At 41.7% G+C, this 256,310-nt stretch overlaps 3 protein-coding genes, 1 long non-coding RNA gene, 1 other non-coding gene and 3 pseudogenes across 11 annotated transcripts in view; 5 read left to right on the forward strand and 3 right to left on the reverse strand.

The window, feature by feature from the left end:
* Positions 1–78,996, reverse strand: part of POLA1 (DNA polymerase alpha 1, catalytic subunit) — a 321,724-nt gene extending 242,728 nt beyond the window's left edge. For 4 of the 5 annotated variants that reach the window (XM_036270523.1, XM_036270524.1, XM_036270526.1 and 1 more), the window contains exons 1-26: positions 78,957–78,996; positions 72,791–72,915; positions 68,585–68,681; positions 67,289–67,369; positions 59,715–59,830; positions 59,195–59,257; positions 58,286–58,378; positions 57,766–57,853; positions 57,288–57,492; positions 57,021–57,199; positions 50,219–50,331; positions 49,328–49,444; positions 47,688–47,762; positions 46,676–46,814; positions 45,804–45,958; positions 40,495–40,579; positions 35,293–35,354; positions 32,650–32,739; positions 29,653–29,769; positions 28,312–28,487; positions 26,147–26,276; positions 25,541–25,660; positions 24,392–24,491; positions 22,733–22,857; positions 17,549–17,698; positions 17,024–17,146 (exon numbers count right to left, since the gene is read on the reverse strand). In XM_036270523.1, the coding sequence (XP_036126416.1) occupies positions 17,024–17,146; positions 17,549–17,698; positions 22,733–22,857; positions 24,392–24,491; positions 25,541–25,660; positions 26,147–26,276; positions 28,312–28,487; positions 29,653–29,769; positions 32,650–32,739; positions 35,293–35,354; positions 40,495–40,579; positions 45,804–45,958; positions 46,676–46,814; positions 47,688–47,762; positions 49,328–49,444; positions 50,219–50,331; positions 57,021–57,199; positions 57,288–57,492; positions 57,766–57,853; positions 58,286–58,378; positions 59,195–59,257; positions 59,715–59,830; positions 67,289–67,369; positions 68,585–68,681; positions 72,791–72,915; positions 78,957–78,981 (2,949 nt within the window). In that variant the 5' untranslated portion in view covers positions 78,982–78,996. The remainder of the gene's footprint in view (positions 1–17,023; positions 17,147–17,548; positions 17,699–22,732; positions 22,858–24,391; positions 24,492–25,540; positions 25,661–26,146; positions 26,277–28,311; positions 28,488–29,652; positions 29,770–32,649; positions 32,740–35,292; positions 35,355–40,494; positions 40,580–45,803; positions 45,959–46,675; positions 46,815–47,687; positions 47,763–49,327; positions 49,445–50,218; positions 50,332–57,020; positions 57,200–57,287; positions 57,493–57,765; positions 57,854–58,285; positions 58,379–59,194; positions 59,258–59,714; positions 59,831–67,288; positions 67,370–68,584; positions 68,682–72,790; positions 72,916–78,956) is intronic. The other variant, XM_036270528.1, reaches the window with a different exon arrangement.
* On the reverse strand, positions 23,621–23,750 carry LOC118636833. The gene has a single exon (XR_004960804.1).
* On the forward strand, positions 36,226–36,726 carry LOC118636015 (akirin-1-like). Its single transcript, XM_036271079.1, is given in 1 exon segment — positions 36,226–36,726. A coding segment is annotated over 1 exon segment (501 nt).
* A 33,109-nt stretch (positions 78,997–112,105) lies between the features above and the next one.
* On the reverse strand, positions 112,106–115,940 carry LOC118636298. 2 transcript variants are annotated; one of them, XR_004960639.1, is made up of 3 exons: positions 115,712–115,940; positions 113,847–113,933; positions 112,106–112,188 (listed from the first exon to the last, which is right to left on the reverse strand). It is a non-coding gene; the product is annotated as an uncharacterized LOC118636298 (long non-coding RNA). The 2 variants fall into 2 exon arrangements; XR_004960640.1 differs by lacking the exon at positions 115,712–115,940 and adding an exon at positions 115,514–115,581.
* A 6,608-nt stretch (positions 115,941–122,548) lies between these two features.
* On the forward strand, positions 122,549–230,602 carry PCYT1B (phosphate cytidylyltransferase 1, choline, beta). 2 transcript variants are annotated; one of them, XM_036271373.1, is made up of 8 exons: positions 122,549–122,887; positions 150,064–150,163; positions 169,205–169,321; positions 188,997–189,148; positions 191,900–191,978; positions 202,408–202,550; positions 206,200–206,388; positions 229,143–230,602. In XM_036271373.1, exons 1-8 carry the CDS (start codon positions 122,771–122,773, stop codon positions 229,353–229,355), a joined length of 1,110 nt encoding a protein of 369 aa, XP_036127266.1. In that variant the 5' UTR covers positions 122,549–122,770; the 3' UTR covers positions 229,356–230,602. The 2 variants fall into 2 exon arrangements, with proteins under 2 accessions (XP_036127266.1, XP_036127267.1); XM_036271374.1 differs by lacking the exon at positions 122,549–122,887 and adding an exon at positions 149,353–149,585.
* On the forward strand, positions 160,979–162,611 carry LOC118636297 (annotated as a pseudogene).
* Positions 221,483–222,552, forward strand: LOC118636016 (annotated as a pseudogene).
* Positions 230,603–244,797: 14,195 nt separating the features above from the next.
* Positions 244,798–248,492, forward strand: LOC118635525 (annotated as a pseudogene).
* Positions 248,493–256,310: the final 7,818 nt, after the last annotated feature.

Here is a 256,310-nt window from a genome sequence, read left to right on the forward strand (position 1 = left end):
GAGGGCATTTATTCTCAAAGAAAAGTTTTAAATTTTGAGACTCTAATACATTCAAGTTTGAAAGGGACACATGTCAATTCAACCACAAAAATTAATAATGAAAGGAAACAAGGACAGCTGTACAACCCGACGCTGGCACTCAATTTCAAAGTAGGTATAAGATGTCTAAAACGATGACTACAGGGCTCAGGAATCCCTGGCTTAGAATCAAACAGCTTCTTAACACATACACACAAACATAAAGCCATTCTCCCCGCCTTCCAAAACTCCCACGACTTACCAAACTCAGCTCACTGTAATCTAACCCAGTATTTATGATATGGCAAATTGACACAGGCTCACGCTGCCCACTGAAATGACGCTATACAAACAGAAGGCACTAATTCTATTAGTCTTCCCGCAGTTAACCAGTCCTGAGCCGTAATAAACCCCACCAGCTTGGTTTGTTTTTAAATTTGAGATGGCTGTGTCTTTAAAGGACCTGACTGTACTGTTGTGAAAAGTATGCTCAAGCCACCAGACGGCACAGGTTGCCAAAAGCAGGTTCTTCCAATTAGCAATAAATGTGCCCAGAATGGCTAAAGTGAGGAGAAACGTTGTCCACCATCAGATTCAAACACTGAGGCAGCTGATCTGTTTGGGGGATGGGAAACCTGCACGGTTGCCAGGTGCGACCATGTATGTCGCCCATAAATCTATCACCTGGGCAGATGAGGCAAGGAAAAAACAGAGATAAGGTCAATATTTGGGGTTTTTAGTGACCAATCCATCTATATCTGTAATTTGTGAAGAGGGGGGAAAATAGGCCATGAGGGGAAAAAGTAAAGTTATATGGTATTTCCCCCTTTCCTTAAGAACAGTGTTATCCAGGGAATTACCTATGCAGACTAACTGTAGAACCAGACAATTAAACCTTACGCCAATTTCTATGCCACTGATGAATAGTGGTTAATAAATTCACACTTTTCTTTTTGTCTCTTAACAAGGAGGGCATGGCACTTTCGAAATCATTACTGCTCTGTCATCTTGGTTCATTGCCAAAGCAAGGGGCTTTAGAACACCTGTCAAATAACACGCGGCTTGTGAAAAAGAAACATACACCAAAACAGGTTTATATAAGATGTTCGCATATGCAGAGAGAGGAATGAGTTTGGGTTAACAGAAAGTCCCTCATTCTGGGGGAAGAAAAAAAGAGACTTCCAGGACTTGGTTTATGTTATTTGAGTCAGAGTAATGAAACTTAATCTGTCTCAGCAAAGACCCTCAGTGCTGACACAAGGTCAATCTGATAGGATTTATCTCCTCATCCTTAGCCATATTCCCCGAAGTTTCAGTAATTAAATGGGCAAAGTATCGAAGCAGAAATACCACCCATCTTCCCAAATAAGAGTGCCTAGTAGAAATGTACAAAGTATCCTTTTCTTAATCTGAGTATTCAGGCCAATCTTATAAACTCAAAATGGGCTTAAATATCAAGATCCTCTTTTTAAAAAAAATGCACCTCCTCCACATCCACCCATCTATAACTGTGGAAACTACTAGGCCAGCTGGCTCCTGGAGTTCTGGCAAAAAGGCATCCACCTGGGTGGCACAGGCCTAGGTGCGAGGTGGAACGCCAAAGCGTGTGCAACGTGATCCCTGACGAACTGAACGGAAGTGGAGACTGGAAAAGACAGGAACAGTTTGAGGCTGTAGGATCTTCTTTTCTTTTGTTTTTGGTAATAAAGGGAGAAATTGTTAAGTGGTCATACTACTGTATGCAGACCTGTTCCTAAATCTAGTAATAAAACATCCAAATGTGTGGGTTTTTTAAAAAGGCTCTAATTAAGATTGAGAATAAGAAAAGTCCACTTTCCAACAAAATAAACCCTGACAGTTTTAAGGTTAGCGCTAAGAAGATTCTGAAAGATGGGGGAGGCCAGCCCACAGCCCCAGGAACACCTGTTCCTGTTGCTGACACCCAGTGGCACAATGTGTGTGAAGGAGGGGTGTGAGGTGCTCCTTCTTGACAAAAACATGTATTGTCAAGGCAAATGGGCTCTTCCCTGGATTCCCCAAAGTTCAGGTAAGACAAAGATAAGGCAACAATTCCAAAACTTCTGTAAGTGTGAATGGATAAACAAGGAAGTATGTAAATATCTCATCGTTGAAGCGTTCTTCTCATATACTCCCAGATCCCAGCTTATTTCACTGACAGGACTTGACCCAGCCATGTCTAACATCAATTGCCTTGTGTCCTCCTAAACCTATACCTTTCAATGTCCAAAATCCAAAAGAGCACAAAGAGGCAGATGTCCAGGCATCTGGGAGATGCTAGTGTCCAACTAATAAGAAAGAAGGATAAGGCCATTCTGAATTTATTTTAAATGTCTAAAGTTTTGGCTATTTTGAAATACATATGCCAATGTTTTCAAGTATATAGAGTAATTCCAGAAAGCCTAAGTTGTAATCCACTCATTTATCTCTCTAGATGCAACACTGTGTTAATAAAGCATAAATTATTCTATATAGTTGAAATTTTTGTCATCACATTTCTCTCAAATTATTGAATGTTTATGTTATCATAATTTGGACTGGACTTCCATGGGGTATTTCTAAATTAGTGCATCCTCTTCTTATCTTTGTATTTACTGCTTTCATCGATTTTCAGAAAGGATACAGACAAATGGACAAGAAAATGTAGATGCTAATTTGTAAAAGTTCATCATTATACATGGTCTGCAGTTATCACTTATTTGACTTGAAACAAGTGTTTCTATAGAATTTAAAGGTATAAGAACCTAACCTCAAAAACAACTATTAATTTGTGCTATGAAGCATGGTGATGAACAGTAACTAGAATTATTGTGATCATCTCACAGTATATACAAATATCAAATCATTATGTTGTACACTTGAAAGTAATAAAATGTTTTATGTCAACTATAACTCATTAAGAAAAAAAAAGTCCCAGAAAAAAAATGTATACTATAAAGAATTTCAACTCATTCCATCTGAATTACCACAAAATCTGGATGTGAATTAATAAAGCCGAATAGTATATGTCAATAGTTTTGAAAAATTGCAAAGAATTTAGAACTCAAACATCCCTGAACTACATTAATAAAAAGGGGATAAAAGTTTCTCTGGCTTAGAATCTTATAATATCAACAACTTCAAAAGTGACAAGTAATCACTGATAAAGAATATTGTTTTTTAACATAAAATATATTCTGCCAAAATATATTAAATTTACATCGCATCCTTAAAAGAAATTCTCTTCTCATATTAAAAAAAAATCAAAATGTTAGGTCAGCTGAAATTCAAAGTAGTTTTAATGGTGGTGATTAAACTTCTGGAGACGGAATTAGAACTCTTCCCCCTTACCACCCACACAGTTTCCATGGGTCTGGTATGGCAAGAAAATTCTTCACAATGCCATATTTTGGGTGACAAAAGCATATATTTTCAAGGCTGAAGTTTTCCCTCACACTACAAAAGAAGAAGGAAGAAATGAACTATAAGAGCCAAGAGCTCCTTACCATTTTTGCATCATGGTCCCCTTTGAGAATCTCTTAAATGCTGTAAGTCCCCCTGCCAAAGTACACATATTCAGACATATAAAATGTTGCCTACATAAATAAAAAAAATTAAAAAAAGAAAATGTGGCCGGCCAGTGTGGTTCATTGGTTGAGCGTCGACTCATGCACCAAGAGGTTGCCAGTTTGATTCCCAGTCAGGGCACATGCTCAGGTTGTGGGCAGGATCCTCAGTGGGGGGCATGCAGGAGGCGGCCAATCGATGTTCTCTCTCATCGATGTTTCTGTCTGTCTCTCCCTCTCCCGTCCTCTCTCTCTAAAAACAAAATCAATAAAGAAAAACATTTTTAAAAAGAAAATTTTGCACACAACTTCAGAGGATTCAGACCTTCCCTTTTCTCTACTTGGGTTGTGAAAAGTTCTCATATGACAATCTAAGGACAAGTAAAACATCAAAATCTATATATTTCTTAAATGTCCAAAAGATATTTTCCTTTCTTCAGTGTAATTTCCTCTATTTTTCTCCTACTATGACTAAAGCTGTTAAAAACGAGAGCGATGTTTCTATTATACATGACTCTCTTTAAGACTAGAGGTCCACACACTTTTTCTGTGAAGGACCAGAAAAGACATTATTTTAGGCTTTGCAGGTCAGACTCTATGGCCGCTAATCAACTCTGCCATTGTCACACAGCACAAATGCAGCCATTAACAAATGGGTGTGGCTGTGTCCCAATTAAATTGTATTTTGAAAAAAAAAAGGCTGAGGAGCCCTGGCCAGGTGATTCAGTTGGTTGGAGCGTTGTCCCATACATCAAAAGGTTGCTGGTTCAGTCCGACTAGTGTGGCTCAGTGGTTGAGTGTTGACCCATGCACCAGGAGGTTGCCAGTTCAATTCCTGGTCAGGGCACATGCCCAGTTGTGGACCTGATCCCCAGTGGGGGCATGCAGGAGGCAGCCAATCGATGTTCTCTCTCATCGATGTTTCTCTCTCTCCCTCCCCTTCTTCTCTCTCTAAACTCAATACAAAAACATATCCTTGGGTGAGGATTGAATGAATAAATGAATGAATGAATGAATGAATGAATGAATGAATGAATAACAGGCAGTAGATAGGAGTTAGCCCATGGGTTATAATTCTCAACCCCTGGAATAGAGGAAAAGATTCAACACCACCACAAGGAAGCAAATAGACAAATACAATTATATTCCTAACTTATACAATACCTAAAAATAATTTCCAGAAGGATTAAAGAATGAGAAAGCCCAAACTTTGCAACTTTTAGGAGAAAATGTCTATGTCACTGGAGGAGGGAAAGATTTCATAAGGAAAAAAAACCATACAGTATACAAGGGGGAAAACGCAAATATTTGGCATTAAAATAAAAAACTTCTGCACAATGAAAGACCACAAATAAACTTAAAAGATAAGCCATAGACTAAACGATATTTACAACACAAATGACCAAGAAAGAATTAGACTTTGAATAAGAAGAAATACTGAGCCCTGGCCGGTTTGGCTCAGCGGTTAGAGCGTCGGCCTGCGGTCCAGAGAGACCTGGGTTCGGTTCCCACTAAGGGCGAGTACCTCAGTTGCAGTTTGTCCCTGGCCCTGGTTGGTCGTGCGGGTGGCAGCCACTCGATGTGTCCCTTTCACGTCGATGTTTCTCTCTCTCTCTCTCCTACTCTATCTGAACAAAAAAAGGAAAAAAATGTCCTCAGGTGAGGATAAAAAAAAAAATACTGAGACAACCCAATGAAATAGGACATACACGTGCATACAGGCAATTCACACAATAAAAGTGAAGAGTTAAAACACATAAAAAAATGCTCAACTTGCCCGGCTGGTTTTGCTCAATGGTTAGAAGGTCAGCCTGTGGACCAGAGTGGTGGGTTCGATTCCGGTCAAGGGCACGTACCTCAGTTGCAGTTCAGTCCCCAGCCCTGGTCGAGGTCATGTGAAAGGCAACCAGTCGATGTGTCTCTCTTGCACTGATGTCTCTCTCTCTCTCTTCCCCTCCCTCCCTCCCACTTTATCTGAAGATAAACAGAAAAATATCCTCAGGTAAGGATTTAAAAAATAATAAAAAAAATTTAATTAATCTCTGATACGGTGACTGAGGGAGTCATATATTGTTGCTTCATGGCCATGGATATGAATTTAGCAATCTGAAAGAATTAGCTTCCTATGATCATTTAAATGATTGTTCTTATCAATGTCATATACTTCTTATGGATGCGCAAACTCCATGCCTAGTAACACACTAGAGAAATTCTTACACATGTGGCACTGTCTACTGCAGCACTGCTGATAATAGTAAAAAAAAACTGAAACAAGAGAAAACTTGGAAACTTAAAAATTTGGACAATGAATGGCAGAACAAAAAATACGCTGTGCTAAATTTATTCACTGAAATATTATACAATAGGTAACGTGAATAAATCAAATCTAAAAATGTACCAACATGGATATACTTAACATGTGGTACACAGAGTAGGGCTTTTCCCCTACTTTTTGTTTTTGGCAAGCTGCACAAAAATGTATAGCACGACACAGAAATGGTATAAACTTTTAATGTACCACATGTATAAGTACAAGTTTCCTGTTAAAGAAAACGATGATGAGCAAAAGAACAAAACCAACCCTGAGAGCAGTTACCTCTGAGGAAGACAAGAAAGAAATGAGTGAGGGTGGGGAGGAAAGGATCTTTAGTGGTCTCTATAATGTTTTATTGCATTTATTTTTTTAAACTAGATTTTTCAAGAAAAACGACGGGAAAGTGGAAATCTGGGTTATTTCCAGATAAAGATGAAAGACACCCTTAACACTTATTTATTAGATTCTCTATCTTCACTCAATTTTTTTTTCCACTGACACCAACCAAGGCTAAAGTTGGTCCCCCACCCCACCCCAGAGCCATTCCCAAAGGCTCCTGACAGGTGTTACTACATTGCCAAGAGACTGCCAGGAAAGCTTGCCCACAGTGCAATGCGTTCATGCACTGATGTGGATACATTTTCTAAATGTACAAATTCCAGTTCTGAACACAACTGAAAGCAAGGCAGTCTACCATTGGTTGGCAGGCAGGCTGGCAAAAAACTCATTTCAGCCTACCGAGCGAGAAAAATGAAAATGCATGGGTTAGCCCTGGCCAGTTTGGCTCAGCGGTTGAGCATCGACCTGCAGACCAGAGTCCCAGGTTCGGTTCCTGCTAGGGGCACGTACCACAAAAATAAAAATTAAATTAAAATAAAATAAAATAAAAGATCTACAAAAGTATCATAATTAAAAAAAAGAAAATGCATGGGCTCTACACCCAAACATTAGAACCTATGTTCCCTTTATTTTATTTTATTTTTTTTATTATTTTTTTTTATCCTCACCTGAGGACATTTTTTGATATTTTGTTCAGATAGAGTGGGAGGGAGGGAGAGAGAGAGAGAAACATCGATGTGATCGATGTGAAAGGAACACATCGAGTGGTTGCCACCCACACGACACAATCAGGGCTGGGGACAAACTGCAACCAAGGTACGTGCCCTTAGCGGGAACCAAACCCGGGTCTCTCCAGACCGCAGGCTGATGCTCTAACCGCTGAACCAAACTGGCCAGGGCCCTATGTTCACTTTAAAACACAACAAAAAATCCAGACCAAAAGTCGTTTTCTCAAGGGCACAGAAATAAAACAATATTAACATCAATAAGTACTAATTATTCCATAAAGACAAACATTACCATTACACTAAGGATTATGCAAGAAGTATGCTTGTAAGTATAGAGCAAGTTTAAAATTCCTCAATAAACCCCAACAAATTCGAAGAGGCAAAATTATATATCAAAATAATTTCGACCTGGCCTGGTGGCTTAATTGGTTGGAGCATCATTCCATACACCAAAAAGGTTGTGGGTTTGAGCGCTGGTCAGGTCACGTGCTCCTGGGAGGCAACCAATTGATGTTTCTGGCTCACATTGATGTTTCTCTTTCTCTCCCCCGCTCTTCCTCTCTCTCTAAAAATCAATAAAAACATATCCTTGGGTGAGGATTTTTTAAAAATCATTTCAATTCTCTTTAGACTGATACTGTGACTAAGGAAGTCAGGTATTGTAGCCCCATGGCCAAAAGTATGAATTTAGTTATTTGACAGAAGAATTAGCTTGCTATGATACATTAAATGATTGTTCTTACCAATAAAACTTATGGTTCAAAAACCATTTTTTTAAACACTATATAGATTAGACTATCACAATTCTTTGGTCCAATGTTAGCCTTTATTAACAGTTTCAAATTTAATAAAAGTCAAAATTTTGGACAGATTTGTGTCACTAAATGGCCTTCACTATTGTTCACAGAATAAAGCCCTTAATTGATTAATGATCTCAGGGTGTCTATCGCCATCTAGTGAACAATCACTTCAATTACCATACCAGTCACTTAACAACTCAGTCCGTTTTCTTGGTGGTTCAAAATATATGTCCACTTAGTGCTATTGACTTGCCCAATATCTTTTTTGTTTCTCTATACACACACTGAGAACACACATAAATACAGGCAGTATTTACATAGATTCACTTTTGAACATCTGTAAACTAAGTTTCCATATTACTTCTCTGGAAACATCGACTTCACTTTTTTAAAAAATAACTTGCATGCTGTGAGGTCCCCCATACAGCTCCTTAACCATTAACTAAATCCTCTACCAAAGAGCAATTAAAAATCATAGAAGAGGTTAAGTGTGAAAGATCACACTTAGGAAAAGACAATATTGATGTCCATTTGACACAACTGTTAGCATTTTTATTATAAACCTGTTTTTAAAAGTACAATTAGTAATTACTCTCAATACTCTAGCAGCCATAATACATTTGATTACAGAAATTATTAGGTCACCAGAGCCAAAGCTACATGATTCTGACAAAACTGAACACACACAAAACAGACTTAGAAATAAAAAGGGCGGCCCTGGCCAGTTTTGCTCAGCGGTCAGAGCACCAGCCCGCGGACCAGAGAGACCTGGGTTCGGTTCCTGCTAAGGGCACGCACCTGGGTTGCGGTTTGTCCCCGGCCCTGGTTGGTCGTGTGGGTGGCAACCAACTGATGTGTTTCTCTCACATCAATGTTTCTCTCTCTCTCTCTCTCTCTTTCTCCCTCTCTCCCTCCCACTCTGTCTGAAGATAAACGCAAAAATGTCCTCGGGTGAGGAAATAAAAAAAATAAATAAGTAAATAAATAAATAGATAAATAAATAAATAAATGGGAGTGACACTTCAAGGCCTCCCCAGACTGTGTGTTAATCCATATTCAAAAGCAAAATTTTATAATCTTTTTAGATGGCATGCTACCAGGTGTCTTTCACATTAATTTCCACTTGAACCTTTATCTGATTTATCCTACCAAGACTTTAAAAAGAAACAACTTATCGGCTCTTCAAGTTACTATATTATTTTGCCCCTCCATCTTATTCTAAAAAAGACCACTTTGATAGTTACAAAGGTATCCCAAAATTTCAGCAAACTGACTCTCATTTTACATCACTTTTCCTACTTCTCTAATAATCAAGAGATGCTTGCCCTGGCCAAATTGGCTCAGCAGTTAGAGTGTTGGCCTGTGGACCAGAGAGTCCAGAGTTCGGTTCCCACTAAGGGCATGTACCTCGGTTGCAGTTTGTCCCTGGCCCCGGTTGGGGTCATGTGGGTGGCAACCAGTCAATATGTCTCTCTCACATCGATGTTTCTCTCTCTCGCTTCTCCCCTCTCTCCTCTCACTATCTGAAGATAAATGCAAAAATGTCCTCGAGTGAGGATTAAAAAGAGAGAGATGCTTGAACTCACAAAGGCCTGATAGCATATATAGAAAATGCTAGTAAACCCAAAGATAGATTATCACATAGAATATTTCATTCGGCCAGTGTTAACAATTATCACCAACATTTTAACAATCCTTTTTATTTTAGGAAATAATCTCTGTAAGTGGTTTTTAATCTTCCTCTGGAATAAGACTTGCAGGGAGCAACTGTATCACTATTATTTCTCATTAACCTCACATTATTTTAAAGGTCCACTTCCCACTGCTTTTATTATTTGTGGGAAGGAGCAAATGGGAAAGAGAAAAGGGGAAGTAGAAACCAAGAATTAAATCATATATATTTATTTCTAGATTTGCCTGAAATGCTTTGTTTTTATAGTGGGGAAAGCAGGGTTTTTTATAGCTTATTTATTAACATTTGTTATTGTTAAAATTTATACAACAGAAAAACAAAAACTGAGTTTAAACTCCTTATTAAAAATACAGCTAAATGAAAATATTGCCCTTAAAGTACAGTGGATTAGGAGAGTAGGGGAGATCACTGGACAAATTTGGGGCTTATCATTATCAACAGTGCCCTTTTAAGCTTGTGGATTTCTGATCCAATGCAGAAAATGTAACAACAGGGATTTCCCAACAGCAAGAGGCACTCTCCAAGGGAGTAAATTGTCAACTATTGCCTCTTGTGAGAAACTTAAGAGTAACCTTGATCCAATCTCAATAGTAAACCCATGTATTATCACCCAGTTGGGGCATAGTGAGTGCATTTCCTAATACAAAAATAAGATTGTATTCTGTCAGAAGCCACTGAATACATATATAGAAATAAAATTTAACAATTTTAAAATAAACTTAGCCTAAGAAATTGAAAACATCCTTCCCTCACTTCAACCAGACCCTAAAATGCTTATATCTTCTCATGTAAAAAAGACCTGTGTCTTGAGATGAGTACCAAAAAAGATGATCTTCCAGGAATAAGAAGTAAGATATAAAGCAGAAGCATAAGTCATGAAAAACATTCTGAAATGGGGCAGACAACCCTAATGTAGTAAAAGCCTTACAATCAGGAAGACATGGGTTCCAATTCAAAATAGTCACTTATTAGACTGTACCTCCTTGAGTTGATTCTTTTTCATCTCCAAAATGGAAACATTATTATCTGTATCAATGGATTCTTGTGGGTTTTAATGAAATAATGCATCTGAAAACTCACATGTTGCTGGTGCCCAATACATGCTTTGCCCTGCCTCCCTGTGCCCTAAGCCAAGTCTTTGAGATAGGGCTGCCAACAGAAGAGTGGCTCCGAACATCCTGTTTTCTTGCCGGCTGTATCTGTGCTACTCACTATAGCAGCCACTAGCCACATGTGGCTATTTAAAGTTAAATTTATTATCATTATAATTAAATAAAACTCAAAATCCAGTTCCTCAGCTAGGTGGCACTAGCCCGATAGTAAGTGCTCACTAGCCACCTGTGGCTGGCAGCTATTGGATCGCATAGCGCAGATGGAGAACATTTGCATCATCTCAAAGTTCCATTGGACAGTGCTGGTCTAGATTCTGAAGCAGGGTCAGCAAACTTATTTCTCTGAAAAAGGCCAGAGAGTAAATATTTTAGGCTTTTACAGACTACTCAAGTCTCTATCTTGACTACTCAAGTCCGTTTATGTAATGCAAAAGCAGCCATAGACAATACATAAATGAATGAGGCTGTGACCTAATAAAATTTTATTTACAAAATTAGATGGCAGGATGGATTTGGCCCATAGGCCGTAGTTTGCCAATCCCTGCTCTAGAGTATTCTGAGTCCAGACTCCCAACACAAGCATTCTGCCCATAGCCACTACCTTCTTAGGACTAATAGTCTTAAATCCACTGGGGGAATCAACAGTTTACTAGAATTAAAAGGAATTAAAATTTAATGCAACTATTCTGTTACAAACAAAGAAAAACTCATGCACTCAGTGCTAAAGCAGATGGAGCTTACAGTGTTTACAAAGTGACAGTACCTCAAATCTGTTATCTGGCCCATCTTTCTAAAGCCAATCACTGTCAGAGGAGAGGGAGGTTGCGGGGCTGGATGAAAGAAGATAAAAGGATTAAGAAAAAAGCCATATATATATATATATATCTCACAGTCACCGACAACAGTGTGTGATATCCAGAGGGAAAGAGGGATGAGGACTAGGTGCTAGGTGGAGGTGGGCAAAGGGGGAAATAGGGATGAAAAAAGACTTTGCTTGGGGTGATGAGTACAAGATACAGTGTGCAGATGCTGTTTTATTGAGTTGTATACTTGAGAACTGTATGGTTTTGCAAATCAGTGTCATCCCAATAAACTAAAAAAATAAAATAAAATAGAGCCAATAACTCTCAGTCCATAACTGTACTTCTGATATATTCCTGGAATGGTAGAATTCTACATCCAACTGCCTACTTAATATGCCTAGACATCTAACGCAGATAAGACAGACTTCTTAATCCCTCTCTTCTAGGTTTCCCTATCTTAGGAAATAGGTCCACTAGCTAACCAGCTAGAAGACAAAAACAGAGGCATCCTTCTTGATTTCTTCCTTTCCCCACACACTCCGACCTAACATACCAGCAAAAAAAACTAGCTGCCTTAAGTCACTTAGGTATCACTCTCCTTCCCTAACCAATCTAAACTAACCATCTTAATAGTACCGAACCACCACCTTGTTTTATCTGCATGTACAGCATTTACTTCTATAATAGTCTCTTATTTTTTTATGTATTCACTTATTTACAGTCTGTTTTCCCAAACTATCCTATCCCCGCTCCAAGTCCCCACCACATGCCCATCTACACCCCCCGTCCTGGTAGAACGTGAGCCTCAGGATGCAGGGACCTTTTATGTCTTGCTCGACACTCTACCCACAGTGCCTATAACAATGTCTGGCACATAGCAGATACTCAATAAATACATACATACTACACACACATACACACCTTTTGTTATTAATTAATTAATTTATTTTTTTATCCTCACCCGAGGACATTTTTTTTGCATTTTTTTGTTCAGACAGAGAGGGAGGGAGAGAGAGGAAAAGAGAGAGAGAGAGAAATCGATGTGAAGGGACACATCGAGTGGTTGCCACCCGCACGACCAACCAGGGCCGGGGACAAACCGCAACCGAGGTACATGCCCTTAGCGGGAACTGAACCCGGGTCTCTCTGTACCGCAGGCCGACGCTCTAACCGCTGAGCCAAACTGGCCAGGGCTTGTTATTAATTTATATGCATTTAAGTTCTTTGGTTTATCTCTTCCCGCCCTTCCTTCCCCTTCCTCTGAGGTCTGTCAGTCTGATACCTATTTCCATGTCTCTGGGTCTATTTTGTTCATCAGCTTATTTTATTCAGTATATTCCACAAATAAGTGAGATCATGTGATATTTGTCTTTCTGACTGCCTTCATTTTTTAAATTTTTTTTTCTTTATTGATTTTAGAGAGAGAGAGGAAGGGAGAGGGACAGACAGAAATATCGATGAGAGAAAACATCGACTGGCTGCCTCCTGCATGACCCCCAATGGGGATTTGGCCCACAACCGGGGCATGTGCCCTGACTGGGAATCGAACTGGCCACCTCTTGGTGCATGGGTCAACACTCAACCACTGAGCCACACCAGCCAGGCCTGATTAGTTTATTTCGCTTAGCATAATACTCTCCAGATCCCTCCACATCGTCTTAAAGGATAAGAGATCTTTCTTCATTATAACTACATACTATTCCATTGTGTATATGTACCACAGCTTTTTTATCCATTTGTCTACTGATGGACATTTGGGCTGTTTCCAGATCTTAGCTATTGTAAATAGTGCTGTTATGAACATAGGGGTACATATATTCTTTGTGATTGGTGTTTCAGGCTTCCTAGTATATATTACTATAAGTGGGATCACTGGGTCAAATGGCAGTTCCATTTTTAACTTTTTGAGGAAATTCCATACTGTTTTCCATAGTGGCTGCACCAGTCTACATTCCCACCAACAGAGTACTCGAGTCCCCATTTCTCCACACCCTCACCAGCATTTGTTTGATGATTTCCTGATGGCAGACATTCTGGCAGGTGTGAGGGATACCTCATAGCAATTTGCATCTCTCTGATGACTAGTGACGTTGAACATTTTTTCAGGTGTCTTGGCCATTTTTATGTCCTGTTTGGAGAGGTGTCTATTCAGGTCCTCTGTCCATTTTTTAATTGGAATCTTTGTCTTCCTTTAGTTGAGCTGTATGACTACTCTACATATTTTGTAAATTAACCCCTTATCTGATGTATCATTGGCAATTATGTTCTCCCATATAGTGGGTTTCCTTTCCAGTTTGATCCTTGTTTCTTTTTATTTTTCCCTCACCTGAGGACATTTTTCCATATTTTATTCAGGTAGAGTGGGAGGGAGAGAGAGAGAGAGAGAGAGAGAGAAACATCGACATGAAAGGGGCACATCCAGTGGTCGCCACCTGCACAACCCAACCAGGGCCAGGGCCAGACTACAACTAAGGTATGTGCCTTTAGCGGAAATCGAACCTGGGTCTCTCTGGACCGTAGGCCGATGCTCTAACGGCTGAGCCAAACCGGCCTGGGCGATCCTTGTTTCTTTTGCTGTGCAGAAGCTTTTTAGTTTGATGTAGTCCCATCCCCCACCCCACCCCCGGTGTTTCTCTTGCCCTAGGCAATGTATTAGTGAAAACTCTGTTGCATGTGATGTCTGAGATTTTGCTGCCTACATTTTCTCCTAAAATTTGTATGATTGCATGAGGAACAATTAAGTTTTATATCCTTTTTTTAAAAAAAAAAAACTCACGAAGGTATTTTTTTCCATTTACGTATCTTCAGATAGAGTGGGAGGGAGGGAGAAAGAGAGAAAGAGAAACATTGATGTGAGAGAGACACATCAACCGGTTGTCTCCTGCACAACCTCGACCAAGGCTGGCGACCGAACCTCAACCAAGGTACGTGCCCTTGACCGGAATCGAGCACGTGACTCTTTGGTCCACGGGCCAACACTAACCACTGAAAACTAGCCAAGGCAGTCTTTAATCCATTTTGAGTTTATTTTTGTGTATAGTGTAAGTTGGTGATATAGTTTCATTTTTTTGCATGAAGCTGTCCAATCTTCCAACACCATTTATTAAAGAGACTGTCTTTACTCCATTGTATGCTCTTGCCACCTTTGTCAAATATTAGTTGAGCATAATGTCTTGGGTAGATTTCTGGGTTCTCTGTTCTGTTCCATTGATCTATATGCCTGTTCTTGTGCCAGTACCAGGTTGTTTTGACTACAATGGCTTCATAGTATAACCTGATGTCTGGTATTGTGATCCCTCCTACTATGTCCTTCTTTTTCTAGATTGCTATGGCTATTTGGGGACTTTTTTGGTTCCATACAAACTTTTAAAGCATTTGTTCTAGTTCTGTGAAATATGTTGTTGGTATTTTGATGGGGACTGCATTGAATCCATGGATTGCTTAGGGTAGTATGAACATTTTAATGATGTTAATTCTTCCAATCCATGAATTAGGTATATGCTTCCCCTTTTTTATATCTTCCTCTATTTCTTTTTTCAATGTCCTATAGTTTTCTGTGAACAGGTTCTTTACTTCTTTGGATAAGTTTATTCCTAGGTATCTCAACTTTTTTGTTGCAATAGTAAATGGGATTTTTTTTAGTTTCTCTGTGTGTTCATTATCAGTGTATAAAAAAGCCAATGACTACTACATGTTGATTTTGTATCCTGCTACTTTGCTGAATTTATTAAATCTAGTTTTTTTATGGAATCTTCAGGATTTTCTATGTACAATATCACGTCATCTGCAAATGATGACAGTTTCACTTTCTCCTTTCCAATTTGGATGCCTTTTTTCTTCTTGTCTGATCATGTGGCTAAGACTTTCAGCACCATGTTGAATAAGAGTGGCGAAAGTGGACATCCCTGTCTTGTTTCTGTTCCTAAGGGAAATGCTTTTAGTTTTTGCCCTCTGAGTATGAATGTTGGCTGTAGGTTTGTCATATATGGCCTTTGTTATGCTGAGGTATGATCCTTCTATTCCCACTTTGCTCAGAGTTTTTATCAGAAATGGGTGCTGGATTTTGCCAAATGCTTTTTCAGCATCTATTGATATGATTATATGGTTTTTATCTTTCAATTTATTTATATGGTGTATCACATTTATTAATTCACGAATATTGTACCAGTCTTGCATCCCTGGGATAAATTCCCCTTGGTCGTGGGATATAATTTTTAAAAATATATTGCTGGATCCGATTTGCTAAAATTTTGTTGAGGATTTTGGTGTCTATGTTCATCAGGGATATTGGCCTGTAATTTTCTTTCTTTAGTGTTTTTATCTTGTTTTGGAATTAGGATTATGCTGGCCTCATAAAAAGAGCTTAGAAGTCTTCCGTCCTCTTCAATTTTTTGGAACAGTTTGAGGAAAACAGTTCTTCTTTGAATGTTTAGTGAACTTCCCCCCCACACACACACACCGCCATGAAGCCATCTGGACCAGGGCTTTTGTTTGCTGGGAGTGTATTGATTTCTGCTTCTATTTCCTTAATTGTTATTGGTCTGTTCAGGTTTTCTGAGTCTTCCCAGTTGAGTTTTCAAAGACTGTATGATTCTACGAATTTGTCCATTTTGCCTAGGTTGTTGAATTTGTTGGCGTATAATTGTTCATAGTATTTTCTTACAATCCTTTGTATTTCTGTGATGTCAGTTGTTACTACACCTCTTTCGTTTCTGATTTTATTAATTTGGGTCCTCTCTCTTTATTTCTTGGTGAGTCTGGCTAAAGGTTGATCAGTGTTGTTTATCTTTTCAAAGAACCAGCTCTGGGTTTCATTGATCATTTGTTTTTTGTTGGTTTTTCTGTTTTGTTTTGTTTTGTTTTTTAGGATCTATGTCATTTATTTCTGCTCGGATTTTTATTATTTCCTTCCTTCTAGTAACTGGGTTTTTCTCTTTTTTGTCTTTCTAAATCTTTAAGTTGTAAGGTTAGATAGTTTGTTAGAAATTTTTCTTGTCTCTTGAGGTAGGCCTGTATTGCTATAAGCTTCCCTCTCAGGACTACTTTTGCTGTGACCCACAGATTTTGTGTTGTTGTGTGTTCATTTTCATTGGTTCCCAGGAAGATTTCTTTCTTGATCTCATTGGTAACCCATTCATTGTTTAATAACATGCTATTTAGCCTCCATGTGTTTGAAAGTTTTTGAGTGTTTTTACTGTAATTTATTTCTAGTTTTATGCCATTCTGATCTGAGAAGATGCTTGACATGATTTCAATCTTCTTGAACTTGTAGAGACTAACGCATGGTCTATCATTGAGAATGTCCTGTGTGCACTTGAGAAGAATGTATATTCTGCAACTTTGGGTCAAATGTTCTGTAACTATCAATTAAATCCAGCTAATCTAGAACATCATTTAGGATCTCTGTTCCCTTGTTAATGTTTTGTCTAGATCTATCCAGTGCATGTGCACACACACACACAAACACACACTCTCTCTCTCTCTATGGATAAATGAATAGATCCTTATCTAAAAGCCCATCTCTCTCAAATTTGTCTTAGAAAAGGGAGTACTTGAAGCTGCATAACTTGGAATACACTTGGTTCTCTCACATCACAACATGTATAGTTAAAAACACCCTCATTTTTAGATATGTGAATGTTATACCATTTACCTCCCTTCCTTTGTATGTCACCAAAGCAGCCAGTGGTTTGGCGTAAAATCTGCTGTAGGAAAATCCCAGGCAGCCGTACATACTGTTTGCCGTGAGCTTCAAAGCCTTCTGTCGAATGTCATACTGCAGGCCACACAAGGACAAGAGACAAACAATAATAATTGTAGATGCTTTAGGCATTACATTAGATGTCTTTCTAGATGACCAGTGAAGAGAAACCCCCAATATCCCTGAAAAAAATAACTTAACACACCCAACCTGTCCTCCCAGAGCCATGATTCCCTGACCACCTAGAAGCAAGTAAATACAAACCCCAAAGCTCCCGAAGTCAGAAGGATCTTGCTCAGATAAAGCTTTGCAGATAGAGGCACCTTCCATTTTGAAGGTGCTCTAGTGTTTTTATAAATAGTTTTGTACCCACAAATGTAAAACAGGCACATAGATTTGCTCGTAGCATCATGTTTAAATCGCTCCTAAAGAATCAATTTCTAAAAGCTGAGACTGTCACTTAGTAAAAAGTTATACCTGAAGAACAAGGTCTGGATTTAAATCTTGCTGCTTCATTAGTTGTTTGACTTGTTTTCTCCGCTCTACTAGTTTCCGGATCTCTCTGGGCAAAATGCCCATTTCTAAGCCTGGATCTGGCAGTTCAGGGATCTGCTCTTGTTCTTCATCCTGATGAACACACAACAGAAATTTCAGACAAATCAAACTTTCATTAAGTAAATTTCTAAAATATTTTGAGGGAGCTTTTATCCCACGATCATATCTTGTAAAAGTACTTTCTTGTACAGCGAGGGTCAGCAATGCATGAGTCGTAAAGAAAGAGCTGGGAGGGTTGCAGAACAAGTCAATAATTCCCAGCATCTCCCACTCCCCCCTAGGTATTGACACATGTAGATATCATTTAAAGGGATGAAATTTTACACTTGCTCTCTCCTCTCTTTAACAAGATTGGGGAGAAACATATTTGAGGAAATTGTTTTTAAAATAAAAACACTAAGAGAGATCCTCTAGAATTAAAAAAAAAAAGCAACTACTGTTTTAAGTCATATGCACTACCAAACAAAATGCTACAGAATTTCTAAAACTAAAGAAAATCATAGCAATTACTATAAATGCTTTAGACTAAAAAAGTAAAAGTCTAAGTACTAAATCAGCAAATTTCTTTCAGGAATTTGGGACACATTTAAATAGGTCATGACATCTCTAAAAATTAATACATACAAGGGTTGGCAAAAGTAGGTTTATAGTTGTGAGCACACAAAAGTTTATTCTTGTATTATGTATTATTGTATAATTTTCCATACAAACAACTATAAACCTACTCTTTCCCACCACTGTATATATTCCTTAGAATATATGTAGTACCTTTTATCTATAAAGTGCGCTTTGCAATCACTTTATAGAATAGCAACCTTTTAGAAAAGCAACCAGCAGTCTTCTTATATGACAATTTACAGCAGGAAAAAGCAGGGAAAGCATTAGACCATTTCTCTTAAGCCTCCACTAATTCCATGAACAAACTGCAGACAAAAGCCAGGCAAATTTGCCCTTTCAAAGATTCAGAATTAAAAATAAACCTCTTGGCCCTGGCCAATTTGGCTCAGCAGTTAGAGAGTCAACCTGCAAAGCGAACGGTCATTGGTTTGATTCCCGGTCAAGGGCATCTGGGTTGCAGGTTCCATTCCCAGCCCCGGTCGGGTTCGTGAGGGAGGCAACCAATTGATGTATCTTTTACATTGATATTTCTCTCTCTCCCCCCGTCCCTCCCTTCCACTCTATCTAAAAATCAATGGAAACATATCCTCGGGTAAGGATTAACAAAAATAAAAATAAAAAATAAGTTAAAAAAATAAATCTCTTGGCTTAAAATATGTCAAACCAATGCCACTTGATACCCCAGCTTTTACAAAGTATCTAATTTTATAAAGATCAATATCTTCCAATGAACAATCTTACAGTAGTAACAGGGACTTATTGTTTTCCTATATAACAAATGATGGTAACAAACCTATTAGAGATATCTTGGTATACATTCCAATCTATTTACAGCAACTATAGAGGTCAAATAAAAAGTAAACTGAAAGGATTTGAAGTCAGGAAATTTATAATCCATGCCTGGCTCTACTACCACTACCAGTGTGGCACTAGCTATTCCAAAGACCAAATGACTGCACAGGAAAATGAGACAGAACCTATAAATTGCTACATATATAGTATTTCGTAGATGACCTCCAAGTTCCCTTCCAACTCTGAAACGATTCTATTATATATCTGAATCCAAACTGGAAAAAAATAAAACAGAGGGGGGCGGGGGGCACTACTAGCTAATGATAATTATCACAATGCTGACACAGTCACAGGACACAACCCAGAGAATATTATTAATCAAATGCAGTCACTTCCTTTTGGGGATGACTACCTAATACCCTTTCTGTAAAATTATCCTCTAGTCCCATAAAAAGGCCCATTCTTAACAGCCATGTTTGTACTCTGTGAACCCACTCCTGTGGTCACAGCTGATGGGACCAGGAGGGCTAGGCAAGCCTATAAGATTCTCTCTTCTGGGAATATGGAACAAGGACTGAAAAACAGCTCTCAAGCATGTGGGAACTAAAAAGACATGTAATTTCGGGAGCTAGAAGACAGCCACATGTACAAAGAAGCAGAGAAAAACAACACACAAAGATAGTATGTTAATTTATACCTTTTACTACTAGATAATCAAATTTAACCAATTTCCCTACTGAAAGTCAATTGTATAAGCTTTATATATAAATTATTAAGGCCTACATAAAACTGCTGACTGAAGGATCAGTGGTTAGATTAAAATCCATGTGAGAGAATTCAAAGATTCTTTTAAAAGGGCTGTTTTGTGAGTAGAATCATTAAGCAATGCTTTCATAGACAAAATTTATAACACTGAAAATACCAAGCGCTGAAGAAGATGGGGAACGACTTGCACATATGGTTGATAGGAGTGTAAAATGGTGCAACCACTTAGGAAAACAATTTGATAGGATCTTATCAAATTTAACATACACTTCCCATACACACCAGCAAATTCACTCCCTAGGTATTGACCTCAAACTACCCAAAATGAAAGCACACACCCACAAAAGATATGCATAAGAATATTCACAGCAGCTTAATTAATAATGGCCAAAAACTGAAGAAATCCAAATGATCATCTCAGGAGAATAAAGTATGGACTATATAGAAAGGAAAGAACCACTGATAATGCAACATCATCAGTGAAAAACATTATGTTGAACAAAAAAGCCAGACACAAGAGTACATACTGTATCACTCTATTTACATGAAATTCTAAAACAGGCAAAATTAAGCTATGATAACAGAAGTCAGATCAATGGTTGACATACGAGAGATGGGACCAACTATGAAAAGGCATGTGTGATAGACCAAAATTCATGGACAAAGCTAAAGCAGTACTTGTAGAAAAATTTATAATTGTAAATATTTATATTACAAGAAAAGATCTGAAATAACCTAAACTTCCACCTTAAGAAACTAGAAAAGAAGGGCAAACTAAACCAAAGAAAGCAGAGAAAAGAATCAAGATTAAAGCAGAAATAAATGAAATAGAGAACAAAACAGAAAAAGGAAAAATCAAGGAAACCAACAAAGGTGCTTCTTTGAAAAGACCAATAAAATTAACAAACTTTGGGTATACTGGCAAAAAAAAAAGAACACTCAAATTACTAAAATCAGGAATAAAAGAGGGGACATCACTACTGACCTTCAAGAAATAACTGATTATAAAGGAATACTATAAACAATTTTATTCCAACAAATTATATAACCTACATGAAATGGACAAATTCCTAGAAAGATACAAAATGAAATGAACTAAAGAAAAAATAGAAAATCTGAAAAGACCTATAACAAGAGATTGAATTAGTAACTTAAAAAAATAAAGTGTTAAGACCAGATAATTTTCACTGGTGAATTCTGCCAAATATTTAAATTATTAACACGAATTCCTTACAAACAAGCCAAAAAGAAAAAGAAAAGGAGGGAATACTTCTCAACTCATTCTGTCAAGCTGGTATTATCCTAATACCAAAACCAAAGACATAAAAAAAGACAATTACACACCAACAGCCTTTATGAACCCAGACAAAAAAAATTCAACAAAATACTAGTAAATCGAATCCAGCAACATATAAAAAAGTGGGACTTATCCCAGAAATGCAGGTTGGTACGATACCCTTTTGTGATAAAAATACTCAATAAACTAGAATAACCCAAAAACAGAAGGGAGCTTCCTCAACCTGAAAAAGGACATCTATGGAAAACCCACAACATCACACTTAATGATGAAAGACTGTATGCTGTCACCAAAGATCAGGAACAAGACATGGTGTCTGCTCTTGCACTTCTATTTAACATTGTACTGAAGGTTCTAGTTAAGGAGGTTAGGCAATGAAAAGAAATATAAGACATCCAGATATTAAAGAATTAAAACAATCTTTAAACATGACCCTGTATATAGAAAATCCTAAGAAATCCACAAAACTATTAGAACTAATAAATGAGTGCAGCAAGGTTGCAGGATACAAGATCAAGATAAAAAAATCACTTACTTTTCTACACTAGCAATGAACAAATCTTGAAATTAAGAAAATTTCATTTATAATAGCATCAAAAAGGATGAAATATCTAGGAACAAATTTAATTTTAGTAAGTGTAAAAGTTGTACACTGAAAACTAGAAAACATCATTGAAAAAAAAATTACATAACTAAGTAAATGAAAAGACCCAATTTTCATGGACTGGAAGACTTGGCACTGTTACAGTGACAATACTCCCGAAACGGATCTATAGATCCAATAAAATTCCTATCAAAATCCCAGCAGCCAGCCCGGCCAGAGTTGCTCAGTTGATTGAGCACCGTCCCATGGACTTAAAGATCCTGGTTCAATTCCCAGTCAGGGCTCATGCTCAAGTTTCAGGCTCAAGTCCAACCAAGTAGGGGGAGTGCAGGAGGCAGCCAATCTATGTTTCTCTCTCACACATGTATGTTTTTCTCTCTCTTTCTCTTTCTCTCTCTCTAAAATCAATAAAGATTTTTTTTTAAAAAAACATATTTTAAAAATCCCAGCAGCTATTTTGCATAAATCGACATGATTCTAAAATAAACAAAATGTGATATACTTCCACACAATAAAATATTCAGCAATAAAGAGAAATGAAATATTAATACATGCTACAATATGAATGAAGCTAGACACCAAAGGTCACATATGATTCCATTTATATGAAATGTCCCAAATATACAAATTTGTAGAGGCAGAAAGAGTAGTGGTTACCTAGATCTGGGAGTGATGGAGGGACTGAGGGAAATTACAAGTAAAAAGTAGGGGGTTTCTTTGGAGAGTAATGAAAATGTCCTAATATTAACTATGGGGAAGGTTACAAACTCTGTGAATACACTAGCAGCTATTAAATTGTAGACTTCAAATGTCTGAATTGTATGGTATGCGATTTACATCTCAATAAAGCTGTTAAGTAAAAAAGACACAAAACTAGTCTGAGTCTCCTTCTAACCAACCCTCCCCCTTTTCTGACCACTAAGAAAGGACATATGTACCTTTTAAGAGGGAAAAATAAATGCTAACCCCTTTGGTTCTCTTAAGTAATACTTTTAATCTCGATTTCAAGAGCCCTCAGTTGAACACAAACCTCTGTAACTTTCTGTGCCTCTGAAGCAACTCTTTGCACTGTTGTAAAACAAATGTTGAATTCCTGAATGATGGAAGGATATAGACTGTTGAAGTCCAGAAGCAAAATGAACTTATCATAAAAACCTGCAATAAAAAGAAGCCACATTACAAAGTCTTTTAAAAAAGCAGATTTGTCAAACATCACATTAGAAAGACTAAGCTCTGAAGTATATTACAAACAATATACTATCCAGAGCTGTGAGGTAAGACAAAAGGAAAAATGGAATCAACCACCACCTCATAAAAATAAGCTGGACTGACCCTGGCCGGTTTGGCTCAGCGATTAGAGCGCTGGCCCGTGGACCAATGAGTTGAAGGTTCGATTCCAGTCAAGGGCACGTACCTGGGCTGTCATTCGTCCCCGGCCCAGGTTGGGTCGTGAGGGAGGCAGCCACTCGATGTGTCCCTTTCATGTCAACGTTTCTCTCTCTCTCTCTCTCTCTTCCTCCCCACCCCACTCCATCTGAACAAAAATGGAAAAATGTCCTCAAGTGAAGATAAAAAAAGTTGGACTAGCGTGAAAAGTGAGGTCACAAAAGAGGTCCTCTCTCGCCTTGAAATCAGCTACAACAAGCCCTTTCCCGAGAAGTTCCCGAAGTACGCCATTACCAGGCAAATACCTCCCCACATCAATTACTATGGACAGGTGTCATATTTATTTCAAAAAAAAAATTGTTGTTCAATTCTCCTTTAAGCAAGCATTCCCTCCCACCGCACCCCCAAAATATTTCATGGTCCCTACCAATGAGCAGTTGTATGTATTTTCTATAATCGTGCCTTCAAAGAATAAAATGAGCAGTCTGCTTACCTGTACACAAATTGTGCTAAAATGAGACAAGAGATGTACATATGTCAGTAGTGGAACGATCCACCCTTTTTACTTGCAAAGGGTGAACAGAAAGCTACTATATTTCTCTGGGACATTTACAAAGAGTTTTCTTCACCTTAAGAAGAAACCGAAGAAAAGTAAATGTCCACTAATAAGACAGTAATAACAGCAGCAAACATATCAACAGCTTACTCTGTGTCAGGCACTATACTAAACAATCACTTTTATTCCTTAAATCTCTGTGTGGTAGATATTATTCTTATCTCCATTTTACAGAAGAGGAAACTGAGGCTTATGGAGGTTAAACAGGAAGCCCAAAATCATATAACCAAAATTCAAGCCCAGATCTAACACCAAAGGACAACTGAACTACTGATGTGTTTCAATCTACTAATAATTTAAATGTCTCCTACTCAGAGCTCAAGTTACTTGATAAAATTCACATTAATCCCTGCACAACATGTGAATATACTTTACACCACTCATCTATACACTTAAAAATGATTAAGATGCTTAAAAAAAAAAAAAAAAGATTATTTCTACTTTGTGTACCACAACATATCTTCTTTACTATTCACAACAACAAGGAAAGGTTATTCTGTTAAAGTTCAATTTGGTGGTTACTGTCTAAACTTTCTTTAATTTTGCTGTCCAATATAAAATAATGTTATTATGAGACCTAATTGCTAACCTATAAAATATAATTCAGGTCTTCTAGTTTCTCGGGCCTAGCTCTGAATTAAGAAATTTCTTACCACCAGGGTAAGCCAGTCCACTGCCCAGCCTTACCAACTTTAGGGTCCAATACCAAGCCTCCAGCATAAGCTGCTTTCTTACGTCCTTTCTTATTTTTATTGGCATCTCCATCAATGTCTTCATCTTCATCCCCCTAATATCAAATGGAAAGATAACTTCACCAGCCAGCAACTAATGAACTAATTAAAAAGTTTTATGACCCCCCCTCCTTTTTTCAAATGCAATGTACAGTTTTAACAAACATTCTGTACTTTTAGTTAGTGGTCCTACAGTTATTGAATCCAAATGAATGACAAGCATGGTAGTTACAGAAACAAATACTATAGCTGAGCTAACAAATATGAAAATTTAACTTTAAAATCGTTCTGAATTCATAGAACTTCACTTTTTTAAATCAACAGATACTAGAAATACAATTCTCCATATTATGTAAAAATTGGGATTGTAGAAGAATCCCCTTAAATTCATTACTCTACCATTCATAATATAAAAACAGAAAATTACTTCACACAGATATTACCATTATTCTCACTGTTAATATGGACACCTTAAACTAAATATGTCCATATACTGAAAATTCATTCCCAAGTAGTTTGTCAATGGCCAACATGCAATGCGCCTCAGCAGAAGTCAAATTTCTCTAAGTTAATATTCCCTTTACCGATTTTAACAATGTACATAAAATAAGCAAATACAAGAACCTGAATAATTTTAACATTAAATTCCCATTCTGAAGCAATTACAATAGTAGCTAAGTTTCAGTTCCAATGTGATGGAGGCCACTTCAGAAACCTGAGTGTGGTGACCTTAATATTACTAGTACATAAAAATGCAACAATGCAACACAAAAATAAAGGCTCACAGGTTTAAGAAAAGAAAATATTTAACTGGCATGTAGCTTTGGGTGGGGCTAAGGTGGCAAAACACTTTCCAAGCACGGTCAACCATCAGAGAGGCCTAATGCCTCCCTCAAAAAATTTCCTATTTTATCATTTTTATCTCTACAGAGAAAAGTGGAGAAAGAAATGACCACACAAACACATTTGACTCAGTTTCTATAGTATACAGGGGATTAATTATTTTGAAAGCAGATATTATCACAGCAAAAAAAAAAAAAAGGCTACATAGGTAATACAATGAGGGGTTAAGAAAAGGCAAAACACTATACAATTTTAGACCCACCAGTTTTTGCTGAGGCTTCCTGAAAATCTGCTTGTCAGGCACAATATAGTTGTTTTCATAAAATGCATGAAGCAACAAGAACTCATTACGCTCAGCTCGTCCACCCATCAGCGTCCTAGACTATTAAACAGAATTTCTTTTTTAAAGCTGGGCTCAAAATCACAACAAACAAGAGTAACTCTGACTTGGTAAATTTAATCAAAGCACCTCCTTCAAAATCATGCCTCATAACAAGGGCTGTTCTTTTTTTAAAGGTACTAAATTATTTCTAGCATTTTCTTTAAGCATTATAGTTAAAAGACAAAGAGAGCTTAAAATACTGACAACTTGGGCTATTTCTTTACTCCCAAATGGGCCATTCCACAAATGAGACACAGCCAGATGTTAGAGACGATCCTTCTGTTCACCCAAATTTCAACATACTGCACCTGGTTTCCCTCCCCCTCTCCCAACCAGTTCTCCATTTTACAAAAGAAGCCCAGCTTTCAGAATACAAGTTACTCATTTTATAAGTATGCATTTAGACTCATTATCATATAACAACTACCCCAAGCAAACACTGAATCCAACAGGAAATGCTTTTTCCCCTCTCTAAGTTAAATTTACCATAATGTTCCCAGCAATGTTAGTGATCTGCAATGCTAATGGAAGAACATTTAGCTCACACATGATCTGCAAAATGAACCTGGCATCTTTCCAGGTGTGTTCCAACAGGTACAACAGATGAGAAGGTTCACTGTACAGAAAGGTAAGAATAAAACAGAATCAAGTAATTAAAGGAAACAATGACTATAATCAGAACTTCAGAAAGTATTACAAAAATTTTTGGTATAAGTAACCAGAGCAACGGCACCTTGGCTTTGAAAATAATTTAAAATAAAGTCAGTATAAAACTAGGAATGCATTCATACCATCAATCCCAATTCCCTTCTCCAAACCACACACACACACACACAAAAAATCCCACAAAGATAAAGTGAAGTTACGAATTTAACAACCTGAATCCTTTCATTCACTGAATCTAGTATGTCTCGCATACCTACTATGTGCCCGATAGCCTGTCCTCAGGGGGCTTGTGTACTCATAGGGGAGACAGCATAAATAACAAATCAAACAGATGGTATGTTATATGATGGTAAGTTAAAGAGAAAAAAATTTAGAAGCAAAGAGACTAGTACATGTCAGGAGCAGAGACTGAATTTTCAGTTAGGGAACCGGGGAAGAGTTCACTGAGAATAACTGGATATCTGAGGGAAGAGCATTCCAGGCAGACAGAACAGCACATTCAAAGGCCCTGAACTGAGTGCAGATCTGGCAGTTCTAGGACCAGGAAGGAGACCAGTGGCTGAAACAAAAAGAATGATGGAGAGAACAGAAGATAAGGACAGAGTTAATGGCAGAGAAACACATTACATAGGACCTTGTAAGTCAAAATAAAGATTTTGGTTTTTACTCTGAATGAAGTAGAAATCACTGGAAGATTCTGGGCAGAGTGCCACATCTGGTTCTGAGATTGAGAACAGAAAGCAAGGAGTCAAGGGTAAAAGCAAGAAGACCAACGAGAAGGCTAATAATATGAGACCCAGTCCTCCAGGAGAAAGAGGGTGGTGGCTTGAACCAGGGTGCAATGGAAGTGGTCAGATTTAGACATATTTTAAAGACAGACCTGCCAGGATTTCCTGATAGACTGAACGTGCGACGTCAGAGAGAGGAATCATGGATACCTCAGAGGTTTGGGGCTGAGGATGACTTAGGAGGTTTCCAGAAGCACCAGAAAAAGAAAGTTACTATTACTGAAGGAGGGACTACAAGGGGAACCTAGGGGAGAAGATCAAGTTACGTTGGAGGTTCCTATTAGACACCAAGTAGAACAGGCAGGTGGATACATGAGTCTGCACTTCCGGGCAAACGTCTAAGCTGAAGATATGCAGGTGGGAGACATCAGAACCCACATGGTATTGACATTTCTGAGACTTGGTGAGATCACCTGGAAAAGCAGCACAGCCAGAAAGAGCAGCAGTCCAAGGATTCGGGAAGTATGGGCAGAAAACAAGGAGAAGTGGCCAGAGGGGTAGAAGAAATCTTATTTGAGAAATAATCAAACACAAAGTTTCAGTTACACAAAATCAGTAAGTTCTGGATATCTAATGTACATCAATGTCACTACAGTTAACAATATCATAACGCATACTCAAAATTTGCTAAGAGGGTAAACCTTAAACGGTCTCACCACACAAAAAAGTAACTGTGAGGTGATGAGCAAGTTAATTAGATTGACTGCGGTGATTATTTCACACTGCATATGTACATCAAACATCAAGTTGTACACCGTATATATCTATCTATCTAGATATATATATACACACACACACATATTTTATGTCGATTTTACCTCAATAAAGCTGGAAGAAAGAAATAATCACGCAATATCTCTAAATAACTTAATGACTTCTCAGTTTTTATATTTCCAAAATATTTATACCAATTCCTGAATTAATGAATTAAGGGTGGAAACATAAATAGTACATCAATTTCCAAACTTCTCTTGGGAAACATCAAGACGGTGATAAGTTAGGGAGATAGAGATAAACTGATCAAATTAGAGTAATTCAAATTGCAATCTAGTTCAAATTATTATTAATGTAATGGAGATGGTGGTGTGACACGAAACAGACAATTTCCCCGCCCACAGCACCACACGCTTCTAAGAATGGTACTGTTGTCTTTCTTTTGCTAATTTCAAGACAAATTCTGAAGCACCAGGATCATACCTGTACATATTTCGTATATTTTCCACTGGGATTACAACCCTTTCAGTTTTCAGAATCTGTTGAACTAGTTCTGACAAATGGTAGCTTTTACAGCGAATTAATTCCTTTGCCGAAATCTCCACATCACAGATCATTCGGCCACAGGTAGCACTTCGTTCACCAAATCCACTCCTGCCCTGTAAGGGGGAAAGACAAAAAGCAAATCCCGTGGAAAAGCAGACACTGAGAATAGTTTGTGCTAACCTGCTTTGAGGGTCGTCCAAAAATTACAATGATGAAATTCTCATTCTTCCATTCATCCAGCCTTCAATCAAATATTTTTTAACAACACTTTTCTAAGTACTCAGATATAGCAGGGAGCAAAACAGAAAAGATTCCTGATCTCATTTGAAATACACAATACAAAATACATATCATAAACACAAAATTATATCATTTTAGGGGTAAGAAGTTTGTGGAAAAGTAGAGCAGGGTGAAGGGAACAAGGAATTTGGGGAAGCCACATCTTAATGGAGTGGTCAGGGAAAACCCTGCCAAGAAGTTACTGTATAAAGAAAACCTTAAAGAGGGTAAGGAGTTAGTTTAGGCAACTGTTCTGATGGATTGGTAATAATCCCTCTATCACCTCAAAGATATGAATAAGGAAAGAAGCAAGAGCTGTGGCCCCAGTTCCAATCTATAGCAGCAGAATCCTCTGAAGAGCATTACAAAAAGTACAGATTCCTAAGTTCTCTGATGAGACAGCATTCCCACTTTATTTATAGACATTAAGTAAAATAAGATTTCAAGCCCTGAGCAGTATCAGGTTTAGGAAATAAAGGTGCTTCATACAAAACCACCAAAATCTCCCTAATTGAAGCAAGTAGGTAGAATGAACGTGCATGGGCTTTAAAAGAATCAGATGGGCCTGGGTTCAAAAATCTCAGCTCTTCCCTTTAGTAGTTCTGATTCTAAACAAGTTCTGTTACCGCTGTGAGAGGTAATTAACAAAGAAGGCATTTAGCCCACTGTCATCTTATACATTGAATGTCAGCTCCCTCCCATTCTGCCTCCCTGTCGTCTTCCCGAATGATCATATTCGGTGAATTCTGAGCCCTGCAACTCTGCTCTAAGGGCTAGTGCTTCGGTACAGCTGAGGTGGCGGTGACATATATGTACTGTCTCTAGATTCTAACAGCTAATTTAAAAAACTACCAGTGGCTTTTACCAATAAAATGCTGGATTAAAAGGAAAAGATGTTTAGTGCCAAAGGTAAAATGTCCTATCACAAGACAACCAATTCCTGGTCAAAGCATATAAAAAGTCAAATTTAAAAAGCAATATTTTGGAAATTATTATTACCCCAAGCTTCGGCATGTTGAATCGCTTCAGTCGACCAATCTTGGACCAGTGAGGAACTTTGCACTCATTAATTCTCTGCAGTAACACTTCCAGTTCAAACCCATAAATATTATGACCCTAGTCAGAAAAAGAAGGGAAGCAATAACATATCAAATACAAATTACAGGATTTATTTTCATATGCATAGAATTTCTTTGCCCTTTCTTTTTCTGGTCTCTAATTGAAGGCATCATGAGTTTACCTCCGATTGGGATCCTTTCTTCTTCAGGAATTTATTCATCAGCAGCATTCATTAGCCTTGACATTCACAAGCCTGCTAAGCAGATTGCTGAAATAAACTTTTATCTCATCCTAATTGATGCAAGGTTCATATTAATGTCTTTTAATTTGCAGCTCATGCCTCAGTCTTGGAGGCAAATGCAAATTTTGATGTCCACACTTTTTACATGATCAATAAAAGCTGTATTCAAACAATTTCATTTTACTTCCTTAAAAAACAAGAACCTGCCCTGGCCGGTTTGGCTCAGCAGTTAGAGCACTGGCCAGTGAACCTAAGAGTCATGGGTTCAATTCTGGTCAAGGGCATGTACCTGGGTTGTAGGTTCGATCCCCAGCTCTGGTTGGGGTTGTGTGGGAGGCAATCAATCGATGTCTCTCTCACACAAATGTTTCTTTCTCTCTCTCTCTCTCTCTCTCTCTCTCTCTCTCTCTCTCTTCCTCCCTTCCACTCTTTCTAAAAATCAATGGATCCCAGATGGTGTGACTCAGTGGTTGAGCATCGACCCATGCACCAAGAGGTGGCCAGTTCAATTCCTGGTCAGGGCACATGCCCAGGTTGTGGGCCAAATCCCCAGTGCGGGGAGTGAGGGCGGAACGTAGGAGGCGGCCAATCAATGTTCTCTATCATTGATGTTTCTATCTCCCTCTCTAAAATCAATAAAGAAAAAAAATTTTTAAAAATTATAAAAACCAATGGAAAAATATCTTCGGGTGAGGAGTAACAAAACAAAACAAAAAACCAAAAGCCCATATGTGTTGTGTGACATTTACATAGACTTTTAGAAAACTCAGGAACTGCATCCAGTTTCTTCCTAAAGAACTGAGTTCAAACATTACTGACTTAGATTCTTAATCAATGTGTAAAACAGTAACTAAATAATACCACTCAATAGTTCAAGTAAGAAACTTGTAAAACACAAGGACACAAAACTATACCAAGTAAAAAAAAAAATCTCAAAAATGTAACCAAATTTTCCATGTCTACAATGACAAATTCCATCATGTGAATAATATGGTTCACTACCTATGCTTGTTAAAAAACTAGATAAAGTTTAAAATAGATCAGATCAATAAAAAGATTTACTTGTTATTAATTTTAATTAAAAATATGTATCGCTATATATTTATGGTAGTTTTGTCTATTAAGACACCAAAAAGACATGAGGATGTCTCATTTCCAAATTATCATGCCTGGGAGTAGGGACTCAAACCCCCGTCAGGATTCTCTCTTACACTCATTTGGATTTCTCACTCACAGACTTGGCTCTAATACCATATGGCAGCCCAGCTACACCAGGAACCATGACATCTCCTGGGGACCCAAGAGAAAGGCTGCTGGTGGAGACTGAGTTAGGGCCTAGTGCTAAGAACCACAGTAGAGCACTGTGAATAAACTCTTCCTGACACTTTCAAGACGGGTCCTGAAATACCATAAGGGAAGTGGGTGCAGAGACACTGGTAACAACCTACAGGCTCTCAGTACTTTGGCTATACATTGTCAGGAAAGGTGTCCAGGAGCAAAAATGAAAGCAGAGAATTACATGGTAAACATGTTTGCAAGGCTTCAATGTAACCAAATTACCAACAGCACATTTAAAATGTAGGCATGTATATCCTACTTTCCTCCCAAACCCAGAAGAAAAAAAAAGACAACAGGAAGGACTCCTATCAAGGAATCTACAAACTAAGGAAGGCCAGAGGAAACATAAAATGTTACTTCATGATTTTTAAGAATTGGGGTAAAAGTGACAACGTGGATGGACCTAGAGGGTATTATGCTCGGTGAAATAAGCCAGTCAGAGAAAGACAAATACCATATGATTTTACTTATATGTGGAATCTAAAGAACAAAATAAACGAACAAACAAAATTGAAACAGATTCATAAACACAGAGAGCGAACTGGTGGTTGCCAGAGGGGAGGGGGACTGTGAGACTGGGTGAAAGAAGTCAAAGGGATTAAGAAGCACAAATTGGTAGTAGTTACAAAATAGTCACGGGGATGTAAGTAAAGCACAGGAAATAGAATCAATAATATTGTAATAACTATGCATAGTGCCAGGTGGGTACTGCAAATATCGAGGGGAACACTATGTAAAGTACACAACTGTTTAATTACTTAGCTGTACACCTAAAACCAATACAAAATAAAAATTGAAAGTTTAAAAAAAAAACTTAAAAAAAAGAATTGGGGCAAAGACAACTCAACTAATTATTACCACTTACTACTTCATGGGAGCACACCCAATCATCAAGAGAAAAAAAGATTCCTGGCCCTGAGCTCTAAAGGAAATATATCAAAGAGATCCACTGAGTTCATAAACTTAAAATACTTACACTTTGGGGACTGACACCAAACCAAGTGAATTAACTCCTGTGATCACCATACAGCTGGACCACAATGCCAAAATTCTGGATACCAACAGTTGACCCAAGTTTATAAACTTACAGGCTGGTGATCTCTAAGTGTAAATAAGTGGAGTACCAAAACTTTGATAATAATTCATAAGTTGCCTTTCTATTAGAGGAAAAATACTATCTTACAGCAGGCTGATATTTTCCCCCTTTCTGTTAGCAGCAAGTACAGCAATTACCACCAGTCTATAGGGTTCTTTCACTCTGAAAAGATTCTTTGCTGCTCAAAAAGTGCTAATCAAGTCACACTGACATAGCAAAGGAATGAAGCACTTCCTCATGACATGATCAAACGTCTACTTACCACAATGATATCAGGATCGATTTTGTGAACTTTTGCAAGGAAAAAACCCAATAGTGTTCTCTCTGTTGCAGCAATCTCAACCTTCACTTTCTGTTAGATAAAAACAAACCAGTCACTTACTCTTTATTCTCAAGTACTATACCTTGTTTTCTTGTTCGGGTAGGGTAAGATTTCTTAGAGCTAAAAGAAACCACCCAGCTCAAAACTAAATGCAGCAGTAAAATTCCCGATTCTAGGTTTTGCCTTAATTGCACAAAGTCTCTGAGGAGCTCATATTGGTAATGAGTGTGAATGAAGAAAAATTTTAAGTGTTGAGCACTATCAAGGGCAGAAATGTCCCTCCACAGGGACACACTTGTGCATCTGGACACATATTATAACATGAATCAGAATAGCTATCAAAAACATTACCTACTTTCTTAGACTTCACTGTTTATGTATTTACCACATAAAGAAGTTCCAAGGATTGTATAAACTAATATCAAATAGTGTTGTAGGAACATATAAATAAGAAACTAAACTAAAAGCAAACATTCATTTAAGAATTACAAGTATCTTAAATATAAATAAAATGTATTTCATACAAAATGCTTCCACTTGGATTACTAACTATAAATCAGGTATTCAAAAGAGCCATTTATTAAGACTCTCCTAAAATGGAAGTTGATGGCTATATGTTTTCTATAACTAGCTTGGCTAAAAAATATCAGTTTGACTGTAATGGAGTGAATTTCCCTGGTCATTCTATTGGATAGGTAATTCAGGGCACTTCACAAATAACAGCCTAGTCTAACAGTACCACCAGGCTACTGGACTTCTCAATCCAATTTTAAATAAGTGGAAAGTGACAAGGCTGCTAACTTTTAATTTTGTCAAGTGAGAACATTAAAAAAAAAAGACAACCCTGGCCAGTTTTGCTCAGTGGTTAGAGCATTGGCCTGGGGACCAATGAGACGCAGGTTCGATTCCAGTTAAGGGCACGTACCTGGGTTGGGTTTGTCCCGACCCTGGTCAGGGTCGTGCAGGAGGCAGCCAGTCATGTGTCTCTCTCACATCGATGTTTCTCTCTCTCTCCCCCCCCCCCCACTCTAGCTGAAGATAAATAGGAAAAAATATCCTCGGATGAGGATTAAAAAAAAAACCTACAAATTTACCAACACTGTCATTTCATAAAAGAAACAACATACACCCTCAAAAAGAGATCCTTTACATCAAATACATTTACTTTTGTGAAAAACTCACTACAATATCCAATTCCCTAATCCACCCCCACCCTTTTCATTAAGGACCCATGGAGTATACTGGGAGTAAACTTCTCTATGGAGTATACTGAGAGTTTAGAAATCACTGATCTATTGGGAAAAGCCCATATCAACCTTGCCAATACATGTCCCTTTAATAACCACAGCGTTCCCGCCCTGGCCGGTTTGGCTCAGCAGTTAGAGCATCAGCCTGTGGTCCGGAGAGACCCGGGTTCGGTTCCCCCTAAGGGCATGTACTTCAGTTGCAGTTTGTCCCTGTCCCTGGTTGGTCATATGGGTGGCAGCCACTTGATGTGTCCCTTTTACATTGAAGTTTCTCTCTCTCTCTCTCTTGCTCTCTCTCCCTCCCACTCTACCTGAACAAAGAATAGAAAAACGTCCTCAGATGAGGATAAAAAATTTTAAAAAATAACCACAGCGTTCCCAACTGCACTTGGAGAGGGAAAGGGGAGGTGCAGCGCTCTACCCTACACTTTCCCAAAGCAGTAATCACATTATCGTGCATTTTGGAAAAGCTTCCTATTAAGCTATCTAAAGGAGAGTTTGAGCCTATCCATCTACTTATACACTATAGAACCCCACTACTTTTAAATGGTTTAACATTTAAACACTGCTAAACAATGTTTCTAGTTTTACATTTCTAATTCATTTTAATGGGTTAATGTCACAGTTCAATACAGCAAGAACAGATCTAATCAATCAATGTAAAATGGCCTGTTTCTACTAATCCACACCATCTTCCTTTTCTCAATCTAAACAATAGATGCTTCATATTTAAAAGAAATAATACTGTGAAAGGGGAGGGACAGGAACGAGGAGGGTATCAATGGGGGAAAAGGAGAAACATCTGTAACAAAAATTAATTAATTTTAAAAATAATAAATAGCACTGCCAGTGTGGCTCAGTGGTTGAGCATTGACCTATGCATCAAGAGGTCGCCGGTTCGATTCCTGGTCAGGGCACATGCCCAGGTTGTGGGCCCAACCCCAGTGGGGGCATGCAGGAGGCGGTTATCGATGTTCTCTCTCATTGATGTTTCTATCTCTCTCTCCCCAAAAAAAAATCAATAAAGAAAAAAATGATAATAATAAATAAATCACTATAATTGAGATAAAGCATTTAGTACAAAAGCGTGCCCACACACACACTGTATGTAGCTACATCCTTGCAGAAGCTTTGCTGGTTTAACTGTGAATGTACACATAAGAAAAATTGTATTTAGTGTGTTTTAATGAAACATACATTTAAAAATGCTGTTTAGTATTTAATGTATTATATAAATAAATAATACTTAAAAATGCTGTTTAGTATTTAATGTATTGTATAAATAAATAGTACTGTTACACATAAAAAATAATTAAAAAATAAATGAGTTCTTTACCTTTTTCTTTATTTCTTCACTAAAAGCATATGGAAAAATACAGTCCTTTGGTTTAGACACAACTGTAAGAATGAAAAAAATAATAAACCAACATACATCTTAGCCAATTTCAAACATGTCTCCAAATGAAAACTGTCTTAAATATAAATTCTCCCCAATCTCTAAAGAGTAAAGAGAATCAAGTATTTCCACTGATCATGTTATTGGACCTCAAAAGAACAGCCAAAACAAACAATCCTAAAATCTGTATGGAACCTCAAAAGACCCCCAATTGCCAAAGCAATCTTGAAAAGAAGAATAAAACTGGAGACACCGCCCTCCAGGTTTGCAACTATATTGCAAAGCTATAGTTATCAAAATGATATGGTACTGGCATAAAAACAAACACATAGCTCAATGGAACAGAATAGGAAGCCCAGAAATAAACATATATATATATATATATGCACATATAGTCAATTAATTTATGACAAAGGACCCAAAAAGAAATGGTACTGGGAACATTGGATAGCCACATGCGTAAGAATGAAACTGGACTACTATCATACACCATACACAAAAGCTAACTCAAAATTGATTAAAGACTTAAACATAAGACCTGAAACCATAAAACTTCTAGAAGAAAACACAGATGGTAAGCTCCTTGACATCAGTCTTGGTGATGATTTTTTGGATTTAACACCAAAAGCAAAGGCATCAGAAGCAAAAATAAACAAGTGGAGCTACATCAAACTAAAAAGCTTCTGCAAAGCAATCTACCAAAGGGGAGAAAATATCTGCAAATCATATACCTGGATAAGGGGTTAATATCCAAAAGAAATAAAGAATTAATACAACTGAGCAGGCAGAGGTTGTGCCGCAGTCACAACCGCACCCGCTCCTGGTCCCTGGCCCATCAACAGCATGGTGTGCAGGGTGACACTGAAGTGACCCATGTGCTGCACCCCTCTGTACGGCCCCACTCCAGGCCTCAGGGCCCCAGACACAAAGCCACTGCCGCTCCAGATGCAGATGCCACCCCCAACTCTTCAGCAACCTGTCCAGCCCCGCAACGAGCGGTGCCTTCCAACTCTAGAGCAAATATTTCAGAACATAGAACAAAAATGTAGTCATTATCAGAGGTGGAGACGTTTAGAAGTTGTTCTTAATCAGAATGAAGCTTGTACTTCAAAAAGTAAGCCTCACTCCTCAGCACTCACAGCACCTACTTCTCCAAGTTCCTCCTGGATGAAGGAGGACCAACCCATCTTTACTCTCAAACAAGTTGGAATAATATGTGAGCATCTCATAAAAGGCTATGAAGATAAAATTCGGGAGGAGTATGAGCAAATCTTCAATATCAAACTAGCAGAATAATAAGAATCTTTTGTGAAATTCACACATGATCAGATTATGCGGCAATGTGGGACAAGGCCCACAAGATACGTGTCCTGAAGCTTTCTTGCATATCTGGGTACCAGGTCTGACCTCAAGAGATAATTGCTGTGCACTTTTTGCAACTGGTTTGATACCACATTTCCGCTCCAACTTTGCATCCTGAGAGCACTTAAAAGGTTTCTGCAGGTCCAGTTTATAGAACTTGAAAGACTTTAAAACTTTCTGGTTGCCACAAGCATATCCTTCTTTCCTGCTTATCCAATAAACAGCTGTGCCCTACTGTAATAGATTTTCCAAACAAAATACCTGGAGTGGCAGTTTAGCAAAACATGCCCTCAGTGGCACTCGACAAGCGGAGTTTTCCAAAGCACAGTTCTGTAAAAAGGGAGTACGAGCATATGCGTATATGTGTTTTTAAGTTATTATTTGTGTTGTGCAAAATTTTTTGATCTTGGGGATTCTAACTGTGAATTTGATGCATGACAATTATGATTAAAAACATTTGCTTGACCTACAGAAGATCATTCATGTTTTATGAGCATATAAGTTGTAACAGTGGGTTGTTTTATGTGCAGGGACTGTTTTCAGGCACAGAATATAAGTCATATGTTAGGATGGACATTAGATGTGATTACGACATAGCAAAGGTCTTAGGTCCTAGGTCAATAAATGTGTGGTGAGGAATTGGAAAGATACTTTGACTCCAAGCCTTAAAATACCCACGTGGAGTCTGTGCTCACCTCATTCACACAAAGGGCTCCCTGGCCATTGAACCTTTACAAAGAAAAAGTCTCCCCTGGAGCAGGGGCACGATGGTTTATTTGGGAGCAAAGAAGAAGTGAGCATGGGCTGGGCCAGGCCCCAGTGGCACTGCTACTTGGAAGGAGCCACTTCCCCTTTGTATCAATTGTTATAAATATTTTTGGATCCTTTGGTCAGGTTCTCCCAAATTCTTTTAAGAGGTGTCCATGTTCAACTGCTTGAGCTTTGTTTTGGCAGCCCGCCCCCCAAAGCTGCTTACAGACTGTTCTTCACCGTGTTTCCAAGTCTGAGGAAGAGAAAGTAGCCTCTGTTTTGAGGAAGTGGAAGTTAAGTATACATTTATCTTTTTTGTTGTTGTTGTTTTGTTTTGTTTTTTAATGGCAGGTCAAATATCCTGAAACATACATATATTTTGATAGCCTTCTAATCCCAGTTGAGTTCAAATTTTAAAGTAACACACACAAGCTAAGAGAATTCAATACTGTTCCAAGGCACTTACTGAATCTCCATGACTAGATGAAAACAAAGACAATTAGGATGGACAATTTAACTGTGACTGATTTTTACAAAATGCCTTGTTCCATTTATTACTGTTTCTGGAAAGGAAAGTTCTATTGTAATTGTTTTCATTTGAATATAGAATAGTTTCTTTTAAATTATAGCTTATTTTGAAAAATTCTGAGTGTAATTAAAATGTATGCCAATACCTTCCAAAGTAAGGTAATATTCAGAGACAGTTCTGATCAGAAGCCTTAGAGAAATTTCTGGAATATTCACATTGGAATATTATTAATGAATGTCTTTGACTTAAATCTAACAAAAAACTGCAATGTTATTCTTTGTACATTTTCATTATATACTGTTAGCAAGCTTAGTCGCAAACAAATAAAATATTTAAACTATTAAAAAAATACTGGGTAGAAGATCTGAATAGATATTTTTCCAAAGAAGTCATACAGATGGACAACAGGTACATGAAAAGGTGTTCAACACATCACTAATCATCAGAGAAATGTAAATCAAAACCACATCAAGATGTCACTTCGCTCCTGTCAGAATGGTTATCATCAAAAAGACAAGAAGTAACATGTGTTGACAAGGATGTGGGAAAAAGGTAACCCTCATGCACTGTTGGTGGGAATGTAAATTCATGCAGCCACTATGGAAAACAGTATGGAGATTCCTCAAAAAATTAAAAATAGAACTACCATATCATCCAGTAATTCTATTTCTGGGTATTTACCTGAAGAAAATGAAAACACTAACCCAAAAGGACATATGCACCCCTATGCTCATTGCAGCATTATTTACAACAGCCAAGACATGGAAGCAACCTAAGTGCCTATCAATGAATGAATGAAGAAAATGTAGTGTGTGTATATTCACATACACACTGGAATATTATTCAGCCATAAAAAAAATCTTTACATTTGTGACAATATGGATGGACCTTGAGGGAATTATATTAACTACAATAGGTCACAGAAAGACAAATACTATATGATTTCACTTATATGTGAAAGCTAAAAACAAACTGAATTAATACAGGGAATAGACTGGTTGTTGCCAAAGGTGGGGGTGGATGGTGGGTGAAATGACAGAAGGGCGTCAAAAACGTACAAACTTCCAGTTATAAAATAAGTAAATCATGGGGATGTAATGTATAGCATGGTGACTACAGTTAATACTACTATATATTGCATATTCAAAAGTTGCTAAGAAATTAGATCTTAAAAGTTATCCATGAAAAAAAAATTGCAACTATGTACTGTGACAGATGTTAGACTTATTGTGGTGATCATTTAACAACATATACAAATATCAAATCATTATGTTGTATATATAAAATACAATGTTACATGACTATCTCAGTCTCTTCCAAGTTTGAAAGAGGAAATCTAAAGAAAGAAAAAAATAGTCAAGCACAGAACCCTCAGTCCCTACAATTACTGAAACTGCTTAGACAGAACATTTGCTACCTAAGTCAAATGGAGGATGTTTATTAGTCCTTCCCAAAGGAAATGCCCTACCACCAAAGCTTCAACTAGCATACAATGGAGAAACTCACTCCAACCACAAAGTTAGACAAGTAAAGATGACCAAAGCTTCCCTCACCACACTATAAATAAGTTCCTTGCCATTCACCATAGCTGTTTACACGACTGCACACAAAGAGGAGGTAAATAAACGTATATTGAAATGACCTAACGATTGTTCATTTCCACATAGTTTCCAGTTTATTTTCATCATTTTGTTCCATGTTTTCCACCCCACTTAAAGGGTAAATCTTTGGTAATCATTTCACAATATATGTAAATCAAACCATCATGCTGTACACCTTAAACTTATACAGTGATGTATATGAATTATTTCTCAATAAAACTAGAAAAAATAAAGGTAAACTTCACAATAATAATACATCATACTATGCTCCTCCAGTTCATGTGTTTCTGGGCTGGAAAAAAAAACAACAACTAGGAAACATAATCGATCGATTGTGTTATGCTTTTTAAAAAACAAACAAACAAAAAAAGTGGTGATTTAACTGACTAAGCTGTTATCATGGATTATGCCAGAATGCTTTTGGAGACAGACTCTGGACATGCAAAATCTGTGGGACTGTTTCACCCATTGAATTTTACACACAGCACAACCCAACACCAATTTGATATTACTGTAACTCCTCCCAAATAGGTTAAATATTTGCTTATTGCTTGGCATCTTCCCTTATAACAGAAAACTTTTGCCAGGCTTTTATGATAGGCTTTTAGAATGACATCATGAAAAGAAAATAGTTAAAGCATAAGTCTGACCCAGGAAAAAACTACTGCATACCAATACAGTAACCAGTAGAACAAAAAATAAAAAGAAAGATATCAAACTGCCTTCTGACTTCTCTTAGAACTAAATAAACCAGCTGAATAAGAAGCAACCAATCCAATACAACACTCATTACTTTTGAAAACAATTTAAAAAAACAAGTGACTGATCTGACAGTTGGAGAAAAAAATTTAAAAAAACTAAAATCAAGCCATCAGTAAACCAGCTAAAAAAAATACATACCACAGAAGTGGGACTGAAAGGGAGGCTTTGGCGATGCTTTATCTAACGCAAAGCTGTGATGGACCAAAGCTGCCACAGCAATAATCTGCAAACAAAGGAGAGAGAAAAACATCACTTATCAGATGAAGGTGTATCAGAATACACCTGCTATATATTCTGCATTCTCAACAAAACAACCAAGAGTATTAAAAGATACAGATTTTAGTACATATGAATATTTTTTAAACTTTGTATTAAGAAAGCATTTAAACAAATCAAAAAATAGAATAGTAAACCACCTCTCATATATTCATCATCCAGCTTCAATTATCAACTCATCTGTAGCCTTATCCGCTTCCTGCCTTCCCCTAGATTATTTTGAAGCAAAGCCGAGATATATCATTTTATCCAGAAATATTTCAGCATGTATCTCTAAAACAGTTTCTCAACCTTGACACTATGGACATCTTAGGCCGAATAATTCTCTGTTGTGGGGGCCGTCCTGTGAACTGTGGAATGTTTAAAGCAGCATCCCTAACTGCCAATAGCACCACACCCCCATCTCCAAGTTGTAACAACCAAAAAATGTCCCTAGATATTGGCAAATGTCCCCTTGAGAGCAAAAATCTCACCCCATTTACCACCACTTTATAAAATAAGACATTTTAAAAATGTAACACAATCATCTCAGCTAATACAGTTAACAGTAATTCCTTAAAATCATTCAATATCCAGCCCTGGCCGGTGTTCTCAGTGGTTAGAGCATTAGCCCTCGGACTAAAGGATATCAGGCTTGATTCCTGGTCAAGTGCACATAACTGGGTTGCAGGTTCAATCCCCATCCCAGTCAGGGCTCGTGCAGGAGGCAACCAATCGCTATTGATACTTCGATACTTCTCTCACATCGATACTTCTCTCTTTCTCTCTGTCTCCCTCCCTCCCTCCCTCCCTTCTACTCTCTCTTTAAAAAAAAAAAAATCAATGGAAAAAATAACCTTGGGTGAAGACTAACAACAAAAAATTATTCAATATCCAGGCAGGATTCAGATTTTCCTGTTTTCCCAACTACCTCAATTTTATTTACCAAATAAGGTCCATACTTTGCAAATGGCTGATACATAAAACTATAGGTAGAAACCCCCAACCTCACCTATTATTTCCCTGCAATTCATTTGTTGAAGAAACTCGGTCATTTGTCCCATAGAGTGCCCCCACAGTATGCATTCCGCTGCTTGTATCACAATGTCATTGAACATGTTCCTCTGTTTCTGTACTGCCTATAAATTCACATTTAAATCTAAAGGTTCGATCAAAGTCAGATACAATTTTTTCACAAGAAAACTTTAGAGGTACTACTGATTTACTTCTACCAGAAGGCACACACATATCATGTATAGTTGGTTATCTCTGTTTTAGTGATATTAGCAGCCACTGGTGATCATTGCCTAGGTCTTCGATTTCATTAGAGATTGCAAAGTGGTAACAGTCAACTTTTCCTTCTTCAATTATTAGCGGGAAACCTATGAAGTGAAACTCCCTATCATCAATTATTTGGTGAGCTAAGGTGTAGTATATGTTCAAAGAACTCAAGATAAATGCTTGATTCAATCCCTTTATTTACCTGCTTTTACAATGAGTTGATTCCCTAGCTTCCTTGATGGGTGACCAATGCGGTTGTTAGTGTTTACATAATCATTATAAACTCCCATGTTTCAATCTTTTACAGTCATTCTTATCCATGCTCAAACTGTCCCATCTTGGGCCCGTACAAAACTCTTCAAGTTGATTCCTGAGTCCTTAGATTTTAATATCACCCTTACTTGCTAGAATACCAGACATTCCAGGCTTATCTCGGACATTTCCTGCCCTGAATCAGCCATTTCTCCACAGAGCCCAGTTTCTTTTATTAGGAAATGAAACTGAAACCTCACTCTGGGTGCTAGGGATGGATATTTGTTTTTTAAGCTAATTAAGCCTTTCCCAAACAATTATTAACTGTGGCCATCTACTGTATTAACTATTATTAAAAGATCAAACCACATACTAAAAAAAATCAGAGTAAAAATAGTGCCAAAATTGTGCTGTTAAAAAAGATTCCCATCAATGTCAAAAGGACTTAGAAGTAAATATAAAGAAGGTCCCGCCCTGGCCGATTTGGTTCAGCGGTTAGAGCGTCGGCCTGCGGTCCTGAGAGACCCGGGTTCGGTTCCCGCTAAGGGCATGTACCTCGGTTGCAGTTTGTCCCCGGCCCTGGTCAGTTGTGCGGGTGGCAGCCACTCGATGTGTCCCTTTCACATCGATGTTTCTCTCTCTCTCTGTTCCTCTCTCTCTCCCCCCCACTCTACCTGAACAAACAAACAAACAAACAAAAATGAAACTATTGCCCTGGCCAGTTTGGCTCAGCGGTTAGAGCATTGGCCTGCGGTCCGGAGAGACCCGGGTTCGGTTCCCGCTAAGGGCACGTACTTCGGTTGCAGTTTGTCCCCGGCCCTGGTTGGTCGTGTGGGTGGCAGCCACTCGATGTGTCCCTTCACATCGATGTTTCTCTCTCTCTCTCCCTCCCACTCTATCTGTACAAAAAATGGAAAAATATCCTCGGGTGAGGATAAAAAAAAAAAAAAAAAAAAAGAAGGTCCCAATGACCAAAGAGAGACAAATTTAAGCATCAAAACTAACCATAACAGCCCGGTCAGTATGGCTCAGTGGTTGAGCGTCGACCCATGCACCAAGAGGTCACCGGTTCGATTCCCAGTTAGGGCATATGCCCAGGTTTTGGGCCCAACCCCCAGAGGGGGCATGCAGGAGGCAGCAAATTGATGTTCTCTCTCATCAATGTTTCTATCTCTCTCTCCCTTCCTCTCTCTCTAAAAATCAATAAAGAAAAAACATTTAAAAATAATAACAATAATAGTCCTAGCTGGTGTGGCTCAGTTGGTTGAGCATCATCCCATGCATCGAGAGGTTGCCAGTTTGATTTCTGGTCAGGGCACAGCCTGGGTTACAAGCTGGATTCCTGGTAGGGGTGTGCAGGAGGCAGCTGATGGATATATCGCTCTCACATCAATGTTTCTTTCTCTGCCTCCCTCTCTTTTCCTCTCTCTCTAAAAATCAATACAAAATTTATTAAAAAATAAATAACAAAAATAAAAAATAAATGGTTGGTCAACACTGCACGTAATGTAGGTCCCCAACTTCCTACTCAGAATATTGGCAATGAAAAATAAAGTACACATTAATCTCATCTTTCCAGTATAAACTACTACAGCATAACCAAATAGTGCTAGTTAATGAGGAAATGTTAATTTTTATAAAAAATTAACTTATAACCCTGGACAATGTGCTCAGCATCAGCCTGTAGACTGAAGAGTCTCAGGTTCGATTCCTGGTCAAGGGCATGTACCCTGGTTGCAGGTTTGATCCCCAGTCCCTGTTGGGGTTGTATTGGAGGCAACCAATCAATGTGTCTCTTTCACATGGATGTGTTTTTCTCTCTCTCTCGCTCTCGCTCTCACCCCTCTTCCCTCCCACTCTATCTAAAAAGCAATGGAAAGCCCTGGCCAGTTTGGCTCAGTGGTTAGAGCGTCGGCCTGCGGTCCGGAGAGACCCGGGTTCGGTTCCCGCTAAGGGCACGTACTTTGGTTGCAGTTTGTCCCCGGCCCTGGTTGGTCGTGCGGGTGGCAGCCACTCGATGTGTCCCTTCACATCGATGTTTCTCTCTCTCTCTCCCTTCCTCTCTCTCCCTCCCATTCTATCTGTACAAAAAATGGAAAAATATCCTCGGGTGAGGATAAAAAAAATAAATAAATAAATAAAAAGCAATGGAAAAATATCTTTGGGTGAAGATAAAAAAAAAAGAAAAAATTAACTTATAAACATTCTAATATTTAGCTTGTCTAATAAACATGGAAAAGATGACAAAATTAAAAAAACACCATTTTACAACTCCTAATGAAATAACTAATTCCAGCAAAAATCACTAACAAATGAAGCCATTAGAGCAATCGTGCTCAACTGGGAACAACTTTGCCTGCCACCCCCAGGGGACATTTGGAGGTATACAGAGGCATTTTTCATTGTCACACTAGGAGGGAGGAGTGCTACTAGCATCTAGCAGGTAAAGGCCAGAGATACTGCTAAAAATTCCACAATGCAGAAGACAGCCCCCCACAAGCGAGAATTATACAGCTCAAAGAATCAGTAGTACCAAGGTTGAAAAACCCTACATTAGATGAAAACGTGAACCAATTAGTCAATCAGCCCCACTAGCAGTAGTTAAACCAGACACTGTATGCCTGCTGATATGATACAATATGAAGTACAAATGCACCACACATAAAGTATTTTTGGCCAAAAAAAGAGTCAAACCTGAATCTAATCAACCCTTTATCACTAACTAGCAGGGGTTGCATGCCTTTTTTGTTAAGAGCCAGATGGTAAATATCTTAGGCCTTGCAGGGCATATGGTCTCTGTCCTGGCTACCAACTCTGCCTCTGTAGTGCAAAAGCAGCTGCAGATAATATGTAAGTGAATAAAAATGCTGTTTTCCATGAAACTTTATTTACAAAAACAAGTGGGAGACTGGGTTTGGCCCACAGGTCACAGTTTGCCAACCCGTTATAGAGGAATAAGTCCAATGACACAACGAAGCAAACAAATACAGAAAAGGGGCATTCTATGATACAACCAACAGTTATTCCTCAATAAGGCAAAGTCACTTAAAAAAAATTGCAGGAGGGGTGGAGGGAGCTGCTCCCATTTAAAAGATTCAAGAGACATAAAAATTAAACACCATCTGTGAATCTTGAATTCAAATAATGAATCCTGATTCAAATAAACCAACTGTTACAAGACATTTTGGAGAAAAGGAGTCATGTGACTATGGACTGGATATTTTAGATATCAAGGAATCACTATTAATGATTTTAGGTGTGATAATGGCATTATACAAGAAAGTATGCATGCTTTGAGAGATGCATACCAAAGTATGTAATGACACAAATGTCTGAGATTAGCCTTAAACTATTTCAGGAGGAAAAAAAGAAGGGGGAATAAATGAGTGTGACAAAACCTTGCTAAATGCTGAATGTAAGTGACTGGCATATGGGAGTTCATTAAATTATTCTATGTCCATTTAAAGTTATCCAAAATAAATTTAAAAACCAAAAAATAAAAATAAGTCCAGCAATTTAAGTCTTTTAAAAGAGTTTGGTAGTGAATTAGTAGTGTTTCCCCTTCAGAAAGAACAACTCTCTCTTGCAGAATAGCTATAGAAATTCAGGCAATTATTTGCATCTAAGGCAGAGGTACAAAATCTGTCCTATTTCTTTACCTCATTTTGATGTGTCTTTGCATTCTGTATTGTCTTCATGCTGAAAGACATCACCACGAGTGGAGGAGGACCAATATCCTTAATTACATTCACCAGGTCTGGTTTCAAAGCCATTGCCTCAACTTTACACCAGCTGACTGGCTGATTTAAGAGCTCTAAAAGAGACCAAATACAACAGAGCAAAAGCCATTTATTGAAAAAGAAAAGAAATACTACAATTAAGACATCGGTGGTTACCTGAGAAGGTCATCAATCCCATCTTCTAATAAGAATGGCCCAAAACATTTAACTAACAGTAAGCCACAGTACTGGATTGTACGCAAATTCTTGTGTGTGTGTACACATATATTCATTTGCGTGGGAAATAGGTCCACAGCTTCCATCAAATTTTCTGAAGAATCTAGGACCCAAAATAGGTTTAAAAAAAAAAAAAATGCCTTGGCGAAATCACAAAACATTTTAAAGAGATTCATGAAGACAAAACAGAGTATCACAGATGCAAATACTGAAAAACAACACACAAGAGACCAAACAACCACTATCCACGATCCCCCTCCTTCGGAGGTTAGCAATTAACTAGGAAGAACAGCTGGGCCACATCAGCCAGGTCGGAAGTCTATACTAACAGCGGCACAATGACAGATGTGACTAAATGCCACCTGGGCTTAACAAAGGTTTCCCCCTGACTACACTGCCAGGCATTACAGTGGTAAAGTGATTCTAAACATATTCCCTATACTCACTCAAGAAAAACCTTGAGGAAAAACACACAAAAAAGGAAATGGACACTGAAATAAATAGACCAATTTCCCTTCTACAAAGTGCATCTATCAGCAATTTACTTAGCATTCTGAAAGTAAAATTTTCCTTACGTGGATTTTTAACTTCGAGCCAACAAGGTCCTTTGATCTTCCTGTTCATCAAGAACAGTTCCAAGCTGGATGTGTTAGTCCCAAATACATGAGAAAAAGTTTCTCCTTTCAAATCCTGAGGAAGCTGTGGCATTTCAGACTGAAAAAGGCAAAAAAAGAAAAAATATATTTTTTGTTTAAAACTATTACTTCACATTTTCCAAAGTCTGTATTTGAAATAAACAAAAGCCTCTCTATGAAGTACCAGAAGAAACTCCTTTTATATATATGAAATGTAATTTGTCACAAATGAAATCCAAAACAATTCACAGTAGGAAACAAAAACAATTCACAATGACAAAATAATGCATCTTGATGACGCCCATTAGAAGAAAAATAGGCCAAGAAGCTCCCCAAAAGAGGATTTCTGTCCAGAGCCGTACATGCCTTACTGATAAAGAACAGCCAAATAAGTACCACTGCATTAGAAGAATAAAAGCAAGAGAATGGGACTCATTCAAAATGCTTCAATGGTACATCTCATCACCACTGTCAGACATATTTCTTAAAAATTTCGCTTTTCCAATATGTGGGATCAAAACACTAGAACAAAGGTAAAAGGAGGTTAAGGTCCAGTTAATTAACATCTCACAGCCATGAACTTGCCTGTCAAAGGAGCAACAGATGCACTATAGTAACACTACTGACGCTCTCCTCTCTCAAGTTTCTATTGCTCAGAAGGGACACTTCAACAGACTAATGATGGTTAACTCCATCATGTGGCATTCGTTCCACGTGACAAACAGTTGTGTAGTTTCAATTTATTTATTTAAAGATGCAGAGAAGAACAATACAATTTGTAGTCTATATATTTACATTTTTATTCATTTTAATTATTCATTACTGAGTCCACCTCAATGAACTGTGGGCTTGAGAAGTTATGCCAATAATAATTGAAAGCCAATTGAAATTTCTAAAATAGAACAGTGTTATTCTCAACCAAAATCCAATAAATTTTCTTTGTTTGACTCACCGAGTATCTAACTTCCAAGTACTCAGATTTTTCTGGAACATCAGGTATCTCAAAAGCATAGTTCTTTTCTACTATCTGGGTAAACAGATATTTTTAAATCATTAAGATAAAAACTTTTCACAACATAAATGGACAAGCATTATATACACAACATTTAATCATTAGGAATCTAGCATCCTTATGGAACACAGAGGTAAATAAAGCCAAAGAGGCACCCGTTTCCCTTTCTGACTGGGAATAAAATAAAACACCCAGTAACTAAATGCTATAAAGACTTCTCTTAGACACCACAGAACTTAGAAATATTTGCATTCAAGAAGGGTAATAAAAGAGTTAAAATTTTTACAACGGTGATGCATTAAATCATCTGCTATTCTTTTAATATTAAGCAACCCCATCTTGCTAGAAAAATCAATAACTAGCATTATAATTATAGCTCATCTTTACTGAGCACCTGCTCTGTACCAAAGACTGTTCTAATAACCTAACATGAATGAACTGACTTAACCTCCAGCAACTCTTGAAACAGGGCCCCACTTCTCAGGGGAAGAAACAGGCCCAGAAGTCCCTCAGCACTTGTCCAGAGTCACACACACTTAGAACAGTAGGGTCAGAATGTAAAAGCACAAGGTGTATTGCCTCAGAACCTATGCTCTTCACCATTACACCACACTGCTTTTAGAATTTGCGAGACTTGATCCATCAGCCATAATTCAAAGCTCAAATAGTTAAGACCATTAGTCTTATCTTCAGCAACCCAACCCTCCCTTTATCGCAAGTCACATTAACAGCCAGTATGTTGAATGAGTTACAGTCCCCACAATGATGGCCAAAGGCATCAATATCTCACAAAATCAATTATCTCACAAGTGAGCAATATGTATCACAAAAGATTTTTCTTCTATATCAGAATAGCATCATAGTCCCTAATTTTTTTTAGAAATTAAACCCCGTTATTTTTTTTTAATTGATAGTCCCTAATTTTTAAAGATAAGACCTCATTTAACTAAGATAACTTGGCAATAACTAATATAAATAAGATCAGAACAGCTTCTTCTCCATTTGGGAATAAGAGCACAAGATATGCTTCAAGTATTAAAAGCAATTACTTTGGCCCTAGCCGGTTTGGCTCAGCGGTTAGAGCATCGGCCTGCAAACCAATGAGTCTCAGGTTCGATTCCGATCAAGGGCATATATCTCAGTTGCAGTTTGTCCCTGGCCCTGATCGGGTCATTCAGGAGGCAGTCAGTCAATGTGTCTCTATCACATCAATGTTTCTCTCTGTCTCTCTCTCTCTTACTCCCTCCCACTCTATCTAATGATAAATAGAAAAATATCCTTGGGTGAGGAATTAAAAAAAAGAAAAAGAAAATAAATAAATAAATAAATAAAAGCAATTACTTTTCTATGAGTAATCTTCCTATTGAAATTAATGAACATTATAAGCAGTTTAAAGAGAAAAATTTTTATAAATCTAACATACTGGTTTTACATTGATACTATGAATTCTCTAGTCAATGAATTATAGCCACACAGAGAGCAGTTTGCACAAAGAAGATATGCAACAACTATTTGCTAAATCAGGAAATAAACAATCAACTAATAATTAGAGCTGGAAAAATTTATCACCAAATACAAACCTTGGACTTGAACTTCATAATTTTATATTTTGCTGCTATTTTCTCATCGAATTCATTATAAACATCCTTCATTGTAACTGGAGTTCCTGTTTCTTTCCTTGTGTTTAAATCAATTTTCTGCTCTCCCATAGAGAGGGAAGGGGAGGGGGGGAAAAAAGAGTATCTGTACATGAATCTCTTCAACCATCAGAAACCCAAGTTTAAATCAATTTTCATCTTCACCCATTTAAACATTTAATAGAACAGTCTTACGGGTGAGTTCAAAGATACAAAAAGACCCAAAAATGTACTAAACCCAGTGCCCAATTCTTCCCAATGTCATCATAAAAGCAAACCAGAGCTAAAAATAATCAGTCGATCCTACAAAACGGGAGAAGTGTTGTAAATTCTGACCAAGATTCTTCACAGTTCAACTCAGATGGGGAATGGGGAGGGGCTAGGCTTGGGAGGGGAGTATGGATGTTAAGCCCCAATAAAAAGGAGGAGCAAATGGAATTAACCCTGTTAAATGGCTAAGGAGGAAATGGTACTGCTGCTTATACAACAAAAGCATGAAAACTGGGCCAAACTCCATGTCACATTTTAGAGCCACACACTCCCAACCGCCATTACTATGGAAACGGGAGGTGGGGGGAAAGGCAGCATCACATACTAAAACTCAGACACTTTTACACTCTTTCACACTCTTCCTAACAAGTTGACAAACAGAGTTCTACTTCATTTCTCTACTTTTCCCAATCTCAAATGGAACTGCTGACAATCAACGGTGACTAGGCAGGCAGCAAGAAAAAAGCATCAAAGTTGTGGATAATTCACAGCTCTGTTGAAGAATAGAGCTGGTGGCAGAACAGAGAATGCACTTAAGATTAGAAGCTCATCACTAACATTTACCGTTTCACGGGGAAGGAAGTAGAGCGTTCGATCAATGTTTTTCACCATGACACAACAGCTCACGTGGGTTTCAGCGGATTTGATCCAAACTTTGCCAAACAGAAATACCACACCTAAAAGAGTAATAGAAAACAATGGGGAAAAAACATTATAAGTACATCAAAGGGGTACTACAAAGACTCAGTGAATGTGTCCACACATTTATGCCTTCGCGATGTCATTTTTTTACAGTAAATTTATATCTGGTGTCCAGTTCCCAAGGTCAGTTCCTTTATTCAGTACTTATGCCATATGACAATACCACACTGGTAAAACCTGTGACCACCAGGAGGACAGAGGACATGGTGTAAATATTTTTCCTAGAATAAGGGAGACATCCAGGTAAATAGAGACAAACCTTGGTTATTAGGGTGACATCCCAGACCTGAGTAGATATACCTGGGGAACTACTACGACACCCTAGGTCAGTGTAGAAACCCCTGGGGAATCAGGGAAACATCCTAAATCAGTGTTGAATAAAAAACACAAAATACAATTTCCCTTGAATCAGGATTACCCAGGTTAACAGAAACAAAAAAGCAAACCATTTTCCAAAAAATCTCAGATTTAAACCCCTTGTGAGAACTTTGAGAATACTCAATTCCTTTTTAGCATTTGTACTTACCAACAAAAATTAACATTCATGTATAAGGATAACTATGCATGATACCTCAGTATTCTTCTGTATGTAAAACTATGTTTGGAAAAAGACAATTCATCTATCTTATTCCATATAATAATAAATGTCTCATAATAGGGTTCAACCACTATCACCTATTTCACCCTTTCTACCTCACAGATGACTTAAGACACCTAAGTACGTAGTGTTTATAGTGTTCCTCTCTTCTACTTCGGTCTAACAAATGGTCTAATAACCAGCTCAGCAGACACACTCCGTTTGAGATCCCTCTGTAATATATACCAAGCCTTTCTAGACATCAAGTCATCATTGTTCATGAAAACTGGCCATCATGTTAGGACTCCAAAGATTTGTTAGTCAAACTAAGAGATGATCACTGCAAAATCCTGCGCTCCACAAATAATTACACAGCAGTAACCAACACAGCAACTCAACACAGCCACTTGTCTGAGACATTAAGAAAATTCTGCCACATATAAAAGCTACAGTACACAAGGCCAATTACTCCAGTTTCACAAGATAGCTCATTAGTGCTTCCTTTTGTCACTCGTCCTAGTAGAAATAAGACCATCTAAGAATTTTCATTTCTGCAGATGATTAAAATTCTTACAAGAGCTGTGTGATTTTCATCTGGGGGGAAAGAGGCAGGTGGGGTTGGTTGGGGAGAGGGGAGGACTGTGGGGATGATTAAAAAGAAAAATATCACAGTAGCGCAGAAAATTAAAAGTCATCCTATCCTTACAACAGTTAGAGATGAAAAAACAAAATTCCAAGCAAAGAAAAATAAAGACCCTAATATTGGATTCAAAGATTCAAATAGCTCATTTTATAGTCGAACTAATATCACACTTCATGCAACACATTTGACACCGTTTATGCCTCATTTGCCACAAAAAGATCATGGTAAACAAAGATTACACCACCACCCCCCCAAAGTAACTAGCTGAAACCAGGTGCAGTCAGGATTATTCAACCTTGAAAAAGTCATAATGAAGACAAGATATCTTCCCATATGCAAAGAGTAAGATTCTTTTCATAATTATGGAGCATTCAGCAACAACTGACTTACTTAGAATCTGTAAGAAAGTGAGAAACAATAACTGGGTCTTTGGGAGTACTTCGTTTTTATTAGTAGCATTGATTTCACCAAGGCTCAATGATCATTACCTGCTATCTTGATGAAACCGTCCAACCCTCTGAGATTAAAGGATTTTTTTAAGCCATCTTATTTAACCCATTGGCATGGATCACAGGGGACACAACTTGAGAAGTACCACAGAACAGCAGAGTGGACTGAGGGTGAGAAGCCCAGAACTCTGCCACTGAAGAGCTGACCACTTCTATTTTAGAACCTCAGCTTCCTCCTCTGTAAGTGAACAACTAGACTAGGTGATCCTGAGGCATTATCCAACACAAGCAATTTACTTTCACCTTAGCATTTGGAAGACAGACCAATAACAGACAAGCACCTCTTTCGATTGCAAAATACTTCCCAAGGGTGGTTTAAAAGGCCTATCCAGGACTATGGTTAGTGCCAGGAATTCAACAACACATGGTATAAATTGGTTGCTTTGCAAATATACCTGTGCTTCAGTGCCTCAATTTTAAACTCTAACACTTATGATGATACAGACTAGCACTAGCCAATAGAAATTTCAGCACTGGCCTGGCCTGTGTGGCTCAGTTGGTTGGGTGTCGTCCCGTGTACTAAAAGGTTGCTGGTTCAATTAAATTCTTGGTCAGGGCACATGCCTGGGTTGTGGGCTTGATCCCCGGTAGGAGGCATGCAGGAGGCAGCAGATTGATGTTTCGCTCTCACATGGATGTTTCTCTCTCTCTCTCTGTCCCGCTCCCTTCCTCTCTTAAAAAAAAAAAAAAAATCAATTAAAAAAAAAAGAAATTTCAGCACTGCCTGGAAATAAAAGGGGCCAGCCTCCCAGGAATTAAAAGGTTTTGGGGGAATTGTTCTGTCTGTATCTGTGACATCCATGAATATGGTAGCTACTAGCCACATGTGGCTACTGAGCACTTGAAGTGTGGCTAGAGGCTGAAAAGCTGGATTTTAAATTTTATTTCATTTTAATCGATTTCAATGTAAAGAGCTACATGTGGCCAGTGGCTACCAGAGTGGATAGTGCAGCTCCAGACATTACCCTGCAAAACAGTGCTCTGGTTTTTAATAAGAGTATCAACCAGTAAACAAAAGACAAAAATAATACACAGGAAAGAAAGATGGTTGTTGTTCCTTAAGGTTGTAGTCCTTTGGCAATTGACACTAGCAATCTGATGCTTTATATGTGGATTAACCTGGGAGGGGGGCACCATCCACTTTTGAGCTACCCATTCTTACCCAACGCTTCCAGAGATAAACTCAGTATACTAACGAATGCAACTATAAATGTCTGAAACCTTTCATGTGTATCTATAGGACTGTCAATCACTATGCAGTTTATCTCAATAAACATTTTTTTTTAATCCTCACCTAAGAATATTTTTCTACTTATTATCAGATAGAGTGGGAGGGAGGGAGAGAGAGAGACAGAGAGAAACATTGATGTGATAGAACCACATCGACTAGCTGCCTCCTGCAGGACCTGACCAGGGCTGGCGACAAACTGCAACCGAGGTACGTGCCCTTGACCAGAATCAAACCTGCGACTCATTGGTCCGAGGGCTAATGCTCTAACCACTGAGGAGGGCTCAATAAACATTTATTAAACACCTACTATATGCCTGGCATCAATACTGAAAACTGAGCAGTGGTTACAGTGTCAGCCCATGCACTGAAGGGTCACAGGTTCGATTCCCAGTCAAGGGCATATACCTGGGTTACAGGCTGGATCCTTAGCCCCTAGTTGGAGCTCATGTGAGAGGCAACCAATGTGTCTCTCTCACATCGATGTTTCTTCCTTTCTCTCTCTCCCCGGCTTCCTCCCTCCCACTCTCTCTGAAAAATCAATGGAAAAATATATCCTCGGGTGAGGATTAACAAAAAAATAAAAGGTCCCAGCCTTCTAGGAGTTAAAAGGCTTGGGGGAAAGAACTTATATGCATGTATGCATAACCAATGAACATAGACAACAATGCTGGGGGGGTGGGGGGTAGGATGAGGAGAAGGGTGTCTAGGGGGGAAAAGGGAAAAAACATCTGTAACAAAAATAAATTAATAAAAATTGAAAAATAAATAAATAAATAAATAAAAGGCTTTGGAGTAAACAAAAACACAGAATCATATCTTTTCAAAATAGTATGACAAATGCTACGATGTGGTCACAGAGAAAGGGCTCTTAGGCCAGACTAGAGAATTAGGACACTTCCCAGAGATGACACCTGGGCTGAGCCAGGTGAGGGCATTCCAGTCAAACACAGTGAGTTAAGGGACATGGTATAATGAGCAGCAGGCACAGTCAGGGAGCTATTTCTAGGGCACAAAAGTTATGCATGGCAGGCATGAGAAGCCTTGCTAAGGAACTTGGACTTTTATGTTATAGGCAGTAACCACCAAGTATGTTTTTTAATGAGGAAATGACATGGTCAGAGTTACCCTTCTAAGCAATCGCTCTGGCCACCATGTGGGGGATGGTAGTTGAGGGACTGATTAGGAGGCTGGTGCAATGTAGGCAAGAAGGGATCAGAGGTGGGAATTGTGAGGAGAAAGAGAAGATAGCTTGTCTACTTTAGGAGAGAAAACTAATGAGACGTGATGAAGGAAGTGGGAAATCAAGGCTGGCTCCAACGTTTCTGATTTTGATGGCATCATTAACCAAGACAGGGAATGAAATCGAGCATCAAGTAGATACAGTACAGACAGTAGCACTGGGAAGGGCAGGCCCAACAGGTCGCACAACTCCAGTGAGCACCACTCACAAAGCCATGCTCCAGAGGTCCCGTGAAGCACAAGTGAAAATGGTGTCCCCTGTGGCTGTACAGTGGGGCAGCCTGGGTTTGTTTTTTGGTTTTTGTTTTTTTATCCTCATTCGAGGACATTTTTCCATTTTTTGTTCAGATAGAGCAGGAGGGAGAGAGAGGAAGAGAGAGAGAAACATCGACGTGAAAGGAATACATCGAGTGGCTGCCACCCGCACAACCGACCAGGGCCGGGGACAAACTGCAACCGAGGTACGCGCCCCTAGCGGGAACTGAACCCGGGTCTCTCAGGACAGCAGGCCAACGCTCTAACCGCTGAGCCAAACCGGCCAGGGCGCAGCCTGGGTTTTGACAATGGATGGGAAATATTTGTTCAGCCTCATGTAATCACAACTGCCAGCCTACCTTCCACTGGCAAGTAACAAAGAGGTAATTAAAAGTGTTGAGAGGGTCTAACCAAACTGACTTGCCCTAGCTAAAGAAGATAAGATACCATTTCTAAGATTGCTTGTATCTTTACCTAAGAAACTAACACATGGCAATTTGCTACTCAAGTGGTTCTGTAAGAGTTTCTACATATTTGATTAGCTGAAATATATTAACCATTAAGGTCTTTCCAGTTAAAGTCAATGCCTGATTATACGAAAGGTAAATCTGGTCTCCAAGTCTGATAATTAATACTTAGTCTTCTTACTCATTCACTTGCTTCACTTACACCTAGGCACTCCCTCTATTTTCACCAGATGCAGCTTCCAGGAAACCATTTTGAAAAATAAAGTTTGCACCCTGGCTGGTTTGGTTCAGCAGTTAGAGCATCAGCCCTCAGACCAAAGGGTCTCGAGTTCAATCCCCGATCAAGGGCACGTGCCTGGGTTGCAGGTTCAATCCCCGGCCTGGCCATGCGGGAGGCAACCAATCAGTGTGTCTCTCTCCCTCCTTCCCTCCTTTCCACACTCTCTAAAAAAACAAAACAAAACAAACCCAATGGAAACATATCCTCGGGTGTGGCTAAAAAGAAAAATACAGTTCACATCTACCCTCAGATCCAGAAATGGATCCGAATGAAAGTAACTATTTAAGGGTGTATACTGCATCTTCCATTAATCCAACAGACTTTGTCATACCCAACCCTATGAAGAAGGGCTCAAAGGAGCTCAAAAGGAAACTGGAGAGCCTCCTGGCTTTTGTGAGTCAGATTAGCTCATTCAAAGGACGACCTGGGAATCATCCTTGATTCCTCCTTTCTGTCAACCCTCACATCAATCCATCAGCAAGTTCATGTCAAAATACATATTAAATGTGTTCACTTCTCTCCACAGCCACCACTAGTCCAAGTAACTACATGCCTGCCCTGAACTGACTGATCTCCAGGGCTTCCACACTACCTCACACCAGCCCCCCCACACACACACACACACGCACGCACAAACGCACACACATGTGCACCATTCTCCACACAAATCGGAGGTTTCCTGTTAAAATGTACGCCCAACTATGAAACCACCATCCCACCTACCCTGCTGGTACTTAAAATCTTCCACCACCTCCCCATGGCTCTTAAGATCTAAACTCCTTAATATGGTTTTCAAGGTCCCTTCATCATCTGGTCTTGGCCTTTATCTCTGATTCATTTTCTACCAATCCTGTCACTTGATTACTATGCTACAACCACACAAGCTGCCTCCTGTGCTTACTGGTTCATCAGGCTGAAATGTTCTTTCTTCAGATCTGCACATGCCTCAAATCTTAGCCCAAAGGTGGTCTCCTCAGACAGGCCTTCCCAGACTATCCCCCAACTAACTGCCTTTACATCATTAATCAACTTACCTTATTTATTGCCTATTCCCCACACCTGCTCCCACACCACTAGAATGTAAGTTCCATTAGAATCGAGAATTTATCCAGCTTGTTCATCCCATCTCAGTGCCCAGCACACAATACTATGTTCAATTTGCTGAATGAATAAATTAATGACTGATTCTTTTAAAGTCCATAACTATAACTTCAGATACATCAAAGGTAAACTACAAGCACACATTCCACAATTACATATAACTGGTGTTCAGAAAAAGCATCTTTTAGGATTATTCACACCACACAACTCCCTTCCATCTGAGTGACTCCTGCACTTGACAGTGACTGAGTGTTGCTCCCTTCCTATGCATGTATGTGAGCACAGAGCCTGTGCCAATTACAATCACAAAAGCTTTTAAGGGAAAAGCGCTATTTCATGTTAAAGACATACAGTATGATTACCTGGTTGGTTGTACTGATCTTCATAAGCATCCAGCCAATAAAACTGAAATACTTGTTCTTCATCTGCCCCTTTTACCAGTGGCAGGTGATTGGAATCCACTTGAACTTCCTGAGCTGAGAAACTGCTGTCATCTTCCTGATCGATGTCCCAACAAGAGACATCTGGGAGAAAACCTCCTCTGCAAAAATCACATGTTCAAAAACCTTTCAAAATCCAACAGAGTAATTGTAGCGCTACTTGCCAGAAAAGTCATAAAATGCTCTTACAAGCAGGACATGGTCCCTTTCCCAAGATCTGCCTCATGTTTCACTGCCTCGGATGGCTCACTCTCTTGGTCCCAGGTCTTAGCAGCCACAGGCTCCACATCCACCTCCTCAGCTTCCATGGGCTCATCAAAGTCGCCATCTTCAAAATCTATTGCCCCTGACTCCTCCTTGCCGTGTGTACACAATGCTTCTGGCACTGGCTCTCCTGTAGGCATCATTGCACACGCCCATCAAAAACTGCTGCTGTGGAGCACAAAGGGTTCCCCAGCACAGCCATAGCAGCCGACCCTTTTCCCACACTGTATCTGCATGTCTCTTCAATTTCCAAATCGGATGTCTAACTTTTACTGCTATGAATTCAAAACGTGCTATCACAAATACCTTCAACATCACCTCCACTTCTTCTTTCCTGGGGCCTCCATTTGACAGCACTTTGCAACTGCTCCACACCCTTGTACTTCTGCCACATCATACTTACCAGCAAATTCAGCACGTTTAAGAGGAATAGGAGTTAACAGAGGCTCCTTCTTTGAGACAGGGGAAGCAGTTTTTTCTGAAGGAACTGCCTGTAAATGTTTTTAAATGTTTAGTCAGTTAGACCTGCATACTAAAAATATGCCCACTGTCCTACCCTGACCAGAGATAATAACAGTTCCCATTTATAAAACGATTTTGTGTATTATTAATGTAACAGCTTCAATTATTTTACTTTTACCTAGGTTTACAAAAAAATACTTGTTTCCAGGAGGAAAATTATTACATTTAGCACAGTTGTAATACCTATAATAAACACATACGACTTACTACAAAATTTACTATGACAAAAGTAGGCACATGCTATTTTTGAAATACATGAAACTATATAATGAAATGGGAGTCCTAATTTAAAACGAAAATCAAGAACGAATTCAAAGGTATTTCGCTCGCATAGAAAAGCAACAAAATACATTTTAAGCAATAGCATAAATCAGGTTTGAAGGTATTTCCACACATTTTACCTTCGGGGTGTGCATGGAGAAAGGATTCCGTGAAGCTCCAACGGATCTTTTCTTCTTCGGTATTATTACTGGTGGTGGAGTTATCTGAGGTGTCTAAAAGGAGGGTTAAGAAGACATTCACTGCCATACTTGGTTTACCACAAGATGGAAAAAGTACATTTCTTTCCCCATTGAAGCCCAATGAGCAAAGCATTTTTTTTCTTCCTTGGTCCCCCCACAGATCTATGTTCATGCACTGTGGTTACTATAGCAACACTACCATAGACTCACTAGAAACCCAGAATAGACATTGAATCCACCCCTGACTAATTTTTTCCTTTTAAAAAATTAACATACTTTTCCCTTATCCTTCCAGAATATTATATTTAAAAATGGTCATGCTAGAACTCCATGGTGTTGGTGTAAATCATTTGAATCAAGGGTCACTTAGGAAGACGCACACCTCTGAATGAGAGTTTAGTTTTTTTGTAAAACAGCAAATGCCCAGTACAGCTGAGCCTGCCTGAGTTCTATCAGGAACAGCTCACTGACTCTTCCTTTGCTCCAACTCCGAATTCTCACACCTGACTGTACAGACTGACAGGCTTCAATCTATTTTGGGAACATACACTGCAGCAACTGAGTGCATTCCCAGAGCTGACTTATGTGTATATTCTTACTACCTCAGACACCCCACACACACAGCTTAAATTACAGAATTGCAGAGCTTGTAATAGCTGGAAAGTACTCTCACCTAAAACGGTGAAAAGAAAGCACTTTGAAGGGTTGGTGTTCATTGGTTTGGGGTTTTTTGTTCGTGGTGGTATTCTTACCACATTTTTAAAAATTCTGGCAATAGTCTGCTTTGTATAATCACTGAACTGTTTCTTTTGCCTCTGCATATTTAATAACTGTCAGAGATTCACTTACCTCAGTGGTCAGATCTTGTAGAATGTCACCTAGCAGATCATCCTTGGACAAGTCTACAGCTTTCTGGAAGTTATAAAAGAAGGTAGAATGAGACAGCCCTGCACTTCCCATTTTCACCCAGACCACATGTCTATGAAAGGAAGACCTAACCTCTTTAGTCCTCACTCTGAGCATTCATCTACCAGTCACAGATATTAACAACCACGTGAGCATACATAACTCCCAAACCTAGAGCTCCCGTCCTCCGATTCCATCCTCATTCTATCATCCTCCTATTAATCACTGAAATAAACACCATCAGTTCAGCTTTTTGATTCAATTTTCTTTTCTATCTCCAAGTTCCAACCACTGAGGTGCTTAAATTCACCTAGAAATCTACATTCAATTTAGTGACTCAAATTGGGAAAATACTACTCAAATATTTAAGCTCAAATACAGAGAGCACCTATTGTTTGTATAATCAAATATTAAATTATTTTCACAAAAGAAAGGAAAAATATAAGAAAAACACAAAACTCACATCTACAGTTTTCTTCCCAGCACTAGCAATAAACATTGACTTGATATCATTTGGTTTTGTCACCGCAGTTTTCTTTACATTCCTCTTTTCTTTGTTGCGTGCTTTACCATCCTTTCCTGTTGGAAGATAAATTATTTAGAAACATTCACTGACAGAAATCAAAATGAAAAAGTAAGAGCCCAGTTACCTGCTCTCTGTGTATGAGAATTTGAGAAGAAAAGTGTTAAAAAAATTCAAAATGCAAAAGCATGATATTTTATGCAGGGTACACAGGAAAGAATCCTTAAAATGAGCTGAATTCAGGATCACTTGAGTTGAATGTTATTTCAAAACCTGATGGAAATATCAGTAAAATATCTGGATGAATTATTAAGTGTGACTGTTTAATTGCTATTGTTAGTGTGAATAAAAAGCTTTTTAAAAGTTAGGGGGAGGTTCTGTTTTCCCCATAGAATTAAAAAGATCAAGTTCATCTGGAAGCAGATGAGCCTACAAGATCACCTTTTAGCACTATACTGAATCTGAAAAGAAAACTAAACTTTGAAAAAATAGGATTACTGCCCTGGCCAGTTTGGCTCAGCAGTTAGAGCATCGGCCTGCAGTCTAGAGAGACCCGGGTTCAGTTCCCGCTAAGGGCATGTACCTCGGTTGCAGTTTGTCCCCGGCCCTGGTTGGATCGTGCGGGTGGCAACCACTCGATGTGTCCCTTTCACATCGATGTTTCTCTCTCTCTCTCCCTTCCTCTCTCCCCCTCCCACTCTATCTGAACAAAAAATGGAAAAATGTCCTCGGGTGAGGATTAAAAAATAGGATTACCAGTAATGATATTGCAACATCCTAATTTCCATTTTATGAAGAACAACAACCAGATATATACAATATGTTGTATCAACAGTAAATAACAGAGACATTCACATAGTAAAGAACAACTTGTGTCATGTTTTCTCTTATGACCACATGTATATAAATCACCTATGAACTCTTCTAATACTGTCAACTTTACTCTCGATTTCTGAGTCATCCCAGAGCAAGTCTCTACCTCAAAAAAACCTAAAATGAAGAGTTAATGCAGTGTGGTAGTGGCATAGGAATACAAGACCTGAAGAAACAGAAAACAGAGCCCAGAAAAAGACCCAATTATTTATGGAAATTTAGCATATAATAAAGGTGGCATCTCATATCATCGGGGACAAGATGGATCTTTTAATAAGTAGTGCTGGCTACCCATTTGTAAAGCAAGAAACCAATATAAACACCAAATAGATCATAGAGATCAAAATTTAAAAAATAAAACCATACAAGTGTTTTAATAAAAAAGGCAAATTCCTTTGTAACCTGGGTCTGAGGAAAGTCTTTCTAACTATAATTCAAAACCCATTGGCAAAAAAAAAAAGATTAATAAATTCACTCACACCAGAAATTTTGTTTAAAGACAAAACAGGAGAAAATGTTTACAATCTTTCACAGATAAAGGACAAAAAGGAATGTGGGTAATAAATACAAACATATGGTTCACATAAAAGTACAGGCATACTTCATTTTACAGTGCTTCACTTTATTGCGCTTCACAGATGTTGCATTTGTTTGTGTGCTTGTTTTTTACAAAGTGAAGGTAAGATCTTTCACCAGCAAAAAGATTACAACTTGCTTTACTGCAATACTCACTTTATTGCGGTGGACTGGAACAGAACCCAAAATACCTCTGAGGGATGCCTGTCTATATTAACAGCTATTAAGTTTTATGAAAAAAATGCCCAACATTATTTGTAAAAGAAATGCAAATAAAAACCACAATGATATGTCATTTTTCACATATTAGAGTGGCAAAAATTCAAAAGCTTGACAACACACTCTGTTGGCAAAGCCATGGGGGTCTAAACAGATATACATTATTATTATTTTTTTTTTTTTTGCATTTATTTTCAGATAGAGCAGGAGGGAGAGAGGAAAAGAGAGAGAGAGAGAAACATCGACATGAGAGAGACACAACGAGTGGCTGCCACCCACACAACCCCAACCAGGGCCAGGGACAAACTGCAACCGAGGTACGTGCCCTTAGCGGGAACCGAACCCGGGCCTCTCTGGTCCGCGGGGTGACGCTCTAACTGCTGAGCCAAACCAGCCAGGGCTCAACAGACATACATTATTAACGGGAGTATAAAATGGGACAACTCCTATGGTGAAGAATTTGGCAATCTCTCATAAAACTTCACGTGCATTTACTTTCTGAGCCATAATCCCACTTCTAGGAATTTTCCCTGAGGAACACACCATTTGCAGAGTTATTCAATGCACTATTTATTTGTAATAGCAAATTATTGAAACTCTAATGTCCATTCAAGGAATTCATCTGGATAACACATGGTACAGCCATACAATGGAATACTATGCAGCTATATAGAAATAAAATAAGAAAAATTTTCCCTGTCCAGCCCAACCTCCTAATATACAGTTAACAAAACTAATGTCCCAAGAGGTGATGGGACTCATTCAAGGTGACGCAATTAACAACATAGCCAGAACTCTAACACAGACCTCCTTAGTTCAGGGAGATGAAAAAGCACAGGGGCTCATCTCATTTCATGCTCTTCGTCATGGACTCACAAAAACTAGGAATACACAACTAGCCACACTGCTACCAATAGGTACCAGTGTGTAGAATTACACAGGTTGGCAGAAACCAAGATGGCCTAATTTAAGCCATGAATGAATAAATAAATAACATCACACATGAGAAAAAATACACATTCTTATTCTCTGTAAAAGTAAAACACAGGAAGCCTGGCCGGTGTGGCTCAGAGGTTCAGTGTCAACCCATGACCAAGAGGTCGCCGGTTCGATTCCTGGTCAGGGCACATGCCCAGGTTGTGGGCCCGATCCCCGGGGCGGGGGGGTGCAGGAGGCAGCCAATTGATGTTCTCTCTCATCAGTGTTTCTCTCTCTCCCCCTTCCACTCTCTCTCTAAAATCAATAAAGAAAAAAAAATTTTTTAAAACACAGGAAAAATAATAAGAAACTATTAAAAATAGTGTGTTACCTGTGGAGATGAGTAGAGACAAGTAGAAAGCACAGGAATGAGCCCTGGCCGGTTTGGCTCAGCGGTTAGAGCGTCGGCCTGCGGTCCTGAGAGACCCGGGTTCGGTTCCCGCTAAGGGCGCGTACCTTGGTTGCAGTTTGTCCCCGGCCCTGGTTGGGTCGTGCGGGTGGCAGCCACTCGATGTGTTCCTTTCGCATCAATGTTTCTCTCTCTCTCTCTGTTCCTCTCTCTCCCTCCCACTCTACCTGAACAAAAAATGGAAAAATGTCCTCGGGTGAGGATTAAAAAAAAAAGAAAGCACAGGAATGAGAGCAAGATCTTACCTTCCTCTCTTGATATCACTTTGATTTTTAAATCATAAAAATGTTTTACAATATTCAAAAAAGAAATTAAGAGGATTTTTTAAAACCTAAATTTGAATACAAACAAAATAGCACATTAATAATATACCACACACACTCGCCCTGGCCGGTTTGGCTCAGCGGTTAGAGCGTCGGCCTGCGGTCCGGAGAGACCCGGGTTCGGTTCCCGCTAAGGGCACGTACTTCGGTTGCAGTTTGTCCCCGGCCCTGGTTGGTCGTGCGGGTGGCAGCCACTCGATGTGTCCCTTCACGTCGATGTTTCTCTCTCTCTCTCCCTTCTTCTCTCTCCCTCCCACTCTATCTGTACAAGAAATGGAAAAATATCCTCGGGTGAGGATAAAAAAAAAAAAAAAAAAATATACCACACACACACAAAAATTACTTCATACACCTTGTGAACACAGTACTCTGACTATATCTTAGTAGGATATATGTCAAAAACAAGTAAAACTGCAAAGAAATTATAAACTTCATTTAGAAAGGTTGTTGGTAGAGGTATTTAGTGATTCTAAAATTTCAAATATTTTGTATACATTTTAGAAGACAAGGGTTTTCACTGGACATGAAGGTAGATACAAACAGAGAATTGGGGCCCTGGCCGGTTTGGCTCAGCGGTTAGAGCGTCGGCCTGCGGTCCGGAGAGACCCGGGTTCGGTTCCCGCTAAGGGCACGTATATCGGTTGCAGTTTGTCCCCGGCCCTGGTTGGTCGTGCGGGTGGCAGCCACTCGATGTGTCCCTTTCACATCAATGTTTCCCTCTCTCTCTCTTCCTCTCTTTCCCTCCCACTCTGTCTGTACAAAAAATGGAAAAATGTCCTCGAATGAGGATAAAAAAATAAATAACTAAAAGTATGTTATTTAAAAAAAAAAAAAAAACAGAGAACTGGGGAAGATAAAGAACACTGTGGGGTTGGGTTTCAATTAAGTGTATCAGTATGAACTCACAGCACACAGAGCTATCAAATCTAGTTCTGTTCACTGAAAGGACCTAGAAACCATTATACTCCAGGAGCAATGAGTACATCCATTCCTCAGATCTGAATACCATTCTCCACTGAAAGAAATGGTTTCAGGGAGAAATGGTTAATTCCAGGTCTGAGCCAGGAATAGTACAAAGAGAACATGGAACATCTTGTTCACCAAAAGGCAAGTAAATGTTCAAAGACCAACGGGCCATGTCAAAAGGACTCAGGAGCCAGCTCAAAGGGGACCCACTGCCAAATTGGGATAATCTGAACATCAAAACACATGATGATAACAGACATTGAACTGTGACTGTAGTTTTGTTTAAATCCATAAGTATGAAGGGATAATTTTAAAAAGGGCCCTGGCCGGGGAGCAGTTGGTTAGAGCATCGTCCCAATATGCCAAGGTTGCAGGTTCAATCCCTGGTCAGGGTACAAACAAGAATCAACCAATGAATGCATAACTACATGGAACAACAAACTGATGTCTGTCTGTCTCTGTCTCTCTCTCTGTCTCTCTCCCCCTTCCTCCCTCCCTGAAATCAATAAATTTAAAAATTTTTAAATGAAGAAAAAGGAAAGAAAGGATCATCAATAGATGCTGAAAGCACTAGATAGAAGTTAGTGGGGAAAAAGAATATACACATTGTCTCAAATTATCACCCCATATTTGCATTAATTACAAAGGTAGAAATATATCTTTACAAGGAAGAGATCTGATAAACATCATCTTAAGAGATCAAACTGAGTACCACCAATAATGGGACAAACTGACATTATGTGCCCTGATATGATCAATGGGAAGAACACAACTTCATCTACATTATATTTTTGCCAAAATATTTCAACTGACTCCAAGCACAAAGAAGCAATCATGTAAATTCCAGATTGTGGGACATTCAACATAACCATCAGCCTGGTCCCTTTAAAAATGTCATAAAACACCAAAAAAAAAAAAAAAAAAAAAAGGCCAGGGGGAAGGGAAGAAGGAAGGGATGGTGCTTTTCTACACTAAATACAACTAAAGAGCCCCACCAGTGTGGTTCAGTGGTTGAGGATCGAACCATGCACCAAGAGGTCACCGGGTGGATTCCTGATCAGGGCACATGCCCAGGTTGTAGGCCCAATTCCCAGTGGGGGGGCATGTAAGAGGCGGCCAATTGATGTTCTCTCTCATCGATGTTTCAATCTCTCCCTCCCTCTGCCTTCCTCTCTCTCTAGAATCAATAAAGAAAAGATAACTTTTTTAAATAACTAAAGAGACATGAAAACTAAAGTCAACCCTGCATTATTGATTATTGGGATAACTGGGGAAATCTTACTATGGACAGTATTTTAGATAATATCATGAGAGTGGTATTGTGGCCAGGTAGACAACTATCCTTGTTCTTAGGAGGTCACTGCTGAAGCATGTACAGGTGACGTGTCACAGTATCTAAAACTTACTTTCAGTCAATTCACCAGAAATAAAGTCTCTGTATGTGGTTAGGAACAGGGAAGAGGGAGAAAGTAAACACAAGTTGCAAAATGTTAATCTACAAATTAGGGTCCAAACTTTCTGAAAAGGGCAAGATAGTACAGAATTTAGACTTTGCGGCCACATAGGTCTCTCTTGTGCTGTTGCATATTCTTCTTTGCATCTCTTTATTTTTAAAAAATTTTTACTTATATATTTTTTTGTTAATCCTCACCTGAGGACATTTTCCCACTGATTTTTTGATAGCGGGAGGAAGGGAGGGGGAGAGACAGAGAGAGAGAGAAACATCAATTGGCTGCCTCCAGCATGACCTCAGCTGGGGCCGGGGATCAAACTTGCAATGCAGGTATATGCCCTTGACTGGGAATCAAACCTGCAGCCCTTCAGTTCTTGGGCCAATGCTCTAACTAAATGCTGAGCGAAACCAGCCAGGGCTTTCTTTCTTTTAAAAAAAAAAATCTTGTCCTGGCTGGTTTGGCTCAGTGGTTGGAGCGTTGACCTGTAGACCAAAGGGTCAAAGGTTTGATTCTCAGAGTCATGCGGGAGGTAACCAATCAATGTGTCTCTCTAGCATCGATGTTTCTCTCTCTAAAAATCAATGGAAAAATATCCTTGGGTGAGGATTAACAAAAAAAATAAAATAATAATAAAAATTCTTTAGAAATGTAAAAACCCATCTTAGCCCAAGGGTTATACAATAACAGGCATAATTTCTTCCTGGAGTAATGAAAATGGGAAACTGTGGTGATGGCTACACAACTCTGAGAGTATATTAAACGCCATTGAAATGTATGTATACTTTAAATAAGTGAATTATATGGCATGTGAATTATATCTCAATAAAGCTGCTTAAAAATAAACTGGCTATGCCCTGGCAGGTTTGGCTCAGCAGTTAGAGTGTCAGTCTGCGGTCCAAAGAGACCCGGGTTCGGTTCCCACTAAGGGCATGTACCTCGGTTGCAGTTTGTCCCCAGCCCTGGTTGGTCGTGCGGGTGGCAGCCACTCGATGTGTTCCTTTCACGTCGATGTTTCTCTCTCTCCCTCCCACTCTATCTGAACAAAAAATGGAAAAATGTCCTCGGGTGAGGATAAAAATAAATAAATAAAAATAAATAAATAAATAAAAATAAACCGGCTATGAATGGGCCATAGTTTGCTGGTAACAAACTAAACCAAAAAACAGTACTGAAAAGAATTTTTCCTTCTCATCTGACAGGAACTAAATCAGGCTTATTTACTAAAAAAAAAAAATGTTTTCCAGTGATTGTGTAGCTAAGAAAATCCAACACATCCATTCACTATCATTTGGAATTTCAATTAAACAAAGCAAGTTGATTACTCAAAGTTCTAAACCTTGTTGTGGTACTGTACTATTATCAAAGAGCTAAAATTCAAAGTACGTCACTTCAGCAGAAATTAAAAGGCATCACTTATCAAAATCAGCAAGTCTAAAATAACTGTAAGACTGAAAATTCCAAAATAAGTGAAAGACCAAACTTTTTGGACAATAGAGACATGAAACTTCATTTCCTGGTGGTGGTATGCTTTTTACATTTAATTTTCTATGTAACTATGCTCCTCTCAATAGCAGAACATTTTCTATACCTAAAAACAATTGTGATAAGCCCTTTAAGGGATTAAAGGAAACAGTATCAAAGTACCAAGTCATCTCAAATTTTGAACAGTTCTTTAAATCTCAAAATGGCACTCTCTGGAAAACAAAATATAGCTACCTGTTTCATGGGAATCAAGGGCATCATCTTCAAGGTCGTCATCAAAAATCTCTCGGCCATCCTCCACATAGCCAATACCATCTGCAGGAACAAAATGTAATACTGGGATGAAGTTTCTAAAAGTGGCCAATATTTTAGCCATGACCAAATTAAAAAACTATATAATTTTTATACCCACTCAGATGTTCTCCTGGCCTGTGTTTTTTAAAATTTATCTTTATTGTAGAAAGCACTACAGATGTCTTTTTTCCCCATTGACATCCTCCTCCCTGCTCCCATCCCCCCCGCCCTCACCACACTGTTGTCTGTGTCTATTGGTTATGCATATAAGTTCTTTGCCATTTTTAAGTGCAGCAGAATCCTATTTAAACAGGTGGCAGATAAAAGAGCATCCACACAAGTTTTCTGAATCAAAACCAAAGGATATACAGACATCCCTCATTTTATTATGCTTCGTTTGACTGAGCTTCACCAGTGTTGCGTTTTTACAAACTGAAGGCAAGACCTTCACTAGCAAAAAGATTATGGCTCGCTTTATTGCGACACTCACTTTATTGCAGTGGTCTGGAACCAGATCTGCAATCTCTCTGATGTATGCCTGTACCTTCCTAGATCAACTAGGGAAATGATTTGGCCCACAGGATCAAAGTCTGCCACATATTGTACTTTACAGTAGTTTTACTCTACCAGAAGAATAAAGCATAAAAGAATGAAGATCACAAGCCCAGAAAAGTACCTCCTTCTATGAGGGAAAATTGGCAATATAGCCAAGTCCAATTACAGAAGTAGAAACATAAACATAGTCACAGGTGCAGTCTACACCTCCTCCTTATGGTCAGCATTCACGTACCCAAGAAGTCACACCATACCAGCAGGAACTTTGAGCTTTCCACAAGGTGTGTTAAGAACATGTGGACCACCCCTTGCATGGTGCTTTCCATTGCTCAAGGTAGTCCTCACACATACAGCCTCGTGTAATCCTCACAGCCATTCTATGAGCTAGGTCGTTTTCTTACTCCCATATTCCATGGGGATACCACACAAGTACATGGCTCCTCTCAATTCCTACACAGCCATTTCCTGGAGAATTTATACTATATCCTGAGGAATGTGCCTGGATTCTCCAAAATGCCCTTGAATAAACTTTCTATTGTTCTGCTTTCGTACTCTCAAATACTGTATTTGAGGAAAATCCAAACCAAAAGTATGATCTTAACAGAGCCTTACATCAGCCCGTGCACAGCAGTACGAAACGCAACTAAGACAGTGCCTGACAGGCAATTTCTTCCCACGTACCGTCATCCACAATCCAGTCATCATCCTGGCGTGCCTGAACCAGCTTCGAATACTGTTCTTCATCAACCTCTTCATAAACACTTGTGAAGTCCTCAACCTGCCGTCATACAAGTTTGAGAAAGCTTCAAATGGAGTGAAAGTGTTAAACAATGATGATGGAAAAAAATTGTCAAAATTGAAACTGGAATGGCAGCCTGAAGGAGTAGCTGCAACCAAATCATGAGTTCTGACTTTCAACACCACTACAGGGTTTTCCTTAAATAGACATCAATTAGCTTAGTATTCCTTTTAGGTGGGTGTTAACATAAGATATTAAATGATTCCATTAGCATAATACACTTGTCACACCATCAATTACTCATCTACTTCATAAAAAACAAACTGAATTATAGCCAATTCTTCGTTAGCTGCTTTGGGGATTATTCACTTATCATTTCTAGACTGGTGTCTCCTGTATTTAGCAAACCTATAAGGCATGTCACCTCCCTCTCCATTAGCTGATATTGCCCTGCAAATAGACGATAATGTTAATAACTGGTTCAACCAACCAAATATAATTCAAAGGGGAAAACCTCACCCCTCCATCCCCCTCCAAAAGTTACCAAAACATACTATATTCCACGGATACACTAGAAATGGTTTTTGAATGATCTGTTTTAATTACCACTGATCCCCCACCTTTCTCAGGTCGTGAGACTGCAGACACACAAACAGAGCTACTAGAAGCAACCATCAATAGACAAATGAATAAAGAGGTGGTCTATGTATATAATGGAATACTACTCAGCCATAAAAAGAATGAAATCTTGCCATTTGGGACAACATGGATGGACCTTGAAGACGTTAATTGTTAAGTGAAATAAGTTAGACAGAGAAAGACAAATACCACATGATTTTGCTTATATGTGGAATTTAAAAAGAAAACAAAACCAGACTCATAGATATAGAAAACAGACTTATGGTTGCTGGGTTGGGGGGGGTGGACAAAATGGATGAAGTGAACCAAGAGGTACAAACTTCCAGATATAAAATAAATAAGTTAGCCCTGGCCGGTTTGGCTCAGTGGTTAGAGTATAGGCCTAGGGACTGAAGGGTCACCAGTTCAGTTCCTGGTCAAGGGCACATACCTGGGTTGCAGGTTCAATCCCTGGGCCCAGTCAGGATTGTGCAGGAGGCAATCAATCCATGTGTCTCTCTCACATCGATGTTTTTTTCTTTCTCTCTCTTTCTCTCCCTTCCTCCTTCCTTCCCTCCCTCCCTTCCACTCTCTAAAAAAAAAAAAATCAATGGAAAAATATCCTCTGGTAAGAATTAACAAAAAAAATGAATAAATAAGTTATGGGGATATAATATACAGCATGGGGAATATAAACGATAATACTGTATCGATTTTGTACGGTGACAAATTCAAATGGGGAATCATTCAAAAACCATTTTTAGTGTACCTGCAGAATACAGTGTTTTGCTAACTTCTAGAGAATGATCACCACACTGTACACCTGAAACTAATATAATATTGTATAACAATTAAACTTCAATTTTTAAAAAACTGCTGAGCTACTTAGAGGGCAAGTCCAGGGAGTGAAAAGTCCTCTAATCACATAGGATGTGTGACCGCCAGAGTGCACGCAGAACACCATGAACTATCGGCATGAATAGAGCAGACCACCTCAGCACAGGTAAAGCAACAAACGAAACAGATGCACACCACTCCTGCAGCTGCTGTGGTAACAGGCCATCAACTCCTCAGATGAGAATTTGGTGGGCTGGTTAGCAAGAACTCAGATGCCTCTTAATTATTATTATTTTCTCTTTATTGATTTTAGAGAGAGAGGAAGGGAGAGGAAGAGAGAGAGAGAAACATCAATGACAGAGAACACGGATTGGCTGCCTCCTGCATGCCCCCCACTGGGGATTTGGCCCATAACCCAGGCATATGCCCTGACTGGGAATCGAACCAGCGACCTCTTGGTGCCTGGGTCATTGCTCAACCACTGAGCCACAACAGCCAGGCTCAGATGCCTCTTTAAAAAGTATTCCCTTCTCACCCCGCCAGAACGGCTCAGTGGTTGAGCATCGACCAATGCGCCAAGAGGTCGCTGGTTCAATCCCCCGTCAGGGCACATGCCCAGGTTTCAGGCTCAATCTCCAGAAGGGGGTGTGCAGGAGGCAGCCAATCAATGTTTCTCTCTCATCATGGATGTTTTTTTTTCTCTCTCTCCCTTTCCCTTCCCCTCCCTCGCTAACAAAAAAAAAGTCAATAATTAAAAGTTCCCCCTTCTCTTGAGAGTTCTGCCTTATCAAGTGGGGGTGTGGAGGAAACAACTAACTCCACCCGAGGAGCTAAGACCCTAAGAAGAAACACTTTGAGCGCACAATGGGTAGAGCTGACTGGATTTCTGCTACACCTACAAGGCTATAATCATTACAGGACTAGGCATAGTTTTCACCTCCTGTTTTAATCCATTCTATAGGGATCATTGGCAAATACTGATTTGGTCTTTCACCATTTGATAATAGAAGCTACCTGCCCTACTAAATTAAGTTTTAGACAACTCAAACACAGACTAATCCAATTAATTATCTGTGCTGGCCGATTTCTATTTTTGGGCAGGGGACAAGATAGTTTTTTTGTTGAAGTCTATGAGGCACACTTTGTCTCTTATTTAAGCAACTCACTTATATACTATCAAAAAGATACCAGAGCCCGGCTGGTGTGGCTCAGTGGTTGAGCACTGACCCATGCACCAAAAAGTTGCTGGTTCGATTCCTGGTCAGGACACATGCCCAGGTTGTAGGCCCGATCCCCGGTGACGGGCATGCTGGAGGCAGCCAATCAATGTTCTCTCTCATTGATGTTTCTATCGCTCTCTCCCTCTCCTTTCCTTTCTCTAAAATCAATAAAGAAAAAAATAATAAAAAAAGATACCAGAAAACTTTTCTTAAAAATCATTTTGAGTAACAAGTTATTTTGACTTGATCTCTAAAATCATTGCTACTGCTCAACATAAACTCTTAGAGCCATGCAATTAACACCAGTGACGAAAGGAAAATCAATCATATTGTGTCAATATCTGAAGTACTCACAGAGGGAAAGTGGGCTGGGAGATAGGTGGAGGTGGGCAAAGGCAGGGAGTGGGGTGAATGGAAACAGAAGGAGATTTTGGCCCTGGTCGGTTTGGCTCAGCGGTTAGAGCATCGACCTGCGGTCCAGAGAGACCGGGGTTCGGTTCCCGCTAGAGAAGGAGATTTTGCTTGGGGCAGTGGGCATATGATGCAGTGTGCAGATGATGTTTGGTTGAGGTATATGCTTGAAATCTGTATGGTTTTTCAAACCAATGTCACTCCAATAAATTCAATAAAAATATGCCTTACTCCTGCTTTACTGTAATCCTTTTAGCAGCCCTTTAAGATTTGGTTGACTCATTTAACTTGAATGAATGATGTCAAATGACAAAAATCCCCTTCTGCTTGCTTAATTGCCCAATAGAGTAGAGGCCATGGTTAAACACAAATATTCTGAAGCCTGGGTTGAAATCAAGGCTCTGCCACTGTGACCTCAGATTTCTCAACTACAAAATGCTCTTAATCATAGTATCTAACTTTCTGTGGTTGTTAGAAGAATTAAATAAGTGAACATATTTGTAAAAGCACTTGGAATAGTGTTAGCAAAAAAGTATATTAGTTGTTGTTATTTTCTAGTATTAATTAATAACTTTCTGGCCCTGAAGCAGTTAAGAACTCAGGGAACATGGTGAAGGTGAAGCTAAACAATACTGCACAGGTAGTAGTCACTCTGTTTTTATCTACAGGCCATAAAACAGTGGGTACAGGAAAACAGCCAAAATGGCGTAACATTCACTCTTCCATCAGGGCACAGGAAGTAAGGTCCAAGTCACCACTGCCACTCCCCTTGCAAATTAAATTAGGAAAACCAATGATTTCCAAGGATAAGTAGTACTTAGCTAGTCTGCTCAATATCTTAAGAGTAAAGTAAACGCATCTCTGTGGTCCCCCCAACAAACCCATGGACTTACCAGATATGCAGGGTGCTTAATAAGGAAATAGATATATAGAGAGCTACTTTCATTTCAGAATTGTGAAAGCACCTATAAAGTGCCTCACAGGAACTTTAAGGGTCAAATGGCTATAAATTAGATGAAGCACAGGAGAAAAAAAAAAAAAAACAGAAAAATGGTTACTTACTTCATATTTATACTTCTCACCAGCTTTAGCCTTTTTCAGTCTTTCGAGAGCTTCCTGGCGCCCTTTCTTTGATTTCTTTTCTCGTCGGGATCGAGAAGCTACAAAACTCCCCGAATCTGACACAGCTGGAAAAAGCCAAATTTACATAAGATGTTACAATTTTGTTAGCCATCTTGCCTCAAAAACAAAAAAATACTTCTAGCCAATAGTAATACACAATTTCAAAATTATACAAATGAATACATATTTTTTTAATGACTATACAGTAAACCTCAATTTTGTGGACCTAGATTTAATGAACTTCGGATTTAACAGACAAAATTTCTGGTCCATATGTCAAATGTGAAAATGAACACCCTGTTAATTTTATTTTTGTAATTTTTTTAAATCCTCACCCGAGGATATTTTTCCATTTATCTTCAGACAGAGTAGGAGGGGGAGAAAGAGAGAGGGAGAAAAACATCGCTGTGAGAGAGACACATCGACTGCCTCCTGAACAACCCCGAACAAGGTTGGGGACTGAACTGCAACCTTGACCAGAATCGAACCCTTGACTCTTTGGTCTACAAGCTGATGTGCTAACCGCTGAGCCAAACTGGCCAGGGCCGCCCTGTTAATTTTAAAATGCTTTTAAGCAAGATTTGCTTATTATTAAATTAACAGGGTTTTTTTTTTGTTATTAATTCACTGTTATTTTTTTAGCAAATTTTAGATAATGGGCCATATGTTGGAAAAAAACATTGTAGTAATTTCGCGACATAAATAAATATTACATATCTACAACTACAGTCTACGTATTTAAATCCAAGACTCACTGCTGTAAACAATGCTCAGTGAATGATTAGCACGTGATCACAATGCATATCACGCAGTAATTGCTTCTGCTGTTGCATGGCATGACTTTCTGCAGCAGTTTTTTTGTTTTGTTTTAATCATCATCGGAGGATTGATATTTAGAGAGAAGAAGGGAGGGAGACAGGGAGAAACATTGATGTCAGAGAGACACATTGATTGGTTGCCTCCTGCACGCTCCTTGACCGACAGGAGATCGACCCTACAACCCTTGACCAAACTCAAACCCGAGACCCTTTGGTGGGGGAGGGGTGACGCTCTAACCACTGAAGGACACCGGCCAGGGCTCAGAGGCAGTTTTAAAAGGTGTGTGCTGCCCTGGCTGGTTTGGCTCTGTGGTCAGAGCGTCTGCCGGGGGACCAATGAGTCGCAGATTCTATTACAGTTAAGGGCACGTACCTCGGTTGCGGTTTGGTCCCCAACCCTGATCAGGGTCGTTCGGGAGGCAACCAATCGATATGTCTCTCTCACATCAATGTTTCTGTCTGTCTCTTTCTCTCCCCCTCCTTCCCTCCCACTCTATCTGAAGATAAATGGAAAAATATCCTCAGGTGAGGATTTAAAAAAGAGTGTGTGCTGACTGTTTTCCCAACATGCACTAAGCCACACCTCAGCCGTGTGCATTTATTCACGATGACTGGTGAAGGCATGCATTTACTAGACCTAGTCAGTATAAATTTAAAATTACAGTAATACACATAGAAAACTTTTCTGTGAAATTAAACTTTTCATAATTACTTAATTTTAATTACACAAACATGTCTACATAACTTAAAACAGGTAAAGTAATTTGTCAATTTTTTAACACATGCATTTGGAAAACCTACTTTATTATATAATGGACATTGGGCTTTAACGGACACCCTCTCACCCAAATTAGTCCATTATATCAAGGTTTTACTCTAGTTCCCAAAGTTCATGGCCAAGCCTGCAGACTCTTCACAGATGTTCTCTGAGATACAGTTGAAACAACTAGAGCAGCTGTTATTTTTTTTTTCCTCCAAAAAAAGAAAAATTCCAAATTCAATTGATATCTCCTAGACACTAGAGAAGGGAGATTAGCCACTAGTCCATAACTTTTCCACTACAAATGAGGGGCCTAGTAGAGTTATAAAAGAGTTGTATGCTATTAATCAACATTTGGCACAATTTAAGGAGCACCTGCTCTTTGCAAAGTACTAGGTGCTCTGAGAGACACAAAGATTAAAAAGATATGGTCCCCATATTCAGAGAACTTAAAATCTAAAATGGGAGATAAATAGCAACTAACTCTAAAACAATCTTTAGAAGTCATACATGCCATAATAGATGTTCAGATAAAGTATCTGGAACTTTAAAGGAGGGATAAGTTGGCGGTTGGGAGAATTTAACAAAGATGACTCTGAAAAGAATCTTGATTCCTTCACTGATTTCCAGGCCTCACTTAGTTGGTTATGACATTATAGGATGACAATGAAAAATTACAAAGGTTAAAATGTTTTGTCAAAAATTACTGAAATACCAGAGTTGCTTCAGTGATCATTCATTCAACTTCTGAATTATTCATACTTTTGGTCATTATAAACTGACCACCTCACACACATACTGAAAAGATTTCATCCACAGAATTAAGACTTTCATATACCAGCTGATGAATAACCAAGTCAAGCGAGACAGTGTTACCTGCCAGCCATAAGCTTAGGCTCAGCATGATTGCCATCTATGCCTGTGAAATTGAGTATTTTATTGTATTTGGTACTAATTATTTTATAAAAAGGAGTAGGCACAGGAAAGGAAAAATATTGATAAGAGGCATCCTAAAAGCTCCAATCTGACTGCAAAATTTTTAACAACATTAGGCAGTTTGACTAAGTGTTTGACTGAAATAGGAGATGCAATTTAAAGAACATGTACCAAATGCTGGCAATAAACTATTGAAAAGTATATCTCAAAAGTGAAGCATAATTAGAGATCTTATTTCTTCTAGCTTCCTGGAAATAGAATCTCTTTACACTTCAGTCTATTTTTTGACTTTCAAATCCATTTTCAGAAAGGCATTAAGTAAAAATTAAGGACTGCAGGTACTTTATGATGACAGCCACAAAATCTTGGGTATCAATCAAATGATTTCAAAAAATCACAAGCAAGCCTAGATGAAACAGTTTCAGGGATTACTGAACATAACCACTGTGAGCGAAAAGTAGGCCTCAGTGTTCCCTTCAAGATTCTCGACTCCTCTAGATTAACCTGACAAAATCTATAGTCTTCAAATGGACTTCCTCCACAGGCAACTATGCGCCACTCTACAGGGCTTGGGGTGCAATCACAAATATGACAGAGGTGCCTGTCCTCAAGGGGCTCAGAGTCAAGTAAAGCAAGAGGACCTAAGGCTCCCACTGTCATATAAACAGGGTGCCACATAAGAGGTAAGAACATCGTACTGAGGAAGTGTAGACGAGAGAGCTGTTAATTTTGCCTGGGAAATCAGGGAAAGCTTCACAGGAAACGTTTTCCAACACAGACCCAGAAAGAGGAGTACAGGGTAAAAAGTGGTGTAAGCAGAGGAAAAGGCATGAGCCAAATTACAATGGGATGAAAAGGCAAGATGTATTCAGAAACCGAGAGAAAGTCAGTGTGGCAGGTAAGACACTGAGAGTGTGGAGTGAGTGGAAGGGCGGGAGATTAGGGAGAAGCAGCACAACCCAGCTCTGCCATTTACTGAACAACATGAGACCACCAGTTATCTTCTCTGCACGGCACTGCTTAGCTGTCTTGCTGTTGTTTAAGCTGCCCAGCATCAGAACCTGCCTGTGAAACTCCCAACTTACAAGTCTTGATGGGACAACAGACGCTGAAAAGGCGGATGCTCTTTCCCAGACACCCTTGCAGCTAGGGCATGCGCATATAAAATAGGCTTTACCAATTAGGAACACCTGCTCAGACTTTAAATCAGAAGCTAGTGTCGAAAGGAAAGGGGGTGGGCTAAGGAAAGATTCTATAAGTAGCAACAGCTGCAGGAAGATTAAGTAACAGTGCCAGCAATGATATCTATAGCTATAACAACAAGCTATAACCTCAAGTACTTGGCCATGGTTGGCAATGACCTCCTCATTGGACCAGTTTTGTGACATGATTTCAATCACTATTCCTGGCTAAGCAGCCCTCACACCAACTCTCCAGTCCTCCTGGAGTTTCTGCGAACAGCACAATATCTTTCTAATAAGTTACTTTTCTGTTTAAATTAGCTAGAATTCACAAATGAAAAATAATTGGTCGTGGCTTCTTGTTTTCTTTTTTTTCCCCCAATGGTCAATAAAATTATAAAATTGTAAAAAATAAAAAAAAAAAATTAGCTAGAGTTGGTTACTATACCTTACACCTAAGGACTCAGACTAATGCCAAGTCTCAGGGTCCTTATCTGTGAAATGGGGATAGATAATCATGAAGACTTCATAAAGTTATTAAGGAGTAAGTGAAGATACATGGCTTTGTACTCAGCAATATAAGAGAAGCTCATTTAATGTTTGTGTGTGTATAGATGCAGAGTAGTCTCACACACACATACACTTAGCAGTACCATGGTCTAGCATCTAGAAAACAAAAATAAAGCAAAGCCATTTTCTCAGGGAAGCCTCAATACAGCACTGCATATAATTAGGTGTTTATGATCTCAACTCCATGAAGACAAAAAACATGTCCAGATTATCTACCACTGTAACACCAGAACCATGCTGAATGTCTATACTTAGTAGGTACATCAAGTATTTGATGGATGAACAAATGAATAAACCATTATACATGCTTTAATCATTAAATTCTCCCTGATCCCTTTTCATATATATAAAAACAGCTACTTATAGACCTTTCAACTTTTCACTGCCCTTCTCATGGTACTCCACCTAATACTTGAGAGGAAAAAGACCTACGTTTTCCTTTTTGGAACGTCTCCAATGTTTCATGTAGTAAGTTAGCAAAAAAGAATAAGCACGAAAAAAATCCAGTTACAAAGGTTTAAATATTTGGTTCAAAATTACCATCTGAAGTACCTCCATCCTCCCCAAAAGCGGACATGAGCCTGCAACAGTCTTTCATCTAACAATCTTTCAGTAAACTCTAAAGGAAAAATTCCAGTCACAAGTCTCCAGCAACACTTAATCAACGCCATGACTTAAGAGGGGTCTCAAGATTGCACAGTACCCTCCAAAGAGTGATTTCTTGATGTTCACAGATGTTGTACAGTTTTTAGGATGAAGAAACAGCTTAGTGACAAATCACTGATGTAGGGCTGCAAAGACTGTTCACGGACTCACATCCTACATCCCATTTGTAATCCAGGCTAGTTGACTCTCCAAAATAAATTGTCTTAAAGACGAAAGGCTAGAAGAACAAATTGAAATCTCTGATTCACAACTAGATGAATGCAAAGGAAGCTGATTAGGAAGCAAGTTCTCATTAATAGTGATGCATTTGAGTGACAGATGTGACGCTTCAGCCAAGAAAGTGAAGCATCTGATTTTAAGTTAGAAGTTCACTGAAGTTAAGTCACACTTTAGTTGAACACTTCAAAAAAATCAGAAATCAGACAAAGCCATTTGCATTTTTGTACTCTATTTTTGGAAATAAAAGATTACCACTGAAAACGGAGTACACAGGGCATTTGAAATGCTACTGAACTGTTTTTTTTTTAAGCTTCATCAGAGATGACTAGATTGTGAACACTATTTCTATGCAATACTTTAAGAACTTTCTATAGAATTTGAAAGAAAAATTGTTAATGCATCAAGTAGAAACCCAGTAGCTAAAAAGACTAAATGCATCTGTACTTTCTGGTGACAGCACGTAAAGTTTTCTTTACAAGGCATAACAATTCTCCTGGGAGTTTCTATAAAGAGGATGACATATATCCTGGCCCTCAAGCGCATAGTTGGGGTGGCTGTAGTGAAATACTTTCAGTCAAAACTGTGCCCCGCCGGGGACCAGCCTTGATAAAGGTGTGCCCAGAATGTGGGACACGGCTCATCAAAAGAAAAGAAGACAGGCAGGCTAGTGTGAAGACCCGCAGTGACCGAGGTGAAGCAGCCTCCCAAACAAAAAGCCCCGAGTTTGGGGGGGGGGGTGCCAGGAGCAAACGGCCCTGCAGGGAAGCCACGTCCTGTGCCAGATAAATCCCAGCCTCGGGCGACCAAGGTCCGCGCCCAAACAGACCCGCGGGGCAACCTGGGCACGCGCCTCCCACGGGAAAAATAAAAGAGATCCACCCTCTAGCCCCTACCACCCACAATCATGCCATGGTCCCCAGACTCCCAACCCGGGACCCCGCGTGGCCCCAGCTCACAGTCGTCCCCGTGCACGGGCGCCATGGTCCCGGAGTCTCTCGATTCCGCGCCAAGCAGCCTGAAACTGGAGCGGGGGCAGATACAGGCGCCAGCCTGAAAGCCAATCAGCGGCTCGGGAGGCTGCGGACTTCCGCTGCGGCGCGCGCCCCGCCGCTGCGCCGCCGCGCCGCCCGCCTCGCCCCGCCCCCCCGCGCCGCCCCGCCCCGCCCCGCCGCGCAGTCCGCCCGGGCGCGCGTTTGGGGACCCATGGTTGACCCCTGAGGGGAAAAACTCTCGCGCGGGGCCGAGGCCGAGAAGAGCAGGAAAAAGAAACGGTCGGGCTCTGGAAAGGAGCCTACTGGAGACTCGCTGCGCAGGCGCACCCATACTGATGGGAAAAGATATGGGTGCATTGGAGCTCGCGCTCTCTGGTTCTGAGAGGTGATTTTCCCGGAAAAGAGGCGCGGGCGGGCAGTAGGATGGGCGTGGTTGTACCGGTTTCCCAGGAGCATGGGAAAGTGCCTGCCACCAGCTACGTACTCTGAGTCTGGCCTGATACTTTACTTCTCAGAGTGTGAACACAGTCGCTGTGTGCTTTAGATACATAGAATAGATATCACCACATAAAGGCAGGTGCACCATGTTAGCCAAACGACCAAAAAGTAGCATCACCAATAAGAGGTAATCAATCCTCTGCCTCCACTTGGAAAAAAGAACCATCACCTATATAGTCTTCTTGCAAAAAATGTTTAACCTGAATCTAACCATGAAGAAATAATCAGATGTATTCAAAACATAGGGCAATTTATAAGACATCGGGTCTCGACTCCTGCAGAATGTCAATGTTATGAAAGACAAAAAGGGCTTTGGATTCTTGTGTGTGGTATAAAGCATGCAATGTATGTATCACTTATTGTTTAACAAACAATAAGAACAGAGATATCTGCCCTGGCCAGTTTGGCTCAGCGGTTAGAGCGTCGGCCTGCGGTCCAGAGAGACCTGGGTTCGGTTCCCGCTAAGGGCATGTACCTCGGTTGTAGTTTGTCCCCGGCCCTGGTTGGTCGTGCGGGTGGCAACCACCTCGATGTGTCCCTTTCACGTCGATGTTTCTCTCTCTCCCTCTCCCTCTCCCTCTCTCTCTCTCTCTCTCTCTCTCTCTCTCTCTCTCTCTCTCTCCCTCCCACTCTATCTGAATGAAAAATGTCCTGGGGTGAGGATTTTAAAAAAAGAACAGAGACATCTGCATGTATATCTTAACAAGGGAACACTAATGAAACCAAGAACTTAGAATGAGAATTAACCATCTTTGAGTACCAATTTATGTAGAAGTAATTTTAGCCATCAAGCCCGATGCATCTGAACCCTTTTCTCAAACCCACAATTGCATAATGTTCTTGGCATCATCCCCATAAACAGCAATGTTAGATCCATGCCCTCAAGTAATTCAACATGAATTATTGACCATTGGGTAAATCTTTTGTCATAACTGAGCCCTGAATCATAACATAAATATGCAGTGTCATCATGTCATTTGTTCCAAAGACGAATAGCTATACTAATGCTTCAGAACCTTTTAAACCAGCAGCATGAACTCACACTTGGGAATGGAAAACCAGAATCCACCTGGGAATTATTAAAGGCATTGGAGCAAAGTTAAGAAAGAATTATGAGCCCTAACCAGTTTGGCTCAGCAGTTAGAGTTTAGGTCGGCAGACCAATGAGTCGCAGGTTCAATTCTGGTCAAGGGCAGGTACCTCGCTTGCGATTCGTCCCTGGCCCCGGTTGGAGTTGTTCGGGAGGTAGCCACTAGATGTGTCCCTTTCACGTCAATATTTCTCTCTCTCTCTCCCTCCCACTCTATCTGAACAAAAACGGAAAAATGTCCTCAGGTGAGGATAAAAAAAAATTTTTTAAAGAAAGAATTATGAGTTAGGACACTAATCATATAGTCAGTTGATAGTGGATTTTAACTGAGGATGGCAGCATGAGGGTTTCTTAATTTACATATGGTCATAAAGTTTAGAAAGTTTAGAGCAGTAGTTCTCAACTTTGGCTGCAAATTAGAATCATATGAGCAGTTTTTCAAAGTTCCAGTGACTCCTCCCCCAAAGCTATTACATCATAATTTATTAAGATGGGATTCCAAGGGCAGCCAAAGTTGAGAACAAGGGGTCTAGACAAGGAATATCTAAACCTGTTAAGAGTCAACTGCAGGATGCCTACCCTGCACATAGATATCAGATTGCACAATAGTGGTCACATATGCCTAGATATACCTCTTTCCTCAAGGAAGGAGGACTCATCTCCCACCTGTTTTACTTTCACACTTTAGTATCTTATAGCATTTAGTATTGTAGCTTCCTATGAATTGAGTGGTATCTGGGTTACCTAAAACACTCATATGTAAGGCCAACACTACTTTAAAAGATCATCCTAGGCCCTGGCCAGTTTGGCTCAGCGGTTAGAGCGTCGGCCTGCGGTCCGGAGAGACCCGGGTTCAGTTCCCGCTAAGGGCACGTACCTCGGTTGCAGTTTGTCCCCGGCCCTGGTTGGTCGTGCGGGTGGCAGCCACTCGATGTGTCCCTTCACGTCGATGTTTCTCTCTCTCTCCTTCCTCTCTCTCCCTCCCACTCTATCTATACAAAATATGGAAAAATATCCTCTGGTGAGGATAAAAAATAAATAAATAAATAAAAGATCATCCTAGTCCTGGCCGGTTTGGCTCAGCAGTTGGAGCGCCGGCCTGTGGACCAGAGAGTCCCGGGTTCGGTTCCCGCTAGGGGCACGTACCAAAAAAAACAAGAACAAAAACAAACAAACAAACAAAAAACTTAGCCCTGGCTAGTTTGGTTCAGCGGTTGAGCATTGGCCTGCAGACCAGAGAGTCCTGGGTTTGGTTCCCGCTAGGGACACGTACCACACACACACACACACAAAATGATTGTAAAAGATCATCCTAGAAACAAAAGGTGTCCAAAAGTGAGGGAGAGGCATGTCCCCTAGATCAGACATTACTAGCCAGGTAAGTCTGCTGAGAAATTACATATGTGTGTATAAATCTGATGCTTTCCAGAGTCATATATGTTATCCTTAGATCAAAAACAAAGATTGTATCTTGATTGATCTTTACTTTCATTTGCCTCCATTGACATAAATAAGCAATGGTTAACTATACTTGATGACTTACTATATCTATATTACTTTAATACAATGGGCACGTTTCTAAAATTCTCTGTCAATATATACTTGTATTTTTTACAGGTCATAGTCTTCCCTACATTTTTTTTTTTTTTTTTTTATCCTCACCCGAGGATATTTTTCCATTTTTTGTACAGATAGAGTGGGAGGGAGAGAGAGGAAGGGAGAGACAGACAGAAACATCGACGTGAAGGGACACATCGAGCGGCTGCCACCCGCACGACCAACCAGGGCCGGGGACAAACTGCAACCAAAGTACGTGCCCTTAGCGGGAACCGAACCCGGGTCTCTCCAGACCGCAGGCCGACGCTCTAACCGCTGAGCCAAACTGGCCAGGGCTTCCCTACATTTTTAAATTACACTTTTAATTTTGAAATAGCTGTATATTCACATGCAGTTATGAGAAATAATGCAGAAAAATTCCATGTAACCTTTACCCAGTGTCTCTAAATGGTAACATCTTGCAAAACTATAGTACCATATCACAACCAGGATATGGCCATTGAATAGTCAAGATACAGGATACTTCAATCTCTAAGGAACCCTATGTTGCCCTTATACAGCCACACCTGTTCCCCTTCTGCTCCACCCCCCAGCCCCACCCCATTTTTAACCACTGGCAACCACTAATTTGTTCTCCATTTCTATAATTTGTGTATAGGTCTTTGTATGGACATGTTTCATTTCTCTTAGGTAAATAATTACAAGTGGAATTGCTGTGTTATCAGGTAAGTATGTGTTTAACTTTCAAGTAAACTGCCAAACTGTTTTTCCCAAGTTATTTTACATTCCCACCAGCAAAGTATGAGAGATTCGGTTGTTCTGCATCCTCAGAAGTACTATCAGTGTCTATTTTAATGTTCATTCTAGTGGTTATGTATTAGTATCTCATTGTGAGTTTTAACTTTCACTTCCCTGATGACTAATGATATTTAGTATCTTTTATGTGACTATTGGCCATTTGTAACTGTTTTCTCTGCATTTGTTCTGTTTCTCATTGTTCTTTAATTTTTTATCCTTTATTGATTTTAGAGAGTGAGGAAGTGAGAGGGAGTGAGAGATAGAAACATTGATGAGACAAGACATCAACTGGCCCCCTCCTGCTTGCCCCCCACTGGGGATCAGGCCCACAACCTGGGCATGTGTCCTGACCAGGAATCAAACCAGCATCCTCCTGGTGCATGGGTCAATGCTCAACTGCTGAACCACAACGGCCAGACTGCTTCTGGTTGTTCTTTGTTTCTTTTTCTGCTTCTCTGGTTGGTTTTCTTTTTCAATTACAGTTTACATTCAATATTATTTTGCATTAGTTTCAGGGAATAGTATAGTGGTTAGACAATCATATACTTTACAAAATGTTCCCCTTGCCCTGGATGGTTTGGCTCGGCGGTTAGAGTGTCGGCCTGCGGTCCAGAGAGACCCGGGTTTGGTTCCCACTAAGGGCACGTACCTTGGTTGCAGTTTGTCCCCGGCCCTGGTTGGGTTGTGCAGGTGGCAACCACTCGATGTGTCCCTTTCACCGTCGATGTTTCTCTCCCTCTTTTTCCCACTCTATCTGAACAAAAAATGGGAAAATGTCCTTGAGTGAGGATAAAAAAAAAAAAAATGTCCTTGGGTGAGGATTAAAAAAGAAAATGTTCCCCCTGATATTTCCAGTCCCTACCTGGCACCATACATAGTTATTACAATATTATTGACTATAGTCCCTATGCTGTGCTTACCGCTTCTCTGGTTTTAAGGAGTATTATATATGATTATATGTTATGTCCTCTCTTGGCATATCATTTATACTTCTTTTTTGTTAATCCTTACCCAAGGATATTCTCTCCACTGATTTTTAGAGAGTGTGGATGGGAGGAAGGGAAGGGGTGAGAGAGAGAGAAACTTTGATGTGAAAGAGACATATCGCTTGGTTGCCCACCCCCCCCCCCCCCCACCAGGCCAGGGATCAAACCTGCAACCCAACTACGTGCCCTTGACTGGGAATTGAACTCTTGACCCTTCAGCTTGCGTGAGGGCCGACACTCTAACCACTGAATAACACCAACCAGGGCTAAACTTCTCTTGTTAAAAACTTTTTTAGTGATTGACCTAGTATTTACAATATACATTTTTCCCAGTTTTTAAATTCTGTATCTATTATTAAATTATAAGAATCTTTATACCTCCTAAATAAAAATTCTTTATTAAGCCCTGGCTGGTTTGGCTCAATGGTTAGAGCCTCGCTTCCTGGTCAAGGACACGTACCTGGGTTGCAGGTTTGATCCCCAGTCCTAGTCGGGGTCATGCAGGAGGCAACCAATAGATGTGTCTCTTTTACATCAATGTTTCTCTCTTTCTACCCCCCTCCCTTCCACTCTATCTAAAAATCAATGGGAAAATATTCTCAAGTGAGGATAAACTAAAAAATTAAAATAAATTAAGTCAAATTTAAAAATAATAATAAACTAAAAAGAAAACCGAGATCCCCCACTCAGCATTAAACATCTGTCTCTTGCACTCTTCCCATCCTGATGTTCAATCTTTAGACTATCTTCAATTTTTTAATTAAAAAAAAATTCTTGATAAAATATGTTTCGCAAATATTTTCCCCAGTACTTGACTTACCTTTTTTATTTATTTATTTATTTATTTATTTATTTATTTATTTATTTATTTTCTCCTCACCCGAGGACATTTTTCCATTTTTTGTTCAGGTAGAGTGGGAGGGAGAGAGAGGAACAGAGAGAGAGAGAGAGAAACATCAATGTGAAAGGAACACATCGAGTGGCTGCCACCCACGCGACCGACCAGGGCCGGGGACAAACTGCAACCGAGGTGCGTGCCCTTAGTGGGAACCGAACCAGGGTCTCTCCGGACCGCAGGCCGACGCTCTAACCGCTGAGCCAAACTGGCCAGGGCCCTTTTTATTTTCTTAACCCTATCTTCTTTTTTTCATCTAAGCACTGTTGAAGCAGGAAACACGGCAACTCTAGATGGAAATTTTGAACTGTATCTTTTGAAGACCAAAAGTTCTTATTTTTGATGTAATTCAACTTATCCATTTTTCCCTTATGGTTCATGCTTTGTATCCTATCTAAGAAATCTTTGCCTAATTCGGGGTCACAAAGATTTTCTTCTGTGTTATGTTCTAGAAATCTTAATGGCTTTTACATTCAGGTTCATGATCCATTTTATGTTAATTATTGTATGTAGTGTGAGATAAGGATGAAGGTTCATTTTTTTTACTTATAGATAATCCAGTTGTTCTGGCATCACATTTATTTTTAATTTTTAATTATGGTAAATTACATATAATGTAAAATTTACCACCTTAATCACTTTAAGTGTGTAGTTCAGTAGTGTTAAGTACATTGGCATTGTTGTGCAACTGACATCCAGAACTTTTTCATCTCAAACTGAAATGCTATGCCTATTAAATAGTAACTGCTCCAGCCCCTGGCAACCAATGTATGGCTGGCTTATATCATTTAGGATAACACCCTCAAGGTTCATCCATGTTGTATCATGTGTCAGAATTTTCATTTTAAGGCTGAAAAATATTTTATTGTATGTATTTACCGCATTTTGTTTATTCATTCATTTATCAATGGACACGTGGGTTGCTTCCAGCTTTTGGCTATTTTGAATAATACTGCTATGAATAGCATGTTCTTTTTAAAGGCAGTTTTTTTATAATAGGTTTTTCTCTTTTTTTAATGTGTTTTTATTGATTTTTTTAGAGAGAGTAGAAGGGGGAGAGAGATAGAGACATCAATGTGAGAGAGAAACATCAATCGGCTGCCTCTTGCCTGCCCGCTACTAGGGACCGAGCCCGCAACCCAGGCAGGTGCTCTGACCAGGAATCGAACCGGGACCTCTCAGTCTATGGGACAATGCTCAATCCACTGAGCCACACTGGCCAGGCTAAAGGAAATTATTTTTTTACCATTGAATTATCATGGCACTTTTATAAAAAATCAATCTATCACGCCCTGGCTGGTTTGGCTCAGCAGTTAGAGCATCAGCCTGCGGTCCAGATAGACCCGAGTTTGGTTCTCGCTAAGGACACGTAACTTGGTTGCAGTTTGTCCCTGGGCCCGGCTGGGGTTGTGTGGGTAGCAACCACTCGATGTGTCTCTCTCACATCGATGTTTCTCTCTCTCTTCCTCCCTCTCTCCCTCCAGCTCTATCTGAAGATAAATGCAAAAATGTCCTCGGGTGAGGATTAAAAAACAAATCTATCACATATATATGGGTCTATTTCTGGATTATCTATATGTCTATGCTAATGGCACTATCATATTGTCTTGATAAAGCTACAGTAGTAGCTTTATAGTAAGTCTTTAAAAAAAAATTAAAAAAAAATAAAATAAAAAAAGCCCTGGCCGGTTTGGCTCAGCGGTTAGAGCGTCAGCCTGCGGTCCTGAGAGACCCTGGTTCGGTTCCCGCTAAGGGCGCGTACCTCGGTTGCAGTTTGTCCCCGGCCCTGGTCGGTCGTGCGGGTGGCAGCCACTCGATGTGTCCCTTTCACATCGATGTTTCTCTCTCTCTCTCTGTTCCTCTCTCTCCCTCCCGTTCTACCTGAACAAAAAATAAAAAATAAAAAAATAAAAATAAAATAAAATATAGTAAGTCTTAAAATCAGAGAGTCTGAGTTCCCAACATTGTTCTTTTGTTTTTACAGAATTATTTTAGCTAATGTAAATCTTTTGGATTTTCATATAATTTCTAGAATCAGGTAGACAATTTCTACCAAAAAGTTTGCTGGGATTTTGACTGGGTTTTCATATAGAATCTATTGATTAATTTGAAGAAAATAGACATTTTTAACAATTTTGAGTCTTCCAATCCATGAACACAGTACATTTCTCCCATTTTTATGTTTTCTTTAATTTTTCTCAGCAGTCTTTTAAGTTTTCAGTGGGCATAACTTTTACATGTTTTGTTAAATTTATCCTTAGGTATTATGTTTTAATGCTGCTTTGAATTGGTATTGCTTTTTAAATTTTAATTTTCGTTTTTCGTTGCCATCTAAGATTTTAATGCCAGCCCAAAACAGATGACCATCTTTCCCTTCACTCAATTAGGGCAGGTGGCACAACTGTGGGGACATAATTTTCTTTCTTTGGCATTTTTGCTGAATTGTCATTTATGCAGAGAGGAGTTTGGAACACTATTACTGAGCCACCCAACATTTTGTTTTCCTTTGGAGCCTGGCATGGAATGAAGCAAAACCATTTTTCAATTGGCATCTTGGTTTCAATTCCAAGACCCTGGCACAAAGTTTCCTAACTACCTAGATTTATTTCAAGACATTAGAGTTCATTTTCTTAAATCAAAAATTTGGAAATATTATACGTTGCTCTTTTTCTCCATAGATTTTCACAGGACATCTAAGTGTGTTACTCTTATAATCACCGATTTATGCAGATGCATTATCCACTGTCAGGAATATTCGGAGATGGAGAAGTTCTTAGAAATCCTTTACCTTGTGGTCCCTCCCACAAAATAATGTCTTCAAGATTCACGGTTGACGGTAACGACTCCCCTTCGCCTTGGCTGGTGAGAGAATGGAAGAGAGGAAAGGGAGAAGGAGAAAGAGCAACAAGGCAGGTTGTCCAGTCAAGCACAGAAATTTTGCATCATGGCAAACAGCAAAAAGCTACGAAAAAGATGTAGTGAAAATTACAAAATATATCATATTCAGTTTTTCTCCAAGTCAGTTATACATCTGGCAGGATGTCAGTTTTTCTGTTAGGGAGAAAAATGTCTGCAAACCCTAGCAATGCATTAAAATCATTGTTATGAGATGAGGGGAAGAAAACAATTTCTGTTAGTTGGCTTATCACTCTCACATCTTAGAGAAGTTTTGTTAATGGCCCAGTGGATGAATAAATGTGTGTCTTTTCTTGGAGCTTGGTTCTTGCAGCAAGTTTCTGCAAATTAAAACTCCTGTGTGCCTATGAAGAAAGCTAATAAATTCCTAAGTTCCTTGCTCCCTACAGTTTCTCTATGCATCTATTTTTCTTTGACACTAGCTATTCTGCAGATCTAAACTCCATCCTCAGCATTACTTATCTGCCCCCAGTCCTTTCAATAGTGCCTCCTGCTGTCAAGTCAAATTGCTTTGGTTCTACTATTCTCCAATCCATTGAAAACCAAATTGAACAAGAAGAAAATCATGCAGTTTTGATACCAAATTAATTTTTTCATGAACAAAATATTTATTGAGCATTTAATATGTGCCAGGCCCTCTTCTAGGCACTAGGGATAGTAGCAGTGAAGCAAAGTGTCTGCCCTTTCATTCTCCTGGGAGATATAGATAATAAACCAATAAACATAAGATGTCCCTGGGTGATAGGTATGAAGTAAGACACAGGTAAGGGGAATAGAGGATGATAGGTTGGAGGTGGAAAAATAGATTGTTAAAGACAGGGAAATAGTCAGTTTAACAGCACCTCATATACTGATTTGTAATTCCATGAAGGCTGGCACTGCTGTAATTGCCTTCATTTTTTTCACCTGTTGAGGACTTAACACAAAGTAAATGCTCAATAAATCCATTGGCCACAGTAATATGCAAAAGACTAAATTGTACACTTAAATTTGAACAGGTCTTGACATCATGTGGATGGGCCATGTTTTAGTCCATACTTTAGAAATGCAAAGTCAATACTCTGCATTTCTTCTTCAGAACTGTTGCTGACTAATTCCAGAGGATCATAAAAAAAAAAAAAAAAAAAAAAGGCAGGAGGTTCACAGGTAGTCACTTTCCTGCTAACTCCTCATCTGTTCCCTGACTTCATCTCAGGACTAAGACACCCCCCACCCAAAGAAGAGCCTTGGGTGAACTCGTCAGTCAAAGAGTTTCTAAGCCCAGTTATTCAGCATATGCACAGCCAATGATGAGAGGCACTTATAAAATGCTTCAGGGACTTATTTATTCATTTAACAGTCATTTTCAAAGCAACAGCTACATACCAAGAACTATGCTAAAGGTGGAGCAAATGGTTTCACCTCAGTCCAAAACCTAGCCCCCAGCCACTTAGATTCAGAAAATCATATCATTCATACATTCAGATATTATCAGACTTTTGATGACAAACTACCTATAATTAACTGTAATTAAAATAGCCAAAAATGCTTACCAATTCATTAATTTCTACAGTAATTTAAAATATCTCTACCTGGGCCTGCTTCTAACATTCGTGGGGAAAGTCACCTCTTCATCTTCTGGAGAATCTAGTCATCTTAGTGAAACTGGGGGCCATAAGGGTTTGTTATGGCGTCAATATTTTACCCATATGAAGTCCATACTTTAAGAAGTGGGGTTTTTTACCTGGCCAATTTGGCTCAGCAGTTAGAGCGTCAGCCCGCAGACCAGAGAGTCCCAGGTTTGGTTCCCACTAAGGGCACGTACCTTGGTTGCAGTTTGTCCCAGGCCCCGGTTGGGGTTGTGTGAGTGGCAACCACTCAATGTGTCTCTCTCACATCGGTGTTTCTCTCTCTCCCTCTCTCTCTCCCTATCTGAAGATAAATGCAAAAAAAAAAAAAAAAATGTCCTCGGGTGAGGATAAAAAAAAAAAAAAAAAAGTGAGGTTTTTTTGCAAGCTGATACACCTTTGTTCAGATCACTTAATGTAATGGCCATCTCAATAGGATCTTAAAAACAAAAGCTCTATAGCTCATTCTAGCCTTGCTTATTTAACAATACACAGGGCCATATTGAAATTTGAGGATTGCTGCTTTAAGGGTTACTATGCTGTCAAGCTTTATTCAATTTATGGAAAGTACTAGAGTTGCTTAACATCATATCCATGTTTGTTGCACTTAAGTGGAGCTTCTGAGTTTTGTATTGCTTCATGTTTTCATAAATAAAATGTTTTTTTTTATTTAAAAAAAAAACATCACACACACACACACACACACACATGCCCCAGAACCAGAGCCCCTCTGTACCACACCACAGGATGGGGCCAGCCCAGATATCCAGATTCTGTTCACATTTTCCTGCTTAAAGCCCCTGCTCGACCACCCCTTGTACCCAAGGATAATACAACTCTGCAGTGAGGTTACCCCTGGGAGGATGGCCTTGAGGAAGAGGCCACACAGGCCTTGGAAACAGGCTGAGGACATTGGACAGCAAATTCCAAGTGTTCTAGAGGTCGGGGGGTGAGGAACTCCAGGCGTACATATGGGTGTCTCCATGGCCACATGGACTCCTCAGAGGAGGAGAACCAAAGCAGGGCCCTCTTAAACATGGCAGCCAAGGCAATGATCCCTGCCCACTAGTGAGGTACTAGGAAGGTCAACAGAATGCTGCTGAGGAATTCGTGCAAAAGGAGGGTGGTTTTACCAGCTCTGGAGCTGAGTCCTAGTTGATCATCCACACCTCCTGACATAGGACACCTCCTGGGCCAATTTGTCCCCCAAATTCCTGTGATGGGGCTGACACAGTTTGCTTCCCCAACAATGCTTTTTTCTGAGGGTCAAGGGCTGCCAGGGCTCAACACAGAGTTGGGGCTGAAATCCATCCCTCCCTCTGCTCACCTAGTGGGGCTGCTTCGGCCCAGAGGAGCACCGTTTTCTTTTCCTTTTTTTTTTTTAAATTTTTTATTTATTAATTTGTTTTTGTTGCAGATGTTTCTCATTTTTCCCCCATTGACACCCTCTTCCCCTTCCCCCCCCTGCCCCATCCCCAATATAGGTTCATTGGTCATGCATACATGCATGTAAGTTCTATGGTTTATCTCTCCCCCCCAACCCCCCTCCTCTGAGACTTGTCAGCCTGTACCCCACCTCCATGTCTCTGGGTTAATTTTGTTCGGCAGTTTGTTTAATTCATTATATTCCACAAATAAGTGAGATCATGTGATATTTGTCTTTGTCTACTTGGCTTGTTTCGCTTAGGAATAATACTCTCCAGGTCCCTCCATGTCGTCTCAAAGGTTAAGAGATCTTTCTTACAGCTGCATAATACTCCATTGTGTATATGTACCACCATTTTTTTATCCATTCATCTACTGATGGACACTTGGGCTGTTTCCAGATCTTAGCTGTTGTAAATAGTGCTGCTACAAACATGGGGGTACATATATTCTTTCTGATGGGTGTTTCAGGCTTCTTAGGGTATATTCCTAGAAGTGGGATCACTGGGTCAAATGGCAATTCAATTTTTAATTTTTTGAGGTAACACCATAGTGTTTTCCATAGTGGCTGCACCAGTCTGCATTCCCACCAGCAGTGTACTAGAGTCCCCTTTTTCTCCACACCCTTTCCAACATTTGTTGTTTGAATCTTTCTCAAATTCACACAAGGTGCGATATATAGGGTAGCAGGGATCTGCTGATGACCTGTTTCCAACTCTGTGGGCCGGCCCTGACTAGGCTCTACCCACTGACAACTCTTAGAGCTCCGGAGCCCCCTCGTGGTAGTCCACGGGGATCCTCTGAGACCATTTTCATTCATGAGATTCTCAAAAGTAGAGAAAACCACCAATAAGTGTTTAGGTAATAGACACCTTCATAATCCAAGGGTCCATGGCTTAATTTATTGCTCTAAGTCTGTGATAAGAACACAGCATGAACTGTATTGGTAGCCCTGTCTCAGTTCTATTTACTTTACAGTCAGAATTAATCAAAACCTATCCTCTCGCTTTTTTGTGCTCATGACAATCGCCTATTCTAAGCAAGAGTTAACTGAGCAAATAGATTGGCAGTGATTCTTCTTTTGGATGGGAGACAGAAGGTTGGAAATATAATCAAATGCACTGTTATTCTAAGAGATGACAACAATAGGCAATTTCAAAACAAGCCTCTTGTGAACTGTTGGGCCTTGATGACACAAGAGTGATTTCTCCATTACCAAGAAGAGCAAACCAGTGCAAATAGAGGTGGATAAGTCTTCCTGACAGCTGAACAAGGCTTCAGTTTAGTTTCAGAGAAACCTCCCATTCGAGTTGATGTGTTCTGTGTCAAGATGGGGTATGAGCCCTGGCCGGTTTGGCTCAGCGGTTAGAGCGTCGGCCTGCGGTCGGGAGAGACCTGGGTTCGGTTCCCGCTAAGGGCACGTACCTAGGTTGCAGTTTGTCCCCGGCCCTGGTTGGTCGTGCGGGTGGCAGCCACTCGATGTGTCCCTTCACGTCGATGTTTCTCCCTCTCTCCCTTCCTCTCTCTCCCTCCCACTCTATCTGTACAAAAAATGGAAAAATACCCTCAGCTGAGGATAAAAAAAAAAAAAAGATGGGGTATCATTTCAGTGGATCCAGTAAATCACTCTGGAAGCAATAATGTGTCCAGGACTTACAGTTTTTCCTTTTAGTTTACTATCTGGAACCCACCCCTAGGGTGTAGCTGACCTCTGATGGCCCATCCCAATCTCTTTGGGGGGATGACCCATGGGGGATAAGAATGAGGATGAGGGGAAAACATTGGAATGAAGAAGGAAGAGGTACCTGCAAAAATGCTTGGATCTGAAAAGAAGCTTTACAGGGTGAGGGCTATAAGGAACTGTGGGGAGAGATCCGATACAAATGTAGCATCTATTTCCTTGGGTTTCTCAGTCACCTCTAGACACAAGTTCCACAGGGTTTTCTCCCTATTGCCCTTTAAACTTCTCCCATGCTGAGGATTCTCTCCTAACAGGCCTTGTTTTGTTTGGAAAAACAGGTGTATCAGTCCTAGTTCAGTCAGGGAAGCAGAACCACTTTGAGCTGTGGAGGAAGAGATTTATGATAGGAAATAGACCTGACCTTTTGTGGGAGGGACTGGGGGAATGGACATCTAGAGGGGAGTTGGAGGATGGCAGAAACCACCCAGCTGACAGAAGCCCAGCATATCCAGCTGCCAAAGTGGAAGCACAGGGGAAGCTTGCTCCTACCCCTGTGTGGCTACATAAATATCCGATAGTGGGCCTGGGGCTATTTTTGGTTAACAGGATCAGCAGTTGGGAACAAGATCTGGACACAGAGTGAAGAAGAGTGAGGACCAGCTGGGACCCTCTGTTCGTCACCACACTCAACCATGACAACCTTTGGAAAGTAATGACTGCTGACTTACTCTTGCCTTCCAAACCTTGTGAAAATTCCTCTTTTGGTTAACTCTTGCCCAGAGTCCTAAGGGAAGGGGATCCTTGGAAGCATGGTTTCCACTCAAAGTTGGCACACTGCACACTGCCACGCAAGGAAACTAGCAGCAAATTCACCCACAGAGCTCCCCCAGCAACTGCAACAGCACCCGTACAGAGAGTGCAGGATGGATGGGTGGCCAGGAATATTGATCAGAGAGCAAGTCTGACCATCCTAGAGATTGGAATATGTGAGAAAGCAATGGAGAGTTTTCTTGCTAGCATGGGACATAAGAAATCTTTACACGGCTAGGGTGAGTTTAGATGGACAGCAGTCTTCATTCTGAACTGAATGAAGAATGATACTCATGTTAACAGTCAGCAGCCAAAGTTCACATAGCTCTTTGCTACAGCCAGATTTTAAAAGAATCTGTTTTCTCGGAAAGGACCAAGCACATATTTAAAGAGTTCTTTTACACACAGTCTTATCTGAGGAGAAATGGCCTCAATACAAATTGTGAAGATCCTACATGGTTAAAATGTACAGATTTCTTATCAGTGATGCTTAGAATATCTCCTTGGAAGAGGAAATGCTTATTAGAATCTAAGTATGTGTGAGGGATTTATTTTCTCTATCTTTATTCTTTTATGTGAATAAAGTGTTGAGTTGTATATTAATACTTTAAGGTCTTGACCATTTTTTATCTTGAAAATAAAAGAGAGAAAATGTTTGTCATTCCAGGAGCATAATCAGTTGAGCCACACAATGACATAGTTAATTCACCAACGGAATTTGTTGCCATAGCTCCAGTGAGGGACAGGGTACATTAAACAATGGCCTTTTTCACAAGTGCAGCATTCACCCCAACCTGCCTGTCCCCACACAACAGGCCATCATAGCGCCAGTCCAGAGTACAGCAATTGTCAATGAACAACAGCCCGGAGGGGACAAGAGCAGGCTTGTGGTAAAGAAAGAAAGAACCCCCAGCAACTTGGATCTCTACTTATTCAATCACTGGGACACGACTAGCTCCTCTGAGCTTATCTTTGAGCTTAACCTTTGGCCAAGTGCTCCAGTAAGTCCAGAGAAGGAAAAATTTCACCCTGTGACTCAAGAATTCCAAAAAGAGGACACTAGAAAACAGGGAAAGCAGGTTAGGAACAGACATGGTGGGCCACCAGGAATGCATCATGAAAAAGGACATCAGGGACAATTGCACTCCCAAATTCAGGCACAAGGTAATGTACATGCTTTTTTATTGATTTCTGCCTCTTTGAATATCAAAGTAGCTTCAAAATGTAAAGTTCTATGTATCTGTGAGTGTAATGGATCTGCTCTAATTAATACAGTCACACTCAAAATGGAAACATTACCCTCTCCATCTTAAGGTGATACAAAAGGAAAAATATTTCTTTATCTTCCTTACTGAGTATACAAGCTCCCCGATAGTTAGATGATAGGAACAAATTCTCTTTCTAAAACAAAATCAAATAAGGATGAGAAAGTGTAGGTAGCTCAAAGGAAAGAATGATGCCGTGGGAGCCTGGGGCCAATGGAGAATGTTTTTAGCAAAATATTCAATTATCCTATACAATTAGAAATTCTAGAAGAAAGGTCACAAAATCCTGAGTACAACGCCCACTTCTGAATTTTTTGCAGTGCAACTAGCACATAAGTGAGACCACGTTGTGTGGTCTTTTATTTATTTGGAGGGGGTGCCTAGAGGAATGTACATTTTAGTGGAGACTTGTTAAACCACATGAGTTCTGCATGAAAAAAATTTAGACAGTGGACAAAATAATAAGAAGGATTTCAGGTGATGTGAAGAAGAGATGAGGACCAAGGGAAGCTTCCTAGCAATGATGTAATTTCTCTGCTTTATGGTAAAGCTGGTTTCATGTTACTTCCCTGCGAGTGGCTTCTCAGGCCTCAGGACACAGGTCCTGCTCTTTTCTGTCCCAGTACCCCTTCAGAACCTTCCCACACCCCTTGGAGTGGCTGTGGATGGCTGGTTAAAGCACCATATGCCTCAAAGTAGTATGGGTCTATATCCACTGGCACTTGAACTACGATTAGTAGATCATTTACCCCACTCGGTCCCTTTCCCATTGCCTCCATATTATCTCAGATTTGGAGAAATTTGTATGTTGAAGACTCATGAGTTTTACCAGCTCATATTGTTGAGTTAATGGGGGAATCAGGAGGTATTTTAGCCATTATTTTCTTTCTTTCTTTCTTTCTTTCTTTCTTTCTTTCTTTCTTTCTTTCTTTCTTTCTTTCTCTCTCTCTCTCTCTCTCTCTCTCTCTCTCTCTCTCTCTTTCTTTCTTTCTTTCTTTCTTTCTCCTCTCTCTCTCTCTCTGTCTTTCTTTCATGCCTCATTCTAAAAATGGATTTGAAGTGGTATCAAAACAACTAAATTCCTAGGTATCTTGTTTGTTGCAATGGTAAATGCGATTGTTTTTTAGTTTCCCTTTCTGAGTGTTCATTATTGGTGTAGAAGGATGCCATAGATTTCTGGATGTTAATTTTTTATCCTGCTACTTTGCCGAATTCATTTATTAAATCTAGTAGATTTTTGATGAAGTCTTTAGGGTTTTCTAACACAATATCATGTCATTTGTGGATAATGACAGTTCCACTTCCTCCTTTCCAATTTGGATGCCTTTTATGTTTTCTTCTTGTCTGATTGCTGTGGCTAAGACTTCCAGTACTATGTTGAATAAGAATGGTGAAAGTGAGCATCCCTGTCTTGTTCTTGTTCTTAAGGGAAATGCTTTCAGTTTTTGCCCATTGAGTATGATGTTGGCTGTAGGTTTTTCATATATGGTTTTTATTATGTCAAGATATGATCCCTCTATTCCCACATTGCTGAGTGTTTTATCAGAAATCGGTGCTAGATTTTGTCAAATGCTTTTGCAGCATCTACTGATATGATCATATGATTTTTATCTTTTATTTTGTTTATGTGGTATAGCACATTTGTTGATTTGCAAATATTGTACCAGCCTTGCATCCCTGGGATGAATCCCACTTGGTCACGGTGAATATATATATTTTTTTATGTATTGCTGGATCTGATTTGCTAATATTTTGTTGAAGACTTTGGCATCTATGTTCATTAGGGATATTGGCCTGTAGTTTTCTTTCTTTGTAGTGTTTTTATCTGGTTTTGGAATTAGGATTATGCTGGCCTCATAAAAAGAGCTTGGCAGTCTTCCTTCCTCTTGAATTTTTTGAATAGTTGAGAAAAATAGGTGTTAGTTCTTCTTTGAATGTTCAATAAAACTCCCTTGTGAAGCCATCTGGACCTGGGCTTTTGTTTGCTAGTAATTTATTGATTACAGCTTCAATTTCCTTAGTTGTTATTGGTTTGTTCAAGTTTTCTAACTCTTCTAGGTTCAGTTTAGGGAGACTGTGTGATTCTAACAATTTGTCCACTTTGCCTAGATTGTCCAATTTGTTGGTGTATAATTTTTCATAGTATGTTCTAATAATCCATTGTATTTCTGTAGTGTCAGTTATTACATCTCCTCTTTCGTTTCTGATTTTGTGTATTTGGGTCATCTCTGTTTCTTGGTGAGTCTGGCTAGAGATTCATCAATCTTGTTTATCTTTTCAAAGAACCAGCCCTTGGTTTCATTGATCTTTTGAATTGTTTTTAGTCTCTATGTCATTTATTTCCACTCTGACCTTTATTATTTCTTTCCTTCCACTTGTTCTGGGTTTTTATTTTTGTTTACTTTCTAGTTCTTTAAGTTGTAGGGTTAAATAGTCTGATAGAATTTTTTCTTGTTTCCTGAGGTAGGCCTCTAATGCTATGAACGTCCCTCTCAGGACTGCTTTTGCTGTGTCCCATAGATTTTGTATTGTGTGTTCATTTTCAACGGTTTCCAGGAAGGTTCTTATTTCTTCCTTGATCTCTTTGGTAATCCATTAATTGTTTCATAACATGCTATTTAGCCTCCATGTATTTGAATGTTTTTTAGTGTTTTTATTGTAGTTAATTTCTAATTTGATACAATTGTGATCTGAGAAGATGCTTGATATGACTTCAATCTTCTTGAACTTGTGGAGACTTTGTCTGTGTCCTAAAATGTGGTCTATCTTTGAGAATATCCCATGTGCACTTGAGAAGAATGTGTATTCTGAAGTTTTGGGGTATAATTCTCTGCAAATTATCTATTAAATCCATCTGATCTAGTGCATCATTTAAGGTCTCTGCTTCCTTGTTAATTTTTTGTCTAGAAGATCTATCCAAGGAGGTAAAAGACCTGTTCTCAGAAAACTACAGGACATTGAGAAAAGAAATAGAGGAAGATATAAAAATGTGGAAACATATACCATGTTCCCAAATTAGAAGAATCAACATAATTAAAAGTCCATACTCCCCAAAACAATCTATAGAATCGATTCAATCTCTATTAAAGTATCAACAGCATATTTTACAAATCTGGAACAAATACTCCAAAAGTTTATATGGAACCAAAAAAAAAGACCCCAGAGAGCCACAGTGATCTTGAAAAAGAAGAACAAAGTGGGAAGGATCACAATACCAGATATCAGGTTATACTACAAAGCTATCACAATCAAAACAGCCTGGTACTAGCACAAGAACAGGCATGTAGATCAATGGAACAGAACAGAGAACCCAGATATTGACCCAAGACAGTATGGGCAATTAATATTTGACAAAAGAAGTGAGAGCATACAATGAATAAAAGGCAGTCTCTTCAACAAATGGTGTTGGGAAAATTGGACAGCTACATGCAAAAAAAAAAAATGAAGCTAGACCACCAACTTACACCATACACAACGATAAGCTCAAAATGGATAAAAGACTTAAATGTAACTCATGAATCCATAAAAATCCTAGAAGAAAATATAGGCAGAAAAATCTCAGACATCATATGTAGTGGAATTTTCACTGATACATCGCCTAGGGCAAGAGAAACAAAGGAAAAAATTAATAAATGGAGCTATCAAACTAAAAAGCTTCTGCATGCCAAAAGAAACCAGCATCAAAATGAAAGGGGAACCCACTCTCTGGGAGAACATATTTGTCAATGATATATTGGATAAGGGGTTAATATCCACAATATAGAGAGTACTCATACAACTCAACAAAAGGAAGACAAACAATCCAATTTAAAAAATGGGCAGAGAACCTGAATAGACACTTCTCCAAACAGGACATACAAATGGCCAGGAGACATATGAAAAAATGCTCAATATCTCTAATCATCAGAAAGATGCAAATTCAAATGACTATGAGATATCACCTCACACCTACCAGAATGGCTGCCATCAACAAATCCTCAAACAAGTGCTGGCAAGGATGTGGAGAAAAGGGGACTCTAGTACACTGCTGGTGGGAATGCAGACTGGTGCAGCCATTATGGAAAACAATATGGTTAGTGTTTCCTCAAAAAAATTAAAAATGGAATTGCCATTTGACCCAGTGATCCTACTCCTAGGAATATATCCTAAGAAGCCTGAAACACCAATCTGAAAGAATATATACACCCTATATTCTTGGCAGCGCTATTTACAATAGCTAAGATCTGCAAACAACCTAAGTGCCCATCAGTAGATGAGTAGATAAAAAAGCTGTGGTACATTTATACAATGGAATATTACGTAGCTGTAAGAAAGAAAGATCTCTTACCCTTCAAGATGACATGGAGGGACCTGGAGAGTATTATGCTGAGTGAAATAAGCCAGCCAGAGAAAGACAAGTACCACATGATCTCACTTATTTATGGAATATCATGAACAAAATAAGCTGTTGCTCAAAATAGATCCAGAGACATGGAAGTGGGGAACAGATTGACAAAACTCAGAGGGATCTGGGCGGGGGGAGATAAACCAAAGAACTTATATGCATATATGCACAACCAAATGGACACAGACATTAGTTATACCTCTTGTGAACTAAAAATTAGCCAATGGAGTCTAATCTCATGGATCTCCCAATACCATCCCTTGTCACTTATTATCATAATAATGGCTGACATTTTTAGTCCTTAGTAAGTGGCACGCCCTATGCTGAGTACTTTACATGCTTTATTTCATGTGATTACATTCAACGAAAGTGCTCAAGCTCCTAACCACAAGCCTATTCTACTAATTGGTGCCTCAGTTTTTCCCAGTTAAATGGAATTGGTTCATTTAACCTCCTTGGGCAATCAAGATGTATTACATGCTTAAATGTAACAATAATAAAGAAGTGATTACTTTAACATTTTAATCATAATTTTCAGTTCTCAATATACCTTTCATACACAAGCTGAACTCAACTTCTATAAATTGAACTTTCTGACTGCCAGCCCTTATGTACAATATACACTGATACCTCCAAGCTGTCACATGACCATTTCTGACTATTGCTAATGGTGCTGTTTACCAGCTTATGGTTATAAGCATTGTCATTGAATAGTGTGTCTGAACGCTGATAATTATGAATTTAATAATATTTATTATCTCTCAAGGAATGCAAATTCCCTTTAATTGAGAAAGTTGGTTATTCACTTTCCACATATTTAACTTTGGTACTTGATTGGCACTTATTTGGAAATAGGAGAATGCCTGAATATATCTTAATTCATCTTGCCTCAATTCCTGTGAAGAAGATATTATTTATACACTCATTTTCAAGTAAGAAAATTGAAGTTCACAGAGGTTAATTAAGTAAACTGTCCAAGGTAGTAAGGGCAGGGCTGAAATTCAGGTTCTTGGAATCCAATTTCACTTTTTCTTTAAACTTACACTGTCAAATAAAGTAGTCACTAAGCACTTATGGCTATTTAAATTTAAATCCATTAAATAAAATTTAAAATTTAGTCCCTCAGTTGCACTAGCCACATCTCAAGTGCTCAGTAGCCACATGGCTACCTTGTTTGGACAGCTAGACAGATATAGAATATTTGATCATCGCAGGAAGTTCTATTGGATAACTGCTTTAAGCTGTACTGTCTCTTTTAGATATGTTGACACATGTTCTCAAAATATATTGCAGTTCTGTTCCATGTAATATGGATTTAAAATTTACAGTAAAATCTCATTTCTTTGAAGTCTCCTCATTTGCATAGCACCAAGTTAACTTTGATCTGCAAATTAATAATATAGATAAGAGTCAAGGAGACATTAAATGCACTTCAGAGACCAAAGATTTTTAAGCACCATCAAATCATTTCAGAAGCACTCACTTAGATGCAAGCAATTGATATGATAATTACACATCATTTTTATTTATTCATTAAAACAGGGATCCCCTAAGGTGCCCTGGTAGGAAATAATGTGGTTAGTCTAGTTCTTTCTAGAAACCCTTCTACTATTTTAAATTATATGTAAAATTATTTTATACTACTTGTTTACCTTCCTTTGTTCCTTTGGATCATAAAGTAAATTGGTGGCATAAAATACTTTCACACTATAATTTTTATTAGCTTGCCCAGCCAGTGTGGCTCAGTGGATTCAGTGGCATCCCATGGACTGAGAGGTTCTAGTTTGATCCCTGGTTAGGGCACGTGCCTGGGTTTCAGGCTTGATCCCCAGTAGGGGGCATGCAGAAGGCAGCCGATCAATGTTTCTCTCTCACATCAATGTTTCTATCTCTCTCTTCCTTCTTCTCTCTCTAAAAAATAAAAATACACACACACATTTTTTTTAAGTCTATCCTTTTTTAAATATTTTTATTGGCTTAAGATCTAATTCCAAAATCCTTGCTTCTTCCACTATCTCCCAGGATTCCCTGGAAGAAGCGCTTCTGTGGACCCCCCAGAGAGCTTGGCACATGGTAGGGGTTTGATAATTAACTATTGTTAGAATGACAGAGATAGTTCTTTCAAGATGTCATTTGTTGGAGTGGACTCCAATTTTCTATAGCGAAGTCATGGATCAAAATGAAAACTGCCTCCCATTTCTTCTTTTCTCTTTACCAGTCTTTGCTGCAAAATATTCATGGTGAGATAAGAGCTTCCATTCCCCCACAATACCCTACTTTCTGTCTCTATATATTTTCCTATTCTGGACATTTCATATGAATGGGATCACACAATATGTGGGCTTCTATATCTGGCTTCTTTCACATAGCATAAGTTTTCAAAGTTCATTCATGTTGTAGCATGTATCAATACTTCATTCCTTTTCATGGCCAAATAATATTCCATTGTATAGATATACCACAGTTTGTTTCTCCATTCATCAGTCAATGGACAATTGGATTGTTTTCACTTCTTGGTATTGTGACTAATGCTGCTATGACATTTGTGTACAAGGTTTTTTGTAGACATATGTTTTCAAGTCTCTTGGGTATAAACCTAGGAGTGGAGTTGCTAGATTAAATAGTAACTATTTTTAACTTTTTGAGAAACTGCCAAACTGTATTCCAAAGAGTCTATACCACTTTACATTTCTACCATCAATGTGGGGGGGGGGGGCAGGGTCCCAATTTCTCCATATCTTCACCAACACTCGTTATTTTCTACTTTTAAAAATTATAGCTATTCTCATGGGTGTGAAGTTGTATCTCAGGTTTTGATTTGCACTTCACTAATGGCTAATGATGTGGAGCATTTTTCATGTGTTTATTGGCCATTTGTATATATTCTTTGGAGAAATGTCTATTCAAATTCTTTGCCCATTTTAAATTGTGCTATTTGTCTTAAAGACCCATCTTTGCCCTAAAACAAGGTTTCTCAACCTTGGCATTATTAACATTTGGGGCCAGGTAATTCTTTGCTGTGGGGGACTTTCCTGTGCATTGTAGGATGTTTAGCAGCATCTCTGGTCTCTACCTACCAGATGCCAGTAGCACCCCCCGCCAACTTGTGACAATCAAAACTGTGTCCAGACACTAAAAATTCACCCTTGAGAAGGTGGTAGAAAATCTCCCCTACTCAAGAACTACTGCTCTAAAATATCCTTCTGTATCTAGCTGGTTTGGCTCAGCAGTTAGAGTGTTGGCCTAGGGATCAGAGAGTCCCGGGTCCGGTTCCCCCTAAAATATCTTCCTGTGCTGCTAAGAAATTCTTACATAGAAATAGAACCCAGTTTTAGTGGATTGTTGGAGGCAGAAGCTGATCTGATTGGGTTGAGTATGATGTAAGAAAGTGGATGGACCCTAGGGGTATGAACTAATCTCCCCAATATTTATTTTGTTTCTTTGTTTTTTTTTATCCTCACCCGAGGACATTTTTTGATATTTTGTTCAGATAGAGTGGGAGGGAGGGAGGGAGGGAGGGAGGGAGGGAGGGAGAGAGAGAGAGAGTGAGTAACATTGACGTGAAAGGGACAACATCGAGTAGTTGCCACCCGCACAACCCAACCAGGGCCAGGGACAAACTGCAACCGAGGTACATGCCCTTAGCGGGAACTGAACCCGGGTCTCTCAGGACCACAGGCCGACGCTCTAACCACTGAGCCAAACCGGCCAGGGCACCCAATATTTATTTTATGAGAGATAAATATCAAGGTTACAAATGAGACTTAGGTAACATTGTGAGAAAAACAATAATTTAATACAGTAACACAAAAGGAGTTGTAAGGCTGTATATGAAAGTATCAAAAGTGTAGTATAGTGTATCTAGAACTATAGGATGTCTGAGAAGGGAATTTACTGTGAGCAGGTCTCTGACGCAGAGTGTCATCCCTTGACCCTCCTAGGCATGAAGTACAAATGACTGTGAAGTGGACTTGCCTTGCTTGGTAGGCAGCTCTCAGCTTCATTTCTCAGGTTAGTCTCATCTCTAGGCATGGATGTGTACACATTTGTCTCAGAGATAGATTGTTGCATTGCACGGAACGGTACTCACTAAGTTAGCTTTTTCATTGGGAAGGAATGCAAAGGACTATTAGAATCCACAAAAAGCTGAAAAGCAGGCCTCAGCAAGAACAAGACCCAGAGCAACTTGAGAAGACCTTGGAAGGAGCCATTTCTGGACATATTTACTCTAATGCTCTGCTCATAGCTCAGCTCCCAACTCAGTCGGCCTCCATCTCTTAGTTCTAATTCCTAACGGAGGGAATGAAGATCTGAGAAATCACTGAACAGGTCCCAGTGTGGCTCTCTTAATCAGGTGTCCCAACCCAATTCCCTGGCTGTGGGGTGGGGCAGTTTACATAGAAGGGTTGGGATAGGGGAAGGGAGAAATAAAGAAATAGGACCACATCCTTAAGCCATTCCACCATGCTTACAGACTTTCCCCACACTTTTATCTTCTCACCCACTTTTACCTCACTGGCCCCCAAAACATGCCACATCTCACAGAAATGGCATCGATATTGTTTTTCATTTGAAATCACAGTTACCACCATTTATTTCAACTCTTTTCTTTAGTGCATATGTATGGCACTGTGGTCTTGAACTCAAGTATCCTGACTTTAGAAAGGGGTTGGGGTGGGTAAATTACCCATAACCTTTTCTATTTAATAATGACATGGTAGGCAAATGTCATCTAAACTAAGATGGGCTATTTTAACAAGAGAAATGTTTGGGGAGCAGTGTCTAAATGCCCTTCATTCCAATCTCCCCTAATTGGCATGACCGTTGGGAATAAAGATGACTGAGATGTTGGGAGATGATGCATCCTACCCACTAGTTAATAAAGTGATGCCTAGACTTTACCATCTATTATTTAAGAAAGTAATCAGGTCCTGGCTGGTGTTGCTCAGTGTTTAGAGCGTTGGCCTATGCAGTGAAGGCTCGTGGGTTCAGTTCCCAGTGAAGGGTACCTACCTGGGTTGCAGGTTCGATCCCTGGCCCCAGTCAGGGTGTGTGCAGGAGGCAACCAATCGATGTGTTTCTCTCACATCTATGTTTCTCTCTCTCCCTCTCTCCCCTTCCCTCCTCCCTTTCACTCTCTCTCTATATATATAAAAAAAAATCAATGGAAAAAATATCCTTGGGTGAGGATTAACAAAAAGAATTTTTTTTAAAAAAGAAGGTAATAAGTGCATGCTTTGAGCTTGCCATTTGAAACTCAAAGGCAATGAACTCAGAACACTACTCAGATTTTTTTCTCTCATAGAGAAATGAATAACAAAATAGGGCCACAGATCTAGAGTAATCACATTTTGAATGATTTCTCCTGAGACTGCCTTTAATAACCTGTATGTGTTGGGTAAGAAGAACAAAGAAAGGCAAAGTTAATTATTTAGGAAAAGCGTCATCAAGGAGTTTTGGCTACATTAGCCCAGGGTTTCTCAGCCTTGGTACTACTGGTATTTAGGGACAGATAGTTCTTCATTGTGGGGAGCAATCCTATGCACATAGTAAGATGTTTAGCAGCATCCCTGGACTCTAACTGGGAGGTGCTAGTCATGAAAACTAAAAATGTCTCCAGACATTATAAATGTCCCCTGTGGGGAAAAATCACCCTGGACTGAGAATTACTGAATTAACCACATACATTCCTTCTTATTCCTCATCCCCCACCCAGGGTCCCTCCAGGGTTTGCTATTTTAAACCCTGAGAACCAAACATTTCATACCAGGGCCATCTACATTTTCCAAGGAATTATTTGAAAAGAAATGGACTAGATCAAATTTACTTGTCCAGATAACAAGAAGGACTCTGTGCATTTCTGTATTGAAAAGTAGCAAACAAAAAGAACAAAGGAAGAAGGTCTAATAAAGACATTTATTTAAGGCACTCAGCTGAACTCTTCACTTACATTTAATTCCTATGAAACAGCCAGGGGCATCAATAACCTTATTTTGTTGGTGAGGAAACTGAGGCTTAAAGAGTCTAAGTCATTTGCTCAAGAAAACACAGTCATAATTTGGTAGTGGAGCTAGAAAGAAGTCTGACAGCAAAGTTTGGACATGTATGCATATTGCCTAGTATATGCACTTAAAGTGACAGATATTTAATAGAGCAAGGTGACCAATTTTTATGTTTTTTAAAAAATACAACTTTTATTATGGAGAATTGCAACCATATGCAAAATTAGACAAAAGAATGTCTTCTCATTTGTGCTGTTTATATACTCCTCGCCTAGCTTCAACAATGGTCAACTCGGGACCAATATCGTTTCATCTAGAACTTCTCAACCTCGTCATTATTGACATTTGGGTCTGGATAATTGTTTGTTATGTGTGTTCAGCACACACGCAATACAAGGCAAGACCAAAGCCAAGGTCAGATTAATTTGCCTGGTAAAAGTACATTGAGTTGCTTTGGATTCAGACTGTTTATTACTTACGTGGACAGTGAAAGCAAGAAAGCCAATGGTGCCAGCTTCCTGTAGTCCTTGTCCCACACACCAAAAAGGACAGCATGGAAATAAAGGAGGCTGGATGACCTCAGCTCCAGTTGCTGAGGAACCCATTATGTATCGCAACTAACTGGTTTTCTATTCCGCAGCTCCATCCTGAAGGGCCAGGGCAGGAATCCCCCTACCTCCACAGAAGCAAGGGAGTGATTAGAAAGTGCCTCCCTTGCCCGGGCCAGTTTGGCTCAGTAATTAGAGTGTCAGCCCCCGGACCAAAGAGTCACGGGTTTGATTCTGGTCAAGGGCATGCCGTTTATCCCCAGCCCTGGTGGGGGTCGTGTGGAAGGCAACCAATCATTGTATCCTTCTCATGTCGATGTTTCTCTCTCTCTCTCCCTCCCTCCCACTCTATCTGAATATAAATAGAAAAGAAATATCCTCCTGTGAGGATTGGAAAGAAAAAAAAAGAAAGAAACTAACTCCCCTCTGAGAACTGTGGGTTTGTTCTCTGTGTCTATGAGTCTGTTCATGTTGTGTTTGTTCATTTTTTTTGTCCTTCTGTTTTGTTTTTTTTTTTAGATTTCACATATAAATGAAATCATATGGTATTTGTATATCAACCATACTTAAATTTTTTTCTTTGTTTATTTTAGAGAGAGAGGGAAAGAGAGATAGAAACATCGATGAGACAGAACATCAATTGGCCGCCTCCTGCATGCCCTTCACTGGGGAATTGGCCCACAACCTGGGCATGTGCCCTGACCGGGAATTGAACAGGTGACCTCTTGGTGCATGGGTCGACGCTCAACCACTGAGCCACATCAGCTGGGCTCACGCATACTTTAAAAAAGAGAAAAAAAATAACAGAAAAAAATAAGTCTTAACAGAATAACTGGCACATAGTAGATTCATCATGAATATCAGCTGTTGCTTTTGTTATTATTGTTACTATTAATAATAACACTTTTCCCTCCCAGATTGTTAATTCCATTTAAGTAGAAGAATGATATGTTCTATTCAGTTCCATATTCCTTGTGCTGGCACATAACAGGGCCTCAGTAATATTTATTGACTGATTGACTGGTTGAGATTTGAAGCAAACAATCTTGCCTTCCCACCTGTTTCCCCAATATGTCCCCTTCACCACACCAAACATTTTCATTTCCTCCCAATATATTTGAATATACAGGACAAAGCCCCTTCCCATCATCCTAGGTGCCCTGAGGTACAGTAAAGTCATAGCAAAAAATGTCCTCATGATGAAGACTTTCCATTTGCTTTCTTTTTTATTTGAAAACTACAGTTATGGGTAGAAAATCTAAGCACAGAAAAAAAAAAACTAGAAGCAAACACATGAAATGTTGACAGTGTTGGTGATTATTAATTATAAGGACTTTAGGGCTTTGTTCTTTTTACAATTTTGTATTCCCCTCATCTTTTAAAATAATAAAGCAAAGATAAAATTTTTAAAAACTGCCTCATGGCTCTGGCCGGTTTGGCTCAGCGGTTAGAGCGTCGGCCTGCTGTCTGGAGAGACCCGGGTTCGGTTCCCGCTAAGGGCACGTACCTCAATTGCAGTTTGTCCCTGGCCCTGGTTGGTTGTGTGGGTGGCGGCCACTCGATGTGTCCCTTTCACGTCGATGTTTCTCTCTCTCTCCCTCCCACTCTATCTGAACAAAAAAAATGGAAAAATGTCCTTGGGTGAGGATAAAAAAAAAAAAAAAAAACTGCCTCATGCCAGCCTCTCAGGGTATGGAGGGAGCCGAGCAAGAGAGGGCCTTGCAGCAGCTCCTAATAGGCCTCCCACCTCTCACATTCCAGGAAGGTCACAGGCGTTCTGCCAACACACACATGAGCTGCAATGCAAGTCTTTGCTGGTGGATCTACGTGGACATGTTCAAGGTCATCAGAATGCCAGAATAGAGCCAGTCCCTCATAGTAGGACTGGTCCTTCACATATTAGGATGTTTAGCAGCACCCATGGCCTGTACCCATTAAATGCCTAGAGCACCATTCCCCAAGATGCAACAACCAAAAATGTCTCCAGACATTCTAACTATACCTTAGGGGGCAAACACTGCACCTAGTTGAGAACCACTCACCTAGAGCCCTATCTACTTCCCACGCTCACACGATATATTTCATCTGCAAATACTTCAGTGCGTATTTCTAAAATAAAGTTTTTAAAAACATAAACACAATATCGTTATCATACCTAAAACAAATTAATAATAATTCTTTTTTTTTAATTTTAATTTTTAATATTCTCACCCGAGAATATTTTTTCAAATATCTTCAGACAGAGTGGGAGAGGGAGAAAAAGAGAGAAAGAGAGAGAGAAACAGAAGCATCAGTGTGAGAGAGACACAGTGAATGGTTGCCTCCCACATAACCCCGACCAGGACCAGGGACGAACCGCAACTGAGGTACGTGCCCTGGACCGGAATCGAACTTGTGACTCTTTGATCCGCGAGATGATGCTCTAACCGCTGAGCCAAACTGGCCAGGGAAATAATAATAATTCTTTTATATCATCCAGAAATTGCTCAAATTACTTACTGTCTCATAAATGTATTTTTACAGTGTTTTGAATTAAAATTCTAATAATAAGTGTATACATTGCAGTTGATTGCTATGTCTTTTAGATCTCGTTTAATCCATAGGTTTCTTGTAATTTTTTGGTTGCAGAAACTAGGTTTGTCCTATGGAGCTTCTCACCGTTTAGATTTTGTTGATTGCATCCCTGTGGTGTTAACGTACTCCTTTATCCCTTCTGTATTTTCTGTAAATTGGTCCAAGATCAAGAGGTGTCATCATAGCCAGGTTCTATTTACTCGGCAAACTAGTCTATAGATGGTGCAGCTACTTCTATCAGGTGCACATAATATTTGAGGTTTGTCTTTTTGTCATGTTAGCAATTGTTGGTGCTCAATGCCTAGATCCAATCATTCATTAGGGGTTATAAAATAGGGATAGTCTAATTCATTACTTTCTTATTACCTTCACACCTTCTTCATTACTCATTCTAAAATGATATACTTCTTACTATTGGTCACCCAAAGGTACATTTTGTATGGGATTGGTAAGAGAAATGCTTGATTCTTTCCCTCTAGTTCCTAGTTTTCAAGATAATTCATTTGTTCCCTTGCATTCTCCAATGCAGACAACTAAGGTTTTTAGTTTGTTTTGTTTTTTTTTTAATCCTCACCTGAGGATACTTTTTTCCCTTTTATCTTCAGATAGAGTGGGAGAGAGACAGGGGGAGAGAGAGAGAGAAACATCGATTTGAGAGAGAACATCGACTGGTTGCCTCCCTCACAACCCCAACCAGGGCCGGGGACAAACTAAAACCATGGTAGGTGCCCTTGACCAGAATCGAACCCAAGACGCTCTGGTCTGCGGGCCGACGCTCCAACCTCTGAGCCAAACCAGCCAGGGCAAGTTTGTTTGAGATTTTTTTTTTTTTTTGTAGTATTATGAACTCACGGATTTAAACATATTTGATGGATTTCAATCCACTGCAGTTTCTATCCTTAGTGATGCTTAAACTTTCCATCTTTGGCTGGCAGGAGTCTCTCCAAGTTGGCTCCTGAGTTATTTTGACAATTTCTACCCTTTTTAAAGAAAGAACAGAACTTCTATATTCACATGAGTATTTTTATCTTCAAGGTTTTACTCTACAACAGTGTTACTCAAAGTGTGGGCCTTAGGCAACACCTGTGAGCTTGATAGACCATCAAGTTGATGGGCCCTTTCCTGGCTTAGTGAATTAGAGACCGAAGTTTAACAAATTCTCCAGGTGATTCTTATGCAAATTGAAGTTTGAGAACCTCTGCTCTCCTAGAAGAATTGACTTTAGAGGGTCGCCTTCCTCACTTAAGATCTCTAGCTCTTCAGGAGTTTCTCACCAGAAATGGCCACCACTCTGTTCTTATTGGATATCCTCAGAGGGTACAGTCATCGTTGAGGGTTAATTCTGACATTTTTGGAACAACCAAAAGTCAACTGATAGTCTAATAGGTGAATGATAAATCTGGTTAATAAACTCTTTAGATCCAAAAATTCCTATTTGGTTATATAATAACTGATTTTCATAAGTGGCCTTAGAAAGTTGCCATGATGAAAGCCCTGGCCGGTTTGGCTCGGCGGTTAGAGTGTCGTCCTGCGGTCCGGAGAGACCCGGGTTCAGTTCCTGCTGAGGGCATGTACCTCGGTTGCAGTTTGTCCCCAGCCCTGGTAGGGTCCTGCGAGTGGCAACCACTCGATGTGTCCCTTTCACGTCGATGTTTCTCTCTCTCTCTCTTCCTCTCTCTTGCTCCCACTCTATCTGAATACGAAAAAAATGTCCTCAGGTGAGGATAAAAAAAGAAAGTTGCCGTGATGAAAATTTCAAAAGGATTATGCCAAAATGTTTTGAGCAACAGTGGTATTATAATCATTGAAAGTGGAGTTCTTGGGGTGCCTTGAGGAAAAGAATTTCCTGAAGCCCCCATGGAAGGATAGGGGTTCTTTATTGATTATGTGAAATTAAGGGAGTTCCCCTCCAAGTTCCCATCTCTGTCTGTCTCACCATGGAAGAAGTCCAATCTTGTCTTCAGCAGGGCCAGAATTAAGGCCACTTCCCAGAATATATGTTCCATACCAAAATACAATCCAATATGAAGAAATGCTCAACATCACTAATCATCAGAGAGATGCAAATTAAAACAACAATGAAGTATCACCTCACGCCTGTCAGAATGGCCGCCATCAACAAATCATCAAACAAGTGTTGGCGAGGGTGTGGAGAAAAGGGGACTCTAGTACACTGCTGGTGGGAATGCAGACTGGTGCAGCCACTATGGAAAACACTATGGTGTTACCTCAAAAAGTTAAAAATTGAACTGCCATTTGACCCAGTGATCCCACTTCTAGGAATATACCCTAAGAAGCCTGAAACACCAATCAGAAAGAATACATGTACCCCTATGTTCATAGCAGCACTATTTACAATAGCTAAGATCTGGAAACAGCCCAAGTGTCTATCAGTAGATGAATGGATAAAAAAATGGTGGTACATATACACAATGGAGTACTATGCAGCTGTAAGAAAGATCTCTTATCCTTTGAGACAACATGGAGGGACCTGGAGAGTATTATCCTAAGTGAGACAAGCCAAGCAGAGAAAGACAAATATCACATGATCTCACTTATTTGTGGAATATAATGAACCTAACAGTCTGAGGAACAGGGTAGACCCAGAGACGTGGAAGTAGGGTATAGACTGACAACCCTCAGAAGAGGGCGTGGGGGGAGGGAAGAGATAAACCACAGAATTTATATGCATGTACACATAACCGATGGACACGGACAACTAAGTTGGGGATGGGGTGGGGGGATGGGGAGGAGGGTCTCAATGGGGAAAAAAGGAGAAACATCTGTAACAAAAATAAATTAATTAAAAAAAAAAGTGCAGTCTAGTCCAGCATCTGGATAAGCTTAGCTTGTGTTCCCAGCTACAGTCCATTTGGGGGGTGGGGGCACATGGCTATGGAGAGAGAACAGGCAAGTGCACGGGCAAATGCAGATGATGGAGCAAGAGAAAAAAAAAGGGAAAGGGAATTTTGCTTAAGGAGTTTAACTTTCCAAGATTTTGAATGCTTGCAGAGGCTCCACCATCCTAACCAATGATCTTTTTCCCAGGCTAGACCGACAGGCAAGCACCTTCCCTACATCACTCTGACTTCACTGTGCATGGGTCCATCTCCCCCTTCATTCAATCCCATTCCCCAGTGGTCTGCAGGGAATGGACTCGTGGTTCCCTGCAGAATGTGAAGCTGTAGCTTCCTGGTGAAGCTGCCCAGATGACCAAGCTTATGTCTGGCCTCCCCTTTGCTCTCTCTTCCTATTATTAATATTAATAAACTAGATAATTACAATAATAACACTATTATATGTGCTAGGGACTGCCATGGTTTAATGCTAATGGTTTTGCTCTTTTTGAGTGTCTATGCTTGACTAGGTATGGTGATGTTATCCAGACTATTTTTCAGAAATAAAGAATTATTTTATTATTATTATTATTTTTTAAATCCTCGCCTGAGGTTTTCCATTTATCTTCAGATAGAGTGGGGTGGGGGGAGGCATCGATGTGAGAGAGACACATCGACTGGTTGGCTCCCACATGACCCCGACCAGGGCCGGGGACCCAACCACAACCGAGGGATGTGCCCTTGACTAGTATCGAACTTGCAACTCTTTGGTCCATAGACCGACGCTCTAATCACTTGAGCCAAACCGGCCAGGGCAGAAATCAAGAATTATTTATGTGCTTTCCTATGCTTGTTTCCTTGCTTACTCAAAAGAATTTCTTCTTGTAGCAAGGATGGGCTTCTGTGGAAACACATTGACTGTATATAGTTCCTCTCAAGCACCATTAGTCAGTCATTCTACTTAAGAAGACTAGGTGTTCAAAATTATTGCTTTTGGACATATTGAAGGTTTTTACATAGCCGGATTCTTGGGAAATATACACTAATAGGGTCTATTCCTTTCAATGCAAACAAAATAGAGATCCATGGGAAAAAAAGAGAGAGTAATAGTTCGGGGGTCAAAACCCATGTCTTAATAAAGTCTCTCATCATCTCTGCTTTACTGTAGTGGTTCTCAACTTTTTTTTTTTTTTTGGTTCAGCATTTTAAAAAGTCTTGATACTGTGCCCAAGCCAAAGAAGCCAGAATCTCTAGGAGGGGTGAACCTGGCCTCTGGTTTTGAAAGCTCCCGGTGATTCTAATGTACAGCCAAGGTCGAGAAACCTGTGAAGTGAAGCACAGACAATGAGAAACTTTAAGCGTGAACTTAGACCACTAAAGTGTTAGGCTCTGTTTTTTCAAGAATAAGATATTTGGTATACTTGTGAGCCTTTGGAAAGGTCATCTCATTAGCACCACCTGACAGTATTCAGAGGTTTACATTTCACTCACAGAGAACATAACTTAATGAATCCACTTCTGCTTGCATTATGGAGGGGGAACCCATCGAATGCTACTTTTTGGAAGATTTGTTAGAGGATGTGTAGACATTATCTCTATTTATTTATTTATTTATTTATTTATTTATTTATTTATTTTTATTGAGAGGGGAAGAGAGAGGGAGAGAGAGATAGAAACATTGATGAGAGAGAACGACTGGCCGCCTCCTGCATGCCCCCCACTGGGGATCAGGCCCACAACCTGGGCATGTGCCCTGACCAGGAATCGAACTGGCAACCTCTTGGTGCATGGGTCAACGCTCAACCACTGAGCCACACTGGCCGGGCTGGAGACATTATCTTGAACGAGTGTTTCATGATGATATTGTCTACTAGCACCTATGACTGAGTCAAATATAGGATTCATAGGGGCTTAATAAAAGGTATTTATCTAGCTAGTTTATATCAATAAACATCAAACTAAATGAGAAGCTTTCAACATGAAGGCTATCCAAAGAGAACAAACCAAACAAAGCATGGGAAATGTTGAGCTTCAGGGGCAGCATACAATGAGCAGGAGCAGGGGCTTTGAACTCCAACAGGTCTGGGTTTGAAACTCAGCTCTGCCACGGAACTTGGGCAAATTACTTAACCTCTCTAAGCATAGACTCTTATCTGCAAACCTGGTACAGTGCCTGTGCCTGACACAGAGTAGTGTTTCATACATTACTAAGTATTAAAATTACAGATGATGCATTTATTGTTCGAATGAGATGAGATGAGATACCAGGTCCAGCTCATGCTAAGGAAAGTGTGGTAGGCAGAATACTGCCTACACTGTACAAAGATGTCTACACTCTAATTCCCAGAACCTGGAAGTATGTGACTTTACATGGTAAAAGGGATTTGACAGATGAGATTAAGTTAAAGATCTTGAGATGAGAGTGATTATCCTGGATTATCCAGGTGGGCCCAGTGTCATCAAAAGGGTCCCTTCAAGTGAAAGAGGTAGCAGGAGAGTTAGAGAAACTGTGACTACTGAAGCGAACAGAGGTGGAGTGATGCAATTGCTGGCTTTGAAGATGGAAGGAAGAGGGCCATGAGCCAAGTAATGCGGATAGCTCTGGAGGCTGGAAAAGGCAAGGAAACAGATTTTCCCCTAGAACCTCCTGAGGAAATGCAGTCTTGCTGGTACATTGATTTTAGCTCACTGAAACCCATTGCAGACTTCTGACCCCAAGAACTTTAAGATAATACATTTGTGTTGTTTTAAACCACTACTTTTGTGGCAAATCGTTACAATAGCAATAGAAAACAAATACAGAAGATTAAACTAAATCTCTCTTTGAGCATTTAAAGATTCTGAGTGCAGATTTGCAAGATGAAGATTTCACTTTGGACTCCATGCCATTCACAATTGAGTAGTATAAAGTCCAAGGGTTGCAATAATAGTTTACTTGTTAATAGATTTATCCATCCGGCATCAGGGTCTTGATTACTCACTTGCCAGTCAAGTGCATTTGTGTCACATTGAGAAGGTCCCAGGCATACTCCTCAGGACTCTGCAGTATTTGCTGCAGTACCAGGAAACTGACCGGGGAGAGAGCAACAAGAAAGAGAACTGGTTATGGCAGATCAATAACCAAGAAAGACAACTCTTTAGGAATATCAGACATGTAGATTTGGTCAATTATTCTGAGGGACAGTTTGATAATACTATCAGAAAACATGTATATAAAACCTGAAAATGCAAGTACTCTGACTCAGCAATTGTACATGTAGAGAAATTTATCCTAGGGGAAAATCTGGATTAGTATGCATATCATTCACCTGCTTAAAAAAAAATCATTTCGTGGTTCCCATAGTTGCTTATAGGATAAAACTTGGAGAGACTGAAGGGCGAGAGCAGTACATCCACTTACATTGGATAATTAAGACTGGCTTGTGTTTGTACTGGCCATAGCTTGGTTTAGACTTGAACTTGGTAAGATTATCCTCAACGGTCCCTGAGCCACCTTTGCTACATTTGATCTTTTTCATGGAAATTACTAAAATGGTGATTGTGACTAACAGTTCCAATGTTAACTTGGTGCCTGCCCTTGAACATTTATTATAACTATTATTCAATTTTGTGGCTTAAATAAATTAAAAATATTATATGTCTGTGTAATTGAACCACTAAGGGTTGAAAATTACCTATATTCTTACTTATCCACTGACATTCAGATAATCTATTTGGCATGCAAAAGTTGTGAATCCAAATTATGCTCAAAACCAAGTGAGAAATCATTATTCATTTTTTTCTGTATTATCTGTTTCAGCCATATGTCTGGACCCAAACCCCATCAAGGAGGGACCAAAATTTATACAACATTCTTGAGTATGATGACGGCTGCATTTGGAGTTTTGATTATACTGCACTACATGTGTGATTATTACTTGTAAACAGATGATTAGATATTAATTAGACAATAAGTGATTGTAAAGTACTTAGAAAATAAAAGTGTTTATAAATACCACCAAGTAATAGCAACAATAATTCTTCACTGACTACACAGCTGCTAATGTCAATAAGAACGATTTATTCTAGCTAAGGGCAACTTTAATTTATGCAAAATAAAAAGCTGTTATCATATCTGTTTTGCTACAGCAAAACAAAATATATCATACAGATTTTATCATCATCATTTAGATAAATATATCTTATTTTGATTAAAACAACTTATCTATTTTAGGACCTTCTCTAACACAGGCACAACCATCATGGTATGGTGTCTTTGAGTGCCAAGAACTCATGTCAAATATTCATTTCCTTTAAATAGAAGATATAAGATGACATTTCATTAGTGGAATTTGCATTCATGCAGTAGGTTTGTCCTGTTAAGTCTGTGCAGTTGCTCCCCAGCACCTTACAACTATCCTTAAGCTCAATAAATTCTGGTCAAATGAATGAGTGAAAGTCATTTCTTCTTTGGTTATTGTGGAAGCTAGATAAAGGGGGAAAAATCCATGTGAAGAACAAACTAAAGTACTTTCATTCAATTTTCCTGATTTTGTTTATCAAAAAATAAGTTTTGAAGCTCTGACTACTTTTTATGTCTGACCATTATTTTTTTCCCTTAATGGCCCTTATAGGTCATAGACCTGTAGCAACCTGGCTCTTGACCCACCAGTGAATCTGGCAATGCGTGTGTTTATTTTTCTGTCATAAGTGAATTCAAGCACCAATAATGAGTCCAGGTCCATGGTTTCAGAGCTATGAAATGAACCTAATAAATACAAGTGAAGAGTGCTTCATGTTACATGAATTCAGTAGAAGAGGAGTAAAGGGGTTATTTTGGATGATGAGATACGCATGAATTAGCAACCTTGTTAACAGGGCAAATACAACTGTATCAAAGAGTGTGGCAGAGCCCTGGCCAGTGTGGCTCAGCTGTGTGGAGTGTCATCCTGTGCACCAAAAGGTCTTGAGTCTGATTCCCGGTCTGGGCACCTGCCAAGGTTCAATCCCTGGGTGGGGTACGTGCAGAAGGTAGCCGATCCGTGCGATCCGTGCGTGTCTCTCATACTGATGTCTCTCTCTCTCTCTCCCTTTCTCCTTCTCTAAAAAAAAAAAAAAAAAATCAGTTAAAAAAAAGTGAGGCGGGATCAGGAAGAGGGTGTCTATGGAAGGAAAGAGGAGAAACATCTGTAACAAAAATAAATTAATTTTTAAAAAAGTGAGGCCCTGGTCAGTTTGTCTCAGTGGTTAGAGCGTCGGCCTGCGGTCCAGAGAGACCCGGGTTCGGTTCCCACTAAGGGCACATACCTCGGTTGCAGTTTGTCCCCGGCCCTGGTTGGTCGTGCGGGTGGCAGCCACTCAATGTGTCTCTTTCACATCGATGTTTCTCTCTCTCTCTTTCTCTTTCTCTCTCTTTCTCCCATTCTATCTGAGCAAAAAATGGAAAAGTGTCCTCGGGTGAGGATAAAAAAAAAAGTGAGGCAGTGTGGTGGAAAATAGAGTAAACTTTGATTCAACAGACCTGGATTCAAGTGATACTTCTGCCATTTACTGTGGGACCCTGCTCATGTCACTTAACCTTTCTAAATCTGTTTACTCATTTGAAAATTTTCGTTATTAATAGCTGTCAATTTCAGAGTGCTATTATGATATAATTCAATGTGTAAAAGCACCAAGTGAGGGGTGAAATGCTTTATAATGAAAAAAAAAAACACATTATTACCATAATTTTCCTGGAGTGGATGAAAAGGATATATGTATGGGTTTCATTACTTAGTATAGTGGAATTTTTTTTTTTTTTTTTTTTTGGACTATGTCAGGATTTAGGCCCAAACCATAAGTCATGTGTGGAAAACTGGGAAGTGGCTCAAAATAGAACCATGAAAGTAACAAAATTCCATAGAATGTAATAATGGTTTCCAGGTAACCTGTCATTATTTGGTCAACTTTGCCATTCTTTTTCCTATCTCTTCTTTCTTTGTGATACATTTCTGATGTGGTGAACCCTGGAACAGTGAGAAAAATGAATAAAGAAGAAAAAGGAGACATGAGGGAATCAGTGGTGCCTTCAGTGATGGTAAGGGGGAAGGACATGGGAGGAAGGAGGTTTTACATATGGCCTTGATAAGTATTAAGAGCAGTGTAATACACGTAGGGGCATATAAACTGTAGCTAAATAATTTAAAATTTTCACTATGCTTGATCTAATACTTTTATACAATGGGTATACAATTTCTAGCAGCATGACTAGATTAAAGATTGAAAAATAAAAGGGAAGGGTATTGTTAAAGAAGAAAAAGCTTAAATGAAATGCCTACCTAAAAATAGACTTTTCTATACCATGTTATGACTCATTTTGATCCACGTGTAATGATATGAAAGGTATTTCACCATAAGAAACAGATTATATGTAAACTTTATGATGGGACATTGAAGTAGACCCTCAGTTGGAGGTCTCCTAGAGCAGCGGCTCTCAACCTGTGGGTCATGACCACTTTGGGGGTCGAACGACCCTTTCACAGGGGTCTCCTAAGACATAACAGTAGCAAAATTACAGTTATGAAGTAGCAATGAAAATAATTTTATGGTGGAGGGCCACAACACGAGGAACTGTATTAAATGGTTGCGGCCTAAGGAAGGTAGAAAACCGCTGCCCTAGAAGAAGATGCAGAGACAAGGATTCAAGTTCAAGTAGTTGATTTGGGAGGTGAGGCCAGGAAACAACCACACGAGGGTGGGCGAGTGAGATAAGGAAAGGGCTCACTGTCAAGCCAGCTACCACCATGGTGAGTGGAAATTAATGCCCCTGGGGAAGTCTGGAGTCACGTAGAAGACTTGGGTATTTGTACATTCACTCCTGTCAGTCATTGATTGAGAACTCTGGAGGTTTAGGCCCTGCCTCGGTGGTGGTGTGGGGGAAGGGAGCAGGGGTTTCCCCTGGCCAGAGAAAGTCCTCAGGCAGAGATGCAGGTGCTGGAAGCTGGCATCTGGCCAGGTGTTCACCACAATGATAAGGTCTGAGGGGATCAGTTAGAGCTCAGCCGGCCTCTGCTCCGAAGGGATTATTTTAGTTCTCCCCTGCAGATCTCTGGGAATGGTATTTTCAGCAATTTGTTGTTGCTGAAGTGAGTATCGCTTGTGGGAAGAATGATGTCATGTGTAGGACTCTTCTAAACTGAAGTAAAGGGCTCCCTGACTTGGTTTTCTCATCTGCAAAATGGGTCAACTCTGTTTATCTGATCAGGTATTGTGGGCATGACAAAAGCCCATGGTAAGTCTCTGGGAAGAACATAAGAGGTAGTGAGTAAATGGTAGAGAAAAAGATGATGCGGTTTGTGAGGGGCAGCAGAGCTAACAAGTCCTCACCCCAGCCACGCCCTACTTGCAGAGGTTGCAAGACTCAGGAGCCCTGTCCCCACGTGGTCCCTGGGGATTTTCTGAACATCCAACCTCCAGTGGGTTTCCTCTGCTTCTGTTAACTGAGGATAGGACCCCCCGCCCCACAGCTTTGTTCCTTCGTTTCGGCTTTCTTGTTTCCTCTCACTGTGTCCTTGCACCTTTCTATTTCTCACGTGCTAACCTCTGCCTGCCTCATCCCCACCTGGTACCCAGCCCTCTATGCCTTGGGGAGGAGAAGTAATGGTTTTTGTTTTTGTTTTTTTTCTGACTATAAGGGCAATATATGCTCTAATTTTTTAAAAAATTATTTAATGTTTTCCATCACCATTTATCACCCATACCTTGTTATGCTCTTATTTTTATTCATTTGTTATTTTATTTTTAAATAACTATTCAGTGCCAGCAAAGACTATAAATGATTTTTTTAAAAAATATTTTTGCTTTATTGATTTTAGAGAGAGGAAAAGAGAGAAAGAGATAGAAACATCCATGTGAGAGAGAAACATCCATAGCTGCCTCCTGCATACTCCCTACTGGGGATTAAGCCTGCAACCCAGGCATGTGCCCTGACCAGGAATCGAACCAGGACCTCTCAGTCCATGGGACGATGTTCAATCCACTGAGCCACACTGGCCAGGCTATGCTCTTTTTTTTTTTCCTTCATTGATTTGAGAGAGGAAGTGAGAGGGAGAGAGAGATAGAAACATTGATGAGAGAGAATACCGACTGGCCGCCTCCTGCGCGCCCCACACCGGGGATCGGGCCCACAACCTGGGCATATGCCCTGATCAGGAATCGAACCGGTGACCTCTTGGTGCATGGGTCAATGCTCAACCACTAAGCCACACTAGCAGGACTATGCTCTTAAATACTTGTTATAAACAGGAAAATATAAAAAAGAAAACAAATCCCCATAATCCCAAAGTTTAGAGATGCCACTGTTAGCATCGTGGTATATTTGCCTCCAGTACTTTTTCTAGGCATGTACATAAGCATAATTGGAATCATTTGGGGGGAATATATTTTGGGGCCCACTTTTCTCACCTGATGTAATGTTAACATGTCCTCATAACATTAGAATTTCTTCCAAAGCATGACTCTTAATGCATGTATAAAATGTTATATTAATGTATTTTACTTTTATTTTAACCCTTTCTCCTATTGCTGTAAATTTTATCTCTTTTTTTTTTTTTTGCCTTTTATAAGTAATTCTGCATTAAGCATCTTTGTCCATAATTATTTGTGTGCTTTTCTGATAATTCCTTGGGGATAAATTCCCAAGGGGAATCCCTGGGTCAAAGGGTATGAACGTTCTAAAGGCTGTTAGTGGGCACTGACAAATGTCCCTCATGGCATTTTTAACAATATTAATACATGTATAGATTTGTGTAACTATTACCATAATCAGGATATGAACAATCCCATCATCCCAGTAATCTCTCTTCTGCTGTCCTTTATAATCATCCCCTTCCCCCCAATATAACTCCTAGAGGGTTATGGAATATTTAATTCCATAGTGTGAAATTAACTGGCCATTCTCAGCTAATCATATTCATAGCATTACTAAGTCCCAAGTTAAAATAACCCATTCAGGTATTATGAAGATGTTCCTTAATCAGGTTGCAATAACAGCCAAGACTCTGTCCCTGGAGTGAGTGGATCTGGTAAGGAGCCCTCCAAGAGTAGTGCCTGACAGTCTATTTCTACCCATTAGGACTGTGAGACATACTGAGATTCAACCTCTGGGCTGTGGGGCAAGGGGCATGAGGAAGCCAAGACAAGGTTGGAGTGGGATTAGTTGGAATGGAATTGCTAGTAGTTATAGACAGAAATCTAAATTCTGAGGTTCAAAAACTTAGACTGAATATGTGTCAATAATAACTTGGATTTAACACAGTGGCACTGATAGGTAAGGATCTGACTTGGGTGACACAATGAAGATACTCATCCTAGGCAGAGGCAGCGTCTTGGTTTGATGGAACTGGGGAGGATGCGGGAGGAAGGGGGCATCTGCCCACTTTGATACAAAAAAGGCTGGTAGGGGTGATAAGGGCATGGTCTAGGTTCTTGGGCAAGAGGGGTTGACAAGGACTCTGCTAGACATCAGGACTCTGATAAATAAGCAAGTGAACAGGCAAGCCTCTCATTCTAGAGAGGGAACTAGAGCATCAATTAGGAATCAAGCTGGCAGCTCAATGACCCAGAATACAGTGGGGGTTAGGTACTTTCCAATGAGATCATGTGGCTCTAGGCAGTAGGTCTCAAATTTTTGTATGTGGCAGAATGCCTCCAAAACCTGGAGGTTTCATTAAAACAGATTCTTGGTCTCCACCACCTAAGTTTCTGATTTAATAGGTCTGGGGTGGACAGTGATAATTTCTGACAAGTTCCCAGGGGTGCTGCTGCTGCTCCTTTGGGGACCACACTTTGAGCTATTGCTGTAGGGCAAAGAAAATATTGAAATTAGATGGACAATCTCACTCGTATATTACTCAGCATGGGTAGGAAAGGGACTCTAATATGTATTGAAGGTCTTGGTAGAGTGAAACTTGCAGCTCAATGTGTTTTGTGCTTCCAAGGAGGCAGGTAGGACGAAAGGAAAGGGTAGGAAGTGGGCAGGAAGACCTCTTTTTAGATGACTCAAGTGTCACTGGAATTCTTGCATCACTGGAGTTCTCTCAAGCATTGCTAATAAGATGTCAAGTGATGTCATTCTGATTTAAATCCATTTTCTTCTTTTAAGGCTAACTCTGATTACTTGAAGAGTAATACAAAATAATGCTCCCTTACATTAGTATAGCACATTCCAGTTTTCAGAGTGCTTTCACATGATATCTTATTTGAGCTCCCAAATTCTGTGAGGTAGGCAGGGCAGGTCTTTTTATCCCATCCTTTGGACTACTGGTTCTCAAAGTATGGTCCCCGGACCTGCAGGGTCAGTGTCACCTAGGAACTTGTTAGAAATGTGAATCCTGGCCCCTCCCCAGGCCTACTCAACCAAGTCTTGGGGGCAGGGGGAGGGCAATCATTTGCATTTCTAACAAGTTCCAGGTGATGCTGATATTGGTGCTGCTGGTCCTGGACCATGCTTGCGTGAAAACCACTGCTATAGATTAAATGAAAGATCTGGAAGCCCAGGGACCTGTTTTAAGAGGACTCCCACCTAGGTGCTTTTTCTATACCTACTGCATCGCCTGGCCCAGACCCCATCCTTCCAATTCCAACTCTATTGCTTATCAGTTTGAGGCCCTGAGCAGTTCCTCTAAATTGCAACTTCCTCACCTGTAAAATGGGGATAATAAGATCAACTTCTTTGGGTTTTTATTAACATTAAATAAGATCTAGGTAAAGTATTTAGCACTGTGCCCGTGCTTAAAAAATACTAGCAATTACCATGACTTTTATTAATGTTATTAAAAGTGAGATATTTTACTAGAAGGAATACCTTTGTAAGTTCTTTTGAGTGTACCTTCCTCTTAAAATGGGGGTTATTCCTGGCCGATTTAGACATTAGGTTACTTCCTCTTTAACACGCTGTCTGGGGTGTTTCTGTGACTGCCATGAGCATTTGCTGAGAGCTGTGTGCTTAGGAGATGGAGCAGAGGAAACCAGCGTGTGGAACAACGTGTGGAAGGGCAAACAACAGCGACTCGACTGAGGAAACAGAATAGGGGACCAGGTGGGGTATGGCTGAGGGAGGGAGCAATTGGAGAGGGCTGTCAGAGGTGAGAGGTAGGTTATCAAAAACAGTCTACCTCCTTCAAAGTTTCCCGCAGGGCTAGGCTCCAGGAGTTGAAGCCAGGCCTCAGGGGATCTGCCCTGCTCTTGTTGCAGTTAAGAGGGTGACCGCTCAGGTGCCCACAATAAATGCCCTGAGAGGTCCTTCGAGGCTAGCTGACAATTGTGGGCACAGGGAGTTTGGGCTCAAAAGTGGTTTTGTCTTCAGAGTGACTCCTGTTTGGCAAAATTCTGACTAGGGCACATCAAACGCTCAGGCCAGGGACATGGTCCTTTTTTAGCGGAGGTCTGCAATGTTCTTTCTCCAGGCGTCCTGCCTGCGTCTCCGGAAGCTGCTGTATCTTATCAGGGTAGTGCAGCCCGGGTCCCTTGCCCCGAGTTGACCGAAACCTTTGCAAGAGAATTAAAGAAAAGAAACAAAAGCAGCAAGTTCGGGCCCCGTGGGCACAGCCGGCCACCAATGAGGCCCGGCCGCTCCCTGGCGGAGTGGTACTATGATGACAGTAGCCAATCAGCGCGCGCCATGCAAATGAGGTACTGTATCCCGCACCGCTGCTCCAGTGCCGTCTGCTTGTTCTAGTGATAAACTGAGGCCTTGCCTCTCGGCTTCTCCCAGAACGAAAGGGGTGGGGGTGGGGGGTAACCGCTTTGCTTCCCCCAAGGATAGACAGAAAGAAGGGATGAAGAAGGGGGATGGGTAAGGAAGAGAAAAATACGTGACAAAGAAAACATTCTCTGCCTGGGAGGAGACTGACAGAGGGTGTAGAGCTGGAGGGAGCATTCGCTGGCCATGCCAGTACTTACCACTGATGCTGAGTCAGAAACAGGTATCCCAAAATCCCTTTCCAATGAGCCTCCCTCAGAAACCATGGAGGAAATAGAGCACACATGCCCACAGCCTCGACTGGTAAGTAAAGACAAAGGATGCAAATGTATGCGTGGCTATGGCACAAAAGAGTTCCTTATGCGCCCGCAGCCTGCGAGGGAAAAGATGCTTAGAGGATTTTCATGTAAATGAGAATGGAGCTACCGCCTAATCCTTCTCATCTGTTTATATTTAGCTGCTCTACCCAGCGCTGCTCTCCGCTTACAAAGCATTATTGTACCGGCTGGGTAGGAGACGGGCTGCTTGGTCTCTGCTGTGTTTTTGTGCCTGGGGAGGAGGGGATGGCCTTTTTTCCTTTTAAGTGTGTTCTCGTCTGAAGATTAAAAAAAAAAAAAATGCTACAGTGCAATTTTAAAAAATGGTATTCTCTTCGCAAAGCTCGGGACGAGTCCGTTAAGTTCTCAATTCTAGTTAAGGAATGATGCAGTCCTCAACTAATGTTGGTGCCTAATGTTTGGAAAAATAAAAACGACATGGAAGCAAACTTCCCCATTCGTTTGAAAATTTCAAAATAACTAAGTGAAAGAGTCCCTCGATGATGTATTTAGAAATAATGTATGTCTTAAATGAATTGTAAGCATTTCCGGGTGTGCTGTCAGGGTTTTTCTTCAAGTATGGGAAGCTGGGGAAGCTACATTTACTTAGCAAGGGGCTGCATGCCTTTAACAAGTGCAAACGGGGCGCTCAGAGCGTCCTTCCTTCTGAGTAACTGGTTTTCACCACCAGCGTGTGTCCTCAAAAACACCAATAGGTAGTAGGTTTTCTGTGGTCTGAAGTCTTGTGGAACTTGGGGAGACCCCTCTTTGAATCCTCAGATCCAAGCTATACACTAGTTAGGGCTGTCTTCTCTCTAGAGATTTCCCTCAAGTTAAAAGGTGCAATATTTTGATTGGCTGTGGAGTTTGACCCTGGGAAGTGGAGGGTTTTATTAATTGTTTCTTAAGGATTTTGTGTTGTAGCATTTTCTGTGAACTCCCCAAATGAGGGCTCACAGATTCCAAAGCCAGCCCATTATGAAACTTATTTCTTCATAAGGATTAATAAGGGTTCAAAGGCAGGCTTAGAACAATTTCCTAATACATGAAAACAGAGGAAGTTATAACAGAGCACTGTGGGCTTTTTTTTCACTGTGCTTCTGTATATTAAAATATATTTTTAGGGCAATTTGATATTAACTGTTCCCCAGCACTTGAAGCCACTTACTGAACAACATACACAATGTAGTACCTATGTTCTCATAGGATACAAACCATCCCAACAAGTTTGTTACCAAGGGATTCCTTTGAGCCAATAAACATCTCATGGTTTAGCATAGAAAAAAAATTGATCTCTAAAAACTTGTTAGAAGATCACCCAAAAATATTTTTAAAAGTTAAACCCAATGTTCAAATTTACATCACACTTCTTCCTGACAGGTAGGTAAAGGGTAGGGGAGAGAAAGGCAGCATCCAATTCCATTTTGTATATCGGTTCAATCTCTTGTGCAAACTTCTTTTCCTTCCCTTTTTGCCTTTTAGCTATTGTGCTCCTTGCTTGCTTCTGCCTGAGAAGGTAGGCAGAGGAAATCAAGGGAAGGGAGAAAGTTCAAGTACTTTTCACTTTCACTTGTGACAGTTCATCCTGGAGTTAACTCACAAGAACCATGCAAAGCTGGTTATACTTCCATCTACCCGCTGCTTTAGAAATGAGGAAACTGAGGTTCAGAGAGGGTAAGGGACTTCTCCAAAGTCACATTGCTATTGCTTTGAAGGGGTAGATCTGGGATTTGAACCCAGAGCTCTATACCTGCAAAATGGAAGATCTTTCCCTAAAACACACTCTCAAGTAAGATACATTCCCTTCCCAGTTCTAGCTTAAAGAGTGTGTGTGTGTGTGTGTGTGTGTGTTTATGAAGGATGTACAGAAGTTCTATCGTTAAAGTGATTGCCTTGATCCACCTTTTCATAAAACTGTTCCATGTTGTCCATTGTTCTCATGGTCTACTGAAAATTGGCTGTTTAAATAGGGACTGCAACCAATTTATAAACCACTACACTAACTTTTTTGAAGCACCTTTTCTCTTATCAGCAAACTTTGATCACTGTATTCTAAATTTTGATTTACACTTCAGAGCCCAAGTTTCCTTTGCTAATGACTTGACTTTAATAATGAAGGCACATGTTAACTACTTAATAACAAAGTTTGTTCATGAAGACAGTGAGTGGCAAGTGAAAATGCTCAATGTGCATTTCTTTTTAAGGTTTTTAGTACTTGCTGTTGATCTTTAGCTTTGCTAATGTCTTCATATTTCAAATGATATAAATTCGGTGTTTCTTCCCGCACCCAAGCATATCGTCCGAAATTACGTGTGGGTCACAGGTGGCACAACTGTCTGCAATGTGTGGCTGCTGAGTTGCTTAGCTAACTTTGGAAAGTGCATGAAAGACTTGAGAGATTCGCCTGCAGAGGACAAGCTCCTTCTTCCAATTATCACCAAATTTAAATTCATACAGTTTAGAGAAAACAGGACTCAATAACAAAGCATCATGAAAAGAAAAGTAGCAATTACCAAAGTGGTTCTCATTGTATTAGCCAAGGCACACACTGGCTCCCCAAATTCACTTTAACTTTTCCTGGGGATAATGGAAAAGGAAATTTTTGAGTATATAAGGGCTATAAAGTTTTACTACAAGTCCCAGAATGTGAACTTACGTCACTGAATGTTAGTGTCGGTAAATACAGGTTTTATTTAAATCTCAGCAATTGTGTAAAATGCCTTTTTTTTGTAGTAAACTGGGCTCTCTGTTTAGCATGGCACTCGAGAAGGTGTGTACAGTGTTCGTATCTACATGTGTCTGTCTCTATGTTATTTACAGTTGAGGTTATCTATTGTGATCCAGTTTAACTCAGCCCTCATTGATTGAGTACTTACTAAGTGCTGAGCTCTGAGCCCTCACGTACTTTGTGATCTAGAGATTCGAGAAGAGACTGAAACATAAACAGATAGTTTCCATGCAGGTTGATAAGGGCACAGCGTGCTAAGAATTGTGTTACCAGGTGCAGTGGGGACAGAAAAGAGAGTACTGAACTCCCTGACAGCGAGTCAAAGTTTGCCACGGGGATGTTGAGTAGAAACCTGTCTTGTCATCACTGTATCTCTGGTCTGTAATACAGAGCCTGGCATAGCTCTTTAAGGAAATTAAGTGGGAAGCTGGCATATCTAAATAAAGAGGATTTTAAAGCACTCTATATTTTAGATCCGTGTAAGTAGCAAATTGATAAGGATATTGAGGATACAATGGAATCATGTTCAAGGGGAAATTTTTTCTGAAAGGTATACCTATAGTCTTTCCACCTGCCTTATTTTTCATGGAAGAAAAAAATAAGAAAGGAGAGGAGTAAGTAGAATTAAATAACACCGATAAAGACATTAGGCACAACCCTGGTCGATGGTGCAGTGGTTAGAGCATCTACCTGCAGAAGGAAGGGTCATGGTTTTGATTCCCAGTCAAGGGTGCATACCTGGGTTGCAGGTTTGATCCCTGGCCCCAGGTGGGGCGTGGCCGATTGATGTGTCTCTCTCACATTGAATTTCTCTCTCTCTTTCTCTCTTGCCCTCCCCCATTCCTTCCACTATCTCTAAAAATCAATGGAAAGAATATCCTCAGGTGAGGATTAACAAAAAAAGAAAGACAAAGAAAGAAAGAGAGACAAAGAAAGAAAGAGAGAGAGAGAGAGAGAGAAAGAAAGAGAGAAAGAGAGAAAGAAAGAGAGAAAGAAAGAAAGAAAGAAAGAAAGAAAGAAAGAAAGAAAGAAAGAAAGAAAGGAAAAGAAAAGAAATTAGGCAAATACAACAGTGTGGTGATGGCCAGAAGGAAGGGGGCGGGGGCAGGAGCTTGGTGTAGGGGCAAAGGGGGGGGGGGGAATGGAGACATCTGTAAAAGTGTCAAAGAAAAATATAATAATTTTAAAAATAGAAAAAGAAATTAAGAAAGAACAGAAGAGTACCTAGGCTTTATGAAAGAATTTATATTTTAGGAATGTAATCTTATTGCACTTGCTACTTTACCATGCTGCATGGGTGTGAGATGTTTTTTCTTTCCATTATTACAATGTTTATTCTTGATCATTGATTTGTTTTCTCTTCTTTGTTATTTTCTTGCTTGAACATGATGCAAGGTGACCCTTAAGCTTGACTGTCAAGAACAGAAACTGGGTAGCCTTGGGCAATATGATGTAACAGCCCTCCTTGGAGACCCAACTCCTGAGGGATGAGGACTCCTTGTGGGCAAGGGCTGCGTCCTCTTATTTCCCCAATCCTCAGATTTTGCCTTGACAAACCCTATGGGCACAGCAGGTGTTCCATAAACCCTTTCTAACAAGGCCCAACCACCCTGAAAGCAGTCTGCTTAAGGATTTGGTTAACAACCTTGGTCAAGTTCTTCTCGGAGTGCATTCTGCTGTCAGAAGGAAGTTGTAATTCTAGCCTGCAATATTCACTCTGTAAAGATGGATGTGCCACAGGTCAGCTGAGAAGGCCTTGGAAATAAAAACAGGCTGATTCAATATGCCACTGTAGCAGGAGTTCATTTCGGGCTTTACTTCAAAGGGGAGCAGTGCCAAGAGACTACTGTCTTGCAGAAGGTGCATTATGTCAGCTGAGAGGTATGATGCTCACTGGCTGGTGCTCCAAAAGATGATGGATTTCCAGAGACATCAGTGGCTTCCTTTACTAGTATCACCATCTATTTAGCCACTCAGAGCAGCATACATTTTAAAAGCGAGACACTTAATGTGCTGCGTTAGTGAAAGTAAACAAACATGGGCTTCCTTGGCCATTTACTGTGGTCAGCTGGAATTCTGCCCAAGGTTATTATTAGACATTTTCTTGCTGGTCTAAGTCCAAATGCAACATTCATTTCTTGCAGATTGATCATAGTCAGGGATATTGAGCATGGAATCAATGAATTTGTTTCTTCTATCCTTTTAAATGTGTTTTTTCACTACTCCTCCAACCAACCATTTGCTTAGTGCTAAATTCCTGATGGAAGAAATGAATCTAAACCAAATATAAGAAGATAGGTAGGTTCTTTGTTTTATTTTGGTGACGGGGCATATGGAAATGAACAGGGTGCGCGTGTCCTCATTCCAGCAGTGAGGGGGACTTAAAGTATCCAGAGATGCAGGACTTTAGAAGATAACAAAGAGAAAACTCAGTCCCCTACCAACAGGTTCCACAGTTAGCCAGCTGGTTATCAACTTCCATGTACAGCAGCGCACCAGGTGCTGTGGGGAGAAATGAAAGAAGTAATCCACAGCCCCTGCCTTTGAACATCATTTGCTTTTTTTTTTTTTTTTTATCCTCACCCGAGGATATTTTTCCATTTTTTGTACAGATAGAGTGGGAGGGAGAGAAAGGAAGGAGAGAGAGAGAGACAAACATCGACGTGAAGGGACACATGAGTGGCTGCCACCCGCACGACCAACCAGGGCCGGGGACAAACTGCAACCGAAGTACGTGCCCTTAGCGGGAACCAAACCCGGGTCTCTCCGGACCGCAGGCCGACGCTCTAACCGCTGAGCCAAACTGGCCAGGGCGAACATCATTTGCTTTTAACAGAAGTTATGGTTTGGCATGTGGAAGTGTGCTAGGATGCTGAAATCCCTTAAGAGAGCTTTTTTTTTTAACCTTATATATCCAAAATATTCTTATTTCAACATGTAATCAATATGAAATGATTGATTTTTATTATTTAGCATAAAGGTATTTTATATTCTTTTCTTCATACTAAGTCTGAAATCTGGTGTGTACATTACACTTGCAACACATCTCAGTTCAGGCTAGCCAATCTCAAGTGTGCCGTAGCCACATGTGGTTTTAAAGGGAGCTCAGGCATCTGCCCAGGCCTGTGGAGAATGAGCTCTGAGAGGCCACAGTGATACATATATGTTCTATAGTACATACATATATTTACTCATAACTAAAAAAATTTGCTATCCTTTACTTCATATTTTGCATTCATATTTTTTATGCTATCCTATTCTGTTTTAGATAGGAGGCTGTTTTAGATTCTCAGCAATGTAGATGAGAATGTTTGAACTTATGGATGGGGCAGTGGAGAAGGAGAGAACTGGTTAGATATGGGAGACATTGGGAGGTAGATACCCCAGGATTTGATAACTGTCTAAGGGTAGGGCAGTATCAAGGAAGACTCAATATTCTGGATCCAGTGAGTGGGTGCCATCACTGAGATGGGAACATCAGGTGACAGCAGTTTGTGAGAGTTATGTTAGGGATACCATGGGGACTTCCCTTTGAAGGTGTCTAGTTAACATTTTGTTTCAAAACCCAAGAGAGAGTTCTGAGCTGGAGATGTAGATCTGGGAGGCATCAGCATGGAGGAAAGGGAAGGGAAATTGAGGTAGTGAAATTGATGGGAGCGAAATTGAGTCAAGACAGTTTCTGGACTTAGAGGAAGTCAATAAAAATGGTTAGCAAGAGTGCCTCAGGATATTCCCACTACAGGGTAATTCTGGAAAACAAATGATCCTGAGCAGTCCTATCAGGAGAAATACAGAAGAGCTATAATTAAAGCTATTAGAAGTCTCCTTATACCTGCCTGTCTCTACATGAAATCTGGTTAAATTAATCTACTTTACCCCAGAATCTTTCCAGGATGGAGCCTTGAGGAACACCATTTAAAGGGCTAATAGAGAAAGGATTGTGACAAGAAGACAGGTATTTCTCGAATATTTGAGAGATCGAGGGGCCAAGGGCAGGGTAAGTTCTGTGGAGGGCGTGTCCATAGAACCTAATGAACAAAATAATATAACAAACAAAATAGAAACAGACTCATAGATACAAAGAACGGACTAACAGCTATCAGACGGGAGGGGTGTTGGGAGGCTGGGTAAAAAAGGTGAAGGGGTTAAGCGAAGAAAAAAAACCTCATAGACACAGACAACAGTATGGTGATTACCAGAGGGGAAGGGGAGTGAAAGAAGGTAAAAGGGGATAAATGGTGATGGAAGGAGACTTGACTTGGGGTGGTAAACACACAATACAGATAGATGATATATTATAGAATTGTACACCTGAAACCTATATAATTTTATTAACCAATGTCACCCCAATAAATTCAATAAAAATAAAAAAAGAACCAAATGCAGGAGACAGATCAAATGAGATAATAAGGAAAAGTCTCTTTGGGTTTAGAAAAAAAGTCAATAGTAATGTTTCAGTGAAGTGGTGGGAGCAGAGGCCAGACAGCAACAGGTTGAGGAGCTTTTAGAAGGCAAGGAAGTAGAAGATGACTTAGAAGGGAAGCAGATAGAATGAATAGGATCCTAAATGTAGATAAATCAGGGTATAGGGTTGAGAGAGGCTAGCTTTTCTCCTTTCTAACTTCTTCCCTTCCACCCTTCCCTTCCGTTCATCCAATATACCAAAGCTTTTGGTTGGCTCATTCTTTTAAGATGGTAGCAACTTGCACTTAAATATAAATGGGAATGGGCCAGTGGAAGAGGATGAAAGTGATGGGGAAGGAATGACCCTAACAGCTGGAGAGGTTGGGCTTCGATGCACAAAGGAAAGAATTGGCTTCAGGTAGGAAAAGAGATACCTCTTCCACTGTGGTGATGAGGAAGCTGGCAAACATTTTGGGTAAGGAGTTATAAGTGGAAGGGTACTAAAAGTTGAAAGGCTCTCTTATCTGACAGTATATGTTTTCTCTGTGAGGGTGGAGGGAAAGTCATGGTGGTTTGCTTCCAGCAGGTACAGAAGTGTAATTATGGGATAGCCTGGGGAGTTGGGTCCAGCCCCAGGGCATTTCCTCTCTAGAGGCCTCCTGGCTACAGGGGAGGTAGGGAAAGGTGGAAAGGCTGGGTGGTTCCTGATGAGACGTGGGAGTGATGAGAGGAAATGGATCTGTTCCCTTATGGTGTATGGGGCTCCATACCAATCCCCAAGGTCAAGGCAAATCGCGACCTGGAGCTCCAGTGGTAACTGGCCCACAGGGAAAGGGTTGGAGCCTGGCAAGACAACTAAGCTGCAGCTTGGTCTCTGCTCGCCGGAGCCCACAGTCTCATTTCAACCTCAGTTTTGCCATTGAATTCTTGTGTGGGCTTAAGCAAATCACTTCTCCTCTCTGGACCTCAATTCTGTCACCCACGATTGGTTGAATAGATGAGCCTTTCCAGTTCTAACGGTGTGACTCTAGCTTCCTTAGCCATGGAACATTGTCTAGCATAGTGTACTCTGTTTGACCTGATGCTTCTATCAAAAAAGCAGGGCTACCCCACTCCTTACCTCCTTTTGGTTTTATCCATTTGGGGTAAAAACAGGTTGAATGGATCTTATGGTAAGACACATTGGCTAAATATGAATAACAAATGATCACAAAATATTGTAGTTTGGAACTTGACATTACTGTTGTATAAACCACTTCTTTTTTTTTTAATCCTCACCCGAGGATATTTTTCCATTTTTTGTACAGATAGAGTGGGAGGGAGAGAGAGGAAGGGAGAGACAGAGAGAAACATCGACGTGAAGGGACACATCGAGTGGCTGCCACCCGCACGACCAACCAGGGCCGGGGACAAACTGCAACCGAAGTACGTGCCCTTAGCAGGAACCGAACCCAGGTCTCTCCGGACCGCAGGCCGACGCTCTAACCGCTGAGCCAAACTGGCCAGGGCTGTATAAACCACTTCTGGTGTCCTGCTTTATTCTTCAGGTGCTTCTTCAGAAAGGTTGAGTATATTCTGAACCATATGTTGAATGTTCTAGTTACTGTCCAAAGAAACCTAGGTCGAATCTCTTTGTAATATAAACAAGAGCCTCCTCATTTATCTATTTTATAATACTGAAGTTCAAAATACAGGTATACATTGGAGATACGGCACATTTGGTTCTAGACCACCGCGATAAAGCAAGTATCACAATAAAGTGAGTTGTAATCTTTTTGCTGGTGGAGGATCTTGCCTTTAATTTGTAAAAAAAAAAAAAAAAAAAGCATAACATCTGTGCAACGCATAAAGCAAAGCACAATAAAGCAAGGTGTGCTGGTACTGGGTTTTCTTTAAGGCATGGCAGTATGGCATTGAACTACAGGGGCCTTCTCTAACTGAGGCTATCCATCTAAGCTTGGGGTTCAAGTCCAGCAGTGAGTCAGGCCACAGTCCTGAAACTCTGGCATCTTTCACTAGTGTTCACACAAAGCTTCTCAGTGCCCCTTAGTGAAATAAATGCAGAAAAAGATTTATTTTGTCTGATCACTGGGGGCAGGATGAAAAGGAGAAAGCAAGAAAGGTAGAAACAAACTAAGTCATTGCAATAAGCCAGGCCTATTTTCTTCCAATAATCTCCCAGGTAACAGCCTCTACCTTGCTAGGATCTGATTACCCGTTACTGGCCTCAGACCATAGCATTATTGTTTTAACATTCCTACCTTCCTCTTTATCCCAGCATGAACCAGGTTGTATGGGAGGCTGGGGAAGCTGACCCTGCTTGGGGATAAAGAGACAGTTTAGCTCTCAACAATCTTGAAGGCACACTTGAAAACACAGTGATTAGAAAATAAAGCAGCGAGCCCTGGAAGCATGAGCCTGTGTAATAATGTGCAGGGCCACACAGGGCCAGCCCATTGAGCAGGATTCATTTTCATACGACGTCTTCCCTCCCGCCAAAGTCTTTGACTTGGCGTTTTTGTTTTCCACTCAGTAATTCATGCCAGTTGAACCTGACATCAATGTAAAAGAATGCTGAGGGTTATTTAAACTGCCATTTAGGAAAAGTAACAACAACAATAATAATAGGTTAATAGAAGCATCATGAATGATGTGTACAGCCTACTGCCAACCAAATGATGCCGAAAGCCTGTTCCTGGTACACACAGGCTTCTGTGTTTCATTTGCAGTGTGCCTAATACTGACTGGAGGCAAGTCACATAATACTAAAATCTACTTTGTGTCCAAATTGTTTAGTTATAAGGTTAATTGTTCTATACGGGGTTCAAGGCTAGAGGTCTCACTCATTATTTTTCCTGTGGGAACATGGAGGAATGGAACAACTATTTATAGTGCAAACTGTGTTGGGCACTGTGCTGAATACCTTATGTGTGTTATCTCATTAAACCAGGCTGCAGACCTGTTAAATAGGAATTACTATTCCTCATGTTGTAAGTGAGGCAGCCAAGAATTAAGTAATTCCCCAAAGATCAAATATAAACTGATAAAGCCAGGGTTTAAATTTAGGTTTATCTGACTTCTAAACACCCCTGTTTCCACTACACACAGTCCTCCAACTTCAATGAGCAAAGAGTCACTTACTTAAGCTCCCAGGTGGTTCAGGAGCCAGAGGTGGTTGGATGCATTTTGAGAAATGTATTTAGCTCTCTGTGTCACTTTTTTTTTTTTTTTTTTTGCTTTCAGGACAAGGAGGGTAAACAAATCAGATGTCCAGGCTCTTTGTAGTGAATTTAGAAATTCAAACTAAATACCTTTGACCCAGCGCTTCTACTCCTAAGAAATGTGTACATACACCAACAGAAACCAATATTAGGATGTTCTTAGCAACATTATTAATAACCCCAAACTGGAAACTACCTAAATGCCTAGCAGAAGGAGAATGAATACATTGTGGTATATTCACCTAATGTAATGCTACATAGCAATGAGAATGAAGAATCTACAACTACCTGCAAAAAATAGGCATCACTCTCACAACCGTAATATTGAATGAAAGCCAGATACAAAAGAATATACATTATATGATTCAATTTCTATAAAATATTTTAAAAGTAGGCCAAGCTAATCTATGATGTTAGGAGGGTAGTAGAAGGAACTCAGGGTGGAGGCTGGCAATGGCTGGTTACTTGATCTGGTTGCTATATGTTTTTAGCTTGTGAAAGTTCATTGAACCACACACTTAGGCTATATGCATGTTTCTGTATGTACGTTATACTTTAGTATAAACTTGAAAGATATTCTGACCACAATAATATAGAGAGAGTGCACTCTACAACAGATTTCCCATTTCCAGACAATTCTGGTGAGCTGATAGGTAACACTCTAAGGAATGGTGTCAGATCCTACCTAACATTACAGCTCTTGGCCACTAACAGAGCTTTAATGTGCTTGGGCCTTCCAGGGGGTCAATATATCCAGCCCCAAAGAGCGTGTATGTGAGCCCTTGAACTAAACTTGCCTTATTTCTAGGACCAGTCAAGCCCTACTCAGGTAATCTGTGAATTAAAATCCATGGTGCCCAGTCTATATGCTCTTTCTAACAATGGCCTGGCCTGGAAGTCTATTTCTAGACTCAGAAGGAAGTGGATGGAATTGGTTAGCTAGCAAGAGTGTCTCAGGATAACCCTGCTGTAGGACAAATTCTAGAACACTGGCCCCAAGCCATCCTATCAGGTTTTTAAAGGGAAGAAAAATAGAAGAGCTGTAATTAAAGCTATTTATTAGAACCCTCCTTATATTTGTCTATCTCTTTATGAGATCTGGTTAAATTAATCTACAATCTTCCAGGATGGAACCCTAAGGAACTACACGTACAGAGGCAATAGAAGAAGGGTCATGAAAAGAAGACAGGTATGCCCTGGCCGGTTTGGCTCAGTGGTTAGAGCGTTGGCCTGTGGTCCAGAGAGACCCAGGTTCAGTTCCCGCTAAGGGCATGTACCTCAGTTGCAGTTTGTCCCCGGCCCTGGTTGGTCGTGCGGGTGGCAGCCACTCGATGTGTTCCTTTCATGTCGATGTTGATGTTTCTCTCTCTCTCCCTCCCACTCTATCTGAACAAAAAATGGAAAAATGTCCTCAGGTGAGGATAAAAAAAAAAAATCAAAGAAAAAAGAAAAGGAGACAGGTATTTTTCAAATAGGTGGGAGATCCAGGTCCAAGAGCAAAGCAATCACCTCATTGGTAGGTAGACATACAGTGTTTCTGTAAAATAGTTTTTATTACAGAAGTCATCCATTTTGCAGAATCAATCTTCTTTGGACCATCTTGCTTTGGAAAATCTTTCTTCTTTGGAATATCTTTTCTTTGGTGGCTCAGAAAAAAAAAGTTCTATTATTGAAATAGCATCTAGCAAATACCTCAAGCTGAGACATGTTAGAAATATCTGTGCTTCCATCCAACTGTATAGCAAACCTCCCACACTGCATAATTTATTCTAATGCTTGTTTCTTCCCATCTTCAGCAGTGTTTTCTATGTCTTCTAAATATATTTGCTGACAAAGGAATGCATTTTAGTTTGACATCAAATTTTCTACACATTAGAGCAGCCAGTTTTACTGTGGCATGAAGAGCAGGTTTTTCTCTGTTGAATCATGGAAACTTGAAAAAGCCTTCTAAACATTTATCATTACATGTAACAGAATTTTGTGAACTATGGGATTAAGTATCACATGTCTGGAAACCTTGCTGAAAACGTCAGAGAGGCTTGTCTTCACGTTCTGGATGCCTTCTTTTTAGGTATTACGGTAATTACAATAGCTTCATGCCATGATGAGCTAACATCTCAATGTCTAATATATGCTCCAGGTGAGGTTTAATGCTAACGGTAGCAGATATTTTAAGTATAGTCTTCTTTGTAATAATTTTCAATTCAGAGAAACATCAATTTGTTGTTCCACTTATTTATGCATTCATTGGTTGATTCTTTTTTTTTTTTTTTTTTATCCTCACCCGAGGACATTTTTCCATTTTTTTTGTACAGATAGAGTGGGAGGGAGAGAGAGGAAGAGAGAGAGAGGGAAACATCGATGTGGAAGGAACACATCAAGTGGCTGCCACCCGCACGACCAACCAGGGCAGGGGACAAACTGCAACCGAGGTACATGCCCTTAGCGGGAACCGAACCCGGGTCTCTCCGGACCGCAGGCGGATGCTCTAACCGCTGAGCCAAACCGGCCAGGGCTCATTGGTTGATTCTTGTATGTGCCCTAACTGGGGATTGAACCTGCAACCTTGGCATATCGGGACAGCACTCTAACCAACTGGGCTACCCTGCCAGGGCTTCTCGTCAGCTCTGATTAGGTTGTCATTTTTCACACCCAGTAATGCAGAACTCATGCAGGGTGTCCAAGGTCCAGCTGTTTGCCTGTTCTTGTGTTATCTTTGTTTTCCTATTTCATTGCAGGAAATGTTTTAAGCCACCTGCTGACATTGTGATAATACAAGTAGATAATATAATCTACATATGTAGTTATTCAGGCCCAGGTGAACTGCATTATATTGCAATAAGCTGAAACTAAATGAAAATGTCAGGGGACCCAGGCCCTCCTTCTCTATCTTACATCTTTTTTTTTTTTTTTTTATCCTCACCCGAGGACATTTTTCCTTTTTTGTTCTGGTAGAGTGGGAGGGAGAGACAGGAACAGAGAGACAGAGAGAGAGAGAGAGACAGAGAGAGAGAGAGAGAGAGAGAAACATCGATGTGAAAGGGACACATCAAGTGGCTGCCACCCGCACGACCAACCAGGGCCGGGGACAAACTGCAACCGAGGCACATGCCCTTAGCGGGAACCGAACCCGGGCCTCTCGGGACCACAGGTCGACGCTCTAACCGCTGAGCCAAACTGGCCAGGGCTCTATCTTACATCTTGCCTTCTTCCCTGAGGACACCTCTTAGACTTCATGTTGACAGAGATGGGGCACCAGTGTGAATCTGAGTGGTAGAATTAGATAGTAGTAATGCTTCCTCTCTTGTTTTTTTTGTTTTGTTTTTGTTTTTGTTTTGACATGAAAAAGAAATCTAAGCGTTGCTCTTTAATGGATTGTCTTACCTATCCCACATTAGAAAACCCTGGTCTCAGTATTCTAAATCTTGCCCTGGGATCCAGCCATGAGCGAGAGAGCTGCATTTCAGACTGCGTGTTTGGCCCCTTGTGGAAATGCTTTATTGAAGTGCTTTTTGGTTCTGGGGCTCAGCCTGGCATGGAGGGCGCTACCGAGACAAACATAAGAAAATGGGATTGTCTTTATCCAGGGCTGTTGTTGAGTATGTGGTGTTACTGCACATCACCAGCTTGCCCCTGATAGAGGGCCCATGGGAGGAATTTTCATAAAATTTGGCATTAGGGAATGCTGTGCTTCTCCCTAATAGCTGTTTTGTTTTGTGTTTAAGGACGATATTAAGTTTGTCTTCCTCTTTGCTTTGACTGCTGGGAGACTAAAATCCCCTTTCCAAAATGCAGAGGACCGTGATAGGCATTCCTGTGTGCTCATTTCACCCCTGAACCCCAAATCTTGCAACTGTTATTTTAAAGTTTCAAATTCCTTTTTGGTTGTTGTTGTTGTTTATTCTCACCCGAGGATACTTTTCCATTGATTTTCAGATAGAATGGGAGGGAGGAAGGGAGAGAGAGAGCGAAACATTGATGTGAGAGAGACACATCAATTGGGTGCTTCCCGGGAGCCAGGGATTGAACTGCAACCAAGGTACATGCCCTTGACCAGTAATCGAACCCGCGGCTCTTCTGTCCACGGGCTGATGCTCTAACCACTAAACCAAACCGACCAGGGTTCAAATTCTTTTTTTAAAAAAGTCACCTCAAGCCCTGGCCGGTTTGGCTCAGTGGTTAGAGCGTCATCCTGCAGTTCAGAGAGACCCGGGTTCGGTTCCCACTAAGGGCACGTACCTCGGTTGCAGTTTGTCCCCGACCCTGGTTGGGTTGTGCGGGTGGCAGCCACTCGATGTGTCCCTTTCACGTCAATGTTTCTCTCTCTCTCTCTCCCTCCCACTCTATCTGAACAAAATATGGAAAAATGTCCTCGGGTGAGGATAAAAAAAAAAAGTCACCTCAAGTACTTTGGGGAAAGAGATGGGATATGAATGAGATATAAGATTGTTATTGATATTCATTATAAATTCCTTATGCTCAATGGCTGAAGAAAAATTGATTTGGGGTGTAGAATGTTTTATCTCTATGTGAGGATGATTATTTTCTATTGTTAATAACATCTATGCATTTCATGAATCTGAGATGCCATTAATTATAAGATGAACTTCCATTTTAGAGGGGTTAAAATGTCAGAAAATTGCCAGCACTGATTTTAAGACAGTCCTTGTAAGACCGCCCCCCACCTCCCGCAATCCCAGAGATGTTAAAATGTGGGGGAAAATGTACATTTTAGAATCAATGAAATGTGGTATTATTTACTCTTCCAGCTACTTGAAATGCTTTGGAAAATGGCCACATCGGGGAAAAGGGGTTACAGCTTATGGGTGGTCAGTATTTTAAGAAGGCCTATATCCATAGGACCTAATAAAAATTCTGACCCCTGATCCCTGATGTGGGTATTCACACACTGATTTTTTAAAAAATGAACTTTACTCTAGGTAATATTGGAAAATGCACTTAAAAAAAGCTATTTAAGATAGTTTTTAAATGGTGCTATTGTTCTGCTTTCAACAAACTTCAAAATACTTGTTCTCAACAATAGAAAAGTGAGTAAAGGACAGCTCAGTCTTAGAAGAAAACACAAATGACTAAGCATTGGGGAAATGTTCACTCTTTCTTATAATCAAAATAATGCAAATTGAAACAGCGTGATACCATTTTTTGGGTCTGTAACATTGACAACAATACTCAAAGCCAGTGAGATGGCAGCAAGAAAGGTACTTTCATACACTGTAATGTGAGTATAAATGATGCAGCTTTTGTAGAAAGTAATTCACCAATATATTTTAAAATGTTCTTCAGCCCTGGCCGGTTTGGCTCAGCGGTTGGAGTGTCAGCCTGCGGTCCAGAGAGACCCGGGTTCGGTTCCCGCTAAGGGCACATACCTCGGTTGCAGTTTGTCCCCGGCCCTGGTTGGTCGTGCGGGTGGCAGCCACTCGATGTGTCCCTTTCACATCGATGTTTTTCTCTTTCTCTCTTCCTCTCTTTCCCTCCCGCTCTATCTGAACAAAAAATGGAAAAATATCCTCGGGTAAGGATAAAAAAAAAAGTGTTCTTCAAATAATTATCTTTAAATGTTCACACCCCTGATCTAAGTAATTCAGCTTCTGGGCATCTATCCTATGGAAGTAATCAGAGGTTTAGAATTATGTTTAGAATGTTATTTATATTAGTAAAGCACAAACAACTTAATATTCAACAACAGAGAAATGTTGAAATAAATTTTTTTTTATTCAGTGGACTGTTTTACAGCTATCAAAATTAGTGAAGTTATATGAAAATATCTGTACCTTCTGCTCATTTTGCTATTAACCTAAGACTGCTCCCCAAAAATAGTCTGTTCGTTAGAAAAAGTAATGCGGCTGAAGACTATTTAAATGACATGATAAAATAATCATGATACATTGAGGGGAAAAAAACTATCTATGCAGTAGTAAGATTCCAAAGTTGTTAATATATATAGATAACATCAGAAAGCCTAATATGTTATCTATACGTATAGAAATATAGAAAGTATTAACAATGGTTGTATTTAAGAAGTAGAATTCTTGATGAATTTTGCTATCTTCTCTTTATTTTCCCTAGTTTTTATACATTGTGATGATGATGATAAGAAAAACTGATGAGTATGTTTATTTGAGTTTAATCTTTATCGATAATCATTCTACAGTTCTTTCCTTTTTCAATAATCATTTCTTTTCCAGTGACTTTAAATTCCCTCCATTGAACAAATGTTTATTGAGGATCTTCTAATGCCAGGTACTGCCCCAGGAAGTAGGGATACAGCAATGAATAGGACACACCAAGTCCCTGTTTTCTTGGTGCTTCTATAGCTGTTGCGGGAGATTGGCTATAAATATGACAATGTCAAGAATCCAGTGGTTCACTGTTGGGCCTATGGTCAACTATAAGATCTGCTCTTTCTTTCCTCTCTCTTCAAAGGACTAAAATATTCTATCTCAAATAAAATCATGCTTTAAAAAATATGTTTCGAGATGGGCAAATATAATCCTAATAGCATGAGCCTGAGGGATGAGATTGTGTAATGTCTTTTTGTAATTCCTGGTGAGTCCTGAGGCAAAAGGCCTATCTGGGAGAAGCAGAGTCTTTCTGAGGTCCTGCTCATGTCTCCTTTGCCTGTCCTAATTAGAATGTTCTGTAATCATAAAATTCCATCCTACTGGAAGGCATTCTTGAGATGGTTGTAATTATTAACTATGAAAAATTCACTTTTCCATTGATCTCTGCACTTCTAACATGCCTTGTCAACATTTGCTAGTTAAAATTTATTGAGCTTGGCATAAATAAGTTAGAAAGTCTAATAAAGGGACTATTTAAAAAGGCATCATGGCAGGGTGAAGGAAACCTCAGGGGATAGTATGTATCCTTGGCCTGGAAACATTGGTGGGGGCGTTGCCACCCTTAGGTATGAAGGGGCAAGGGGAAAGTTTGATTACCAGAACTTCGCAGAGTACTCTAGAAAGAAGGCCCCCTCACAGAAGCTGTGGATTTCAGTAAAAGGACGGAACCAACATACAGCCTCCTGGCAGGTAGGAAGCCATGTAGACAAATACCCGGAGCTCAATGGTGTCCTGCCCTCCAGTATTTTGCCCGCTTCCCATGGACCCAACTCGGCTGGAAGCAGGAAGGCAATGGAGCCCATTGGTGCAGTCCATATAGGAAGCCACGCAGAGAAGAGTAGAGACGGGTAGGAAGAGAGTGGATTCCAGAGAGATAAAAGGAAGATATTAATCATACATACATCATTTCATGCACTCCTCACAACAGCTGTAGGAGGTAGATCATTTTATTATCCCCCCTGTTATAGATGGGGATACTGAAGATTATAGGGGTCAAGACCTAGTAATTTTCTTAAAATCCAATTAAACATCAAATGGAGCCCTGGCCAGTTTGGCTTAGCGGTTAGAGCGTCGGCCTGTGGTCCGGAGAGACCCGGGTTCGGTTCCCGCTAAGGGCATGTACCTCAGTTGCAGTTTGTCCCCGGCCCTGGTTGGGTCGTGTGGGTGGCAACCACTCGATGTGTCCCTTTCACGTCGATGTTTCTCTCTCTCTGCCTCCCACTACATCTGAACAAAATATAAAAAAAAAAAAAAATGTCCTCGGGTGAGGACTAAAAAAAAAAAATCAAATGGATATGAAATAATAAAGCTAGGATTTGAACTCAGGCCTGTGTGACTGAATTGCCTCACTGTAGTTAAGAACAGCTTAGGTTAAACAAGCAATTCTGTGGTTCGCTGTCACCATCAGCAGTACTAGGCCAAGTTCTGCCTAGATGACTAGCTTGCTGTCTGATTGGTCCAGTGGTCAGTCAGTGATGCACATTGCATAAGTACAGGTTCTACTGACCACTTCTTGTGCTCAAGTAATGTTTGCATTGTACATTTTATATAGGACCTAATATATTTTGTTTTAATATTTGACAATGTCCAGTTAAACAAATTCTGCCAATGAAATACCCGGTATCTAATGTCTTCCCCTTTAAAAAGCCTGATGGGAATATGGCTTTGGTATGTTACTATGGTGCAGTTTACATAACCAGAACTTGTATGACAAACAGGCAACATAGTCACATGCAGTGACTGGGTATCTTAAATTAAGTAGAGAGAAGTTATATTGCAGTCTAGCTCCAAGTCTGTATTCTGGAAAGGCCCCTGCACATGTGAGATCCAGGATGCTGGGCCAGGGTTTAATCCTCATTCTCTTCCGCCAAACATAAAAATGTCATGTGGCTCCCCAACCCCAACTTTGGAATATGGCTTCCTAGGGGGGGCATAGTCTATCCTCTGATGATCTCTACCTGCTCAGAGACTTAATTTCTATGACTTTTATGTTGAATAGGGTAGGGTTTTCCCCCAAATAATAATTTTAATTGTTTTTAAAATTATCTTTATTATTGAAAGTATTACAGATGTCCCCCCTTTTTCCTCCATTGACACCCCCTTCCCCACTCTCATCCTCCTCCTGCTTTCCCCACACTATTGTCTGTATCCATTGGTTGTGCATATATGCATATAAGTTCTTTGGTTTATATCTTCCCACCCCTCCTCCCCTCTTCCCTCTGAGATTCAACAATCTAACAACCAATTTGTACCTCTTAATCCCTTCACCTTTTTCACACATCGCCCTAACCTCCCTCCAATCTGACAACCAACAACAAATTCTCTGTATCTATGAGCCTGTTTCTGTTCTGCTTGTTCATTTTGTTTGTAGATTCCACTGTTAATAGATATGTATTTATTGCCATTTTACTGTTCATATTTTTGATCATCTTCTTCTTCAAGAAGACCCTTCAACATTTCATATAATACTGGTTTGGTGGTGATGAACTCCTTTAGCTTTTTCTTGTCTGGGAAGCCCTTTGTATGTAACAGCAATTCTAAATGACAGCTTTGCAGGATAGAGTAATCTTGGTTGCAGGTTCTTTGCTTTTCATCACTTAGAATATTCCTTGCCACTGCCTTCTGGCCTGCAAAGTTTCTTTTTGAGAAATCAACTGACAGTTTTATGGGAGCTCCCTTATAGGTAAGTAACTGCGTTTTTCTTGCTGCTTTTAAAATTCTTTCTTTGTTTTTAACCTTTGGCATTTAAATTATGATGTGTCTTGGTGTGGGCCTCTTGGGGCTCATCTTGTTTGGGACTTTCTGAGCTTCCTAGACCTATATGTCTTTTTACTTCACAAGGTTAGGGAAGTTTTCTGTCATTATTTTTTTCACATAGGTTTTCAATTTCTTGCTGTCTCTCTTCTCCTTTCAGCACCCCCATGATGCAAATGTTGGTATGCTTGAAGTTGTCCCAGAAGCTCCTTACACCATCCTCATTTTTTTTTTTATCCTCACCTGAGGACATTTTTGCATTTATCTTCAGATAGAGCAGGAGGGAGAGAGGGGGGAAGAGAGAGAGAGAAACATCGATATGAGAGAGACACATTGAGTGGCTGCCACCCTCACTACCCCAACCAGGGCCGGGGACAAACTATAACCGAGGTACATGCCCTTAGCAGGAACCAAACCTGGGACTCTCTGGTCCATGGGCTGACGCTCTATCGCTGAGCCAAACTGGCCAGGGCCATCCTCATTTTATCCATATATCTATATGAATATATATACACATATATATGAATATATATACATATATATGAATATATATGTATATATATGAATATATATATATATATACATATATATTTGCTGTTCTGATTAGGTGTTTTTTGTTTCCTTATATTTCAAATCAATAGTTTGCTTCTCAGCTTCACCTACTCTATTACTGATTCCCTGTAAATTATTCTTTATTTCAGTTAGTGTATCCTTCATTTCTGACTGGTCCTTTTTAATGCTCTTGAGGTCTTCACTAAGTTCCTTGAGCATCCTTATAACCAGTGTTTTGAACTCTGCGTCTGTTAGATTGCTTATCTCCATTTCATTTAGTTCTTTTCCTGGAGTCTTGTTCTATCCTTTCATTTGGGGCATTTTTCCTTGTCTCTTCATTTTGGCTGCCTCCCTGCATTTGTTTCTATGTATTAAGTAGAGTTGCTATGTCTCCTAGGCTTGGTAGGGTGGCCTATTGTAGTAGGTGTCCTGTAAGTTCCGGTGGCACAGCCTCCCTGATCGCTCCAGTTGGGCCCTTGAGGTGCACCCCCCATATGGACTGTATACCTTTCAGTTGTAATTGAGTCTTTTTTTTTTTAATCCTTACCCGAGTATATTTTTCCATTTATATTCAGATAGAGTGGGAGGTAGGGAGAGGGAGGGAGGGAGAGAGAAAGAGAAACATCGATGTGAGAGAGACACATTCACAGGTTGCCTCTGTCACCACCCTGACCAAGCCATGGACTGAACCATAACCGAGGTACATGCCCTTGACCAGAATCAAACCCACAACTCTTTGGTCTGTGGGCTGACACTAACTACAGAGCCAAAACGGCCAGGGCTATAATTCAGTCTTGATTGCTGTCAGCACATTAATGGGAGGGATTTACTCAGGTTGATCAGCTGCAAGGACTGGTTGTGCCCACTGACCACTGACCTCTGACCACCTTGGAGGAACATCTGTGCAGAATCCACCACACAGAGCAAAACTTACTTCATCAGGGCTCTGGTACCCACTGAGCCCACCTCTTGACTGTGTCATTTGTGGAGATGGTTGGGTGGTGGTACTTCGACATGGTCTGAGGCTGTCCACTGAGTGTGCTGGCTCTGGGGCAAGGTCAGCCACTGCCTGTGTTCTACCCAGGGCCACCAGGCATAAGCTACAAAGCAGTCTCCAAGTGGCTGCTTCTTGTGCTGGACTTGGAGGTGTCCAGGCAAAGCCAAGCTGTGAACCGAGGCTGGCTGTTTCTACTCCCATGTCTGGGGCTACTTGGTGAGAGGTATGGGGCTCACTAAGGCCAGAGGCTGCTTGTTTGAGAGAATTTAGGGGAATCTGAAGCAGGAGCTAAAACAGGCCAACCCTATGGTAAAGCCACTGGAAACAGCTTGGGCGGGGCAGGGCTTCAGAGAGTCACCAGGGTGGGGTAAACAGTGTGAGCCAGGTTGCTGGAGTCCCAGATATGGCTCCCATCTGCTGGCCCCATGGGGGAAGGGCTCACCAAGGAACAAAGGCCTCTGCCAGCACCTTTGTCTGAGAGAAAGCTGCCTCTCCAGCTCTTGCCCCAGTGCCAAACAACTCAGTTCTTTCCCATATGTCCCTGGTGCACTTCTTCTTCTTTTTTTTTAATCCTCACCCGAGGACATTTTTCCATTTTTTGTTCAGATAGAGTGGGAGGGAGAGAGAGAGAAATATCGACACGTGAAAGGGACACATCAAGTGGCTGCCTCTCACACGACCCAACCAGGGCTGGGGACAAACTGCAATCGAGGTATGTGCCCTTAGTGGGAACCGAATTTGGGTCTCTCTGGACCACAGACTGACACTCTAACCGCTGAGCCAAACCAGCCCGGGCATGTCCCTGGTGAATTTCAAGCTGCCTCCCCACACTGGAGCCTGGAGGGAGCAGGTCCGAGTAAGTTTGTACAAGGGCCCTTTAAGAAGAATTGGCTGGACTCCAGAAGCCTCAGCCTCCCTCAGCCTCAGTTCCTGCTGGTTTTTACAGCCAGAAGTGATGGGGACTTCTCTCCTGGCACTGGAACCCTGAGCTGAGGGGCCTGGTATGGGACAGGGATCCCTCACTCCTCAGGGGGGAACCTTCCCAGCTGAGGTGTCCCTTCTGATTTTTTTGTGGGTGTGAGACCTGCTTGTCCATGTCTCTGCCCCTCCTACCAATCTCTATGTGGCTTCTTTAATTTTGTAGTTGTAGGACTTCCATTCAGCTTGATTTCAGGTGGTTCTGAATGATGGTTGTTCTGTAGTTTAGTTGTCATTTCGATGTGATTGTGGGAGTAGGTGAGTGACCGCGTTTACCTACGCCACCATCTTGACTGGAAGTCTATATTAATTAAATCAAATCAAATATGCCTTTTCAAACTAATACCTCCTCCCATTCTAAAACAGCCACCCCTCACCTTTGAGGGTTGCTGCCCCCAAGCCAGTTCTGTTCCTTCCTTTGTTATGTGTCTCCTCTATTTATTCACCCTCCACACATCTAGATCATGTGACACACAGACTGGGCCAGTAAACACTTGACAGTGTGATCTGGGTGATTTGGATTCTAAGCTGAGGCTTGCCAATAACTATATGTAAGTCATCTAACCTAATTCACTAAGTCTGGGTAAAAATATGGTCATATGCTTTCCTTTTTTCAATCAGTTGTTTGCCCCTCTCCTCTAATGATCAAGAAGTCCAGTATCTCCTTTTTGAGTCCCCTCCATCCTAATTGTCTAAAAATGCTGAAAGTTTCCTCGGTTTAAAGGGAGCCAAAAAAGTAACTGAATCTGAGGGGTCTGCCATTGCTCTTGCTTCTTGCTGCCACTGGTGTCACTTTTGAAGGCAGTTTCTGTACAAATCAGTGAAGATAGACCCTGCCTCACCTAGTTGTGGTACAAATGAAATGAGCTAACACAGCTCATTTAGAGATGGATATACACGGCACTAAGTAGGCACTCAAAGATTTAGCTGTTATGTTACTGGGGCTCAGTTTTATGCCTAATTGAGAGGGATCTCGAACCATCCCAGCTGTGGCAAATGGTGAGGAACAGATGGGGGCCTGGGTCCCCTGCAGGCTGGTATAGAACCTGGAGGCCAGGGTGGACCAGTCACTGCCTCTTTCTGAAGCCTCTGGCTGTCTTAATCCCATTGTCCTGAGGTTGGTCTGCCCCTTGTAGGTGGGGGAGACAGAACCTGAGTAGTATAGAATTTCATGTAAATTGAATGATCTGTTCTGGCTCAGAGGAGGAGGGATTCTAGAGTGTTCAGACTTAAAAAAGAACATACTACCCCGTCTCACAGGGCTGGTTGGTGGTAGCTGGGCCTTAACCAAGGTCTTCCTGAACGCAGAGCTTGACTTTCAGCCCAGGGTGTATTCTGCCTCATTTTGAAAGGCAGTGTTATGGAGAGCAACGCTGTGGCTCATTTATTTTTGTATTCTCCTCATTCCAAGTACTGTGCCTTGCACATAACAAGAAATACACCTTCTCCGTGTCAACTGCTGTTAAAGACACTCAGGTGTTCCTAAGCATACATGTACATGTGCACACATGCACATACAAACACACTTATGAACTCTTTCTGCCTTCCATCTCTTTGCGTCTCCCTTTTTTCTACTTCTAGGTGACAATAATTAAGAACAAAATACACAGTGCATAAAACCTTTTCTTCACCTTTGAGAAACTATTGTTGCATTACAACTTTTTCTATCTATGCTTTAATTACCAGATTTCACACCCTCTAGAGTACACCTTTCTTGTAAAATGACAACACCTTATCTCTCTTTTTTTTTATCCTCACCCGAGGACATTTTTCTATTTTTTGTTCAGATAGAGTGGGAGAGAGAGAGAGGAAGAGAGAGAGAGAAAAACATCGACGTGAAAGGGACACAATGAGTGGCTGCCACCGCACTACCAACCGGGGCTGGGGACAAACTGCAACCGAGGTACGCGCCCTTAGCAAGAACTGAACCCGGGTCTCTCTGGACCGCAGGCCGACCCTCTAACCGCTGAGCCAAACCAGCCAGGGCCACCTTATCTCTTTAATGAACTTTGGGACTAGCACATAAAATATCCCCAAATAATAATTTATTTTAGATCATGTGAAAAAGATTCATTGTCCACATACATTAAAGGCTACTGAATCATTACTACAAGAACCCCATTTGCTAATCAATTTACCTATTTGGGGTGTGTCCTAGAAGTTCATACAGAATCAATTTGCTTGTTTTCATGGGAAGCTACATTATCTATTTTTATGTCATAATATAAAGTATTATATATTATGATGTATAATAATGAATACTAATAGCAGTAATAATAATTGCCACAATTTATTGAGTACCAGGTACTTGACATAATTATCTCTATTTTCTGCATCAACCCTGCAAGATTAGTGTCCATTTTATAGGTGAAACTGAGATTCAGCTAAATTAAGGAACTTCCTTTTTTTTTTTTTTTTTTTTATCCTCACCCGAGGACATCTTTCCATTTTTTGTTCAGGTAGAGTGGGAGGGAGAGAGAGGAAGAGAGAGAGAGAGAGAAACATCGACGTGAAAGGAACACATCGAGTGGCTGCCACCCACACAACCGACCAGGGCCGGGGACAAACTGCAACCGAGGTACATGCCCTTAGCGGGAACCGAACCCGGGTCTCTCAGGACCGCAGGCCGACGCTCTAACCGCTGAACCAAACTGGCCAGGGCAGGAACTTCCTTTTAAGAGCACACAAGGTCAAATACATTTCTTGCCCCGACAACAGCACCTGCTAAAGGGGTAGTGACAGGCAACCCCCATGACCTCCCTCGCCACTCCTATCCTCACCAGCCACAGCTGGTGGGCACCTGCTTTAATGAAGGCCAATTTGGGTTGTGGCCTGGTTGGAATGCATGAACTTGGCCATTGTGATTCTACCTTAGGAATATGAATTGGGAAACATGGAAAAAAGCAGTAAGTTGGTAGGAACAGGAGCTGAAGCTGAAAGGCTCAATCAGAAGCTGCTGAATTCGTGTTGGAAAGGAGGGCGGAGGAGGCCACGATGAACCCCATTCAAACTGAAGTTTATGGGAGAGAAGAAAGCAAGCAGACACTTTAACACAGTGGAAGGATGTACGGTAAATGGGTGTGGGGCAGAAAGAATTACATGCAGAGAGCAACCAGGTCTGTGCAGAGTTCTCTGGGGCCAGGATCTGCCCCTTTCCTGTCCCTGTCACAGTTTCTGTGCCATGGTAGTCCTAAAAGAATCTTTCATCTTGCCCTGGCCAGTTTGGCTCAGCAGTTAGAGCATTGGACTGCAGACCAGAGTCCCAAGTTCAATTCTGGCCAATGGCACGTACCTCAGTTGCGGTTCATCCCCGGTCTCCTTTAGGGTCATGCAGGTGGCAGCCAATCGATGTGTCTCTCTCACATCAATGTTTCTCTCTCTCTCTCTCTCTCTCTCTCTCTCTCTCTCTCTCTCTCTCTCTCCCTCCCTCCCTCCCTCCCTCCTTCCTTCCCTCCTTCCCACTCTGTCTGAAGATAAATGTAGGAATATCCTCCGGTGAGGATTAAAAAAAGGAATCATTCATCTCTTGAGCTAATTTTAGTGGGTGTCAGTTTCTTTTAACCAGCGGAGCCAAATTAGAATACATAGCCTGTAAGTTCTGGAAAGGGGATTTCAACCCCAGTTTTGTGGCTATGGAGCCTCTGCTCTTGTTATCGTACCCCTTTGGTATAGTACACATGCTGCCCTGGCCCACCGTGGCCCACACGGTCACCTTAATATGTCTGAAAACGAACCAATAACAAACTCAAGTTTCCTGAATCCATGTCCCAAGTCTTGGTCTGCTTTTAGAGCCCTGAATGGGATGGTGGGGGTTAAGTGTCTCAGGCAATTAGGAGGTCTCCAAGCAACTCTGGGGCAAGACTCCAGCTTTCAGGGCGGAAGGTGCTACAATGGGGAGGAGGGATGGGAATGGGACAGGATGGGTTCTTGGCAGTACAGAGAATGGGAACTCCTCCAGGACGGAGACCGGTCTTATCCCTACTTGCTTCGCCATTTCTAAGATAGTGCCCGACATATACTTGAATGAGTGTGTGAATAAGTGAACAAATGAGTGAATGAATAAGTGAATGGCAGAAGTGGGTCACAGCCCCTCTTCCCATGTATGGATCATTCTTCAGTTGAGTCTGACCAGGTCGAGGAACACCTGTGTCCACCTCTAAGAAACAATCTATGCGACCACATGAGTAATGTTTACAGTGACTTCCGCTTTAAAATACCAAAGTAGATGTAGTGATGACCATGGTAATGACATAGTTCAAAGACTACAAATGAACAACTCTGGATTGCATTTGCCCTGTTTACAAAAACACCGCCAGCTTTGTCTTCCTCTGGAGAGAGCGAAGTTTTCATTTTAAGAGGCTGACTAAAAAATGCAGAGCCACTTCCTGGGCAGGCTTCCAAGTGACTACATCTCTCTCTCAGCTCTCCCCAGAGCCTCAGCACCAGCTGCCTGGGGCGGGGCTCCCAGCCGTTGGTGGCTGTTGGAGCTACCACAGGAGCAGTTTATCTGCAGCCCGCCAGAAATGCTGTGCCTTTAAGCCCTCCCAGGGAACGGATAATGTATCTGGTCTTTGCACTGAAGAGATGTCAGAGTTCGTGATTGGCCAGGCTGGTGTGTGTGTGAAATACAGACGTCTGCCACACTGCTGAGTATGGCATTCCTGCCAGCTGAGTACCTCAGGGTGTGGGTAAGTCTTAATGCCTGAGGCCTGCCCTTGCTGGTTGTGAAATGTTCAAAGCTGAGCATTGTGACTTTCCAAGGGCATGACTTAGCATATTTCTTAAGCCTGCTGCGCCTCAGTTTCCTTTCCTGTGAAATGGAGGTGGTATTATCCTATGTTATAGAAGGATAGAAGGATCTCACCATCACAGGGTGTTGTGAGGCCTGAAAGAATTAGCATATCCAGGGCACCTCATCTGGTACCTGGCATACAGTAGACACTAAAGAGCTCTTATTATTTCTGAAGCAGCAGTAAAAAAAAAAAAAAAGGTTTCAGTGACAATGTCCCTGTTTTTATTTCTAACAGTACAATATTGCTCTGAAAGAGCTGATATATTCTACTTCTTGATCATACCTGTGTAGCCAACAGAAATAAAACTTCAGGGGAAGTTAGTGCCCAAGGAAAGTTTGTCAGACTATATTCCCTTTCTCTTTTTCCCTTCTAGACTCTGACTGCTCCTGCCCCATTTGCAGATGAAATCAGCTGCCAGTGCCAAGCACCCCATGAAAAACTGACCATTGCCCAGGCCCGCCTAGGAACACCAGGTGAGGCTGCACTTGTTCTTCTCCGAACGGGCCCTGTCTTGACATCCAAAGTAGCAGAAAGGCCCATCATTATATGAGCAGCACTTGCTTTCAGACAGTTGAATTCAGAGACTGTAGCACAGCGCAAGGATAACACCAACAGTAACGAACTCAACGGACCAAAGTAGCCAAGGAAAAATTACAGCCAGATGCCGGAGCCCCAGCTCTATCATTCACTAGTTCTGCAGCCTTGGGCTAGTCACAGAATGATCTGAATCTGTTTCCTCATGCGTGAACAGGGACAATGATACCTGCTTCCCAAGGTTTGTTTGTGGTTCTTTTTATCCTCACCTGAGGGCATTTTTTTATATTTTTTGTTCAGATAGAGTGGGAGGGAGAGAGAGAGAGAGAAACATCAAGGTGAAAGGGACACATCGAGTGGCCGCCACCCACACGACCCAACCAGGGCCGGGAACAAACTGCAACCGAGGTACATGCCCTTAGTGGGAACCGAACCCGGGTCTCTCGGACCGCAGGACGACACTCCAACCACTGAGCCAAACCGGCCAGGGCTCCCAAGGTTTTAGTAACAACTAGGATCAGTTAAAAATACCAAAGCAGCCCTGGCCAGTTTGGCCCAGCCATTAGAGCGTCGGTCGGTCCGTGGACCAAAGAGTCGCGGGTTCGATTCTGATCAAGGGCATAAACCTCGGTAGGGGTTCGCTCCCCATGTGGGAGACAACTAGTTGATGTGTCTCTCTCACATCGATGTTTCTCTCTCTATCTCTCCCTCTCACTCTGTCTGAAAATAAATAGAAAAATATTATTGGGTGAGGATTAAAAAAAAAACACCAAAGCATTTTTTTAAACTGTGAAGGCTTATACATACCTAAGCTACTCGTCGACCTGTGGTCCTGAGAGACCCAGGTTCGGTTCCTGCTAAGGGCACGTACCTCGGTTGCAGTTTGTCCCCGGCCCTGGTTGGGTTGTGCGGGTGGCAGCTACTCAATGTGTCCCTTTCACGTCGATGTTTCTCTCTCTCTCTCTCTCTCTCTTCCTCTCTCTCCCTCCCTCCCACTCTATCTGAACAAAAAAATGAAAAAATGTCCTCGGGTGAGGATAAAATAAAAAAAACAAAAACAAACCTAAGCTACTATAATTATTACCATTCTTAAAAGTCTGTGTTTTAAAAAGTTTCTCCAACTCTGCCTTAAATTAAAGAGCCTGGGCTCTGCTCTGGGAGTTTGTTGATTCGTTCCCTCCTCTAGTGTATACCAGAGCTGGATAGGGGAGAGATTTAAAAAGAACTATAAGGTGCCATCTCTGTTTCCAAGGGCTTCATTATAAAGAGAAAAGACAATCAGAAATAAAACCCACCAGTGGCATGCATGCATGTGCTTAGGGCAGCAATTTTCAACCAGTGTGCTGTGGCAGACTGGTGTGCCACAAGAATTTTTAAAACCTGCAATACCTGCCCTGGCCGGTTTGGCTCAGTGGTTAAAGCGTTGGCCTGCAGACCAGAGAATCCCAGGTTTGGTTCCCATTAAGGGCACGTACCTCGGTTGCAGTTTGTCCCCTGCCCCGGTTGGGGTCGTGTGGTTGGCAACCACTAGATGTGTCTCTCTCACATCGATGTTTCTCTCTCTTCTTCCCTCTCTCCCTCCCGCTCTAGCTGAAGATAAATGCAAAAATGTCCTCAGGCGAGGAAATAAATAAATAAATAAATACATACATACATACATACATGCTGCAATACCTGACTAGTCAGGGGCACTGACCTTTTTTCCCTTAGATTGTCAAATAAAAAAAGTGACAACAGCCAATACAACAATAGCCATCCAGTGTGAATGAATCAAAATTATACCTATTTTTTGGTCAGATCAGCGAGAAATAGATTTTTTTGGTGTGCTACAGAATTTTAGTAATTCGGTTATGCGTGCCATGAGATGAAAACGGTTGAAAATCGCTGGCTTAGGGGTTAAATCTTGCAACACAGATGAAAACTGACAGGTTTAAGCAAGGCAGATGCATTTGGAGCAGTCAGGCAAGACCTGGGAGCCCACTCCAGCCAAGCTTTTGTGGAGAAGTAAGATTTGGACAAGGTGGGCAGAAAATGGAAGGGCATTCTGGGCAAGTGGAATAGGAATAGTGAAGACATGGAGGTAGAGAGCTGTGTAGCAGTAAATGAATGGCATTCCATTTGGTTGGGATGGAGTGGAAAATCAGACTAGTTAGCAAGTAAGCTTTGAGCCATGTCAGACGGCTCAAAAACAAACATCCCAAGTTTAATAGAATCCGTGGGATAAAGGACAGATTTCTTTTTCTTTTTTTTTTTTCCTCACCCGGGACATTTTTCCATTTTTTGTTCAGATGGAGCAGGAGGGAGAGAGAGGAACAGAGAGAGAGAGAAACATCGATGTGAAGGGACACATCGAGTGGCTGCCACCCGCACGACCAACCAGGGCCAGGGACAAACTGCAGCCGAGATACATGCCCTTAGCGGGAACTGAACCCGGGTCTCTCGGGACCGCAGGCCGACGCTCTAACCGCTGAGCCAAACCGGCCAGGGCAAGGACAGATTTCTTAATAAGAAGAAGAATGGATATTAAGTGTTTACTATTCAATTCTTTATATACATTGTGTCATTTCACTGTCACAACTCTTTGTGGTTAGTACTTTTAGTGTGTCACTGCTGCTGCTGCTGCTGAGGGACCACACTTTGGTAAGTAGTGAAGCTGGGATTTGATCTCAAACCTCTTTGTGTTCTAGCTCAATCTCTCAACTATGACACTCTGCTAGTCTTTAAGACTACAGTAGGGCCTGGCTGGTGTGGCTCAGTGGTTGAACATCAACCCATGCACCAAGAGGTTGCCAGTTCAATTCCTGGTCAGAGCACATGCCCAGGTTGTGGGCCCGATCCCCAGTGGGGGGCCTGCAGGAGGTAGCCAATTGATGTTCTCTCTTATCGATGTTTCTCTCTCCCTCTCCCTTCCTCTCTCTCTAAAAAAATCAATAAAGAAAAACATTTTTTTTTATCCTCACCCGAGGACATTTTTTGCATTCATATTCAGATAGAGCAAGAGGGAGAGAGGGAGAAAAAGAGAGAGAGAAACATCGACGTAAGAAAGACACATCAAGTGGTTGCCACCCACATGATCCCAACCAGGACCAGGGACAAACTGCAACTGAGGTATGTGCCCTTAGCATGAACCAAACCTGGGTCGCTCTGATCCATAGGCCAATTCTCTAACCGCTGAGCCAAACTGGCCAGGGCAAAAAAAAAAAATTATTTTAAATTAAAAAAAAAAGAGTACAGTAGGTCCTCGAATAACGTTTTTTTTTTTTTTTTTTTTTAATTTTTTTTTTTTTTTTTTTTTTATCCTCACCCGAGGACATTTTTCCATTTTTTGTACAGATAGAGTGGGAGGGAGAGAGAGAGAGAGAAACATCGACGTGAAGGGACACATCGAGTGGCTGCCACCCGCACGACCAACCAGGGCCGGGGACAAACTGCAACCGAAGTACGTGCCCTTAGCGGGAACCGAACCCGGGTCTCTCCGGACTGCAGGCCGACGCTCTAACCGCTGAGCCAAACTGGCCAGGGCTCGAATAACGTTTTGCTCAGTGTTGTTTCGTTATAACATTGATGAGATGCCATAGGAACCTAACTTGTTTATATCAGTTAGCCTATGGTAAAATTGGTTTCATTGTACATCATCTCACTTAAAGTCACAGACCCTAGTGATGATGTTAAGTGAGGACTTACTGTAGCTTGGAGAGAGCAAAGTGAGGAGAGCAGGCCAAATCAGTAAGCTTTTTTGTTATGTCTTCTGAGAAAGGCAAGAAGTGGGTTGGGGCAGTAGTCCAGAGCAGCTACACCAGTTGTTTCCAGTCTTCAGTGTGCAAGGAATCACGTGGTAAGTTTGTTAAAGTAGCAATTTCCTTCTCTCTCTCTCTCACCACTAAATCTGGGGTGAGGCCCTGGCATCCGCATTTCTAATGAACAGCAGAGGGAAATCCAAAAGATGCAGTGGAAGTCCAGGCAGTTATGAGGAGAAAATTTTGACCTAAAGTTAAAGGATGAGCTTAGGCTTGAGCAGCAAAGGACCCTGCTTTTCTGGGGAAAGGAAAGGAAAGTTCAACTTGCTCTAAATCTGCCAGGTGTTCTTTCTTTTACTCTGTCTGTCTCATGTAGTCTTTGCAAAAACTATGATGGATACTATTGTATCCTTTCTACACATGAGGCAAATGAGACTTGGAGAACTAAAAAGTTACTTGTCATATGCCCTGCTGACTGAGTAGAGCTAGGATTTGACCCCAAGTCCCTCAAACCCCTGCTTTGTCCTCCACATTGGGCTGCCCTGTGCAGTACAGGCCACAGCAGACCATGGAGCTGACACAGCCCTGGCCGGTTTGGCTCAGCAGTTGGAGCATCGGCCCCGCGGACCAGAGTCCTGGTTTCGGTTCCCGCTAAGGGCACGTACCTCGGTTGCAGTTTGTCCCCGGCCCTGGTTAGGGTCGTGCGGGTGGAAGCTAGTCGATGTGTCTCTCTCACATTAATGTTTCTCCCTCTCTCTTCCCCCCTCTCCCTCCCACTCTGTCTGAATATAAATGCAAAAATGTCCTTGGGTGAGGATTAAATGAATAAACAAACAAACAAACAAACAGAGAGAGCCTGGCCAGTGTGACTCAGTGGTTGAGCCTCGACCCATGCACCAAGAGGTCGCCGGTTCGATTCCTAGTCAGGGCATATGCCCAGGCTGTGGGCCTCATCCCCAGTCTGGGTCATGCAGGAGGCGGCCAATCGATGTTCTCTCTCATCGATGTTTCCATCTCTCTCTCTCTCCCCCTTCCTTTCTCTCTAAAATCAATTAGAAAAAAATTTAAAAAGACAGACAGTACCTGTGATCTTCTGTAGTGGCAGGGCTGTCTGTCATGCTCACTGCTACTTTACCAGCACTTGGAGGTATACTTGTCAAGTACTGTGTGCGCAGTAAATATTTCATGAGTGAATGAATGAATGGGATTTGGGGGCAAGAGAAGGAGCTTTTCCTCTGGAAACAGAATCAGAGAGAGCTGTTCTGATGCTTTGGAGCCAGCATCAAGCTAATTGGGTGAGGTGGGCACCTGCACATTGTCTAACCACCAAGTCATTTAAACCCAGAGAATACATTTTAAAATAACTGTGTGGTGGACTCTGGAACATGGGTCACTACAGGAGGAGTGAGAAGAAGGAAAGGTTGACTCCTAGTCTTAGAAGAGAAATTCTCACCCTGACTGGTTTGGCTCAGCGGTTAGAGTGGAAGCCTGCAGATAGAAGAATCACAGGTTCAGTTCCTGGTCAAGGGCATGTACCTGGGTTGCAGTTTCGATTCTGGCCTCCGTCGGGGTCGTGCAGGAGGCAACCCATCCATATGTCTCTCCCACATCATGGATTCTCTCTCTCTCTCCCCCTCCCTCCCTCCCTCCCTCCCTCCCTCCCACTCTCACTAAAACTCAATGGAAAAATATCCTCAGGTGAGGATTAACAAAAAATAAAAATAAATAAAAATGAAGAGAAACTCTTCCCTTATCTCAGGTAATAACCTTGGGAAGTTATCCAAGAGAATTTGTGATGTTGATGGGCACCTGGATGTGGAACTTCAGTTAGAAAAATTCCTTTATTTAGAACTTTTAACATCAGTGTTCTTTGATGACCTGGAATGCACATATTAATCTTAGACCTAGTTCTGATAACCATTGTTTTATTAGAGCAGTGGTCCTCAAATTTCAGCATACTTAGAAACCCCTGGAAGTCTTGTTAAAACAGTCTGCTGGGCTCCATCCTCAGAGTTTCTGATGAGGGAGGTCTGGGATGGGGCGCAGGAATTTGCATTTCTAACAAGTTCCCAGCTGCCTGTCCTGGGAGCACACTGCAAGAACTGCAAGAGCACACTGGAGTAACTGTTGGTAGAGGTTGGAGGGAATGTCAGGGAGATTATCCTAAATGATTGTTGGAGCATAGTACTGTTATTAGAAAAGCTCAGAGCATTAAAAAAATTTTTTTTCCTTTATTGATTTTAGAGAGAGAGGAAGGGACAGGGAGAGAGAGATGGCAACATCGATGAGAGAGAACATCAATTGGCCGCCTCCTGCATGCCCCCCACTGGGGATCGGGCCCACAACCTGGGCATGTGCCCTGACCGGGAATCGAACTGGTGACCTCTTGGTGCATGGGTTGACACCCAACCACTGAGCCACACTGGCCAGACTCAGAGAATTTTTAAAAATCTTTCCGTTGGACTACTTTTTAAAGAAAACAAACGAACGAAAACATTTCTTTTTTGAAGTGTTTGGTAATTTTCAAGAGTAGTAAGCAATTACTTTTTGTGGCAGTCTTGAGCATTCTATAAAAAAGACAAACCAGACTCACACTTGGGGTTTATAATGTGCCTCAAGATTATACTTCTAACTGAAATCTTTCACTATCTCCTTCACCAGCCCTATTTTATGACTTAATACAATTGCCTACAATATGTCTCACAATCTTAGGTCTGCCCAAACAGGTGCTAGCATATAAATTCTAAAAGAGGTAATGACAAACTCTGGTCATAGCTCTGAGCTCCTGGACTTTGTCAGTGAGGTCATAAGGATGATGAAACATAAAGAAAAACAGGGCAGCCCAGCCGGTGTGGCTCAGTGGTTGACCCAGGCACCAAGAGGTCACTGGTTCGATTCCTGGCCAGGGCACATGCCCAAGTTGTGGGCCAAACCCCCAGTGTGGGGCATGCAGGAGGTGACCAGTTGATGTTCTCTTTCATCGATGTTTCTATCGCTCTCTCCCTCTCCCTTCCTCTTTCTTCAAAAATAAATGAAGAAAAAAATTAAAAAAACAACAACAAAAAAACAGGGCAGTTGGAATCACCCTCTTTGACCTTAGCTCAACTAGTCTACCTGTGGAGCTCTGAATCTATAGGGTTTACTATGTGTCCCGAGACAGAAAATCACCCCTCTGTCTTGCAATACAGGAAAAGTCCAAGTGATTGTTTCATAGATTCCTTTTCATTAAAGCTGACTTTTTTCTCAAAGGGAAACTCAGTTCCGATATCCTATTTTCCTTCTCAGAAATAGGATTTATATTATTCTGTTTCCACAGTGTGTAGAGTTTCCAAATTCATTTTTCAAAAGCTACCTTAATGTATTTTGCTTCATTTGTGTGCCCCTCTGTACTATAATTTATTTAATTGTTTTCAATCCTCACCCGAGGATATTTTTCCACTGCTTCTTAGATAGATTGGGAGGGAGAGAGGGAGAAACATCAATGTGAGAGAGATGCATCAATTGGTTTCCCCCAGCACTACCCTCACAGGGACCAGAGGTCAAACCTGCAACCCAGTATGTACCCTTGACTGGGAATGGAACCTGTGACCCTTTGGTCTGCAGGCCGATGCGCTAACCGCTGAGCCAAACTGGCCAGGGCTATTTAATTTTTAATGTACTCTTTTTACATTTTAATGTATTTTTTAAAAAATCATCACCCGAGGACACTTTTCCATTTTTTATTCAAATAGAGCGAAAGGAAAAGAGAGAGAAACATCGACATGAAAGGGACACATTGAATGGCTGCCACCCTCATGACCCAACCAGAGCCGGGGACAAACTGCAACCGAGGTACATGCCCTTAGTGGGAACCGAATCTGGGTCTCTCTGGACCGCAGGCCGATGCTCTAACCTCTGAGTAACCGGCCAGGGCCATTTTAATGTATTTTATTTTACTTTTTAATCCTCATCCGAGGATATTTTTCCATTGATTTTTTTTTTTTTTTTAGATTGAGTGGGTGGGAGGGAGAAGGGGAGAGAGAGAGAGAGAAACATCGATGTGAGAGAGATACATTGACTGGCTGCCTCCCATATGACCCTGACTGGGGCTGGGAATCAAACCCAAAACTGAGGTTGGTGCCCTTAACCAGTAATCAAACCTGAGACTCTTTAGTCCAAGGGCTAACACTCTAACTGCTGAGCCAAACCGGGCAGGACAACTTTAATGTATTTTAAAGCAAACATTTGTCATTATCATTTATTTTGAAAATAGTATTACTGGCTGTAAGTAAAGGGAAATTATAAAGTTTTATATAAAACTATGTAAACTTTATAAAATATAACAGATTTTAAAAGGTTAATTTTTGTGCCACCTCTCTTGCACATCAGTTGTACACACAAACAGTACTAGTTATTTTACTTACTGGGTGTCTAGTTATAGTTTGGTTGTATGACATTGGGTAAGCTGCTTAACTTTGCTAAGCTTCCATTTGCCCCTCTATGAAATGAAGATAGTAGTAAGTCTACTCTCCCCTACCTACCTCACGGAGTTGATGTAAGATTAAACAAAATAGATGGGCTTTGTAAATCATACGTACTTTTAACACATTATTTAAATGTAGATTGCTAAGCGCAGCTGGTGTGGCTCAGTGGATTGAGCATTGTCCCATGAACTGATAGGTCCCAGTTCGATTCCCAGCCAGGGCACATGCCCAGGTTGCAGGCTCAATTCCCATTAAGGGGTGTGCAGGAGGTGGCTGATCAATGTTTCTTTCTCACATTGATATTTCTCTCTAAAAAAATTAATAAAAACATTGAAAAAACCCATATACTTTCTAAGTCACATAAATGGTACAACCACATGTTTAAAAAATAATTTTTTATTTATTTTGTTTTATTTATTTTTGTTAGAGATGTTTCTTTTTCCTCCATTGACACGCTCCTCCCCCTCCCTCCCCTCCCTGTCCCCAGCTTTGTTGTCCATGTCCATTGGTCATACATACATGCATATAAGTTCTGTGGTTTATCTCCCCCCACCCCATGCCCTTTTCTGGGGATTGTCAGTCTGTACCCTACTTCCACATCTCTGGGACTACCCTGTTCTTCAGACTGTTATGTTCATTATATTCCACAAATAAGTGAGATCATATGATACTTGTCTCATATGAAGAAATGCTCAACATCACTAAAAAATAAATTAAAAAAAATAAATGTAGGTTGCTAATAGCCATTATCAAAAATGAATAATCAGCCATGGCTGGTTTGGCTCAGCGGTTAGAATATCTGCCCGCAGACCAAAGGGTCACTGGTTCAATTCCTGGTCAAGGGCACGTACCTGGGTTGTAGGTTCAATCCTTGGCCTCTGATCAGGGTCTTGCAGGAGACAACCAATCAATGTGTCTCTCTCACATCGATGTTTCTGTCCCCCGCCCCCTTCCACTCTATCTACAAATCAATGGAAAATTATCCTTGGGTGAGGATTAACAACAACAAAAAGAATAATCACGTTTTTGTGGTTGCCGGAATCTGAAGCAATACCAAGAAATGATCAAACACACCCCACAAAATTGTGAATTTAGATATAATGCAGTTAGTGATTGCCTCCTGTGTGGCCGTATGGTAGGTGTATGCATAACTTAAAAACTTTTTTTTCTTTATTGATTTTAGAGAGAGAGGAAGGGAGAGGGAGAGAGAGAGAGAAACATCGATGAGAGAAAACATCAATTGGCTGCCTCCTGCATGCCTCCCCACTGGGGATTTGGCCCACAACTTGAGCATGTGCCCTGACCAGGAATTCAACCAGTGACCTCTTGGTGCATGGGTCAACGCTCAACCACTGAGCCACACTGGCCGGGCTGTATGCTTAACTTTTTAAACAACTGCCAAACTGCTTTCCAAAACAATTGTACCATTTTACATTTCTACCAGCAATGTATAAGAGTTCCAATTGCTCTATATCCTCAGCAACACTTGGTAAGTATGGTCAATATATTTTTTTTAAATTTTAGCCATTCTAAGGGTGTGAAGTGGTATATTATTCTGGCCTTAATTTGCATCTCCCTAATGAATAATATTGAGCATCGTTTCATGATGGATAGCTTATTTACTATCCATATATTTATTTTCTTTGGTAAAATGTCTGTTCAACTTTTTTAAATGAGTTATTTGTCTTATTATTGAGTTTGGGGGGTTCTTTATATATTCTAGATACAAGTCCTATATCTGATATATATTTTTTGCAAATATTTTCTCCCTGACTTGCCTTTTCATATTTGTAAAAATATCTTTTGAAGAGCATTAAGTTTTAAATAAGGTCCAATTTATCTTTTTTGGGGGGGGGCTATATTTTCCCCATATTGGGTCCTATTTAAGAATTTTTTGCCAAATTCACTGTGATTTTCTCCTTTTTTTTCTAGAGGTTTTATAGTTGTAGATCTTATCCTTGGGTCTATGACCCATTTTGAGTTAATTTTTTAATATGATGTGAGATGTGAGGTAAGCATAGACCCCCTTCATCATTTCATTTACTTCAAAGTGCTGAATAACCTATAAAAAGTTGGAATGTAAGATCCAGAGAGTTAAAACCATCACATTTTCCCCACAATACTCTGCCATGTTCATTATGATCACCAAGCTGATCATCAAGCAAATACTTAGTATCATTTTGGTGTTGTGCATAGTTTTGTTAGGTTTAAACCGCGGTTATCGGCGTGTGGTGACAGACGTGTTTTACAAAAACATCACGTTTATCTAAAATACTTATTCTAACCACTCAGGATAAACAGGAATTTACTTGAAATGCTTTAGACATTTTATAACCTGTGAGCAGAAAGTGTACAATGCCACTGTATTCATTTTCTAAGCTCCATTAAGTATTGCCACAGACCTATCGGCTTGATGCACATTTGGGCCTGGGCCGGGTTATGCGGCGCCCCAGCTTCAATGAGTAGCATCTGGGAGACCTGAGGCTGAGGGGAGGCTTGTCACGTGGCCAGGCGCACTCCATTGCGGCGCGCACGGCTGACGTAAGGTTCCCGGCAGCCAGTGCGATTTTAACAGCCGGGCTGTAAGATGGCGCCTGTGAGTCTGCGGGTCGGCGATCTGGTGTGGGGGAAACTCGGCCGGTATCCCCCTTGGCCGGCCAAGATTATTAATCCACCCAAGGAGTTGAAGAAACCGCGTGGAAAGAAACGGTACTTTGTGAAGTTTTTTGGGATGGAGGATCATGCTTGGATGGAAGTGGGACAGTTAAAGCCATACCACGCGCATAAGGAGGAAATGATCAAGAAGCACAAGGGAAAACTGTTTCAGCAAGCTGTGGATGATGTGGAAGAATTCCTCGAGACATTAGCCCACAAGTCTGCTGGTGACGAGAATTGGCATGATTCCCGTGAGGAGAAAAGTAAGCCAAACTCAGGTGCCCAGAAGCGCAAGCTTAGCCTATCTGGAGGGAAGCTGAGGAAAAAAAGGGGAGGAGGAAAGAAGAAGGTGTCTTCGGGTTCTTCAGAGCAAGACCCCAAGTTCCTTCTGAAAAGAGCCCAAGAGCAGAGTCCCCAGAAGCGGGGTTCGCCCTCACAGGATGAGAAGGATTTCGCCATTCCTGAATCTGCCACCATGAAGTAGATGACAGCCGGACCCAAGGCAACATTTGAGTGGCAGCTGACCTCAAGCGAGCCTCTTAAAGATACAGACCCTCATTTCCACCAGTTCCTGCTCAGCCAAACTGAAAAGCCAGCTATCTATTACCAGGCAATCACAAAGAAGTTGAAAATATGTGAAGATAAGACTGAGTCCACCTTCATCCAGGCAGCAGACAGCGCGGCCTTGAATGGCATCACACCCACAGGACAAAAACAGGAATTTTGGGGCCTCGGCCTCATGGGAAGTGGCATCGTCTCCAACTTAATAAAAATGGAACACACAGTGACTGTCTGGAATGGGACTGCAGAGAAAGAAGGGTCCCGCCTAGGAAGAACCCCTGCTGAAGTTATATCAACTTGTGACATTACCTTTGCCTACCTGCCAGATCCAGAGACTGCCAAGGATCTGGTGCTGGGCCCCAGTGGTGTGCTGCTACAAGGGGTCCGCTCTGGGAAGTGCTATGTGGACTTGTTAACAGGATGCTGACACAGTCACCGAGCTGGCACAGATGATTGTGTTGGGGGGGGCACTTTCTGGAAGCCCTTATCTCAGGGAACCAGCAGCAGTCTAATGGTGGAATGTTGATGATCTTAGCAGCTGATATGACTGCAGCAGCTGCTTCCAGGCAATAGGGAAAACCTCCTTCTTTCTAGGTGAGGTTGGCAATGCAGCCACGATGATGCTGATTGTGAACATGGTCCAGGGGAACTTCATGGCCACCATCACTGAGGGGCTGACCCTGGCCCAAGAGACAGGCCAGTCCCAGCAGACATTCTTCGACATCCTCAATCAAGGACAATTGGCCAGCATCTTCCTGAACGAGAAGTGCCAAAATATTCTACAAGAAAACTTGAAACCTGATTCCTACCCGAGACACATTCAGAAGGATCTTCACTTAGCCATTGCACTAGGCAGTGCTGTCAACCCAACTCCTATGGCAGCTGCAGCCAATGAGGTGTACAAAAGAGCCAAGGCACTGGACTAGTCTGACAAGGACATGTTTGCTATGTACTGGGCCTACATATACTAAGCCCCCACTCATCCAGTCTTACCTCTTGTTAAATTTTTTTTTCTTGGACCCTGGCTGGTTTGGTCAGTGGTTAGAGTGTCAGCCCAAGGTCCAGAGAGACCTGGGTTCAGTTCCCACTAAGGGCACGTACCTCGGTTGCAGTTTGTCCCCGGCCCTGGTTGGGTCATGTGAGTGGCAGCCATTTGATGTGTCCCTTTCATGTTGATGTTTCTCTCTCCTTCCCCCCATTTCTCTCCCCCTCCCTCCCTCCCATCTGAACAAAAAAATAAGAAAAAAAAAAAGTCCTCAAATGAGGATTAAAAAAAAATTTTTTTCTTGGTTAAAAAATAAAAAATTAAATAATGCACATTTGTTCTGTCATGATTTCCATGGTTCAAAAGACTGAGCCTGGTTAAGCTGAGGCCTCTGCTCAGGGTCTTACAAGGCTGTATTCAAGGTGTTACCCAGGGTTCAGTTCTTATCTAGAGGCTTGACTGGTGATAGGTCTTTTGAGCTCACTCAGGTTGTGGGGAAGATTTTATTTCTTTGCAACTGTGAGACCAAAAATCTATAAGTACTATCACTAGATCAAATGGCAGTTCCATTTTTAATTTTTGAGGAAACTCCATACTGTTTTCTATAGTGGCTGCACCAGTCCCACCAACAGCGTACCAGGGTTTTCTTTTCTCCACATCCTTGCCAGCACTTGTTGTTTGTTGATTTATTGATGGTAGCCATTCTGGCAGATGTGAAGTGATACCTCATTGTTGTTCTAATTTGCATTTCTCTGATGACTAGTGACTTTGAGCACTTTTTCATATGTCTTTTGGCCATCTGTATGTCCTCTTGGAGAAGTGTCTATTTAGATCCTTTGCCCATTTTTAATTGGATTGTCTTCCTTTTGTTGAGTTGTGTGAGTTCTTTATATACTTTGGAAATTAACCCATTATCCGATGTATCATTAGCGAATATGTTCTCCCATTCAGTGGGATTCCTTTTCATTTTGTTGATGGTTTCTTTTGCTGTGTGAAAGCTTTTCAGTTTAATTTGTTTATTTTTCCCTTTGTTTCCTTTGCCCGAGGAGGCATATTGGCAAAAATATTGCTACAAGAGATGTCTGAGATTTTACTGCCTATTTGCCTGCTTTCTTTTAAGATTTTTATGGTTTCATGACTTACATCTAAGTATTTTATCCATTTTTAGTTTATTCTTGTGTATGGTGTAAAGTAGTGGTCTAGTTTCACTTTTAAAAAAAATTTGCATGGACCTGTCCAATTTTCCAAACACCATTTATTGAAGAGACTTTCTTTACTCCATTGTATACTCTTGTCTCCTTTGTCAAATATTTATTAAATGTAATGGCTTGGGTCAATTTATAGGTTCTCTGTTCTGTTCCATTGATCTACATGCCTGTTCCTGTGCCACTGCCAGGCTGTTTTTATTACAACAGCTTTGTAGTATATTTGATATCTGATACTGTGATTCCCCCCAACTTTGTTCTTCTTTCTCAAGATTGCTGTGGCTATTCAGGGTCTTTTTTTTGTTCTATATAAATTTTTGGAATGTTTGTTCTAGTCTGTGCAATATGCCACTGGTATTTTAATTGGAATTGCTTTGAAGCTATAGATTGCTTTGAGTAGTATGGACATTTTAATGATGTTAATTCTTCCAGTCTATGAACATGGAATATGCTTCCACTTGTTTGTATCTTATTCTATTTCTTTTATCAATGTCCTATAGTTTTCTGAGTACAGGTTTTTTTTTTTTTTACCTTCTTGGTTTAGTTTATTCTTAGGTATCTTATTATTTTTTTGTTGTTGTTGCAATGGTAAAGGAATTGTTTTATTTAGTTTCTCTTTCAGAGAGATCATTATTGGTGTAATAAATGCCACCAATTTCTGGTTGTTAATTTTGTATCCTGCTACTTTGCTGAATTAATTTATTAACTCTAGTAGTTCTTTTGTGGATTCTGTATGTACAATACCATGTGATCTGCAAATGACAGGTTTACTTCCTCCTTTCCAAATTTGATGCTTTTTATTTTTCTTCTTGTCTGATCACTGTGGCTAGGACTTTAAGTACTGTGTTGAATAATAGTGGTGAAAGTGGATATCTCTATCTTGCTCCTGTTAAGGGAAATGCTTATAGTTTTTTCCCACTGAGTATGATGTTGGCTTTAGGTTTGTTGTATATGACCTTTATTATTTTGAGGTACGATCCCTCTGTTCTCACTTTTCTGAAGAGTTTTTATCAAAAATGGGTGCTGGATTTTGTCAAATGCTTTTTCTACATCTATTGATATGATCATGTGATTTTATCCTTCCTTTTGTTAATGTGATGTATCACATTTATTGATCTGCAAATATTGTACCAGTCTTGCATCCCCAGAATAAATCCCACTTGGTCATGGTGTGTGATCATTTTTATTGTATTGCTGGATCCTATTTGCCAATATTTTGTTAAGTATTTTAGCATCTATGTTAATCGGGGATTTTGGCCTGTAATTTTCTTTCTGTGTAGTGTCCTTACCTAGTTTTGAAATTAAGATAATGCTGGCCTTGTAAAAACATCTTGGAAGTCTTCCTTCCTTTTGAATTTTTTGGAATAGTTTGAGGAGACCAGGTGTTAGTTCTTTTTTGAATATTTGGTAAACTCCCCGATGAAGCCATCTGTTCCAGAATTTTTGTTTTGGGGGAGATTTTTTTAAATTACTGCTTCACTTTCATTAGTTGTTATTGGTCTGTTCGGGTTTTCTCATTCTTCCTGATTAAGTTTTAGAAGATTGTATGTTTCTAGGAATTTGTCCATTTCTCCTAGGTTGTCCAGTTTGTTAGCACATAGTTGTTCAAAGTATTTTTTTATAATCCTTTGTATTTCTGTGATGTCAGTTGTTACCTTACCTCTTTCATTTCTGATTTTATTTATTTGGGTCCTCTCTCTTTGTTTCTTGATGAGTCTGGCTAAAGGTTCATTAATCTTGTTTATTTTTTCCAAGAACCAGTTCTTTGTTTCATCGATCTTTTCTATTTTTTTCCCCTTAGTCTCTATGTTATTTATTTTTGCTCTAATCTTTATTATTTCCTTCCTTCTACTTACTCTGGGCTTTTCTGGTTTTTTTTTTGTTTTTGTTTTTTTAATTTTACCTGAGGATATTTTCCCATTGATTTTTAGGGAGAGTGGAAGGGAGGGAGGAAGAGAGAGAGAGAGAAAAAAAAAAAACAATGTGTGAGAGACATGTCTATTGGTTGCCTCCTGCATGACCCTGACTGGGGACAGGGGTTAAACCTGCAACCCAGATCCGTGCCCTTGACTGGAATCAAACCCTTGACCCTTCAGTCTAAGGGCTGATGCTCTAACTACTGAGCCAAACTGGCCAGGGCAATGGGCCTTTCTTTTTGTTCTCTTTCTAATTCTTTAAGTTGGGGGTTAGGATAGTTTATTAGAGATTTTTCTTATTTCTCATGGTAGATCTGTAGTGCTATGCACTTCCCTCTCAGGACTGCTTTTGCTGTGTCCCATAGATTTTGGGTTGTTGTGCATTCATTTTCATTTGTTTCCAGGAAGTTTTTTATTTCTTCCTTGATTTCATTGGTAATCTGTTCATTGTTTAATAACATGCGATTTAGCCTCCATGTGTTTGAATGATTTTGAGTGTTTTAACATTATATTTTCAGATAAATGTTTTTAAAACATCACTATACCATTATCTCACGTAAAAAATTACCAGTAATTCTTTAATATCATGAAATAGGCATTGTTACAATTTCCAATTGTCTTACATCATAATTTATAGTTTGTTTCAACCCAAATCTAAATAATGTCTATATACATTACAATATTTTGATATGACTTTTAAATTTCTCTTAATCTGCAGGCCCCCCTTCCATCTCTCTTCTTTCTCTCTCTCTTTTTTTTTTTTCCTTGAAGTTTATTTGTTGAAGAAGTAGGGTTCTTTTTTTTTTTTTTTTTGGTCCTATAGAGTTTCATAGTCTGGAAATTGCTGACACTTTACAGTTGTAAAAGTGAGCTTATTGCAAAATCAACTCCACAAATACTGTTAAAAAAATTTACTAAATGGCCTTTTTCCTCAGTAATCATGTCATCTTTCTTTACTTTTTCTTTCCTCCCTACTTCCTGAATCTATTTATCTTGATCACCTCTGAATCAATAAGAAAAAGTTCTGCAAAACTGCCATCTGCTTTCCTCTGGGGTTTATAACTTAAAACAAATTTTCCTCAATTGAATTCAAATTGAATAACAGCATTGAAACCAAGGATCCCTCATTAGTCAGTTTGTTATTTCAAAGCATTTTCTATTTACTGTGCTTTATTTAGAATACAGGATAATCCTGTGAAGGCAATTCTGTTTGTTCAAAATGGTGTATAATTGGAAATAATTGCAATTCCCTCTCTGACATAAAGCCTCAAATTTTTTTCCTAGAGAAATTTAATTTATTAGAAACATTTTACCATCTGAATTTATTAATGTAACATTTCTTTTAATTTATGTTCCAAATTAGTGAGGTTGTACTACATCAAGAAATAATCACAATTTTAAATCTAAGTCTTTTTTAAATTTATTTTTTTATTGTTGAAAGTATTACAGATGTTCCCCCCTTCCCCCCCATTGACCCCCTCCTCCCCACTCCCACCCCCTCCTGCTTTCCCCAAACTAATGTCTGTGTCTGTAAATCTAAGTCTTAAAGATCACTCAACCGAAGTTTGCATTGATTTCTTTTTTTTAAATGTATTATAATAGCATCAACATTATACATACAGGTAGCTTAAAAAGTTAGTAAGAGTCTTAGGCTTAAAAAACAAACAACAACAACAACAAAAAACGCCCTGGCCTGTTTGGCTCAGCAGTTAGAGCATCAGCCTGCAGTCCAGAGAGACCCGGGTTTGGTTCCTGCTAAGGGCACGTACCTCGGTTGCAGTTTGTCCCCAGTGGTTGGGTTGTGCGGGTGGCAACCACTCAATGTGTCCTTTTCACGTTGATGTTTCTCTCTCTCTCTCTTTCTTTCTCTCTCTCCCTCCCTCCCACTCTACAAAAATGTCCTCGGTGAGGATAAAAAAAAAACACAAACTGCCCGGCCGGTGTGGCTCACTAGTTGAGCGTCCACCCATGCACCAAGAGGTTGCTGGTTCAATTCCCGGTCAGGGCACATGCCCAGGTTGTGGGCTCAATAACCAGTTGGGGGCATGCAGGAGGTGGCCAATCGGTGTTCTCTCTCATCAGTGTTTTCAATCTCTCTCTCTCTCTCCCGTCCTCTCTCTCTGAAATCAATAAAGGAAAAAACCCACACAAACCAGCAGTCCCTTTCCCTACATACCCTACCTTGGACACTTTGTCTCTGTAGGCACTCAGCACTTGACAACCAACTTTCCAAAATGTTGTGGACATCTCTCATTCACTGTCACTGCCTTTCTTATTTCCTCTGCCTTTGGGGTATTATACCTTTTCAATTTTTTTCTGTGTAATTCTTGTGGTGTTTGGGAAGAAGTAGAGATGTGTGTATGTGCGCACGCGCACGCATGCGCTCAGTTTGCCATATTTTAATTTTGTAGTTCCTTCGTTGAGAGCCCAGAATGGTATAAAAGTTGGCACCCAACCCCTGAACCCTCAATGTCTCCTTATTTGAAGGGATGGGTCTTTGGGCTGGCTCAGCAAAAGTGTCATCCTGCATTTTCTGACACAGTCTTCTGGCTTCCAGAAGGCTGTGGTGAAGTGTGTCCCTCTTCCTCATGGAATGGCACTTCTGAGAGCTCCATATGCCATAGTGAGAGTATCTGCTCTAGCATCTTCACTTTTGACCTTTCTCCTTAGGAAGGACTGTAGTGTTGGTCACTTGCCTCCAACCCTGAGCACCACCCCTATGTGTAACTTTTGTACCCTGATTCTTCTCTCTTTGGGGCATGTGTTCCCCCACGCATGTCTCTCGGGGATACAAAAGAGGTTAGGGTATGACCCTTGTGGAGTGGTATGCTGGTAAATTAACAATTGGCCCTCCAGGGGGACATAAACCCTGATTTGTAGCATTTGCCGATTTCTATGGTGTAAATATTCCTACCAAGGCTGATTTCAGGCTACCAGTGGGACTTGGAGTTGGGAATAAAGGTGCACAACTGTCACTTTGAGCAGTATGAGCTACTCCTACACAACACTGCCCTTGGGAACAGGACTCAGGGGTCTTCATTCAGGACTGCCGGGCTCAAGGATGAAGTCACAAGTTCTTTTCATTGAGCTCCTCAGTTACTCCCACTGGGCTGACTCCACCGACCCTATGAGTATGCCTGGTCTGCATGAATGTGCTGGTTCACACACCTGGGACTCCACCCTGGGTCAAGAGAACTCCCAGTGCTGTTTTGCCTTTCCTATTAGCTAAAAATGTGTCTTCTGGGTCAGTCTTAATTGTATGTTTTTACTCTGCTTTGATGTCCTCAGAAAAACCTCTTTGTAAAATTAATTTTCTGCATTAATATGAAATTGATGATATGTAGACCTTGTGTTGTATCCAGGTAAACCCTTCCTACAGTGCTATAACAATGGAAGAATCAGGTGAATGGGAGTCCTTAATCTGCAGTTCTATTGATGGTGTTTTCTTTCTCCCACAGTTGACAGGCCTGTCAGAGTATATGCAGATGGAATATTTGACCTCTTCCACTCAGGCCATGCAAGGGCACTTATGCAAGCAAAAACACTATTTCCCAACAGCTACTTGTTGGTAGGAGGTAAGAAGTGCATTTTCTCTTTGTCTTGAAAACTCCTTTATAATCTGCTTCCTGAAAAGGACCCCTTTCAGAGTTTCATCATTAAAATCTCACATCATTAATGCTCCCAATTTAGCCTGTATTGGCTCACATGTTTGCTGCCTGAAATTTAAAATGACGTTTAAAAAACCATAGGGGAAATTACATCATATGATTTACACATCACTGATCCCCAGAGAGAGACAGGGTAACTGCTTCACGTTTTCCATTAATGCTTTTTTTCTTATGTTTGAGGCATGATCCAATTTGTGTTTCTAAAATTTTCTAGAGAGTTAGGAGAAAAGCAGTATTATTCAAATGTCAAATCTTGGAGAGCTGAAAGGGGTTCAGAATGATTAAGGGTAAACAAGGTCATTGTCTATTTCCCTTGTGTGACCCACAGCACTGAGAATGATGATGTGCTAACATTAGTGATTTATAATAGCCCCAATTAGTTGAATTTATACACAGTGTGTTAAAGAAATGGAGATTTCTATACCCAAGTAATTTTGGTTCATAATGAAGACACTTACTTACTTCCTAAGCATGTGGAGAGAGAAGGCTGGTTATGAGAGAAATGAAATTTTCCTTCTCCAGAAGGCCTACAGAGTCCAATTTGGGTAAAAGGGATAATATCTGACTAGGGAAACCTGTATCTCACCTTTGTAGTTTCTGAAAGCAGCATAGCCTTTCACCATGATCAGTTTTTGTGGCATTACATGAACCAGGCACCATCGACTCTTAGACTTCTACTGTGCAAATAAAGATGCTGGTAAGAGACTGTGTATCTTTTTCTTTTTTTAAGAATCAGTATCTTCTGCAAATTTTTGAATGTTTAAGAGGAACCCATCAGCAGATTTTGCTGAGGATGGTGACCATATTGTTATTGAAAGGACTTCTTCCCCAAAGGAGATGATAAAAGGCAATGGCTACTGGACAGGTCATGCAGAAGGAACCCATCCCTTGTTCATTTCCCTTTTTCTTGAGTGGAAGACCATTTCTTAAGTGAGCACTACCACCTAGACTCTGGTCCTAAGCTGCTAGGACTGGGGGGAGACCTCTGTAGTACTGGGGCTTTGGTCATTTTGGTGACTCAAATATGGAGGTGGTTAGGTGTGGGTCACACTTACCAGGAACGCTAGCCATGGCCCTGAGTTATCACAACAAAGGTAAGATAAAAACAAATATGCAGCTTTCAGTACATTCTTGTAAGTTAGAGAAAGCAGTAAATTAATATCAGCAGCTCTCTAGGTCATTAGGCAACAATGATTTCACTGATTCACAGAATGATCCCTTCATTGTACAACTATTTATTGAGATCCTACTATGTGCCAGGCATTCTTCTGTACACTGAGGATGAAGCAATGAACAGACTATGTCCTCAGAGAACTTAGAATCTAAGGAGACAGACACTGCCCAGTAAACAAGTAAAAATATAGTAGTAGTACTATGAAGAAATATAAAATAGGGGAAGGGGAAAGCGTGACTGGTGGGGGAAGGAGAGATGTTTTAGGTAGGAAGGTCAGGAGAAGCCTCCTGGAAGTGTTGATATTTGTGCGGAGACCTAAATGAAGTAAGAGCCAGAACATAGAACCTTCTCTGTGCAGCGTTGTTTTCACCAGTCAAGATGATAATGTTGGGACAAGTGGAGAAGACATGGAGGCTGTTATTGATATGTTATTTTCTTGATCTGTATATCTTGAGGTTTTCCATGAGGGCACAGATGATTTAATACTCAGAAGAATTAATATGGACAGGAATTCAGAGCCATGAGTTAAAACAGAAGAGGACAAAAACTCCAATAAGAAATCCTGAACTTAGCAGCTATGGCAAAGGAGATTATTGGCCTGAATTTTCATTTCTTGTAATATCTTTGTTAAGTTTGGGTATTAGGGTAATATTGTTCTCATAGAATGAGTTAGGCAGTATTCTGTCTGCTTCTATCTTCTGGAAGAGATTGTGGAGAACTGATGGAGTTTTTTCTGTAAATGTTTGGTAGAATTCACTAGTGAACCCATCTTGGCCTGGTGTTTTCCCTTTTGGAAGGTTACTGAATATTGATTTAATTTCTTTAATAGATAAAAGCCAATTCAGATTGTCTAGATTTCTTCTAGTGTGAGTTTTGGCAGCTTGTGTCTTTCAAGGAAAAGGTCAATTTCATCTAGGTTATCAAATTTGTGGACATAGAGTTGCTCATAATATTCCTTTATCATCCTTTTAATGTCCTTGATATCTGTATTAATGTTTCCTCTTTCATTTCTGATATTAGTAATTTGTGTCTTTTCTCTTTTTTCTTATCTTGGCTAGAGGCTTATCAGTTTTATTGATCTTTTTAAAGAGCCAACCTTTGGTTTTGTTGATTTTCTCTATTGAATCCTGTTTTCAATTTCATTGATTTCTGCTCTGATTTTTATTATTTATTTTTTTCTGCTTACTTTGGATTTAATTTGCTCTTTTCAAGTTTCCTAAGGTGGAAGCTTAGATTATTGATTTTAGATCTTTTCTGTAATAAGACATTCAGTTCTATAAATCTCCCCCTAAGTTCTGTTTTCACTACATCCCACAAATTTTGATGTGTTTTCATTTAATTCAAAATAAATATCATCCTTGAAATTTATTCTTTGACGTGTGTATTATTTAGAAGTGTGTTCTTTAATCTACAAATATGTTGGGATCAGACATCATATGATTTCTATTATTTTAAATTGTTAACATGGGCCCAGAATGTTGTCTACCTCAGTGAATGTTCCACATGAGCTTGAGAAGAGTGTGTCTTCTCCTGTGGTTGGTTGAAGTAGTCATTAGATGTCAATTATTTCTAGTAGATTGGTGGTGCTATTGAGTTTATGTCCCTACTCATTTTCTGTCTGCTAGATCTGTCCATTTCTGATAGAAGGGCATTAATGTCTCCAACTATAATAGTGGATTCATCTATTTCTCTTTGCAAATCTATCAGTTTTTGTCTCATGTATTTTGACACTCTGTTGTTAGACACTTACACGTGAAGGATTGTTACGTCTTCTTAGAGTATTGCCTCCTTTATCGTTATGTAATGCCCCTTTTATCCTTGATAACTTTCTTTGCTCTGAAGCCTGTTCTGTCTGAAATTAATGTAGCTAATCCCACTTTTTTTTTCATCACTGTTAGCATGGTTTATCTTTTTCAATCCCTTTACTTCTAATGTATCTGTGTTTATATATAAACACACATATATGTATATACACACACATATGTATATATACACATATATGTACATACACACATATGTGTACACACATATATGTATATATACAGACATATACACGTGTGTGTGTGTGTATACACACACATATATAAATATATATATATAAGTGTGTATATATATATATATATATATATATATATATATATGAGAAGCATTGTTTGGCTGCCTCCTGCATGCCCCCCCTAATGGGGATCGAGCCTGAAACCTGGGCATGGGCCTGACCAGGAGTCGAACCAGGATCTCTCAGTCCATGGGAGGACGCTCAGTCCACTGAGCCACACCGGCCAGGCTGTGCTTTTATATTTAAAGTGGATTTCTTGTAGAAAACATAGAGTTGGGTCTTGTTTTTTTAACCACTCTGACAAGCTCTGTCTTTTCATTGGTAAATTTAGACCACTGATGCTCAAAGTAATTGTTGAGTTGGCTTAATATCTACCATATATTTTTTTCCTGTTTTCTATTTGTTGCCTTAGTTCTTTGTTTCTACTTTTGTCTTACACACTCTATCTGCCCTTTGTGGTTCTAACTGGGCATTTTATATGAATCTATTTTCTCTCCTTTCTTAGCATATCAATTATACTTTTTTCCACCTTTTTAGTGGTTGCCCTAGAGTTTGCAATATACAGTCTAACTAATCCAAGTCCACTTTCAAATAACACTATACCAGTAGTGCACGTTCCTTATAATAACAAAATATTTCTAATTCCTCCCTCCCACCCCTTGAATCATTGCTGTCATTCATTTCACTTATATGTAAGCATATATATATCTAATACATAATCGAATACATTGCTACTGTTATTATTTGGAACAAAGTGTTATCTGTTAGAGGAGTTAAAAATAAGAAATAAAAGTTAACTTATTCATTTTCTAATGTTCTTCCTTTCTTTATGTAGATTCAAATTTCTGATTCATATAATTTTTTTTCTCTCTGAAGAACTTTTACAAAATATTTTTTGCAAGACAGGTCTACTGGAAACAAATGTCCTCAATTTTTGTTTGTCTGAGAAACTCTTTATTTCTTTCCTTTTTTTGTTTGTTTGTTTTTATCCTCACCCGAGGACATTTTTGCATTTATCTTCAGATAGAATGGGAGGGAGAGAGGGAGGACGACAGAGAGAGACACATCAACTGGTTGCTACCCATATGACACCAACAGGGGCCGGGGACAAACTGCAACCGAGGTACGTGCCCTTAGCAGGAACCAAACCCGGGACTCTCTGGTCTGGGGGCCGATGCTCTAACCGCTGAGCCAAACCAGCCAGGGCTCTCCTTTCCTTTTAAAGGATAATTTTGCAGGATACAGAATTCTAGGTGAGTAGTGGGCTGTTTTTGCTCAACACTGTAAAATTTTTACTCCACTCTCTTCTTCCTTGCATTGTTTCTGTGAAATCCAATGTAATGTGTAACCTTGCTCTTCTATAGGTAAGGTGTTTTTCTCCCTCTGGCATCTTCTGAGATGTTTTCTTTGGCATTTAACCTCTTTGGCGTTACATAAGATGAGCGGGATCTCATTATTTGTGGATGAATATATTATTGCTAGAATGAGATATAGTTTAACATTGATTTTATTCCTATTTTTCCTTGTTACAGATGTAAATACTGAAATATTTTGTTCACACAAATATTTAGATGGGAATGGAAGAAGTTTGTTATAGTGATGCCACTTAATCAGTGAACTCATGAGCTATTTTCTAAATATCACAAAAATAATTTATTATTATTGTCATAAAAATAATTTTAATGGTCTATCAAGTGACAATTTATTGAAATCTCCTTTCAATTTTTTTGCAAGCAATGGATTAGAAATTACCTGACCTACAATAATATTTATTTCCAAGCTATTAGAATTATTTGCTTTCTTTCTTTCTGGGAAGTATAACAAAAAGGCTTTACCAAGACTTATCAAATGACTCTTAATTACAACTCTTACTCTTTTACTTGAAAGCAATTTATTTACTCTGTGAAGTGTATGCCCTGCTGAGGAATACAGCCAGAGGTGCTTTCAGTGACTGAGCCTAAAAGGCAACCAACAGCCGGAGGCAGGCAGAGGTGGATCTCGGGGTACCTTAGGACTTTTGCTGACCTGCCCCCAGGCCCAGTGCTGGTAAAAGCTGGCTTGGCCCTTCCCGTGCACACCAAGACCCAGCAGAGGCAGCCACAAATTGTGGATGGCTTGTAGCACCAAAGAGGTTGCCAAGGGCCAGTCATAGGCAGTGTCTTACATTGGCCGGCACCAGAGTCCCTCCCAAGAGGCCCAGAGCCTACACACCCAGCGGCCAGCTTCAGACAACATCAGAGCAGGATCCAATAAGCTTCACAAGAGCATTTCCAAAGCAAGATCTTGGCAGGCACCAAACTCTGCTGAGGCAAACTCTACTTAGTGTGGTCAGCAACTGCACAACGGCTTGCACACTATGGTCGGGGTTGAACCACACAGTCAGCCAGGCTGAGAGTCAATCCCATGCACAAATGGGCCAATAGCAATAAAGACTCAATTACAACAGGAGGGCCCACATAACCTACATAAGGGACATTCCTGGAACACTCAGCTCAGGGGGTCAAGGAGACTGCACCACTGGACCCCACAGGAAACCCATTACATAAGGCCACCTTCTAAAGACTGGGAGTCATAGCAGATCTATCTGCTACATATAAACAAACACAAAGAGGCAGCCAAATGGGGAGACAAAGAAACAGGACCCAAATGAAAGGAACAGGAGAAATCTCCAGAAAAAGAGCCAAGTGAAATGGAGGCAAGCAATTTACCAGATATAGAGTCAAAGTAATGATTATAAGGATGCTCAACAGCACAAGAAAGGACATAGAAACCATAAAAGGACCAGTCAGAAATATATAATACAATATCTGAAATGAAGAATACACTGGAAGGAATAATCAGTAGGTTGCATGAAGCAGAGAATCCAATCAGTGATTTGGAAGACAATGTAGAATAAAACAACCAATCAGAGCAGCAAAAAGAAAAAAGAATTTTAAAAAATGAGACTAGTTTAAGGGACAACATGAAGCATAACAACATCTGCAACACAGGGGTACCAGAAGGAGAAGAGAGCAAGGGATTGAGAACCTATATGAAGAAATAATGACTGAAAACTTCCCTAACCTGAAGGAAAAAGATACACAGTCCAGGAGGCACAGAAAATGCCAAACAAGATGGACCCAAAGAGGCCCAAACCAAGACACATCATAATTAAAATGGCAAAGGTTATAGACAAAGAGAGAATAATAAAAGTCACAAGAGACCCATAATTATGCTATCTATAAGAGACTCCTCAGAACCAAAGGTACAAACAGTCTAAAAGTAAAGGGATGGAAAAAGATATTTCATGAAAATAGAAAGGAATAAAAAGCTGGGGTAGCAATACTTATATCTGACAAAGTTGACTTTAAAACAAAGGCTATAGGCCTTGGCTCATTTGGTACAATGGTTAGATTGTTAGAGTGTCTGCCCTCGGACTGAAGGGTTTCAGGTTTGATCCCCAGCCCCAGACAGGGTCATGAGGGAGGCAACCAATCAATACATCGCACATGAATGTTCTCTCTCCCCCTCCCCCCTTCCACTCTTTCTAAAAAAAAAAAAAAAAAAAAAAATCAATGGAAAAATGTCCTCAGGTGAGGGAAACAAAAACAAACACAAAACACAAAGGCTATAATAAGAGACAAAGAAGAACACTACATAATAAAAGGAGCAATTCAACAAGAGGCTATAACTATTAAACATTTATGTACCCAACATAGGAGTGCCTGAATATGTAAAGCAAATCTCAATGGACATAAAGGGAGAGACTGACAGTAATACAGTCATAGTAGGAAATTTTAACACCCCCATTAACATCAATGGATAGATTTTCTAGATAGAGAATCAACAGGAAAACAGCAGCTTTAAATGAAACACTAGATCAGATGGATTTAATTGATATTTTCAGAAGACAACCAGTCTATGTTCTCTCTTACATGGATGTTTCCCTCTCTGTCTCTCTCTCCCTTCCCCTTTCTCTAAAAATCAAGAAGCATATCCTCAGGTAAGGATTATTATATATATATATATATATATATATATATATATATATATATATATGCAAACTGGATCATTAAAATGATCATGGGCCATGATCAAGTGGGATTTATTCCAGGGATTCAAGGTTGGTGTAGTATCTGCAAATCAATAAACATAATACACTGCCTAAAAAAAAAATTGAAGGGTAAAAACCACATGATTATATCAATAGATGCAGAAAAAGCATTTGATAAAATCCAGAACCCAATTATGATAAATACTCTTGGCAAAGTGGGAACAGAGGGATCACACCTCAATGTAATAAAGGCCATGTATGACAAACCCACAACCAACATCATACTCAATTTGCAAAAACTACAAGTATTTCCCTTAAGACTGGGAGCAAGACAGGAATGTCCGCTTTCACCATTCTTATTAAACATAATACTGGAAGTCCTAGCCACAGCAGTCACACAAGAAGAAGAAGAAGTAAAAGGCATCCAAATTGGAAAGGAAGAAGTAAACCTGTTATTGTTTGTAGATGACATGATACTGTATATAGAGAACCCTAAAGGTTCCACCAAAAAACTCCTAGAACTGATAAATGAATTCAGTAAAGCAGAGGAAACAAAATAAATAACCAGAAATCAGTTGCATTTTTATAAACCAATAATGACCTATCAGAAATGGAAACTAAGAAAACAATCTCATTCACGATTGCTTCAAAAAAATAAAATACATAGGAATAGATTAACCAAGGATATAAAAGACCTGTACTCAGAAAATTATAAGTCGCCAAGAAACTACAGAAGATACAAACAAGTGGAAACATATTATGTGTCCATAGATATGAAAAATTAACATCATTAAAATGTCCATACTACCCAAAGCAATTTATAGATTCACACAATTCTTATATTTCACAGAACTAGAACAAATAATCCAAAAATTTATACAGAACCACAAAAGACCCCAAATAGCCACAGTAATCTTGAGAAAGAACAAAGTTGGAGGAATCACATTACATGATATCACACTATACTACAAGGCCACAGTAATCAAAACAGCATGGTACTGGCATAAAAGCAGACATATAGATCAATGGAACAGAATAAAGAGCCCAGAAATAAACCCATGCCTTTATGGTCATTTAATATTTGACAAAGGAGGCAAAAAACATACAATGGGACAAAGATAGTATATTCAATAAATGGTGTTGGGAAAACTGGACAGATAATGTGCAAAAAAAAAAAATTAGATCACCAACTTATACCATACACAAGAATAAACTCAAAATAGATAAAAGACTTAAATGTAACTTGTGAAACCATAAAAATCCTACAAGAAAACATTATCAGTAAAATCTCAGAGATTTCGTATAGCAATATTTTTTCAAGTATATCAGCTTAGGCAAAAGAAACAAAAGAAAAAATAAACAAATGGGACTACATCAAACTTAAAAGTTTTTGCATAGCAAAGAAACCATTAACAAAATGAAAAAACATCCCACTGAATGGGAGAACATATTCGCCAATGATATATCTGATAAGAGGTTAATATCCAAAATTTATAAAGGACTTATACAACTCAACACCCAAGACACCCAAGCAATCCAACTAAAAAATGGGCAAAAGACCTGAACAGATACTTCTCTGAAGAGGACATACAGATGGCCAATAGCCACATGAAGAGATGCTAGATGTCACTAATCATCAGAGAAATGTACATTAAAACCACAATGAGATATCACCTCACACCTGTCAGAATGGCTACCATCAATAAATCAACAAACAAGTGTTGGCAAGGATGTGGAGAAAAGGGAACCCTTGTGCACTGTGGGTGGGAATTCAGATGGCTGCAGGCCCTGTGGAAAGCAGTATGGAGTTACTTAAAAAATTTTTTTAATGGAACTGCTTTATTACCTAGTGATTCCACTTCTGGGAATATATCTGAAGAAACCCAAAACACTAATTCGGAAGAATATATAGACCCCTATGTTCATTGCAGCGTTATTTACAATAGCCAAGATTTGGAAGCAGCCTAAATGCCCATCAGTAGATGAGTGGATAAAAAATCAGTGGTACATTTATACAATGAAATTCTATTTGGCTGTAAAAAGAAGGAAATTTTACTCCTTGCAACAGGATGGACCTGAAAAGTGTTATGATATGTGAAATAAGCCAGTCAGAGAAAGACAAGTACCATATGATTTCACTCATATGTGAAATCTAATGAACAAAATAAACTAACAGACAAAATAGAAACAGACTCATAGACAGAGAAAAGACTGACAGCTGTGTCAGAGGGGCAAGGTGTTCCAGGGCTGGGTGAAAAAGGAGAAGGGATTAAACAACATCAACAAAAAAACCCAAACTCACCCTGGCCGTTTGGCTCAGAGGTAGAGGGTCGGCCCGTGGACCAATGAGTCATGAATTCGATTCCAGTCAAGGGCACGTACCTTGGTTGCAATTTGTCCCTGGCCCTGGTCGGGTCGTGCAGGAGGCAACCAGTCGATGTGTCTCTCTCACATTGATGTTTTCCCCTCTCTCCTACTCTGTCTAACGACAAATGGAAAAATATCCTCAGGTGAGGATTAAAAACAAACAAACAAACCCCAAGCTCATAGATATAGACAGCAGCATGGTGATTACCAGAGGGAAAGGAGTGTGGGGGGAGGTAGAAGAGGTATAGACGGGATAAATGGTGATGGAAGGAGACTTGACTTGGGCTGGTGAACATATAATATAACATACAGATGATATTATAGAATTGTACAGCTGAAACCTATATAATTTTATTAACCAATGTCACCCCCCCCCAATAAATTCTTTAGAAAAAGATTCAATATGTATATTGAAACAAGGTGGAAAAATGCTTACCCTTAACTACATTAAAAAGTCATTTTTAGCATTCAATATTTCATTGCAATGTTTTTTACTTTGAATCCCTTGGCCATATCCCTCGAGATCCTTATCCTTTGACAATAGTTAGGAGAAGGAAGAGGCAAAGTTGTTAGGCAAGAAAACTTGAACAGACCAGTAACAACAAAGGAAATTGAAGATGTAACTAAGAAACTCCCAGCAACCAAAAGCTTAGGCCCAGATGGCTTCACGGGGGAGTTTTACCAAACCTTCAAAGAAGATCTAATACCCATTCTCCTCAAACTATTCCAAAAAATCCAAGAAGACAGAACACTTCCAAACTGGAAGTCTTAGCCACAATAATTAGACATGAAGAAGAAATAAAAGGGATCCAAATTGGAAAGGAGGAAGTGAAACTCATTATTTGCAGATGACATGATATTGTACACAGAAAACCCTAAAGACTCCGTCAAAAATCTACTAGACTTGTCCTGGCCGGTTTGGCTCAGCGGTTGGAGCGTTGGCCTGCGGTACAGAGAGACCCGGGTTCGGTTCCCGCTAAGGGTACGTACCTCGGTTGCAGTTTGTCCCCGGCCCTGGTTGGTTGTGCGGGTGGCAGCCACTCGATGTGTCCCTTCACATCGATGTTTCTCTCTCTCTCTCTTCCTCTCTGTCCCTCCTGCTCGCAAATAGGAAACGGATGAGGATGAAAAAAAAAAAAAAGAAAAAGAAAATCTACTAGACTTAATAAATAAATTTGGCAAAGTTACAAAATTAACATCAAGAAATCGATGGCATTCTTACACACCAATGATGAAATCATAGAAAGAGAAACTGGCCAGTTTGGCTCAGTGGTTGGAGCGTCGGCCTGAGGACCAGAGAGTCCCGGGTTTGGTTCCTGCTAGGGGCACGTACCAAAAGAAACAAACACAAAACCGGAAAAAATTTCATTTACCATCGCAGCAAAAAAAGTAAGATACCTAGGAATAAACTTAACCAAAGAAGTAAAGGACCTCTTCACAGAAAACTACAAGTCATTGAAAAAAGAAATAGAGGAAGATATTAAAAAGTGGCAGCATATACCTTGTTCATGGATTGAAAGAATTAACATCATTAAAATGTCCATACTACCCAAAGCAATCTATAGATTTAATGTAATCCCTATCAAAATACCAACGACATATTTCAAAGAACTAGAACAAATACTCCAAAAGTTTATATGGAACCAAAAAAGACCCCGAATAGCCATAGCAATCTTGAAAAAGAAGAACCAAGTAGGAGGGATCACATTACCAGATTTCAGATTACTGTAATCAAAACAGCCTGGTACTGGCACAAGAACAGGCAGATAGATCAATGGAACAGAATAGAGAATCCAGAAATGGACCCAAGACAATATATTCAATTAATATTTGACAAAAGTGGCAAGAGCATACAGTGGAGTTAAGAGAGTCTTTTCAATAAATGGTGTTGGGAAAATTAGACAGCTATTTGCAAAAAAAATGAAGCTAGATCACCAATTTACACCACACACTAGAATAAACTCAAAATGAATAAAAGACTTACATGTAACTCGCGAATCCATAAAAATTCTAGAAGAAAATGCAGGCAACAAAATTTTAGACATCATACACAGCAGAATTTTCACTGATACAACACCTAAGGCAAGAGAAACAAAGGAAAAGATGAACACATGGGACTACATCAAACTTAAAAGCTTCTGCACAGCAAAAGAAACAACCATCAAAACAAAAAGGGATCCCACTATATGGGAGGCCATAATCGCCAATGAAGCATCAGATAAGGGGTTAATTTCCAAAATATATAGAGTGCTAATACAACTCAACAAAAGGAAGACAAAGAACCCAATTAAAAAATGGGCAGAGGACCTAAATAGACACCTCTCCAAAAAGGACATACAAATGGCCAAGAGACATATGAAGAAATGCTCAACATTACTAATCATCAGAGAGATGCAAATTAAAACAACAATGCGGTATCACCTCACACCTGTCAGTGTGGCCGCCATCAACAAATCATCAAACAACAAGTGTTGGCGAGGGTGTAGAGAAAAGGGGACTTTAGTATACTGCTGGTGGGAATGCAGACTGGTGCAGCCACTGTGGAAAACACTATGGTGTTACCTCAAAAAGTTAAAAATTGAACTACCATTTGACCCAGTGGTCCCACTTCTAGCAATATACCGTAAGAAGCCTGAAACACCAATCAGAAAGTATATATGTACCCCTATGTTCATAGCAGCACTATTTACAATAGCTAAGATCTGGAAACAACCCAAGTGTCCATCAGTAGATGAGTGGATAAAAAAGCTGTGGAACATGTACACAATGGAATACTATGCAGCTGTAAGAAAGAAAGATCTCTTATCCTTTGAGATGGTATGGAAGGACCTGAAGAGTATTATGCTAAGCGAAACAAGCCAATCAGAGAAAGAAAAATATTACATGATTTCACTTATTTGTGGAATATAATGAACTAAACAGATGAACAAAATTGACCCAGAGACATAGAGGTGGGTATAGACTGACAAGCCTCAGAGGAGGGAGTGTTGGGGAGGAACAGACAACCCACAAAACTCATACACATGTATGCATGACCAATGGACATAGACAACAAAGCTGTGGATGGGGTGGGGGGATTGGGAGGAGAGTGTCAATAGGGGGAAAAGGAGAAACATCTGTAACAAAAACAAATTAATAAAAAAAAAAGTTGTTAGGCAAAAATTTGCCTTATTCCCCACGCTACCATTTTTAGTTTCTAACACCTGGCTTCACCTGTAACAGAAATGTATGCAAGAGAGGAAGCTTTTATAGGTTCGTGGTGCTTTGAATAGTCATTAAATAAAGTTTCCATTTGGTTTGGCCAGAAGTCTTAAGTCCCCTCCCTTTGCAATGCAACATAGTAAGGTTTGGATGGTGCCTTTCTTTTATAAAGTAGAATAAAGGTGGTTTGGGCCATAGAGGCTTTTAGGGCCCATTTATTTTAGGAATGCATACCCTTGGAAGTTGACCTGGAAATTAGTTCCTTTAAAGCTACCTGCTTTAAAGGTACCTGCTTGGCTACCTCTTGAAAAGTCTTTGTGTATCCCCAGGGGTATGTGTGCCCTAGTTTGAAGACCATTCATTGCCTTAAACCATCTTTTCTGAGTATTACAAACCAACTTAATGGCAGACAATTCTACAGTGAGGAAAGTTAGGAGCCCTTTATGAATAGATATTCTGTGTTGTCGGTTTCAAGTCTAGTTCTTGATCACATGTGTGTAGGTAGCAAATAAAACACGTATGGCGAGTTGAAAAAAACCTCTATTTGCTGTGGGCCACCTTACATGTGCAGGTAGGTTTGTTGTAGAAATCCCCCTGGGTGGAGCAAGGACTTACCTAATAAAACCACTCTGGTCTGGGCAAATGCATGGACAAACACTTGCTTAAAATACTTGGTATTTGGCAGATATCATTTGATTCAAAGACCAGAAACTGTGGTAACTGGAAGTCGTACAATCTACTTCTCAACCTTAGGCAGTAACAGACACCACAAAATGCCATGATTTTGTACTGTGATTATAATACTCACATTTCTAATTTTTACGTATGCAGCCAGTAATAATTTGGAAATGCTTTTATGCAAGCTTAACGTGTGGGTATTATTTTAGTAGATTAAAACTATCCAGTTGTAGCCCAGCCGGTGTAGCTCAGTGGATTGAGTCCAGTCCCATGGACTGAGAGATCCTGGTTCGATTCCTGGTCAGGGCATGTGTCTGAGTTGCAGGCTTGATCCCCAGTAGGGGGTGTGCAGGAGGCAGCTGATCAATGTTACTCCCTCACATTGATGTTTCTCTCTCTTTTTCCCTTCCTCTCCCTCTAAAAAATCAATAAAAAATTGTTTTAAAAACTATACAGAGTTGTAAAACTCTGCTTTCTCCATTTTAATTTAAAAGTTTAGTCATTTAAAAACAAGTCAAGAAATTAAAATTTGTATCAGAGAGGTTGTTTTTCTTTTAAAAATTGTTTAAGGATTTGAGTCACCAAATATCCATTTCTGCCTCACAGGAGGAGAATAAAAAAAAAAACAGTAATAGCCCTGGCCAGTTTGGCTCAGCGGTTAGAGCCAGCGGTCCGGAGAGACCCGGGTTCGGTTCCCGCTAAGGGCACGTACTTCGGTTGCAGTTTGTCCCTGGCCCTGGTTGGTCATGCGGGTGGCAGCCACTCGATGTGTCCCTTCACGTCGATGTCTCTCACTCTCTCTCCCTTCCTCTCTCTCCCTCCCACTCTATCTGTACAAAAAATGGAAAAATATCCTCGGGTGAGGATAAAAAAAATAAAAATAAAAATAAAAACAGTAATAATAAACCTAATACTATTCCTACTATAGTAGACATAAATATTGCTCCATAAATGTGGGTTTGTGCTCTATTGTATTTTATTTCATTAAAAAAAAAGTTTCCTTTATTGATTTTAGAGAGAAAGGAAGGGAGAGGAAGAGATAGAAACATTGATGAGAGAGAACATCGACTGGCCACCTGCTGCATGCCCCCCACTGGGGATCGGGCCCACAACCTGGGCATGTGCCCTGACCGGGAATCGAACCGGCAACCTCTTGGTGCATGGGCCGATGCTCAACCACTGAGCCACACCAGCCGGGCTGCTCTATTATATTTTAATTGAAATTAAATATTCCTCTGAGACTACATGTTGCCTGACTGGTAAGAAATTCAGTTTCAGTCCTTGTTGGGCTCTCCTCAGCTTCCCAGCATCAAACAAAATTTCAAAATATTTACAGAAACAGGAGAGGGGCTTCCAGTCTTCAGCGCAGCACCATTTTTGCATTATCCTCATCATCCAAGCCCCCCCAAATTACTAGAAAGGAGCAGGTCCACTGCGAAGTGAGGCATCTGTGGTCTGTGCCCAGGTGGAACCCCAGTGCTCAGGGCAGCAGATCCCTCTTCCCCAGAGGCCCTGCCACTGGCACCTGCTGCTTGTGGGCTCCTCAGACCCTTGGCCTCTTCCTCATTTGGAGGAATCTTCTCTCTGTGTCTTCTTCCTTACAGAATGTCCCCCTAGGATCTCTGGCTTAGGAAATAGTAGCCAGAAGGGCAGGTTAAGTCTGCCAGCAACTTGAGCTTCACAGCTCTTTTGGGGGAGTTTGTACAACTGGGTACCTGTGTGGAGTGGGGACAGGGAAAAGACAGAGCCCCAAATACAAATGAATATAGCCATCAATTGTCCTATATATCTACTATTAATAAATGACAAATGTGCCCAGCCAATGTGACTCAGTGATTGAGCATCGTCCCGTGGACTGAGAAGTCCCAGTTCGATTCCTGGTCAGGGTGTATGCCTGAGTTGTGGGCTTGATCCCCAGTAGGGGGCATGCAAGGGGCAACCACTCAATGTTTCTCTCTCTCTGAAAAATCAATTAAATAATTATTTTAATCCTCACCAGAGGATATTATTCTATTTATATTCAGATAGAGTGAGAGGGAGGGAGGGAGAGAGAAAGAAACATCAACATGAGAGAGACACATCGACAGATTGCCTCCTGCATGACCCTGACCAGGGCTGGGGACGAATTGCAACCAAGGTACATGCCCTTGACCGGAATCAAACCTGAGACTCATTGGTCCACAGGCCGATGCTCTAACCGCTGAGCCAAACCGACCAGGGCTCAATAAAAATTGTTTTCTAAATGACAAATGTTACCGAGTGTTGCTCTCTGCTGATACAGACGATCAAATTTAATTCTCAAAACTTTGCCATGTTTTAAAGACAGATAGCTGAGGCTTAGACAGTTTGAGTGACTTTCCCAGTAGTAAGTAGCAGAACTGGGATTAGAACCCAAACCAAATCCAAAGTCAAACCCCTATGTTATATTTTTTTTTCCTGAGGGATACTGGTAATCTATTTTTTAATTAAATTTTTTTTCAAAAAATATAAAATATTTTTAATTACACTTCAATTGCATTTATTATATTTCTTTCAGGCGTACAACATAGTGATTAGACATTTATACAACTTACGAAGTAATCACCCGAGAAGTCTAGGGGTACTAGTAATATTTTATTTTGAGCACAGTGAGCTGCCAGGATAGGTTAGCTGCAGCGTGAGCTCCCAGATAGCTCAGTGAATTCATCCATGGAACACCATGGCTCAGAGTCCTCCATCTGGTTGTCAGAGTGCATTTGCCAAGACCCAAGAACAACAGTGCTGCTCCGGGTGTAATTAATGTTTAGACAATAACTGGTCAGCATGTTCAGCTGCTTCTTGAGGTCACTCCTGGGATATGAAAATAGGACCCTGTATTGGCATAAACAGGATGTTTGTTTTCTGTGTGCTCTGTCAGGAGGCCATTAACTCAGTCATCCAGAAGTTATACCAAATTGCTCAGGTGCAGGTTCAAAAGGGGGGCGGAATATAACCCGGCCTAGTTTTGTGTTGTTTAAAATAGAAAATTGACGGATCTGAAATCCATTTCTGCTCAATATGATTCTTGAGGTAGTATTTTAGTCGAGTCCTAAAAGAACATTTAAAGTCTGAGATCAATTTTTAAATTGTAGAGCTAGGCCCATAAATGATTCCTATTTATGAAGTCAAAAGCTAACACAGTGAATCAATACATAACATAATCATTATGGCCCTACCCCTGCCTCCCCACCGACAGCTGGGCGTGATGGGTGATCCAAAACAGGCTGGGCTCATTAGCCAAGATGTTCATAATATGCTTCAGGGGCTTTCAAATGTTTTATGCATCAGAACCTTCCCTGAAGTGTGTCAAAAACAGAGCTGCTTGGACCCCACTCCATACCCCGTGTCTTAGGTCCTTCGGACTGCTTTAACAACATACCGCAGACTGGGTAGCTTGGAAACAACAGAAGTTTATTTCTCATGGTTCTGGAGACGGGAAAGCCCAAGATCAAGGTGCCAACCTGGTCTCCTTCTGATGAGGGCCCTCTTCTCAATTCATAGCCGGTGACTTCTCCCTGTTTTCTTACATGGTGGAAGGTTCTAGGGAGCTCTCTGGAGCCTCTTTTATACGGCAGTAATCCACCCTCATGACCTATGTACCTCCAAAGTGCCGACCTCCAATGTCATTACCTTTGAAAGTTAAGATATCAACATATAAATTTGGGGGGACACATTCAGACCATTGCACCCACTGAGTCAAAATCTTGGGGTATGGGGCCCACTCATCTTTATATTTAACAAGCTCCTTAGATGATTCTGATACTCATCAAGGTTTTCAAGTCAGCCATGTGGCTGATGGTGTTACAGTAATGTAAACCACCACCAGTTTTCTCTATTGTATTGTATTCTATACGTGTCTATACAGCATCTCAGGAAGTATGTATAGGAAATATATAGGCATACACATATGTATCTAGAGATACACTAGCATCTTGTTTGCATGTATGGTGTTGAAATGTGCCTGCAGATAAATATATATCTATTACTTTAAATCATTGTAAACATTTATTGAGTATATATCAGGCACTGTTAAATCAGTCGACAAAAATTTGTTAAGAGCCTACTATGGGCCATCAGAAAATGAAACAGTCAAGGTTGCAGTTTGTCCCCGGCCCTGGTTGGTCGTGCGGGTGGCAGCCACTCGATGTGTCCCTTTCACATCGATGTTTCTCTCTCTCTCTCTCCCTCCCACTCTATCTGTACAAAAATTGGAAAAATGTCCTCGGGTGAGGATAAAAAAAAAAAAAAAAAAGAAAAAAGAAAATGAAACAGTCAAAAGTCCCTGTCCTCAGGCACCTTATATTTTAGTAGAGGAACACCAACCATAAACAAAATTAAATAAGACGAATATCTGATAACAAGTGCCATAGCAAGAAGTGAAGTGGTGGTGGCAGGACTGCGAGTGAGGACAGGGAGTGAGCCCTATGGATATTTGGAACACAGCTGTTCCAGGTTTGGGGAACAGAAAGTGCAAGGCCCAGTGGCTTCCGGAGAAGGCAAGGAAGCGAGGGGGCTGGAATGAAATAAAAGATGCAAAGAGGCAAGGAATGGGTGGAGTTGTGGATCTTGGAGGAGGAGCCTGTAGGCCATGGAAGGAGTTTAGCTTTTACTCTGCGGGAGATGGGAAGAGTTCTGAGCATGGGAATGACACAGTGTAACAGGTTTAAACAGGATCATTCTGGCTCATGAGAACAGGAGGTATGCAAGGCTGTGCTGGCTCTGTGGCCAGATTTGGTCCTGGATATGGCTCATAATTTGGTTCCAAGAAAATGATCACATTTTTAAATCCTCATCCAAGGATATGTTTTATCCATTTTGGAAAGAGGAAGGGAGAGGGAGAGGGGGAGGGGAGGGGAGAGGGGGAGGGGGAGGGAGAGGGAGAGAGAGAGAGAGAGAGAGAGAGAGAGAGAGAGAGAGAGAGAGATAGAGAAAGATCAATCGGTTGCCCCTGTATGCACCCTGACCAGGGATCAAAATCCAGCCTAGGTAGGTGCTCTGATTGGGAATTGAACCCGCAACCTTTTGGTGTATGGGACAACGCTCCAACCAACTGAACCACCCAGCCAGAGCTCACAGCTCACATTTTTGTTTTTAAAACATATCTTATACACTTAAAATTTGTAAATTTATTGTGTGTTTATAATACCTTAAAGAAAAAAACCTCATTTCAAGAAGCATTTGGGGTAGTCTGACCTACTGCAGTAAGACCCTTACTGGGTTATTCTGGTAAATAGGGACTGTACCCACAATGGCATTTCTTCCAGATGTGTAGTAAAGCTCAAGAAAGCTGCTTTTGCCAACAAAAAATATATTCTGAATAGGATAATGAACAGTATTTATTGCTCCATTTGTTTCAAAGCACTTTGATGTCAGTCCTCTAAAAATCCATTCTAAGGCTGACAGTAGAGGTTATCACTATCCCCACTTGAGGGTTCAGATCTAGAAAGAATAAGATGTGGGAAGGATGAACTCTGCTAGAGAAGACCGTGTTTTTATGACTTTCTCCTCTTGGTTGTGTGGCCAGATGTACAGTGACTGGTCCTCAGTCCAGGGAACAGAACTATGCTGGTGCATGTGCACACGTGTACATGCGTGGGAGTCACACTTGGGTTACTAAGTACAATGATCTAGTAAAGAAATTGGAACTGATCATTCAAATCTTCTATAATTCAGGACTCTTGATTCCTCTCCTCTCTCTCTCCCTTCTCTGTCTCTTCATTTGATCATTTTATTTCTAAATAGTCATTTTCACTGAAGGATGGGATAGGGAAATAGAAAGATAATGAAAGTCACATTAGTAGTGTGGAGAATAATTTTGATAAAAGCCACAGTGGAGAATGCAGTTGTAATTAGCACTAAAATGAAATTCTGATTGCTGGTGGATTTCAGCTTGCTTCACTTTCCTGATCCTTTGTTCCTGTATAACACTGAGTTCGATTATGCAAAGCACCTAGCGAGACAGAGACCGAGCTGCTTTTGTCTCGCTAAAGAAGCCGTGTCTGTCCTGGATGGCTGTGAGCAGGGCCTGGGCATTTAATGCACTTGCTTGTTTCAGTTTGCAGTGACGACCTTACCCACAAATTCAAAGGTTTTACCGTGATGAATGAAGCCGAGAGATATGAAGCCCTCAGACACTGCCGCTATGTAGACGAAGTCATCAGAGATGCTCCATGGACACTCACGCCAGAGTTTTTGGAAAAACACAAGGTATTTATTCTTCCCTGTTCTCTAGCAGAATTAGGGAGTCTGGCTCTGCAGCCAATACCCAGAAAGCCCAAAGACTCTTCCAGTTTCTAAAAGAGGTAACTTCAGAAACTGTCATTTGGTGTCACTTGATGTCGCCCCTCTCTCCTCTCCAACCCTGGGGACAGCTATCCTCTCACTTCTTCATTGTGGGCTCTGGAGCCAGACCAGGTCCAATTATGGCCTCTGTCCTCCGTAACCTTGAGCAAAACATTGAACTCACTTACCTAACCAGTAAAATGGGGTGATACCGGTGCTTTCCTCATAGGCTGTTTTGAGAATCTAATGAGTTCATCGGGGCAAAACCCTTGGAACACTGGCTGACTCATAGCAAGAGCTCCACCACCACCGCCATCATCATCATCACTACCACCACCACTGTCATTATTTGTGCTTAGAGATTCACAGGCATAAATTTTCATGGAAAAAATGAACACATCTTATCCAAAAGTGCAGGGGTCAGCCTTTAAGGGAAAAATTTTATATCTATGATTTTGTGACCCTGAGACTCCTACTGATATAAGATTTGTATTAGTTGAAAACATGAGAAATTCTTTTGATTTGCATCAAATTATGTGCTTTGTATCTCCCTACCAGCCCCACATTAGGAGCTATTCTTTCCTTTTATAAGCAGCACAAAAAAATAAGATTAAGCTGTTCTAAGAGTTTTCTTGTCTATTTTTAAATTCACAATGGAGAAGAGAATAGAGAACACTGATAAATGTGCATCGGTAATAGCAGAGGAGACAATTTCCCAGCAAGAATAAAAAGAAAAAGGAACTACAATATGATTTACTTCCAGCAATCACTAAACGTTTTTACTAAGCATCTATTGTATATTCAACTTGGGCTAGGCATTATGGAGGTACTCGTGATGGTGATGGCCGCCACTTACGGAGTATTCACCAGGTGCCCAGCCCTGTGCTAAGTGCTTTGCTCTTGCACAAATTGTATTCAATTTCATGGCTACCCTGAGAAGTTGTTGTTATTGTTATTATTATCCACTGGACAGAAGGAGGAACTAAGTTTGAGTACTAAGAATAGAATAGTAATGACTAACGTTTATTGAGTACTGTATACCGGTTATTATTTTTAAACACTTTAACATAATTATATCATTTAATCCAGTGATTCTCACGTGGGGAGGGGGTGAGTTTGCTCCCAAGGGACATTTGGCAATGTATGGAAATATTTTTGACTGTCACAACTGGAGGGTGCTACTGGCATCTAGTGGGTAAATGCTAGGGATGCTACTAAACATCCTGCAGTGTACAGGACAGACCCCTTCTCCCCAAAAAGGAATTATTAGGTCAATAGTCACTGATACTGAGGTGGAGAAATCCTGATTTCACCTTTACCACCAGTTTATAAGTTATATGGCTAGTCAGTGGTGGGGGGGGGGGCAGGAATCATATCCAGGCAAACTAAACTGCTATGCCGAACTACCTCTCAAGATGGAGTGTAGGTGTGTTCTAAAAGGCTTTGAAAGCTAGGCAAGGAGGTTTCACTTGATCTAATAGGAAACAGGGAAGTAGTGACGATCAGCAGGCACAGGATGATGAAGAGAAGATTCTGTTTAAGGAGGGTCCCGCATATGACAAAGGAATGACTTAGGAACCTGCAGTGAGGAAGGTCAGGTAAAGTTGGTATCAGTAATCCAGATGACAGGACCCTGGATTAGTGCAGTAGCAAGAGAGAGGAAGTGAGGCCACTTCCGAGGTGTTTGGGGACTAGGTGAACTGGGAAAATGGAGGTGCCATTGGAAAGGGACACCAGGCCCTGGCCGGTTTGGCTCAGCAGTTGGAGCCTCAGCCTGCGGTCTGGAGAGACCCGGGGTTCGGTTCCCGCTAAGGGCGCGTACCTCGGTTGCAGTTTGCCCTGGCCCTGGTTGGGTCATGTGGGTGGCAGCCACTTGATGTGTCCCTTTCACATCGATGTTTCTCTCTCTCTCTCTCTCTCTCTCTCTCTCTCTTTCCCCCTCCCTCCCTCCCTCTCTCCCTCCCTCCCTCCCTCCCTCCCTCCCTCCTACTCTATCTGAATAAAATATCGAAAAGTGTCCTCGGGTGAGGATAAAAAAAAAGGAAAGGGACACCAGTTTTCAGGATGAATTCAATTCCAGACAGGTGAATTTTAAAGTGACAGTGAGGGGTAGCAAAAGAGAAAAGGGTGACTTTGGGCAAATCTGACAAGTTTTCCAGATTCAGCAGCCTTATATTGTGACTGAAATAAAAATATGTGCCCTACCTAATCACAAGGTGGTTATGGATATCAAATGATAAAAGAGACTAAATTCACTCATCAGACTAAATTTATTTTCATAACACTTTATAAGACAGGACTTAAGTGTGAGGGCCTATTGCCATCGATGGGATGGAAATGGAGACTTGTGTTCCTCGTCATAGCAGGGGTGACTAAAATCTGAAGAATCAATGAATCCTTGAAAGGACAAAGTTTAGAGGCAGAAAAACAGAAAGCCAAGAAACCCTACCGTCACAGGTAGGAGAAAGAGGAACCAGGAAAGGAGAGAAACCAATTTAATTCTCATTCATGGAAATGGAGACAGTTGGAAACACCTTTCAGTCAAGGATTCCAATCCGCGTTATAAACTGCTGGTTTCAACTGCTTTTTTACAGCTGCTCTGTTTCAAAAGGGCAATTTCAAATCGCAGACAGGCATGTCACCCCAGTGGTAACGTCACTTCTCTCTCTCTAACAGATTGACTTTGTGGCCCATGATGACATTCCATACTCTTCTGCTGGCTCTGATGATGTTTACAAGCACATAAAGGAAGCAGGTGAGGAATTCTGGGCTCCCCTGTCTACTGCGGCACAACCATCAGGTTTAATGAGACATCTGCCCTAGGTCTCCAGCGCAGACATACAAGTTGGAATTTCAGAGGTCGCCCAAGTAGTCTTTACAAGGCTCTGTTCACAGGTGCTAAATGGTACAGACACCAGTTAGATATTTATATAGGAATTAACCAGAGCCCCAAAGTACTGAACTTCCCATTTGAGGCATGATTTTAGAGTTCATCAGACTAAAATCACAGGACCCTATGTATTAAAGGGCAATCATTTTCCTCATTCACAATAAAGTCTTCACAATGGAATTATTTAAAAAAAATTTTTTTTTCTTTATTGATTTGAGAGAGAGAGGAAGGGAGAGGGAGAGATAGAAACATTGATGAGAGAGAACATTGATTGGCCGCCTCCTGCATGCCCCCCACTGGGGATCGGGCCCACAACCTGGGCATGTGCCCTGACCGGGAATCGAACTGGCGACCTCTTGGTGCATGGGTCGACACTCAACCACTGAGCCACACCGGCCGGGCATGAAATTATTTTATACTCCCAAGAAAGTTCCTTCCAGAAGAAGACAGATAAGTGGCTAATTAACAACCTGGACTCCTTGTCTGCAAAGTCAGTCCTGCCATATGTCATCTTGTCACATGATGATAATATCCTCAGGTTCCACATGCAGCGGCCAAAAAAGAATGGATACGTATTTGTAGATTCAGGTAAAATATTTTCCACCCCAAACTGTTAAGTGTTGTCGTGAAGGGCACACATGGTGCCTGAGCTTTGGAAGTCGTCCCATTTGTCACTAAGCATTTCTGTTAAGATCAGAGACTGGTCAGCTCCAAGGAGTTATTGGGGAGGGGGGATGGAGAGGCCGGTTTCCTACTACTGCAGACTCCCTGGGGTTAATTCCTTCATCAACTTCTCTCTTGTTACTTCTATGCTGCTGGATCACTGCTGGGGATTCGTAACAGATCTGTGGTTTCTAGACTCAGCAGGATTCTCAGGGATCCTTGGTGACATTTACCCCCTCGTCCCCCCCACCCCCGCCCTACCGATTTACCTGTAATTCGTGCATTCTTGCCTCCTCTCCTGCACCCTGAGGAAGAGGGTACATTTTGTGTCCCAGGCTAACCTCTTTATCTGAGCCTACCTTCTACCTCCTTCCTTCCCTGGAGCCTGTTTTCTTTCATTCTTCTTCCTCTCTTTGATCTCCAAGGTTCTCACTCTCCGGTAGTTTATTCTCAGCTTACAGTCATGTGCAAGTCTACCAAAACAAACCGAAATCCTTCCTCTACTCTCCTCCTTCCCTCCTCCTCCAGTCACCTCTTTGCTCAGCCCTCCCTTTCCTGGCAAGTTGCAGGCACAATCCCGTCATTCCTCGGCCACCTGCACTCTGACTTATGTCCATCCTTCCTCAGTTCTGCAATGACCTTCGAACCACCAAAAACAGTGGCCTCATTTCAGTCCTCCTCAAGGTTATAATGACCATGCTGACCATTGTCCTTTCTTAGATGCTTTTGTGTACTTCTGGGACCTTCTAATTTCCCTTTGTTCTCTCTGACCGACTGCTCCTGGTTTTGTCAGGTGTCTGTCCCTCAGCCCTGTCCAGCTTCTCCGTCTCACCAGCCTGGGCTCTGTACACCACCTTCCACGGGCCCTACAGCCCAGGCACACCCTGTTTAGCTCCTTTACTCTGCTGTTCTCTGAGCTAGGAATGCCCTTCCTCTGAGCTTCTATGCCTATTCCAGGCCCAGCTACAGAGCCAGCTTAGATATACCCCTCCTCCCTGTCCTCCTTGGATGCTCATTGCATGTGAATCCCCCTTTCAGCTCCCTTCTCATGTCATCCTGATGGCTTCTTGGTGTGTGTCCCTAGCATGAATGAGGTGCCACAGGGCACGGCCATATCTCATCCATTTTTGCATCCCCAGCACATGTGCCTGGTACATTTGTGGTATGCATCCATGCTGACAGAACAAGAGTACTTTTATGGAGTATGATGGGGAGTTAGCTTAAGATGGAAACCTTCTATCTGCAAAGCTTTTTCCCAACACATGGGGAATGGAGCCATTTTTAAAATATTTTTTTTCATTGATTTTTAGAGAGAGAGGAAGGGAGAGGGAGAGATAGAAACATCGATGAGAGAGAACATCAATTGGCTGCCTCCTGCACGCCCCCTTCTGGGGATCAAGCCACAACCTTGGCTTGTGCTCTAACTGGGAATCAAACCTGCGACCTCTTTGTGCATGGGACGATGCTCAACCAACTGAGCCACACCAGCCGAGGTGAATGGAGCCATTTAGATAATTTGGCACACTTCTGTCCTGTGGACTTTTTCATATTATTTAGATATATAGGGGTGATATTTTGGTCTGAATTATATGGACTTTGGATCCAATTTGTTTGCTTTTCATTGGTATCTTGGCTCTGAGTCCCTCACACACCCTTTTACTGAAGGAGATGCTGACCACAAAATTACAGGCATACTTGGAAGATGTTTCAGTTTGGGTTCCAGACCACCGCAGTCAAGTGAGTACAGTACTCCAAACCATCCCAGTCTCCCGGCCCAGCAGAACCTCAGTGAGAGATGGCAGGGCTTGCAAATTGACTTGTTTCAAAAATGACTATGATCTGAATAAAAGATCTTTAAAATTATATCTATGAATTTGCATTTTTCTTGCTCTAATTATAACAGGCAGGAGAATATAAATCACAAATCACAGGTGCTTTTTTGGGCAAATGTATAATGGAAAAATAGTCTCTGCTGTACACTCACTATCCAATACTTGTCATTTTTTCTGAGCTGAAGTTTTTAGTCAATGTCACAGAGTTTAAAATAATCACCTAAGAATTAAAATAGTCATTGCTTGGATTTTTTTAAATACCCTGCCTCCCCAGATTATACCCATTTGGATTACTTAAAAAGACAGATGGGGAAAAGGTAATTACTTCTATCCTCTTATGGGGTCAGATGGCTTTTCTGACCCTAAAAACGGAGATATTCAAGATGGAGGGGGCAGTATAGGAACCAGAATTACTCAACTTTTTTTTTTTTTAATTCCTCACCTGAGGATATTTTTCTTCTTATTATCAGATAGAGTGGGAGGGAGGGAGGGAGACAGAGAGAACCATCAACGTGATAGAGCCACATCGACGGGTTGCCTCCTGCACGACCTGACCAGGGCCAGGGATGAACAACAACCGAGGTACATGACCTTGACCAGAACTGAACCCGCAACTCATTGGTCTGCGGGCCGACGCTCTAACCACTGAGCAAACCGGCCAGGGCATCAGCTTCTTCATCTCCCTTCCTTCATCAGACCGCCTTCCATAAACCTCTCTTCAGCCTATTGCTGCATGAGAGTCTTGAAGCAGGGAAGAGTAAGGAAGAGGTGGGCTGGAATTGGCGGTTTAGCTAGAGGTAGGTGCAGAAGTAGCTTTTTAATGTCTTAGTTTACTTTCTGCTATTTTTATTTTCTATCATACACCTCATCTATAGATAGGCGCTGTAGATACATCTATGCATACCTTCCTACATACATTAAGCCATTATCTGGCATGATACAGATACACTAGTGAATTACCATATGCTTTACTTAAGAATTTCGAGAAGTCTCATACACCACATATTGTACTTGAGCTGCCCCTATTGCTGACATTTGCCATCAGAATCCTCTTCCTTGTTCTTGGGGGCCATTGGAACTGAACCCATGTTGGTCCCGCCATCTTCAGGTTGGCATGGGGCCTCTGTGAGACCATTTCCTCCCAAAGTTTCTGTAGGTAAATAGGGTGCCAGCCCCTCTGCTCTGGGCTTTCTCAGGGGGTCTCTTCCCTGTCCCTGGGTTTGAACTTGAGTGGGGGACAAGGGACTGGCCCTGCTCACATTCCCTGACTTCACTGCTTGCCTCCTGATCCCTCTCTGGGCTCTTTTCCCATTCCAGGGCTTATGGTAAAACATTTCTTACCCTGCGTTCACTCAGCCTTTGTTTGTTTTTTAAATTAATTAATTGATTTTTGTTACAGATGTTTCTCCTTTTCCCCCCACTGATTCCCCCCTCTTCCCCCCCTCCCCGCCCTGTCCCCAGGTTTGTTGTCCATGTTCATTGTTCATGCATACATGCATATAAGTTCTGTGGTTTATCTCTCCTCCACCATCCCCTCTTCTGAGGATTGTCATTCAGTACCCCACTTCCACGTCTCTAGGACTACCCCATTCCTCAGACTGTTATGTTCATTATATTCCACAAATAAGTGAGATCATATGATATGTGTCTTTGTTTGGCTTGTTTTGCTTAGGATAATACTCTCTAGGTCCCTCCATGTTGTCTCAAAGGATAAGAGATCTTTCTTTCTTTCTTTTTTTTTTTTAATCCTCAACCGAGGATATTTTTCCACTTTTTGTTCAGATAGAGTGGGAGGGAGAGAGAGGAAAAGAGAGAGAGAGAAACATCGATGTGAAGGGACACATCGAGTGGCTGCCACCCGCACGACCAACCAGGGCCGGGGACAAACTGCCACCGAGGTACATGCCCTTAGCGGGAACCGAACCCAGGTCTCTCCGGACCGCAGGCGGACGCTCCAACCGCTGAGCCAAACTGGCCAGGGCAGATCTTTCTTACAGCTGCATAGTACTCCATGGACACTGCTGGGGTTTAGAAACCCCTTTTCATCGTCCTCAAAGCCTGGCTCTTTCAGGTGAAGGCTTTACCTTTCATAACTATTGTTTTTGAAATGAGCCTTCACAAGGGCCTGTTTTAGAAGTCAAAAGCTAAACACAGTCCACTGGATTCCTAGCTCCATCTACCTTCCCTTGAGGTGGGGAAGCTCCATGCTGCCCCCAGCAGGGCTGGTGGCCAGTTCTAGCCTGTGCTCTTAGAAAGGGTTCCCTCAGCGGTCAGGCGCATTGGGTAAGAATGGGAGGCCTGACCTTCTCAAACACCAATCTTGTTTGACAGCCAGTGTGGCTCAGTGGTTGAGCATCGACCAATCTTGTTTGTAAGGAGTTCCAAGAAAAGAAACCCCAGAAACTTCAGACTTGCAAGGCTGCTGAGGAACATGTCTGGGAGGCGGAGAAACTGACTGATGCATCAGTTACATCAGTTTAAGTCTGTAAGACCTGAGCTGTGAGCCAGCTACTCCTTCTCTAAAACTGCTCTGAAGAACCTGGTAGAGACCAGTGCTTGTCAACAGAAAAGGAGCCTACAGATCAGTGCAGGATCTTTTCAAAGTGCAGATTTGGATTCGGTGGGCCTGGTGGGACCTAAGATCCCCATTTCTGAAGAGCTCCCAGGTTGTCAGAAACTGTGGGTCTATAGACCTCACCTAGAGTAGCGAAGATCTGGACTAGGGATTCTGGTTCACCCAGGCTTACCCTCAGGGCTAATTGGATCAGTGTTTCCTGGGGTGACATTCCTCAGCTACCGTGTAGAGTAGGGACAAGCATTGTCCCACAAGTGGTGGTTTTACTTCTGGGTGAATGGCCTCTAGTGAGCTAAGAAAAGGTTGTTTTCTTGATTTTAGGGAATCAAACCTCAACTTCCTAGGGGTAGGAACAGCTCCAACATTTTTCTAACTCTAAGCAGTCCAGCACCCTATTGTTACATAAGAAATTACTCCCACAGTTAGCAACTTAAGAGCCCCTTTATTTTGCTTATGATTTTGTGGGGTGGGATTTCACCAAGGGTTTGGCTGGGTGGTTCTTGCTTGGGGTCAGAGGACAGAGGCGATGGTTGTTGTCACATGTTGGCTGAGACTGCAGTTATCTGAAGGCCCATCTGGGCTGGAGGTCTCAGATGGGGCAGTTATGTGGCTGGCAACGGATACTGGCTGCCTACAGAGAGCTTCAGTTGGGCTTGACACTAGAGCACCGACACATGGCCCCTCTGGGTTATATGAGCTTCTCACAGCATAATGGCTGGGCTCCAAGAGTGTGTGTCCTAAGAGGAGGCATCTGGAGGGCTGGCCATCTCCTTAGAGGCTGCAAAGTTCCGACCTAGCCTTGGAAGTCACCTGGTGTCATTTATACTACATTCAAGTTGTTGCAAGCAAGTTACTAAGGCCAATCCAGATCGAAGGGGATGGGAATTGTAACCATGTTTAATTCACCACAATTCCCATTTCCACACTGAATAGTCAGGTGGTATTTTACTTGCCCTGGGAGCAGAGGCATAAGACTATATGGGACTTTTCATATGCCCAGGAACCCTTTCTTGTGCTCCATTGATCTGCTCTCTTGAGTTCTCACCAAGGAAGGGCCACAGCAGAGCTCTGTTTGGGGCCCAGGTATTGGAGGCCAGAGCATTCACTGTGGAAGAAAGATGCTCAGAAATGGCCTCTGCATCCACATTTAGCTTTTATACTCGAGTTGTATTTTGAAAGTCGAAAATCACTTTAAATGAAGCCAGAGGTATCAAGGGCATGAATTAAACTTTACAGCACTCTGCTCTGCTTGTCAGAGCTACATATCAAAATCCAGCAGCAAAGCGGGACGAAAAGATGGAGCTTAAATGAAGTAGACTGTAAGGTCCACATTACTCATCATCATTCTAATATTGCCTACTACTGTTGAAAGTTTCCTTCATTAACATGTGCTTTGCTGCTTCTTAAAATAGCTCCATAACCAAACGCTGCAATTCTGAAAAGCATGATAAAAAAGGTTCTCTGATCATGCTCATTACTGAATATTTTTAGCAGAGCAATAATTAGGATGTGGAGGAAGCCGGGTGCCTCATTATATCAGCAGAGGCCTTGGCTTCTTTCAGAGACCTACCTCTCAACCAGCCAAAGCAAATCTCTCCCCAAGGCCAACTTGCAGTTACTCCGCCACAGAGACCTCACCCTGTGGCTTCAAAGAAAGGGTGTGCTCATGTCACCAGTGTCTAAGTGATTTGCTAAAGTCCATTAAAAGCTAGAGAATCTTAACATTTCAGCAGGCAGGGGTAGAGTGAAATATGTCTGTTGAAAGATGGGACATACTTCCCACCAGAAGGCTCCGTTACTCCCACCAAGGCGAGGCTGTTATTTCAGACGCACCCCCTGCCCCCCAGGCTTAGGACCAGAGTTCTCCACCCACCAAGGCACCCTGCATAGCTGGGTCACTTGGGTGCTGTTTATTATTTTTATCCTCACTCGAAGACATTTTTCCATTTTTTGTTCAGATAGAGTAGGAGGGAGACAGAAACATCGACATGAGAGAGACACATCGAGTGGCTGCCACCCACACGACCAACCAGGGCTGGGGACAAACTGCAACCGAGGTCTGCACCCTAGTGGGAATTGAACCTGGGTCTCTCTGGACCGCAGGCTGATGCTCTAGCCGCTGAGCCAAATCGGCCAGGGCAACTTGGGTGCTATTTATATCCATGCATTTAAATGTTCGCATCCTCTGCCTTCCATTTGGTTTTCTGGAACCCACCTTTTTAGAAGGCGCTAAAAGAAGTTTTTGGTCTACTGGTAACCCCAGCTCTGTCCTCTGAGCTACAGAATGTTAGAAACTGGATGCTTTGTCTCTCACATCAGCAGTGCCACCAGCTGCTGAGACTGTGAAGGTGCAGATGCTATCAGGACAAAGCTCCAAAGAAACACCCTAGAAGGGGCCAAAGACTAGAAAATTCACCTATGTTGATAGATACAGAGAAAACTGGATTTGGAAATGCACTTAGAGTTCGATATTCATCTAGTCATTCATCCAACAAACATTCCTATAGTGCCTGCTTGTCACCTGGTGCCAAGAATGTAGAAGAGAATGAGACACGAACAGTTCCTTCCCTCGTGTAGCTTATAGTCAAGTGGGGAAGGTAGTTATTGAGCAAGTTGTTCTATAAAAACCTTGGAATAGTTGAAGGAAAAGAACAGGTGGACCTTGGTAGGGAAATAACGAGCAGGAAGAGCCAGTCGGGGGTTGAGAGATTTCCTTGAGGAAGTGACACTAAAGGGGAAACCCAGTGGATGACCAAGAGTTAACCGGGTAGAGTGTGTTCGTGGCAGAGTGAGGAGAGGGGACCAACCCTTTCAGGACACTGAAGTTCAGTGTGGCTGGGCCAAGGCAGGGTCAGCCTGTTGCCCAGCACCAGAGAACACAATGAAAATGTGCCCTCTGCAGCCGTGCAGCACAGAGACTTGGCTTAGGGAGCGAAGGGGGTGGAGAGCATCTGAGCTGAGACTGGAGAGAAGCACAGGGAAGAGATAATGGAAGCTGCTACAGAGCCAGGTCAAGGATTTGAATCAAAATATAGAGGACAGCCTTGTCAGTGTGGCTCAGTGGTTGAGCATCTACCCGTGCACCAAGAGGTCACTGGTTCGATTCCTGGTCAGGGCACATGCCCAGGTTGTGGGCTCGATCCCCAGTGGGAGGCATGCAGGAGGCGGCCAATTGATATTATCTCTCATTGATGTTTTTTCTCCTTCTCCCTTCCTCTCTAAAAAGAAAGAAAAAAAATTTAAAAATACAGCCCTGGCCAGTTTGGCTCAGCGGTTAGAGCATCAGCCTGCGGTCCAGAGAGTCCCGGGTTCGGTTCCCGCTAAGGGCACGTACCTCGGTTGCAGTTTGTCCCCGGCTCTGGTTGGTTGTGCGGGTGGCAGCTACTTGATGTGTCCCTTTCACGTCAATGTTTCTCTCTCCCTCCCACTCTATCTGAACAAAAAGTGGAAAAATGCCCTCGGGTGAGGGTAAAAAAAATATAGAGAGGACAGTAGAAAGCCAATGAAGCATGTTGAGCAGGCATATGCCACATTTTGAAAGACTGCTCTGTGCTCTTGCTATGTGGAGAGTGAATTAAGGGGACAAAAAAATGTCATCACTGGAGACTGGTGTTGAGGCTCTTGCTATAATCTTTGAAAAATATGGTGTTAGTCTGGCCGGAGTGGCTCAGTGGTTGAGCATCGACCCATGCACCAAGAGGTCGCCGGTTTGATTCCCGGTCAGGGCACATGCCCAGGTTGTGGGCCTGATCCCCAGTGGGGGGCATGCAGGAGGCAGCCAGTTGATGTTCTCTCTCATTGATGTTTCCATCTCTCTCTCCCTCTCCCTTTCTCTCTCTATAATCAATAAAGAAAAAAAAATTTTTAATGAGAAAGATGGTGTTATATTGGTTTAGATGGAGAATGGAGACAAGTGGGTCAGTTGGGAAGACATTTACTAAGTAGGTTGGTAATTGGAAGGAGATTGGGTATAAGGAGTGAGGGACAAGGAAGTGGCATGATTGTGCCCAAGGTCACCTTGCCTAGTCGCCTCATTTCTCAGCTTTCGAGACTCGGGTTAAGTAACTTGCCTTCTGAGGCTTGAGAAACTTGCCCAAATCTCCAAACCAAGAACCCAGCACCCCTGTCCCCAGGCTCCATCCATCATGCCATCCTGTGCCTGAGATCTCTGACTGATCTCATTTGCCAACACAGCACAAACCAGATTCTGGTCTTTGATAACATTTGTGACTTCTTTTTAGGCCTGTATTGGTATACCCAAATATATCTGAGGACTTTAAGAAAGTCCTGTTGGAATTTGGCAGCCCCTTTTTTTCTTTTTAACTCAGTCTCATTCATTCTATTTTGTGTGTGTGTGTGTTAAAGCAAATTTATTAAAGGAGCAAAACAAGCAGTCTCACTTATTCTAAATGAAAAGGCCTTTAAGTGGCGAAATCACCATCCAGAGTGGAACAGTTGTAGGGAGATAAAACCATCTAGCACCCCCAGAGCATGTCTTCACATCAGAGACAACATAAATAGAACACTTTTTCTTCAGTATAATGTGACACAGACTTCCTTGGGGAAGAAAGGAAGTTGTCAGGATCCAACTAATTCATCGACTGAATTGTTATTCCTGCTCACTTACTCATTTAATTTGCATTTATTGAACGCCTTCCATATGCTAGACACAGGGGCACTGATCCTGGTGCTGTGGGTGCAAAAACAGTCAAGGCATAACCTACGCTTTAAGAATGTTCTCTTTCTACAAGGAGACAGGCATTTAAAATGCTTTTATTAATGGAAGATGTGCTACACAGCTGCAGAGGACACCATTCTCATTCTGTGTCCAAAATGTAGATTCTGCCTGGTGGTGTCGGGACAGACTTCCCAGAGGCAGAACCATGAAGCTGGATGCTGCAGGATGAGGAGGATGCTGTGGCTGATATGGGCAGGGAAGGAGGAATCAGGGCAGAAAGGAAGGGCTGGGTATCAGCAAACACCTGGAGGTGGGCGAGTGCACGGAGCATCCAGGGAACAGGTCCAGGATGATGAACACAGAGTTTACGGCAGAAAAGGAGCGTACAGAACTGAGCCTGGAAGAGTCAGCTGGGGCCAGATGTGAAAACCCCACCGACACACCCAAGAGCTGCAACTTTGCCCTGGAGAGGAGGATTAAAGAAGATGGGTCAACCATGTCCATCTTAATTTTTTTCTTGCTATTTCCTCTTCCCTATTTGAACAGGAATGTTCGTTCCTACGCAGAGAACGGAAGGCATCTCGACATCAGATATCATTACCAGAATTGTCCGAGACTATGATGTTTATGCTCGTCGCAACCTCCAGAGAGGGTACACGGCGAAGGAACTGAATGTCAGCTTTATAAATGTAAGTGTACCACCTCGTACCCTTTCAGGACCACCACATCACACCACTGCCACCGTTTATTGAGCCCTTAATATAGGCCACGAAGTGTTCTTGATGTTTTACATTTATCATCTCATTCAATCCACCTAACAACCCAATGATGTAGAAACCAATGTTCAAGGGGGTAACATAAGCCAACCAAGGCACACAAGTAGTGAGCTTCACGTTTTTTGTTTTTTGTTTTTAAGTTTTTTCCCCTTTATTGATTTTTAAATTTCTTTCTTTTATTGATTTTAGAGATACAGGAAGAGACAGGGAGAGAGAGAGAGAATCATCGATGAGAGAGAACATCGATGGGCCGCCTCCTGCACGCCCCACACTGGGGATCTGGCCCACAACCTGGGCATGTGTCCTGACCGGGAATCGAACCGGTGACCTCTTGGTGCATGGGTCGACGTTCAACAACTAAGCCACACCGGCTGGGCATGCTTCATGTTCTATAAAGGAACTGCCTCACCTCCCTCCCCTTGCTCCAACCTCCCTCTTTAGAGCTGTCAAATTTGGGTCAAGGGTTTCTGAGAGATCTTCCCTCATGAAAGGCAAGAGTTCTCTTCTGCTCAAAGGGCAGAGAGAAGGACAGAGGCAATGGAAAGCTAAACCCAGAGAAAATGCTTTCTTGTTCTTTTTAAATTGTTCATTTTACTAAGGCCTTACAGATGCTCACCAGATACCTTAACAGCTGTTTTTTAATTGTCCAGAGAAAGTACAGCTGCTTAAATAAAGCCTCAAGCCTTTGGCTTCCTTGGGTATTTCTGCCGTATTGTTCCCACAGGGCTGTTAGGTGAATAATAGAGCAACTGTTAAAACATTCTTTATTATTTTTTTTTTTTTTATCCTCACCCGAGGACATTTTTCCATTTTTTGTTCAGGTAGAGTGGGAGGGAGAGAGAGGAACAGAGAGAGAGAAACATCGATGTGAAGGGACACATCGAGTGGCTGCCACCCGCACGACCAACCAGGGCCGGGGACAAACTGCAACCGAGGTACGTGCCCTTAGCGGGAACCGAACCCGGGTCTCTCTGGACCGCAGGCTGACGCTCTAACCGCTGAGCCAAACCGGCCAGGGCAAAACATTCTTTAAAACAAGCAAAACAAGCTGCTAAAAAGCAAAGTGAGCCGTTCAGTTGCTGGAGGTGATGTTAGTGAGTCTGGACAACTGTATGTGCCTAGACTCTGAGGAGCCCATGTAGTTGATGAAGACAAGAACTCTCCATCCATTCAAAATTTCATGCCCCCCCAAAAACCAGTGCTATATTTTCAGAGAGATTTTTCTACACAACTAGATGCTTATAATTATGCACAGCCATAATTATCCAGCAGCTTACACAAATCAATCACTAGTACATTCACAATGAGGAGGGGCTCCTTAATGGTAAATCAGGGATTGGTAGTTGTTCTCATGAAGTGGGGGGTTTGGGGGTCCAGGCTCTGTGGCTTCATGCAAGCCGGACAACAAAATGAAAAATGTCAGGTTCAAGTGCTAAGTGATTTTTTGGTATCTCTTAGAGAATAAAGCCCTGGTCATTTCAATAAATTAAACCATTCTTTTTTTTTTAATCCTCACCCGAGGATATTATTTTTTCCCATTTATTTTCAGATAGAGTGTGAGGGAGAAAGGGAGAAAAGAGGGGTGGGGGGGAGAGAGAAACATCAACGTGAAAGGGACACATCTATTGGTCACATCCCACACAACCCTGACCAGGGCCGGGGACGAACCACAACCCAGGTAAGTGCCCTTGACCGGAATTGAACCTACGACTCTTTGGTCCATGGGCCAATGCTCTAACCAGTGAGCGAAACCGGCCAGGGCTAAACTGTTCTTTGAAACTGAATTCAGTCAGCCATCCAAGCATGTCGAGCCACTTCCAAAAGTTCTTGCTCTTGCTCACTCCATTTAAGCAGCCCTGGGAGAAGCCACTTAGCTCAGGGAACCGTGTAGTCAGCGTGGACACTCTCATGGCCTTTCTGTGACAACAAACCTGGCCGCAGCCCAGAGATGAAGTCAAATGTGTTGGATGTGCATAGAGATGAATCCCAGAACCTCAGAGGCGACAGGAACCTGCTCAGGGTCAGCCACCCAGTCCAAGTCCATCCATTTAGAAATGAGGAAAGCTGAGCTCAGAGGGGACCTGACCAAAGTCCCTCAAGCAAAGGAGAGGTGGAGGCTGCAGCAGCCTCCCAGCCTCTTGACTCCGGGTCCAGTGCTCATTCTCCTACTCCGTGCTGCCTCTGAGAGCTGTATATAACAACCACATAGTAAAAATAGCTTCAGAGGCAGCACATACAGCTCGCACTCCACCCTGAGGCTGCAGTCAAGTTTGGAAAGTCTAAATCAGGGAATCCTGACCCAGTTTTGCAATATTGCAGGTGCTTCAAGAAATTCTGAAATATGAAATGAACTGCAGTCCCAGGTAGTAAAGAAAAATGACAAATCTTACTGCCTGTTTAGGAGAAAATGTATTGTGATTTCATGGAGGGGAAGACCCTCTGTCTCATGTTATTTTCATACCACTCTCAACAGGTAACAGGATTAAATCCCTATGTGGCTTAATAGTAAAGGGAGTGACAACACACACTGAGCTTTTACTAAATGCCAGGCTGTGCCAAAGTACAGTCCATGCATTATCTTATCTAATTGTTACAGCAACCCTATAGGGTAGGGATGATAATTATCCCATTTCACAGATGAGAAAAATGATGTTTAAAGGCGACATGTGACTTGCCTAACATATGATGCCTTCCAGACACATAGACATTTGCACTGCTGCATGAAGATAAAAGAAAAACAAAATCCTAGTCAAGAGACGCCATCAGGATAAAAGGTCTCTTCACCACCAAGGAAATTGATGCAGTTCAATGAGCTTAATGGAAAATATCATTACAATGAAAATTTTAGTATAACACATGGATTCTAAGGCCCAGCAAATGACCCAGTTTTTCTTTTTAAATTTTTTTTTCTTTATTGATTTGAGAGAGAGAGGAAGGGAGAGGGAGAGATAGAAACATTGATGAGAGAGAACATCTATTGGCTGCCTCCTGCATGCCCCCCACTGGGGATCGGGCCCACAACCTGTGCATGTGCCCTGACCGGGAATCGAACTGGTGACCTCTTGGTGCATGGGTCGATGCTCAACCACTGAGCCACACTGGCCAGGCGACCCACTTTTTCAACCATACTGTTTTTAACAATGTCCAAGTAAAACAGAAGACTCAGGCAACCTCTAAGTGGCCATTCTATGTACAATTTATACTTTTGTCTAAGTCCCAGCAGAATTGAGGGGGTATATTTTCCCAGTATCTACTCATAATAAAGAGAAAATATATTTTTTTGGTTCTATAAATGAATTCAACTCAGATGTTTACAAGAAAGAGAATATTAAAACTACTTGTACTTCACTTTACATATCCAATAAGACTAATGACAAGTGCCTTTTCTAGTAAGAAATATACCTTCCTATCAACCCAGCTCTTGGGAAATAGTAACGTCCTGATTCTTCAGGTTAAGAACAAACACAAGTTGAAATAAAATATAACCATCAGTGTGAATGACTGATCTCTCTCACGCCCTCTCAGATAAATCCATTTTTTCCCTCCTTTAATTTTTGAACAGGAAAAGAAATACCGTTTTCAAAACCAGGTAGACAAGATGAAAGAGAAGGTTAAGACCGTGGAGGAGAGATCGAAGGAATTTGTTAACAGAGTGGAAGAAAAGAGTCATGATCTAATTCAGAAGTGGGAAGAAAAGTCAAGGGAATTCATTGGCAACTTCTTAGAACTGTTTGGGCCGGATGGAGCATGGGTATGTAATTCTTTTCCTTGGCCCCGCACTGACGGGTGTTTTCAGGGTATCCTCCTTTTCATGTAACCACTCCAGGGTGTCTCTCATCTCAGTCCAATATGTAGCCTCGACTTTGGGCATCAATCAGCCTGAGTGACTTCAAGTTCTTGTCACTTCCTTATTTAGCTCCTGCTTTACCCCTCAGTACGGTACCCACTAGTACCCAAAGCCAGCTCTGGTCTCTGTTTTGATTTCTTGTCCAGAGCTTGAAGCCATTTGGTGATCAATGAATGTTATTATTGTAGAGGTTGGTTCTGTAGTTCATCCCAGGCTCCCAGTTGGAGATGATGCAAAGCTTGGAAACAAGGGTGAACTGTGTCAGTGGCATCATGAAACTTGTGTTGTAAGACAAGGCTAAATGACTCTCGGATCAACCAGGGGAGGAGGATGCAAAAGAAACATGCTGCCTTGGTCAGCTTTTGTTGCCAGGAACTCTCCTTTTTCATTGGTTGGAACAGAGAGAAAAGGTAGGATTTCCCCTTGCATCCGTGTCCATCATGTCCTGGTTTTCCCTCGTTTTTCCAGGCCATGTATACATTGGCACTAGTGTCTTCAGGGACTGAGGCCACAATCTGAATCTTAAAACAGAGAGAGAATATCGAGGGTCCCTTGCCTAAATTCTACAGAACATTCTGAATGAAAACTATGGGAAGGGAAAAGAAAATTCTGGAAACCACCTTGTACTCCCTTTGGTATTTTCTATTGTGCATGCATTTCAAGAGTAAATAACCAGTATTGTCAGCAGAGTTAATGAGGGTTCTATGAAAGAGATACGTTTACAGCTAACTTTCCTTTTAAAACAAAAAGAAATGATTCCATTTAATTTCCCTGATTTTAAGTAGCCTAGATTTCTTATTATGACATGAGAAGTCTCTAACAAAATCCACTTCGGCTTAATTATTTTATTGATGGGTTGTCACTCCTGCCTCTCTGCTCATTTGAGCTGGTTCATTATAGGATTATCTAAAAGTAAAACACTCAATTAGTAATAGAAAAAGAACGTTTGAGAAGTTGGAAGAGATGCTTTGCTGAAAGCCTTGTGGCCTCTACGTGATTATACAGGTGGATATTGTGGGCCAACCATGTCCTGCTGACTGAGTCCGCTTGAACCCTTGTTCACTTCTAGAAAGAAGCCAAGGGCTGGATTCCTTCTCATTTTCGCTGAGCATGTTAAAATGTTTGCTCCGGTCAGTTTAATTCAGAGGACATTATTAACGTCCTTGTGTATGCACAGTGCTAGGGAAGAACATGAAGATCAAGTGCAGACCCTGTTCTCTGGTGCTACATGGTCTCTATAACAAAGCCTGAAGTTTCTTGTTCCTCTAGTGTGCAATTCAATAGTTCACATTTTCACAACTAATTGTCAGGCTCTGAAGAAACAGCTAGTGTTTTTTTTAACGAAACCATATAGGTATTCATTTGCTTATAGGGATTCAGAACTGTGTCTCTGCTGAGCAGCTCTGGTATTGTAACTCAGGGGGCGGGTGTTTTCTCCATCTGGAATGAGCAAAGGCAGGGAAGGAAAATAATTTCATAGAAACGTTGTAGACCCTTGTCGTTTCAGGCTCCCAGTGAAGGTGAAATAGCAGCTAGAATTGTTCTAGGGGGGTCTGGTGACAGCGAGCTGAGGTGATTTTTAAGAAATGAAACGCAGCTTAGAGACTGGAGGTTTTTCTTTTTAAAACTTGCTATTAGTGTCAAAACTGTTATTAACATTAATTTACCATATCAGCCAGACTTAGACATTACTTTTTTTCTGTTGACATTAAAAGTACAGGAATAGTTACAAGGATATTAAACGCCAAGATAAGTAATTTGCTTTTCATGAATATGCTATTATTATAATAATTCTTTATTTGTGGATTTGGGACTGAAGCTCATTTCTTAAAATAGAGGATCTGCATTATCTGAAAACACAGTACTGATACAAATAACCCAAACTTGAAAAGGCAGAAAATAGAAGGATTTAAGGTGCAAATTTTGGTATAACAGGATTGGTAGGAGGCATAGTATTTAGCTTATAGTGGGTACTCCATAAAAATTTTTGAATTGACTGAATGGATGGACATATGTGTAATGAAGACCTATTCATAGAACCTTCCAACATTTGCAAAGGATATGATAAGGCTCGAATCTTCCACATCTATATCAATCTACATATACAATTAGATATGGTTCTGTATACAAAGCCTCGTTCCAACTTGATGTTTGGAAATCAAATTTAGCAGACAGACTTGGTTTGCTTGGCCCTCAACAATGTTTTACAATTTCTTTTTCTTTTTTTTTTTTTCATCCTCACCTGAGGACATTTTTCCATTTTTGGTACAGATAGAGTGGGAGGGAGAGAGAGGAAGAGAGAGAGAGACAGAGAGAGAAACATCGATGTGAAAGGGACACATCGAGTGGTCGCCACCTGCACAACCAACCAGGGCCGGGGACAAACTGCAACCGAGGTACATGCCCTTAGCGGGAACCGAACCCGGGTCTCTCTGGACCGCAGGCCGACGCTCTAACCGCTAAGCCAAACCGGCCAGGGCATTTTACAATTTCTTTTAGGGAGAGCACAAACTCTCTAGTTGTGGTGTTCACACCTCTCCCCACGGTTCCTCCTGCTCCCTCCTCTAACCTGACTCACATTTATGCTGCACACCTGTGTTCAGGGAACATTTGTGTTTGTTCCTCACAGTGTAGAGTCTTTAAGTCTCCCCAGGTGACCTCATGTTTGATATCAAACCACAATCTAAAATATAAACCCGTACATCCCATCTGAGTGGAAGGTGGCGGTGATCATGATGATGATGTTATGTCTAGAAGTTGTATAGCAAGTTAAACTCTTTTTCCAAAGTCCTTTCTATCCACTATACCCACTTTAGCCACATAAGAAGGTAGTAGGTATTACAGCTGTGTTTTAAAGAAACAAAGGCCTAGGAAACATTGTGAAACTTTCCTGTGGTCTCACAGGAGTTTGGAGCTACTGGGATGGAGCCGGGGGCCGAGCCTCTTTCTCCCGGTCAGCACTGTGTCCTTCATGATAGCAAAGTCCACAGGATGCTGTCACTTTGCATCACTTCAGGGTGTGGCATTGTGGAGAAAATGAGGTCCACCAAAACCTCTCTGAGGCTTTATGACAAAGCCAGTTGCCAAAATGGTACTTCAGGCCAGGTCATCTAGATTCAGGAGTGGTCTTGTCAGCCTTCTTCCTAAGCAAGCAAAGGTCGCAATGTCCATGGCTGGATTCGTTACCTATTAGTGTGTAACAAATTACCCCCAAACTTAGTGACTTAAAAACAACAAACATGTCTTATCTCACACATTTTGTGAAGGCCAGGAATCAGGAAGCAGCTTAACTGGATGGTTACAATTCAGGGTCTCTCGTAAAGTTGCAGTCAAGATGTCAGCTGGAGCTGCAGCCTTCTGGGGCTGGAGGGTCGTCTTCCACACTCACGCACGTGACCACGGACTGGCTACCTCAGTTCCTCACCACGTGGGCCTTTCCATGAGACTGCCAAGTGTCCTCATGACATGACAGCTTCCTTCTCCCAGAGTGACAGAAAGAGTGACCAAGACAAAAGCTATAGTCTTTTAAAATGTTTTGAGAAATTTTTCAATTACAGTTGACATGTTAGTTTCAGATGTACAAGTGATTAGACATTTATATACCTTACAAAGTGATCACCCCAGTAAGTCTTATACCCATTGGACACCAAACAGTTTTTACAACATTATTGACTCTATTCCCTTGCTGTACCCTACATCCCCATGACTATTTTTATAACTGGCCATTTGTACTTCCTAATCCCTTCAATCTTTTTTCACCTAGCCCCCTCTGGGTGGCCATCAATTTGTTCTCCGAATCTATGAGTTTGTTTCTGTTCTGTTTGCTGGCTGGGTTGGGGGAGGGCTCAACAAAGGAGAGAGCTGTCCTGACCCTGCCCCTCCAGCTCTCGTCCTGCATCTAGTCAATTCAGCTTCCCCTGCACGTCCCTGCCACCTTCAAGCTGCTGCCCCTGCACTGCAGCCAAGTGAACGAGCCTGTGAGTGAATGAGTCCATGCACAGGCCCCTCAGAGGATGCCTTGGTCTCAAGTAGCCCCCTGTTTCACTCGAACACAATCTCCTCTGGCTTTCCCAGCCAGACGTTATGGGAACTTCACTTGCCAGCACTGGAACCCTGGGCTGGGGAGCCCGTGCTCCTCAGGGAGGATCTCTGTAGCTGAGGTACGCCTCCTCCCTCCCAATTCTTTTTTATTTATTTTTTTAATCCTCACCCGAGGAAATTTTTTTTTTTTTTTTACATTTATCATCAGATAGAGTGGGAGGAAGGAAGGGGGGGGGAGAGAGAGAGAAACATCGATGTAATAGAACCACATCGACTGGTTGCCTCTGGCATGACCCTACCAGGGCCAAGCATGAACTGCAACCGAGGTACGTGCCCTTGACCGGAATCGAACCCATGACTCTTTGGTCCGCAGGCCGATGCTGTAACTGCTGAGCCAAACTGGCCAGGGCCCAATTCTTTTTTATTTATTGAATGTATTGGGGTTATACTGGTTAATAACATTATATAGTTTTAAGGTGTACAATTCTAAAATACACACTCTGTATATTGTATTGTGTGTTCACCACCCCAAGTCACACCATGGGTATGGGACCTGCCAATTCAGCGTCTCCACCCCTCCTACCAGTCTGAATGTGGCTCCTTAGTCATAGGACTTCTGTTCAGCTAGTCTTCAGGTGGTTCTCAGAGATGCTTGTTCTATAATTTAGTTGTAAGTCTGATGTGGTCATGGGAGGAGGCGAGCACAGCATTTACCTACTCTGCCACCTTGACTGGAAGTCCAAAAGCTATATAGTGTTTTATGATCTAATAACAGAAGGTGAGAAACCATCATTCCTGCCATATTCTATTGGTCACACTGACTAATCACGGTATATTTTGGGAGGACAATACACAAGGATGTGAATACCAGGAGGTGACGCGGCCGTCTTAGCAGATGGCTACCATAATTGCATTTGAGAATTAGAAGCAAGCAATCTACTTGTCAATCACTATAATAGACTATCTGTTCCCATTTATTTAATCTCATTGGTGGACTATCAGAGCCTAAGGCATTATTTTTCAATCTCATCACCTACCACTCTACTTATTTAGCTATAGTCATGTACCACATAATGACATTTCAGTCAATGATGGTCCACAAATATGACGGTGGTCTCATAAGATTGGAATGGAGGTGAAAACTTCCTATCACCTAGTGACGTCATAGCCATTGTAGTACAATGCATTACTCAGGAAGTTGTAGTGATGCCAGTATAAACAAACCTACTGCGCTGCCAGTAGTATAGAAGTATAGCACATACAATCATGTACAGTACATAATACCTGATAATGGTAATAGAGGACTATGTTACTGGTTTATGTATTTGCTGTACTATACTTTTGTCAGTAGTTTAGTAGTCTAAAGTTTGCTGTGAACAGTCTGCTGTGTTACACCAGCATTGGCCTCATACACCTCGTGTTTTCTGGGTCTCCTGATTACATTATTCTCTCTTGTATTTGATTTAATCTGGTGTTTTCTTATAACATGCTTTACAGACCTGTAGCCTAGGAGCAATGAGCTGTACCACAGAGCCTAGGTGTAGTGGCTACACCATCTAGGGTTGTGTAAGTGCACTCTGTGATATTCACACAACAATGAAATTGCCTAATGGCATTTCTCAGAATGTATCCCTGTTGTTAATGCATACATGACTGTGTGTGCTTGATTCTTCTAACCAGTCTTGACTTATACTCAAAAGAGCCTGTAAGCCAAGCGGAGCTACAAAGGGAAGCCTTCCCAACAGAGATTTGTTATTAGCTCTCTGAGGAGGGGGTGTCTCTTTGAAAGACACTCTGGCCCTGGCCGGTTTGGCTCAGCGGTTAGAGTGTGGGCCTGCGGTCCTGAGAAACCCGGGTTCAGTTCCCGCTAGGGGCACGTACCTCGGTTGCAGTTTGTCCCCGGCCCTGGTCAGTTGTGCGGGTGGCAGCCACTCGATGTGTTCCTTTCACATCGATGTTTCTCTCTCTCTCTCTCTGTTCCTCTCTCTCCCTCCCACTCTACCTGAACAAAAAATGGAAAAACGTCCTCGGGTGAGGATAAAAAAAAAAAAAAAGAAAAACACTCTGTATCAAGGAAGGGGCTTTAAAGAAGCTAAATTTTGAAGCTTTGTTGCCATGTTGGAGGCAATAGCATTCATTTCCAAGGTATTAAGTGGCAAGGAGCCAGGACTGAGAAGGGGTGAGTCAGCTTTCAGGGTTAGGTTTTAGGGTAGGCCACTCCTAGTGAAAGTTTGTGTAGTTTTGTTTGAAGTGTCTGAATTCCCAGAACAGACACATTCTATTTAAACATTAGTATTCCAACCAAAACAGTCCTTTATTGACTGAACACAGAGAACCGTTTCCTGTTCGAAGTGAAAGTGGGTCCATTCTGTTTTACCATGTGAACATAGAGCCTTTCCTAGGGGCACCAGGAGACTAAAGTCAGGTGCAAGTTTCTAGTTCATCCTGGACCACAAACTCCCTCTGCCCCAATCCAACCAATCTGCCAACCAAGCAGGCTTTTGCCATCTGATAAATGAGATTACCTTAAAGAAAAAAAAAAGACTTGATGTGTTTGTTTTTTATTAAAAAATTTTTTTTTATTTTTTAAAGAGAGAGAAAGGGAGAGAGAGAAACATCTATGTGAGAATGAAACATTGATGGGCTGCCTCCTGCACACCCACTACTGGGGATTGAGGCTGCAATCCAGGCTTGTGCCCTGACCGGGAATCAAACCGGGACCTCTCAGTCCATGGGACGATGCTCAATCCACTGAGCCACACCAGCTGGGTGTGTGTTTGTTTTTTTTAGAAAGAACATATTTATATTATGTGAGGTCCACTGGTGGTTGCCAGATGCAGGGTGTGGAGGGGTGGGTAATATGAGTGAAGGGAATCAAAAAGTACACATTTCCAGTTATAAAATAAATAAGCCTTGGGGATGCAATGTACAGCATGGTGACTCTAATACTGTATTACATGTTTAGAAGTTGCTAAGAGAATAGATCTTAAAAGTTCTCATCACAGAATTTTGGAACTCTATATGGTGATGGATGTTAACTAGTCTTATTGGGGTGATTTCACAATATGTACAAATATTGAATCGTGTTATACACCTTAAACTAATATATGTCAATTACACTTCAATTTAAAAAAATAAATGTGAGCATACACTTTTTTCTCTATGGTTTGCTCCTATACCCTTGAGGCTTAGGTTAATGCCTGAACCATACATAGTGTGCTATCAGTAAATATTTGTTGAAAAAATGAATCTTTGATCAATTTTCAGACTCTTCATGCCAGGAAAACCCTCCATAATACTTTGTAATAAAAAAAAATGTTTCTTTTCAACTTCTATCATAGACATACTCTACACCGTGCTAGCAAAAAATATATATATAACCTAGCTAGTGTGGCTCAGTGGTTGAGTGTCGACCCTGCACCAAGAGGTCACTGGTTCAATTCCCAGTTAGGACATGTGCCCAGGTTGTGGGACCGATCCCCAGTGGGGGGCATGCAGGAGGCGGCCAGTGTATGTTCTCTCTCATAGATGTTTCTATCTCTCTCTCACTCTCCCTTCCTCTCTCTCTAAAACCAATTAAGGGGAAAAAAAAAAAATATATATATATATATATATCCCATTTTGTGTGTGTATATATAATGGGATATTTATATCTACCACATTTTGTTTATCCCTTCACCCATTGGTAGACATTTGGATTGTGTACACCTTTTGGCTGTTGTGAATAGTGCTGATATATACATGGATATACAAATATCTGTTTAAGTCCCTGCTTTCATTTCTTTATAGAATATCTACCCAAAAGTGGAATTGCTATATCATATAGTAATTCTAATTTTTTTGTTGTTGAGGAACTGCCATACTGTTCTCCACAGTGGCTGTACCATTTTACATTCTCACCGTAATGCACAAAGGTTCTAATTTCTGTATATTGTCTCTAGTACTTGTTTTTGATATATTTTTTTTATCCTCACCCAAGGACATTTTTCCTTTTTTTTGTTCAGATAGAGTGGGGGAGGGGGGGAGAGACAGAGACAGAGAAACATCGACATGAAAGGGACACATCGAGTGGCTGCCTTCCGCACGACCCCAACCAGGGCCAGGGACAAACTGCAACCGAGGTACGTGCCCTTAGCGGGAACTGAACCCGGGTCTCTCCGGACCGCAGGCCGACGCTCTAACCGCTGAGCCAAACCGGCCAGGGCTGTTTTTGATATTTTTATAATAGCCAGCCTAATGGCACTGCTAATTTTAAAAACTTTTCCTTTTGAGAAAAGAAATGTAAAATTCAGTTTGTGGTTTTGAGTTAAGATTCCCACTTGAGTCTTTTTGACAGTGGCTTCAAGATTTGTCTTCCAAAAACTGCACAAAACACGAAAAGCTTATTATGAAAGTGGCTAATTACAGAGAGCTGATTGTGACAAGGGGCTCAGGTCCTGGCTGGGTCAAGTCTCTCTGTCTCTCAGCCACCTACTAGGGTTGCTGGGAGGACTGAATTGTTTTATACTTACAGCCCTTGAACAGTGCCTCGCGGGCACATGTCAGGCACTGTAAGTTCATTGTTTACTGATTTGTCCACAAGTGAAACTCTCTCCTTGAGCCCACTGTTTCAGAGGTCTGAACCAGATGTAACTAGAATATTTTTGTTTCTTTTTTAGCAGATATGCCAGAATGTATCTGAAATACTAACAAAAAAAAAATTGTTAATCCTCACTCGAGGATAATTTTTCCCTATTTATTTATTTATTTATTTATTTATTTATTTATTTATTTTTTAAAGATAGAGTGGACAGGAGAGACGGAGAGGAAGAGGGAGAGACAGAGAGAAACATCAACGTCAGAGAGACACATTGATTACTTGCCTCCCGCACGACCCTGACGGGCCGGGATCGATCCTGAAACCCAAGTACATGCCCTTTACTGGGAATTTAAACTGCAACCCTTTTCCTCGGACCGATGCTCCAACCACTGAGCCGAACTGGCCAGGGCTGAAACACTGAAACCTTTAAAGACATTCATCATGACATTTACTGCCTCAGTAGGTGTTAAGAACTTCTTAAAAGGGAAAACTTTAGGAGGGGGAAATACTTTCATATGGACAGGACTATAAATGGGATAATTTTCTTGGGAGAAAACTTTATAAATGGAAAACCTCTTGATACAGTAAAAGACTAAATGTAAATACCTTTTCTCTCTGAAAATGCCATGCCAGGATCTTCATTATTTGTTATATTTCTAAAGTGCTTTTCTTCCCAGGAAGCTCATTACAAACTGTCTCCTGACCTGATTCAATTCAGCTTCTTTGTAGGGAAACCACCCTTCAAAATGCACCTGTAACAGGTCAGGGAGCTTGCGAATCGAGACCCACAGTTATTTGGCATGGATAGCACATTTTATGAAGGCAGAACATTCTCCGTTATGAGCTCGAGTCAAACTACAATAGACAAGTTGTAGATTCTTTAGAAAGTGGGCTTCTAATGGAAATGCTGACAACCCGTTAACAGCATGAAGGCTAATGACTGCCACTAAAAATATCCGTAAAGATTACAGTAATAAAAATACATATTTTAAAGTACATGCTATAAGTTCAAGGAATTTTCGAAATGTTGCTGTGAATAACAGGACACTATCCTTTGGCATTTTGGGGGTTTGATTTTGAAAGGAGTTAGGTCTTTTGGCAGAGTTATCAACACCTTTAACGGAAGGGAAATCATCGGTGTATTTGTAGAACTGTGGAATTTTAAATCTGGAAAGAATCTTAGAGATCAGCAAGTCACCTCTATTATAGCTCCTAGAGGAGACTTGAGATTCTAAAAAGTAATGGGACCCTGGCCGGTTTGGCTCAGCAGTTAGAGCATCGGCCTGCGGTCCCGAGAGACCCGGGTTCGGTTCCCGCTAAGGGCACGTACCTCGGTTGCAGTTTGTCCCCGGCCCTGGTTGGTCGTGCGGGTGGCAGCCACTCGATGTATCCTTTCACATCGATGTTTCTCTCTCTCTCTCTCTCTCTCTCTCTCTCTCTCTCTGTCTGTCTCTCTCTCTCTCTTCCTCTCTCTCCCTCCCACTCTACCTGAACAAAAAAAGAAAAAATGTCCTCGGGTGAGGATAAAAATAAATAAATAAATAAAAAGTAATGGGCTAGAACTTATAGATGAGTGTTGGGGGTCATTAATGACGTCCCTGAGGCCTTAATGTCTTCTCAGTTATGACATCATAGCAATGCCCTTCAGCCTGACCTTGCCTCGGTCTTCTCTCTTTCTCCCTGCAATTATTGCCTTTTTATGATGATAAAAGTAATATATGTTTATTGCAGAACTATTAGAAAATAAAGAATAAAAGGAGACTAAAATGCCAGTGATATTCAGCCTCCATGAATGTTGGTATATTGTAAATAACGTCAAACTCCACTTTCTAGCAAGTTTTAATTATGTAAGGGAATTCTACCTGCAGCGGGCCTGTCTTGTCAGTCATTTCTGTTGACCTTTTTACTTGTCTGAAGTGTATTTGTTGAAGAGCTCCTTGTGATGAGTTAAGTTCCATGGAAGCCAGCACACAACCACAACGTTTAAACACAGGACCATTAGTCTATATTTTAATTTTTCTATTTTTTATTTTTTTATCCTCACCCAAGGACATTTTTTTGATATTTTGTTCAGATAGAGTGGGAGGGAGAGAAACATCGACGTGAAAGGGACACATCGAGTGGTTGCCACCCATATGACCCAATCAGGGCCGGGGACAAACTGCAACCGAGGTACGTGCCCTTAGCGGGAACGGAACTCAGGTCTCTCCAGACTGGAGGCCAACGCTCTAACCGCTGAGCCAAACCGGCCAGGGCATAGTCTATATTTTTAATAAATGTACCAATTAATTACGAATAATTTTCAGCCCTGGCGAGTGTGGTTCAATTGGTTAGAGCATTGTCCTATACACCGAAGGGTCACAGATTCGATTCCCCATCAGGGCACATGCCTAGGTTTCAGGTTCGATCCCCGGCCCTGGTCAGGGCGCCTGCAGGAAGCAACCGATCCATATTTCTAACATCGATGGTTCTCTCTCTCCCCCTCTCTTCCTTCCCCCTCTCTAAAAGTCAATGAACATGTCCTCGGGTAAGGATTAAATAGAATAATATAATAAATAAGCAATGCAGTTATTAATAAAATAATTTTATTTTATTTATTTTTATATAAAATTAAATTTTTATTTAATTTTTTTATCCTCACCTGAGGACATTTTTGCATTTATCTTCAGATAGGGTGGGAGGGAGAGAGGAAGGAGGAGAGAGAGAGAAACATCGACGTGAAAGGGACACATCGAGTGGCTGCCACCCGCAAGACCAACCAGGGCCGGGGACAAACTGCAACCGAGGTACGTGCCCTTAGCGGGAACCAAACCTGGGACTCTCTGGTCTGTGGGCTGACGCTCTAACCGCTGAGCCAAACTGGCCAGGGCTAATAAAATAATTTTTAAAAAGAGATTAAAAGTCGCCTGCAGTCTCATCACCCAGAGTTGTTACCATTAATATTTTGGGGGAATTGCCCCAGTCGTTTTCCCATCTACATGCACAGGGTGGGGCAAGAGTAGGTTTACAGGTGTGAGTGTGAAAAACACAGAGTTTATTCTTGTATTAGTATTTATTAATTATTATTTTCCATACAAACAACTGTAAACCTACTTTTGCCCCTCCCTGTATATACTGCCTTTTATGAAACTGGGATCATGCAGAACATACTGTTCTAAAATCATTTTTACGCCCTGGCCGGTTTGGCTCAGCGGTTAGAGCGTCCGCCTGCGGTCCGGAGAGACCCGGGTTCGGTTCCCGCTAAGGGCATGTACCTCGGTTGCAGTTTGTCCCCGGCTCTGGTTGGTCGTGCGGGTGGCAGCCACTCGATGTGTCCCTTTCACATCGATGTTTCCCTCTCTCTCTCTCTCTCCCTCCCACTCTATCTGTACAAAAAAATTGAAAAATGTCCTCGGATGAGGATTAAAAAAATAATAATAAAATCATTTTTACTTTGTAAGAGCTCATGAACATTTCCTCACATTCTGAAATATTCTTTAAGGACCTGATTTTCATCAGCTGCTTACTATATCCTCTCCGTTGTGCAAGATTTCTCTCACCTACTTAGGGAGTTTTCAATTTTGTCTGTTATGACACTGCACTGAATATCCATGTATACAATACATATTTACTTATATCTCTGATTATCTGCTCAGGAAAACAGTTTTTGCACTGATTTCCAAATGACCCCTCAGAAAAGCACTATTTTACCCTCCCACTAGCAGTAACATGAGTGTGGGTGGGGTTTTTTTCTGGTTAATTTTCACCTGAGAATTTTTTTCCATTGTTTTTTTAGATAGATGAAGGGGTGGGGGGAAGAGAGAGAAACATAGATGAAAGAGACACACATCAGGTTGGCTGCCTCCCACACGACCCCAACCAGGGCCAGGGATGGAACCTGCAACCCAGGTACATGCCCTTAACCGGGAATTGAACCTGCAACCCTTCAGTCTGTGGGCTGATCTAACTGCTGAGCCAAACCAGCCAGGGCATGAGTGTGGTTTTTGTTTACTGAACTCTCACCAACACTGGCCATTACAAATTTTTAAAAATCTCAGTAGATGCTAAGCGAAACAAGCCAAACAGAGAAAGACAGGTATCACATGATCTCACTTATTTGTGGAATATAATGAACATAACAGTCTGAGGAATGGGGTAGTCCCAGAGACATGGAAGTGGGGTACAGACTGACAATCCCTAGAAGAGGGGATGGTGGGGGAGAGATAAACCACAGAACTTATATGCATGTGTGCATGCACAATGGACATGGACAACAAAGCTGGGGACAGGGCAGGGAGGAGGGAGGGGGAATCAGTGGGGGAAAAAGGAGAAACATCTGTTACAAAAATAAATTAATTAATAAAATAAAATTATGAGAGAATAAAAAAAAAATCTCAGTAGAGTGACATCATCCAGATGGCAATATAGTCTGTTATTGAATTTGCTCCCCTCACAAGAAGAACTAACAACTCTTCATGGACAAGACACCACTGGGCGATTCCTAGAACAAGTGAGTGAGGCTGAAGCACCCTCTGCACCAGAGACCAAGACAGGCCACATTAGAATCATTACAGGAATGGCTACATGCTGACCAGTTGCCCTCCCCCAGGCTGGCACAGCACCAAGCCAAGAGGTCTCCCCTGAACCTATGGTTCCTTCATTGGGAAAAGACAGCCCAGGGTGGACATCCAGCATTGTAGATCACTTCTCAGGAGACACCACTCCAGTCACGCCCCACAGGGGAACCTGCAGTGCTTGACAGCGAAGGGGGAGGAGCCTGAAACAATCAGCACTCCGATCTTGGCAGACCGAGTTCCTGCCGCCAGCAGTAGTCCAAACCAGCAGATTTGCTCATCTGCACAGCCAAGACACGGTGTAGTCTGAACAGGCAACTCACCAGGGTGCATGTTGGCCCGATTTGATACCCACACAAAGATTTTGATGACGCTGGAGCCTGGTCTGCCTCTCAGTCAGAAAGCCTGGCCGTTAACACCTAGAAATCGGTGTAGCCCAGCAACACTTGAGCAGAGAGTCCACCAGGCAGAACCTGTCTGTCCTCGGAGCTAGCTCTCCCACCGTGCCCAGGCTGAATACAGCGTCCAGCCTGCTCAACCAGGGAACCGAAGAGCACACAGGGGGCCGCACAGCCCATCCAACAGCCCTGCCTGCAGTGGCACCTGAATGGAGAGCTCAGCCCACGTCTCTCCCTCCCTGTCGGACAAAACCGATGGCCCCGTGTAGTCATGGAATTCAGTGCACAGTCTTGCCTGGTTCAGGTCCCCAAACACAAACCATGCAGGCTGTAGGGCCTGTCCTGCTGCCCCACCAGGGCAGAGAAGCTAATTCATAACCCCACCTACTGCTAAGTATAGTCCCTAGTAAGGCTGATGGACTGCTGAGCAGAGTTCCCAGTTCTGACCACCTAGTAAGCCTGACCAGAGAACTCAGGCAACTGTGGAGCCCATCCAACAGCCCCCCTTGGGCAAGGAACCAAACTAGCCGTCTTTTAAAGAAATGTTTTAAATATGTCTTTATTGATATTTTAGAGAAAGGGGAGAGAGGGAAACATCAATCGGCTGCCTCCTGCACGCCCCTTACTGGGGACCGAGCCCACAACCCGGGCAGGTGCCCTGCCTGACCGGGAATCAAACCAGGACCTCTCAGTCCATGGGACACGCTCAATCCACTGAGCCACACCGGCCGAGCTTTTTATTTTTGATTTATTTTTATATTAAAGTAGCAGTCTTATCCAACTGTTCTCAGCCAGTGACAACCACCATCCCTACCTCAGAGCCTGGCCTTATCCCAAAATAGACCCTGATAGCAAACCCCACCTGCCCAAGAATGTTTTATCAGCAGACACGTCCAGAAACCCAAACTGAGCTGACCGGCGAAGAGCTATTTCTGCCAAAGTGCACCTGTAACATCGGAAGAGGAGAATGTTTACTCAAATGCACAGATCCCAGTGCAAGGAATCAAGGATCACAAAAACATCTGGTGAACATGACACCAAGGAAAATGAATAAAGCTCCAATAACTGACCCTAAAAAAAGGGACATCTGCCCTGGCCGGTTTGGCTCAGCGGTTAGAGCGTCGGCCTGAGGTCCAGAGAGACCCGGGTTCGGTTCCCGCTAAGGGCACGGACTTCGGTTGCAGTTTGTCCCCGGCCCTGGTTGGTCGTGCGGGTGGCAGCCACTCGATGTGTCCCTTTCACGTCGATGTTTCTCTCTCTCCCTCCCTCCCACTTTATCTGAACAAAAAAAAAAAAAAAAAAAAAAAGAAAGAAACTATAAAAATAATAAAAAAAGGGACATCTATGAACTGTCAAAGAATTCAGAATACTCTTTAAGAAGTTTCGCGAACTCTAAGAACAGACAACTGAATGAAATTAGGCAAGCAATGCATGAACAAAATGAGAAGTTCAACGAAGACATGGCATTAAAACACAGCAGTGACGGCGCGCTGGAGGCGGGCACGGAGGCTCCTGCGGTGGTTCAGGTGCTGGCCGGAGGGTGCGGAGAGTGGAGATAACTCAGCTGTGGTCCTGAGCCTGCAATTTCAAGGCCACCTTTGTACCTCTACTGTGAGCCCCAAGTCCCACACCTTAGCTGGAGCTCACCATAGGGAACTGCTTGACAGAGATGACACCTACCACTTCCTCCTTTTTTTTTAAATCCTCACCCGAGGACATTTTTTCTTATTTTGTTCAGATAGAGTGGGAGGGAGAGAGAGAAACATTGATGTGAAAGGGATACAATGAGTGGTTGACACCCGCATGACCCAACCGGAGACAAACTTTAACCGAGGTACATGCCCTCAGTGGGAACCAATCCCGGGTCTCTCTGGTCTGCAGGCCGACACTCTAACTGCTGAGCCAAACCGGCCAGGGCACCACCTCCTTCTTGCCCCACTTCCAGGCCCTGCATGTGGTGGTCATCAGGCTGGACTCAGCTGGAAAGACCTCCCTCTTTTACTGACTTAAGTTCAAGGAGTTTATCCGGAGCATCCCGCAGAGAAGATCGAGGTGCCCCCGGGGGCATCCTGTGACATCACCTCCCAAGTGTGCGATGTCTGTGGGCAGGGGGAGCTGAAGGCTGTGGTGCTCCCACACCTGCTGGGCAGATGGGCTGCTGTTGTGGTGGATGCTGCTGAGGCTGAGCAGCTGGAGCTACACCGAATCAGCCAGGCCTCGGACATCGGGGAGCGCCTGCCTTGGTGCTGGCCATCAAGCAGGATCGGCTGGGGGTACTGAGTGCTGCCGAGGTGGAGAAGAGGCTGCAGTTCGAGAGCTGGCTGCTCAACACTCACCCACATGCAGGGGCGGCAGCGCTGTGCACAGGGTGGCTCCGGGGCTGGGCCTTGAGCGCCTTTATGGGATGATTCTCAAGAGGAAGAAAGCAGCCCGGGCAAGAAGAGATGGTGACCCCAGGCCCCCCTCCTCACCAGTAGGGGTCTGCACACTGATTTGAAAAGATATATGCAGCATTACTTAAAATTGCCAAGATATGGAAGCAACCTAGGTGTCCATCGATAGATGAATGGATAAAGAAAATGTGATAGCCCGGCTGGTGTGGCTCAGAGGTTGAACGTCGACACATGCACCAAGAGGTCACTGGTTCGATTCTGGTCAGGGCACATGCCCAGGTTGTGGGCCTGATCCCAAGTGAGGGGACATGCAGGAGGCGGCCAATCGATGTTCTCTCTTATCGATGTTTCTATCTCTTTCTCCCTCTCCCTTCCTCTCTCTCTAAAATCAATAAAAAAAAATTAAAAAAGATATTGTGAGATATCTATATACAGATATATCTATAAAATAGAATATTATTCAGCAATAAAAAAGAATGAAATCTTACCATTTGCTACCACATGGATGGACCAAGTGGGTATTATGCTGACAGGGTAGTATGCTAAGTGAAATAAGCTAGAGAAAGACAAATACTGTATGATGTCACTTATATGTGGATTCTAAAAAATGAATCAACAAAATCAGAAATCAGCCCTGGCCGGTTTGGCTCAGCGGTTAGAGCGTCGGCCTGCGGTCCAGAGAGACCCGGGTTCGGTTCCCACTAAGGGCACGTACCTCGGTTGCAGTTTGTCCCCAGCCCTGGTTTGGTCATGCGGGTGGCAACCACTCAATGTGTCCCTTTCACGTTGATGTTTCTCTCTCTCTCTCTCTCCCTCCCACTCTATCTGAACAAAAAATGGGAAAATGTTCTATCGTAAGAATAAAAAACAAAACAAAACAAAAAACAAAAAACAAAAACCAACCCGTAGATACAAAAACAAAGCAAAACAAGCTTAATGGTTGCCAAAGGGGAGGGTGGTGGGGAATGGGGGAAGAGTACATATAGTATACTCAAAGATGAGCTACTGTTATAGGCTGCTAAAAATACGAACAAATGTCGTGGTATGAGATACGCCGGTATACATTTCATCCTCCTTAGAGGGTCCTTCTCGGGAGCCGCAACTGCCACAATAGATGAGATGCAGGCTGTCACGATTCTTTCTAACAGGTAGCAAGTGACCAGGGATAGAGATAAATCAGCATTACTCAGATGAGAAGGTCCCGCTTTATACCATTCCAAGGCAAAGTAATTTCCACCATCCTTCTCCTAAAGAGGGCACTGTAAATTGGGGGGTGGGGGATTAAAGCTTCCAGGATTTATCAGTGAGTTGGATGGGCTGTAATGTCATCCAAGTCTCCAGGTTGGGTTTTGTTTGGTCTGTGTCACTAGTGACTTTTAGTTAGGTAATGTCACATGGGCCCAGATTACAAAGATAAAGTTATAGATCTCAGTCACAATCTTTAAGCTCTCCATAGATAAAAATGAAATGGGAAAAAAAAATTTTTTTTATCCTCACCCAAGGACATTTTTCCACTTTTTGTTCAGATAGAGTGGAAGGGAGAGAGAGGAAGAGAGAGAGAGAGAGAAAAACATCGACGTGAAAGGGACACATCGAGTGGCTGCCACCCACACGACCACACCAGGGCCGGGGACAAACTGCAAGCGAGGTACGTGCCCTCAGTGGGAGCCGAACCCGGGTCTCTCTGGACCGCAGGCCGATGCTCTAACTGCTGAGCCAAACCGGCCAGGGCGAAAAAAATTTTAATTATAACCCTGAATCCTCCCCTCCATCTCCCTCAACCCCTGCCCGCCCCGCCCCCCCCCAAAACAAAAGACAAAGAGAAGGTAGCATAAAACATACTGGTTATAGTAAATATATAGTCAAATTTAGATTCTGTAATGCGATAATGGTGATGTATCCTTCACTTACAACTCTAATGTAAAAGTTAGAAAACAAATGTAATAAAAATAACCAGAAATGCAATAATCTATTATTGTTTACAAAATAAAACATATGTTAACTGAAACATCAATAACCTAAAAAGTGAGGGGGAGGAAAGTGAAAGAATAAATTTTAGGACTTTCATTGAAGTGATCAGTTCAAAACTGGGTGTTATGTTAACCTGTTAACCGGGGAATTCCCTTTTCACTGTATGGAACGTTTGACGTATTTATACGTCCCGCTCGGTTAACAGGTTAAGATGTTCTATACAAGCCTCATGGTAACCACAAGGGAAAAACCTGTAGTAATTACACAAAAGAACATGATAAAGACATCAAAGCAGCCCTGGCTGGTTTGGCTCAGTGTTTAGAGTGTCAGCCCTCGGACCCAAGACACGTGAGTTTGATTCCCGGTCAAGGGCACATTATGTACCTCGGTTGCAGGTTCCATCCCCAGGTTCGGGTCATGCAGGAGGCAGCCAAACAATGTGTCTCTCTCACATTGTTATTTCTCTCCCTCCCTTCCAATCTCTAAAAATAAATGGAAAAATAGTCTCAGGTGAGAATTAAAAAAAAAAAGTCAAAGCATGCTAACACTAAAAGACATCAACACACAGAACTGTACACCTTAAACTTATAAAATGCCATATGTCAACTATATCTGGAAAAAAAAATTCTTTTAAGTTGGGAAGATTAAAAAGTCTAACAATCTGATATATTAAAACAAATCTCACTTTAGTCATTGTGCATTTGTTGTTTACTAGTGATGCCAAACATTTTTTTTTTTTAATCCTCACCCGAGGACATTTTTCCATTCTTTATTCAGACAGAGGGAGAGAGAGGAAGAGAGAGAGAGAAACATCGATGTGAAAGGGATACATCAAGTGGCTGCCACCCGCACACCCTGCGGGGACAAACTGCAACCTAAGTACATACCCTTAGCAGGAACTGAACCTGGGTCTCTCTGGACCACAGGCCGACGCTCTAACCGCTGAGCAAACAGGCCAGGGCAATGCCAAATACTTTTTAAAACTTATCTTTATTGTTGAAAGTATTACAGATGTATCCCCTTTACCCCATTGACACCCTCCTCCCCAATGCCACCCCCCTGCTGCCTTCCCCACACTGTTGTCTGTGCCGTTGGTTATGCAGATGTGCATAGAAGTTCTTTATCTCATCCAGCCCTCCCTCCCCACTTCCCTTTGAGGTGCCTCAGTCTAACAACCAATTTGCACTTCTTAATTCCTTCACCTTTTTTGCCCATCCTCTCAACCACCCTCCCATCTGGCAACCAACGAAAAGTCCTCTGTATCTATGAGTCTGTTTCTGGATGCTGAACATATTTTATAGCTCGCTTTTAAGTCTTCTATGAATTGCATGTATATGCCATATGTGCATTTTTCTACGAAGTTTTTTACCTTCTTTTTTTAAAAAAATGTTAAGCTTTGTTTATATACTAAGATCCATAATCTGTAGTTAAATGTTGCAAAAATATTCCATTTTTTCTTTTGCTTTTTACCTATTTCATGGTAGCTTTTTTGAGGTTCAGAAATTTTCATACAGCCAAACATTAATTTTTTTCTTTTTTCTTTTTTTTTTTAACATTCTTAAATTTACTTTTAAGTAATATAATTCAAGTGATGATCCAGTACCTCATTGATAAACATCTTCCTTTGATACTATGTGCCTTCATTCACACAGACTTTTATTTTATTTTATTTTATTTTATTATTATTATTTTTTTATCCTCACCCGAGGACATTTTTTTTTTGATATTTTGTTCAGATAGAGTGGGAGGGAGAGAGAGAGAGAGAGAAACATCGATGTGAAAGGGACACATCGAGTGGTTGCCACCCACACAACCCAACCAGGGCCGGGGACAAACTGCAACCGAGGTACGCGCCCTTAGCGGGAACCGAACCCGGGTCTCTCGGGACCGAAGGCCGACGCTCTAACTGCTGAGCCAAACTGGCCAGGGCATTAATTTTTTTCTTTTTTTTTTTTTTTTTTTTTTTAATCCTCATCCGAGGACATTTTTCCATTTTTTGTACAGACAGTGTGGGAGGGAGAGAGAGGAAGAGAGAGAGAGGGAAACATCGATGTGAAAGGGACACATCGAGTGGCTGCCACCCACACGACCAACCAGGGCCGGGGACAAACTGCAACCGAGGTACATGCCCTTAGCGGGAACCGAACCCGGGTCTCTCAGGACTGCAGGCCGACGCTCTAACCGCTGAGCCAAACTGGCCAGGGCATTAATTTTTTTCTTGTATGGTTTCTTTTCTTTCTTTTATACTCACACCCAGAGATATTTCTAAAACATCAATTTGATCATACCCTTGACTAAAATTTTCCAGACGTTCCTGGAAGGGGGGGGATGCAACCTCCCAAAGCTACTGCCACCCAGCAGGCACTCCGGCTTCCCATCATGCCCAGCAATCGCCAAGCAATTGCACTGAGTCCTCTCCGCCTGGCTCCCTCTGCTTGGGCAGCAAGCCCCCCACCAGCCCACAGGCTCCCCTCGCCCCCTCCCCGTTTCCCTGCATCACTGAAGCCCCAGCTCACACATGACCAGCACCTAGTCCCCAGAGGGTTCATTAGTGGTTTGTAAAACGAATAACTCAAACAACAAGAAAAGTCTAAAACAGTTCTCAACTTGTGGGTCGCGACCCCTATGGGGGTCGCACGACCCTTTCACAGGGGTCGCCTAAGACATAACAATAGCAAAATCCCAGTTATGAAGTAGCAACGAAAATAATTTTATGGTTGGGGGGTCACCACAACATGAGGAACGGTATTCAAGGGTCGGGGCATTAGGAAGGTTGAGAACCACTGGTCTAAAATAATATAGGGCACTTGGTTCTTGGGGTTAGTTTAGGATCAAAAGATTGGACAGAGAGGTGCTGGGGGCTGAGTCTCAGTGCTAACCAAGGAGACAAATGAGGGAACAGAGCACGGGTGGGTGCTCAGAAGTGGGTGGAACAGAGTTGGGGGGGTGCTGCAGGCAAAGAGCAGGTTACATCGACTGGCAGCTCTGGGAGGCCTGGCTTGGGGCCAGGGCTGGGCTCCCCAGAACGGCAGTGTCAGGAAGGACTGGGCTCCAAAACCCCAGGCAACAGTCACCTGACGTCCCAGTCTAGAACATCCACCTTATCATCCACCCTCCTGCACCCCCGCAGCCCCCACACCAACAAATGGCATCGCCGGCTTTCCAGTTTCCCAGGCTAGAAACCGGAGTCACTTGATTCTTGCTCCTCCCACACTCCACATCCCATCTGTCAGCAAGTCCTGTTGGCTCTGCCCTCGGTATGTAGCCAGACCGCATCGTGCGTGATTCCAGTTAGATGGTTTTTCAAAACTGCACGACAGAAACCAGATCTGTTGCCAGAGGCTGAGGGAGGGGGTGAATATCAAGGGTCCTGAGGCAATCAGGTGTGGATGGAATATTCCTATAATTTGTTTGTGGTGCTAATCACACGACTGCACGCATTTAGCAAAACTCACAGAACTGTATGCTAGAAAGTTTTACTGGAAGGAAATGGTACCTTAATAAAACTAGGGGAAAAGAACATACTGGGACTCCACCCTCATGGCCATCACCCTGGTCCAAGGCACATCACAGCGTTAGATTCCCTGCCCTTGCTTCGCTGTGGTCTGCTCCCAGCACTGCAGAGAGGTCCTTTTTTTTTTTTTTTAATAATTAACTTTATTTTTAATTTTTTTTCTTTATTGATATGAGAGAGAGAGGGGAAGAGAAAGGGGGGGGAGAGAGAGAAACATTGATGAGAGACAACATCGACTGGCCGCCTCCTGCATGCCCCCACTGGGGATCGGGCCCACAACCTGGGCATGTGCCCTGACCGGGAATCAAACTGGCGACCTCTTGGTGCATGGGTCGACGCTCAACCACTGAGCCACACCAGCTGGGCCAGAGGAGTCCTTTTAAACCAAAAGTAAATTTGTTCCTCTTTTGCTCAGAGCTCAAGAGGTTTCTCTTCTCCTCAGAGTAAAGGCCAAAATTCCTACATGGCCAAGACCTACATGGCACAGTTCGCTGTGACTTTTCTGGTGACCTCCCCCTAATCCCCTCTCTCCCTGCCCCTCCTCAGCCACGTGACCACTCTGGCCACCAAGGTGTCCTCGCTCCTCCTTGGACATGAACTACATGCTCCCTTCTTGGGGTTCTCTGTCTGCAGTGGGCTTCCTCCCGAGTTCCCCTCACATGGCTTCCTCCCTCCCCTCAGGTCTTTGCTCAAAGAGCACCTGCTCAGGGAGGCCTCCCGAGCACCCTACTTACGGTCCCCGGGTTCACATCCCTCTCATTTTTTATTTGCTATCCTCTGTCATTTTCTTTTTCTCACAGACTATCGTTCCATCTGATATATGACATCTTCCATTGCTTTTGTTTGTGTGACTCCTTCTATCCCTAAGGACAGGGATCTTTGTTTTCTTTCCTGCCACCCTTCTGGCACCTGGGACATTGCTGTTCGCCTGGCCAATAACAGACACTCACTGGGATTTTGCAGATGGAGGCCGAGAAGGCACAAGGGAAGGGGCGCCGAGGACCAGCTCGGAGGGTTCCTCCCATGTCAGCGCTCACTGTGCCTCCGTTCCACGCGGCTCTTCCCCACAGTCTTGCCCAACATGGGCTGGAGCACAAGTCTGCGTGGGGGCGCAGACGTTTGGGGGGTGGCTCACCTTCCTGCCTTTCCTTTTGGCGTTGCTGCCCTCTCAGATGGCTAACAGCTGCTTTCTCTCAAATCTCTCTCCAGAAGCAGATGTTCCAGGAGAGGAGTAGCCGGATGCTGCAGGCCCTGTCCCCAAAGCAGAGCCCCGTGAGCAGCCCCACCAGGAGCCGGTCCCCTTCCCGCTCCCCATCGCCCACCTTCTCATGGCTCCCGATCAAAACCTCCCCCCCTTCCTCCCCCAAAGCTGCCTCCGCCTCCATCAGCAGCCTGAGCGAGGGGGATGAGGATGAGAAGTAAAGGCTGCTGGCAGAAAATCCGAGCCATACCACGCGGGCTGGGGAGGAGGGCGGGGACACCGGGGAGGCCTGGGTGGTGGTGGTTGAAGGGTAAGAGTCGCAGCAGCTGCAGCGCGGCAGGGAGACCTGGAGCTCTGCTAAGGGAAGGCCTTGGGGCCGGCTCCCCCTCAGTCTCCACTCAGCCCAACACCTGGGTTCTGCATGGAGGTTTCCAGCCGGACAACCTATACAAACCTTAGCGTCATTTAGAATCAGTCTACTTTAACCTTGCTAAGGAGAGACGCAGAGCACCCCCAGGAGACTCGCACCCAGTGGGGCGCCTTCTGCTTTGGTCCTTACACCCACCCTCACAAGCACACCGCCCATGGAAGCGGCTGTTCCCTCAACCTGCTACTTCCGGCCCCCAAGGGCCCTGCACGATGCCCCCTGCCACCCAAGCTCTGCCAGAATTAACCTGTCCCCAATAGAAACAGTTGAGTCCAAGGCAAATGCCAACCTTCACAGTTTAGCCACCGAGACCCAAGGTCGCATCCAGAAATGTGGCGCACCGACAAAGCCCGACTTTAGGCCAGACATATAAAAGGTCACCTAGTGTGACCCTTCGTTTCTTACTCAAGGGACAGCTTTGTCAAGGAGAGCACCACGTAAGGCCGAATGTGCTCCTGGTTGTACTTTTGCATCATTGGTTTGACTTCATCGTTTTCCCCAAATTGCCTTCGTTTGTGGGAAACGCAGCCAAGGAAAACATCGTATCGGGGAAAAGGCAAGTGGAGCCGCTGGCTTTGCTCCGAGTCTAGCGGATGGTCAGCATCTCCCGAAGCTTCTCCTTCAAGGACGCTGTGTGGAACGGCTTCCCCATTTCTGACCAGTTGTTTCATAGACCGCAAGTAACAGTTTGATGTACCAAGCTACGTAGTATACCAGTAGGGGGTGCTGCCTGCACGTACCTGTGCTGTAACATGCCATCCAGGGTGCAGACCGTATACAGCCCGAAGATATGGTGGTGGCATTTGACAGTATCCTCCTCTCCCGTTCTCACTCCTGTAACCCCGCTGAAATCCTTGGTCTCAAGGACTATCTGGTTCCCTTGTGACTTGGGCCCTTTGTCAAAAGCTCATCCTGGATTCCTGTAGAAATGTCATGGACCAACCAGGAAATTAGTCCGTTTCTCTCATGGCCTCCCGTCAGTTGGGAGGGAAGGGAGGCTCTGAAGTTCCACAGAGCCCTGGGGGAGCCTGAGTTCTTTTTTTTTTTTTTTTAAATCCTCACCCGAGGATATTTTTCCATTTTTTGTACAGATAGAGTGGGAGGGAGGGAGAGGAAGGGAGACACAGACAGAAACATTGACGTGAAGGGACACATCGAGTGGCTGCCACCCACACAACCAACCAGGGCCGGGGATAAACTGCAACCGAAGTACGTGCCCTTAGCGGGAACCGAACCCAGGTCTCTCCAGACCGCAGGCCGACGCTCTAACCGCTGAGCCAAACTGGCCAGGGCAGAGCCTGAGTTCTAAGCTCAGCATCTGAAGGGTCTGGGGAGCACTGTAGGTATTCCTGGCCCTAGGTTTGCCAAACGGGATGCCGACCCTAAGCATTCCTGCTGAGTTGCCTGAAGTTCCTGTCCCCTCACCCCAGGGCAGAAGTGAGCAGGTACAGTGAAGGTGCAGAACCACACTGTTGGGTAGAAGAGGCATCGCCTGGCTGTCCCGGTAAAGCCAGAGGCAGAGGCCCGAACCAGCAACCTGTAGGCAGAGCCCGGCGTCTCTTGTGACAGAAACACCTCTCTTCAGAGGCCTTGGGAACCGGCCTTCTGGGTGACACGCGGGGCGACCGGTGAAGAAAGGTGGCATGTCTTTCCCCCTTGTGTTGGGGTCGAACTACCTCCCTGCTCACCTGGAGATGAGCGGTGTTTGCTGGGAAATGAAACCGTGAGGCTAAGCTGGCTTGAAACCGCCCGGTCCTGGCACTTCCCCCAGAACTCTGTGGGGCACTCCTGTGGGACAGAGCTGCCAGGAACGTGGCACGTGAGAAGAAGTGTTCTTTTTGCAGGCAAGGCCTACAGCACTGCTCTGCAGAGAGAGCAAGGCCCTTCTGGTCTCTCTCTTCGCTCACGCACTCAGGGCAAACGGGGCACGTCCGCCTGCTGCTTCAGTCGGGTGCCAGTCTTAGCAGGAGACCAGCAGCGGGACGGGCAAGGTGGTGAGAAACAAGGGAAGAGAAAAGAGGTGCCTGGAGAGAGACCCAGGGCAGACAGATCCACTCTTACCTGAATCCTGCTCTAGAGCAAACAGTGTGGGGCTTGATGTACCAGGCTGATTATATTTGTGCTCCTTGTACCCCGTACTGACAGGTGCCACTTATGTGACTCAGATTCAGTGCCATCACAATGGCCAATTATGAGAAAGGCCCAATACCTGGGATATTCCAGAGATGGGCCACAACAACCCACAAGTGGGTTCTAAATCTCACCTGATGTCCCCTCCTGACCTCTGTAACACCTCCTAAGGCTACGAGACTACTGAGAAGGAATGGGGGGGGGGCAGTCCTGCGACCTAACATTTGATGCTTTCTGGCCATCAGTTTCTACCAGCTCCCCCCCTTCCCAGGGGGAGATGGGGTTGCTGTCTGGGCCGGCCGGTCAACACTGATGCCCGCCAGTTAGTGAGGGCTGCAATGTACAAAGTATGATTCGAGTTTGAGGCGCTCAACAAAAATGACACAAAGCAAGGAAGGATAATTTTGCTCCAGAAAGGGAAGGAAGCTTTGGACGGAGGACCAACACACACCCCTTAGGGTTGTGGGAGGGGGCAGAGTAAATGAAGGAGGGTGGGGGTGGGAGAGTGGTTACCCCCCAACAGATGAAGTCATGCTTCCTTTCATGGACACCCAAAGTCAGTGGGTACCCTCGGGATGAGTCTCCGGGCCCCTGGCTTCCCCATTTCTCCATTAGCTGCCACACCCTCCTCCTCGAGGGACCCTGAAATCAAATGTTCACCCTTCCACCAGCTAAACACATGGGGGACTTCTAATGTCATAGTCACATTGAACAGCCCATTTGTGAGAAGCCAGCTTCTGTGTGCCGGGACCTTACGAAGGTAAACCACCTCAAGAAGAGTGACCCCAAGACTGAAGTCTACCTTCTGACCCTCTCTCTGGGGAAGAGACACAGCTGCGGGACTGCGCTCTTGCTCCACGCCTCGGGCTGTAGTTGCTGTGAGTCCATCCTTAGAGGGAGGGACAGAAAGCGCCGATTTGTTTTCTCTCCATCTTCAGGCCTCATTTGAGCACCCAGCCGCACCCCAGCGCAAGATGCGAGACAGAGGCACAGACTCAGCTGAGTCAGATGAGCCCAAATGGAGCAGGGGCATCCCTGTGCCTCGGGCACCCGATCAGCATCAGTCTTGCCCATAAGCTCATAAGGCATTTGCAACTTCTTCTCTCTAGACTTGCGTTTTTTTGTTGCGTCACTGCAATGTGTTCCGGGACAAAGCCATAAGAAGAGCAGCCCTACCTAAGACTATGCTGTACATATAAGACAAGACGACGATGACTCACCTGGGTTAAAGTACGACCTTACGCCCAAGCATTTGCTCCGGTGCTGAATAATGCAAACTACTGGAATCAGCCCTCAACCCTACCCCAACCCTTCCGCTCCAAACCCTCTCCTGCTCCCAAACGGAACACGGCATTTCCAACCTGTTTATAAATAAAGGGATACACAATTGCACTTTCGCTTGCTGTGTTTCTCCAAAGTGTGCAAAAACACAGGTGTGGCGGCTGGCCTGGCTCTGCTCAGCTGTGTCCCCAGCACTTAAGGATGGGACTCTATGCTGTTCAGCACAGGACAGAGTCTTGGAGTTGCCAAAGGGCCCAGCCCTGGCTTAAAAGCAAGTTAGGAACATACCTTCCTGGAGGGGAAGTCGGGGGGTGGGGGGCAGCCCCGTCGGGACCCTGGCTTGTAGGATCCCCCACCAACTTGCCTTGTTACCTTGGCCAAGCCACTTCTCTGACCTCAGTGTCTGCTTTTGTAGAATGAGGGGTTGGAGGGAATGATTTCTGAGGTCTCCTTGGACTGTAAAGGTCTCTAAATTTATGACGCAGCCCGCATTGTCCAAAAGCTTCTCCAGCTATGATGCTATCACTGAATGGCCATGAGAAAGTGCTTACCTGTCACTGACTGGGGAAGCTGGAGAGGTCGCCTTCCAACTGCGGGTCTCACTCCTACAGAATCTCAGGCTCCACCCACCTTTCTTATACCTGGTGGAGTGCTTATCACCTGGACTGACACGTGGGGGCGTGCCCACGTCTACCCCTTTTCCATCTTTGGGGCAAAGCTCCTTTGATCAGCTGGAAGCTGATACATGGGGGTGGAGACACTAAATCAGGATCCCAAATGTCAACAATTAATGCAGAACCCCCCCCCCCACACACACACACACACCCCACCCCACTCCCCCGCCACATACCCTGCCCCTGTTCTGAAAATTGCGTTCAGGCCTTCCACTAGCTGAATTTAGGAGCTTATATTAACTCCATCTGGTGAGGTCTAGCTCTTTGAAATGACAACAGTTCTAACATTAACCCAGAAAATAAGGCCAGGCCTGTAGTCAGCAAAGGAATTCATTTAAAAACAGAACACCTGTTATTCACAGATCAAAAGCATTCTTGACAGGCTGTATTTAGAGTCCCAGTTACATGTTTTTTTCTTAACTTCCACGATACCTCAGAAATGTTTTCAAGGGCAAAACAATCAGTTGTAAGGCATAGCAAAGCTCATGTTTAAGAACTCTGACATTTGCCCCAAAGAGAAATAGCCTGTGTTAATAAATACAACACCTGAGATTAAAAGATACACTATCAAAAATGTTTACACACAGAGTCCTCTTGTACTGGCGTTCTCATTGGCTATTTTTTATCCTCACCCGAGGACATTTTTTCCACTTTTTGTTCAGGTAGAGTGGGAGAGAGAGAGAGGAACAGAGAGAGAGAGAGAAACATCGATGTGAAAGAAACACATCGAGTGGCTGCCACCCGCACAACCGACCAGGGCCGGGGACAAACTGCAACCGAGGTACGTGCCCTTAGCGGGAACCGAACCCGGGTCTCTCAGGACCGCAGGCCGACGCTCTAACCGCTGAGCCAAACCGGCCAGGGCTCTCATTGGCTATTGAAGTTGAATGTTCAAGCTACTTCTTTAGGTATTCAGCAGGAGCTATTAGTTTTTTTAAAAGATACCCCCCAACAGCTCTGGCTGGTGTGCTCAGTGGTTAGAGCATCAGCACACGCACTGAGGGGTCACGGGTTCAATTTCTGATCAAGGGCACGTGCCTGGGTTGCAGGTTTGATCCCCAGCCCCAGTCAGGGCACATGTGAGAGGCAACCAATCATGTGTCTGTCTCACATCAATGTTTTTTTTTCTCTCTCTCTCCTCCATCCCCTACTCCCTCCCTCACTCTGTCTCTAAAAATCAGTGGAAAATATCCTCCAGTGAGGATTAACAAAAAAGACTCACAGAGATGCTTTTCAAACAAAACATGATAGTTCATAAGCACCAAAGTCTATCCTGTGATCAAATTATTTAAGAAACCATCAAGTAGCCCTGGCTGGTTTGGCTCAGCGGTTAGAGCCTTCGCCTGCGGTCCGGAGAGACCCAGGTTCGGTTCCCGCTAAGGGCACGTACCTCGGTTGCAGTTTGTCCCCGGCCCTGGTTGGTTGTGGGGGTGGCAGCCACTCGATGTGTCCCTTTCACGTCGATGTTTCTCTCTCTCTCTGTTCCTCTCTCTCCCTCCCACTCTACCTGAACAAAAAATGGAAGAATGTCCTCGGGTGAGGATGATTAAAAAAAAAAAAAAAGAAACCATCAAGTACAAACCAATAAATAACCAGTAAAATTGGAAAATATCATTAAAGGCATAAATATCTGTAGTGCTAACTGATCTGTATTTTAGGCCCTCCTGAACTGTCATATCTATATTCTAGAAAGCCCACCCCATTAGCTGAATCTAAGCTGCAATTGACCAGATGTGGGCAATGTGAGGAGAAATATTCACAGTATGGTTGGCTTCTACTGTCTCCTACAAGCAACGTTTATTCTTCTTACCTTCATTATCTTTCTTGGGGGGTTGGAGAAAAAAATTCATTTGCACGGTTACTATATTCTATTAATAAAAGCAGGGTTTAGACATAAGTAAAATATTTTATATAGAACCTTCCATTTTCAAAGAATGAATGACTCCATACCTGAGAGAACTGGGATACTTGACTCTTTCACGGGGACCTTTTCAATCGATTATGAATTTGTCACTCTAAAATTTCCAAGTTCACAGACAACCTGTCAGCATCCGCTATGCACATGGCAGGACCTGACTCATTACATAGCTTGAGGAGATCACCAGTCTTTCTTGTCTGGAATCATGTTGCACTGGACAGATGTGGGTAAGACACCATTTACTAGCTTAACCAATCAACACGAACACAACCGAGACACTCATTCTTTTTCTATTTGTTTCCATATCAGGGATCCAGGGATTGAGGATAGATGAAAGATGCTGAATAGGTGTGTATTAGTTTCCTCTTGCTGTAACTAATTTAGTAGCTTAAAACAACACAGATTTAGCCCTGGCCGGTTTGGCTCAGCGGTTAGATCGTTGGTCTGTGGTCTGGAGAGACCCGGGTTCGGTTCCCGCTAAGGGCACGTACCTCGGTTGCAGTTTGTCCCCGGCCCTGGTTGGGTCGTGTGGGTGGCAGCCACTCGATGTGTCCCTTTCACGTCGATGTTTCTCTCTCTCTCCCTCCTACTCTATCTAAACAAAATATCAAAAAAATGTCCTCAGGTGAGGATAAAAAAAGAAAAAAAAAAAACCACATATTTATTATTTTCAGTTCTGGAGGTCAGTTCCAAAATGGATCTGACTGGGCTAAAATCCAGGTGTTGGCAGGGCTGCATTCCTGCATGAAGGCTCTAGGGCAGTGGTTCTCCACCTTCCTAATGCCGCGACCCTTTAATACAGTTCCTCATGTTGTGGTGACCCCCAACCATAAAATTATTTTCACTGCTACTTCATAACTTTAATTTTGCTACTGTTATGTCTTAGGCGACCCCTGTGAAAGGGTCATGCGACCCCCAAAGGGGTCGCGACCCACAGGTTGAGAACCGCTGCTCTAGGGGAGCATCCGTTTTCTTGCGTTTTCCAGCTTCTAGGAGCTGCCTGCATTCCTTGGCTCGTGGCCCTGCCATTTTCAGAGCCAGCAATGGCCAGTCCAGTGTTTGTCACATCATATTACTGTGACACTTTTGCCTCTCTCTTCTACTTACGACCTTTGTGATTATGTTGGGCCCACCTGGAATAATCATGAAAATATCCCGATTTTAAACTCATCGGCAAGATCAATTCCTTCTTGCCATGCAATACACCATATTCCAGGTTCCGAGGGTTAGGATGTGGACATACTGGAGGGGGAGAGAGGGAGGTGGCACATTACTCTGTGTACCATCAGGTGACTGAAAGGGGGTTATAACCCCTTGAGCCTTTTTCCAGGTCCTGACAGAGTTGAGAAACAGTGACCCCTCATGCAGATAAAGAGATTCATGTTTTTTGCCCTGGCCGGTTTGGCTCAGCGGTTGGAGCATCGGCCTGCGGTCCGGAGAGACCCGGGTTCGGTTCCCGCTAAGGGCACGTACCTCGGTTGCAGTTTGTCCCCGGCCCTGGTTGGTCGTGCGGGTGGCAGCCACTCGATGTGTCCCTTCACGTCGATGTTTCTCTCTCTCTCTCTTCCTCTCTCTCCCTCCCGCTCTATCTGTACAAAAAATGGAAAAATGTCCTCGGGTGAGGATAAAAAAAAAAAAAAAGAGATTCATGTTTTTCGTTTAAACATTCCTACATTTACTCGTAATGAATCTGCTTAAATGGTTCTCTCGAGTCTTAACAAAAGCAGCACGGAATAGGTACAATGGGAGATGTTGGACCCAAATGGACGTGCGAGTCGGTCCATGAGGAGAGAAGTGTGGTGTCCTCAGCTCACGAACACAGAAGAATCGCTGTCAGACAAGGACATTTAAGAGCTCCCCTCCCCGTTCTCTGTATGTATCCTCCCGTTCATATTTGGCTACACCAAGAAGACACAAGCCCTGGCCGGTTTGGTTCAGTGGTTAGCGCATCGGCCCTCGGACCAATGAGTCGCGGGTTTGATTCCAGCCTCGGTTGTGGTTCGTCCCTGGCCCTGGTCGGGGTCATGCGGGAGGCAACCTGTCGATGTGTCCCTCTCACGTCGATCTTTCTCTCTCTCTCCCTCCCTCCCACTCTATCTGAAGATAAATGGAAAAATGTCCTCCGGTGAGGATTTAAAAAAAAAGAAGACACGAAGTGAAAGGGTAGCTAACCAAAGTCTTCAATCATTGCACATGTTCCCGCTGAAACAACTCTGGAATCTGTTTCCTGCCTATTCTCCCCACTGTGTGTGTGGTTGGTTGTTTGGTTTTGGTCCTTGGATGTTGACCACAGCCAGCCACGCTGGGATTCTCTTCCAGTGCTCCAGTATCACGGTGCCCCAGGCTCCCTTCTAGAGTAACCCATTTTTGCATTGTGACCTTTGAGCTGCATTTGAACTTCAGGTCTAGCATGCCTTCCTGTCTTAAGCATTCAGCAAACATTTGAGTGAGCTATTGCTGCTGGGGATCCAAAGACTACAGAGGACACAATCCCTGCCCTCCGTCCCAAGTTCAGTTCAGTCCCTTGACTCTCAACTCTAGCCTCTCCTGACGTTTGACTTGACTGAGCTCTTGATGTACAGTCCATGTTTCTGATTCTGCCAGAATTTTGTAATGTTACTAAATAATTTCACATTATTTTATTATTCACTTTGGGGTGGGGTGCTCTAACTTTCCCCAAGTGCAGACTGCCAATTCTTACAACCAGAGTGGGGGAAAATACGAAAAGAAGATTTTCTATCAGAAACCACTCACTGAGAATGTGGACTGGAGGTGACTGACGATGTTACCCCTTAGCTAGGCCCATGAATAACAGTGCTCCGGGGGAGGTATCACAGTCATGGCGTCAGCACACACTTTCTTTTTTTTTTATCCTCACCCGAGGACATTTTTCCATTTTTTGTACAGACAGAGGAAGAGAGAGAGAAACATCGACGTGAAGGGACACATCGAGTGGCTGCCACCCGCACGACCGACCAGGGCTGGGGACAAACTGCAACCGAGGTACGTGCCCTTAGCGGGAACCGAACCCGGGTCTCTCCGGACCGCAGGCCGACGCTCTAACCGCTGAGCCAAACCGGCCAGGGCAGCACACACTTTCTATGAGGCTTGAATAAACAGGTGTGGGGCCTCGGCTGCAACAGTTGAAACTGTGTCCCAATAGTTGAAACAGCTGTTTTATGGATAAGATGGTCATCGAGGGTCTCATCCTAGATTCTTTGATTGCAGGCTGTCTGGTGGCCTCTCACCTGATTAATGAATGGGACATTATTTACCCTCATAAACTGTCATTTTGTTACCAGTTGAAGGCCTAGGAAAAGAGCAGTTTTCATAAAGGAAGTTCTGGTCCAATTATTGTGCTGACAACAATCATCTTTAACATCAGAAATAATTACACTATTATATTCAGTGGTTACTAGGAAATAGTGGACAGCTTCTGCATCCATGGCTGTTGTTGAGATCAACGTTTATTTTGTTTTAGGACTGGCACTTTGGACAGGGATGCCCGCCAACAATGTGAGTAGCATTAGCTTAGCTTAGCGCTTCTAGCGCAGAAGGAAATAGCAAGGCTGCTGAGTTGGCCCAAATCTAAATCGATAAGGCCTTTTCTTTTTTCATTTATCTTTAGATAGAGTGGAGGGAGAGAGGGAGGAAGAGAAAGGGAGAGAAACATCGATGTGAGAGAGACACATCTATTGGTCGCCACCCACACGACCCCTACCGGGGGCCGGGGACAAATGCAACCGAGGTACATGCCCTTAGCGTGAACCGAACCCGGGACTCTCTGGTCCATGGGCCGATGCTCTAACCGCTGAGCCAAACTGGCCAAGGCGACAAGGTATTTTCCATGCCCGGCCGATGTGGGTCAGTGGATTGAGCGTCATCCCAGGAGCTGAAGAGGTTCTGGTTCAATTCCCGGTCAGGGCACATGCCTGGGTTGTGGGCTCAGTCTCCAGTAGGGGGCGTGCAGGAGGCAGCCCATCGATGTTTCTCTCTCACATCAATATTTCTCTCTCTCCCCCTTCTTCTTTTTCTAAAAAATCAATTAAAAATACTTTAAAAAATAAAGTATTTTCCAATTATCTGTTAAACAGAACATCAATAAAATGGCAAGGATCCTAGGCCTATTCTATGCCAAGAAGACAGCATTTGCTGCTGCCAGCATTGTAGCTATTTGCAAAGGCTAGTGTGTTATTTGGACTTTATCAGTGATTTTCAACCCTGTCACACATTAGAAGATCCTAGGGAACACTTTTTGTTTGTTTATTTATTTAAAATCTCACCCGAGGACATTTTTCCATTTTTTGTTCAGATAGAGTGGGGAGGGTGACAGAGAAAGAGAAACATCGACGTGAAAGGGACACATCGAGTGGCTGCCACCTGCACAACCAACCAGGGCCGGGGACAAACTGCAACCAAGGTACGTGCCCTTAGCGGGAACCGAACCCGGGTCTCTCTGGTCTGCGGGCCGACGCTCTAACCACTGAGCAAACCAGCCAGGGTGGGAACACTTTAAAAAAAAAAAAAACACTTCCAGGAACAGTCTGACAGAACGCATCTGAAATGGAGCCCCGGACTCAGAGATTCCCACATGGCCGGGTTGAGGACCTCTGGGCTACAGTTAATATTTCAGCTCTCAGGACAAAGTGTGCCCCTGAGAGGACGCATTCAGAGTTGGCGATCAATGCCTTTCACAGCAAAGGTAAGAACTGACCTGCCACACGGCTATGACAGGAAAAGGTCTAAATATCATTTTGTTATTTTCTTATCCCAAGAGAGACTATTATGTTGATGAAAGTGTCATCAATGGGCAGAGGGTGAAGAATTCATTTAAGAATAACATCTAGAAATGACAAGGGTACTGTTAAGTACGCAGCCCAGTGACAGGTGAAAATGGATGTTCAATGTTAATAAAAAAAGCTTCAACAGTATGTAATGGCTGTGGATAGCTTCACCGTCCAGCACGGCAGCCGTCAGCCACAGGTGCTATTTGAATTTAAATTAATACGTTAAATTAAAATCAGTTCCCCAGCCCTGGCCCATTTGGCTCAGTGGTTAGAGCCTCTGCCCGCAGACAGGAGGGTTGCAGGTTTGATTCCCAGTCAGGGGCACGTACCTGGTTGCAGGTTTGATCCCCAGCCCCAGCTGTGGTCGTGCGGGAGGCAATGGATCAATGAATCTCTCTCCATCATCAACGTTTCACTCTCTCTCTCTCCCCCTTCCACTCTCTCTAAAATTCAATGGAAAAATATCCTTGGGTGAGGATTAACAACAAAAAATTTTTAAAAACAAATAAGCCCTGGCCGGTTTGGCTCAGCAGTTAGAGCACTGGGCCCGCAGACCAGAGAGTCCCTGGTTCGGTTCCCGCTAAGGGCACGTACCTCAGTTGCAGTTTGTCCCCGGCCCCGGTTGGGGTCGTGTGGGTGGCAGCCAGTCAATGTGTCTCTCTCACATCGATGTTTCTCTCTCCCTCTTCCTCCCTCTCTCCCTCCCATTCCATCTGAAGATAAATGCAAAAATGTCCTCAGGTGAGGATAAAAAAAATAAAAATAAATAAAATCAGTTCCTCAGTTTAACTAGCCACATTTTAAGTGTTCAGGAGGCTAGTGGTGACCATATTGTACAGCACAGATAAGAACATTCTCATCATCAGAGTTCCGGTGGTGGACAGCGGTCTACAGAAACCCTTTGTAGGGGCAACCCCTCCTACATGACGCCCTATGATTTACTCTTGTGATCAAAGAGACATCTATGTGCAATTATGAGGCTAACAGCTGACAATATCAGCAGATAATGATTTGTAAACATGCATCTGTTGTCACTGGAAAGAATTAGGAATGAAGGACATGGAAGTAAAAGCACCCACTACAGTGCAGTGCTCTGTGGCAGCTTCATGGAACCAGACTCTTGAGTTGGAGGGTCTCTTTGTGAGTCTAAACCGTACTTACTTTATGAATTTCAAAACAGGGCAGGAATGGCTGCTACAAGAATGCTATTCCCCAGTTGTGAATGCTGTTTTAGTGCAGCGCTGACTTTGGTAAAATACAGATGGATAATTTAAAAATTCTAAAACCAGTGTCACTTTTAGGAGTCACTGGTTTTGTATTCTTTGGGCAAAATATATCACAACATGAAAGTAGTTGATTAGTAGTTGCTTTCCATTATAGGTTTTATTTTTTTCCAATTATAAGAGAAAGTTTATTTAGAAAATCACAGAGGTAGAAAAGGTGAGCCAGCTGAGCTGCGTGGGCTCAGGAAATAAGTTACAGAGGCAAAAGAAGGGCCCTTGGAGCTTAGGAGAAAGGCAATGGTAGCATGCCTGGGGTCAGGGGAGAAGGGGAAAGTCACAGCCAAGCTCCAGACAGCATGCCTAAAGAGTGCTATAAAACATCACACCTGGAGCCCTGGCCAGTTTGGCTCAGCGGTTAGAGCGTTGGCCTGCGGTCCTGAGAGACCCGGGTTCGGTTCCCGCTAAGGGCATGTACCTCGATTGCAGTTTGTCCCCGGCCCTGGTTGGTCGTGCGGGTGGCAGCCACTCGATGTGTCCCTTTCACGTCGATGTTTCTCTCTCTCTCATCCTCTCTCTCCCTCCCACTCTATCTGAACAAAAAATGAAAAATGTCCTCGGGTGAGGATAAAAAAAAAAACAAAGAACACCAGACCTGGAAAGAACCTCAGAACCATGCAGTCAACTCCCCCATTTTATTGATGAGGAAGCGATGGCAGTTACTGGCTAACTAGTAGCAGAACCAAGGCAAACGTGCTGGTTTCCTGACACGAACACCCCCAAGAATCCCAAGAATCATATAAACCCGTTTCTTGCCTCAAGTTTTTTTTTTAGTAATAAATACACAAGACAGTAGTTATGTGGCTCTCAAATTTTAAAAAGACACCCACCCTGGCCGGTTTTGCTCAGGGGTTAGAGCGTCGGCCCACGGACCAGAGAGTCCCAGGTTCGGTTCCCGCTAAGGGCACGTACCTCGGTTGCAGTTTGTCCCCGGCCCTGGTTGGTCGTGTGGGTGAAAACCAGTCCATGTGTCCCTCTCGCGTCGATGTTTCTCTCTCTTCCCCTCTCTCTCCCTCCTGCTCTATCTGAAGATAAATGCAAAAATGTCCTTGGGTGAGGATAAAAAAAAAGACACCCATTGATCACTGAACGTTTGGTAAAATAATAACAAGAATAACGCATTGGAAGATAAGATGAAGACTACATCTCTTATTCGAGAAGCACATAGCTGCAGCCAAGCGTCTTTGGAGGCACTGGGTTCTGGTGTCGGTGCGGCACCAGTTCCTCAGGACAGACCATGGAACCAAAAGCCCTTTAACTGAACATTTCAAGTTGTTTATCTTCTGCATATTCCATATAGCAGCAGTTCACAACTTACACTTTTTTTTTATTTTCGAGAGGCAGGGAGAGAGACATCAATCTGCTGTTCCACTTACTTATGCATTCACTGATTGATTTTTGTATGTGCCCCAAACTGGGAATCAAATCCATAACCCTGGTGTATCAAGATGATGTTCCAACCAACTGAGCTACCCAGCCAGGGCACAAGTTCCACTTTTAAAAGAATGCCTCCGGGGCATTTGTTAAAATACAGATTCCTGGGCCTCCACCCCAGACAATCAGAATCAGCAGAGCTGAGGCAGAGCCCAGGAATCTGCATGTAACCAGCACTTCAGGTCAATCTGGTCTATGTGGTCAATGGCCAGTCAAACCCAACTTGCCCAGGACAGTCGGGTTTATACCTGTTTGCATCATAAAGTGCTCTTTCTCACTGTCAAAGGTGTCCTGGCTTGGGCAATATAGTATATGGTTCCCTGTCCCCAATCCATGTACCATATTTTGAAAAACACCACTCTAACAGTACACCACTATGCAGCTCCTTTATTTTGTCAATAGGAGTTCCCCCAAAAGGTCAGCTCAATGTTCCCTGCTACAGAGAATCCAAATAACCTATTTTTCCTTCGATTGATCATAAAAATGTAAGTACCCTTTGTGCATTCCCTGCAACTTGCAAAGGGGCTTGTTGTTCACGTATTGAATTTCAGAAACCAAGCGAGTAGAAGGCGAAGCGTACAGGTGAGGGGGGTGAGACTACTGACCCGAGCTTGGGAAAGGACCACACCGAAGCACAATGAATCACAACTACCATTTTATTGTTCGACGATTGTGATACACAATTGCCCACAAGCTCCAGGCCTAGTTCGGCTAGGACACACACCATGGCTGGCTCCGCAACTTATGGGGAACATGTCCGGTCATGTTTTTCCAACCATCACAGCAACAAAGCACTTTATTCTCCACAGAACATGGAGTGACAAATGAGCTCCAACCGAAGTCATCTTTCATTCATGACGGTGTGGAGCAGCCAGGCCACAAAATAGCACAAAGCACAAGGGGGCCAGGCTTCACTCCACGAACCACGAGGCAGCTCATGAGCAACGGACACGCACGCACATTCATCACTGCGGCTAAGCTGACAGGTACAGAGACAACCAGATCAGATGGGGACTCACGGGCATAAACCATGTACTGAACTTGGATTTCCTACAGAAGTTAGTCTTCTTCTCTTGTCAAATCCATTCTCGTTCCCAATTCAGACTCTGATTTTATGAACTAAGGAGTTATGATGAAAAATCGGCCAGGCAAGTACCTTCACATTTGAACAGTGTTAGATATGTTTGCAACGGTGCATGTACCCCACCTTGACTTTCCTTATTTGGTTTCAAGCATCTCGTAAGGATTCGTCACTTGTATTCTAAAGCTGGGAAGTATTTCAGTTGCCAGCACGTGTGTACCCTGTGAGGATGTGAACTTAGCCACAGAGGGTGTGTGAAGTGTGTGGACACCTGAAGCAGCAATCACAACCTCAAATGATCACAACCTCAAATGATCACAACCTCAAATGACTCTAACAGCAAGCAGGCTGCCGAGGTTAGGGTTAGCCGGGATGCCAGGGGCCTGCTCCATTCTTCCGAGGCCTGAGTCATGTGCAGAACGGACTCAGGCACGGCTCCGGTTTGTAATCAGGGTGCAGCCTTCATTCCGTTCCACTGCAGTGCGGCGTGAGGAGACAGCAAGACAACTGTGTCAGCAAACAGGACAGAAACAAAGGCGGAGGCGCTGTCTCCATTCCTCCAACACTGAATCGAGTCAACTGAAATGTTTGAAATACTCAGCACTTGACATTTGCTAGGTCAGCCTTGCCTTGGCTGACTACTCCGTCAAGATGCAGTTCGTTGGGTCTAGTCTACAAAAGAATTTTAAGTATGTGCACAATTTACTGGTCAAAGTCACATGTCGCCCAGCTCTAACAGGAACCGGACAAAGTGAGAAGCAGGAAACGAAAGGATTTGATGGGATGCTTGCCCCCGAAGAGCTCCAAGAGCAGCTAGAGAAAAGGGGAGCAGACAGAGGGTCTTGGCGAGTCCTTTCTATGTCACCCTTTATGCTGGTCACGACAGCCAGGCAAAATCCGCCTCCAGCCAGCGCTCAGCAAGCCAGGTTTCGAAGCCTGCGACTCGGCCTGGTCCCTCTTCACTGGGGGGCTGTCGCCAGCGGGTTCAGATACCTGCAGCTCTAGACTTTCCCTGTAATTATTCTAAAACACTTGTCCTAGTGAAATATGTGGAACAGTAACCTCAGCAGTTTTTTAGATGAAGGCATAAGCCAGTTCTTAATGTAAATATAGTGCCTTTTAAAACCCAGATGGAGGTTTCCCATGGTCATAAACATTCAAATGACATAAAGAATTGCCCTGGCCAGTTTGGCTCAGCGGTTAGAGCGTCGGCCTGCGGTCCGGAGAGACCCGGGTTCGGTTCCCGCTAAGGGCACGTACTTCGGTTGCAGTTTGTCCCCGGCCCTGGTTGGTCGTGCGGGTGGCAGCCACTCGATGTGTCCCTTCACATCGATGTTTCTCTCTCTCTCCCTTCCTCCCTCTCCCTCCCACTCTATCTGTACAAAAAATGGAAAAATATCCTCGGGTGAGGATAAAAAAAAAAAAAAAAAAGAATTGATGGGACTTCTAAGGAATGCCGTGATCTATTTCGAACAACAATGTGACAATTTATACTCATCCTACACAAACTCCTCTGGTCACACTGCATTGAGCACGGGTGGTAAACAGCCAAGGCCTTTGACTTCCAACCAGATTGAACTTTTGTAATCGCCTTTTTGCTGCCTAACATATATGAAGAGCCAAAACAGAGTTACAACTGAATGTTGAGTCTTTTGAATTTCTCTCCAAAAGCATCTCAAGGTAAAGAATATTTGAAAACACGAAGTCGTAGTTATGAGGATGCTTTCCATTCTATGGTTGCCATTTTCAACCGCTCTGGAAGGCAAAGATGAACTGAGGAACTGCAAAACCAGAGTGCCCGGGCCAGACTTTCCTCTGCTTTGCTAACATATTGCTTAGAGCACAGATGACCTTTGACATGTGTGCTGTGCTGCTTTCTCCCATTGGCAAAAGTGCACAGAATTCAAATGAGCAGGCCACTTCTACATGGGCAAAAGTTAGGATTCTTTAATAGAATGTTCTTGGAAGTAAAATGTTATTATCCCAAAAGGGTTCAATTCCAAAGGAAAACAGAATCCTCACTGAAAAGCCAAGAAGCAAAATTACCGAAGAAAATCGAATTGCAGGGTTTTTCTGCCTATGAAAATCTCAGACGCGCGTGAGAAAGATCTTTTATATCTACTAAATGAAGGACGTTTAGGTGTCATTTCTCATGGAAACAGACTAAAGTCCATCGAATCTGAGTGGTGATGAAGGCGAGGCTCAAGTTTCAACACTTTCAAAACACTAACTCTGGAAATGTAGACAAGAACTATCAAATCCGCACACATAATAATAGAGTTTCAGAAATTTCCACGGGGATTCTTATCAAAGGCTATATTCCCTGAGACATGCAAGGGTAGTGAAAATGTAATTCTTCAAGTACAAAAAAATATAACATATAAAACCAATTTGATCTCTTTACTTTTCCCTTTAAAGAAAATGCTAAAAATAAAGATTTATGATTATAGTCTAAACTCTTTTATGTTTTACCTTTCTTTAAAAATTTCATTTCCTTTATTGTAAGGCCAGGCATGGAGGGATGCTTTTACATACATTCTCTTTTATACACGTTCTCTCTCCTAGTGCTTTTCTTAAAAGATCACTTTCTTAAAGGTACAGAAACCAAAACAGAGTTCTTACAATTGAAACAAACTTGGTGGAATTCTAAAATGATTAGTTGCCATTTAAAGACTACAGCTGTAATTCTTCACTTTTGGAATATATAACGTGAAAAATTCAGCAAACTTGATGAAATCCTAAAAGACTTAGAACTTCTGAAGAACGCAACTGCAATTCTATACTTTTGGAAAAAATAATATGAAAACAGATCTAAAATACCCCTCCATGTAAATTAAAGCTCAAGCCATGGTATTCAAAATTTAAATGATTTACATACTCTGCTACACTTTGTGCTTTTTTAGTAATTAACCTTCCTGAGGCTGATTTTGTTCTTAGTGTCTGCTTAACTAAAGTGCTTAATAAAATTTCTACAGAATATATTAGCCTCTCCAAAGATGAATATTATTTTGAACTACGATCTGACAAAAATCTAACTACATTTAATTATGCTTGATTAATCCAAATGTCACCAAGAGATTTCCAGAACAGAGAAATATTTTTCAGGTTAAGTTCATACTCTTTTTCACTGTAAGCTTCCTGGATCCAGTATTACCACAAATCTACCACTCACATCTCAACATTTAAAAAATCCCACCAAAAAAAAAATTCTCACTAGTCCAAACCGGGTAAACCATAGGACTCCTCCTGACAGGATATTTTCCCATTTTTTGTACAGATAGAGTGGGAGGGAGAGAGAGGAACAGAGAGAGAGAGAGAAACATCGATGTGAAGGGACACATCGAGTGGCTGCCACCCGCACGACCAACCAGGGCCGGGGACAAACTGCAACCGAGGTATGTGCCCTTAGCGGGAACCGAACCCGGGTCTCTCTGGACCACAGGTCGACGCTCTAACCACTGAGCCAAACCGGCCAGGGCCTAAGGCTCTTTTCTTTATATGCAAATAAGTCCATTTAAAGATGACAAGTTGGCCCTACTTGTGGGAATAATAAAAGGCATGTAGCATCCTATCTCTTTCTCCATCACTTAGCTCTACCCTCCATGGAGGACTAGACAGGCAGGTGTTATCGACAATGGAGAGTGTCCACCGCGGTCTGCTGTTTCCTCCCAGGGAGAGGGGCTGACTGGGGAGCAGTGTCCCCAAAGCTGGTGGGCACTACGGGGAAAGAACAAAACAAGGAGAAAGTGGAAGAGGTGTTAGAGGAGGAGGAAGAGGACTATGTGGCGGGAAAAGTTCTGGACTGTCAAGTGGTAAAGGGCAAAGTGGATGGAGTACCCCCTCAAGAGGTAGGGGTTCTCAGACGAGGACGTGTGGGAGCAGGAAGAGAACCGGGATTGTGCCCCAAACATGGCTGAGTTTCTACAGGTGCAGAAAACAGCACACGAGGCAGACACATCAGAGGGAGGCCAGCACAAAGCTGACTCTGATTCTGAAGCTACAGGAGAGCAGAGCAAACCAAAGAAGAGGAAAGAAGAGTCAGAAAAGCCACAGGGCTTTGCCCCACGTTTGGAGCCAGAGCGGATTGTTGGAGCTACGGGCTCCAGCAGGGAACTCATGTTCCTGATGAATGAAAAAATTCTGATGAGGCTGACCTGGGCCTTGCCAAGCGAGCCAATGTCAAGTGCCCCCAGGCTGTTATATCCTTCTATGAGGAACAACTGATGTGGCATTTCAGCCCCTTGGAGGATGATGACAAAAAAGATGACAGCAATAAACTCTCCAGAGTACCAGCCCCTGTCACATCTGAGGGTTGTAAGTGGGGAGAGTACTTTTATTTGTCTTGACATCGTAAAGGTGACCCGGCTGGTGTGGCTCAGTGGATTGAGCATCATTCCATGGACTGATATCCTGGTTCAATTCCCAGTCAGGGGCGTGCAGGAGGCAGTCAATCGATGTTTCTATCTCTCTCTCTCTACTTGTCTCTCTCTAAAGTGAATCAATTAAAAAAAATAAAAGATGGCCCTGGCCAGCTTGTCTCAGCGGTTGGAGCGTTGGCCTGCGGTCCAGAGAGACCCGGGTTCGGTTCCCGCTAAGGGCATGTACCTCGGTTGCAGTTTGTCCCCGGCCCTGGCTGGGTCGTGTGGGAGGCAGCCACTTGATGTGTCCCTTTCACGTCGATGTTTCTCTCTCTCCCTCCCACTCTATCTGAACAAAAAATGGAAAAATGTCTTCAGGTGAGGATAAAAAAAAAAAAGACGTCCTTTAAAGAGCCAGTATAGTTTTGGTGCCCAACAGCAGCAGCCCTAGTGTTTTAAAGCTGTTCCAGGCTGTCTCCCCGTCCCGGTGACGGGAAGGAGGATACGTGTTTTAAGGCAACCCATTCTGCACGTTGCTAAGAGCAAAGGGCCTTTGATAAAGGACAAAACTTGCAGAACGGGTGTGTGGGAGAGCAAAAAGACACTGCAGATCTCCGAAGAGCATTTCCACAACACACAGCCTTCTTCCCAACAGCGTTAACTCTGTATTTTTATAGCATAGCACGTGTGTAGTTTTTGGCTATTACTGATGTATTATTTGGGGGGCAGAGGGATGGGGTGGGAAGAAAGGGAGATGGGTAAGATTGTTTTTGTTCAACTGTGGGGCCTGGTTGGGAAAATGAAAAGAATGAAATAGAAATAAAAATAAAAAATAAAACAAAAAGAATAGAAAGAAAAACTAATGATTCGGTTCTGTGTCCAGAATAGTTTATTTTTTCCCAAAATGTCATTGGCAACTTGAATGAGGACTGTGACAGACAGTTTAAAAGCTATGAATGTCTGACAGGTGAATTTTATTAAACATTCAAAGAAGAACTAACACCTATCCTTTTCAAACCATTCCAAAAAATTCAAGACGAGGGACGACTCCCAGGCCAGCATTATCCTAATTACAAAACTGGATAAAGGCACTACAAAGAAAGAAAATTAGTCCTGGCCGTTTTGCCTCAGTGGTTGGAGCCTCAGCCCATGGACCAAAGAGTCTCGGGTTTGATTCCAGTCACGGGCACGTACCTTGGTTGTGGTTTGGTCCTCGGCTCCTGTAGGGGTCGCGCAGGAGGCAGCCAGTCGATGTGTCTCTCTCACATCGATGTTTCCTCTCTCTCTCCACCCCCCCTCGCTCCCACTCTATCTGAAGATAAATAAAAAAATATCCTTGGGTGAGGATTTAACATTTTAAAAAAAGAAAGGAAAATTCTAGGCTAGTATCTCTGATGAACACAAATGCAAAAATCCTCAACAAAATATTAGCCAACCAGATCCAGCAATACATTAAAAAGATCATACACCGTGATCAAGCAGGCTTTATTCCTGGGATGCAAGGTTGGTTCAATATCCGCAAACCAATTAACATGATACACCACATAAACAAAATGAAGGATAAAAAAAAATAACATGATCATATCAACAGATGCAGAAAAAGCATTTGGTAAAATCCAGCACCCATTTATGATAAAAACTCTCAGCAAAGTAGGAATTGAGGGAACATATATCAATGTAATAAAGGCCATATATGACAAGCAAAAAGCTAATATCATATTCAGTGTGTGTGTGTAGGGAATCTAAAGTGTTTCCTTTAAGATCAGGAACAAGACAGGGATGTCTACTTTCACCTCTCTTAGTCAATATAGTACTGCAAGTCCTAGCCAAAGCAATCAGACAAGAAGAAGAAATAAAAGACATCAAAGTTGGAAAGGAAGAAGTACAAATGTCATTATTTGCAGATAGAGATACTGCATATAGAGAACCCGAAAAATTCCACCAAAAAACTACTAGAACTGATACATGAATTCAGTAAAGTAGCAGGATACAAAACAAATATCTAGAAATTAGTTGCATTTTTATACACCAATAATAAAGCATCAGAAAGGGAATGTAAGAAAACAATCCCATTTACAATCACACCAAAAAAATAAAATACCCTGGAATAAATTTAACCAAGGAGGTAAATGATCTATACCCGGAAAATTGAAGACATTGAAGAAAGAAATTGAGGAATATGCAAATAAGTGGAAGCATGTACCATGTTTATGGATTAGAAGAATTAACATCATTAAAATGTCCATACTACCCAAAGCAATCTATAGATTCAACGCAACCCCTGTCAAAATACCAATGGCGTATTTCAAAGAATTAGAATGATACAAAAATTTATATGGAACCATCTTCTGAAGTTGACACTACCTCCCTACCTATACTCCTGATACAGAGCCAGTATGTTTAAGGAAAGGAGAGCAATCTTTTTAGTCATCTTAGGGCAGGAACCCCTGTGGCATCTGAGGAAGACACAACATTAGCATCTCTCTCAACCCTGAATATGGTTATGTGACCAGCAACACTTCCAAATTCCAAGAAAGAATTAGGACGTGCCCATGTTCACCACATTCCACAAATGAAATCTTACCCTGGGCTGTTTTGTGCTCAAAGTATCTTTCATGTAGACCTGGTGAATATAACACACATCCCTTCCACTTCTCCAAGGCATTGAAAATAGAATTTTTACTTTAGCTCCAACTTGCAATAGCAGCTGTCTTCTGCCCTAGGCTTGTCACTTTCCAGCGGGAAGAGCAGAAAGACCCCTATGCTGTTATATGTGAAACACCAGGAATTTATGGGATTAGGTGGCAGTGACTGACGTTTGCCCCTAGCTAAACCAAGTGTTTAATCGACTTACTTCTTATTTGGTTATACAGCGAGTTGGAAGTCCTTGTTTACTACAGTGTATTATGCTTTTGTTAATACATTAGATTAAATGCATTAATGTATTAAAATTAATACATTCGATTAAATTCTATTATAAATGTTAATTTTGTAAAGCAATAAGTATTTTTAGTGAAAAACAAACGCCCAGCCCTGGCCGATTTGGCTCAGCGGTTAGAGCGTCGGCCTGTGGTCCAGAGAGACCCAGGTTCAGTTCCCGCTAAGGGCACGTGCCTTGGTTGCAGTTTGTCCCCAGCCCTGGTTGGTCGTGCGGTGGCAGCCACTCGATGTGTCCCTTTCACATCGATGTTTCTCTCTCTCTCTCTTCCTCTCTCTCCCTCCCACTCTATCTGAACAAAAAATGGAAAAATGTCCTCGGGTGAGGATAAAAAAACAAAACAAAAAAACAAACACCCAATAGCCTCAGCAATATTGAGAAAGAAAAACAAAGTTGGGGGTGTTATGCTACCTCATAATCAACTATACACAAGTCCTCAGTAACCCAAACAGCATGGTACTGGTGTAAAAACAGACACATAGATCAATGAAACAGAATAGAGAGCCCAGAAATAAACCCACGCCTATGGATTCAATTAATATTTGGCAAAGGAGGCAAGAACATAAGGTGAGGTAAAGACAATCTATTCAATAAATGTTGCAGGAAAAGTGGATAAGTACTTGCAAAAAAAAAAAAGAAAGAAAGAAAGAAACTAGACCACCTCCTTACACCATACACAAGAATAAACTTAGGTCTGGCTGGTGTGGCTGAGTGGTTGAGCATTGACCCATGCACCAAAAGGTCGCCAGTTCGATTCCCAGTCAGGGCACATGCCCAGGTTGTGGGTCTGATCCCCAGTTGGGGGCATGGAGGAGGCGGCCAATCCATGTTCTCTCTCATCGATGTTTCCATCTCTCCCTCCCTCTCCCTTCCTCCGTCTCTCTAGTATAGCAATAAAGAAAAAATTTTTTTTAAAAAGAACACATCTGTCCATAGTGAAAATATTTACAGGATTGGTGCCCTCCACTCGCCCCCCGCCCTCCGGTATCTCCCTTTCTTTTTCTCCATAGCACTTGTCTCCCAAGTATACTATCAACTTCCTTCATTTTATGTCTTGTCACTCTCGTCTACTACAACGTGAGCTCCCTGAGACAGGGACTTCTGTCTGCTTTGATCACCGCCACGTGCCCGGCACTCAGCAGTTTCTGGCATGCTGTAGACGCTGTTGTTTAAATGCAGGAATGACCATGCATTTCCTTGACATTACTCCGCTACCACTTTAACTCCCTTCGTCCCTTACATGCGGGCACGTATTTAAGTCTCCAATTCAAACCAGGACAGAACCAGGGCAACAACTCTGACTGTAAGGAAAGACACCACATAGGATGCAGTCTGATTAGCCCCCAACTACAGAGAGCCGGGTTGTCATTCATACCCCCTGGTCACTACGCTAGGCCCTGACGGTGAGAAAAGTTTGCCTAGTAGAACACGCTGGCCACTGAGGAAGGGAGATCCCACCAACAGGCCAAATAAGACCCCCACCCTGTGAGCCACCTGTCAATGTGCTTTCAAAACATTACCTTGTGTGTCTGTGCAGTGGGCCCCAGAACTACAAACCATCTAACTGCACATCATAAATCACAGAAAGAATCCTGATGAGGCCTTTAACTTTTCCATCTCGTAATGAACCAAATTATAAAATGGGGTGACTGAAAAGACAAGCAAGAAAACTTGTATCACACTCAAGTTCTCATAAGGATAACTACCCTCAGTGGGGCAGCTCAACTAGCAAACTGTTAGCAAGAAATAGTTTGTACTTCTTTTGATAACTCTGATTATGTGCTAGTTTGAAATATTCTATTATATTTAGTTAACTAATAAGCAATTGTCAATGGCTGTTAATGTCTTACGTGCATTAAAATGTCACATGTCCCTTACTTTCAAATCAGAAGGTCCTGATATCTCTAAATCAATGGAACCGAAACCTGAGTTAAAAGTTATCTTTCCACTAAAAACAATAAACAAAAATCCTGTACTGATCCAGTTATTCATGCCTCTTTCCTCCCAGTGATATTGGATCCTTCTATTGACTAACATAGATTCTGATTATGAAGGGGATTATCTTCAAAGTTAATGTTTAAGCACCCGGGCCCCTGGGAAAGATGGCAGAATTAAAACATGTTTATCTAAGTGCTCCTGCCCTTCAATACATACAATCAAAACCTGAAGTCCAGCCAGTATGGCTCAGTGGTTGAGCGTTGACCCACGTACCAAGAGGTCACCAGTTTGATTCCCGGTCAGGACACGTACCCAGGGTAAGGGGCATGTAGGAGGAGGCTAACTGATGTTCTCTCTCCTCGATGTTTCTATCTCTCTCTCCCTCTCCCTTCCTCTCGCTCTAAAATCAATAAAGAAAAAAATAAAGTAAAAACCTGAAAAAGCTGTCTGTAATGAAACTAATAAAAGCTACCACCACATACAAAAGACTCCAGGGGAGTGTCTAACAGATCCAATGAAGTTGGGGACTCATCACAGGAAGATTCTCGAATTTGTCAAGCAAGCCACAGTTGCTGGGCTGTTCATGAGAGCGCTCCAAAGGCCTCTCTACCATCATTTCTTAACTTGGAGAAACAGGACTGGAGGCAGGCAGGAGAAGCTGAGTGCATACTACATGGGCACATACCCAGAAGAAAACCTAAGAGGGGAGGTTGAGATCTCAGGTGCACCATTTGTGTGCAGTGGACAGAAACAGTAACACAGGAGCCAATCACAAATGCTGGCCATAGTAAGTGCTCACTTAACGTCATTGATAGGGTCTTTGACTTTAAGTGAAATGACATATAACAAAACCAGTTTTACCATAGCCTAACTGACGTAAACAAGAGTGAGGTTCCTATGGCATCTCATCAACGTTATAATGAAGTTATTCAAGGACCCGCTGTAGGAGGCAACCAACTGATGTGTCTCTCTCACATTGATCTTTGTCTCCCTCACTCCCGTCCACTCTATCTAAAGCTCAAAGGACCCACTGTACATATACTACAGCAGAACTTAAGTATGAATCCACCACACTCCTGCTAGCACAACATCTGGTGGAAATGGGTACAGTCAAGGGGAATCCCTCTCTCCCAAACGGACGTGGCCACCCCGGGAGGAAGATCTCACAATGTCCACAGAAGTCACTCACTCACAACATGGCCCAAGGAGGCTTTGCTTCATTCCCTATTGCCCCATATCTAGACAGTAGAATGAAAACCAAACCAGCCTCACCATTAGAACCCACCAAAATCTAGCCTTACAGTTCAGGTGCTAAGGTGACCATTCAGACCCCTTCCTTGAGAAAGGAGCCAAGGAGGATTTATCCACGTTCTTCTTGGGCAGACAGAACTGGTCCCATGCAGTGAAAAATAATAAGCAGAAAAAGGCATCATGATACTTGTGCAACAATAAAAAAATCATCATGGAAGAAAAGGAATGAAAGAAACAAAAGACAGATAAATACCCTCTGGAAACAGAATGATTTCAGAAAGCACAAAAAATGGAGACAACACAGCTCAGCCTCTAAACAAACGAAATATGAAGCCAAAGAGGACATGATGAGAGAAAAAAGCTGGCAGAGCTAAGGCAAGAACCAGATAAAAAATAAAATCGGGCCCAGCCCGTGTGGCTCAGTGGATTGAGCATCGTCCCATGGACTGAGGGGTCCCGGTTCAATTCCCAGTCAGGGCACATGCCCAGGTTGCAGGCTCCATCCCCAGTGTGGGGGGGGGGGGGGGGCGCAGGAGGCAGCTGATCGATGTATCTCTCTCACATGGATATTTTTTCTGTCTCTCTCTTTCCCTTCCTCTCTCTCTCAAATCAATAAAGAAAAAAATATTTTTTTAAAGTAAAATAAAACAAAAAATAGGGACAGAAGTGAAAGGCACAGTGCAAGCATCAAGGCCTAGAATCAACACCACGGAAACCAGAGTCCATGAGAAACAACCACACTGCAGGAAGAAAGACAGAGATGACAGCAATGGAAGGAAAGATCAATGCGAAGGACAGACAGCAGAGAGCCGATACTGGTACAAATTGTTGAAGAGAACAAATAAACCAGTAAGAAATGCAGTAAGGTCCAAATGTCAACATCTGATGCTCATTGAGAACCAGAAAAAGCCAACAGATAACTGTCAACTCGGGGATACACTCACATGAAGTTACTGAATTCAAGGATAAATAAGGAATCACAAGTACCCAGGGCAAACAAGCTGGTCATCTGCCAAAGGGGAAGAAAGATCTGTCTGGACTCAGCCCTCTCAGCACCACGAGACACTAAAAGACAATGAAGTGAGGTGTCCAAAGAAATCGAGGAACTAAGGATGTGACCCTAGAATCTGAGAGCCAAGTTACCGAGCGTAAGGAACAGCAATAGCGGGACACATGTGTATACATACGCAAGAAAACCTAAATGAAGCTGCCGCCAAGTCCACCAAAAGCTAAAAGCATCAACTCTTGAATGAGGAGTCTTTGTATGAAGGGCCGGCAGTAAGCACTGAATTCATTCAAACATAAAATTAAATCTAAACAACTCTAGTAATTACCTACCACTCTACACTTTAAGTTGCCTGTCATCCTAGGTAAAAGATGCCAAATCCATTTGGTCATCTCCTGTAGCTCACTATGCCAAAATGAAAACACACAAAAGAAAACCTCTCCTGAACAGGAATTCTCTTGCACTGTAGAAAAACGGTGGTTTATATCTTATCCTTGAGGGCTGATACACCTAAGAAATTTCTCAAAAGAGATAATGCCAACTACTTGGTGCACAGAGTACAGGCCTAGGAATAAGACCAAGACCGACTACCCACTTTGGTTCTTCCCTTCACTTTCCATGCCACCGTGGCTAACACTGTGCTGCTTTGGGACTCGTGGAAAACAGAGATACA

The sequence above is a fragment of the Molossus molossus genome, unplaced genomic scaffold, assembly GCF_014108415.1.
Source record: "Molossus molossus isolate mMolMol1 unplaced genomic scaffold, mMolMol1.p scaffold_m16_p_2, whole genome shotgun sequence".
In the NCBI taxonomy this organism is placed as follows: domain Eukaryota; kingdom Metazoa; phylum Chordata; class Mammalia; order Chiroptera; family Molossidae; genus Molossus; species Molossus molossus.

What these genes read in the sequence shown, in the direction of transcription:
- PCYT1B (XM_036271373.1), top strand. Translation starts at nt 122,771, where the DNA reads ATGCCAGTACTTACCACTGATGCTGAGTCAGAAACAGGTATCCCAAAA. An exon ending in CATGCCCACAGCCTCGACTG is followed by an intron (nt 122,888 to 150,063) that starts GTAAGTAAAGAC and finishes TTTCCCTTCTAG; the next exon opens with ACTCTGACTGCTCCTGCCCC. An exon ending in CAGCTACTTGTTGGTAGGAG is followed by an intron (nt 169,322 to 188,996) that starts GTAAGAAGTGCA and finishes TGCTTGTTTCAG; the next exon opens with TTTGCAGTGACGACCTTACC.